Source organism: Crotalus tigris, unplaced genomic scaffold (assembly GCF_016545835.1).
Source record: "Crotalus tigris isolate CLP2741 ecotype Arizona unplaced genomic scaffold, ASM1654583v1 scf7180000018550.1270297659:1495590, whole genome shotgun sequence".
Taxonomy (NCBI): domain Eukaryota; kingdom Metazoa; phylum Chordata; class Lepidosauria; order Squamata; family Viperidae; genus Crotalus; species Crotalus tigris.
Genome location: NW_024097073.1, coordinates 897,780 through 1,186,137, shown reverse-complemented (window position 1 = coordinate 1,186,137; position 288,358 = coordinate 897,780). Strand labels below are relative to the sequence as shown.

At 41.8% G+C, this 288,358-nt stretch overlaps 2 protein-coding genes and 1 long non-coding RNA gene across 8 annotated transcripts; 2 read left to right on the top strand and 1 right to left on the bottom strand.

The window, feature by feature from the left end:
• Nucleotides 1–47,301: 47,301 nt before the first annotated feature.
• LOC120312983 lies at nucleotides 47,302–108,225 on the top strand. The gene is made up of 3 exons (XR_005558006.1): nucleotides 47,302–47,648; nucleotides 104,229–104,265; nucleotides 107,371–108,225. It is a non-coding gene; the product is annotated as an uncharacterized LOC120312983 (long non-coding RNA).
• Nucleotides 108,226–128,995: 20,770 nt separating this feature from the next.
• ASIC4 (acid sensing ion channel subunit family member 4) lies at nucleotides 128,996–242,666 on the top strand. 6 transcript variants are annotated; one of them, XR_005558003.1, is made up of 11 exons: nucleotides 128,996–130,449; nucleotides 207,297–207,441; nucleotides 208,916–209,043; nucleotides 213,448–213,628; nucleotides 215,187–215,243; nucleotides 219,952–220,105; nucleotides 220,300–220,391; nucleotides 221,006–221,085; nucleotides 222,596–222,700; nucleotides 226,164–226,353; nucleotides 236,883–236,962. XR_005558003.1 is itself a non-coding variant. In XM_039354411.1 (10 exons), exons 1-10 carry the CDS (start codon nucleotides 129,874–129,876, stop codon nucleotides 242,072–242,074), a joined length of 1,584 nt encoding a protein of 527 aa, XP_039210345.1. In that variant the 5' UTR covers nucleotides 128,996–129,873; the 3' UTR covers nucleotides 242,075–242,666. The 6 variants fall into 6 exon arrangements, 3 of the variants coding, with proteins under 3 accessions (XP_039210345.1, XP_039210344.1, XP_039210343.1); XR_005558005.1 differs by lacking the exon at nucleotides 236,883–236,962 and adding an exon at nucleotides 234,835–235,430; XR_005558004.1 differs by lacking the exon at nucleotides 236,883–236,962 and adding an exon at nucleotides 229,707–231,193.
• An 18,022-nt stretch (nucleotides 242,667–260,688) lies between these two features.
• CHPF (chondroitin polymerizing factor) lies at nucleotides 260,689–283,755 on the bottom strand. The gene is made up of 4 exons (XM_039354407.1): nucleotides 282,902–283,755; nucleotides 270,805–271,369; nucleotides 269,828–270,010; nucleotides 260,689–263,584 (listed from the first exon to the last, which is right to left on the bottom strand). Exons 1-4 carry the CDS (start codon nucleotides 283,204–283,206, stop codon nucleotides 262,319–262,321), a joined length of 2,319 nt encoding a protein of 772 aa, XP_039210341.1. The 5' UTR covers nucleotides 283,207–283,755; the 3' UTR covers nucleotides 260,689–262,318.
• Nucleotides 283,756–288,358: the final 4,603 nt, after the last annotated feature.

Here is a 288,358-nt window from a genome sequence, read left to right as displayed (position 1 = left end):
ATAAATAAATAAATAATTGTTCACACAGTTACCAAAGTCTTCCTTGTTTCAAGTTTGGATCTCTCTCTGTAAACACAGGTTCCTCTCCTACTGGTACCCTCAGGAGCTATGAAGAAAATCCAAACTCTCTTCCCTGTGACAGCCCTTCAACAAGACTTCCATCAGAAAGGAGAGGAGAGAGAAAAGAGTAAAGGAGGGGAGAAGGAAGTAGGAAGGTTGGAGGAAGAGGAAAGGGGGGAGAGTGGTGAAGGAGAGGAGAGGAAGAAGAGGGAAGTAGGCAAGAGAAGAAAGGGAGAAAGAAGGTAGAGAAGAAGGAGTGTGGATACGGTGAAAGGGGAAATGGGCGAGCAACACCAAAAGTCATGTGTATGTATTTATTTCATTTTGTTAAAAATATCTTGTATATGAGTGTGGATGGAATGTATGTTAATATCTGATAAGTATTACGGTATATGTATGGGGGAGAGTTTGGAAAAATAAAAAATTATTAATAAAAAAAAAACAACTACTTTTCCTTAGCGCTAGATTTGAAGCAGTTCCAGACCTATCAGGTCGTTTTGAGAGCTGAATAAAGTTTGAGGGTGAAGGTTGTGCTGCAGTTTATTTGAAACTAGAGCAAAGTTGATGTTCTATTTGCAATCTTTACTTCTCTGGTGCTCATATTCAGTTTTCAATCAGTGGAAAGTTTTGGATAAGTAGCCCTCTTATTGTGTAGTGGGTTTGAAGGCAATAACTAATCAGGTAGTATGCAAAAGTGTTTATTCAACCAAGAAGAGAACTGTCAAACACTGGCAACATGCCTGCTATTTATACGTTCGCCTCTAGGGCGTCAACCAATCACAACGCTAGCTTGCTCCCGCTCAAACTTGAATCTTTTGACGTTTCCCTCCAAAACTGCTGGAGGTAACTTAGCTTTACAGTACCCTAATATCAGTATTAATACGTAACACCTCTCTTGTATAGTTGCCCATAATGTACAAAGCTGAATGACCACTGTAGATGTTAAGGTGTTGCAGTAGGAGAACGGAAGCTCAGATTCTCTTCCATCCTCAGCCATGGAAGCTCACCAGGTTTTTATGGGGAAAAGAAGAGAAACAAGATACACCTTGAAGAAGAGCTCTAATTGACTCTTGATGAGGTTTTCAACTGCAAAAATGAATGCAACATCTTGGACTGGCTTTGAACTGCTTTATTGGGATTGGCAATGAAAGCAGCAATGATATGGAAGTAGGTTTATCTGGTAAATATCTAATTCTGGTTGGGACACTTGATTAGCTACTGAATTTTATTTGAATTCAGTGAGCTTTGTGCAGCCTTATCTTAATCCAAGGCCTGCACATTACCTAAAAAAAAAAAAAATCCTACCTGGAAGCACAGTCAGGGTAGCAAACTGGAGTCTGAGATATTGTTACCGGTACCTATCTGCAATTTCCAAATTAGTGCATCACGGTTAAATGCAGAAATATTTGGTGTTTATCTAGTCAACTTCTGACTAGATGGAAGGAATTCATACCAGTTCTTCTGCAGAACTAGCTATTTTTAAATCTGCCTTTTTTGCATTTCAGCTGAACAGGAACATCCTTTGTCTCTCTCCCCCCCTCCCCAAGTCAGAATATTTTGGGTAAATTTTCTTGAGGTTTTTCCCCCCAACCAGTTTGTATCAGCCATATTCGATCAGGTTGCATGGATGTCTGGTCTTCTCTACACTATTATATTATAACGGTTTCAACATTTGCTTTTCATATGTCTGGCACAATTAAGGAAGGATGCCCCCCCCCAAGAGTCAGCAACTCTGTTAACTAGCAGTGTCAAAGAATATTACTTGTGGGAAGGATGGGGAGGCTTCTTTTAGAAAATGGAAATCTTGCCAAGACAAGCAGAAAAATTATAAAAAGCTATTAAAAATGTAAGCTAACAATGAGGAATGCATGAACAGAACTCTCTATGCGCCTTACTCTCAGCAATCCCTTTTGTAGCTCTTGGATACACTTAAGTGGCGCAGATTACAAAGAGAGTGTTTGCAAAGTGGTGGTATTGAAATGTAGAGTCCCTTGAGGTTTATTGGGATGTGTAAAGGTGAGCAGAAAAGGTAAACTTCGTCCTGTTGTTTTGTCTTTGGGGTGTAACTGCAGCCTGCTCTGAGTTCGGTGCTGCCCTCTGTCTTGTTCTTCAGGAATAGCAGGCAAGGTTCAGGAGGGGCAGGAAAAAGTCAGGCACCGCCCCTTACTGTTGATTGCAATTCCATCTGGCAGGAGATGTAAAATCCTCATAAATATTATAATTTAATTATCGCTTCTAGGGTAACTGGGATCCAGCATGCTGGGGGAGGGGAGGCAGCAGGACATCAGTTTCTCCCAATCTGTTTTAAGGAAAAAGGGGGAGCACAAGGAAAAGGTCTTCCAAATTTGGAGGTCCCAAATCTTATCTTGTTTCCAAATCCATGGTCTTTGGTTGTTGTTGTTGTTGTTTTAAAAAAGCAAGATATCTTTGCTTACAAATGCACTCCAATTCTCTAAGACCTGTGGTGACCAAATTCTTTCCAAAATTTGGGAAGATGTCCTTTCCTGTCTGGCTGATGCCAAACATCCAAAGTCAATTAGCAAGACTGCTATAAGGATTGAAGATCCCTAAATTCAGCTGTTCCCAAAGGACAGTCTGGCACCAGAAACAGGACTGTTATGAACAGCCAAGATCTGCAGTAAATTGAAAATATGGATGAAATGTTTCAGAACCAAATTGGGAAAAAAGCATGTTTGGAGCAAACCATTATCAGTTGCACACAACTCGACTGTAAAAAGGCTGTCTTCTCCAGCTGTCACTTCCTTCTTGTTAAGTCCTAGAGTTAATGGCGAAAGAAGAGCACGTATTCTGTAGCCAACAGTTCTTTATTCCTCGTCTGCTCACTCCAACAACCAACTGAGAGGCTCGCAGGCCTCTTACCTATAACCGGATCCCCGGGCAAAATGGTTACAGTGAAAGGCGCGCTTTCGTGCCTCGCGCATGCGCGCAAGGTAGGCGCCGCTCAGTCTGGTCCCGGGCAGCTTGCAGCAACCCCGGGACCATAGCAATGTCCTGAGCCTGCTTTTGCAGGCTCAGGACACAACACTTCTTGCATCAAGATGGGCAGTTTTCTTTTCCTTATTATCTTACATTTCCAAAGCAAACTTCTTCCATTCCTTTCAACTAATCTATGCAGTTGCAAATTGCTTTTTTTACACTGACCTGTATTAATTGAAAAATAATTTTAGACTGGTGCGACCCACAGTGAAAAAGTGCATTGAGGGAAGAGAGAATGTTCAAGGTTCATGTTTCCCATTAATTTTCCTCTATAAGGGGGCTTTGATTTGTTCCTCCCTCGTAGGTATTTGGGCAGATTCTCAAAGACAGAAAAAGTTGAAGCAGACTGCTCCCTTGTTTTCCAAGCTGCTTATCCACTTCCAATTGCAGATTCAAAGTGTGCTTTTATGGGGGGGGGGGAGAGATAGAAAAAAGACATGCATGCAATATGTAATTGGGCTCTATGTTTCCTCATTATCTTTTTTTCCCAAAGCTTTGAATTGACCAGAATTTAATTCCAGCTCACTGGTGGCTGGATTAATCCAACATTTTAATCCAAAATCCAATTTAAATGTCAGTTCCTCACCACCTTTATCTTATCAGTGTTTCTGATAAACCAGTAAAACAAGATAACTAGTATACTAAAGAGATAATTGTGTTTGTGTGTGTGTACCTGTGTGCTTGTATATATATGCATGCTTGCTGCAAATAGCCTTTTTTGTTCGACCTTTGCAGCTACTAGCTGTGCTGGCTGGAAATTCTGCAAGTTGCATTTCCCAACATATCTGAAGGGTTCAAAGTTGCAGAAGGGTGGTGCTGAGCATAATAATATTTGGATTAAGAAAGTATTCAGAATGAGAGGAAGTCCCTCCCAGCCCTATTAGGATTAGAAGAAAAGGCCACCAGAAAGTACTTACTGTATCTTTAAACTCTGATTCATATATAACTTGAAATTATGTTTGCAAATGTATAGGTACAGATACATAGATTTCTAGGCAGCTGATCCTTATTCTTGTTATTCTATCCCGTTATTCTTCCACTTTTTTCTCCTCTAGATTCTGGACACAAAGCAATATCAAGTTACCAGATACAACACTTGTGATAAATTGATCAGCTTTGGATTTTGGAGTTGATGACCAATATCTCTCTACCTAAACCACCCACCACGTGTAGGGACTTTCCTTCTAATACATTCTTCCTTTTAGCTAAATATGGATGGTGATGTTTGATAATCATGTGGTCTAGATTAGATGATCTGGAGAGACAAGAAATTCCTCTCCTAGGAAGCCTAATCTGACAGGATATTATCCGCAAAAACACAAGAGCCTCATTTCAGATCTCGAGGCCCTGGCAGCGGTTCTGCCCCAGAAAATGGCATAGACACCACTAGTCATTCAGGATTACATGCAGCCTGCAACGCCTGGCACTGCTGGATGGTTTAAACCAAAAATGTCAGCAGCTGTAATGTGGTCGCTACAAAAAGTAGGCAAGTTGGGAAAGGGAGGAGCTATTTGCACATCTAACTGCCACTGTTTTTTTCTACTTATGTTGAAGATAAAAATAAAATGATACCAACACCACCCAAACAATAATAGGGTGCTTCAGAGCTTGTTCACCAGTTTGATGGACTGTCAGCATGCATCAAATGCTTTTCAGCTAAAGAGCTTTCCAAATGGCCAGCAACACATGAAACATTTATTTTCAGTAAACAAAATAGAACAGTATAAATAGCACATTAAAAACACATGCACAATAGTCAAAGCTCTGTTCAATAACATTACATCAGGCAACTAATTAAGCACTTTGCACAATATGTAAACAAATAATTTTAACTCCTCCTTCTCTCAGCTTCTTAATAGTAAGCCTTTCCATAGATTTAGACAAATTATCCTTTAGGTATCTTTAACCCAAATCATAAAAGGTTTTGAAGATTAATAAATTCAATAGCTGTTATGGAAAGATTCTTTTTTCAGAGACACAGGATCAAGCCTAAAGAAAGAGAACATGCCACCAACAGGTCTTAAACATGATGTGTGAAAGGATAATGCAGCCAGGCTAACTGAAGGTGGTCCTAGATCAGGGGTAGACAACCTTGGTTCTTTTATGACTCATGGACTTCAACTCCCAGAATTGGCTCAGGAATTCTGGGAGTTGAAGTCCACGAGTCATAAAAGAGCCAAGATTGCCTACCCCTGTCCTAGACATTACCTCTTCACAAGACATTGTTTGCAGTGGTGAATTCTTTGGAGAGGGGGTTGTTTTTCTGCCCTTAAAAAGCTATTGATTCATCCACTCTTTAGGAACACTGGATCCCACCATACTGGACAACTTTCATCCAGTGTCCAAACTTCCTTTTTTAGAAAATGTTGTTGAGAAGGTGGTCATACAACAGCATCATAGGATCCTACATCAAACATTATCTTGCCCCTTTCTGTGAGATTTTAGTCCTGGGCATGAGTCAGAGACAGCATTGGTCATGCTCTAGTACAAAATGCAGTGCTGAGGATGGTCATGTGTGCTTCTAGAACTGCATGTGTACTTCTACCTCATGAGTTTGCTTCTGGGTCCAATTGAAGGTGCTGGTTAGGACCTTTAAATCCCTATAGGGCATTGGGACACGTTATCTGAGGGACCTCAGTTACATCAGTTACCGTACCTATTACATCAGATCCAGTAGGAGGGGCATGTTGTGGGTCTTGTCAGCCAACAGGTATGTTTGGCGGGACCTAGGAGGAGAGCTTTTTCTGCCATAACACCTGCCCTTTGAACATCTTTTTTGCTCTGACCTCCCCAGATGGGATTGGTCCCAATCCTGTTGCTCTTCCAGAAGGTCCTTAAAACTTGGTTTTGTCTTCAGATCCGGAGAGCCCATGGAAATATGGAGCCTATTAATTGGTTACACTATGTTTAAGCTTAAAACATGCTCTCCCATACTTTTATTCTAGTTTTAAACAGTTTAAATTGCATTTTAATAATTTTATTTCTACTTATTTTGAATATTTGAGGGTTTTTTTGTTTTGCTTTTTGACTGTGCACATTGCTCAGAGTCACAACATGAGATGAATGGCTATATTAAACAAACAAACAAACAAATGTTATATACTTAATTACCTGCTCAGTAAGACAAATGACTGGGTTTATGGACTCTACTTACCCAGAGGGTATGTATATAAATCCATAACTTTTGTAGTATTTCAAGAGAAACAATATGCTGCTTAATCCTCACTCTTGGTGATTGGAGATGAAGAGAATTATGTGGTTCACACATTGCTAGCAGAGTATAATCCATGGGTAAGCTATGATTTGAAGCAAGAGAACCACTTGTTCAGATGGAAAGAAAATTTATTTTCATACTGTTGCTAATATTTGTACTTCTTTATGAATAAATGTATGACCGTGTTAGGACATAACCTCCATTTTTGAAGCAGGGGAAAAAGAAACACATTGTTTGCTTGCTCAAGTCAATGAGCTATCAGTCTCATAATGTTTTTCTTCCTTGAATATCAGGCAAAATCAACATTCTTTTGTTTTCTGTTAGGAGGAAAAGCCTTTCCAGACAGAGCAAGTGCTTTGATTAATGACTCCTTGAATTCTTTTCCTTCCATCCTATTCCTCCTGGGAAATCAATTAAAATAGTAATTTCCTTCATCATAATGGGAGGTTTGGTCAGCCCGGCTTCTGACTCATGAACACATTTGGACAGAAAGGGCTAGGATTGGTCCCAGACCCTGGAGAGTGAGATCATCCTTCTCTTGTCTCTAACCACATGACTTCTTCTTCCAACTTTCTGGAATGAATAAGGGGGACAATTTTTTCCTGCTTTTCTGGATCTCTGATAGGTGTTGCACACATATCCTTCTGGGTGATAAAATGAGTTGAACATGATAGCCAAGATTGTCTGATAATGGCCTTGAACAATTAACTTTCAAAATTCTAGCAATGATCATATATCCTTTGTAGTAAAGCTTTCACATTCAAGTTGTCTGTCCTTTATATTACTCTCATTGCCCACTGATGAATTTACCTTTTTGATGAGAAAATACAACCAGTCTACCTGGGTGACTTATATTAAATGTCTGCCCAAACCATTTGGAGCCTGGCCTTTTAGCTTTCAATGATGTTAAAATAAAGAGAGGAGGCAGCGAACTTGGTAAAGATCCAGAAGAGGGATTCTCTCATTGACCCCTAGCCATAGTACCCAAGACAAAAACTTGCATTATATACATCACGGCTTGCCAAGGACCACAACCTCATGTGGAAAGATAAATGAAAGTCATGTCAAGCTGCCCCATAGTAAGACAGACTACTGTGCCACTTGGCCGAAACTATTGTCTCGGCCTCGTTAAAGTTCTCCAAGAACTTTCCCAGACCTACTAACTGTGAAAACAAATGAGTGAAGACCACTGTGGAGCCTCTTTCACATGTGAGCTGCTGCAGGCACTGTTGTTTTGCAAAATACATTTACTGCTCATCGGGCACTTGATCAAGAGTCCAGCACAGTATTCACTGTGTTGAGAACATTTGCACCTGGCATACCTTGTTAAGTGCAGAGGAAATAGGTGCAAGACACACCTCATGTTTAGAAGGACAGTAGCATTAGATGCTGCTGTGTGGTGCATGCTTAATCCAATTCTCTGTCTGTGACACGCACAGCTTCAAACCCACTTTTCCAAGGTACTGTGTGCAGTTTCATTTTTTTCAAAGAAAAAAAGAAATCGCTGCCTACCAGTTCCTGGGTCAAGGAGAGATCAGGGAACGTTGAATCCTCAGAAATGAGCCTCTTCTCAAGTCAGTTTCACACAGTAATCTGACATCACCAGATCCAGCCTAGTTAATCTTAGAAACCTTAGTTGGCTTCATGATGCCAAAGGTACCTTCCTTGATTTTTCTCTTGGCATTTTCCTTCAAAGGATGACATTCTGATATCCCATCCTATCTTGTATGTCTCCATATCTACTCCACAGAGTAAACAGCAGGTTGGAAAGGATTTAGAATAAAACAAAGCATTTTAAAAAAAAACATTTAACACCCCTTCTCTAGCCCATCTGCCAGTCCTAATTTGATTTGGAAGCCCTACAGCTGCTCTTAAGTTAAAAAGAGAGCAAGAGAGAGAAATCCATTCCAGTTACAGATTTCTCAATAGATACTTCTGCGCAGTGCCCATTTTCACTGTCCAGTTTGTTCTCTCCTGCTGGCTTCCGATTGCCAGGCAAAGGGACAGAATAGTGTAAGTCAATCACTGCTTTTCCCAGCTGATTGAAGGAAAGTAGAAAAATATGTTTTTAGTACTTCTCCGCAGGGGAGATAAAGCGGGCAAGCAAGTGGCAAACTCTGCCCATTATGAGCTTGCTTCCAATGTTGCAGTGAAAGTCTGAAGAGCAGCAGTTTGTGTCTGGACTTCTTGATGCACATTTTATTATCACTGTGGATGGCAAAAGGTGCCTTTGGTAAGTGCCCTGCACTCTGAGCTACGTGATCTTCTAAAGTGATAACGATCTCCTTGCTGCACAGAGAAAGTGGGGTGGAGTGGGCGGGGGGGGATATTCCTATAACTTGCCCTCCTGATCTTCTTAGTACATGTGTTTGGCCTTTTTTGAATAACCTGTGATGAATGAAGACAAATATCCTGTGTGTCCCAGAATCATGTTGCAATATCCAATCTCGGCCTCCAGAATTGGAGGTTTAGTCTTCTGAGCTTTTGGACTCATGCTGGACCCCATCCTCGGGGAACTTCTCTCTCCCCAGAATTCTGAGGATGGGCTCCAGCACTTGGAAAACTAAATCTCTGATCCTAGTGACCAACCCAGATTGGATCCAAAAACCTTTGAGCTGTTGGTGTGATAGGAAAGTTGCTTGGCTGTCAAGAATATAATTTTTACTGCATATAAATTCCTATTGAAAGCTGTGATGATGACAGACTGCCATAATTTTGCACTCAAGATTTCCCCAACAACTGCAGCCATGTAGCTGTAGCCTCTCTGTTTATGTAGTAGGGAGGGAAAGTCATCTCTCACTTCAGTTCCAAATCTGGGAGACCGACCAAAGCGAGAGTTCAGGGCATGATGTTTGTTTGAACAAGCCAAAAGTTTTTTTCACAGGCATTGGGAAACTAACTAGTAGTAAGACTGGATTGGGAGATAAAGCTGTCTGTCAAGTCTACTAGAGTGCCACATTCAGATGGCAGAAAGTTCCACAAATGGAAAAGCAGCAAGTCACCAAACCCTACAAAGTTTTTAGGTCACAAATCATAAAACCAGAAAATCTGGACTTTTAGCCAAGACAGAAGAAAATCAACCTGGCTGCCCAAGAAGGAGGATGGCACGTGGTCAGGATGGGATGGAACCGATGCTGTGTGTACAAGTGTAAAAGATCTAATTGAATTTGCTTACCGTATTGTTTTGGCTGTAGTATGAAGAAAGGGGCCTTAGAGCTTCTTTATGAGAACAGTATAGTCTACAGTTGAACATCTTAATTCAAGGTTGTCAAATTGTGGGCCATGACTCCCCAGCAGGGACAAAAGCAATTGGGGGGAGGGGGAAATCACACACTTTGAAAAACAAAACTGATTGAGGCTGTGCAGATACAACCGGAATGTTGTCAAAATGTGCTTCAGGGTTTGCTGCCTTCTTTGCCTGCAGGTAGTTATGATACCAAAGATTTGAAAAAACTCATGACATATGGCAGTGATGGTGAACCTTTTAGAGACTGAGTGCCCTAACTGCAACCCAAAACCCACTTATGCATCGTCGGGTGCCAGCTGGGTGTGGCCCATTGGGTAGGTGTGACCCATTGGGTGGGCATGGCTGCGGTGGTAACGGCAGACTGGTGGGACTAAAAAGTTCAATCAATCAATTCCAACTTTGCAAGATCTTTTTTTTTCCCATGAGAAGTTGAAATTGATTGATTGATTGAACCCTCCTCTTTTTTTTTTTTTTTTGCACATGGCGGCAGAGGCCTAAAGCGAAAAGGTTTTATAAAACCCAGCTGAAGGCCTAGGACTGGGGCGACGGTGCGTGTGCCCACAGAGAGGACTCTGAGTGCCACCTCTGGCACCCGTGCCATAGGTTCCCCACCACTGACATATGGCTTCAAATGTAATTTTTAAAAGTAAGAAATATATTTATTTTTCACCCAACCCTATCCCCAATGAACATTCCATTATTCATAGGGAGAACACAAATCAATTTATAATGTTAGCGGGTGACAATTTGAGGAGCCCTGCCTTAAATAAAAAGGGATATAAAACTCATGTTGGTGAATTTTCATCCAATACGTTGGCTCTAAAGCCTCTGTCTCCGCCCCCAATCCCTGCTTTGTTATTCCTGCTGACTAAACATAACTGCGAGCACCTTCAGGGCATAAGCATTGAGAACACTGGTAGGAAGAAGGAAGGGACACAAGTACGCTAAAGTGGGAGAACCAAGATGGAAGTACAAAGAAGGAATATGGGCAGAAAGCTACTTCCTGGGTGAGCAAGTACTTGTCCCTTCTGTAGATGGAATTTAATACTGCAGTACAAAAGCATGTGGTCTGTATGAGCAAAAAGATTGGACTACCTATTAAGTAGTATAAAAGCCCTTTTAGTTGTAAATCCACATTTCTTAATGTTTATATCAACCAATTAGTATGCATGTTTGTTTAGGAATAGCTGAAGTACAAATTGGAAACTTGATTTAAATCAGTGATTTAATTCCAACTTCTCTCTTGGTGATTTAAATTACTGATTTAAATCTCCTGGATTTAAATCAGGGCTGAGCAATAAGACTCAGCTGGGATGATAACAGAGTGGCTTGGAGTTATGGGGACAGAGATTGTTAGGAAGGAAGGAAGGAAGGAAGGAAGGAAGGAAGGAAGGAAGGAAGGAAGGAAGGAAGGACAGGATTCCATGCTCAGGTATATATCTTCTCCAGGGGATAATTGGAATATGTCACAAGGACAAATGAAACAATCTCAGAATCTGTGTAATGAAGGTGACAGGATTGACCAGCTGGTCCCTTTTGGAGATGCCACTACTTTTGAGAGGAGATGAAGCAGAAAATAATTAATGCAATTATGAAGGCTGTTGTTTGGTGGTCCCAGCTGAGAACCAAAATAGCTCCTTTATAACCCAAATATTTTCAGTTTCACCCTATGTTTAAATGTCTTTCATGCATGCCTGTCCTTAGGAAATTGGGAAAACATAGATTAGGCTTCATAAGCTATGAATCTGGACATCCCTCTGATGTTGGAACCAGGAAATTGTTTGCACCACATGCTGTTATTATATGGTGACTTGGCATACAACCCAGCTTTCCTGGAGAAACTAAGGCCTCACTTTCCCAGCTCTCCCACTTTCTTTTCCTTTCCTTGTATTAATTTATTTCTTATATTTTGATCCCACATTTATTTCAGGAATTTGGTTTTACCCCTTCAATGATATTTTCACAATAAACCTATGAAGCAGTTTGCATTGAACAGTCATGAGTGGTCCAGAGTTACCCATGGATCTTCATAGCTAGATAGGACTTAAACTTGGGTTTCTCTGATCCTAGTTGGGCACTCCTACTACAGTAGCAGAATGATATAGCTACAAACAGATAATCTCAAGATGAATGTCAACCTAAGGATGTAAATGGAATATTGGGATCAAGGACAGTTTCACTTTTCCAATGCAGACCCACCAAGAGATTGCGGGAAAAGCTTGTCAACCCATCTATGTGTTTATGGAGTAGTATCATCTATGACAGTGACGCACCCATTGGATGGTAGAGACAGAAAATGGGAGTGAGGAACTATAGAAATTCTGTCTCTTCTGTTTAGATGGGACTGTTTCCTAATTTGGGGACTAAGGCTTGTTTGCGGGTTCAGCAAGATCAGGCGAAAACTGAGAAAGCACTAGCAAAACTCTCCAGATTTGGCCATTATTTCCAGTCTTCAGCAGCAAGCAAAAATTAAGGAAACTCTGGTAGTCCTGGCATTCTGGGAAAACTGGACTACAATTAGAAATGGCTTCATTAATGAGCATTCAAGTCGCAGAAGGAATATCAATAGCTTTCTGAATCAAATTTCCCCTCTCACCGCCTTCTGCCCTGGGGGATCTGGCTGCCACTGACCTCCAGATGCTGATGCCCCCTTGGCTTCCTCTTGCTTGCTCTCCAACCCCCAATTTTGCCTATGTTTCTTTAGAATAACATTTCTGCTAAAGACTTTAATCAGATTAGTAGCAGTGTCTGCAGTGCTGTTAAATCAATGTTCCCCAACACGGCTCGGCGGATGGAAATCAATTACTGTTTAAGCCATGCCTTGGTCCCTGGCCTGCAATCAATACACCAGATGTATTACTCTCTCCAAGTCCTTCCGACTAAAAACCTTTCATTTGTGTAACGGGCTTTAAAGGGAAGACTGCCCCAGTGCTTCTTCCAGGGCAACCCCCACAGTTCTACCTCTCTACCAGAAGAGTGTGAAACCTCAGGAGCTGGGGAAGGGAATCAATATAGATAAGAGAGAAGGGGCATCCCTAGATTTAGGCCTCTTCAAGCTTCGCTCATGACAAGTGCAATTCTTGCCTCCTTTCTAAAAAGGGCGTTCAATTATGGGTGTAGAAGGGCACGCAACCAAATTCTGAATCCACTCCCCCCCCCAACCCCATCAAGCAGTCCTCCTATCACAATATTTTGTTCCCTGGTTGCCTCTCTCCCCCACTTTATGGCATCATGTGGCATTCCTCTAGCTCAGTCCCCCAGATCTTGATGGGCCAAAGACCTAGCCACATTCAGGTGCCAGCTAGTCAAGCATTGAACTGCTGCTTATGTTCCCAGTTTTTCCGAGGGCTTGCGGTCTCTGGTCTGGGCTTGTAGAATAAGCAGAATTAGTCACGATAAGGATCTTTAATTAGCCGTGAATATTAATGGATTGCTTTGTAATTAATCAGGCTTTCTGCGTCACAGCTGGGAAGCTCCTGTGCATACAGAAGGACAAACTCATGAGCTCTTAACAGGGGCTGGGTGCTTCTCCTGGATGCCAATATCTTGTCCTCCCTTTGAGTCATGTATGAGGGTGCCACAGTCAACCAAAAAAGGGGGAATTCTGCAACAGGTAGCAGGCCACTCACCTCTTTGCCCACACAAAAATGTAAATCAGAAAAATTGGGGGGGGGAGAGATCCACTTTGCAATCCAAAGCCTCTTTTTTTCCTGTTTAAATGGCTCCATAGTCTGGATGTGTGTTCCCTTTGCTACCTGCATATTTGGAATTTTGCTATCCTCAAGGGAGTGGGAGTAATTGTAAAGGTAAAGCAGAAGGTGTGTGGTTGGGGGGGGTGGATCTTCAAGGTATAATCCAGTGGTGGCGAACCAATGGCACGTGTGCCAGAGGCGGCACTCAGAGCCCTCTCTGTGGGCACGTGTGCTATGCCCCGGGGATGGCAACCATCCCTCTTCAACCAGCCGCCTGCTAACTCGCCAAGGTCCCATGTGGCCGGATACATCCCAGCACGGCTGGTTTCCTTCCCCCTGTCCCATCCCTCCTGGCCTCACATGCTCTCCTTTTCCTGGGCATGACCCACTGCATTGCCTCCTCAGCTGTCGGCTGGCCGTCCATCTCAGAGGCGGCTTCTCTGAACTGCTGGCGGTGTGCTGTAGAGCCCCATAGTGCATCGGTTGAGGGGCCAGCAGGCTGTAGCTGTGGATGGACACTGTTGGCCTCCATGCACTCGCTGGCCTCTGTATGTGGGGTCGATGGTGTCAGGCAGCAGACTCCCCGGCCCCTGCCTTGCCTTGCGACAATGGCACCCCCGCCCTGCCATGCCTTGCCTTGCCTCCTGCCCACTGCCCACCTGCCAGAGATCCCTTGGATCTCCCCCAACCCTGTCCAGCCCCCACAGGCATCCTTCCCCATGAGCAACATCAAGGTGACCACGCCCACCTTGGTACACACCCACCCAATCTGCCATGACCACCACAGCCATGACCACCCAGTGGACCACGCCCACCTGGCACCCTGCGATAAATGGGTTTTGGGTTGCAGTTTGGGCACTCGGTCTCTAAAAAGTTTGCCATCACTGGTATAATCTGTTTGGAAAGTAGATTTTGACTTGCAAAATCTGGGCTTTCCTTCTTTCTCCTCTTCTTCATAGAGATTTGAAACCTTTTTATCTCACCTGCCTATTCCTTTCTGTCCCCGGAACAAGGCTATATTGTAGAGGGTGACTAGGTTCCCCCCCCCCAGAATATCCAGGGATGATGCTGATATTTATTTTTTTTCTCTTTCCAGAGCTCTTATCCAAACCTTTTCTTGCTATATAATACAGATTCTTTCACAAAAATCCAAGATCATTAACTCAGGGCGATTAGGACTGTCTGTAACCCCGGCTGATCAATGCATCACAATTTGTTTGAAGTGAAGGAAGATCATTTTTTATCTGAAATGATGAAAATTAATAACCAGCCACCTCCAAGATCCTCCTGTCAGTATTTTTGCTTAAGGTGGGGAGGGGGTGTAAGGAGTTCATATAATACCCAGTTCTAGAATAGCCTATAAACGTGAAACATCCCTTTTCCTCAATATAAGATTGGGTATGTGATAAAATGATGTATTAAGCAAATGCATGCATTTAAGCAAACAGGCTGCATTGGGCTTTACCAAGTGGAGGCTTTCTAGATGTATTTGACAAGAGTTCCCACCACCCTCCCAGTCATCAGGCTTATGGGCTGGGGGAAGGGGAAGTTGGCATTTTTAGCACAACACATCCAAAAGGCCCTGGATTAGAAAACACGAAATTCTGTGGTACACAAAATAGTTTCTTTTTGAGATTCAATCTAAGTTTCAAGCAAATTGCTTATAGAGCTCTTCTGCATGGTATTTACAAGGAAATGTAAATCTGGACAACCCCACTTTGCTGGAGTTGGAACATTGTTGAAGTTAAATATTGTGCAGTCATTATCAGTACAGTGACCATATGTGCTTTATTACAAAGGACAATCTTTTATACTAGAAAGCTGTCCTTTAGATTTATTTATTTATATGTTTTCTTAGTTTTGCTCTTGATTTTTCCTTTGAAAAGCAAAGTTATAAACAATTAACTTTTTAAATCCTCTTTCCGATTTGTCCTCCTTTTCAGGTTTGCCCCTTATTTTTTCCAAGAAAATATAGTCCCTGTACTCATCAGTAATGATCAAGGCTCTCAGGTTTTAGGAATACTTGTACTTCCCCAAGGATTACTACAAAAAGTCCTGCAGCCACCAATCCATAATAGTTTGGGAGATGTAAGTCAATAATCAGATCAAATCAAATCTTTATTACAGTCATAGACCGGCATAGTAAGTCAATATAATACATTTAGAAGGGGAGCAGAATTTCATAACTTTGGAGAGACAATGCTTTAAGGTATGTCATTTGATTAAAGTTTCAAGTTTTCCTTCAAAATTCTCCCATCACTCTTTCCAAGGTCATGTCTGTCCCACTGTATTCAGAACAGAGTGTGCAGTTCTCTCTGCTCTATTTCCTTCTTTGCAGCTGGAGTAAAACTCCCAATTATGATCCATCCAAATAGTTAGCTGACCTTGCCATACAGGTATCATCAACCTCCAGATCGCAAAGATATTCACACACATTGATTTCCCTCATGTCTCCTGCGTGCTGTTGACAATTGTTAATACACACTGTCAATCTTAGGGCCTTTGCTGTGATTAGTAGTCTGGTGGTACCTCTCGTGTGTCACAACAAATTTATACCATGAATCAGCATTTTACATCTGACAGACTACTAAGACATTTGCTGTTACAATCATTTGCAGTGTGTAGGCTACACATTTGTTCCAGCACTGAAATTTATGGCAGCTTCCCCAACTTGGTATCCTCCAGAATATAATGAACAATGATCATCTCTGAGCAGCATAGCCTGAGAATGATAGATAGTTATTCTGACATTTGGTGGGCCCCAGGGAGGAAAATGTTATTCTAAACTTGCTTTATCTTTCTATCTGGGTATGATTTTGTGCCATGAAAAAATACTGGAAATGGTTTGTGCCAATCTTAAAACTAGAATAATGAAGATACTTGGGTCATTCTTGATATTTTAAAGTGTCTTTCATTTTTATTTGGAACCAGCCACAAAAGTTCTAAATGTGATTAGTTAGAAATTGTTTAAACCTTCTAACAACTCCCCCGTCATTATTTAAAATAAATCCCATCCACCCATCATCCTTGCAATTAGCCCTGATACTAATTCTTAGAATGTGGGTCTGTGAAATATTATTTGCACATAATCCCTAATAAACTCAGCATTTCTTCTGCCTTAGCACTAAAATGGCATTGTTTACTTTTCTCCAAGTTTACCTGAATATTATGTATTTTCATTGGTATCATAGAATTACTCTGAAAGGTACACATGATATTACACTTGTACAGAAAAAAACCCCCACTCAGATTGTCCTTTTTTTCCTTGCTACTGTGCATATGGCTTTAACAGTACAAGACACCCCAAACTGTAGCAAGGAAGGCTTTGCTCAGCATCTGAGCTGAATTATACAATTTTAAAATGATTTTTCAGCAAAATATAGAAACAAAGTTCTGTTAGAAGCAACATTTAATGGGGCCTAATAATGATAGTGGTTGTTGTTGTGTTTTCGGTTCGTTGGCAATTGACGAAGACACGTGGTGAAAACAACAAGCTCTTTATTTCTCTCTCCTATAGCCAAGCAAACAGCAAAAGGCACACAGGCCTTTTATAGTGCCTGAAACCCAGACAGTGTGAACCAATAGGAATTGACCATTTTCACGCCTTGCGCATGTGCGCAAGGCTGGAGCCACTCTGTCTGGTCCCGGGCAGCTTTTGGATTGTCCGGGACCATTTGCAACAATTCTGAGCCTGCTTTCAGCTCTTGCAGGCTTAGGACACAACACCCCTCCCCCCTAGATGAAACACACCTAGCTTATGCACAGGTGCATTGTACAGTGCAGGGAGAGTGGAACACAGATGCATTATTCAAATGCAAGGAGGGTGAAAATGCTCGGGTCTGCACGCAGGCAGACACCTTTCAAAACAATTATTTAACTCCGATAAAATATATCCAAAATCAAAATAGTATTTGAGACTCTTACTGAGTGTTACCCCCCCCCCTCATTCAGCGACCTCATAGCAAGGTTCCTCATGTGTTGACAGGAACCTCACATAATCTCCTAGGTGTTTAGGTGGGCACTTAGCCCGCTGTGACCTCCTAAGGGCCGGTGAGGTTGCCTGGCCTACCTGCTCGCCTACCAGGCTAGGCAGACCAAGATCTTGGTGCCCTAAATACCCAGGTGATCCCGGTGAGGGTGCCTGGCCTACCTGCTTACCTACCAGGCAGGCCAGGTGCCCCCCCCCCAGCTGCTGACTGGCTGGACCCTCTGAGTCCAAGCCAGTGTACCTTGGAGGGGTGGAAGTCCCTGAGTCCACAATGGACTCCTCTTGGGAACGCTGTCCCTCGAGCCCAAGGCTAGCAGGTGGAGAGGCCTGAGTGGAGGAAGTGCCCCAGTACTCTGTAGCCCCCGAGCATGTACCAGAGGTGCCAGAGTCAGGAGCCACCTCCATGGCAAACCCCCTTGCTACTGACTTCCTTTTCGGAGCAATTGCTGAATTATGAGAGTGCCCCTGTTGGAATTCTATTTCTATGGCTGTGTGTGATTTATGTGGATACCCCCCCGGGTCTGTCTCCCTGTCTGGAGCACTATCTGACATGTTTGAATAATGTGGATACCCCCAGTGTGACTCCCTGTCTGGAGCAAAACGGATGTGTGGGATGACCCCCTATCCTGGGAATTCCTGCTTGTAGCACTTGCGGAGTCTTGGGATGACCCCCAAATAGCCTCAGCAGCTTGTGAAGCCCTGTTAGGCCTGGGAACCTGTGACCCAGAATGCATATTATGGTCCTCCCCCCCCCAGAGCAGAGCCAGGAATGGAAACGTGGCTGTCCACTCTCCAACGCAGTTGGTCTATGTGTCTGTGAAGAACGCGGCCATCATCCAAGGCAACTTCATATGACAACAGCCCAGAGACCTTGCAGACCACAGCTGTGACCCAGAAATGTTCAGGCCCATAGTTCCTTGCCCAAACCGGATCACCCACCTGAAGTCTCCTAGGTGCCCGCGGTTGTGACACCTGTGAAGCCACCCGGTCTGGGTGCAACCTGTTCAGTTTGGTGATGAGGCGGCGACCTCAGCGGAACTCTGCAGGGCTCTTACCTGCAAGGTGCAGGTGTGGTGCGGTGTGCAAGAAGGAAATCTGCTAACCTGTGATGCCAGTTACCGTAAGTCAGTTTCTTGAGAGCATCTTTGGTCGTGCGCACCATTCTTTCTGCCTGTCTATTGGAGGATGGGTGGAAGGGAGCAGAAGTTGCATGCCGGATCAATTTGGCCTGAAGAAAAGCCTGGAACTCAGAAGAGGTAAATTGAGGGCTATTATCTGAAACCAGGACATCTGGAAGCCTGTGCGATGCAAAAATTCCTCTCAACACCTAGATGGTCCTGGCAGTAGTAATGGAGGAAACAGAAACAACCTCTAGCCACTTGGAATGGCTGTCAACAATGAGAAGGAAGAATTGACCCTGAAAGGGCCCAGCATAATGTATATGCACCCGTGACCATGGGGTTTGAGTTTCCTCCCACCTATGTACTGGGGCCTGAGGCATTTCAGGCCACGACTGTTGGCACAGTTGGCACCCATGCACCTGAGCCTCGATGGCTTTATCGAGTCCAGGCCACCAAAGATGGCTGCATGCAAGTGCTTTCATCCTTACTATACCAGGATGTCCCTCATGCAGAGAGAGCAAGATTCTAGATCTCAATGAGGCTGGGATTACTACCCTACTATCCCATAACAGGCACTCCTTGAAAGTGGAAAGTTCATGTTCTTGTGCCAGAAGCTTTGGAACTCAGTATCTGGGCACGTGTCAGGCCATCCTGACAACACCCAGGTCAGCACGGGTGTGAGCGTGTGATCAGTGGCAGTTTCCCTAGCATTTAGGGGAGATTCAGGTAACTCCTGAATGGAAAGAATATTAATGGCAGGAGCAGGATCTGCCTCTATCTGCTTAAGAGGTAATCTGCTGGGGTCAGCGTGGCCCATTTCTTTTCCAAGTTTATGAATTAGAGTGTAGTCATATGCTGACAGGAAAATGGACCATCTCAGCATACGTAGAGAAATAATACGTGGTGTCTGTTTGTTAGTGGTAAACAAACCCAGCAGGGGTTTATGATCTATGTAGATCGTGAAATGGCGGCCATATAAGAAATCATGGAATTTCTTTATGCCAGCCACTATGGCCAAGGCTTCTCTGTCAATTTGAGCGTAATTTCGCTCTGCAGATGACAGAGTCCTTGAATAGTAGGCCACAGGGACTTGTGTCCCATCAGCCTTCAGATGACTAAGTACTGCTCCCACCCCTTAAGGAGATGCATCGCATGTGATGCAAACAGCAGTTGCTCATTGAAATGCGCTAAAACGGCATTTGAAGAGAGCAAGGCCTTAACCTCATTGAAACTCCTATCATGGACTTTAGCCCACTGCCATGGAGCTTGCTTGTCTAAGAGCCGGTGTAACGGCTCAGCCATTGCAGCCTTATGTGAAAGGAATGCGTGATAGAAATTTAAAAGGCCCAAGAAAGCTTGCAGCTCACTTTTGGACTTGGGCCTTGGGGCCTGCTGAATCACTTGAAGCTTGGATTCAGCAGGGTGAATGTCTTGGGCATCAATCCTGAACCCTAAGAAGTCAGTAGAAGTGACTCCTATCTTGCATTTATCCTGCTTCAATTTAAGGCCTGCTTTGCGAAAACGAAGCAAGACAGCCCTTAACCTTTCTGCTAAATTTTGAGATGACTCCCCAGCAATGAGGACATCATCGAAGTAGGGACAGACCCCAGGAACACCACGAAGTGTGCTCTCCGTGACACTTTGGAATATGCCAAGGGCTACATTTACCCCAAATTGCAGTCTTTTGACCTTGAAGGCCCCCTTGTAAGTTACAATCATCTGGGCTTCTGCAGATGCCTCATCAACAGGTAGCTGTTGATAGGCCTGTACCAGGTCAAGTTTTGCAAAAATGCACCCCCCCTTTGAGGGAGGCCAGAATGTGGCTTACAACTGGCACTGGATACACGTGCTGTTGCAACGCTTTATTCAGTGAGCACTTATAGTCTGCACATATACGGACATCCCCATTAGCCTTTAGAGGGGGTTACTATGGGGGTTTCCCATGGATTAGAATCTACACGTTCTAAAATGCCCTGCTGGAGCAATTTGTCCAGCTCAGCATCTATCTTACTTTTGAGGGCAAAAGGCACCCTTCTAGGCTTGACCCTAATGAGCGTGATAGTTGGGTCTAATTGTAGTGCAATGGGAGGCCCCTTGTAAGATCCTAGCTCTGAACTAAACACATCCGCAAACTCCTTGCAAACCTCTGCAAGGACCAATGTTTGCAAGTTGTGCAGCCCAGTTACTTGGCTTCCCAGAACCTCGAACCAATTGAGTCCAATAAGACTTGTATGTTCACCCCCAACTACCACCACATTCAGGAAACCTTCAAAATCCTTAGGCTGTACCTTGAGCATGGCCTCCCCTTTTACACAGACCTTAGAATTTTGAAAATCAGTGAGTATTAGATTCGATGGCCTGAGTTTAACTCGAAGGCCACTACTGCTGCAAATCCTTTTAACGGTGTCCAGTGAAATGATTGATAGAGCGGAGCCTGTGTCCAGCTTCATCAATAAGGGAACCCCTTGCAACTTCACGGTAATGCGAAGTTTTTTCTTAAGGGGCTTGTGTGTCCCTATCCTTAGAATACTCCTGTGCGATGCGCAGAAACCCACCCTGTGTTGGCTGGGGACCCTGGTACCTTTCTGAAGCAATTCTTCCCGAAGTTGGACCTTCTGCCGACCCAAACAGATGGAGGCAATGTAGTCTTGCCTGCCACATGCCCGGCAAATGGTGGAGCGAAACCTGCAGTCAGCTCGCTTGTGGTGTCCTCTGCACCCGAAGCACTGAAGAGATGCTGGGGCCTTGTCTGGATGCCCCTTCAGCCTTCTTTCTGCTGGCTGGTGAAGTCTGTCCACCTTCTCTTCAGGATCCGCTTCGTATTCTTCTCGAGCGTCCTCTTGATGGACGGTAGTGGTGGCTGGAGGGTTCCTGGCGAGCTGCAAAGCCTTCACAGTGCCGCCTGCTGCTTCTTCAGCTGAGACCTCTCTTAATGCGTCTTGGAAGGAGACATCTTCTTTTGCAAAGATCTTTTGTTGTAGGTCTCTGCTTCTTAAGCCACACACAAAGCGATTGCACAGCCTCTCTTCCAGATCCTTGAACTCACAAGGCCTGGCTGCTTGTCTTAAGGCAGCAATAAAGTCTGCAGCAGATTTACCCGGCCTCTGGTCTCTCTGCTCGAACGCATGCCTACAAGCGATAACAGATAATTTTGGCTGGAAATGTTCCTTCAACATCTTCTTCAAGACAGCATACGATACTGAAGTGCAGGGGCCACCAGATTTTCCGCGATGTCATAAGCTTCCTGTCCACAGGCACACAAAAGAGTTGCTGCCTTCAGGCCGTCTTCTCTTATTTGATTTACTCTAAAGTAGTTCTCCACCCGTGCTACGTATGAATTCCATCTCTCTGGGTGGGAGACATCAAAATCAGTCAAACGGCCAATCTTTGACATCATAAGCTTGATGGTCTTCGCTAATTGCCTCCTCTGCAAGCTAAGATTTGGGAAAGGGTCCTTTTGCCGAGCTCACCTCCAGCGATGCTGTACTGGCAGGCTGAGTCGCGAATGCAGGACGCCGTCTTCCCAATTGTTAGGACTTCCTTGGTGAGTCCTAATTCTTTTCCTTGCTTGCAGGGATCCCATCTTCATCGCCAGCGTTATGTTTTCAGTTTGTTGGCAATTGACGAAAACACATGGTGAAAACAACAAGCTCTTTATTTCTCTCTCCTACAACCAAACAAACAGCAAAAGGCACGCAGGCCGTTTATAGTGCCTGAAACCCGGACAGTGTGAACCAATAGGAATTGACCATTTTCACGCCTTGCACATGTGCAGAAGGCTGGCGCCACTCTGTCTGGTCCCAGGCAGCTTTTGGATTGCCCAGGACCATTTGCAACAATTTTGATCCTGCTTTCAGCTCTTGCAGGCTCAGGACACAACAGTTGTGATTATATTTTGTATGCATTCTGGGAAGAAATCACCAGTATGCCACTTATGTTATAGAGCTACAGTTAACAATGATTCTCTATGAGGCCTGAGCACAGGACACTATTAGAATGAGGTATGTTGAACTAAGATTATTGAAAAATATTTCCAAAGTAAAGGAAAAAGTTTAGATGTGAATCTCCTCTATGAAGATGCATGAGGTTATACTGCTCTGCAGGCAAAAGTTAATCTATGAGACACAGAGCATTTAGTTTTTGCAAGCAATAAGAATCATCCCAACCATTTTCCACTGAAGCAGTCTGCATCCTAATTCTACATGCAAATTGCATTAATGGCTGGCTTAGAGCTAGCTTCAGCTTCTTCGCCTTACAGTTTATTTATTGCTTCACCAACAAATGTTTATGCCCATCAGATATGTTGGACTTCTGTTCCCATAATTGTCAGTCAACATGATGATTAGTAATTATGGGAGTGGAAAATCAACACATCCAGAGGCACCGTGTTGCCCTATGAGTTGACACCATGACTTAGACTACTGCACTAAGCAAACAAAGCGTTACCTTGGATTCGACAATTCAAATTAACAACTACTAGGAATATAACTAATCATATTGCATTGTGATTTATACTTGTAGTTTTCTAATACAGCATGCTCAGTCCTGATTACCTCCTGATCTGTAAGAATTTTACCCATAATCCCTAGTCAGCATGGCAGTAGCTGAGAATTAGAAGGGGTGGAATACAGCACATCTGAAGGGGAGCATTAGGTTGGAGAAGGCAATTCTAGCACTTTGTTGTTCACAAAGCTTTGGGGTTTCTTCGTGTAAGTCCTGCATTCTTTTCATATGCTGATTTATTGTAAACACAAAAGGGAAATTGTTTCAAGCATTTGGAATTTTGTGGTTTGACATAGAGTATATTAATTTCAAACCATTCAGAACAGTTGACTTGCAGAATTTATTTACTCAACTCAATGGGATGGATGGAATCTTAAGTCCACTTGCTATGATTCTCTTCCCTTCTGCTTGCTCCATTAACTTTTCTGTAAGAGACTGTAAGCTCCTAGATGACAGGGATCTATGGGTTTTGCTAGTAAAGCCTTTTAAAGCTCCATAAATACACGGACAGTACAGGATAAAAAGTACTTGACACTAAATCTAAGTGTCTTCAGTGGGGCTTCTTCCAACTTAGGGCAATTGAGCTGCTGCCTTAATGGATCCTAGCTGGATCATCCTGAATTTATGCAGCTCCTTGATGACACAGGAGTCGAACCCTCACACATTTCTTATTACAAATTTCCATCATGGTGCCCTCTCTCTGCTTTCACACCGAATGAGCTGGAGGTTTAGAGATAAATGGGGCAAATGCATTCCAATAAAGAACATAAAATATCAGCCAGAACATAAGGAAGTGGCATCAATCCAGAAAGCCTTCCAATCATATCAACAGGTCTGATTCTCCTAAGAACGTCCCACCTCGCCAAACATTTAGAAAAAAATGCAAGAACACAGAGTACTTCAGGTCTTGTCAGTCATTCGTTTCATCTGCTGAAAAAAGATAAGAGTGAAAGAGAGAGAGAGAGAGAGAGAGAGAGAAACTAATTTAACCAAATTAGATTCTGTTGCAAAGGTGGCCACATACATGCTGCAATCTAAACTCCAACTAATCTCTCTCCCTCTCCCTCTCCCTCTCCCTCTCCCTCTCTCTCTCTCTGTATGTGTGTGTGTGTGTGTGTGTGTGAAATGCAAACAGAAGATGCTTACATTCTCGGATGGTCTTTCAAACATATGTGAGTGTAGCTGAAATCCTTGTGACTTTATGGATATATCTGTGCAGGTTTTTTGGAAGCAGTAGAGAAATGATTTTGCCATTGCCATCTTCCTAGATTTTTTTCCCTTCATAGTCTAGCCTCCAGCCCAAGAGTTTCTTGCTGCTATCCTATCCAAATATTAACCAGGTCTGACCCAGTTTTGTTTTAGTGACTTTGAATCAGCTTTTGACTCCTAGGGATTGCCTGGGCAATTCCTTGCAGTTTTCTTGGTAACATTTTCAGAAGTGGATTGAGGGCAAATTTGGGCTAGTGGTTAAGGACCTAGTCTAGAGACTGTGAGTTTTAGTCCTAACTTAGGTACAACAGCTGGCTGGGTGACTTTGGGTCAGTCACTCTCTTTCAGCTGATGAAAGGGCTTGAGCAACCAGCCAATCAGCCAATTCTGTTGCAACCAAGGGATCAACACTCGGTGGACCCTGCACTTGCAGGAAAATGTTGGGAAGAAACAAGAAAAAGAAAGAAATGGGAGTGGTTTGTCATTATCTCCTTCCTAAGGTTGAAAGTGAGGACTGGCTGAAGGTCACCCAGATGTCTTTCTTCCAACTGGCTCTTTTTTCTTTTCCTTCCTAGGATTTTCCCCGTAAGGACAGGATCCCCCTTTTTTGTTCACTTAACCACAATTTATTGCATTAACTACAATTAGCTGAGTTGAAATCTCCTCTTAAACTATTAAAGCCTGATTCGCAAAGAGCATTGGCTAAGCCAGACAAGCAAAGAGCAATCCTTTGTATGCACTGAAAAGAAATATTATTCAAGGCTAAATTCTCAAAAGCAAGAATCTTCGGTGTGGTTGTGTTTTGCTGATGCAAATACGATTATGTCAGATGTTCTAATGCTGTCAAGTCAGCACAAAGTAGCTCTGCTTCCTCACCTTTACATTTAAAAAAAACCCCTAAACCTCTGTTCATAGAGACCAAGGAGTTGCTTTGTAATTTCCGTAGCCATCATAAAACCTGAATTTCCTATACACTTTTGGGAAATGCTGATATTCTGGCTTTAACTGACATTTGTGCAAGCTAGACTTCTCCTCTGATCACTTGACACCTTCTTCACATTGAGTAGTAGTTCCACATTTTCCAGTGAAAAAAGAACATGAACCATAGCACTAAAAGATACCATAGTAATCTTCAAGGAGAGGGCACACAGAAACAAAACCTTGGAGTGGGGAATGTAGAGAAGCTATAAAAAGAAAGGATATATGCAGTATTAAAAAAACAACCAGTGTGGAGAACAGTCATTGCCCCTAGCAAGTTGAAAACTGATTTATTAAAGAAAGAACAACTCAATCATGTAATTTAAGCTATTTTTATTTTGCTTTGTGCCTGGCTAGTCATCAGTAATTTCCTACAACTCATATTTGATAAATAAATTTGTACAACAATTTTAGTTTTATTACAGAGAATTATGTTGTGGCTGATCTCCAGATAAGTTTTTGGATCTTTATAATCCTCTGGGCAGATTTGCAGGGAAGATGTTCTGCTATGGGCAACAATTTGTGAACTGTGGTTAGATAAGGACCACCAAGTACTATACAGATTGACCTGACCAATTCCTGCAATTACTGTGAAAGAAAAGCTTGGTTAGATAAGATCTTTTTTTTTTCTACTCTGTACACCTCTATTGATTCAGCTGGCAGGGGGAAAAAAAACAGCTATGCTTTTGAACAGCAGGGTGTCTAATTGCCACTGGGTATGATAGAATCCTGGATGAAATCTCAGTGTGACCAGCAGATGATTTACCTATTCCCCAATATTATTTGTGGGCTTGATGTACTTATGAAGCTTCTAAAGCAAGTCGAATCATACACACTTTAGAAAAACAGACACACACACCCCAATCCACAGCTACAGCCTAAAAAATGCAGTACAGAAGCTAAAGGTATAACTACAGTCATTTAACAAAGATTAGTTAACCCTGAGCACTCTTTAACTACCTTGTGGTTAATTAAATTAAAACTACAATTGGATTTGTAACAGAATGTGGGTTATGGATGAAGTGGGGATTCATGTAAGTGCCTCTTGGAGAGGCAAAGGAAACAATGGTTCCAAAATTGCCATAAAACTTTAACAGCTGTGGATTTCAAAGATTTTTACATCTTAACCTTATATATCATATATACCAATTCAGAGATCTACTCAGGTAATTGAATACCCTGAGCACTCTTATAACTACCTTGATGGTTAATTAAATTAGTTGAAACTACATGATTGGATTTGTAACAGAATGTGGGTTATGGATGATAGTGGGGATTCATGTAAGTGCCTCTTGGAGAGGCAAAGGAAATCCAATGGTTCCAAAATTGCCATAAAACTTTAACAGCTGTGGATTTCAAAGATTTTTACATCTTAACCTTATATATCATATATACCAATTCAGAGATCTACTCAGGTAATTGAATACTGTGTGGGATAGCTCTAATCTTTTGGTCCTAATAAAATCAGGTTCCCAAATATGTAGGGACTTCAAAATTGCAGCACAATGGGTATCATAAAGAAAAATAATAAGTTAGGCAGCCACTGCCAAGGCACTAGGATAACATTTTATTAAATTAAAGCTATCCGTGCAAGTGTGAGGAAGCTGTGGCTCTCTAAATATTGTTGAACTACACTTTTCAGAATCCTTTCCCACTGACTGGCACCAGTGGAAATTGTAGTTCAGCAGCAGATGAAAGTCCAGATTCCCCAATCCTGTATCTTTTAAAATCTGGTCCTAAAATTGTTAGTTGAAACAGAGCCTAGTGTTGATATTCAAGTATCCTACAAACATTGCAAAATGTGAACTGAAGTGTAAGAAACAGCTGATATCCTTCAAGCTTTCCAAGGTTGCCAAGGATATGGTGACATCAGAAAGAAAACCTTATGATGAGCAAACAGAAGGCAAAACAGAGCCACGAATGGGTTGTTGTATATTTTAACAAGGGGGTGGACTCATCTTCCACCCCCCTAAGTGTCCATTGAAAAGCATGACAGCAACACTCCCTCCCTCTGGCTGTTCATCTCCGAGGCTGTTCTTAAGAGTCTCACCCCAAATGAGCAAGAGACCTGGCAGTAGCTTGCAGGTACCTAATCAAGCTCAGAATTTATAGATTAAGATAACCTTCCTCTACTTGGTGCCTTCCAGATACAGACCTTTAGTCATGTTGGTGGAGATTGGGGAGGGGGGGTATGTTGCCTGGCACGTTGTGATAACTATATTAGGATATAAAATGATGTTAGAATCATAACTTGGTTCAAGATAACTTGGGTTATTTTGAAGCAGCTGGGCCGTCAGGCATGATGAGAGGCAGAGTTGTATTCTCCTTCTTTATATTCCTGCCTGTTCCCATTTTTCCTTGAAGAAACTGTTCTGTTTCAGCAGGAAAAGAGGCATTGAGATGAAGCAACGATTCCAACAGTCTCCTTTATTGCAATACCAACAGAACAGCTTTTAAAATGGTGCGGCCCCCTTTTATAGCCCCCCTGCACAATACCTTGCTGGCCAATCATTGCAAGGCTGGAAACAGCCTTTCTTGTCCCGGGCATCCACATGGTCTGCCCGGGCCAATCGCTGCAGCCTGTGCCTGCCGGCCCAAGACATAACAGAAACCACATCTATACAATTGCATAAAGAAGTTGTTCATTCTCTGTATTCCCAAAATCAAGACTATCAATATAGAGTCATGGCATCTTAAAGACTAACCTACTTATTACATAACCTTTTGGGATCACAGCCTATTTCACCAATGCATGGAGCAAGATCCTAAGAAAGAAGGCATTTTTAATCAAGGGAGCAATTTGGGATCAGGAAGGGAAAGAAGAATGGTGAAAGAAAGCATAGGTAGTGATAAATAACAATAAAGTTCCTTCCATCCAGGAGAGTGTGCTGATATATACAGGGCAGTTTACCTTAGTAGTCCCTCAGCAACTTCCAGTGCTTGCTGCTCTTAGACAGTGTGATATGGGATACTATCAGAACAGTGATGGGGTGACTTTACCTTCCCTTCTACCCAGTGTCATCTGCCAGTGATTAAGTAAATAATAAAAATGATGGCCTAAACACCCAACTGTGCCTCATCATACATTCAGGAAAGCAATTGGCGATGTTGGATAAGGGATAAACCTATAATATAATAAGAACACTTGCTTTTGGCTTAATCTGTGAAATGGTGTTAAATCTTATAATTAATTCTAGTTGTTCAAAGCTGTGTTCCCATAATGAAGCAAACCACAAACTAATCAATCACATTTTATTCCAGTGTGTTGTATGAACCTAGCCAGGGTGGCTTGTTCAGACCCCAAAAATGGAGGTAATTCAGTAAATCTTGGGGTAAGCATGTAAACATATTCTACAAACTTATGCAACACTGAAAGAGGGGCAAGGTAGGAGAGGCAGGTTTTTTTGGGGGGGGGGAACCAATTTATTGTTTCTTAATTTTTAAGGCAAGGAAGTGTCTGGAACTGGGGGGAAAGCAAGGATCTAAAGAAAAGCCTCAGCATGGAACACTGGTAATTCTAATTCAAAGGATGTTTTACTGCACAGTCAGATTTGTAAATCAGGAAATTTGCCTGTCTGCTCCAACTGTTAGTTTTCAGAAACCACCTTGTACAATGCTTGAACATAGCTGTCAGTACAGATCAGGTGCATGTTACAGGTGCTGTAAACTGGCCAAGTGCTTTAGCTGCTCAAAGAAGCCAAGCATGCAATAAGAGGCCCACTTGGTGTTTCTCCCTGTCTGGAACTGGAGAAGTTCCATCAAGAGACCAGATAGGTAAAAGCCATGTTTCACCCCCACCCCACCCCCAGTACACACTCATAAGATGAGAAGTCTGTCTGTATGCACCAAGCTGTGCCTACCGTTGATATCATAAGACTCTTGCAAAGGAGAGTTTGCTTAAACTGCGTGACTCTACCAGCTCCCATTACCCTAACTGATAAGCCCCATAAAATTTATGGCTCTGAGTGTGTGGGAGCTACACTAATGGTCCCTGCCATCTGGAAAAGATGGCTCCGTAGAGGCTGTAGGAGCCCACCCACTGGAGCGTTGCCCCTCTCCCAGCTGCAGCAAGCAGGAGGATGCTGAGACAGCACATCAGGTACTCAGTCCCCATATAGGATGGGAGTGGGTGGGGGTGTCTCCTGAGAGAGAGGGAAAGAAAAACAAAGGGAGGAATTGGCAAAGCCTTTGATTTGACAACAAATGTTTTTTCACCAAAATAAATGTAATGGGCCTGTTACAGCAAGGAGGCTCATCTGCTTCTGCCTTTAGAAATTAAGAGGCAGAATACTGTTCTATATGCATATAATATACAGAAAGATAAGATCTTATCTTTCTGTATATTATATGCATATAGAACAGTTGCAGAGTGTTAATTCTTAGACCAAGGGTTTCCAAATTTTCTCAGTTCCCAGCACCCTTAGAGTCTAAGTAATATTTTCATGGCTCCGCACAGTTCCCAAACTGGCACCACCATTTGTGAACTGTAGGCGTAACAGAAACAGAGAATTCACAAGGGCACTACAGGATATTTTAAATTTTCGAGGGAAACATAGTAATATTAGGCTAGTCGGTTTTGCAGTGTCTGACACATGTCAACACATACTGTAGTTTGGGAATCACAGTTTTAAGTAATACAGACACCCAATAAGCATATGTGCATGTAAATGTACATCAGGTGGAGAAACGTCTCAAAAGGGATGTACAATGTGAGGCCCATCTGTGCAGCCAATGGAGCTTGCTTCCCTGTCTACATTGCCCCATCAGAGAACAAGTTGGCTTCGCTGTTCTCTACTGTGTGGTAACTCCTTCAGTGAGACTTTGGAGGGAGCAAGTTGAAACTGTCACTTGCATGCGGTGAACAATTTGCGTTGCTCTTTGCAGACAAAATAGAATATATCAGTCTTGATTTGGATTCCTGAATTGGGCAAGTCATGAGGATGTATCCTTGGCAATCAGTTGTTCTGTTATTTTTAGATTCATCTTAGCTTTAAGATCTCTAGGACATGGGTAAATAAGACAAATGAAGGCTATAACCTGCTTACTTAACACTTGCATCAGATGTCTTTTATAACAAACCAGAGTGGAAGTCAACAATCCAAAGAACAAATCTACCATTCCTAATATTGATGTATATTGATGTATATAGTGGTTAAGTCACCAGGCTAGAAACCGGAGGCCTTGAGTTCTAGTCTAGTACTAGCATAAAGCCAATTAGGTGATCTTGCGCCAATCACTTTCTCTCAGCATTGGGAAGAAGGCAATGGCAGACCACATCTGAAATCTTGCCAAGGAAATTGCAAGTACTTGCTCCGGCAGTCACTAGAAGTCAGAACAAAAAAAAAAAAAAATGTATATATGCTATAGTCTCACCAATAATAATAATAATAATAATAATAATAGTAGTAGTAAAGTTGGAAGGGACCTTGGAGGTCATCTAGTCCAACCCCCTGCTCGGGCAGGAAACCCTACACCATTTCGGACAAATGGCTGTCCAGTCTCTTCTTAAAAACTTGCAGTGTTGGAGCATTTACTGCTTCTGGAAGCAAGCTGTTCCACTGATTAATTGTTCTCACTGTCAGGAAGTCTCACCTCTAAATTCTTTAGAAAGAGGTGGGGTAGCTTGCAGTGATAAGTGACTGTGTGAAACAACTCTTACACTTTGGGACTAGCCTCATGGTTAAGGGAGGTGATCAATGCTCCCACAGGCGGGACCTCTTCCACCCAACCCAAGAAGGAAATAAACAAGAACATTATTGAAAATGTCCTCCTTTGACCCAGAAGATCTATACAAATGTAGACCAGTCTGTAAAGTATCATTGTCTGAGATGGTATAGGTTCTCCTGCTTGAGCAGGGGGCTGGACTAGAAGACCTCCAAGATCCCTTCCAGCTCTGTTCTATTTTATTTATATACAAAGTGATCAAGAAGATGGTAGCCTTGCTTCAAACACAACTGAATGATATTGGTTTTCTGGATCCATTTCAATCATATGTGAAATTGGGATAAGGTAGTGAAAATTTGATTGCTGGGATGGATGGCTTATGCAGAAGATTGAGTGGGTGAGCATACACCTGCTAGTTCTCTCAATCTTTTGGTGGCTTTCAGCACCATTAAGCATGGTATTTTTCTAGACCCGTGGTGGCGAACCTATGGCACGCGTGACACAGGTGGCATGCAGAGCCCTCTCTGTGGGCATACGTGCCATCGCCCCAATCCTAGGCCTTCAGCTGGGTTTTGTAAAACCTTTTTGTTTTAGGCCTCTGCTGCTGTGTGCAAAATCAATCAATCAATCAATCAATCAATTTCAACCTTGCGGGGAAAAAAAAGATGTCGCAAAGTTGGAATGATTGATTGAACTTCTTAGTCCCACCAGTCTACCGTTACCACTGCAAGCCACCCACCCAATGGGCCACGCCACCCAGCACCGACAATACAAAGTGTTTTTGGGTTGCAGTTTGGGCATTCGGTCTAAAAAGGTTCCCATCATTGTTCTAGGACTGTTGAAAGGAAATATGCTGGGGGGATTTTTACAGTGGACACCCTTCTTGTCAGGCCATAACTAGAAGATGCTGACTCTATAGTGTCCCACAGGTTTCAGGTTTTCCCCCTGCGTTGTTCAGCATGTACATGAAACAGGTGGGGAAACTCATCGGAAGTTAGAAATAAGATGTCACCAGTGTGCTCAGAATACCCAGTTTTATTGCTCTTTACCATCCAATTCCGAGGAAGTAACTGATGATGGGTAATGGGTAAGACGAGAGAGCAAACTGAAATTAAATCCGGACAAAACAGAGGTGCTGTTATTAAATAGGAAAATGGACTTGGTGACTAAAATGTAGCTTGTGTTGGATTCACCTGAAAGAACAGGCTGATAATATACAGCAGCTAGGCTACTACACTATGCAAAATACAGGGATCCTATGACTCCTATACTACTGCTACACCCACACAATTTGTCAGTTATTTACTGAACACAATTTAAAGTGTTTATATTGATTTTAAACATCTTAGGACCCGACAATCCAGCAACTGTCTATCCTATTATGGATCTGCCTGGTTCTTAAGATTATTAGAGAGACCCCTTTGCAATGCTTCCATGGGTAGAATCTTCTGTTCTGGTACCTTAGAGAGACCTTTTTCCTGTAGGACAGTGTTTCTCAACCTTGACAATTTTAAGGCATGTGGACTTCAACTCCCAGAATTCCACAGCCAGCAATGCTGGCTGTGGAATTCTGGGAGTTGAAGTCCACATGCCTTAAAATTGTCAAGGTTGAGAAACACTGCTGCAGGAAATGCAGTCCTCTGGGGTTGTATTTGACTCCCACCTGCTTGATGTTTAGGAAACTTGCAAAGATGCATTCCTCTCATCAGCTTTCAACTGTAAGACAATAAATATTAGCATTTAGTTTGCTGTAGTTTTAATCTCTATTTTTAGCTTTTTATATTCTGTTTTGTTTTCAAATTTTGTTAGCCACCCTGAGTGCTGGCAAGAACAGGGTATAAATCAACCAACTAAATAATATATAATGTATTTTTTTTTCAAGGGCAAATCAAACCTAGATATCCCAGCTGACCATAAATACACACATACTAACCTTCCTACTTCTCTTGGGTCTCTAACAGCAGAAATCAGCAAGATCTGGCTAGAAAATCTAGAACCCAGAGATCAATCAGATCAAGCTGCAATTAAAAGCACCGAAGTAGCAGTAAAAGGGGCAAAAGGGGCAAAGGTCTGCAATTCTAAATAGTGGACCTCCTTTATGGTATGCCTAGTCCAGGGGTAGGCAACCTTGGCTCTTTTATGACTCGTGGACTTCAACTCCCAGAATTCCTGAGCCAGCATGGCTCAGCTTGGAAACCTCTCACTTTCCCCTCAGCATGGCTGGCTGAGGAATTCTGGGAGTTGAAGTCCACGAGTCTATGCAGACGTATAGATTGGCCCATAACCTTTCTAATTGCTTAAGTATTTAAGTTTTGATTTAAAAAAATGTTAAAGAGATCTTAACAAATTACTATTTTCAACACAGACTCAGTGGTGGGATTCAAATATGTGAACAACCGGTTCTCTGTGTGGATGCCGCTTCCAGAAGTCCATTCTGGACCTGGGCAACAAAAAATTAGCTACCGGTTTTGCCAAAGTGGTGCGAACCGGCTGAATCCCAGCACTGCAATGGACAGGTTGATTCTGTTCATCACCTTTTATGATGAAATACTTCTGTCTACACTACAGTACTTGCTTTAGTTTTGAACCCAGAGCCTCCAGCACTCCACAGATGGAAATGGGAAGCTTTGTACATTTGTATTCCTTCATCTCACTAGGACACATCATCATGCATTGCTAAAGGCTCTTCCCTGTTTGCAGATTGTTCACTGGATTCCATTTTTGCACTGCGACATCCTCTCCTGCCTCAGCTTTTGAAGTGGTGTTAGTAACCTGATGGTAATAGTTTGCTAAGGATATCTGACTGAATGTTAATCTCACAGTGTCTCTACTTCTACTTAGTAAAGAATAGTTCTCAGCAACATTTAATACCCCAATATCGGTATTTGAAGTGAAGGTGGAAAATGAAAGGCCAGCTATATTTATTTTGCATATACAGGTAGTCCTCAACTTACAACAGTTTGTTTAGTGAACATTCAAAATTACAACAGCACTGGAAAAAGTGACTTATGACCATTTTTCACACTTATGGCCGTTGCAGCATCCCTGTGGCCACGTGATCAAAATACGGATGCTTGGCAACTGATTCATAATTACGACGTTTGCAGTGCCCTGGGGTCATGTGATCAGCCTTTGCAACCTTCTGACAAGCAAAGTCAGTGAGGAATCCAGATTCACTTAACCGCGTTACTACCTTAACAACTGCAGAGATTCACTAAACAACTGTGGCAAAAAAAGGTTGTAAAATGGGGTAAAATTCACTTAACAAATGTTTCACTTAGCAACAGAAATTTTGGGCTGAATTGTGGCTGTAAGTCAAGGACTACCTGCTTCTGCATGTATGTCCACACATTCATTATTAACAACCCAGATCTCTCTCCTCTCTCGCAGGAACACTTTTAGAGACAATCGCAAATCTGAAAAAAATGTAGTGTATGTTTTTATTAATCGACATTTCCCTCCCAGACTTAATAGAGGGCCAAATGTTATTGGGGACCAGGTTAGGGAAAGAAAGAATGAGGCACACAGGTGTGTGCGCACACACATAACAGGCAAGCACACAAACACACACACAGCAGTATTTCCAGAGATGCATTGCCATTTAATGTAGCTCGGTCCACCAAAAATTATCTCTAGCAAGCAAAATAGGGACAAACTAGAGACAGCATTTGAATAGGGATATAAACCAGAGAGAAAAGGGATAATTAAGAGCAGCGATATGAACCAGAGAGAAAAGGGATAATTAAGAGCCAAACTAGACTTAAATGTAAGTGCATCTTTGCATTTAATGTGCATGTTTTAAAAATGCAAATAGGAGCTTCTGGGACAGGGGGAGGGGTAATAATTAGCAGGCTTGCAACTTGGAGGGAGGAGTATTGACATTTCCCTCTCCTACGGCTGCCCTAAAGAAAATTGCTTCTTTGGATTTGTTTTGGGTACTGACGGAACATCATCTATTCCAGGCATGTTGCTGAATTACAATTTCTAGAAATCCCAGCTAGCTAACAAGAGAGGTTAGAGTTATAACTTACTTAGATGTGGAAGGCCAAAGGTCCTCATTTTGATAACTATAGGGGTGTTTTCTTTCAAACAAAAATAGAGCAAGGTGCAATTTTCAATCTGGGTTTAAGCAGAAGAAAAGGCTAAAATATTTCTCTTCACTGCATTAGTCTTCCTGATCATTATCGGCCCCCTCCCCAAGCAACTGCTATTTGCAGTCTAGAAAACATGAATGTAAAAAGCTTTCCATAATACCTATATTTTATAATTGTATCCAGTTTGGTCTATGTGCCCATTCATAACCCAGGACTCACATTCCCCTGATATCTATCAACTGAGCCTGAAGAGCTATCCTGCAACTGCCCCTAGCAAATGAGAAAGGATCTTGGCAGTTATGGATAAATGAATTTTACCGCAGGCAAGCTTTTTGTTTATTTTATTTTAAATTAAGTTATTTTCCCAGATGTTTTAGCCGTATATTATTTTCCGGCTCTTATTCTCCTGTATATTGTCTGTCTGTCTGTCTGTCTGTCAGTGCAGATTTCTTTTTTATTAGTTTTATTCTGGGGTTGTTTCATTCTCTATAATTTTTTTATTATCATCTTAATTATTTGGTTTAAACATTTTATTCACAAGCCATTATTTCATGGGCAGTCTACCAGTACTTTTAATCAATGAATGTCTATAAGAATCCAACTCAAAGGTGCACAACCACTTGCATTCAGTCAGAGGCACCTGAAAGGGAGCATCTGAACCTCTGCTTGGAAGCAAGTGACTTGAGTCCACTCTCCTTGGCAAAACCGCTCCCCTGCCTTGAATGCCTTTAGAGCCTCTTCTATAGTAGAGAGTGGCACCTTTCATGGGCACAATTGGGGGGGGGGATGAGTCGTATGCCTAAAATGGGCAGCAGCAGCACTCAAGCTGCCATCTAGAATTCATGAGGCTCTTCATGCTTGAATACCTTCAATAGCCTCTGCTCACGCTTCTCTATTGTACCCAGAGAGGGAGGCAGTTTGGGAGCCTGGCATAGCTATTAATCTCAACAATGTACCTTTAATTGGACTCTCCACTGCTTATACAGAAATGCTGGCACGTGCCAGTTAAACAACATCTAAAGCAGCATGTGTTCTGTATAGGCAAGGGAGGAGTAGCTTCCCGGAGCTCTGAGTAGAGTTGCACATCAATTCACACACACCCCTTGTTCATAAGAGCAGATCAGTGCCTTCAAAGTTTGGGTTAAGATCACATCCTTTCATTGTAGTTGGATGCTGAGGGTAATGACTCAAGAAGCTATAACCTTAGTTACTTCATTGCCTTGGGAATCAGCGGGACAATGTACTTATTATTTCGAAGTATTGCTACTAGTTCCTTTTTCTGCCCAGGGAATGGAAAAAACCTAGATTGTATTGGAGAGGTGTTTGCACCATTAGCTGTGGGTTGTTCTTGTTTATGTTCTCTTAGGATTGTTTGGTTTCACCCACACAGTTGCAACTGGGATATTGTGTTAGGTAGTTCACATGTGTTACACTGGGCAAATATAAGTCCCTTGTAATTTAAGCTTGCTATCTGGGACGTGGATAATTGCTTTAGTGAATATGTGAGTAGAAGGTTCTTTTTCCTATTGGCTTTTTTGACAGGATCTTGTTCCATTTTAAGCTGTAATGTCCTGCTTTGCAGGACATCTATTTTTGATAATCAGTTCAAGATAGGTCATTTTCTCTCTCTCCAATGTGAGAGAAAGAAAGAAACTTGGCAAGATTATTACAAGACGTGGCCCAATTGGCTGAAAAAAATAATTCCAACTTTAAATTCATTTTTAGCACAGAATCTTGATATACCATTTCATATATTCTGATGGAAAGTATATTGTGGCATGACTAGCTGTTGGTCTTATCCAAAATGATTAAACAGTACTAATCTCAAAATTCAATCAGCTACATATGGGCTATGTTTATACTGTATATCCTCATGGTGGAATTTAACCATGGCTTATGCAATTAACTCAATTTTCCAGATTTGCTTGACCTATTGACTCGTAGATTAACCACACAGTCTGGTTTTTTATACACGTTGATTAGAATGGGAAGGGTTAGTTTGTGGTCTATTTAAATTTACCCATGGAGCATTGAAAATGGCTCCATCTGTTGACTTCTGCGGTTTGTGTGTGATGTTTCTGAACATTGGTCGTCTCTCCCCTTTTCTTGGCCGTCTAAGACCCCCAGAAGCCTTGCGATGCAGAGGGATACTCAGAAGACAAGGTCAATTCCAGTTCATCCGCCACACAGCTTTCCTGTTGTTGATGGGCTCTCTGGGGAGGAAGTTGATTCCTAGGAGCACGGAGAGCCTGAAAGAACTTGATTTGGATCTCCCGAAGGGTTTGTCACCTTTCCTTTCTGATCAGAATGCTTGTCATGCTGGCAGAGTGATGGAGATGTCAGGCTGGCCTGGGGTGCTCCACTGGGGAAGAAGTCACCGCCAAATGCTAATGCAAACTGATGCTGGTTCCTAGCAAGACACTACTGGAGCCCAAGTGCAAGATGGATTTAAAAGACCCCGGCTGCATGCAAGTGGGACAGCTGCCCCAGACCTGACAAAGCTGGCGGGAAAGGAATTCCACCAGCCCAAACATGTCTATTCGCACATTCCATATCTCTTCCTTTTGGCCAGCCAACAGCACCAATGGCCTTATTACCATCCACGGTTGTTCCCATTCTTTTTTAAAACAAAATAAATTGTATTAAAAGTTTTACAAAAGAAACACAAAAATGAATGCTAATAAGGAGCAAAAAAAAACAAAGGAAGAAGATTAAAAAAGGCAGAGAGAACAAAAAGAACTAGAAAAAAAAAACTTCCAATTTCTTCTGCAGCAAGTGCATTTACAGTATTAACTTTTACTTTATGAGTACAAAAAAGGGCTCATTTTTTTTTCTATTATCCAGTTTTTTGTAATCACCATGACCACAAATCATGAGTATATTTTTTTCTATTTCATGCAAAAAACCTACAAGGGGTTTCCAGTCAACCATGAATATAGATATTTCCCTAAGCAAATAAATTAGTTTAGCCACCTCTGCAAGTTCCATCATCTTCACCAATCATTCTTCCATTGTGACTATTGTCCAGGTCTTTCCCCTTTGAGCTTTTAATAGTCTCACAGCACCCAATTCCCTTTTCTAGGACAACTTCTGCATTAAAAAAAAATGAAATGCTCCCTATATTCTCCCTAGTGGGAAGCAGCACTTTATAGCTGGAACGGACTAGCTGTGTGAGTGCTTACTGGATCATCAGGACCCTGGATCCCTCAGAAGCAAAGCAATGTAGTAGACTGCATGTTAAATCAAAAGAAGGGTGAAAATCCCAGCTTATCCTTCAGGCTCCTGTGTAGCCTGGGGCCAGTCACCAGTTGCATTCATCCGTCATCCTAAACCATAAACTCTGGTTTACAAATACATATGTTTCCCTAACATGCATAGCCAAATTCAAACAAACTACATTCAAATTTAGTGTAATGTGTGAAGCCAGTCACTCTGTCTTGTCCTAATTACAAATTGTTAGGGTGGACTAAAGTTACTTTCAAGGAAACTACATTGTGCTCTTGGGAACAGGGCAAGATAACCAGGTAGTATCCGTCATAACTCATGTAAATGGCAGAGGCTCCCCCTTGAGTTATCCTAATAGCTGTCCTGCCTCATTTACCAAGGGTATTCATGGGGTCAATTGCTTGTGAGCTACAGTAGGTCATCACTCTTGATGTAACTGGTATCTAAAGTGTCTTCTTTCAAGGTACCGTAATAGTATACAGTACTTATGCTCACCTCCTTCTCACCACCACCAGGAGGCGCCGTCCCACACTCCTTCTTCCATACCTTATGCAGCGTCCTTAGAAGCTGCTACTATTAGTTTTCCTGATTGATTCTTGCTTCAGATTCAAGGCATGTTCTGGTCTACAAACATATCAAGTTGTTGCTGCATTCTGGGTTGTACTTTCCCTCCCTCCCTCCCTCTCTATCTCTTTTTCAAGCTCATATTTCTAATTGGGAATAACTCAAAGCAGAATATTCCTGGGAAAGAGCTGGGCAGCAGAGATTTAGGACATTGTGTCTTTTTCCTGAATAATTCCAGATTTACCAGGGGTTACCTCTAGATCTGCCTCTCACTTAACAGGTAGCAGTAGTAACAGGCCTAGTACTTGGACAGGAGATGAGTATGAAATCCAAGTGTCATGTCTAGGCCACAATGGGAAGCTGAAGCCACATCCTTGCTATTATTGCCAAGAATACTTTCTAGCTACACAGAGAGTAAGAAAGGTAACCTTGATGGAAATATGCAGGAACTGTTATCTAGGCAAAAGGGCCTGAAACATTTTTTAAGCCCTGAGAAATATAATAGGAGGGCAATTTGGAAATAAATCTCCATTTGGTTATCAATGACAGACATTTGCAGATACAGAACTTTTATTATACCCATTAGAAAACTACAACATTACATTACTTTTTGACATAATCACCATTCAAATTGAGGCACTTGTTATAAAGTCTTACAGGGTTTGACATTCCTTAGTAGTAGTTGCTCAGTGCCAAATCTGAGCTATGAGGCCAGTGATCAAAAACATCCCAACGGAACTGCTTCAAAAGTTCTTGGGTGCGTCTAGCGGTGTGCAGGCAAGCACTATCATGAACCAACACCACACCGAAAGTCAGCATGCCCTGACGCTTGTTATGTAAAGTTTCACAGTAGACTTCTGAAATGATGGTTGAACCACGCTCCATGAACTTCACTAGAAGTACTCCTTTGGCATCTTCACATTTCTGGTGTGGTGTTGGTTCATGATAATGTTCGCCTGCACACCGCTAGATGCCCCCAAGAACTTTTGAAGCAGTTCTGTTAAGATGTTTTTGATCACACACACCCATAGCCCAGATTTGGCACTGAGCGACTACTACTAAGGAATGTCAAACCTTGAAAGCCGTCATGACAAGTGCCTCAATTAATGTAATGTTCTAGTTTTCTAATGTGTATAATAAAAGTTCTGTATCTGTGAGTGTCTGTCATTGATAACCAAACGGTAGTTTATTTTCAAATTGCCCTCGTATTTGGAAGCAGTTCAGACACTGCCCTGATTTACTATGCTACAAGAATGGAGAGGAGGTGCAACTCATGCAAGATTCTGCTATTACAACCAATTTCAATAAAAGTAGACTTAGTTTTTCTGTGGCATTGATCTCCTGGCCTGATCTACACAGGGGGCTGGAAACGTGACCATGTAGCTGCCAAATGTGGAGCTCACTTCAGGAAAGACTTCATCTTTAAAATGATACGCTGAATGGGTCCAAAAATTTTCTGCAGGAGACGCCTCTGGGAAGCCATGTCAGTCCCTATATCTCTCACTCTCTCTGGTCCTTTAAGTTCCTGTCATATAGTATAAGGACTGCTGGAGTGAGTGATGGCATCTATTGATAATATCAGTGTGAACAAAATGATTCTCCTCACTAGTTGCATCCTTACAGAGAAGAGAACTCAGAACCTAATACAGGCAGTCCTCAATGTACGACCACAATTGACCCCAATATTTCTGTTGCTAAGCGAGACAGTTATTATATTAGTTGCATCCCTACAGAGAATAGAACTCCAGAACTCAATACAGGTAGTCCTCAATTTACGACCACAATTGCTGTTGCTAAGCAAGACAGTTATTAAATGAGTTTTGCCCCATTTTACAACCTTTCTTGTCACAGTTGTTAAGTGAATCGCTGCAGTTATGAAGTTAGTAACACAACTGTTAAGTGAATCTGGCTTCCCCACTGACTTTGCTTGTCAACAGGTCACAATCACATGATCCTGGGACACTGCAACCATCATAAATACGAACCAGTTGCCAAGCATGTGAATTTTGATTGTGTGACCATGGAAATGCTGCAATTGGTCTTAAGTGTGAAAAACAGTGATAGGTCACTTTTTTCAGTGCTGTTGTAACTTTGAACGGCCACTAAATGAAAAGTTGTAAGTTGAGGATTGCCTGTATCAAAAACAGGCAGACATATTACCCACCTTAGTTTGGAATATAGTACTTTCTAAAGTTTGTGATGAACATCCTGGTTTCCCTTCCCTTCAACAAGTATTTGTTATTGTCTGAAATGGTATAGGGTTTCCTGCCTGAGCAGGGGGTTGGACTAGATTACCTCCAAGGTCCCTTCCAACTTTATTATTATTATTATCAGCATGGGATAAAAGAAGCTGCCTCATTCATCAGTCCTGGCTACCATCTGGGGCTGTGCAGATTCTCAAGCTCTGGTACTTGATTCCTTTCACTCCAAATAGAGAGGGCACAAAAGAAAAATAAAATAATCAAAGTAATGATGGTATTTGGGATGCCATGATGGTTACAATACATCTTCCCTTTGCTTGTCATTGAAGTGAACTTTGTTTTAATCCCATTAGACAGTATTTTTAATCTATCCAGGAGATGCATTGAAATATAAAGAAGAAGCCCTCAGAAAGAATCTGGATAAAAGGGTCCCTGAGTTATTATACACCATATACAGGTTAGGGTAATAGGACTTGGCATTTGCATTGACCTTATTACCTAGGACATCAGTGGTTGTGTCTGAGTAAATATAATATGGTTATTTATTTATTAGATTTTTCTCCCGCTTTTATTACTTTATAAGAAACTCAGGGCAGTGAATATACTTGATGCTCCTTCCTCCTCCTATTTTCCCCACAATAACAACCCTATGAGATAGGGTAGACTGAGAGAACACTGGCCCAAAGTCGCCTAGCTGATTTTCATGCCTACGGTGGAACTATAACTCACCATCTCCTGGTTTCTAGGCCATCACCTTCACCACCACACCAAACTGGCTCTCTTTAGCTCAACATTCTGCCTCAGTACTGGTAGTCCTCAGCTTACAACTACAACTGTTGTAATTTCTGTTGTTAAGCAAGACATTTGTGAGGTGAGTTTTGCCCCATTTTATCACCTTTGTTGCCATAAGTGTTCAGTGAATCACCGCCATTGATATGTTAATAACATGGTTGTTAAGTGAATCTGGCTTCCCCATCAATTTTACTTTAAGATTGCAAAAAGTGGATTACATGACCCCGGGACCCTATAACTATCATAAATATGAACCAGTTCTGAAGTATATAAATTTTGATCATGGGGATGCTAGAAAGGCCGTAAGTGTAAAAATGGCCGTAAGTCACTGCTGTAACTTTGAACGGTCACTAAATGTAAGTCAGGGACCACCTATACGTGCAGCAGAAACTAACCAATCACATTTTAGCATTATATGATACAAATCCAGTTAAGCTAATTTAATGCTCAAATAGTAACCTCATTTTAGCTCCAGAGGCCTGAGAACTGCACAGTCATGAACATATGGAGGACACCAATTTGAGGAAGCGAAATCTGGGCCATAAAATTTTTTGATTTTAACACATCTAGATAAAATGAAGCGGGGCAGGGAGAGATTAGTATTATGCCAACTGTGATTTGCCTTGCAAACAGACCACATGCAGTGTGATCAGGGGAATCCCAGCCAGGGTCATTTTGCAGTCACTAATTTTTCATTAACTTGATTCTATAGCAGTGGCGGGTCATTAAACCTTTTGGAGGAAACTGCTCATCTTCCAGATTAACAAAAACAGCTGTTCACCACTGTAAAAAGAAACATGGATCTCAGAAGTAACAGAGGCGGGAAAAGCTCAATTCCTACATCTCACTCTCAGTCTTCTTTACTTACAGTTCCATCCCACCTGTACAGCAGTTGCCTTTTTCCTCCTGGAAAGCAGTTATTGACTTCTGTATATTGCAAAATGTGGCTGATCTCAAACAGCATAACTAGGATTGAGCTTACTTAGCACATGGATGGGAGACCACCAGAAATCTCACAGCAATTTTGACCCACATGGGCTAAAGCTCATAACATACCATTGTTATAAAACACACACATACACCTATATGACCTAGCTAGCCATATACAGGTAGTCCTCAATTTACAACCACTCATTTAGCAAGTGGTTGAAGTTATAATGGCGCTTAAAAAAACGTACAACCGTCACAGCATCTCCACAGTCACGTGATCAAAATTTGGGTGCTTGGTAACCAGCATATATTTAGGACAGTTGCAGCTTTCTGGTGCATCATGTGATTGCCATTTACGACCCTGCCAACTGGCTTCTGACAAGCAAAGTCAATAAGCTAGATTCACTTAGCAACAGCCTAGGAGCGCAATGGCTCAAGAGGTTAGGGCTGACTCGCGTTCAAGACCTGATTGCTGCCCTGGAATGGGGTGAGCTCCCATCACATGCTCCAGCTCCTGCTGACCCTGCAGTTTGAAAGCAGGCAACAGCGAGTAGATAAATGAGTACCACTTCAGTGGGCAACTTAACAGGGACATGAAATGAGCTCCTAACTGGGCATCCCTTAAGAAATGATGATGTCACTGGCTGTTCCATTCACCACAGAAGTGCTTCGGAGCTTCTGACCTGGAAGTATAGTATAGCAACAGCCTCATTCACTTAACAACAGTGATTCACATAACCATAGCAAAGAAGTTTGTAAAATCAAGCACAATTCACTTAACAATCCTTTTGCTTAGCAATGTAAATTCTGGACCCAGCTGTGATCCTAAATCAAGGAGTACCTGTAATTAGCTTGACAGCAAATAGTCTTATCTTCCTGGAGCGGCAACGACAGCTTCCTCCCTCACTTTCACAGCTAGAGCCATGTGTCATAAACAACTTCTAATGCTAAATGGTTTAAAACAACTTCTAAAAGAACAGGCAATTTTTTTTTCATCTGAGGCAATACTAAGGCGGGTAAGAAACAAAATGCCCCAATAGATGCAAGGATTCTGTGGAAAGAGAACAGATGTTTTGAATGCCCTCCGAACCTTACTGCTTCCCAAAGATTAATGATCTTGAGATGAAGATATAAGCTCTGCTGGTCTTGGAATTTGCTAATGGATAAAATCTCCACTTCCATGCTATATGGTGTGTTTTTGAAAAATAATTTGAATGTGGTTGCAAGATGCTATACATAGCTGTTTTATTAATTTATACATTATTAATTCATGTATTAATGGTTTCTGGTTGCAGTTGCCCAGTTTGAATAAAAGGAAACGTCCCTGCTACAAACTGTGTTTTTTGAAATCTGTTTTTTTTTTAACTGTTAGAAGACGCAGCTGTACAATTTCTGGTGAAGGCATCGCACACAGGCGAAAATTTGTGATTTTCTGCCTCATGAGGTTATGTTCAAGGTCTGTGCCTAATATTACTACTGTACCTAGATCAAGATCTTCCAATGCAGTTCTGATCAAGGAGTTAGCCTTTGACTTGCTTTATTTCCGTTTTTAATCTAGACTATCTACATTTAGGCTTATAAAATATGGGTGTATAACATGGCCATGCTCAGGTTTTATTAAGATACATTTCAATTCTCCTTCACTGTGCATAAGCAAAACCCTTAAGAGAACCTAGCTGCAGAAGTAGACTCTAAGTTCTGTCCAGTGAGCTGAGAAAAGTCAGATTTCTGTTCCTTTTGAGGGAACAGTGTTGGCGGCATTTCCTTACCTCGAGGAGTTAAACCAGCAGAGATATCTTGTGCAGCTCTCCTTACAAATGCGCACACACACATATGGACGCATATTGGAGTGTGAGACCCAGGAATTAGTTGTGACAGGAGATTCACGCTCCATGAGCACTAGATACCTGGTGATAAATGTGGCAGAAGTATATTGGAGGGAGGAGAAAGGGGCTTCCCCATGTTTCCTTTTGCAGGGCGGGTGCAAAACCAAGCTAGGAATAAGGAAGCAATCAGTGGCACCAGGCACTGCAAGTGGTCACAGTCTTTGAGAATGGCAGGAGTCTAGGGAATGCAAGGTTTTTTTCCTTTAGCAATACTCCAAGTTTCCTATCAGGAATATCCTTTACTGGCCCCCATTTTATGTTTCACAAAGGGAACTTGTAGTGACAAATTAAACCCAGCAGGCTAATTCACAAAGCCTCTTTATGGATTTATTTTCCGTCTTCCATTTTCTGGGGTGACTTCAATTTTTTAAAGGAACATACATTTGGTTTTGAAAGTTCAAATTTGCACCGGCACTGAAAAAAGAGACTTATGAATGTTTTTCACACTTATGACCGATGCAGAATCCCCATGATCAAAATTCGGGTGCTTAACAACTGGTTCATATTTGGTTGCCCGGGGTCATGTGATCACCTTTTGAGACCTTCTGACAAGCAAAGTCAATGGGGAAGCCAGATTCACTTAACAACCACATTACTAACTGAACAACTGCAGTGGTTCACTAAACAACCATGGTAACAAAGGTAGTAAAATGGGGCAAAATTCATTTAACAAATGTCTTGCTTAGCAACAGAAATGTTGGGCTCATTTGGGGTCGTAAGTTGAAGACTACCTAGAAAGCAATTGTCTCCATCACAGTTCCACAGTTCCACCATAGTTGCACACACACTGATGCTAAGAAACTTAAAACACATTCTCTTGTTTTTCCTAACAAGCAACACATAAGTGATAATATGATTCATTGTTTCTGCTTTGACTATAATCACACAAAATCCATATTGTACATATTTTTGCTTTTATTCCACCTTTATTATTTTTTACAAATAACTCAAGGTGGCAAATATATATAATATTTTTTCCTCCTATTGTCCCCACAACAACCACCCCTTTTGAGGTGGCTGGTCTGAAAGAGAATGATTGGCCCAAAGTCAGCCAGGCAGCTTTCCTGCCTGAGGTGGGATTAGAACTCACTGGCTCCTGATTTCTAGCCTGTTGCCTTAACCACTAGAACAAATCAGCTCTGCAATTTGGTTGACTCTAAAATATTTGGTTGATGTGGTCACTAGTGCTTCTTTCTGTAATCTCTTCATCCCCTCTGAGTGCTTCCAAAATTTTATCTTTATTTTTCCTGGCAAAGTTCCTGCCTCTTAAGAGTTTGCAGCATGACAGACACAAATCAGCAGATTATTTCAGGGGGAAAAAAAATGGAATACTAAAGAAAACCCATCTGCTGTCCTGAACACTATGCAATTTTTTTAAACATAATTTTTTTTATCCAGAATGTGCAAACCATATACTAGTTTCTTTATTGCAAAGTTGAAGTAGTGGACCATTTGGATGCTTCCACATAAGAAAGCAGTAAAACAATCGCCTTGCTTCAAGCACTAAATTTGAAAGGTTCCAAATAGATGGATGGAGTCCAAGAAGTTGTCTTCAGTTTGTAACTTTCTGAGTGCTCCATGTGGTTCTTTTCATTTCCTTACCGTAGATCATTTATTGAAGGGGGGGGGGAAAGAGGGAGCTGCACAATACTATAGTTTTGTTACTAAGACCACCTCCACTTTTCTTTGCTCTTTCCTGAAAAGTGTTTTGTTTTGCTGAAAAGCAACATCACAATATAAGAATTGGTATTGGATAGGTGATTGGATGTTTGGGCTGCATTTATTTATTTATTTTAATGTATGTCCCACTTTGCATTCAGGAGCTGAAGGGTCCCTTCATAGATTTCCTTCTAATTCTCCCCATAACAACAGTGTTGTGAGGTGGACTAGCTGAAAACAAAATAACTACAGTAATGCAATGTCCTTCAGTGAGCTCCCTTCCAGAGGGTGAATTTCTACCTGGGGCTTCCTTCTCTTTTTATTAACTTCACTTTATATGACATGAAGAAAAGCTCTGTAGAAAAGCTCTACTGCTGGGGAAAATGGAAGGAAAGAGGAGAAAGACCAGCAGAAAGGTGGATGGACTCAAGTTACTGGAGGAGTGAGGGCACGCTTGTGAGATTTGAAACACTAGGTTAGGGACAGATTGTCATGGAGAAAATCTATATACAGATAGTCCTCGATTTACGACCACAAATGAGCCTAAGATTTCTGTTGTTAAATGAGACATTTGTTGAGTGAGTTTTGCCCCATTTTACAACCTTTCTTGCCTCAGTTGTTAAATGAATCAGTTAGTCATTCTGTTAAGTAAACTGCCTTCCCCATTGACTTTGCTCGTCAGGGCAGAAAAGGTGATCACATGACCTTGGGACCCAGCAACGGTCATAAATATGAACCAGTTGCCAAGCATCTGAATTTTGATCACATGATCATGGGGAATGCTGTGAAGGTTTTAACTGTGAAAAATGGTCATATGAAGTAGTGCGATTCAAATATATGAACAACTGGTTCTCTGTGTGGATGCCACTTCTGGAAGTCCATTCTGGGCCTGGGCAACAAAAAATTAGCTACCGGTTCTGCCGAAGGGGTGCGAACTGGCTGTATCCCACCACTGGTCATATGTCACTTTTTTGAGTGCTTTTGTAACGTTGAACGATCACTAAATGAACTGTTGTAAGTTGAGGACTATATCTGATCGCTAGGAATTGAAAGGCCTGGATAGCACACAATCAGTTATATGGGCTGAACATCCCACTTTAATCATACTGTGGGTGTCCGAATAGAGTCCAAATGCCTTTAAGACAAAGATTTTCTAGTGCCAACAGGTCAGCCGCCGATGTCCCAGCCGCCGATCCCGTTCTTTTTTGATCTATTCTATTCTCCGCAGGACGCCTACCAGTGGCTGGCGGGGGCACGGGGTTCCTTTAGCTGCTATTCCACCCCGGGAAGTCAGCTTACTTTAAAGCCGAGGCCAGACGGGCAGCAGCGTACCAAGTCCAATCAGCCCCCCCCCCCGCTAGAAGCGCAGCCATCTCTCTTTGTTGGACGTGGGCCACACGCGGCACTAAATAGGCTTGACGGGACAAAATATTCAAATTAATTTGGGACTGAGCGGTGGCCTCCCGAGCTGCTTCCCCTCCGCTGGCGCTCCCGCTCTGTGCACCGTTCACCGCCTGTAGCGGCTGCGGCCCCAATCTAAGCCTGTTGGAGAAGGAATAAATCATCCGCCGCCTCCGTTTAAGCAGGGCACTGATTGCCGGTGTTCGCTCACCGGGGAAATCAGGTGAGTGCCCCGCGCGCTCCCGCGGTCTCGTCGGCGTTTAGCCGAGATTTATTTATTTGATTTTCCAGGCGCTGGGTTGCTTCCCCCTCAAAAGGCCTCTGGGGAATTGCAGGCCTCGCAATATTAATGTCGGCGAGGACGGTGCCTCATTAAAGTGTCAGGCGGCAGTAATTCCTGCTTTGCTTATCACTCCCCCGGGAAGCCGAGCGCGCCGCAGGGATAAACCCTGCGGGCTTTTGCGGAAGGACGGACCGAGGCCCCGCGGAAACGAATCAAAAAGCAAGTCAAAGCCAAGCGGATGGTTTTAATGTTTTTATGGTCTTGGGGAAAAAGGTGCCTCCATTTAATTTTTTTTTTAAAAAATTCTAAATGTTGCTCATGTTTTATCCTCCCTGTTGCTACTTCCTGTTGAATAACTTGTAATCCCAAGGGGAGTGAGTCCTTTACCGTGTGCAGGAACGGTCGTCTGTATTTTATTATTGTACCTCCCATTTCCAGACTTGAACTGAGGTCCTGGAAATGACACTCATCTGATGTGGCCTAAGAATAGGTGTGGGTTTGGTGGATGAGAAAGCAGCACTTGGCTGCTGCAGAGAAATCAGTGCTCTCACCCCCGCAGGTTAACCAAGTGGCAGAGCATATGGAAAGAGTTGCTATAAACTCCAGTATGCTTCTGATGAATGTGTGGATTGCTTTGACACTGGGAGATAATAATAACACATCTGGAGTACCATTTGAACACCACTGGCATTGACAAAATCACTATCAGTCAATTGCAGAAGACAGCTTTACTTGGAACAGCTTACATCCTGCGGTGATACCTTTACTCCCATCAAACAACATCTGCCTATATCAGGTCCTTGGGAAGGATTTGATAGGTGGATAAAAATGCCAAATCCAGACTAAAAATGTGGCTGACTGTGTAATGAACCATAATACATACACAGAGCCTGTGACACTGACCCATATTGTACAATGAAGACTTGAAGAGTTAAGGTAAAAACAGCTCTAGGCTTTCAAGTTTAATTAAAGAGGTGTTTTTTTTAAGATGGTAGAGTGGACTTGCTTTGGCTTTTCTAGCTGGGTTGGTATAATGAATTGAGCTGCCAGCATTTTCAGAAAACTGTTGAGTTAGAGCAGGCAGTATCAAGGCAGTGCTGCTCTTTTTGGAGAAGTCAGTCCTTGTAAGAGCAAATAGTGGCTTTTCAATAAAACATGTGTAGACTTTAGTGCCAGGTAGAATTATGATCCTTGCATTATGTCCTCCGTTTACATTTCAGTCTTTTCCCCTTCTAGATTCCCTTTTGCAGAATCATTCCATTTTGCCATAGCATAAATGAGAACATTCTTTTCAAAGTTTTGAAACAAAAAATGGCATTAGTGTCAGCTTGGTAGAAGATTGTAGAGGGATAAATTAACATTTCCATTCCCAAATCCTTTCAGTTTACTTGAAAGTAAATCCATCTGAATTTAGTGAGGTTTCTTCATGAAAAATTGATGTAGGGAAGCAACCCAGATGACTAGGGTTTAGAATTAGCGCTCCAGCAAAATTATCTTAAATAAAGCTGAGATATTGGCTCTTCCCCCCCCCCCACCTCTCCTTCCCAGGAGATTCACCATGTCTTCAGATACCTTGGCCTTTGCAGCTAGCAAAAAATATATATGCTGTAATCACTTTTCCAAGACTGTCTTCACCTCCCTCTAGAGGCTTGAAATGTGTATGATATGGGTGAAAATTATGACTCTGAGATTTTAACATAGTTTGGGAGCTACTAAAATAATGTTGGGCAATAGATATTAAGATAAACAATTTGGAGATTTGTGGAGTGGGAGGTTACTTCCTTTGAATAGTTTGTCTATGTAATGCTCTATAGTCAATTTTTGTGATAAAAGCCCCATACCTTCCATCTATGAATCTCTTGAATGGATGCATACCTGTTTTGGTTGTTTGGGGGATTAGGTTTTTTTTCCAGTAGTAACTGCTGATGAAATTTTATCAGATCCCCTTTTTCTTTTACATTCTAATTTAGGTTTGGAATAGTCATATGTATGAATTAATGGGCCAATAGTGAAAAAAATGGTATTGTTTGAAGGATGTGGGTGGCCCCATGAAATCAGCACACAAAATTATAATCCTGGATCCTGTGTATGCTCAGGTGCATCTGTGTCTTCTTTTTCTTCTGAATTGACATCCTTTCTCTTAATTTGCTCTTCTCTTGCAATAACATGCTGCTTCACATTCCCTCCATCTCTTAAGCGTTCACTCCCCTGAAAAGGGCCTATTTGCATTTTGATATGTTCCTGACCTACCTTTCATTTTCTGGGCAGGCAGCTTTGATTAATCATGTTCACTAGGGTGCACTAAGCCATGTGGCATGCCAGACTCACTTGTAATTGAAACCTGGGATTTGGACATAACTTGGTAGGCTTGGCTAAAATCAAAGAGAATGGCCAGAAACAAGGCTTTGTGAAAAACCAAACGCTACAGAGGGGACCTCCTCTTTTTTCTATGTCTTCCTAAACCAAATCCCGGCATTTGAGCCATGATAGAGATTAGAAAACTCTGATGGGAATGCCTTCCTGGAATTACTTCTAACTGTGTCAAGCCCAAAAACAGCATGTGGAGTTACTTCCAAGTGGTTACTTGATTGCTGTTTGCTTACAGACACAACTGTTGCCAGACTAAAGCAACTATTTGCATAACTATTGTTCTATGACAGTGATGACGAACCTTTTAGAGACTAAGTGCCCAAACTGCAACCCAAAACCCACTTATGTCTCGTCGGGTGCTGGGTGGGCGTGACCCATTGGGTGGGTATGGCCCATTGGGTGGGCAAGGCTGCGGTGGTAACAGCAGACCGGGTGGGACTAAAAAGTTCAATCAATCAATTCCAACTTTGCAAGAGATTTTTTTTTCCTGCAAGAAGTTGAAATTGATTGATTGCTTGAAACTTTTTTTTTTTTTTTTTTTTTGCACAAGGCAGTGGAGGCCTAAAGTGAAAAGGTTTTATAAAACCCAAATGAAGGCCTAGGACTGGGGCGATGGCGCGTGTGCCCACAGAGAGGGCTCTGTGTGCCACCTGTGGCATGCGTGCCATAGGTTCACCACCACGGTTCTATAAGCTGCTAGGGCAGTGATGGCGAACCTTTTAGAGACCGAGTGCCCAAACTGCAACCCAAAACCCACTTATGTATCGTCGGGTGCCAGGTGGGTGTGGCCCATTGGGGGTGTGTGGCCCATTGGGGGGGCATGGCTGCGGTGGTAACAGCAGACTGGGTGGGACTAAAAGTTCAATCAATCAATTCCAACTTTGCGAGATCTTTCCCCCCCCCCCCGCAAGAAGTTGAAATTGATTGATTGATTGAACTTTTTTTTTTTGCACATGTTGGCGGAGGCCTAAAGCGAAAAGGTTTTATAAAACCCAGCTGAAGGCCTAGGACTGGGGCGATGGTGCGCATGGGCACGCGTGTCATAGGTTCGCCACCATGATGCTAGGGAGAAGGCAGTCTTTGCCCTTGCCTACCAGACATTCCAAGCTCCACTGCCTCTTTGCCTATTGGGAGGCAACATTTCCCTCCTGGGACCATGCTACATTCCACCACAGAATGTCAGTCTCATGCAGATTTATTATAGAACCCCCTCTTCATCCTCATCTGGTTATTTTTAAAAATATTGAACAGCACAAAGCAAAGACTCCTAGTAGTCTCATAAATTCCTTCTTGGTTAACCCAGAGCGATTGATAACTGTTCTTTGAACATTGTTGTTCTTCCAAGTGCTGATCCACTTCACAGTAGTAACATCTTCTAGCCCAGTGGTGGCGAACCTATGGCATGTGTGCCAGAGACGGCACTCGGAGCCCTCTCTGTGGGCACGTGCGCCATGCCCCGGAGATGGCAACTGTCCTCTTCAACCAGCCGTCTGCTAACTCGCCGAGATACCACATGGCCGGATGCATCCCAGCACCCATGCGCTTGCTAGCCTCTGTGTGCAGAGGGCGATGGTGATAGGCAGCGGCCACCCCAGCCCCTGCCTCGCCTTGCCCTGTGACATGGCACCCCCACCCTGCCTTGCCTTGCCTGGCCTCACTCCACAGAACCAGCCTCCTGCCCACCACCCCACCCGCCAGAGACCCCTGGATCTCCCCCAACCCTGTCCGGCCCCCACAGGCATCCCTCCCCACGAGCAACATCGGGCTGGCCACGCCCACCATCTGTCATGACCGCTGTAGCCACGCCCACCCAGCGGGCCACGCCTACCCGGCACCCGGCAATACATAAGTGGGTTTTGGGTTGAAGTTTGGGCACTCGGTCTCTAAAAGGTTCGCCATCACTGTTCTAGCCTATATGTTATTGTCTCGTTGACAAGATTTTTATGGGAACACATATCCATACAGACAGAAACGTTTGGTCTGGCATCACTTACATCTTTACTAATATTTTTCTGTCTTCTCAAAGGAGAGTTTCTTGCTTCTTCCTTGTCATCACCAGTAAGAAGGTTAACAAAAACAGGCTTGGAGATTTGTGGCAGCTGTGTGTTATGAAAGTGAGACTTTGGGTGGTGGGGGTAGGAGGTTTGAAGAAAATTAAGTTCAGTCTACATTTTAATTCAAGCTGTGAATAGCTATGGGATCTTTATGTCATGTGAGTATTGTAATTGGTTGATACATGCATTTATGAGTCACACAGTTATAATTTTGGATACATATTCACATCTGATCAACCTCGAGAGTTTCCCATACAATTTAGCCCAATGTTCCCTCAGTTTTATGCCCTCCAGAAGTGCCATCTCTGAAAGTGCCAATTTTGCTTATATTAATCTGATTCTTCAGCTTTTTGTGGCCTATAGTAAGCTGTAAGTTTACTCATGTGAAATTCTTGCTGACTGCAAAAAGGATTAGGCCTTATAAAATTGCTTATCTGTTTAGCCATAAATTAGTTTATTCACATAAAGACACTAATGCTGTAATTCCTTAACTTTCTTGAGAGTGAAACCCCACTGCTATATAGACATTGTGCATTATTTCAGTCAGTTCAACTAGGATTGCACTGTGATATTACTTCTCTCTAGTCTTAAATATAAACTGCATTTTGCAAGGAGAATACCAGCAAAAAAACCAATCTTGTGCCTAAAGAAACTTTCAGCGTGTATTTTGCGCTATGGATAATGAACAAAAGAAAATGAAAAGAAAGACAAAAGTCAACTAGATCATAAAGGAAGGAATGTCAGCAGTATATGTTTATTTTACCTGGGAATGTGGGAATAGTGAAGAAGGAAAACATTCTAAAACAGCTTTTTTCAACTGGGTTCTAAAAGAGGTTGTTAGCGTTCCTAGAGAGATTGGGATTGAAAAAGAAGACACCTATTTTTTTGAATTTGGCACACTGGTGTAAACATTGCAAAATGTGGATTGTATAGATTAGAAATGAATTGTATTGTGAAGTTTTCATTATTAGGGGTTCCCTGAGACTGAACATTATTTCTGGAGTTCCTGCAGAGTAAAATAAAAAGTTAAGAAAGGCTCTTCCAAAGAAATCAGAAAAGAACTTCAGGATCCTATTTAGTGTACATGTTAGCTGCCTACTTTCATTTGTTCCAGTGACTGTTTGTAACAAGGAATGTAGAATTGTACAACCCCCACATTTATTGATGTCTGGCTTCAGTTGTTGGCTTCTCTTATACTACAAGGCTTTGGCTGAGCCAAGAGCAAATGCCTTGCTTGTGCTCTTCTTGTATTATTTTTGTTTCCAAAATGATATATTAAATAAATTTATTTGTAGTTCTTCCGCCACTTGGATACAAGTCTTGTACTTTGTGTGTGCATTTTCAGGGAGATTGTAGCTCAAACAAATAGTTGGCGATTTAAGGAGAAGTGGTTGTCTGCTACTTTGCTAGATGGCTAAATTTTATATAACCTGCAGGAGATTGCTAGCTACTTGGAACTGTTGGATCAGAAATCCAATATCACAGCTGGTGAACATAGGCCTTTTTTCCTTCTGTGATTGCCATGATCAGAGGAGGCAACACGCCTTTTCAGGACATACCATGTTGCCACAGCTTGAAGATGTACTTTCAGCCAAATTTTCTTACGAAGCTCTGACGTATATTTCAAACTGGCGTCATGCAGCTTTTGGGTTTTCTTCTCCCTGACAGGGTTTGTTCCACTTTCATAGTTTTACATTCAAAATCCAAGGTTGGTGTTTGGTAGCATCCTCGTTTTAAATTTGCATAATTTCCATAAAAATTTAGATGCAGATTAATATAACTCTCATTGAATATTCACATGCAGTTTGTAAATGTGGGTCCATGTGGCTTATCTGAAAAAGGGAAGCGGCAGAACAATGTGTGGGAGGAGGCAGGAATCCTACCACTGAATGTGAATCATCCATGGTGCCAGGCATAGTGTGGGACCAATTATCATTAGTGCCAACATTATTACCATACGAATTGCACTGAAGATTTTTTTTTCCTGCTATACTGAGGAGTTAAAGCTTGTGGTTGCCACATTGTTCCCAGTGCTGCGTGCTCCAATAACCCATCTGTGCGGTTTACTGCACACTTTGCTGGAAAATTATCCAGCTGCTGCATATCTTTTGCCTGTGCCTCCCTTGGGAGATGGTTGTTATCACCGTGCAGCTGGGGAGAGGTCATAGCATAGCAACAGCAGCAGTAGGAAGATGGTAACAACTCTACTTCTATTCAAGTAGAACAGGAAGCAAGATAGCTCCCCCAAAAGGCCCACCAAGAATGTATTAATACTTAGCTTTGCAACAGATAGAGGAGTCTCCATGCTGGCCGTTTTCTCTCTGTTTTCTAGAAATGTCATTCTTCACTTTGCATACAACATCCAGTTGACATGGTTTTCGGGCCCTTTGCATTCCAGTCTTTTTCTATGTTATCCATCTGATTTTTTTCCAGACCTTCTTTGTGGAGGTAACAGAAGAAGAAGTTTGACTAAGACAAAGAGCCCAGGCAATATTGAATCCTTTCAAGCCTTCTCCTCCGCCTTTAAGTAGACATTTTCATTTTCTAGCTCTCCAGCTGCTTCGTATTGAGCAGGAATGAAAACTTAAAATCGGGCCTTACCATGATAAAGGATGCTGCTGAGAGATATGGCACAGCTCTCTCCAGTCTTGTGTTGGCCAGATTGTTTAAGACGGCTCCTGAATTTGAACAGAATGCTGTAGTTAAGAATTGTAAAGGCAAAAAGTTGAGAAAAGCTGACATATAGGCCTGGTTCATGATTCCCACTAAACTATAATGTGGTTAGTTTGGCTTTAATTCATCCTGTAGCATGAACCTAGGCAGTCTGTTTTAATAAATTATGGTTAAATAAACTACGGTATGCCGTAATGTAATATGTTAACTAGTCTCATATTTTTTGTATTTTTTTCTCAGCTTAAGTAAATGACCTGATACCTTCTAGTTCAGGGGTCTTCAAACTTGGCCCTTTTATGACTTGTGAACGTCAACTCCCAGAATTCCTCAGCCAGCATGCCTGGCTGAGGAATTCTGGGAGTTGAAATCCACAAGTCATAAAAGGGCCAAGTTTGAAGACCCCTGTTCTAGTTGTTTTGTATTGCAACTTCTGTAAACCTCAGTAAGCATGGTTAAAAGTTGAGAATTTTAAGGATTTCTGTTGTGTATTACTAATAGACAACATCTGATTACCCATTCTGATTCTGGTAGTTCTCTTTTTGAGAGAAGAAGCTTCATGGAATTAGGAGTCAAGATTCCCAAGAAGATACAAGCTCAAGCTTACTTGAATGCCATTCTTTATAATATTGTAGGCTTCCTAATTGGCCATCTTAGTTTTGAGTAAATCTCATTAAATTCTTTCCCAGATGTTCCTCAACTGTCAGTGTAGCGTTATTAAGGGACATGGAGCATTGTACATTTCAGTCTTCTATTTTTGTACATGAGATCAAAAAGTTTATAAAACACTATGTCAGTCATAAATATGTGATTGGAACATATTGGAGAAAGCTGAGGATGCATTTCAGCCCTAGATCTGACAGGTAACCAGGGCTTAAGTAGCATATGATCTTCTCCAAAATGTAGTGTTTTCTGCCATATCTGCCTCAAACAGGATATTACTGCTTTTTTCCTCCCTTCATCACTTGATATAAATCTTCTTATATCTTAACACACACTGGCTATTTTCTAATCATTAGAACCACCAAGTTCCATCAACATGACACATCTGCTCATGCAAGTACTCTTTACTTTCCACTTTCTTCCATTATATGCAACCAACAAAATCTCCAACAAAGTCCAACACACAATTAGGACCATAGACTGGACATCATGCACTCATCATAGTTTACTCTCTACTTATTTATTGCAGGTCCAAGCCCATCTCTGACCAGCTGAATGTCAGCTGAGCTTGCCATTTCAATCCAGAATTGCATCTAATGTTGTTAGGGGCTAGGGAGCATGATGTCATGTGTCTGATTAACGAAACACTTCAAAGAACTTTCAGGCATTTTTTTAACCTAAAAAGCCTTTATTAGTATTACAGAGATGTCAGCACAGCATGGTGGAATGCTAAGATCTGAATTTCCCTTCCTTTGCACATAACATTCCAGGCATTTCCCCTCCCCTATTTTGGGGTCATGATTCACATCTTCCAATTAACTTGGAGGGCAAAGATTCACTTCAGTTTCTTTTCCCTCCACCCTCTTCTGCTCTGCATTAACTCTAAAAATACCAGATAGTTCTGCATATTGTCAAAGCACGAATATACAGTATTTGCAGCAGTATTTGCAGCGTTGACATATGGTAGATAAACTCCATAAGAATATCTCTTCCAACACAAAGTCCCACAGTGTGAAATGTCTGCCTCTGAGCCCCTCATTATCCAGAGTAATTTCTCTGAGTACCTGGCTATTAGTGTGGTCCCACTATTCTATGTGTGCTTCTATTAATATCTCAATCATTCATCTACATTCTTCCAGAGATCATCATGATATCTAGGGTGATAACTACCTCCATCTCTGACTTGTTCTTACTCCTTTGGAGAATATTTTTAAATATAATCCACTAGCAGGAGGTCTGTTGCAGAATCTTCCCAGTCTAATACTAAAGAGGCAGTCAATATTTACGAAATAATGCTATTCACCCAAATCTAAGCCTTCATCATGAATATAGAATGTAGACTTGATAGATGTGAGACAGGCTTTCTTATTATGGTGTGCTTAATTGCTCAAGAAATTGCAAATTCTTCTCTCACTCATGTTTGGAAAGTGTTTTGACTGGGCCCAAATCTATTTAAATGTCACCACAAACCTCAAAAGAGAGCAGGGTTTTTTGTTTTGTTTTTACTAACAACTTTAAACCCTATATAGAGTCTTCCTAAATCTTTGATATGGGTGTGCCCAAATCAAAACAAAAATAAATATTTAAATAATTTTATTCTCTTATTGGGAAGGAAAATGGAGAAGAACATTACTTTAAAAAAAAAGAAACCCTGCTTAAATGCCACTCAGACAATCTTTACAAGTGCCAGCCATTTAGAGAGTATGAAAGCATCCCTGTAACAGTTTTTTTTGAGCACTGCAACATTTTCAGATTACTACATTTTATTTATAATCATTTTTGGCTGCTATGATGATGTCATTCTCTGTGCCAAAGTGAATTAACACTATGGAACAAGGTATTACTGTAAGCATAAATCACATTATCTTTTAGATTTCTTGGAACAGTCAAGCAAGCTGCTTGGATCATGTGGAGCATTGCTCCAGTTAGTAGAATAAGTGGCAACTGACACTTGGATTCTTCATCTTTCTGGGCAAATCAATAAGTAGCTAATTCTGCAACAGGAACTGGTGCTGGGCACTGACCAATAATTGCCCATGTCATTTTTTTGAAGCCTACTATATTGATTTACAAGCATTGGGTTGGTAATTATTGCTTGCTGAACAACAGTTGCATAGATTGGAGGCAAGAAGCCCATGAGTACTATAGTGTTAACCCCCAAATACATTTAAAGTCATTTAAAAGGCAAAGTAGTCTTGAAATTTTGCATACAATCCCAGAAAAAAACTGAGCACTGTGTGTATTTCTGACATAATTCTGCATCCGTCTGTCTATCTTGAGTTGTGTCTGAATATTAGTAGCTCGGGTTAGTAGTTGGGCTGTTGGTTTGATCTCCAAGCTTGGTGATTTGGCTGCAAACATTTCATCTCCATTCAAGGGGGACATCTTCAGTGCGCTTTGAATTGTGCTCGTCTGTCAGAGCACTGGCCTTTAAATACCATTTTGTGTGATGTAAATTGGTGTGGGTGTTGTTTCTCCGGATGTTTCTGAGTCATGGTCTGGTTTCTGGTTGTTTGATTGGCTGGTTGTTGTTGCTGGGCCATATTCCTTGGTGTTTAAGTATCATCTGTGTGATGAAAATGGTGTTCGTTCATTTGGTTGCCTCTGAGTCATGGTTTGGTTTCGGGTCTGATTTCGGGTTGTTTGGTTGGTTGGCTGGCTGTTGTTGAGATGTCTAGTTTCTTGTGGGGGGGGGGTTGTGATTTTTGCCGTGTGGTGGGGTGCCTGTTTCTTTTAAATGCTGCATTCGGGATTGTGGTTGAAGTAGTTTTTTCATTCTCAGCAGTTGGTGGATTGGGTCGATGTCAGTGTGTCTGTTTATTGACTTATTGGTGGAGAACCAGGCTTCTGGTGCCCTCCAGATGCATTCCTTTAAGGTGGAAGCTGTAATCCTATACATATGAAGGGCATAAAGTTGAGGAAAAAAATATCAGAGTGATCGTCAAACTTAATGATTTCTCTCTTCCCCCTTTTCTTCTATAGTCGTCTGTGACTCTTTAAGGCATGAAGGTGCCCAATTGCCAACATTTGGGTTCTTTGTGAATTACATTCTTCTCCCTTCCATTTTGTGCTTCTGAGAACTCAACTCTGTTGTCAGAACATGCAAATGGCACATATAGATTTTTATTCCACATTAACATAACTTCTTAAATGTTCCAAGTGCAGTAAAAAGCACAGCTAATTTTCCCTGAGCTATTTTTTTAAAGCTCCTCATTACTCTTAATTGTCCAAACTTCTTTTCTTTTCTCTCTGATTAAAAGCAGATTTTAAAAGAGCAATTCGGCACCACAGCAATTTTAGAGTCAAATGAAGCCAGCCCCCCTCCTCAGTTATTAATAACACTAGTGCTGCTTTTCCCTCAGGTGTTGCTGGTAAAAGCACTCAGAGTAGGAGGTGACAGCAGCTATCTTTCCATCCATCTCTAGTGGTGCCAAGTGTTGTCAAAAAAAAGAAAAGAAAGAAATGAAAATAAGAAGAAAAGAAAAGAAAAAAGGAAGGAAGGAAGGAAGAAAATGGAAAGGGGGAAAAGGAATCAAACTATATAAGAGATCCTTAATAGAAATGTTTCCAGAAAAATCAGATATTGTGTTATTTGATGAACAAAGTACTTAGCAGCATGAGATGCAGCCTGTTCCATACATAGAACCTATACTTTTCCTTTTTGGCCTCAAGTCTGAATATTTTGTTTAAATGCTGCAGGGGAATTAAGTAATCTGAATCTGATCTTATTCTCTCAGGATAGATTGCCACTTGTCAATTCTTGTATCAATTCTGACATAATTGGTCTTTATTTTAGTTTATATACTTTATTTTATATCCCATCTTTTGGCTATTATGCTAAAGTGGTATACAATTTACAAATAACATTGCTACTCCCCACAGATTTATATGACATAATGGAATCCATTTTGCCTCATTGCCCTGCACATTGTACCCTTTCCCTAAAAAAAAAGAAAAAAAAATCTTAATCCTAATACAGAAAGAAAATTATCCTTTTTAAAGACTTATTAAATATATGTAATGTTACTTTATACCATAAATCACAATCATGAAACAATGCCCAAGACACAGTTTTCAGATATGTATATACCTTATTTAGCTCCAAATATACTCCTCCTTTTTAAAATAAAAAATAGCCATCTGTATTGGTTTGTAGTGTAGAGACTTTGTAGCTTAAAATAATTTATTTCAAAAATCAACTTTTGGGAGTTGACGTCTATACGTTTTGAAATTGTGAAGGAGAAGGTTAAGACACACTGTCCAGGACAGTTTCACTGAAGTCAAGTGGTCATCCTTGAGGAAAGAAATTACCAGAACTAATTTCATCGTGACAGGTGCAGTAGAAGATTGAATGTTACAATTAAATACAGCAAAGCTTCCTTATTCTTCATATGTTGAACAGCTCATCAATGCCAGAATGATTGGGTCTCCCAGTCTTGTGAATGGTTACTTTTTTTTTTTTTACAGTACAGGCAATTTTCCCTTTCTGTAGCACTTCCATATATATCCCTTCTGACTGATTTTGCCACCCCTTGTCCTTTTCTCTGCAACCATTGGTAACAGAAGATGTATGTATATATACATATATGTATGTATCTGTCTGTCTGTCACCTGCCTGCCTGTCTGCCTGCCTACCTACCTACCTACCCAGTGGTGGGATTCAGCTATTTCGCACCACTTCAGCAGAACCGGTAGCTAATTTTTTGTTGCCCAGGCCCAGAATGGACTTCCGGAAGCAGCATCCACACAGAGAACCGGTTGTTCACATATTTGAATCCCACCACTGTACCTACTACCTATCTATCCCTCCTTAGCACTGCAATCTTCTGCATAGAGAGTTCTGATGTTGTTCCTGAGAATAGATAGATCTTACGAGATAACGTCCCAGACACAATATCTGAAGTGGATTCTAATCCAAAAGGTTCTTTTGTAAGGTTCCACTAAACAATTTTTGCTGCAAAAGACTTCAGTCAACTTACAACCATGGAAGCTAAACAATTTTTTTTTCTTTCCTTCCATGAATAAAGCTGTTTTTTGAAATTCACAGGTCAGCCAGTGTAATAATGATAAAGCTTTGGAATAAATATTTTCTCCCAGATAGTTTTTGTCAAAGCTGCTCAGATTGTATGCAGCGCTTTGAACAACTTAGTCGGAAAGAATAGGCTTGTTAATTAGGTAATCAGAGTTCTTTCTCTGGTTATCAAGGAAATGCTTATCAGGCTGGCCTTTGTAGTTCAAGGACTACTTCATGCTCCCATATCAGAAAGGAACATTTTCTAAAGAGAAATTTGGTTGCAACACAGTTGCCTCAAAAGGGAGATTAGATTTGGTTAAAGCTCACACTGTACCTGACAGTTTTAACACTCCCCCCCCCCTTTTACCGTTCCAAAAAATAAACCTCTTATTACTGAAATATACTGTCTACGATGCTCCTCCCTTTTACAGTAATGATTCTATAGAGGGATTCCAAGTAGGACTCCGCTAGGGAGGATGAATAAGAAGGCGGAAGGCATTCCCATCACCCCCAGCCATCTATTTCAGTTAAAATTCAAGGCCTCAGCATTAGGCAGGAAAAGAATTCACAGTGCAATGCCATGGATGTTTTCTTGAAAGTTAATCTCATTTGATTTAGTTTATCCTGAGGAAAGTATGCATTAGATTGTAGAACGTTTATTGGTAGCGTGTTTCTCCTAGGAAGGAGCAAGCTGTAATTGCTTTATGCAGATTAAAATAGCAATTAACCTTGTTTGGACCTTAAAGACAATTTTAGTACTGTGGATCACAGTATACCTTATCAGTATATGGCAAAAGCTTACATAATAATAATAATAATAATATTTAAGGTGCCTGGTTTTACCGCAGAAGACTAAAGTGCCTATGCCTCTGGAAATTTATCCAGGTTAGGCTATCAGTGGCTTAATATAGTAAATGGGAGCTTCTTGTTAGCATTCAGGCAAAGCACAGAAGTTGAATGGATGGCCTTACTGAATTCCTTCTGCCTTTGAAGATTTAAGCAGTTTGAAGTTTAACAGGCTGAAAGGGGAGAAGTGAGCCATCCAGCTGTTTTACAAAGTTTGTGCACATTTGGCAGCAAGTACTGGGAAGCAGAGCTCCACGGGGGAAGCATGACATTATGCATCACCTTTTGGCAATTTAGGAGCCTAGTGCGTTCCTTGTTTTTTCCAAGCCTCTCCTAGAGCCAGCTAACAGTGATGGGGCCAGTTCTGCTAGAGGGCTCCTTGCCTGTTTCCCTAGCCAGCTCTGGTTCTTATCTCCCTGGCTCAGCTGCGGGTAACACCACAGGCTGTGCTTGTGGGGATTCACTGACTCCCAGACCTTGGGATAATCTTCAGAAGGATTAAGAGCTTAAATGTATCGGTATAATTGGTGGACTGTTTCCTCTTGCTTTAGCAGAGTGGCTGTCCAGCCTCTGAGCTTCCTTTGGGACAACTCCTTTCATGACTATTTGAGTGGGGGCCGCTCCCGGAAATGCACTCTTCCCTTGTGGCTTTCTTGCTGTTTCTGGCTATGCATCATAGAGAGAGGGAAAAGCTCAAACAAAAGGAAGTATTAGCAGGAGATCCCAACAACCCATCTTAAGCTTTGAAGCTTTGGAACTGGCAGCTGCTCAACGCAACCATGACTCCCCCATTGCACAGATTTCTTCATTCCACAATGGCGCCCCATATAAACAACCTTTTTCACTCTGCAAGTCAAAACTAGTGTAATTATATCAGAAGTATGTCTGTATATGTTTGAACAGTTTTGAAATGGCATAAGATGAAGCTTGCTTCCTGTTTTACGCATATTGATTCTGTTTCAGTCTTGTCTCATCCTTCCTTTCAGTTCAGATTTGGGCTCCGAAAATGGATTGTAAATCTGAACTTGGATTGTGTTGCTGTTTCTCCTTCTTTGGACATTTCCCTCCTCCTTTCTCATAGCACTGCTTTTTTGTGTGTGGATTGTTGTTGTTGTTGTTTTTTTTTGTATGGGTGGGTGGGGGGAGCGGGGAGATTTGACAAAAATCCCTTTGCTTTAGCTAAAAAGCATATATGCTTATGGGTGTAATTCTCACTTCTTGCAGTTCCTACTGTATTCAGGACTAAATAAATGATGAGCAGTAACAGAAGCTACAAATTTAGAATGTCTGTATGTAGAGAAGTTCGCTTAATTTCAGACCACAGTGGCCAATGCATCAAATTAATATGAAACAGAGAGACATTATGTGCATAAAAATTAATTTTAAAAATGAGCTATTTGTTAGCATTGAAGAGATCTCAAATAAAATTATTGTGTTTGCAAGAGCAAGTGGGGGGGGGGCGGCAAACTGGGCATCTGATACCTCCTGAAACAGGAACTATTTCCCCTTAAGACAACGTAGTGGCTTTTTTCTGCTGTGTGCCACATATTTCTGCAGAAATTGAGGCACGGTCTACAGAAGGAACCTTTGCAAGAGGCTGTCCCAGACTCTGCATATCTTGTTTTTCAAGAAGACAAAAGTCCTGGAGGAAAATATTAATTTGGCTGTATATATTTATTTAAATATAAATAAGAATAATTTTTTCCACTTAATGTGTAACACTAAGCCTTTGTTTAAAAATGGATAGTTCCACTCTGTAAGGTAGTCCTCGACTTGTTGCTCAGTGACCGTTGGAAATGACAGTGGACCAGTGGTGGGATTCAAATATGGGAACAACCGGTTCTCTGTGTGGATGCCGCTTCCAGAAGTCCATTCTGGGTCTGGGCAATAAAAAATTAGCTACCGGTTCTGCCGAAGTGGTGCAAACTGGCTGAATCCTCCCGCTGCAATGGACTCTGAAAATGGGACTTACGACCCAGATTTGAAGTTATGACCTTTGCCTTCCCAGTCATGTGACTGCTTTTGCAGCCATTTGTACCATGTGATTTATTTCTGGTTTCCAGCAAAACTGCCCTTATTGAACAATGGTTAACAACCACTGCAAAAAAGCTTGTAAAATTGGTGCATGGTCATGTGATGATTTATTTTCACAATTTATAACCAAAATTGTGGGCTCAATTACGGTCATAAGTCAAGAAAAAAACTTTAGACTAAGAACAGGTCTCTTAGTGACTCCTAAACTTGATATCAGGGTACAGGAGCAGCAATTGAAAGGAGGGCTGCCATCACCTCCTATTTGTGGGTTTCCTAGATGCTTTTAGTGGTTCACTGGGCAGGATGTAGTGCTGGCTAGATGGGCTTAGGCCTGACTTAGCAGAGCTATTCCCATGTTTTCATGTTTTCCCTACAACTCTGCACTCTTGGAGCATTGTGGGCTATGATGGAATGAAAAGCATTTTACAGGATGTATAACCTTTCTCCATTTAATATGATGCTAATTTGGATAGGGCAACTTCCATCCAAATGGCAGCTAAATAGAAGATGTTGATGTATTATGTTGATTATTGTAGAAATAGGCTGAGGTGAGGGGGCGGAGTTAAGCGAATCATCAGCTTGGAGTCCTTATGTCCCTCAGATGGCCTGAGTCCAATCTATCTTGAATTCCATTGACTCTTATCTAGCATCAATTTAATATTGAACCTTAGTTGACGAGATTTTTACATATAGGCTAGAGCAATGGTTCTCAACCTTCCTAATGCCGCGACCCTTTAATACAGTTCCTCATGTTGTGGTAACCCCCAACCCCCCATCCAGCTGGCCGGGGAGGTATCAAAAACTTGACCCCCCCCCCAAAAAAAGGAAAAATGGGAAAGTATAGGTAGTCCTTGACTTACAACAATTCACTTAGTGACTGTTTGAAGTTACAACAACACTGAAAAAGCGAATTATGATCATTTTTCACACTTATGATTGTTGCAGCATCCCCAGGATCATGTGATTTACATTCAAATGCTTGACAACTGATTCATACTTATGACATTCACAGTGTCCCAGAGTCATGTGATCAATGGCCAGGGGCGTGGCCAGCTGATCACTCAGGTTGCAGACTGCCTGTGTGGGGGGGAAATCTGTGGGTTTCTGGGATGGGACTGGGGTGGGTGCCTTCCTTCCCTCCCTTCTCTCCCCTTGTCCCTTCCTTCCTTCTTTTCTTCCTTTCCTTCACCTCCTTCTTAGTCTCTTCCTCCTTCCCTCCATCTCTCCCATTGTCCCTTCCTTCCTTCTTTCCTTCCTTTCCTTCCTCTCCCTCTTAGTCTCTTCCTCCTTCCCTCCCTCTCTCCCCTTGTCCCTTCCTTCCTTCCTTCCTTCCTTCCTTCCCTCCCTCCCTCTTTGTCCCTTCCTCCCTTCCCTCCCTTCCATTTTTCCTCCCTTCCTTCCCTCTCTCATTGTTCCTTTCTTCCCTCCCTCTTCGTCCCTTCCTTCCTCCCCCCCTCCCGGCCCAGGAAGGGACAAGGGGAGGGGGATAGGCTGCCAGCATGGCTGGGGCTTTACTGCTGGCAAACCTGCCTGTGCACAGGCAGAGACAGAAGAGAGCTCTGCCCAGCTCACTTGCTCAGCTTCGCCAAAAGGCATGCCGCTTGCTAAGTTAGCAGAAGTTCCAGGATCAGCGCCGGGCTACAGCTGATTTGCGCTTCTGCTAAATTAGCAAGCGCATGTTTTCTAGCGAGCAAGTTTGCTGGGCAGGAGCCAAGGAGAGCAGCTACAGCTGCAGAAGCATGGATCAGCTGTAGAGGCTCGCCCCGATCCTGGACAAGAGGGAAGGAAGAAAAGACGGAAGGGACAAGGGGGAGAGGGAGGGAAGGAGGGACAAAGAGGGAGGCGAAAGGAAGGAAGCAAGGAAGGAAGGGATAATGGGAGAGGGAGGGAAGGAGGAAGAGACCAAGAGAGAGGGAAGGAAAGGAAGTTCCAGCCAGGAGAGGCTTGCTAGCCCGGCTGCCGAGAAACAAAAGAGCGCAAAGCCAAGGAGAAGAAGGTGGCGGTTTCCTCCCAAAGGGGGCTCCTTTTCTCCACCCCTTCCCTGGGTTTGTTGCAAATTTCTCATCACCAATGCTGGCAGGTGCTGCTTCGAGCCAGCCGCAAGCTTTCTCGCCCCCTTCGCTTCTTCCCCCTCCCCTGCTTTCGTGAGGATTGTGGCGCCCTTGGGAAGCCGATTGTGCTTTGAAGCTTAGGAGAGGAGGAAGAGTCCCTTCCTCCTTCCCTCCCTCTTGCGTCAGCTGGCGCAAGTTCGGGGGTTGCCAACTGACGGGCGCAGGATTTGGGTGCTGCAGCGGCCTCCCCTTTGCTGACCTGTGTGCACGAGAAGAAGTCAATCTGGTTGCTGCACAATGAGTCTCTGGGGAGGGCGGGGCCTTGCTCTGCGCCTGCACTCTTCATGCGCCCCCTGCAGGGCACATTTGGTAGAGTTCGTGCAGACTGCCGCTAAGCAGCATATTTTCCACAAACAAGTGAGGTGGAGCGGAGGGGGAAGGGAGAGAAGGCGGTTGACAAGCCCTGCCTAAGACCATCGGAAAGGCTCGTGCGACCCCCAAAAGGGTCGCAACCCACAGGTTGAGAACCGCTGGGCTAGAGCCAGACATCATAACTGCAACTTAATATATGGTTCTGATTCATTGTATCTGACAATTATTAGGTGTACAAGAAAGAAGAAATTTTGATTAGTGGTATTTGATAAGCATAGATTCCAGGGAAAATAAAACAGGTTCTGTAGAAGAGAAATTGTTATTTAATATTGAAGTGAGTGTATCTTGAAATACAAAACTTACTTGTAAGATCAGTTACAGTAGCTCCGAAGTCATCAAGTACATTTCAGTGGTGTCAACCTCATCTTAATTAATAGTCAGATCCAGTCTTATTGTTTTAGTAGATATCTATTTCAATGGGGCTTAATTCCCTAGTAAGTATGCTTAGGATTGTAAGCTTCTTATGTAAAGCAACCTTGGAGTTGTCACAGCTCAGCTTTGACATCAGAATCTACCCTGAAGAAAATGGTAGGAATTAGAGATTTCTTAAGCTAAAGCTGATTGACTAGCCTGCTGAAAGAAAACAACATGGTGATATTTATATTACACAGCTGTTGTTATTGGCTAGATTTCTCTCTCTTTAAAATCAGGATAGAACCATTTAGCCATTGTCCCTGTTCTAGCATAAAGTTATTTGGTGAAGGAAACTTGACTGATTTTAGTTTGCTCTAAAGTGCTCTCCATGCAGACCTCAACCAAGTATCTTTCCTCTACCTGGATGTATGAGAATTTGTTCTCCCTTTCTTTCCGTGTTCCAACCACACTTACACCCTCTCACATACACACTCACACCTTGTCTAGCTAATGGTCCCTGACATTCCAATGAGATTTAGTGCCTAACATGAGCACTGAATATTCATGAGGCATCAGCCCTTGACAGACAGCTTCATGCTGCGCCACATTGGCCTGCTCTGACGATTCATAATTTGTGTTTTCCCCCCATTTTAACATAAACCTCTCCTCCACTCACTACTCTATATCCACAGCTAAAGTCTTTGTACTCCAGCTTTTCTGAAACAGAAGCCCGAGAGACTGGAGCATCTGGTCTTAACCTTTGACAAACCTCCACTTTTGGTGCGGCTCAGCAGCCAGTGACCCCTTGCCAAGGGGGCTGAAGAGGTCAAATTCAGATTTTGTTCTCCCGAAAGTTACTGCCATGTAATCCTTTTCATATCCAAACACAAGTGTGAAAGCTAAACTGCATTTCCTAAAGAAAGTGGTGTGTTTTTTCTGCGTAGACTGATGACAGCCTATCACAAATAGTTTTTATTAGGGAACCTTTCAAGAAAGCTTTACATTTTTATAGCAGCCTCAAACACAATCAATAATAATAAATTTGTGCCTTCAAGTTATTCTTGACCCCTGGTAATTGTCTGGACAAATCCCTGCTGTTTTCTTGGCAGGATTTTTGGAAGTGCTTTCCCATTGCTTTCTTTCTAGGGTTGAGAGTGACTGGTCCAAACTCACCCAGCTGGTTTTGTGTCTGAGGTGGCACCAGAACTCTCCTGCTTTCTAGACAATTTAACACAATTTAAGACCTGAGAAATCAAACTCCATGATTTCTTATCCACTCAGCATTGCTCTCCATTTGCTTGTGTCCTTTTTGCTCCCATTCAGTCTTCTACAGCCATCCCTATTGTGGTGCTTTTGAACTCCCATTGTTCCCAGCTTCATATGCTTTCAGGGAGCAACATCTGATGCATATCACAGCAGAAAGGGCTACAGATGATGCTGGGTTGGGTAGAATGATGCTTGCTGTGTCAAAGAGATCCAAGGGACTGAAACACAAGGAATTAACATGATGTATTGCTTAGAGGGCACACTGCTTCCTGTCTAGCTTTTTGCCCATGCCAAGAATCCTGGAAATGTTTTGTTTTTGACAGAATGTGGCATTTGCATCCTCATTAGAAGAGAGGAACTCTTTTGCTCATTTTAATTTTTTTTGTTTTGTTTTTGGAGAGCTGCCTCAATTGTAGGAGCATAGCCAGCTTTGACATACAGTATATGTAGAAAAAATCTCTAAGAATTAATTAAGTTTATTTTACAAAGCCTGGATATAGAATGAGTTGATTTTTTAGCTGAAGAGTAATGGGCAAATTTTGTGGTATGAGGAAGCTGCTTGGTTCATTGATAAATTCCATCCAGGCAAAAAGAAGATGCAACATGGGGCAGGGTGTTTGTTTAAAAATACTGTAAGCTGCATTGGAACATACGCTCATTTCTTGTACATACCGGAATTGAACTGACAACCCTTTTTGCACCTAAAAAAACAAAACAAAATCCTGACTTTCCACCTTCCCATTTTCTTTCAATAAGTTAAGGTAATAGGGGTTTTTGATGCTGCTATTGTTCAACAGGAGGAACTGGAAACTCCTGTTGATTTGCTGCTGCTGCAAATCACCCTGATTTCTACCAGTAAATGCTGATCCTCCTGTCTGCCTCTGATAATGGAACTGATCTAGTTTTAGCTATGCAGTTATTAAGGAAATTAAGCCCAGAAGTGAGATTAAGCCTAATGGGGGTTCAAGGGAATACATTTTGAAGCTCTCTTAAGACATCTTTTAACTTAAGCAAATTCCTAAACACTACATATTCAACCAACATTGTAGACATGAAGGACTTGTTTGTGTAGATCAGTGGTTCTCAACCTGTGGGTCGGGACCCCATTTGGGGTCGAACGACCATTTCACGGGGGTCGCCAAACAACGCAGTCCGCCATTTTTTTCGCCTTTTCCTTAGCTGTGCTACTCCCTTTTATTCTATTGGCTTTTGAAAGCCAATAGAATAGACTCTCTTGAATAGAGTCTAATTCTATTGGCTTTCAAAAGCCAATAGGAATTGTCCATGCTGTCTCTGCCCTGCTGAGCCCGCCAAAAGTCCCATTCTGCAAACGGTGCTGCACCAGTTGAGTAGTCCTCGACTTACGACCGGTTGGGGGTCGCGGCATTAAAAAGGTTGAGACCCACTGGTGTAGATACTCCCAAAACTTTACCATCCACAATATTAGCTCTTATCTTTCCCAAACTAGGAGGTTTGAAGTTATTTGCTTATAGGATATGAATGCCATGATGATAATTGTGAAGACTGTGTTTTAATATGAGGTGGTTTTCCTTGTGTCCTGTGAGCCCTGCTGGCAACTGAAAGACAATTATTGTTAGCATTTATCTGGTTAAGCAATAATTAGTAAAGAAACAAAAATCCCATACAGTATTTGTCATGTATTAGTGTGTTTGTGCATGTATATATTTCTGCAATTCTGTGGTGTTCTCTAGATGTTGTCCATTTGTTGATTCCTTGTCCTACAAGGTTGTTGTGAATTGGTTTATTTGATTCCTGAGTGTGTGTGTGTGTGTGTGTGTGTGTGTGTGTGTATAGGAGCATTGAAAAGGCAAATGGCATATGTATTTTTCCTTCTTCTGACCAAGGTCAATTTTTGGTAACTTGCTTTAGGGCAGCCCTTAAAGCCCAACACCTTCCAATTCCATATGGAATTCCCAGCTATAGCCATACTGCCTTGAACCCTGGTATGTATGGACTTAATATGTCTGGAGGGCAGGGTGTGGAGAAGAAGAGAAGGCTCTTCTCAGGAATAAAAACTAAGACATTCTGTAATATACTGGATTCCTTTTACAAACTACACAATAAGTGCCATCCTTCCCATCTATTCTCCTAGCAATCGGTGGGTCTTCTCCTAGACCAGAGGTGGGGAACTATGGCTCCTTTATGACTTGTGGACTTCAATTCCCAAAATTCCTGAGTCAGCATGACTGGCTTAGGAATTCTGGGAGTTGAAGTCCACAATTCATAAAAGGGCCATAGTTCCCCACCCGTCCTAGGCTTTTTTATGACTCATGGACTTCAACGCCCAGAATTCCTGAGCCAGCCATGCTGAGGGGAAAGGGAGAGGTTTCCAAGCTGAGCCATGCTGGCTCAGGAATTCTGGGAGTTGAAGTCCATGAGTCATAAAAGAGCCAAGGTTGCCTACCCCTGTCCTAGACCATTAAAAACAAAATTCCACTCAAATAGTAGTCTTTGACAATGACATTTTCCTGCAGTGAGAAAATTGGGAAAGAACAGCACTTGATTCTGGCTATTCAAAGGCATAGAATACTATGAGACTAGCCCAACTGTTCAGTCTGGATATGATACTGTCCAGCATGAGTACACTTCTTATTTGGGCACATGTGTGTTTGAGCACTCAGGAATCCAGCTAATGGCTCCATTTGCAGCATAAAGACGTTTAGACTGGGCTCTGTATTTATGCTCTTGTGCATGTGCATTTTTATGCCTGCTCATGTGGGAGGAAGAAGAGACACCTCTCCCAAGTGTGCAGCCTTGGGTGAGGGGAAGCTGTGCTGACATTTTCTATTGCGCTCACGATAGATAGTGTTGCTGCTCTGGTAGTTCTTCACAAATTGCATAAATATTCATTGGCAAATGTAAAGAGATTTGACTGTCCCAAATGATTACACTTGCCTGCCCTGAAGGGCACAATTGCTCCTAGACTTGTAACTTGGAGGGGCTGGGGCCCACTGCTGAGAGAGCTAATGCAAGGCGGATTAAAGCAGCAATCTAGGTATTGGGAGCAAGAGGCCATCCCAGCATGAGGTGCAATCCTGCAGGAAGATCCTGATGAGTCTGTCTTCCTTCCTCCCCTGCCCTCCAAAACTCTCCAACCGGAGAGATAATATATAACATATGCGCATACCAAAATAGTAGGCAGTGGCTTATGTCCTATCTTTACACCGTTTGAGACTCCTTTAATTTTTTTAAATTTGCTTTAATCATTGGCTAGCAATGCTTGTCTCTCTATGTACTTTGTATGTACTTCAAGATTCCCCAAGTCTTTGGTACTTACCTGGAGGAGAGGGGGCCGTATCAGCCGACAACTACCTGCTCTGGAAGGATTTGAGGAATTTCTTTCTTTTCCTCTCTGAATCAGTCTACCTCTTCCATCCCAAATATTCTTTTGTTGTTTTTCCAGACTCCAGACATGTGTTTGTAGGTGATCCGTTGCTAGTTTCTTTAATTTGTATAAGCTTCTATTTTCTTACTGCATGCAATGCTGAGTATTTTATATAGCATCAGTATGTAAACATTAGGCATACAGCTGGATCAGGTTATCGTGTTATGTACATTGTGCATTTCTTATGGAGGGTGGTTTTTTTTGTAGAAATCACTGCTTTTTCTGTTCACAAAAAATAACAAGACACTGACGCCTGTAGGAGTAACAGTTATGATTATATGATAACAGAAAAGCATTTTTGAGTTCCTCTTAACACTTTTCCATCATGTTCAAATGCAGAAGCTGTAAGAATAACCACCACAGTAAAAACAAACTCAGTTTCTTGGGGAAATGAGCAAAGTAAATATTAAGAACTGAACTGAGCACTGTGCTCTTGCTGGCTACCATATCCAAATATGATGTTGCTTTGCAGGGAAAACTGGTTTAGATACTATTATTAAATCTTCATATATTGTATATGATGGTGTAGGCAAACACAAGAATGCATGCTTGATATTCCAGGCCCATTGAAGTCCATGTTTTGTTTTGGTTTTGTTTTGTTTTGCTTTTCAGTTTTGTCTCTTATTGGTTCTGTCACCTGCTGTCTTAGTAATAGGAGAAAATGCAATATAGTAAATGAAATCCAGCTATACTATCCCTGCCATCATGCACAGGAGAGAGATAAGCTGAACAGTCAAGTCAAGAATTCTGTGATAGCCTCTTCTTTGCCCAAACTTCAGAATAAATGGCTAAATGAAAGCCAGGCATTGACAGGAAAGAAAGAATTGGCATGGATAAATTGCAGAACTGATGAAGGTGCTGGGGAAAGGGAAGAAAGAGAATGCAATTTCATTTATTCTTTCCTGCTTTTAGCATGTGAGGTTTCCTGCTCTGTCCTCAACAACCTTATGCATAATTTTATTAATACTGTCCCACCGTGCACTCCCTGCTTACTGCAGCCCCTCACCAAGTGCAACTTTCCTATGATATATGGGGAATATAATTGAAGTGTATTTGAAAATGTAGTGAGTGTTACTACATGCACAAACCGGGATTTATTGGGGATATATATTTTTCGAGTCAGTCAGTTCCGAATGCCTCCAGGGATCCCAACAAAAAGAAAATACCCATCTGTTGTACATTTCGAGAAATTTACCCAATTGTGGAAGCATGCCATCATAAAAATATTGTCAGATAGGCACCAGAGTTCCTTTACAGATTTCTTCCTCCCTGTTACATGTCTGTTGTAGAAGAGAGCAATAGAGAATACAACTGAAATAAATTAGGCACACTATAAAGAGGGCGCCCTGACTAGCAGTATTAACTAGAAAAAAGCAATTCAGCCAAGTTTCTGAGTCATATTTCTTGGCAGGACCAGGAAGATGACTGGAAGCTGGCCATTTTACTTCATTTTTTTTAGTACTGTACCATAAATGATCATCATTAACAATTCTGATGATCACATCCACATGAGAACTGTCAACTTAATAGAAATCAAAGTTAATTGCTTCTTGGAGTGAATTCTGTAAGTTATTTTCCTGATGTTTAGTCTAGCTTTTCTTCCTAGTGTCTCTGGTCCAATACTATAGATCAGAGTCCCTGATGGTTAGGCTGACATCCACAGTTTTAAGTTTACAGTAGTTTTGTTGCCGTTTTCTCAACAAGCATAACATTCTTAACACTATTAATTCTTAATTTGCTGAAATATCTCTAAATTGCTTCGTAGAACATAGAACACAAGGTTGGAAGGGACCTTGGAGGGCTTCTAGTACAACTCCCTGCTTGAGCAGAAGACCTTACACCAAGGGTGTCAAACTCAATTTCATTGAGGGCTGCATCAGCATTGTGGTTGCCCTCAGGGGGGGCGGGGTGTGTGTGTGTGGCCAAAGTGGGTGTGGCCTACTGATGGGTGTGGATGGAGTGGGTGTGGTCTACTGGGTGGGCATGGCCAGCTCTACATCGTTCGCACCAAGGGTGCCTGTGGGGGCCTGGGCAGGAGTGGGACAGATCTGAGGGTCTCTGGCAGAAGGGGGTGGGGCCAGGGCAAGTGCCAAGGCATGGTCCATTTCTTCATTCCTCACAAAGGGTGACACCTCCACAGCATGCACCCAGGGGGTGGGGCTGACGCGGCAGGGACTGGTTCCTCGCTGTTTCCAGACAGCCTTGTGGAGCTAAGACTGAATGCGTCTCAGCATAGATGGCCACCACAAAATTGTACATTAGCTCCCTCCCGGCCGGCCTGGGCCAGGGCCAAGGCAGCGGGGGCCATTCCCTCACTGTTTCCAGGATGGCTTCACGGGCCACATGAAACCACTTCGTGGGCCGCATCCAGCCCCCGGGCCTTATGTTTGACATGTCTGCCTTACATTGTTTCAGATAAATGGTTGCCCAATCTCTTCTTGAAAACCTTCACTGATGGTGGCAAGCTATTCCACTGTTTAACTGTTCTCACTGTCAGGAAATTTCTTCTTAATTCTAGGATGGAACTCTAAATGGTCTTTCCCCTGTTTCTTCTTATCCTGCTCTTAGATGCCTTGGAGAATAGGTTGACCCCCTCTTCGCTGTGGAGGCCTTCCAATACTGGAATATTGCTATGCTGTCATGCCTTGCTCATTTCTAGGTGCTCACAAGTCCACTGCTTAATTACCTTTTCCAGAATTTTTCTAGGTATTGATGTCAATTTGGAAACACTTCTACTTGAGTTACTTGTTAGCTACTCGTTATTAAGCCACTTTGTCCTCTGTTTTGGTTCAGAATTGTGCTAAGGAAGATTTCTGCCCTTCATCATTTAGGCAAAATGTGTGTTATAAATGTAATACATTAATAAACAACCAGATTGATCGAAGAATTCAAAATTGTGTACCGAAATGAAAATAAGTGCACAAGGCTGACAACTGATATGCATGATTAAATAAGCAACTAGGTGTATCTTTCCTATGTACACATTATTGGGTTGACGTGAGATTTACAACTAATAGTTTGAATAGATTAGACTTTTATTTGTGAGTGTATACACTGATGAAGTATTTTTATGCATTTCTAACCTTGATTGCATTCCTGAAATCATGAAGTGATGAGTTTGACTTGAAAGAAAGTCTTTACAACTACATTTACTGCTTAAGGGGCAGAGGAGCAGCCTTACCTAAGGAAGCTTGCAGACTTGAAAGACTGATAGAATGAAGGGCTAGGCAGGCCTTGAAACTGATAGAATATTATTTATTGAGTCAGTGATTTCTTTCTCTTGCTTTCTGCTGGCCGTAAGACTTGTGACTTGCTGTTCACACTTTTCCTTCAATGCACTGATGCAAAATAATTTAAAGTGGAAATAATTTGAGAAGATCTGTAGTCTCTGGAATGAATGTATACATTCACATGGTGCTTATTTGGGGAATTACATATTACTTGCACTTTATATCTGGTCCCACAGTTGACATATGCTAGCCTTCATCCCATTCTTTTATTTCATAAATAGGTTGGGTGATTGGAGGATCAGTGTTGGCTGTGCTTTTCCTAGAACAGAGAGACCCTCCAAGGGAGGTGGGTGGTTAAGGAGTATGAAATAATTCATCTTCCAGGATGAATGAGGTCAAAACTTTGGACTCTGATTTTTGGGAGTGTTGGGAGGGAGGTCTTAAGAGACAAAACTTTTGTCTTGATGTTTACTAATATTTAGTTCATTGTTTCACCTATTAAAACTATTCAAATTTTTGGGAAAGCAGAATTTGGCCTTGCCAGGAATTGGTTTTGACTAGTTAAGGGAAACCTGGTGAGATGTTGCTGGATTGGGGACTTCTAGACAGTGAGGAGCAAAACACAATGAATTGGGAAATGAGCTAATTTGGGGGGGGGGGGACTGGCTCAATTTAAATGGCACAATTCACATTTTCTGCTTGTTCCGTCACAAGTGCAGAGCACTTGCTGCTTCTTGAATGCTGGAATGAATGATGTCTTCCATCCACACCCAGCCAATCACAAATGTACTCCCATTTGTGTTTTAAAGCTCCACTTCAGAAGTGCTGTTTTGTGTACTAAGCTACCCTTAAGTCCCTCCAAGTGGATGGTCTTCCTTCTGATCTAGCAGTAGCCACAGCCCCAATTGGCTGCAGCATTTGGCATACCTTCTCACTTTCAGCACCGGGGTGCTGCCCTGTACAGCCATTTCAACTTGGCATGCCAGACTCCTATGTTCTCCATTGACTGGCAGCTGCCATTTTTTAAATTGTTACTGTCTTGAAGTTTATCCAACAGTCGTCCATTGTCAATGAAATTTCCTTTCCCTTAGGTCTCCTGCCGCTTTTAGAAACTCATCATTTCCTTCAGCCTTTCCTTGTGCTTTTTATGCAAGCTGAATGAAGTGCCCTTTGCCTTCCCACCCTTACACACAGCAGTGCAAAACTTTTCTTTGTTTTAGCCCTCATCCTCAGCTGATCTTTGAGGCATGTTGGAATGAAGCTACAAAGGATAAATGAAAACAAAGGGGAAAACGGGGGCTAATGAGGAGAGAGCAATCCCTAAAAGGAAAAAGCTGGTAGTGCAGACCTGCATGCCTACCCTACCTAGATGGGTAGTACCCTCTCCCGTGCAGTGACAATTGACATCGAGGTCAACTGTAGAATTGCCAAGGCAAGTTCTGCATTTGGCAGATTGCGCACTAATGTGTGGGACCGCCGTGGAATAAGTCTTGCTACCAAGCTTAAAGTTTACCAGGCAGCAGTGCTAACTACCCTGTTGTATGCTAGTGAGACCTGGACAGTGTACAGGAGGCATGTTAGGCAACTGAACTACTTCCACATGACTTGCCTTCGTAGAATTCTGAAGATCCGGTGGCAGGATAAGATACCAGACACAGATGTCCTCTCCAGAGCAGGTCTATCATCAGTTTACACTCTGTTGATGAAAGCCCAGATGTGCTGGGCGGGCCATGTTGTAAGGATGCCAGATCATCGCATCCCTAAACAGCTCTTCTATGGTGAGCTGTCTCAAGGAAAGCGATCACACGGGGGACAAAAGAAGCGATACAAAGACACGTTAAAAGCTTCTCTTAAGTCCCTGGATATTAACACCATCTCTTGGGAACTTCTGGCGCATGATCGACCGACATGGCGCACCTTGGTGTACCAGGGTTGCCAGACATATGAACACAGAAGGACAATCTTGGCACAAGAAAAGCGAGCATTCCGCAAAGCCAGAGCTGCAAATGCTGAATTAACAGTGTCTACATTTCTTTGTTCAGTATGTGGCAGAACATTCCGTGCTAACATCGGTCTTATTGGCCACCTACGGACACATCGTTGATGGCCCATAACCCACAAGATGTCAAGGTCTTCATTGAAATCGATGGACGAACAACAAAAAAGATGGGAAGGGCAGGAAAGGGGGTACAGTTGGGGTCTGCAACAGCCCTAAGCTAAACTGACCATCTTTCTGGCCCCATAGCCAATCCATGCAATCCAGACTGCAATTTTTAAAGTCACTGAGAGCAGAATGGGAGGCGAGGAGTTCAGGCTACCAGGCTGAATTTCCCTAAATGATAGCCCTGATACAAAAATTAAGATACACAAATCCAGGCCCACAGGAGCTATTGACAATATTAGCACAAAGACATATGAAGGGGCCTTCTGTGTGTGTAATGGATGGATACAATTGGAAGATGTTTAAATTCCCCATTTATACGCATGCGTGCACACAGTGATTTACTTACAGTAGCAAAATGTCTGCATTACTTACCGCATTTCATGCATGCCACTTATTAAACAGTCAACATGTAACTTACATTCTTGGTTATGCTTAAACTAACCCTGAAGGATAGACTAGCACTGTTTATTGCAAATGGAAAGAGGTGTTTTGGAATACATATTGGTGTGCACATATATTGTAGCAACTCTTAAACACTGCTGTTACAAGGGCAACTGGCACAATCCTGAGAAAAATCACTGCTGTTTTACAAAATTGCTGACAGATGATATCTCACTCCAAAGTACCTTTTTTCCCTTTAAATTCAAAGCAAACTAGCAGGCAAGGATTATTTCCAGCTGGTAAGTTGTATTTAACCACCACCCTATATAAACTCTCACCAAAACAGCAGACATGCTTTTGAACAAATTAAAAATAGTTAAGGGTTTCTTGTTTCTTCTTATCTTCTTTAAGTCTCTTTCCTATCTTCTCTTGGGGATCTTTCTGTTGGCCAAGATTTACTCAAATATTTTAATTTGCAGCCATACTCTCATATATTTAGCCCAGCTGTATTCCTGTTTAGTTTGTTCAATTGGGACAAACTTAAACTCTGCTATGAGAGCTGAAGCAGCTTATTCCAAAATTGTTCCCTGTTTGGCCTTTTTGCTCCTATCCTGTTTGCAGATCATTTTCAAAATTACTTGATACCAGTGCCTGAACTCTGATGTACTGGAATTATTTCCCTTTTCATATTTAGAAACAATAAAAATAAATGTGGGGACTTTGTAGATCAGTGGTTCTCAACCTTTTTAATACCGCGACCCCCAACCGGTCGTAAGTTGAGGACTACTCAACTGGTCGTAAGTCGAGGACTACTCAATTGGTGCAGCACCGCTTGCAGAATGGGATTTTTGGTGGGCTCAGCAGGGCAGAGACAGCCTGGACAATTCCTATTGGCTTTTGAAAGCCAATAGAATTAGACTCTATTCAAGAGAGTCTATTCTATTGGCTTTCAAAAGCCAATAGAATAAAAGGGAGTAGCACAGCTAAGGAAAAGGGGGAAAAAAATGGTGGACTGCGTTGTTTGGTGACCCCCGTGAAATGGTCGTTTGACCCCAAATGGGGTCCCGACCCGCAGGTTGAGAACCACTGTTGTAGATGGTTGTCCATTCAGGGTAGGACTATCAATGCAGAGGAAAATGGGGGCTGAACTGAAGATGTCAGCTGAAGTGAGCATGTATGTAGGCAGGATATCAAAGGTTACCTTGTTGGTAGAGGTTGCTATCTTTTAGGAAAGGTGCAAGTCTTGGACTTTGGGTGAAGTAATAAAAGCAGATCCTGGAGAATCGTGGAGTAGATTCAGGCTGTTTAATACCCTGTTTTGAAAATTTTGACTCCAGATTTTACTCTGAGATATGCCTAATAGTGATTCTGTGTTAAAAGGTAGAGTTTCCAAGATTTCTTTTTTTCCCCCTACACAAAGAATGTCCCCCTTGGAGGGAGGAGGGAGATCATAGATGAGGTGGCTGTTGTAGGTGTTGCTGGAAGCATAAATCTTTCATTTCCTGCCAATATTTCCAGCCAATATTGGATGAAGAGCAATGCAGAAAATGCTGATATACCAGGGGTCATTACTAAAGGTTGTAGAGAGACTCATCTGATAGCAGCCTCTCCTGCTCAAATCCCAAATGGTTTCTCCAGATGTGGAGGGAGGGGTTAGCACTAAATGTGACATGCCAGAGGCCTGGAATCTGACCTACAGTGGAATATCCTGGACTTGGGACATTTTTCTGCTGTTCCAGATGAGTATCTTCCCTAGGATAATGCTGTAGGTTTGTAATAGTGGCAAATATCTGTAGCTCGGGTGTAGGAGGAGGGTGAAGGTTCGTTCTCCAAGCTTGTGGGTTGGTTTCTGAACTGCTGGTGGGGGGAGGGGGCTCGTATGGATTGGTTGAGGGTTGGTGCTGTCTTTGGTTGGCTATGTGGTTGATTTGGATTCTGTATAGCTCTACCCACCATCCAACCAAAATTCTGGACACGCTACATCGATTACACTGTCATCATCAAATGCTCCCAAATTGAAGAAACACATCACCTATTTAATAACATATTAACTGGGATCAAATTTACATGGGAAGAGGAAACAGACAACAGACTCCCATTCCTTGACATCGACATAAGGAGACTGGACAACGGAGGGCTGAAAACCCGTGTCTACCACAAGCCTACGCACACAGACCAGATCCTCAGCTTTGCAAGCAACCATCCCACTGCACACAGAAGGACCTGTGTCCAAGACCCTCTTTAGACAGGCCAGGACACGCTGTAGCACCACAACACTAAGGAAAGCAGAAGAGAAATGGCTGCTTGATGTCTTTCTCCGTAATGGCTTTCCAAAAGACTTACACAGCACCCAAACCAAAATACACCATACAGTTGACCACCATGCAAAAACTAAGCCTATCATACACAAAAGGGGTGTTGGAAATGATAGCCAGAATTCTCCAGCCGCTAGCAATAGCCCACAAACTTGCAGCCACACTCTGCCAGGAATTATCCAAAACCAAAACAAGATACAGAAGGATGAAAGAAACAATGTAATCTACAAAATCAACTGTAATCATTGCATCCAATTCTAAGTGAGACATCACGTCAATTAAAAACCAGGCTCCACGAACACCGGCTGGCAGTCAAATGTCAGGATCCTCAATCCTTAATCTCTACCTACACTGACACCAAACAACATCGATTGGAGCAACACTAAAATCACGTTATCACCCGCCACGCTTTGTGAGTTCATCGAACCCTGGCACTCCACAAGCAATTCCATCAACAGACACATTGACCTACAATCAGCCTACGAACCCCTCAGAATCCAAATCAACCACACAGCCAACCAGATAGCACCAACCCTCAACCAAACCATGCAAACCTCCTCCCCCCACCAGCTGTTTCCTCCCCATGACCCTGACCTGATGTAACCTCCCCATCACAAGACCCATCACAAGCCTCTCACTGATGACTCACACTTGACCCATCAGAAGACCCATCAGAAGACCCTCATTTGACACACCCATACTTGAAGCCCTTATAAACAGAAGAAACTGACACTGACATCCCTTAAACTCCGCTGACGATACTACCTAGCCTAGTAACGAAATGTTCAGAAACCAACCCACAAGCTCAGAGAACGAACCTTCACCCTCATGGTGCTGTAGTTTTATTCGCTACCTGCAAATTCCAACTGATACTTCATCGGCATGTCACAAATTTTATATCCCATTCAAGTCAGAAAAATGAAGGAAACGCCCTGCTTTTATTACAAAAGTGTCATTTCTTCCAGATCAGCAACTTCCCATCCAGTTCATTCGAGTTGGGCTTGTAGCATTTGGCAAAGCATGTAGGCAATCATTCTGACATTTCTTCAAAGCTGTCTTTCTTGAAAGGAATTGCTATACTAAGCGTGGGTGCTTAGGGAGGCAGGACGTATCTGAATGGTCTGTCCCAGGGACCTGATGGATTCTGTTGGGTTCCAAAATTAGCTTGGGGTTGTTCTTGGGACTCTGGCACACAGAGTTTGACTAAAACTTTGGCCACCACTTGAAATAAAAAGGCAAAGCTGATCCAATCAGCTTTGATTAGATCATGCCTATGCAAACTGTGCACATTTACTTTGTGACAATATTGGCAAAGCATTGTTATTCCTTTGCCCTTATTGTATCCTCAGAGTGTCAAGAGGTGGCCTTATTAGGGTAACTCTGTCCCTTATTGGTAAGGAGAGGACATGGGAATACCTGTAAGATCCTCTATCACAGGGGTTCTCAACCTTGGCAACTGTAAGACTTGTGGACTTCAACTCCCAGAATTCCTCAGCCAGCAAAGCTGGCTGAGGAATTCTGGGAGTTGAAGTCCACAAGTCTTAAAGTTGCCAAGGTTGAGAACCCCTGCTCTATCAGGACTGTTCTAGGCATCTATCTGTCCTGGATTCGCCTCCAGACTCCTGTCCAGACACGAGTTCAAAGGAGGAGGATGAGTTAAGTCAGCAGAGTAAAGCGCAAAGGCAAGTTTGGTCAGGGCTCAGAAAGCGCTAGCCTGATGGAGCAGCCTCAGCGGGCTTGATCGGCTGAGTGAGAGGCTGAGGCTGAGTGAGGCGAGCTGTAGCTGCAGCAAGTTGGCCAGGAGGCTCCAGGCAAGGACTGGGAGCAGCTGCTGCCCGTTAGCAATAAGGAGCTGGAGTCCACACCTCCTCCTGATCCAAGGACACCTAAGAGCAGAAGGGAGATGGGCATAATGCCGGTCAGTTAGACTCCTCACGAGGAAGCAACCTCGACTCTCCTGAAGGACTGCACCAGCATTGCCTACTTAACCCCACCCTGAGGAGTTGAGTTTTGCTGGAACAATGTGCCCAGTCTGTGCCTTGTGTACTCGTGCCTTGTATCCTGGCCCATTCGACTCCTGGACTGCTTTCCTGGACTTCATGTGTGCTCATTGCACTTGGTTACTTAGTGACTCTTGCTGTACTGAGCTTGGAATCCGGATCTGTGCAGCAGGGATGCTTTCTGAGAATCTGTTTGGGGGAGGGTTGAATAAATACCTATAGAACTCTTGCTATACATGCATGTATGTGTGGGGAGTGGGCAGTGCACCCGATTTACCCAGTGTCTCTTGCCATGCTGAGCTAGAAATCCGGACCTGTACAATGTGAGTGCTTTTTGAGGACCTGTTTGGGAGGATTGAATAAACACCTGACTCTTGTTGTATGTGTGTGGGGCGGTGGGGGAGGAATGGGGCAGCACACTATCAAATGAAGTTGCTCAGATTTGTTTGGAGTTGGAAACTGGTTGTAAAGTTTCCTTGAGACACAGTGTGACTTAGTTATCGGAGAAGAATTCAAGCCTGTTGGTCCAGATGAAGTTGACAGAGATCTTGGTGCTATGAGTTCGGCCACTTGTGTTTTAGATCCCTGCCCCTCCTGGCTGATTAAAGTCTCCTGGGAGTAAGAGATTATTGGGTCCAGGCAGTAGTGAATGCTTCTCTGTAGGAAGGATGGTTGTCTTTGTCTTGAAGGAAGTTGAGCACTTGCTTCTTAAGAGATCGTTGTTGGATCCAAGAGGTCTGGACAATTTTCATCTCATCTTCAGTCTTTCCTTTTTTAGAGAAGGTGATTGAGAAGATGGTGGCTTACCTCTCCAGAGGACTCTGGAAGAAGCAGATTATCTGAACCCTTTCCAAGTCAGGATTTGGGTACACCACATGACGGAGTGAGCTCCCATTCTTGCCCTAGCTCCTGGGGCAAGCAGTTTAAAAGCATGCAAATGCCAGTAAACGAGTACCAATAGGTACCACTTCAGTGGCAGAGTAACAGCATTCTGTGCGCCTCGGGGTATAGTCGAAGTGTCTTTGGACAACACTGGCTCCCTCGGCTAGGAAATGGAGATGAGCACTTTACCTTTTTATAATACTGAGATGGCACTGATCACATGTTGATAACCTCTGGCAGGCTCAGGATAGGGGCTGTGCATTATTCAATCCTCCTTGATTATTCAGTAGCCTTCAATTCATTGTATCCTTTTTGCTTGGCTTGGCCAGGGTGGGATGGGGGGGGGGGCTTTGTGTTAGAATAGTACTTCTTCTTTCTTCAGGACTGATTCCAGTCAATGTTGTGGGTAGGATGGGGAGAGATCTGCTAGGCCAGGTCATCCATCAGCAATGGTACTGTATCACCGGTGTGCTGATAATACCTGCCTGTACATTTCCATCTTGGCCTAACCAAACAATACTGATGAGGTTGTTTCCTTGTGCCTGGAGGCTTTGAGGGTCTGGATGGGGGACAATCTACTTCAGCTCAGCCCTGGTAAGACTCGATGACGGTGGGTTTTAAAGTTGTTGAGCTCTAAAGATTTTCCATCTTTACACTTCCCCAATTGGTGTGAAATGGTCTCTTCTTTGACTCATGTTTCCTTCTTGATGAGCTGGTGGTAGCCATGGCTGGTGGGCCTTTGCACATATTCACCTTGTGCACTGATTCTATCCCTTCCTGGAATGGGAGGTAAAGGAGTCCCTGTGGATTTTATTCCACTAGTCGTTGCCAACTATAGAAGGGGGTACTCATCTCCATTTCAAGACATTTTCACAGTCATGTGGCCAGTATGACATCATGGGACGCTACTGCCTTCCCATCGAAGTGGTATCTATTTATCTATTTGCATTTGTATGCTTTCAAACTGCTAGGTTGACAGGATCTGGGGTGAGCATGGGAACTCACCCTGTCACATGGTGCTTAGGTCTCGAACCTGAACTGCTGGCTTTTCCAGCTGACAGGCTTAGCATCTTAACCACTGAGCCACCACACCGCCCCTAATTGGGAGGATTTGCGCCCAACTTAGTCAACTGCCACTTGCTTGGATTAATGTAATGCACTCTGCATGTGGTTCCTCTTATAAGACCATTCAGAAGCTTTAGCTAGTCCAGAATGCAGCAGTGCAGGAAGCTCTGTAGTGTTTTTTGTTAGGCTCATATAACATTGGTGCCATTCAAGGTGTTGCTTTTCACTCTGTTAAGTTCTATATGGCGTAGAGCTAGGTTATTTGCCTCTCTCCCAGCATTTCTGTTTGCCCTATTAGATCTAGCAGAAAGGGTTTGCTCTGGGTCTCCTTAATCAAACATCATTTTGTTGGACCCAAGGGTCATGCTCTCTGTGTGGCAGTAGCTTCTGGATGTTTCTTCAAGGACAGCCCCGTGTAGAGTTCATTGCAATACTCCAATCATATCCTACCCGTGTGCTGCATAGGAATGTGACAAGAAACCCTGTTAGCAAGAGTGTTCTGGCTGGCTGCTGTTACTGTAAACTTTCAGAGTAAAGAGGCAAATTTTCCTCCTCTATTCATAGGACTATTTCCATAATTTGTAACATTTTTTTTAAAAAAAATACATAAATAATTTGAACTGGAATTGTACCTTTAGCCTTTAAACTTGCTTTGGGGCTCACATCCTCAAGCATTTGTTATAAAGAGTAATTGCTGTGGTTGGTTTCAGAAAGCAATAATAATAAAAAGATAACTAATGATGTAAAGTTCCCAACCAGAGAGTTGTTGGGGTCACATTTTATGAATACAGCACAGACACTATTGAGTAACATACAGACCTTTTATTTTAGCTGAAAGCAGAGTTCTCTCCAAGTTGAGTTTTTGCATATTTGGGGTTATCTTTCAGAAGTTAGCAAACTTTTATTCAACTGATTCACTAAATATGAATCAAGAAGCAATGGATTTATAATTAAACAAAGGCAGAGTTACATTCACTGTTCAGAAATAACTCTTCAGAGTAATTGAGTGGTGACATTTATGGCAACTATGGATATTATTGGTTTGCAATTTCTGTTGTCCTGATAATCATGATAATTGGATTTTCTAATGGGAGATTGTGGGATGCCAACGTCACACAGGTACTAGCGGCCTGCGCGCGGGCACCAGCCCCATTTGCGCATGCACATGGGCATTAGTGGCCTCCTTGCGCATGCGCTCCGGCACCAGCGTGCTGCTGGTGCTGCCATGGGTGCATGCGGGCCATTGTGCATGTTCGTGGCTCACTTGTGCATGCGCGCACGGTAGCACTTCTGTGTGCACACCTGTTTGAATGTGCGTGCAGAGCCATGCATACATTTCCCTGCTCCTCCCTTTCCTTCCAGGCCACCAAGCTGGGAAGGTTGGGGAGCGCTGTTGTAGAAGGTTAATAGAGTTGTGGAATTTCCTTCCTTGGAGATCTTAACATGGAGATGGGAAACTTGTAGTAATTTTTTGCTAATTTTTCATTTTCATCATCTTCATATAACAGGAACACTGATGGTAGTGGGAGCTGCAGTTTAATAATATCAGATTATATTTACACAACATGTTCAATCTGATTATTGAGTAATTAATTTTTTGGGTGTGTGGGATTCCATTGCATAAAGAAGCCAAGTTAGGAATGAATGAAACCTAGCCAGTTGCATGCATGCAGCCATTACTGTAAACCAGTGTTTCTCAACCTTGACCATTTTAAGGCATGTGGACTTCAACTCCCAGAATTCCACAGCCAGCAATGCTGGCTGTGGAATTCTGGGAGTTGAAGTCCACATGCCTTAAAATTGTCAAGGTTGAGAAACACTGCTGTAAACCTTTAATTGATTCCTTAAGGGCAAATAGATCCATGGGATGCTCAAGGTTCCCCCTTCTCCAATAATCTCTCAAGGGCAAATCTCCCCATTTAGGAGTCTCACCCCTATTAAAAGTTTTCAAAGGGGGAAAATCCATGTCTTTCCTTGGAATGTAATTGAAATGTGGAAAGCCAAAGGGTGATGGTCATGCAATAAAAGATGGAACAAGCACCTCTTCACCTATCCTTAATTGTAAAAATATTAAGTCTACCACATTTTCTTGCATCTGCCTTTTGCCTTGCCTTGCTTTGAAGACTGCCTTTCACCTTGTGCTTTGCCTAGCCTCGAGGACTGCTTTCTGCCTTTTGCTTTGGACCTTGGCTCTTATCTCATGGACTGCCTTTGCTTTGCCTCGCCTTTAGAACTGCCTCTTGTCTTGTATCTTGTCTTTGCCCTGAGGACTGACATTGGTCTTGGGCCTGCACTCTGCCTTGTGGGCTTGCTTAGCCGGGTGGACTGGACCTGGAACCCTGGACCTTGCCCTGTGAGCTATTCTGTGGACTTTATTTGTAATATAGGGACTGTTGTTTGGGGAACTGAGGGTGGCTGTCTTCAGGGTAGCGTGGGAGTGGAGCCTTACCAGTTGTTGGAGGGCTGTTTGCTGGAACATTTATTGAGAGCAATAAATAAACCAATACCTCAGGGGCTGCCACAAAGAAGAGGGAGTCAAGCTATTTTCCAAAGCGCCTGAAGGCAGGACAAGAAGCAATGGGTGGAAACTAGCCAAAGAGAGAAGCAACCTAGAACTAAGGAGAAACTTCCTGACAGTTAGAACAATTAACCAATGGAACCACCTGCCTCCAGAAGCGGTGAATGCTCCAACACTGGAAGTTTTTAAGAAGAGACTGGACAGCCATTTGTCCAAAATGGTATAGGGTTTCCTGCCTGAGCAGGAGGTTGGACTCGATGACCTCCAATGTCCCTTCCAACTTTATTTATTATTATTATTATAAAGGACTCTCTAGAGCAGGCTGGCCTGCGGGATGCATCACACAGAAGCCATGCCCACCCCAGCTCCAGCAAGGGAGAAAAAGTCATGATATGACGTGCCACGGCGAGTTTGATACCCCTGCTCTAGCGGTCTGCAAAGCTTGTGACTAAAAATGGTGGATTAGAATAAACAATGATTTACTTCCCCGATTTATGGTTTTATTGTGCTGTTTTAATTTTATTTTCCTCAAAGGAATCCTAGAATCATAAAATCAAAAGAATCTTTGAAAATTACCTAGATTCTGATTACTTTTAGGTTTTCTCTTTCCATTATTTCCCATCTTTCCATGCATTTGTACAGGTACACACAAATAGATTTTCATGGTATCCTAACCCTAACTTATGCTACAGTTTTCACAATAAAGCCCCCTTTCCTTGAATTGTCTTACTACAATATTGTGCTCCTTCTTGGCAGGAATTAACTCAGAAATCAATCCATGATTCCATTTCTTTCCCTCTTATCTCTATTAATCTATTTAATTGAAAAGAGGTATAAATACCAAATCTTATTTTTGGCACTTGGATCTGGATGGGAACAACAAGATATTGATTTTTGCCCTGGGCGTGCATGTATATGGCTGTTTGATAGGATTATAATCATATCAGATTATAGAGCATTAGCTTGAAAGAGTCAAGAAAAGACCATCATTCCCAAATCCACCGCTGAAGCACACAATGCTTCTGGGCTTGGCCAGAAGGAAAGAAGGATACTTCCTGTTCGGCTAATACCATCTCTAAATGGAAGATCCCAGTTGTGCAGCTGTGACCTTCCTTTCAGGGACAATAGGAAGATCTACATAAATTCATTTATGCACTGAATGTGAGTACAGAGGCAGGGGAAGGAAAGCATATCAACCAGCCTTCAAGGATGCTAGGATGTGTCTCCCAGAATTGTGGGAGTCCCAATACATTTGAAACACAGAAGGACAGAAAAGGGTGAAGCCTCTGTATATATCACAGAGGGATTCCAAAGCTACTTTAATATATTGGTTAAAATATTGGACTAAGACTAAAAGCAAAATTACCCTCAGCCATAAATGCTGGCTGGGGTAACTTTGGGCTGGTTTCTTTCTCTCAGCCGAACCTATTTTATGGGGTTGTAGTGTTTAAAAACAGAAAATGGGAGCACTGAGTATATTGCCTTGAGCACCAGAATGGAATAGAAATCTCATAAATAAATTACAATGAAAATGAATATATCACTCCCTCTGAGAAATCTTTCATCAGTTTATGTAGGAGCTTTGTCATCACATGGTATAAAAATCCATCCCAAGGAAAGTTTATCTGTCACTAATTTGGGAAGGTGCTCCTTAAATGGACATAATCCAAGCCATAAAAAATATTAATGCCCAGTGACTTCTCAAGGAAGGAGTTTTTAATGGCAGATGAGATGCCTTGACTCTAATTTAGTAAGCAATCTTAGAAAGGGAGGTCGAATGAAAGCAAGTGCATTACTCTTTTCCAGAGTGTAGATTATTCTGCACAATGTACCTGGATAGGAAATGAGGCCTCCAGTAAGCACTGAGTTTTTTTTTACATATGTGATGCGATGGATGTCGTCTTGAGTATCGGCTAACTATCTACAGAATATGATCATTTACACTTAGGTTTCTGAATGGCTGTGAGGATGAATGATAATTCAGTATAAAGCTGTCTTCACACTGAGAATGGTAAAGAAATATTTGAAATAAAAGTACTTATGGTTTGCATCACATTTTCCAGTGTTCAGAGAATTGCACACGGACCATCATTATAGCCCTTACAACAACCTCGTAAGAAAAGTCATTATTGTTCCCCATACTTCAGACAGGGGACTATAATAGAAAGAGGGGAAAACAGAGGGAGATGTTTGCTCCTTGTAATAGAGGCCAGATTTGAAACTAGGGACTTTTCTCCAGCAGGATGGCTGTAGAGTCCAATGGATGGGTTCTATGACAGCCTTCCTGCCTGGCAGACTGGGTAAAAACTTTGGCCACACCCTTCCCTTGGGCGTGACCCCAGTTTTGACTCAGTCTCGAAGCCCGTTAGCAGTCAAAAATTTAGCTCCTGAGAAATTCAACTTAAAAATAGGATCCTTCCCCTTCTCTGTAAAATCTACAACTACTGGCTCGGGGCTCCGAGCTGTTAGCAGATCTCCGTTCCCTGAGGAAATTTTCTCGATCGACGTAGTGGTGAGAGTATCCCCCAGGGTCTAGAGGTCCTAGCCAAGAGGATCGAGCCGGCTTCTTCGGAGCGCTTGCTGCGCTCCGGTCCGCCCAAATCAGCTGGAGAGCGCAAGGAAGCAAAGCTCGATCGGCCGACGGAGCCGCCGCACCCGCTCGCCCCAAAATCAGCTGAAAGGCGCAAGGCTTCGAAGCTCGAAAGGCGCCAGAGCCGCCTTTCACCTAACGGCGTTATAGGGAGGCAAAGATTAGCAAGACGCAGGCCTTCCCTTTGTCGGCTCCGTGACCCTCCTAGTCACCTGAGGATACCTACGGGGTCCGGGGGGGTGCCCAGCGCAAGATTCGCGCCTCTCTGGGCCTCTAGGCTGATTACCTCAGCTGTGAAATCACCATTTTGAGCCTCGTGGCTCCATTGTCAGTTGGCTGTTGGAAGGCGTGGCCTTCTGTTAGACGCTATTTTGGCTGATATAGTTTAGTCCTCCATTTTAGGTGGATCTACCATCCAGAGTTTTACCTCATAGATTATATAGTTGTTAGTAAATAAAAAATAAAAAAATAATTAAATAAATAATAACAATAAACAAATAGGTATTGAAGTAAGAAAGAAGGAAAGAGAGGGGAAGAAAGAGTGAACCTACCTTCTTACAACTCGTGGTCTGTTTTCACAGCCACATATTGGGGAAAATAATTTATCCCTTCTACAAGTGCCCTTCTATTAGGCCTGTTCATTGACCTTGGTGAAAGGGGTGAGGAGAATTTGAACTCTGTCTAACTGTTCCTTATTGTGGCCTTTAGTCACTGCCCTACAGGTTCCTTCCTCTCCAAAGGAACCTGTCTGTCCGTCCATTGTTTTCTGTGCAGAAGAGGGCCCGTAGGCCCCAATTATCTGCAACTGATCTGCGTACAGTCTTTTCCCCACTCCAGGTATTGCCTACTCGGGGTACCTGGCCACAATGGCAGACAATGTCTCGCATTCAGCTACGCAGGGCCCCCAACTGCCCCCCCAACAACAACAGCAAAAACGCAGATCTTCTGAATCTGAGGTGGGGGGGAAGAAGAAGGCTAAAACAAAGCACCTTATCCAAAGGGGCCCATCCAAAACAGCTAAGCGAGAGGCCTCGAGGAGACATTTGGCTCTAGAAAGACAATTTGCCAGGGCCCAGAAAAACAGTTCCAATGGGACAAGTATGGTTTCCCCTGCCCCATTGGTGGCCCCTACTACAGAACCTACCCCTCAGGAGGTTCTCAGAACTTGGTCTCCTCTGGGGGAAACCGAACAGTTGGACTCCTCCCATTCCTCTTCACCTGACTCGTCACCAGACCATACTCCCACTGTGGCTGCGTCCACGGACAGAGCTCAGGAGGACATATGGTCTGCCCAATTTCAGGCATTCATGCAGGATGCCTTTTCCCAGTTTATGGCTTCTAAGGGCCAAGTAGCCTTTCAACCATCCCTTAAGGGACGAAGCAAGGCTCCGGCTACAAACATTTCTGAAACTTCCTCTCAAATAGGAGAGGGAGAATTACTAGACCTAGACATGTCTGATATGCCCCTCTCGGAGGATGAAGGGACCGCTCCTGAGCAGGCAACAAGCTTTGGCCTCTTTGATCCAGCTCTTCTAAAATCACTTTTGATAAAGGCAGTCTCTACGGTCAATTTGACCTCAGTTCAGGAGGAAAATCCTTCTACTAGCAAAGAGGCAAACCCTCTCTTTGCCAAGAAAGTTCCACAGGACAAGTATATTCCTTGTCCTGAGGTTTTCCGCACCACGGTAGAGGAGCAATGGTTTTCCCTAGCAACACCACCAGCACCTAACAGCGTGGAAAGGAAACTATTTAATGTTTCTCCTTCCTTTTCGGGCATGTTAGATGTCCCTGCAATAGATAGTCCCTTGATCTCATTGTTCTCTACTTCTGCGATTCCAGGGGACATGGCGGAGGCCTTGAAACCAGAGGAAAAGAAATTTGAGCACTCCCTCCGTCGTTCCCACATGGCCGCAGCCTGGGCGGCCAAGGCGGCAACATCATCATCATTCGCCAGGGCGTGTATCATGTGGCTGCGTGAGCTACAAACCACTGTACCTCCAGATCAGATCAGAGCTCACCAAACTTTGGCCAAGATATTGGCGGCATCACAATTTATGGCGGACGCCTCACTTCACGCAACCAAGTATGCGGCAAGATCGATTGCGGCCACAGTAGCCTCTCGCAGATTACTGTGGCTCAAAAATTGGAAGACAGATCTGAAGGCCAAGTGGCGTCTTTCGACGTCCAAGTACAGTGGGTCCTCTTTGTTTGGATCCATTCTGGATCCACATGTAAGCGAGAGTAGGGACAAAAGGAAAATTCTAGTCCATCCATCAAAGAAATTAGACAGGAGAGGCAGTCAGGAATTCTGGAGGCAAAGTTTCCGCCCAGGCAACTCCTGGGACTGGGCACAGCCCTTTCGATCAGGGCAATCCTGGGATTGGTCCAGAGGCTCGCGATCCTTCTATTCAAGACAGGATCATTCCCAGGATCGCCCAAACAGGGGAGCCAGAGGCCAGTTTCAGTCCAGGCGTCCCTTTAGAGGATCGGGAGGCCGACCCTTTAAACGCACCAAGTGACGCCAGACAGGACACTCCCATAGGAGGTCGGTTAGGGAATTTCATCGAGGTCTGGGAGCAGACCACTACCGACGCTTGGGTCTTGGAGACAATCAGGCATGGCCTGACCTTAGACTTTTGTTCTCCCCCACCAAACTGATTCAACAGATGTCCCATCTCCAAAAAGGGACACAAGGCAAGGCTGATAACCTTGGCCATAGCACACCTCTTGTCAATTCAGGCCATAGAAAAGGTACCAAAGGAAGAGGAAGGAAGAGGATTTTATTCCATCCTCTTTGTGATACCAAAACCATCAGGAGGGTGGAGAGCAATATTGGACCTAAAGGGCCTGAATTAGTACATAACTTACAGGAGGTTCAAAATGCAGTCCCTGAAATCCATCCTAACCAGTGTCAGGAAGGGCGACCTCCTGTCCTCAATAGATCTCACGGAGGCGTACCTGAATATTCCCATCCACCCCAAATACCACAAATTCCTCAGATTTACCTAGGCACACCAGCATTACCAATACAGGGCTCTACCCTTCGGTCTATCCTCAGCCCCAAGGGTATTTACCAAAATTCTAGCAGCAATAGCGGCCCATCTCAGGTTGATGCCGGTGCATGTACAGTTTTATCTGTACGACATCTTGATTCAGTCCAGCTCGCACGAGCAAGCAAAAGTAGACCTCCAGACCACAATCCGCGTCCTACAGGAACACGGATTCTCAGTCAATATAGAAAAGAGCCATCTCACTCCCTCAAGGAAACTACAGCATCCAGGTGTGGTGATAGACTCGTCCCAGTGCAGGGTATATCTTTCCCAGGAGCATCGAAGCAGCATCTCCAAGCTGGTTCACCAAATTCAAGGAGACAAGAGAGTACCTTTGATACAGCTCTCAAAGCTCCTGGGAAAGATGATATCTTGCATGGGCATTGTCCCATGGGCAAGACTCCACTCAAGGGAGTTGCAGTGGTTCCTCCTCCCCTATCAGAGGAGGACCCTCAGTACCTCCAGCAGGAGGGTCTTGGTACCAGAACATGTACTGAAATCACTGAATTGGTGGATATCCCCCATGATGCTCAAGGGGAGTATATTCAGGGAGCCGAACCGGATCACGCTCACGACAGACGCGAGCCTATTCGGATGGGGAGCCCATCTGGGAACCCAGATAGCGCAGGGCCAGTGGGATCAGACGGACCTCTCTCACAACATCAATTGGCTGGAGCTTCGGGCCATTCACCTGGCTCTATGTCAATTCTCCCACACAGTAACGGGAAGACACGTTCTCGTTCTAACAGACAACATAGCGGCCAAGGCCCATGTCAACAAGGAGGGAGGAACACGATCCTCGGAACTAATGCAGGAGGCATCAGCTCTGGCTCGGTGGGCAGAAGCAAATGTGAGTTCCATCAGAGCGGAATACATCTCAGGGGAGACAAACATCCAGGCAGACTCCCTGAGCAGAGCCAAGGTGGATCAGTCGGAATGGCACCTGGATCCGGCTCTGTTCGAGGAGATCTCCCGGAGGTTCAGACAACCACACCTGGACCTATTTGCCACTCCAAAGAACACTCAACTCCCCAGGTTCTTCTCCAGATTCCCGACTCCGGGATCGGAGGGAACGGACGCTCTCAGGTGTCGGTGGCCGGCGCAACTCCTGTACACCTTTCCACCGCTGCCATTAATACCGGCAACCATACGCAAGTTGATCCTGGAAGGTGCAGAAGTAATCTTGATTGCTCCACATTGGCCACGGCGCCCGTGGTTTGCCGACCTCGTGGATCTTTCAATATCACCCCCATGGAGGATTCCCCGGACCGAGTAATACTCAGTCAGGGCAAACTTTTACATCCAGATCCTCAGTGGCTACAACTAGCCGCTTGGCATTTGAGCGGCAAAGTTTAGCCAAACAATCCTATTCCTCAGGGGTGATATCGATCATACAAGCATCAAGACGACCTTCGACAAACAGGATCTACGATGCTACATGGAAAGGTTTTTGCAGGTGGTGCGTCCTACTTCACCTAGATCCAACCTCAGTATCTATTCCCAATATTCTAGATTACCTATTGGAAGGACTTAATAAGGGCCTATCAGTCAACACTATTCGTAGACAGGTATCGGCCCTCTCAACTGTGCTTTCCTGTGACAACTTAACCTCTCTGGCGCAACATCCAGCGATTAGTGCCTTTTTGAAGGGTGCGGCCAATACTAAACCTCCTGTTATACACAGGTACCCGTCATGGAACTTGCCCAAAGTTCTTCAAGCTTTGACATCAACACTCTTTGAGCCTCTTGACTCATGTTCTCTTTATCATCTATCGTTAAAGGTAGCCTTTCTAGTGGCTATTACTTCAGCGAGAAGAATCTCGGAACTAGCAGCACTGTCAGTGAGGAAGGATCTCTGCACCTTCTTCAAGGACAAGGTCGTTCTTAGACCAGACCCTGCATTCATTCCGAAGGTAAACAGCATCTTCCACAGATCTCAGGAACTGATTCTTCCTGATTTCTGCCCAAAACCCAGACATAGACTAGAACATAGATGGCACAAGCTGGATGTACGTAGAGCGTTGTGTTTCTACGTAAAGCGCACTTTGTCCTTCCGTAAGTCGGAAGCATTATTTGTTTCCTTCCAACCATCAACTATGGGAAAGAAGGTGTCATCTTCTACCATAGGTAGGTGGATCAGAGCCTGTATAGCCCAAGCCTACGTCTTGCAGGCACTCCCAGTGCCCCCACACGTGACGGCCCATTCAACACGCAGCGCAGCCACATCTGCTGCGTGGTCCACACAAGCATCGGTGGAAGAGATTTGCAAGGCCGCAACCTGGTCTTCTCCCTCCGTATTCATTAGGCATTATCGTTTAGACTCCTTTGCCGCAGCGGATGCTGCCTTTGGTAGAAGAGTGCTATAGCAAGTTGTATCTGCTCAGGATTCAGTGGCCTAGACACTCCCTCCCAGGGGGACATGAGGGCTTTGGTACGTCCCATCCATTGGACTCTACAGCCATCCTGCTGGAGAAGGGGCGTTGTCTTACCTGAACGCCTTTTCTCAGCAGGATGATGTAGAGTCCAAGCCCCCCCCAGGTAATAGGTCTAGGCAGGTATTGGACAAGGAGCTACCATATCGAATCCAACAAGCAGTTCTCGCCTCAGTCAAAACTGGGGTCATGCCCAAGGGAAGGGTGTGGCCAAAGTTTTTACCCAGTCTGCCGGGCAGGAAGGCTGTCATAGAACCCATCCATTGGACTCTACATCATCCTGCTAAGAAAAGGCATTCAGGTAAGACAACGCCCCTTTTGATTTATAACACAACCTACTTTAGGTCTACATATTATGCTTCTTTCTGTCTTTTGTAGCACTCTGGAATGGCTTCCTCTCTGTTTCATAGTTTCAGGATCAGCCTTTATTGTGGCTCCATTGGAAGTGGCACACATAATTTGGGGGTTGCTTGGTTGTGAGTGGGACATAGCCGACTTCCCTCATTGACCTTGCTTGTCATAAACCAGTTGTAAAGGTCGCAACTGACAGTCATATGATCCCGGGATGCTGCAATTGTTGTAAATACAACCTGGATGCCAAGTGCCTGAATTTTGATCATGTGACTATGGGGCTGGGCATAAGTCACTTTTTTCACTACCATGGTCGCTAAATGGATTGTGGTAAGTCGAGGACTACCTGTACACAGGTTTAAAGGGGAGAGCAGAGAACAGCAGACTGTAGGGAGGATACTTATACCCCAATTTTCTCCATTGTTAGAAACGATGCTCCCCTCTGCTAAGGAGTTGTTCCTGTATTCCCACAACCTTACTGAGCCTATGGCATCAGGAATAGCATTCACAGCACCCTTGTGACCCCTTGTGACCTTCATAAACCCAAATCAGCCTAAAAATGGCCTGAAAGGAGAGCTCCAAGGGTGCAAAAAGGAGAGGATTGCCTCCCGGAGGCCTCCCATCCTCTACTACTCCATTTTTATTTTGGAAAAGAAGGACATCTACAGTCTTTTTCTAAATCAGTGTTCCTCAACCTTGACCATTTTAAGGCATGTGGACTTCAACTCCCAGAATTCCACAGCCAGCAATGCTGGCTGTGGAATTCTGGGAGTTGAAGTCCACATGCCTTAAAATGGTCAAGGTTGAGAAACACTGTAAAATCTAAATCAAATCTAAAGCTTGGCCAAACTGGCTTTCTTAGTTGTCACTAGTACAGCTTCCCTGGAAGCGGTCCTGAAGACTGAGAGGATGAGCCTCTCAAACACAGTCCACCCCTGCAGCAGAATTTATCACATCCACCAACAGATTTTTTTTTTATTCCACCTTAAAAAGAGTTTGGGGACAGTGGGTTCTATTAAGGGGAATTCCCAGCATGCCAAGAGGCATCTTGGCTATAAATAGCTGCTGCTGGGAGGGTGAGTGGGGAGAAGGTGTTTGGGAGCGGGCTTTGTGATTAGGACAAAGAGGCAGCAGGCAGCTCAGTGCTCTCCCGTCATTAGGGAAGGAAGGAAGGAGGACAGGGCCGGATGCATTCACAGCTGCTGGTGTCACAAGCACTTGTAAAAATAGTTGGAAATTGCCCAGAGTTTCCTTTGAAATCCCTGCAGGAAAGGAGGGGGAGGGTCTGCGAAGGATTTCAAGGAGAAACACGGCCTCCCCCCCACACACACACCTCTCTTTCCTTCAGGGCTACAAAGTAATCTGTGTAGTCCGCTTTCTGGGCCAAGATTGCCCCCTGCTGGATTCTAGAAGGGTCTTCCAGGTGTGGTGGCATTCTACTGCCCTGGGTAAGGGTAGGCACCTGCTCCACGCCATGGCACAGCTGCGCCTCGGGGCCTTTTTCTTTACCTGACTTCTGATGGATGCATTTTGTGCAGGGATGGAATCAGATTCTACTCCTCTGCTTTGGCCAAAAGGATTATCACCTGTTTCTCCTCTCCCCCCCCTCCCCCATATCTGATGTTGTAACCTTTGTTTGGGAACAGAGAGTCACTTTTCTTAGTTCCTACTTGATTGGTTCCTTGCTCGGAAAGGTAGTTCTTATTTTTGTTAATCGGTCGCTGGCCTGAAGCTTTTGAACTCTGCTGTAGAGTGCAGCGTCCTCTTTCACATGCCTCCTGGCTAAGGAGCCAGGCTCAGTGGCCTCGGCCTCTCCATGTCAAAAGCCAGTCCCCCCCCCCCTTCCTAGCTGCCATGTAAATACAAATTAGCCTTGGCTGAGGGTGTCCTCCCACCTCTTTCCTTGAGGGCTCTTTAGCTCAGTGGGTTTGTACCATGAATTTTTCCTAATCTTATTGCTATAATTGCTTATTCTGTTGCAGAATTTCTCCTGCCCTTTTGTGTTTCTCTTGGGTAGCCAAAGAGAAGTTCCTAATTTTAACACAATATATTTGAATAAACACTGTATTTTCATCTGAATTTAAGGCACCCCCCACTTCTTTACTCAAGTTTAGTTCCTTGCAGTTCTATTCTATTCTATTCTATTCTATTCTATTCTATTCTATTCTATTCTATTCTATTCTATTCTATTCTATTCTAATTCTTTCCAAGTTTCTCTTGCCACTGTCTCTCTCTCCTCTCATTTATTACAGAGAGTTCACTAATTCTGCAGGGCAGAGGATGGTTTCTGGCCTTGTGAAGATCTGAAATTCCTCTGCACTGCATTTCACAGGGATTTTATGTAATGGCCTGGATGTTTCTCCAAAATTTTAGTTCACTCCCAGGCAGAGGCACCTTTAGATGTTTGAATGGAAAGATTGTGAGGTGAAAGGAGTGCATTCTTCCCCTTTTTAAAAGTAGGGTTTGATTTGCTTTCTTCGCTTAGTTTCTGGACTCTGGCAGAGCTCCTTTGGTTTGAATTTGAAAAGGGATGCTGGCTTGATCTCTGACAGTTAAGGATATTTTTTTCTGTTTAAACTAAGCCAAGCTAAATTAAAATATGTACAAAATCTGCATTGAAGCAATACCCTTTTTTTAGGTCAATTCAACCTTTGCAAAACCACACGCATGCTTTCAGGTTTTCAGGAACTCTTTGTCAGGCCTGCTGATTTTGTAAAAAAAAAGTATCACATGGTGGGAGGAGAACTAAATATGGTTAGAATGCATGCCATAAATACACATTTGCACCCATATATCTCCCCATGTGATAGTGTATTTCTGCTTCAGCTAATTATGTGGGAGCTGAGACATGCTTGATATTATGATGCCATGCTTCGTCTCTGCTTCAATAGATGCTATTGAGAAAGCTCCAATCTGGTAATGGGCAGTGTCCTCATGGTTTAGACCAGGGGTAGGCAACCTTGGCTCTTTTATGATTCGTGGACTTCAACTCCCAGAATTCCTGAGCCAGCTAGAATTCTGGGAGTTGAAGTCCATGAGTCATAAAAGAGCCAAGGTTGCCTATCCCTGGTTTAGACAATATCCAGGTTAGTTTATATATAACCCCTCCCCCCCCCAGTCCGTGAATTGGGAGATCATCACAAGTAGGTTCTTGTGGAATGTCTACAAACATACTCATCTCAATTTCCAATACTGTACACATATTTGTTTTGGAAATATATATACGCTGCACTACTGGACATCATAAACCTGATGTATATCTAATTTTTTTTATTTAAAAATTATCTGCTTTAAGCCTGAATTTACAAACGTGTAGATATAGGCTAATGAAAGTTTCACAGTTTTATATCTATATTATATGTGTAATAACCAAGATAGTTTCTCAAATTACATGTAATAGTTTTTTTTTCTACTGACCTTGTTGCCTGCAATCATATAGCACAGAAAAGACGTAATGGGATTAAGCGTTAGAGTCTGTGTATTGGTAAAAAGGAAGAAGCTATCTTGTCCCTTCTGATGTGAAAACCCTTGCATCCAACTCAGCTTTGACATAATACTTCAAAGTTTGGGGCCTTTTAAGTTCACAATATTAATTGCTTTCTCCTCCCTAAGGCTTCTAAACAAAAATACACAAGAAACTGTATTTTATACACACAGACACACACACACACACATTTTTGGCCTGTATCCTTAGTTCCTCAACTGCTTACTCAGGTTCAGACAGGATTCATATACTTCCTAGTCCATTCCTTCTCCTTCTACTCACAGACATAAATATGTGGCATGTGCCATTCTGTGCTAGCTGGCCCATTTGCTGCAGCCCCTGGAGCATTGACTGCAGCTTGGCATTGAGCTGCTCCATGCCCCATTCTGCTCAGCACTGGGTGACCGCAGGGTGGGTAATGCAGCAAGGCAGTTCAACAGGGAACTAGCTTAGTCAGCTGAATGCTTGTGCATGGGGTGGGGGAGAGGCTCATTGCTGATGAGAGCACAAGGGATTGGGAGATTTTGCTGAAGAAGACCAAACAGCTTTCCAGTGCAGTCCTTGGGCTCTCAGTTGAGCCTTTGTGGGTTTATTATTGTGAACTAGACATACATCCTCACTGATGGATGGAAGGAAGGAAGGAAGGAAGGAAGGAAGGAAGGAAGGAAGGAAGGATATAATGGGGTTTTCTGCTGTCTTGTTAATTTTGAAAATAAAGGAGCCACAATATTCTCAACCAGAATAAAGCAAGCCCATTCATGCTTTCAGGTCGAAGTGGGATAAACATATTTTGAAAACAGAAATAAAAGTGAAGTAAAAAAGAACAGTTTCCTAAGAACTCTAGTGAAATCTATTGTGCCACTGCTTGTTAGTGGAGATAGTCTTTAACAAACTAACATACAATATTATTATTTTCTCTTTTTGCTCTTGAGAATCAGGTAGCTGATTTAGTCTTTCCCTTTGACCTTCTCATTCTCCTATAGGGTAGTCCCCCTTCCATTTACTCACCCACTTTCACTGGGAATCATTGATTTATATTATTGGTACATGATATAATATTAGAGAAGATGTAGAATATTAAACAGGCCCCCAAAATACAAAGTTTTAGAATCCTCCAAGATGCTGGAAGAATAATCCAATCATAGGGTATTGTAGTTGAGGAATGAGATGACTGTAGAATGGAATCTCATGCTACGTTAGGCCTGGAAAGAGTATTCTCCCATGTTTTGTTGAATTTGTAGATGCTGTTTGATTCTATAAACTCTCTATCCAGTCATCTCCCCATTCTTGGGTCTCTGTGGAGCCTATTACTTAGGCCTAGGCTGGTGTCTTCTCTTTGAACAATCCCATGGTATAGTAATTCATTTCATGTATAAACATAGGATGAGTGAGATACAGATTCTGACTGCCATCATGTGATACTGACTTCTGTTCCTTATCATAGGAATCCATCATTTAATATAGAGTAGTCTCTACAATTCCCACATTTCCTAACTCTTCTGTTGCAAGCCAAATTGAACTCGCCTTCTGCCCACCCTGTTCTATCAATAAAGTCTGTAAAAACCTGAGTTCAGTAACAGTGCTGAGTCTTGGTTAAAAGGGAAATTTGGGGATAAAAATTTAATCCATTAAATAAATAAAGGGAAGATATGATTTTCTTTGCTGAGACCAAATCCCTATGATTTTATTTCTGAGCACAGGTTCATCATAGCTAGTTTTTGCCTAGAGACAAGTAAAGATAGGGAAGAAACTTGGGACCTCTAGATCAGGGGTCCCCAACCTGTGGGCCACAGCCCATTACCGGGCCGTGGCCTCTTGGCCATGGTGAGTAGCAGGGCAGTGCACATGCCTGTGTATGCATGCTCACCCCCTCTCGTTCCACCGTTGCCGCTATTATCACGTGGGCCATGACATCAGCCTTGTGCGGGGTTGGCACTGGTACGATCCTTGCACCAGTAATGGCATTGCTGCGAGCCTGGCTTCGTCGTCACAAGCCTCACACAGGTGCCGGCATCGCTGAGAGCCTCGCGCACATGCTCGCGGGTTCTGTTGGTGTGGCACGCATGCTCACGGCCTGTGTATGCGCATGCGTGCACACGTGTGGCTGCATTCACATTTGCACATGCACACGTAATGCACCTGCCCCTCCCTCTCCCACCGGGCCACGAACCCAGAACAGTTGGGGACCCCTGGCTTAAGAGATGCAAACCTGTGAGAGAATATATGCCAAGCTCAAAATGTGTCAGGCTCATCCCAACTTAAATTTTTCGGAAAGGAAGACCCTTGACTCCATTCCTTGAAGTGAAAGCTTCTTTTCCTAAAGTCAAGCAGTTCTAGATATTAAGATGTTTTGTCATCTGCTAGTCTGGGTAATGTTGAATGAAAAACTAGGGTCAAGTGCTTACATTTAAAGTTCAAGATCTTCCACACGTCTGCAGTTGAGCTATTTGTGCAGGGAGAGTTCTTAAATCTCCTGAAGACTGCATGACTCCTGCTTTTTTTCCCCTTTTTTTTTCATGCGTATTGGAGCTTGTATTGATTTTTGGTGAGAATTCATTTTAATGTTTTCTAGCTTACCATGGAAAAGTAAATGGCCAGCGCTTTTAGGCAATGATTTGAGGCTGTTCATTTCTTTTATATATTTATTTATTTATTTTTGAACAAGTTTATTAAATTTCCAGAGAAAATAGAATACAAGATAACAAAAAAGGGGGAAAGGGATTCAAAAGGGGAAAAAGTGAAAAAAGGGGAGGGGGCTCTTCATTTCTAACTTCGAGGCATTGTCTTGGCAGCTTGAATGGGCACATAATAGTTCTGTCTTTAATTTTTTACGTTTTTGTGCCGGCTGTTAGCAACTGTGGGATTTATAAGGCTTTTTCTAGAAAAGAATGAGAAGCATCCATATTTTCAAACAATTGTAGAAATATTGCCCTTCAGGTGAAGTTCAACACAGATTGAGATTTCGGTATCTCCATCAAAAGATGTTGCTTTGTTGTGATAGGTATTTAAATGCTGTTGCTGACCATTTCCCCCTCACTTTTTTTTTTTTTGAGTCTGTATTCATTTAACTACTCACTTTCTCCCTGTTCGATAACAGTGATGTGTTAATTATATAATTATATATGTGTTCATGTCACTCATTGATACAGTCTGCCACCACCTCCAAACAGACAGTCAATATAAACTCCCATGCCCAGTAACAGGTGCCCTAGTCCAGCTATGCTGATTCAGGAATTCTGGGAGTTGAAGTCCATGAGTCCTAAAAGAGTCAAGGTTGCCTATCCCTGCCCTAGTCAAACAGGGAGTGGCCATCTTCAATGCTTACTTATCATCGTCATATCCTATCTTTCCATGTCTTATGCACCCCACAAGTGCGAATAGAGGGTGAAAATATAATGATTAAGAGCGAAATATAGAACAGTCCTATTTTGCGAGACAGGCTTTACCAGGACATTCTTGATAGCTGGAAGAGAAGATTAAATCTCCAGTTCTCATTCAGAATCACTGCTGAACTGAGGTCAGCTTGGGCTGAACTGATACCTTCTGTCCATAGAAAAACACTAACTAGGAATATTCCATTGAGTGTGTTGCACGATCACAACCAATGCATTTTGGATGGCAGAACAGAGAAGTTATAATTAGAACGGTTTCTATTTATTTTTTTATTTTAAGCTCCGCGCCAGGAAAAGCTGGATTCTGCAACCTAGCTAAATTAAGCAAATTAAAACATGGTTTGTAATTCATTTTTGGTTTGTTTATTGTTAGAAGAGCTCAGAGACCAAGAAATGAAGTTTTGCCTCCTGCTGCCAACATCTGTCTTTATCCCAGTCATTTTTAAAATGCCCTTGTATTTAAAGACACCATTTTGCATTTGTAAGCAATAGAAATGGGGGAAAGCACTTGACATTTCAAGAAATTGTCCAGCATATCTCACATTCCTGAGATCCTGTTGAGTTTTTCTATCCTGATATGTTTGTTTATTGGTGTACATCTGATCAGTGTATAGGCCATCTCAATTACTGTAGCAACTCCAGGCATGTAGAACAATCTAATAGCAACAATTAAAAACAAACTACAAAAGAAAAATAATCCTACCTATGTCAGATATCATGAACAGGCTTACAAATTACCCTATCCCAGGGGTAGGCAACCTTGGCTCTTTTATGACTCGTGGACTTCAACTCCCAGAATTCCTGAGCCAGCCATGCAAGGCCTGCTGGAAAAGCTAAGTCTTCAAGTCTTTTCTAAAGAATAATAAGTCTGGAGCATTATAGACTTTAGGGCAGAGGTCCCCAACCTTTTGGGCACCAGGGACCGGTTCCGTGGAGAAAGGTTTTTCCGCAGATCAGAGAGTGTGTGTTTTTGTGTGCTGCCTGCATCCCACGGATGGGACTTTGCATGTTTGTGCGGACCGGTTGCTGGCATGCCACGGCGCGGTACCAGTCCACAGACCGGGGATAGGGGACCCCTGCTTTAGGGGGAATGCTATTCCAAAGGATAGGTACTGCCATAGAGAAGGTCCATCTCCAAAGATAGACTTAGAACATGCTACCCTGCAAGGTCTTACCAGTTGAGTAGAACCAGTAGGAGGAAGCCACAGGTATCCAGGCCCTAAACTATGAAGGGTTTTCTAGGTGACAGGTAGCATCTTGAATTTCACCCAGATATCAATGGGTATCTAGTGCAGCTTGCAAAATGGAGGTGCCACATGGGTGAAATGAAAGTGTATCTATAAGTACTTGAGCTGCAATGTTCTGGGTCAACTATAGCTTCTTAGTGTTCTTCAAGGGCAGCCCCCTGTAGAAAGTGTTGCAGTGATCTAAATAAGGTATTTATTGTTTGGTGTGCGGATTGAAAAGTGGCACATAATCCTGGGGGTGTTTGGTGGCTTGAGAACACTCCTTCCATCTTTTGTCTTTTAACTCTCTTCTTATTTTGTTCTTCACTTTGTTTTTAACTATAGCTCTTTGTGTGGTTTTATGATTGGTATCTGAAAAACCGCCAAAAGTCTCTTGGATAGTAAGAAGGGTGGCATCTAAATTTGATGAATTAAATGAATAAATATAGTTAATATTGGAGTGACTGCAAGAAAGGTCTTTCAGTCCAAGGAAAGGGCACGATGATATTTTGCTATAGTGGCCACTTTCTCATCTTTCCCAAGTCTTATCAGCTGAGGATATCAGAAGCTTTGTGAGCTCGCAAAAGTTGGGTAGAATTTTCCCAACACTTTTCCTGAAGTTGGTGCATGGCAATAATCATGTCAATAATCCCATGATCTTTGTAGAAGCTACTCTGTGATTCTGGCAGCAGGCCCAGCTCCAGGTGAGTGGCCAGATGATTTAGCAGAACTCTTACAAGAGTTTTTACTGTGATGAAGAACAGTGAGATTCCTTGGTGGTGGTTGCATACTTGTTTGGTTGCCCTTCCTCTCATAGAGATGAATGAGACAGGCATCTTGACATTCCTGAGGAACGGATCCTTGCTTCCAAAAGACTAGAATAACTCAGTGAGTTTCTCTTTAAATACAGGACTACCGACTTTATAGATCTCTGCAGGCATGCTGATTGCCCCTGGGGCTTTGCCGTTGGATAGGTGACTGACAGCTTTTATAACTTCAGCTACTACCGGTGGGTCATCCATGGTGCTGTTGATGTCGACCTGGGGAATCCTGTCTATTGCTTCATCAATAAATGATGGTCACTTGAGGATGGCATCAAAATGTTCAGCCCATTTCTCCAGGATCTGAGCTTTCTGTGTAATGAGAGTTGTGCTATCTGTATTTGGAAGGGGAGACTCCCAAGAGACTGAGGTCCTTAGAGGGTGTTAGCAGCTTTAGCAGCTTCATAGAATCATTTCAAGTGGTTTCTGCCAGCTTATCCCTGTATATCATCTGCCTTGGCGCTCAGCCAGGCATCACACATTTTATACAGTTTATTCTGGACTGTCCTGAAAGCACTAGTAAAGGCATTTTTCTTGGCAGTTGATGATGAGTAGTCCTGATGGACAATGAAGATGATGCTTTTCAAGAAATAGCCTGTATCTCCTCATCATTCTCATCAAATCACTCATGCTGCTTGCAGGTGGAAGGCCCTAGCATCTTCAGTGCAGATCAATAGGCACTATCCCTCTAAAACGGGGGTTCTCAACCTTGGCAACTTTAAAACTTGTGGACTTCAACTCCCAGAATTCCTCAGCCAGCAAAGCTGGCTGAGGAATTCTGGGAGTTGAAGTCCACAAGTCTTAAAGTTGCCCAGGTTGAGAACCCCTGCTCTAAAATGTTCCCAGTTGTCCTCAGTATTGTGAGCAAGATACAGGTAGCAAGTTTGGTTTCTTATTCTTCAGCCAGTGCTGTAGCCAAACTGGCAGGATCCTGCCTGTATTTTCTCCTGACAATTACATGGTCAATGAGATAAAATGCTTCAAGTGGGAATTTATCCAGGAGATCCTGTTATGGGTTGGCAGCCAGAAAGTTGTACGTTGGTGATGAGAAGGTAATGTGCGGCAGAAGATCAACTTCTTGGTGCCGCTGATTGCTGATAGTAAGCTGCCTAGTTCTTCGCAGAACTATCTTTCATCTCATCCAGGTTGATCATGATGGAGGCATAGGCCCTGATCGGGTTGGCTTGAAGCTGTAGTGTCATGAGCTGATCATTCACACCCTTGAGGAGATTGGCAGATTTACAAACAAGGTAACACATGATGGCAAATCCAAATCCAACATCGTGAAGCTCATTGCTGTTACAACCATTTCAGAAAAAAAGTGTATCCACCTCCAATTTCAGTCAGCTGACTTTTGTTAGCAAAGACGAGTCTCACTTAAGAGTTGCAATGTTAATGTTATACCTTGAAAGCTCTCTGGTTCATACAGCTATATGTTTCTCTGTTTTGTCTACTCTAGGTTGTTCAAAAGCATTCCCGTGTTCCAAGTGCCAATGGTGAGTGGAGTCACCTTGTGTTTATGTATGTTTGCTTGACCATAACATTGCAATAAATTGTCCACTGGGTAGTGAAGCAAACAAAGTTTGAGGCACCTTTTCTAGCCCCTTCCTTATGCTACGGAGGTGAGCAGGGTGTCCTAAAAAGGGCTGCTCAGATAGATGCTAAGTTACACTCTTGCTTTGATCAGTGAAAAGGTACATCATAATTATCTCTGAAATCCTATTGTGATGGATGAAGAATGAAACAGCAGCTCTGGAATCACTGGAAGCAATAGTCACGCAACTGTTGCTTCCTGTGATTCCAGTTCTGTTTCATTCTTGTCCATCACACTAGGACTTCAGAGATGATTATGATGTCAAGGCTAGTGCATGATCTGGATTTAAGTGAGGGAGGGTTGTGCAGTGTAGCTTCATTCTCTCTTCCCAATGAGTCCAGTGGTATGACAAGAGTCGAGCTGGGACTGGGCACAGTGGTGGACCAGGAGGTCTTCTGTGCCTTGTTGGGCTCTTCACATTCCACAATGCTTGCAGAGACTGCCTTCTTGACTTTCCATTGGTCTCATCCACTGAGCACACTGGTGTCTGTCTTTTCATGCTGGGATAGGCAACTCCCTATCTCACCAGAGGTTTAAGATAGTTGAGCTGCCCTCCCCTGGTTTAGCCAGCTTGTCGAAGCGGTTGTCTGGGCTGTGAATAGCCACAAAGGATAGCTAAGTGCCAGGTGGGGTCCGAAAGTGGGTGAACTGCCCTATAAAAAGGATGTGACATGTTCCCCTGTCAAAAGTATCTCCCCCTGACACTGCATGCACCCCAAATATCAGAAATAGGGATTATTTGATTCTCCAAAGCCTGCTTTAATGTTCTTTGATATGACAACATTTATATCTCACTGGGCTCTGGATAGCTTAGGTTGTACTTGAGCATGGTCTGCAAGATGCTTTCCTGCTGATGGGGGTGGACGATGTGTATTTTCCAAGCTTTTAAAACAACACAGCAGCAGAGACAGAGAAAAGACGGCTTTGGCCTGCGGCAGACATGATGCGACTCGATTAAATTTTCCTTTTTTGTGCACATTCAAGAGCATCAGGGAAAATGTCATATTTACATAAAAATGATACTACTTCATTGGGAGAATACAGGCAATTACTGGCCCATTCCGTCTCTGGCACTTTCAGACAGTAGGCAAACGTGCCTAGCCGTACTAGAGGTTGGGCAGTTAACACCTACTAAATTTGAACCAATATATTTCTCTGGTGTTCACAGGTACACACTCTGCTCTGTCGTGATAATTATTTTATTTGTTTATTAGCTTTCCATTCTGCCTTTATTGCTTTGAAAGTAACTCAAGGCAGCAAACATACATAATACTCCTTCCTTCTCTGCTTTTTTTCCACAACAACAGTCCTGTGAGGTTGGCTGGGCTGATTGAGAATGACTGGACCAAAATCACCCAGCCGACTTTCATGCCTAAAGTAGGACTAGACTTAGGCCAAGGGTAGGCAACCTTAGCTCTTTTATGACTCGTGGACTTCAACTCCCAGAATTCCTGAGCCAGCATGGCTCAGCTTGGAAACCTCTCCCTTTCCCCTCGGCATGGCTGGCTCAGGAATTCTGGGAGTTGAAGTCCACGAGTCATAAAAGAGCCAAGGTTGCCTACCCCGGCTAGGCTTACGGTGTCTCAAAGGTGCTTTTTCAAAAGGCAACTGGACTTTGTTTTTCCTTGAAGACTGAAGAAGCTTCTTGGATGAGAAGCAAAATGTCTTCAAGGAAAAACAAAGTCCAGTTGCCTTTTGAAAAAGCACCTTTGGGACAAGCATGACCTGGATGACTGAGAACCTCTGTAGACATTTAGGCCTCACAGTCTTCTGCAAATATAACTGCTGCCCATACATGAAATGATGTTCAGAGGTCGTTCCAGGACCTTTTCTAGGGAAGTAAGCATCTGTCTAAGCCAGTGGTTCTTAACCTTTCTAATGCCGCGACCCCATAATACAGTTCCCCATGTTGTGGTGACCCCCAACCACTTATACATCACTGGGTGCCAGGAGCGTGGCCAAAGAAAAGGGGGAAAAAATGGCGGACAGCCTTGTTTGGTGACCCCGGTGAAATGGTTGTTCGACCCCAAATGGGGTCCCGACCCACAGGTTGAGAACCACTGGTCTAAGCAGATGTTCTGTGTTCTTTTATTGATAACTGTTCCTTCACTCATAACTTTGTTTAGCCTTTTGACTCCATCAGTTTGGGAAAGGCAAGTACGCTTGCTTCCCAAAGGGCATTGTCCCTGTTGTGCTACATCATTTTTAATACATTGTAATGGCATTCAAAAACATGGCGATTAAGAACTATAGCCACGGCAGGCAAGCAATGGAACAAAATAGCAAAATTTAAGGATATTCATAGGGTCAAAAATGAAATGTTATTGTGTTTTTATTTGAATTTTATTAAACATTTTAAAGAGAACGTTAAAAACTAACACACATTAATACAGAATAAAGAGAACAAAGAAAGAGAGAAGGAAAAAAGAAAAAAGTGCAGAAAGAAAGGATAAAAAGAAATAGAAATAAGAAGCTTCTGATTTCCCTTGTAGCACATGTGATTACAAGGTTATCTCTTATTCTATGATTACAAAAGAAGCTCATTTTTTTCTATTATCCTTTTTCCCCCTAATCATCAAAACCACGTCTTAAGTGCATTTTTTTTTGTTTCATGAAAAAAGTCTATAAGGGTTTCTAGTCAACCATAAATGTAGATTCTGTCTAATCAAAAAGAAAAAGAAAACTTTATTGTAAAGGTGAGGATGGAATGATGCTTGTAGATAATGTTCTGGAACCATAGATGCATAACATATTTTTTACAAGAAGAGGTTTTAAGTAATTATGAGATGTGTCCTAGGCTGGCAAAAAAGGGAAAAGTCCAAATAAACAAAGTGAATTTTGTACAGCAAAGGAAACCAAAACTTTGATAGGAAGAATGTTATCCAGTTTACATATTTACCAAATAAGCAAAAAAAAATTGAGCCATTTCACGATGTAGATAGTCTCTCTCTCTCTCTCTCTCTCTCCCACTCTCTCTCTCCCCCCCCTCTCTCTCTCCCCCACACAGGTGCATCTGTACATATGCATATCTGAATGTACCTCACAAAGACGGGAAAAACTTCAGAGAGAAAACTAGGCTGAATCTTTTTCTGTCTTGAACTAACTTTCTATATGCGGTGATGTTTATGTTTTTTTTATATAGAATGCATCCAGCTTATAAAGGGATGGACTAAAGAAAGCTTTTTACTACTTGAAACTGCAAAAAATATAAATGAAAACAAATTGTTATGCAGCAGTTGGTATCACATCCTCAAAAGTACAGAAATGTTGTAAATAAAGTAAAAAATGTTATGTGGGCAGTTCACAAATAAAAAATGAAATATAAAAATAATAAATATAGCACATCAATATATAATCTAAATCAGATAAAAGCACTAGAATAAAAACAGAATGAAACAGCATCAGCATACAATAGCACAAGGAATGTAAAAGCAGTACAGCTAAGATGTAAGAAAGCTTAGGAGGGTATTAATCTGGCCCTGAAAACAAGGATATCTGGGAAGCTGCTGAGAAGAGGGTATTCCACCCAAAAAGCATCTTAGAAATCAAGTCTTGGAGCCATTAAAAGAAAAGTTGACTAAAAAAAATGTTTGAATATTCCTCAGCTCAAGTGATTTAGGAAGTCCAGTTTACAAATTCTTCAAATGAGGGAGAGAAAAGAGAGAAATGCCTGTTGGTGGAAAGTAGAGTTTGAATTGCAAAGGATTAAGAAATGTGAAGACCTTTTTAATCCCTCAAATAATGACGGGCCTTCCACCCCCCACCTTCCTATCAGCTGGTACTACTGCATCTTACAGGATACTGTTCCAGAAAAATGTAATTCTCATAGGAAGTGTAAGAACGTCCTTGTGGTGATCATGCTGATTTTTTTTATGCAGGTGACTGCTACTTGGACAATTCCATCAAAAATGGGAACAGTCAAATCCAGAATCGGTGTAATCAGTAACCTTTGAATTGCCTAGCATAATGGCCCTGAGGTACAATGGCCACATTACCACATAAAGATTTGTTTCACAAATCCCTTCTGTGTTCCTAATGAAAGAGCTGGTTTTTAAGAAAAATTAAGCTATCGTCAGCAAGCCTTCTGCTGTGGCCTTAGTTTAATTCATCCTTAAAATGTGCTCTGCTTAATATACATCTTTTGGTATCCAGAGACTACAGCCAACATTTTGGAAGCTCTGAGAGCCGAAATTGTGATTCAGAATAGACAGGGCTTCATCACACACAGAGACAAGATTGGAGGAGGGTTCGCCATTTTTTTTCCCAGGTGAACAGAAGGATTTTTCGTTGATTTTCAAGTGAATTAAACCTAATGCTTACTCCTATAGTTTTCTTATACTGTTCAGGGTTGTAGGTTGCTCACTCTTGATGTAGAATATAGAAATTCCTCCGAAACAAGTGCTCTCTTCATTCCTGAACACAAAAATCTCCTGTTTCCCTTGAGACAGAGACCTCAACCTTGAAAAAGGATAAATAGAAATGGCCAGTGATTTTATACAGTGTTGAGCTGAGAAGCTTTTTTTTTTTTGTGTGTAACGACAGAGATAGGGGCACAATACCCATCAAGTGCAAGGTCTAGCTTCATATTGCCAATTCGCTACCACAATTTATTGTGGAATAATTGGGTTGTTTCTGGGAATTCTTGAAAATAGCAGTGTGGGAACTGAATTTATCCAGCCCAATCTAAATAAATACCAATTAACAGTAATTATATTTTAATCATCCAGGATATATGCAGTAGTCCTCACTTAATGACTGCCCTGTTTAGCAACTGTTTGAAGCTAAGGCAGTGCTGAAAATGTAATTTTATGACTAGTCCTTGTACTTAAGACCGTCACAGCATGCTTGTAGTCATATGATTGACATCCGAGTCCCTTGTAACTGGCAGATGTTTACAACCGTTGCAGGGTCCTGTGGTCATTATGTGATGGCCATTTACACACTTCACAGCCAGCTTCTGACAAGTAGAGTCAAAGGAGAATCTGGCAGTAAAATCATGTATGTTTCAGTTAACAACTGCATCACATAGCGACAGTTTTTGGTCCCAAATGTGGTCATTAAGAGAGGACTACCTGTACAGTATTTAGTACCTAATGATAACGAAATCATGTAATGTTCCCAGCCAATACAAATGGTACGTTTATCTCACTTTTTTTCCCCCTAGAGAACAACTCATTAACAGCCCAACCAGGCATTTTACAGATGAGGGAGGACCACAAGTCCCACTATTCCTGTCTGCAAAGCTGGTGTTCTTGCCTAGTGGTAGATTATTAGAATTATAGTCATATAGTCTGTGGGGGTAATGCTGGCCTAAACATATTTTATCCTATGGTCCATATCCTTTTGTATTTCTGTAAATCAGTGTTTCTCAACCTTGACAATTTTAAGGCATGTGGACTTCAACTCCCAGAATTCCACAGCCAGCATTGCTGGCTGTGGAATTCTGGGAGTTGAAGTCCATATGTCTTAAAATTGTCAAGGTTGAGAAACACTGCTGTAAATAAATGTGCATAGATACCCATTTTCGTTATTTGTCAGTCTTTGCTCATTAAAATCTAATGATCCTTAGTTTTGCTCCATTGGCCACCCTGTGTTCCGTTTTGTCTGGCTGATCCTTCTACTCTCTTAATTATGACCAGGGTGGGCTTTGTGGACAAAGAAGGATCTTTACCTCTGTCATTGATCTATAGACGTGTGTGCATATTCTTCTAGGGAAAAGTAGCTCTCTCGTGGAATCTGGGAAGTTGAAAGATGTCTGATCAAAGGCATTCTCTGAGAAGGATGCTTAACAGAGACATTCTTTTGGAAGTCAGGGTTTTTCCGTCCCCTGCCCCATGCAAGGCACCCACTGCTGGGACATGGCAGGTTGTGTAGGGAGTCCCCCCCCCCGTTTGCTACTCTCACCTGCCCCACGATTTATTTCCTGCCCTGCAGTTCCTTCCCTGCAGCGTTTATGGTTACATTTCTATCCGTGCATCATCCGCGATTGATGTCCCCCTGTACGCAGGCAGAAGCTGTAACTCACCCTTGTGACTCGGGCTCCCAGCTCGTTACTCACAGGTTGGTGTCAGCCCCATGAGTTACAACTTCACTGCTCAGAGAAAAGTGCATGGAGGAGGCCAATGACCAGGCAGGACAGGGAGAGAGAGAGATGAACCCGATCTGGATGGAGGAGAAAATAATCCTTTCTTCTATTTCTTTCTCCAATAACCGACACCTTCCTCATATTTTAGCCTTGATATCTCTTAAGCCTAGAAAAATGCCAATAACCCTCAATTCCCTGGGCCTTTGTCAGGGGATTACACTTAACACTTGTCCCTTATTTCCCAACATCCCTAAGAGAAGGGGAAGTCCTATATTGCAAGTCAGGGCCACTTGTTAGAATTTAATGCCCAGCACTCTTTTAATTTTCAAATATTGTAAGCTAAAGGATTCCTTTAAAACAAGAGTTATTTTAAACTTGGCAGCTTTAAGAGGTGTGAACTTCAATTCCTAGAATTCCCCAGCCAACAAGTCCACACCTCTTAAAGTTGCCAAGTTTGAAAAATACTGATTTAAATACAGGCAGTCCTTGACTCATGACCACGATTGGGTCCAAAATTTCCATTGCTCAGCAAGGTTGTTAAGTGAGTTGTGCCCGATTTTATGACCTTTCTTGCCACAAGTGATTCACTGCAGTTGTTAAATGAATTACAAATGGAAGCAAATCCAGCTTCCTCCATTGACTTGGCTTGTCAGAAGCCAGCTGGGAAGGTCAAAAATGGTGATCACATGACCCCAGGGTGCTGCAACCATTGTAAATACTGTATATGTTGGTTACCAAGTGTCTGAATTTTGATTGCTGGCTGTGGGGATGCTGCAACAGTCGTTAAGTGTGATGAGTCACTTTGTTGTAAAGAGAGCCAGTATGGTATAGTGGTGAAGATGCTGGCCTAGAAACCAGGAGAAGGTGAGATCTGGACCTCCCCTTAGCACAGGGGTGTCAAACTCAATTTCATTGAGGGCCGCATCAGCATTGCGGTTACCCTCTGGAGGCCGGGTGGGTGCGGCCTACTGAGTGGGTGTGGATGTAGTGGGTGTGGCCTACTGGGTGGGCATGGCCAGCTCTACATCGTTCACTTCAAGGGTGCCTGTGGGGGCCTGGGCAGGAGTGGGACAGATCTGAGGGACTTTGGCGGAAGGGGGTGGGACCAGGGCAAGTGCCAAGGCATGGTCCACTGGAGGAGCCTCATTTGCTGGCCGTGGGGGGGGGGGCTGGATTGTGGTGCTGCACTTACCTCCTCCTCAAGGTGGCTGCTGCTGTGCTTGCTCTCCTTAGCCAGGTTGCTCGTGATACGTATGAGGGCAAAGTCAGAGGGAAGCCCATTCCCTCTCCATGGGAGGAGATCTGGCTTTGTATCCAAAGCTTCCTTAGCAATAGGATGGGAGACCCCCAGGATAGGCCAGGAGGAGGGGGCAAGGGGATGGTAAAAGGGCAGCAGGGCAGGACTAAGGCAGGACTTCCCTCAGACCCTCCCTCTCCTTCTTTCCTTTCTTCCCTCCTAAGTACAGAGTAGTGGGAAAATATTTGAGATGAGGGAGGGAGAAAAACAGGCAAGAAATGCAGCTGGGGAGGTGTCACCCTTCATGAGGAATGAAGAAATGCACCATCACCTGGAAGTAGCCAGTACATGGCCCTCACCTACTTCACATATCTGGCTTGGTGGGCTCTGGGGGAGGGGATGCCATGAGCAACGTGAGAGTCAACATTACCTGAGCAAGGCTGCCCAGCCCCCAGCCTGCCCAGTCTCGGCAGGCAGCGGGGCACTTTCCTCACAGCACCGAGAGGTTGAGCCGGGCGATGCGAAGCTCGCCAGCTTTGCACCTTGCTGCCTGCTGAAACTGGGCAGGCTGGGGACTAGGCAGCATTGCACTTCTCATCAGTTTCGCGCCACCCAGCTCAGCTCTTGGCACTGTGAGAAGAGCACCCCGTTGCCTGCTGAAACCAGGCAGGCTGGGGGCTGGGCAGCGTTACGCTTCTTTTTGAATTTGTGCTGCCTGGCTCAGCCTCTCGGTGCTGTGAGGAGAGTGCCCCGCTGCCTGCCGAAACCCCTCTCCCGGAGCCCATCAAGCCGGATATGTGAAGTAGGCGAGGGCCATTTGCTGGCCACTTCTTCATTCCTCACAAAAGGTGACACTTCCTCAGCATGCACCCAGGGTGCAGGGCCGACGCAGCAGGGGCTGGTCCCTCGCTGTTTCCAGATGACCTTGTGGAGCTAAGACTGAATGCGTTTCAGCATAGATGGCCACCATAAAATTGTACGTTGGTTCCCGGCCAGCCTGGGCCAAGGCAGCGAGGGCCATTCCCTCACTGTTTCCAGGATGGCTTCGTGGGCCACATGAAACTACTTTGCAGGCCGCATCTGGCCCCTGGGCCTTGTGTTTGACGTGTCTGCCTTAGCATGACAGTTGGCTGGGTGACTTTGGGGCAGTCACTTTCTCTTAGCTCACCTTACCTCACAGGGTTGTTGTTTTGGGGAAAATAGGAATATTAGGTAGGGTTCACTACTGCCTGAGGGGCTGCCACAAAGAAGAAGGGCGGGTCAACCTATTCTCCAAAGCACCTGAAGGCAAGATAAGAAAAAAATGGATGGAAACTAATGAAGGAGAGAAGCAACCTAGAACTAAGGAAATTTTCCTAAGAGTGAGAACAATTAACCAGTGGAACAACTTGTCTCCAGAAGTTGTGGGCGCCCCATCACTGAAGGATTTTAAGAAGAGACTGGACAGCCACTTGTCTGGAATGGCATAGGGTCTCCTGCTTGTGCAGGGGCTTGGAATAGAAGACCTCCAAGATGCCTTCCAACGCTGTTATTCTGACTTCTGACCTTAAGTTACATGTTTTTAAAAAGTGGAATAAGAATCTAGTAATAATCAAAGCCATTAGCCTTGGCTCCCCAACGTTTTCATGTCTCTTCGTCAAAGCCAACTGATATACACTGCTGAGTATGTTAATCCTATGAAAACTGTGAACCAGCCTAGAGGTTGCAAGGAGAGAACAGAGGCCAGAGCAACGGAAATGCAAAACTTAGCTCATTCTGATTTGTGCCAAGATGAATGTGTGCCGGCATCTGAACATCTAAAGCTGGCAGATGTCTCTCTGTTCATTGCTTCTAAAATCCCTGTTTCATTGTCACTCACGTTTGACAATGCTGAAAATTAAACCAAAAAGGAGAGGAGGTGTGAAGAAAACAGACTTTCTGCAATTTATATTTCTCTTAATTTGAAGTATTAAATAATAGCATGAAGATGCTTCCATATGGGCATATTTTAAGATTGAACAGTGGGCTAAGTGTTGTTATTTTTTTTCCTGGCTGCTATTCTGCTCAGTTTGCAACTTCTAATATTAAAAATTATACAGCTGACCACTTGCAGATTTTATCATAATTAAATCTGCATCAGAACAGAACCATTGCATGGAACTCTGCTTGGCTCTTGCTAAACTAATCTGCCTCCTGACAGAATAAGCACTTGGTCATATAGTATTTCCTATGAAAATACTAGGAAATACAAATCCAACCCCGCACTCTTTTAAAAAAATGTTATTTTATTTTATTTTATGGAGGTAAGGAATGGAGGACATCTACTACTAAGGCAGGAAGAATCGAATGCTAGGTGTCATTAGAGATGAAATCTTTTAATTGGGTTTTCTATAGGGATACCATCCATGTAGTTTTGGGGGCAACTGTATCAAAGTAGGTTTGCCATTGCTTTCTTTTGATATGGTTTGTTGGTTTCCCAGTTTTGATCTGGCATGTCCAGATTGCCTTCCATCAAAGTACTTACCAGGCCTGGCTCTGCATATCTTCATGAAGGTGGGACAAATTCAGCTATGTGCTGCCACCTGCTGTGACTAGCTAGCACCATGGAGGATGACATAGGGCAGGGTTCCAGGAAGCACAGAGAAATAGTTGTGTTGCAGGCTAGGCACCACATTTGTGACCGGTGTTTTTTACTGATTCGCCATCCTTATTATTAGGCTTCTACAACAGGTCCATATCTGACTTAGCTGATAAGCATCAGTGACAAGCCTTAGCAGGCACCCACTTATTTGGGATTTTCCAATGCTTTATCTGGAGGGTCTTCCTGCTAGTGTGCACATTAGAAGAGGGAAATGCTGGCAGGCTGTTAATTACAGGTGCTGCTTGGCTGGCGCAGCAGTGTCCCATTGCTCTCCTGGCAGAGCTGCGTGGCAAGTGACAGACTCCATGATAAATTGATATCCCGTTTAGCATCAATTTTCTCTTCTCTAGTGGCAGACAGCTGTGCTAATGGGAAGGGACAAGCGCAAATGAAATTACAGGGGCTGACGGAGCAGGTGCCCCCCCCCTTGCGAAGCAGACACAGGGGTGCCAGGACAGGAGGTGGAAAGGTGGAGGGCTTCAGCTCCAGCAGCCCCTCCTTTCATGTGTCATGGATGGGGACTAAGGATTTACTCTCCTGAGATGCAGGGAGGGAAGCAGAAGTGATCTGAATTTAAAATCACTAGGAAGGAAGACACCATCTTCTAACTTATCTCTTATGATATCAATCACAGATGCTTGCCCAGCTTGTGATGGAAGGGTTCTCCACTGCCTCTTGAGAACCAAAAGCTTCACAGATGGAGATTTTGTTAAACCAACATTTAACTTAACCCTTCCTTTCCAGCAGCCTCACAGCTTCAAGAAATCACATGCAGTTTGAAAAACTGTTCCACCCCCTTCATTCTTCCATTTATTAATGTGTCTGAATATGCTGGTGCTTTTGAGTTACACCATTCTGCTTTGGGGGGGGAGTGAGGGGGCTAGTGATTCATTTATGCCAATTGATCAATCACTAGATATGATGCCTAAAGATTGGGATTTAAGATTCATGCCTGCCTGGTGCGAATGAACTCTTCTGAACATGTTAACTAATAAATTTGAATATATGTATGGATAAATAATGGTGGAAGTGCAATGCCCAGACAATAGAGAAGGAAACTTCATAGCTCTGGCTAATTCAAATTTCTTCATTTTTTCATCTGCCTGATGTCATTATAGCAAAGGGATATGGAATTACTGAGAGGTGAAAAGCAATGGTTGGAAACCCTAGTTTCAGAGCTACAATGGCAGGACAAACCAGTGGAAACCAGTTGCATCATCTGTCTTTTAGGGACCGAATGGTTACATCAGTGTTTCTCAACTTGGCACCTTTAAGATGTGTGGACTTCAACTCCCAGAATTCCCTAGCCAGCATGAAGTCCACGTCTTAAGTTGAGAATCAATGGGCTAGAGGTTCAAGCATCACCCTAAGCAACTGTTTGTTATGACTTTGCTTTGTGGAATATACCTTAATTGCCTTTTCTTCTATAATGCAATGCCATAAAGTTAAGGAACTAGTTATTACCCATAAAGATGTCTGGGTATCAGAGCTCAGAGTCTGGGTATCCTAACTAGATTTTATTTGTCCTTCCTAGAGGAATACCAGTGGGTAAAGTGGGAAGAGGCACGGTTGTCGCCCCCTCCCCTTTGGAACAGGTTATTCTCCCAGACATGAATGGCCCACACTTTTATGACTTTCCAAAGAATAGTTAAAACCTGTTTTTTCCAGAAAATCTTTGGCGATTAAACAACAAGAGAAAGATCCATAATATTATTACTTCTTATTGTTTTACTTCTTTTATTATTCCCTATGTTTTGATTTTGTAGAATTTTCAAAGCTTCTGGGATGAAGTAGTATATAAATCTTATAAAGAAACAAATTATGGATTATACACCATAAGTGGCTTCACATGCCTCTCAGGAAACAGTGAGATAGTTGATATACAGTGGGGCAAAAAAGTATTTAGTCAGCCACCAATTGTGCAAGTTCTCCCACTTAAAAAGATGAGAGAGGCCTGTAATTGTCATCATAGGTAGACCTCAACTATGAGAGACAAAATGAGAAAACAAATCCAGACAATCAAATTGTCTGATTTGGAAAGAATTTATTTGCAAATTATGGTGGAAAATAAGTATTTGGTCAATATCAAACGTTCATCTCAATACTTTGTTATATATCCTTTGTTGGCAATGACAGAGGTCAAACGTTTTCTGTAAATCTTCACAAGGTTGGCACACACTGTTGCTGATATGTTGGCCCATTCCTCCATGCAGATCTCCTCTAGAGCAGTGATGTTTTGGGGCTGTCACTGGGCAACACGGACTTTCAACTCCCTCCAAAGGTTTTCTATGGGGTTGAGATCTGGAGACTGGCTAGGCCACTCCAGGACCTTGAAATGCTTCTTACGAAGCCACTTCTTCGTTGCCCGGATGCAACTCAGCATTCTCTCTCCTCCAAACACGAGTTGTGTTTCTACCAAACAGTTCTACTTTGGTTTCATCTGACCATATGACATTCTCCCAATCGTCTTCTGGATCATCCAAATGCTCTGTAGCAAACTTCAGACGGGCCCGGACATGTACTGGCTTAAGCAGGGGACACGTCTGGCACTGCAGGATCTGAGTCCCTGGCGGCGTAGTGTGTTACTGATGGCTGCCTTTGTTACGTTGGTCCCAGCTCTCTGCAGGTCATTCACTAGGTCCCCCCATGTGGTTCTGGGATTTTTACTCACTGTTCTTGTGATCATGTTGACCCCATCTTGGGGTCAAAATGATCACAAGATCTTGCGTGGAGCCCCAGATCGAGGGAGATTATCAGTGGTCTTGTATGTCTTCCATTTTCTAATTATTGCTCCCACAGCTGATTTCTTCACACCAAGCTGCTTGCCTATTGCAGATTCAGTCTTCCCAGCCTGGTGCAGGTCTACAATTTTGTTTCTGATGTCCTTTGACAGCTCTTTGGTCTTCACCATAGTGGAGTTTGGAGTGTGCCTGTTTGAGATTGTGGACAGGTGTCTTTTATACTGATAACAAGTTCAAACAGGTGCCATTAATACAGGTAATGAGTGGAGGACAGAGGAGCCTCTTAAAGAAGAAGTTACAGGTCTGTGAGAGTCAGAAATCTTGGCTTGTTTGTAGGTGACCAAATACTTATTTTCCACCATAATTTGCAAATAAATTCTTTCCAAATCAGACAATGTGATTGTCTGGATTTGTTTTCTCATTTTGTCTCTCATAGTTGAGGTCTACCTATGATGACAATTACAGGCCTCTCTCATCTTTTTAAGTGGGAGAACTTGCACAATTGGTGGCTGACTAAATATTTTTTTGCCCCACTGTATGCAAGTTTGCAATGTAGACACGATGATGTTGACCTTCTTTGCAGAATTGGCAAATCTCAAGATTATGCTTTGACAACATGAAGAAATCAAGGGTATTCCTCATCTTATGACCATTCATTTAGTGGCTCTCAAAGTTACAGCATTGCTGAAAAAAGTAGTTTACAAAGGGTTCTTGCATTATGCCCGTTGCAGCATCTCCACAGTTACATGACCTTGATTTGGATGTTTGGCAACCTTGTGCATTTATAACAATTACAGTGTTCCACAGTCACATATTTGCCACTTGCAGCCTTTCCAGCTGGCTTCCAATAAGCAAAGTCATTGGGGAAGCTGGCTGGAAAGGCCAGGTTGCAAGTCACGTCATGTCTCACTTAATGAGCATGGTGGTTTGCTTAACATCCACAGCAAAAAAAAAAAAAAAAGACTGTAAAATCAGGTACCGTCATGAGATATTTTGTTTAATGACCGTACTATTTCATAATGATTTTTTCCGGTCTCTGTTGTGATCGGAAATCAAGGACTACTTGAATGTGAATAGATTATTGTTATTTGTAAATATAAATTACAAAATAGTAGTTGGAGTAACACTGACCATGACTTGACTCCTGCCCATGCCAGCTTGAGTTTTTATTCTGATGTGAAGTTTCAATATGCAGCAGAGCAATGAACCTCAAATGAGTAGTTGGGTAATTGTGATTAAAAACCATGCTATCTTTGATCATGTTCTATTTGTTTTGATTTATTTAGAATATTTTTTCTGTTTTGCAAAAAAAAAAAAACCCAATGACTCCAACAAATTAAAACAATAAAAGGTAAGTTAAATATAACTACATCTAATTGGAACTAATCACTCACTAGCTGCAGACTCTTCAAAGAAGTATGTTTAACAAGGCATTCTCTTCAAAATTTATAAAATTTTATCACCTCTTAAAACTAATCACACATCTCTCTTCCAGTTTAAGTATCACCAGTCTCTATCCTTTTTCTTTCATATATATTTGGATGTAAAAGGAGCCAGAATAGAATGAGCATTAGGTAAATCATGGCCGATCAGAAGCTTTAATGAAAAAACGTTAATATTTCTTGATCACTTCAGGTCTCTTTCTTTCACCTTTAGAAAGCAGCCCTGTTCAACAGCTGGAAGATACAAAATTACTGCTGAGTTTTGAATTTGGGGGAATTTAATAGAAATTTTAGCAAGTGAAATATCTTTGGCCACAGTGAGATTCTGGGAATTTTGCTTCCAAGATTCTTTTTTGAACATCTGTAAACAGACAGTATTTTAAACTGTCTTTTAAACTACCTGTATTCTGCCATCCCCCAAAAAATAAACCTTAAAGTGCAACTGCAGGACTTTCATCACTTAGACTACATTTTACTATGTAAAATGGTCCCATTTTTTCCTCTAAGTCGACTTAAGAGGAAAAAATGGGACCATTTTACATAGTAAATTTGTATACTCACAATCAGGCTAAACTAAAATTAGAACGAATGAGTGAATTGTTTGCCTGGACTGATGACTGAAATAATCTTTGGTGACTTGAGTATAATATAAAAAAGTTCATAATCAGTTCTGCATGTGCTGCTGCTTTCATATGTGAAAGTTCCTCTTGAATTATTAGTGAACACAGGTGAAAGTTGTTAAAATGAGCTGGGAAAAAGAAAAAGAGCCTTTCAGAACCAAATGCAATTCCAACGAATGTACGTTTTACATTTGCATTACAGATGTATGAAATGCAAAATCACCTTTATTGTTATTTGTGAAAAGACCATAAAATGATGTAACGATCTTATGTGTCTGCTACGCCAGAGAGCATATTCACACTATTCAGCTTGCTAAAATTCCTTGCCACACAACTGGGATCAGCAGAAACTGGTGAGCAGGGCACACACCTGTAGTTTCTATAGTCATTTGTTTGCCTAGCTTCACAGCAAGGGGGGGGGCAAGAGGTGTGAGTGTGATGATGCCTTGCAGGCTTTGTTAGTCCAATGGTGGAGATTATTGAGACAGACACTCAGCCTCTGTGGCTGCTGCATAAGATTGAGGCTTTAATCAGAGGCATGTCAGACAATTCAAGGAGATGGCTCCCCTGGCAATCCTAATTCTGCCCCGCTTGTACGACAGTGTCTGGGTGCCTCCAATGGGTTCCGTCTACTTCTGAGCTATGGCTGCTCTGGGATCCATATCTCTGAATTTCCCTGCTTGCATAAATTCAGAATCTTGACTGTGAATGTTGGATTAATGGGGCTTTATAGCTTTGTTTTGTTTCATTGGGTGGGGGACTGACAAGAAAAAGCAAACGGAGGAAATGTGAATTTGAGGTGTGTGCCACAACAAATGTAGCATTGGCAGAAGATTCTTTTTTTAAAAAAAAAACACTGTGTTACCTAAGCTTATATGCCTTTTGTACATGCACGTACAAATCTGGAATGTGGGCTGAGTCCTTTTACCATACTCATGATCAGCCTGACCCATTCTCACATTCTGCAATTTAATCTTTTCCTCAGAGAAGTCCCCCTCTGGAATGTGCCGCAGAGCCTGGTAAGCAAGTCTCTCAGCAAATATGCGGCCTTGCACTCACATGGTCTTCTTACAGTACAATATCTCTTTTCCTCCTCCCCTCCATGGAACAGAAAGAAGTAGAAACAACTATCCTAGGATGGAACTGCAAGGCAGTTGTGCACTAAAGCATGGCTGTCTCGTCTATACTTGTGTTTACCTCAGTGGTATTACTTGGCCTTTGGATGGCGTATCGGCATCTGGCTTTAAATTATAGTCAGGACAAAAGCACAGGTGGAATCTAGGCAAATACTCTAACTAAATTGAAATATAACAAATACAGTGACACAATTAAATACAAATAATATGGTAAGGATATTTTTTTTGTATTCGGGAAACTTTAAAGAGATGCTGGGTGTTTCATTGAAGGCTTTTGGGACTATATGAGAAGTTTTCAGTGAAATTACCAAGACCTTTCAAAAGCTGCCCACCAAATTCATTTTGCACCTGCAAATGATCTGGAAGCACCAACATCCACAGGAAGAGTGGGGAACAGTGCTGAAAGAGGCATTGTGAGGTCACAGCGCAATGCCCCTGCTTCAAGTCTCTCTGCATCTGATATTGGGACACAAGAACAAAAGATTGGGTTTTGTGTCATGACATCGCATTTTTTCCCATGCTTGTTTTTTCCCTGTATGCTTTGTAATGGAGGACAGTGTCATGAATCCTATGTGTTGAGAGCAGCTGGATATGAAAGAGGTGGGGAAAAACTGTTCATAATGCAAATAAATTACACTGAACTCTCCGAGTTTGTATTCCTGCTGATTCAGCACTGCAGTTCATAAGGAAAAACTCTCCAATGAAGCCTGTAATAGGGAGGGAATCACAGAAGACGATTGACGCTGCCTGTGGATAAGACAAGTAGTGGCTGCTGCTTCAGAGCTGTTTGTCTTGGCCAACTTTTGATGTGAAGCAAAATCAGTCTGAAATGGCCAAACTTGGAGTGTCTGACTGCTTTTGATTTTCTTATTTTCTGGCTAGATGGTTTTTAGTATTATTATTTTTATTCTGAGTTAGGGAAAGCTTGATTTATGTGGAGAGGGAAGAGGGCTAACCTTTCACCCTGCCATCTTCCTGATGAAGAACCTGCCCTTCTGACAGCCTTCCCCTCTCTTGTGAGTGACTCAGCAGGTGAATAAAAGAAGCAAGTTTCCCATCTGTCAATCCTCTTTTTCCTCCTGGATCTCCCTGTCAACCCAGGTCTCTGTCAGCAGAACAGGCCAAAGTGGGTGGCTGCAAGCAGATGACCTTTGAAGGCCGAAGGGAAAGAGGACTTTTTTTCATTCAAGCTTTATACCTTCTCACAGGAGCTAATAAGTAGAGTAATGGAACAGCCAGAGGTCCAAATCTCACAGAATAGGTTTGCAACTTATTGCTCTCGTTCTTGCTCAATACAGTCCAAGGCTTACATATCTTCTAAATTATTATTAGTATTATTGCCAGAGTCTATGGTGCTGTTAGCCTTAAATGTTCATAAAATCCAGTGTAGGGGTCAAACAGAAAAGAAGCCATCACAAAAAGGAAGCAGGTGCACTCTCTTTGGAGAACAGCTATAGTCTCGTGAGAATGAAAAAAAAATCTAATGGGTAATATTTGATTTAGTGAAAAGTGACATAGGACAACATGAGTTTTGCGATGAAGCCCATTTTATGAATAGAAAATTAAATGGTTATATCTTGGTGTAAATTACATTTACTATGTACTTGTGCCAAATGCATACATTAATTGACCTGTTCATTGTTCTGTATATTGTTCGGTAGACAGTGCGGCCTTAAGACAGTCATCCCTAACCTAATTCCCTCCAAATGTATAGACCTCAAGAGCATGGCTGATGGCTTATACAAGGGATGATTTTTTATTTTATTTTTTTTAAAAAAAAAAATATGTGATTTCTATTGCCATACATCTCAACTATTGACTCTGGGCTTTAAAAAAGATTAAATCAGTAAAAAATAAATATATGTGGCACCAAGTAAAACTGTTCCTATGGTTGTTAATACAGCCAGGAAACGGGGCGCTTAACAAACTGGGGGCCTCAGACTTGGACACAAGATCAAGTTTTCACCGCCTTGCAAAAGGGACATTAGTTCATCATGTCAGAGGACAGCAATTGATGTTTGTTTTAGAAACATGCTTCCTCATATTTATATATTTTCTAAAAGCGAGGGAGCTATGATTACACTCTGCACAAGCATTATTAACCCTACCAAGAAATCCCTCTACCTTATAACTCTTTACCTTTTCTATTGCTTCTGCACATTTCTCTGTTCCCTGCCTTCCAGTTTTTGTTCACTTTTTCTGTTCACAATTTCCTACTATTTGTTAATGGCTTTTCTAACTTTGGTTCTATGGCCTGTACTTTTCACTGTGAATTTTTTAAAAAGTGGGGAAAGTCCCACTTTTGTTATTCAGCCTTTCTCTCCCACTTACCTTTGGAACTTCCAGGACAGCTGACTGGTGGCCTTTTAAGCTTTTAATAAAAGGGCTCCGTACATGCTGTCATCTGTCTCCTTCAATTGATCGAGCAAGGCTGCGATTAGCACTGTGCAAAGATTTACCAAACACCAGACTGTGACTGTGTCTCCCCTCTCCATGACATCTATTTTTTTTGGTCTGCAAACATAGATGCAACATCAGTTGTACTGGCTGCAGTCCCATGGAGAAGACCTGAAAAGTATTAAAATATTGAAACTAGTTTTGCTCTAAGTGCTTATGCCTGGGTATCCATGGAGGCAACTTGTCCAGAAGTTGCTTTTCAATGATTTATTCTCCTGCTTTACCATATTAAGTATCTACAGTGGGACACTTTCCCTTGACTATTAATAAGTATCAAAAAAGCCACAATGGCCAGTTTTGAATAGAGTGATTTTTGGAATCTGAAGAAGGGGACGTTTTCTTTTGTGTAAATATGAGTTTGGCAGCATTCTTAGCAGAAAGATCACTAACAGCTAACTGACTATAGGTGGGAACCTCTTGGATATAATGGCAAACCAGGCAACAGCAGCCAATGGACAATAAATTTAATTATTACGGCCATAATGGAAGGGCATCATTGTCTGTGATACATAGCAGCTGAAGTGGTAAAGGAAGACTATAAGCCTGCAAACGTTGACCCAGAACCTTACTGAAAATAAAGAAAAACAAAGGGGCCAGTTTAATTGCTAGTCATCTGGCTGATGCTTTCATTGGATTCTTGGAACAGCTAGGTTAATTTATGACTGTAGTAGCATGTAGAATGAGAGGTGGGACTGAGAGCTTAATTCTTGCCGCATATCCTCTGCCACAAGTGCAAGAGGAGGAGAAAGCAGATTTGACCAACAATCTGTCTTATCCCCCAGTCTAACCAAAAGCAGCAAAGTGCATATATCTGACAGAGGTCACTCCATGGAGGACAGAAAAGTGGAGGCTTTAAATGACTCTCCATAAGTATGCATTATTCTGCATGAGCAAGCAGCAATGCAAGTAGGAGAATCTGGTAGCAGCAAAAAATTGATTGTTGGATTATGTGCATGCATTCCCTTCTTTGTTTTTATTGGTTTTTACATCTGTAATATTTCAGGGTACAAAATTGCGCAGTTATCTTGCTCACAAATCTTAATAAAGAGCTGGGGGCGGGGAGGCAGAAGCATAGTATGACAAAATACTGTACAAACATGGTTTATGGTAAAATATTTTGGATATGTTTTTTGCAATTAACTTACCAATGCAAGATTGAGTCTGACCAGAGAAAATGGGTTTCCTTTGGCAGAAAGAGTTAATAGTACTAAATTTAGTTTGGACTATACTCAATAGCCTGCTTTTAATCCTAGGAAATAAAAGACATTCCACATGAGTTAGTTCTACTTGCATTTTTGAAAGCATCCATATTTTTTAAGAGGGCATTAAAATAAAAACTGCAAACTAAAAAAAACACTGTGAGATAGCTTTACTTACTGTAAATAAAACTTGAAAATTTGGTTTTAATATGTGATACGAATTATCACTTCCAAAATAATGAAACCAATTATTTTACTCCCTTTAATCTTTTTTTTTTCAGGAATGCCAAGAGCAACCAAGTCACTGGGATCTTAGTCACCCCAACATAATGGCTCCAATGCCCATTTGGTTTTGCAAATATTCCAGAGGTGCATTCTATTTTATTTACTTCTAGGCTGTTTTCCAGGAGCATCTCATATGTGCTTGGGCAGTATTTTTATGAATAGAACATTGAAAAACTTTCCAAATTTGGAGGGAGGCAAGGGCTTAACCCTTTCTAGTTAATAAAAATTAAGTGCCATCAGTCCCCCCAAGTGCTTTTTCGGCTCTGTTGGGGAATTCTTTTAGTCCCTTCATCCCATTTATGATTCATGAACACTGATGGTCATGTGTGTTGTAACTGTACAGCATCTCTTAAGAGCCACAGCCAGTACATGCAAATATGTTCACTTTTGGACCAAATATGTTTCTTAAGACAAGGTTGATCCTATGGTGCAATGACTTCACCATTCTCATTTGCAATTAGAAGGGAGAAACTACCTTTCTCCTATGCAAGAGGCAATTACCTGTGACAAAAAAATATTCTATTTCATTCTTACACTCCATAGCTGGAATTGTTTAGGCAAAAGTGTGAGAATGCATAGGGTTGTTGTTGTTGTTAGTTGCGAAGTTGTGTCTGACCCATCGCGACCCCATGGAGAACATTTCTCCAGGCATAGGTAGAAGCTTGCATAAAACCAATGTGTTGCTGATTGGTTGGTGTTTAATCCATAGTTGAAGAAATTTATGTAATGAGGAATTTTTTTTTCAGATGGTTTATGCTTGAAATATTTTAAATATTTTCCTTGTGCAGTGGCAATGGGAGATATGCGAACGCCAGCATGTACATCATTCAGAGGAATATAACAACACAACCCATATATCTGGTTGAAAAACAACCAAATTACCTTGGCACAAAGGACCAAGAGAAGCATTCCAACAGCTTACTTATATAGAGCACACAGCTTCATCCCCTCCAGATCATATTAGCTCAGGCATAAATAATGTCCAGACAACAAAAGGAGACTCGTGTATCAAACATAAATCTGCATATATACATTTATATCATATATTGTGTGGTATGTATATACAGTAAGAAAGAGAATGTCCTTATGCATTAAGGTTTGCATTGCACATCACAATAAGAACACTCACCTACCTGGGCCTTGGGGTTACTTATTTGCATTCTGGAATTTGATTGTGTATTGTAGCTCAAGACTCTTGCTCTAGTAAGATAGCTGTGATACAGATATGAGTGTATAGATGTCCCATTGCCTCACTATTGCTGCCGGTGTAAGATGTGGCTACATCCCACGTTCTTTCTTCACTGTCCTTTCTGCTTCCAGCCATCCAAATGCCAGATGTTGCTTCTTCTTATCCTATGCTGAAGAAGCTGAACAGACTGCAGAGGAACCAGCCATGAGGCTGCCCCAGATCTTTTGATGGCACATGTGTAATTGGACTGGACATCTTGTCATCCCAGATCTCCCAAAGGCAGTATGCGCTTGTCTCCCTCCTTGTAAGCCTGCCCTGGCTGCTATAACAAGCACCATAGGAAGGGCACCAGCCCCCCACAAGTTCAAGGTATTCTGCTTGACATAAGACTCATGTTTAAACCAGCTGGGCTTTACAGTCTCTTCAAGTAGATTAAAATTAACAAGAGCCCAAATTTTATTTTCTCTAAACATGCAGCCGGGCATGCGGTAGGCAGGGTCTGAATTGGGATAAAGGACCTAGAAAGTGGAGGTGGTGCCAGATCCAAGATGGCACAGTGCCCAGAGCCACAGCTTAGAAAGCTCCCTGCTGGCTCTCACTAGTGCTGCCCTGGCCAGTGCCTTGAAGAAGGAGGGAAGTTTCCCTGAGTCAGCATAAGGGATCTTTCAGAGGCAAAGGGGAACACAATGATTGTAGCCAGGTTTAAAAGCTACATAGATTAAATTTATATCTTTGACTACTAACAAGTCTTCTCACCAGCTGTTTTCTTCCCTAGTGTGTCACTAACTCTTTTACCCCAAGCTTCTTCAGCTTGTACCTCCTGATGTGCTGGAACAACAACTCCAGAATTCCAATCCTTCATGGCTGGAGATTCTGAGTATTGTAATCCCAATACTTCTGGAAGCACTAGGTTGAACAAGCCTGTCTGGAAATTCTGGAAAAAAGTAAATCAAGTTGATGGCAGATGGGGCACATTTATGGCTTTCAAGCAGATACCGTAATGCTTTTGTTACTGAAGAGGCCTCTGTTGCCATTCTCTGGAGAATTCATCTTTTTGCTAACAAATCCGGGGTTATTTCATCTGTATCTTAAATGTTTATGCCCGATTTTAAGTATTGTAGCCTCATAAATATAACAGGTATATTATACAGATATGCTCATGAAGGAGCAAATGTCAACTTCAGTTTTCCATAAAGTGTCTTCTTTCTGGTTTGTGCAGAATTTGTGAAGTGATTTTTGGTCCTGTAGCAGCATCTGTTCAGTCTTAATGCAGTTCTGAAGCTACTGGCAGAAATAAGGAATCTTTTCCAAACTGTTTCTCAGCCCCCAAATTCCTTGCATTGTCTTTGTGTATATTACTTTGCTTAGTGTCTTAATTGTAGCTTAAGGATATTTTGTTTGAAAAGATAGTGGGAAGTCTTAAAAGAGAGAAAGAGATGATGGAAATGGAAATGGCCTTTTATGACTCTCCTAACTCAGTGAGATGTTCGGAACTGTCAACTGATAGCTCAAAAAGATTGATGTGAGATTGAAGGAAGCCCTGAGAATATAATTTAATTGGCTTAATATGGTTGGAGTATTAAAGTTCAGTGGAATTGTGGTGATGGATATTGGTGTTGTAATCAGTTGTAGTCAAGCTTCAAATACTTTTGCCATTCTCAAACTTGGCAAATTGATGAACATTAGGAAGCAATTGCCAGCTGATTTGCAGTGAAAATCCAAAGAAATAAAATGATCAAATTTTCAGTGAATTTAGTGTATCTAAGTTGTAAATATATTTTAAAGGGAAAAAAATTACTTGCCTACTTGCCTGATTATCCACCACTGGAGCCACCAGCCACCAAAAAGAACAGGGGAAAAGAGTGCACTTTGCCAGCCATTAATACATTGGCACTCCTAATGTAAATACCAAGGTCAGCCTGTTAGGTGCAAAAGTAATATATAACTTAGATTAAGCTAAGATTTTAGGTCAGTAGCAAGCATTCAGAAATTAAAAGGCAACAGATTTTTATTATGCTAGACTATGATAATCTGGAGTCAAAAACAGCTGACACCTAAGAGTGAGGCTGAGAATATTTGTGTCTCAAAAGACCTGGAAAGATGGTGTACGGTTTTAAAAAGATCTTGAAGTGATTTCAACCACAACCCCTTGGTCTGCCACTACCAGTATTTCAGTGTACAACTTTTGCACTGTGCACTATGGCCAGACGAAGCAGGCATGGTGCCTTCTGAAGCTGGCACTGAAATGGCCGGATCCCCTTCCTGATTTTTGGCTTCCATACTCCACTCCGCCTCATTTGAGAAACTCCCATGGCCTTCTCCTAATTTTCTGTCACTTCCACCTCCACCCCTTTCCCGCTGGGACACGGCCACCTTGGCATTCCGCCCTGGGCATCGGTTAGCGCTTCCTGTCCAGAAGGGACTTCTCCTTCCATCTGGATCCGCAGAGACGTATGTATCCTTTCTTTGCAAGGCGATTTCAGGGCTGGAGGACGGGCGAACGAGCTCCTCGGCCGTATCTGGGGTTGGCATCGGGCCTTGCCGCCTAGGGAAGCTCGCGGTGACAGGCAAAACCACCGAGGGAGAAGGGATTTCGGACTGTGATCGTGGGAGCGGCGGCGGCGGGATATTTCCTGCCGTAGCGTCGGTTTCTCAACATGTGCCGGCGAAAACCCCGCCGATGCCCCAAACGGAGGTTCGGTCGGTCGGTCGGAGTACTTCTCCCCAGAAGGGAGCACCCGTCAACGGCCTTGCGCGCCGAAACCTTCAGTAGCCAAGCCTGGAATCTCTGTGACGGAGCGCCCCAAGACCGCGGCCTGGGAGCGGCTGGCCAAGCGGAGCGCTCTGGGTTCGGCTCGCGGGCTCCTGGGCTCTGAAGAAGCTCTATCGCAAAGTCGAGTCCGACGATCGCTTTGCGGCCTGGCCCGACTGCCTTTGGAGCAAAGCGGGCGTCGCCTCTCCCAGAACTTTGGGCCAGCCGGGATAGCCCTGCCTGCGCCCTCCCGCTCGCCTCCACACAACACCTGCCGGCGCAGTTGGCGAGTCTGCATTTCCTGCCGGCGCCCTCCTCCGCTTCTGCACTGCCCGGCTCTCCCACCCCGCCCCACAGGCGTCCTCTGTGCATCACGCGGGCCGGAACGCCCCGAGAGCTCTGGTCCCGCGCCAACTGCAACTGCTGGGGGATTTCCCCAGCCTGGATTTCACTTGGCAGGCAGGCCGGGAGGGAGGAACTCAAATCCGTTTGGAAAAGCAATTAAAGTGCCTCCGAAGCAAAGGGAGGAAAGGGAATCGATGATGAGGGGAAGGAGGTTGTGCTGCAGCCTGGCTCTGGGCAGTGCTGTGGTCCCGGCTGCGCGGCATTCATTCTCCTCGGAAAGCGCCCGCCGCCTTCTCCTCACACGCCCGCCCGCTCGCGCGCGCCCTTAATCCCCGGCAGCTGCGCTCCCTCCCACCGATCAATAAGCCTTTCACTTTTTGCCTCTTGTTTGTTCCGTGGGGAGCGGGATCAATAGGAGGAGGGGGCGTCTCCTCCTCGCTTCCGCTCTCCTTCTTCCGCCGCTCCTTCTCCAATTAAGACAGTTCTCGAGCCTGCGGGTGGGGTGGGGGTGGGGGTGTCGTATGTGCCGCCGCTGTCCATTGGACCCGGTACCAACCGACGACACGCGAGGAGCTCATTCCTGCCCCTCTCCGTCCCTCTCAACTTTTCCTCTCTTCTTCCTCGGCGTTGGCAAGGAGGCGTCGGAAGGTCCGCGGAGATGGAAGGTAGGAGGAATTAGCCGGGCAGCTGCTTTGGGCACCTGAAGGGACTCCCCGGAGGAAGTGGGTGTCGGGCACGGAATGAGAGCCAGGGAGTCTGTCTGAGGAGCTCCCGCAGCAGCAGCAGCAGCACCCTCGATCTCTGGCTCCTTTGCTCCTTTCCTTGGCACAGACTTTTTGCCAGCTTACGAGTGATTCAAACAAGTGGCTCTAGTACCACTTTGGAGTGGTGGCTCTGGCAAACCAAGCTCTGGCTTTCCCATTACTGCTCACTATCTTCCACTAGCTCTCCCCATTACACCCTGCTTTTTTAAAAAAAAAAAAAAATTGAGGATGAAATAATGTTGACATGCCTTGAATTATTAAGTATCCCCTGGATTTTATTAGCACATGATGCCTAAATGCTGCCTGTATCTGGTGGGGTCTTAACCGGGCGTGCAGAGGAGCGGCACACACAGCGGCACAGGGAGCGGCGGCCAGCTCTGACAGCTGGGCTTGTGCAGATAAGCAAACGGAAGCACCAGAAGATCACTAGTGAGACAAGAGGAAAGCTGCGTTCAGAAGCTTCTGAGAGACTGGGGCCAGATTCCCCAGCCCTTCTCCTCCTCCTCCTCCCTGGTCGGGTTTACTAATTTAGGGGCGTCCTGCAGCAGCCAGGGGTAAGCGGCCGGTGCGGGGCACCTCAGGCTTCCACTGCCTCCCCTCACTGGGGGGGTAGCGTGCTGCCTGGTGCCTCGGCACAGATGCCGATTGAGATTGTCTGCAAAATCAAATTTGCAGAGGAGGATGAGAAGCAGGCGGCGAAAGAGGAAGGGGACAAGGAGAGCTTGCTAGAGGAGACTAGCCGGCCACACCATCGTGACCTGGCCGCCTTCGCTGGCACCAGCACCCTGCACGGCCTGGCCCATATTTGCCGCTCAGGGCAACTGGGGGTCCGACAGGTCCTCTGGGCACTTGCATTTGTGGCCTCTTTGGCCTTTTTCTTGTATCAGGCAGCTCGGTCAGCACTCTTCTACCTGGAGCATCCACATGTCACCACCCTGGATGAGGAGGCTACCCAAAAGATGGTCTTCCCAGCCGTCACCATTTGCAACATCAACCGTTTCCGTCATTCGGCACTTACAGACGCCGATATTTTTCACCTAGCCAACATGACTGGATTGCCACCCAAGGACCGTGATGGACACAAGGCCTCTGACCTGCTCTATCCTGACCCAGACATGGCTGACATTGTCAACCGCACTGGGCACCAACTTGATGACATGCTGAAGAACTGCAGCTTTAGTGGTGAGAATTGCTCTGCAGAAAACTTCACAGTAGTGAGTATCTGTTCTGCCTTCCCTGTGTCCTCCTTGTGCTTTTTTTGGAATTAATATCTTACCAGTACCCAGGTTTATGTCAAGGCTGAGGTTGCATCTTAAGTATCAGTCTGAAAAAGAAGAATGGATAGGGTGCCAGTCCTGCCCAAGCATCTGGGAACTTGGGACACTGGATGAAATATGCAGAAGGTAATAATATATGAAAGGAAAGAAGGATGACATAGGCAGAAGCAGTCTGAATGTTACAGGAACATCCTGAATAACTCTTACTTTGTTTGAGTATACATAGCCACCGAGAACGAGGAATGGGGTAGAAAGCAAGTGCTGATAATCCTGTAAGTTATGAGAGAAGGCCATAAAGTCCCAGATATTTAAAGATATGAGGTGCCCAGATGGGTCCTGAATACGCTTAGGGATTCCTGCATTTTTCCAGTGATCTGCTGCTTAAGTGCTTTTCCCAGTTTCAGTCAAGCTGTGCTCCCAGTCCAGTGCCCATTGTAGCAGTGCCATTGTTCCAGCTAAGGTGGTATGGCAAGTCACTCTGCCATCTTCTCTCTTGGCACGTTCTGGCATGGTATTGACTGCATTATCTGAAAAGCTTCCTACTGGGTGGAATGAGCCAGCCCCGTGCTTGCTTGATATTGGGTCTGAAAAATCACAAATCCCCGCTGTGGTTTGGGGAAATAAATGTGCTGAGCGGGCGGAATACCTGATGGGACCCTTTTCAGACCATAATGACTCTGGAAATGAGCTGCTTCTCTCCTGCGGACACGGGAGGCTGCTTCGCCTTCTGATCACTGTGTGTGTGTTGGGGGGTAGGGGTGGTTTAAAAGGAGAAGTATGCTGAACAAGAAGAAATATAAATGGAGAGATGGGGAGAAAATGACCCACGCATATGCATAGTAAGTACACATGCTAGGTGGGTCAAAGATCAGCTTCTAGGCTCCTGCTGCTGTTGTCATCTGGTCTCAAGTCTTTGCTGTGAAAGTGCATGTCGGATTGGGCAGAGAAATACAAGGCAGGAGACTGCCAAAGATAGATGGCAACTTTGGCCCAGAGTTAGCAATGGTTTAAAGTGCTTGGTTGCATGAGCCCCATGTAAGCTGTGTCAGAACCCCTGGCTGGAGTGGGGAAACAACCAGCAATACTAAGTATGAAGTCTGCTCTGGAGATGCATCACCCCACCATCAGAATACTGAGATGAAATTGCACACACTGCATGTTAGTCAGATTAAGCTCAGCTGTCTGGCAACCCGCTCAGATCACCACCACCCCATTCCTCAGGCTTCCCATTTGCATCTGGATCTCCTGATTATTTACCTGAAATGGTTGGTATTCTTGAAATGCAACCACAGAGTCTGTCAGTTTCTTCAGCAGTGAGAGAGGAGGACCCAGAGGGTGTTTAACACTCCTCTCGTTCTGTTTTCCTGGTCTAGATCTGCCCCTCAATCCAGCTGTTGTTGGCCCCACAAAGGAAATTCTCAGGGGTGCATTTTTCCCTCTATGGGGCCAACAGTCGATCAGGAAGGAGTTTATTCTTTTTTTCTTTCCTTGATGCAATGAATTAAGTCTCCGTTTCTTTCCCAAGCACTGGTCCAAAGAAATTGGCAGTTCCTAAGGCTGCATTTCATTAAAACACCATCAATCAATGAAACAAACAAACAACACTATTATTAGGAAATCTAGTCATGACTCTCCTTAAATAAGGTGTCCTTTGGCCCTGAGATTTAAATGTCTGATTCGGAACTAATGTCTGCTCTTATGCAGTTCTGGGGACACTGCATGTTGTGGGGGCTGTTGAGGGAAAGAAATGTCCCATCCATAGAATCCTTGTGCCAACGAAATGGCATTTATGAGTAGCTTTAGTTAGTAGAACTGGTAGGAGAGAATGGGGACAAGGGATTCCTTTTACTTTTTTTGGCCATTCTAGCTGTAATATTATTTTCTGCTCTTGGTTATTCTGAGGGGGTGGGGTGGGGGCTATGAATAAATAGGTGTAAGGCACAGGGAAGATGAGTATGTACCTAGTAGCAAGGTAAAGAAAGACCACTGAAAAGGCTAGCATGGGTCCAGTTTCCCTTCGGAAAAAGTGCATCTGCTGCATCTGCTACTTACCTTCGCTGTGACCACTTTGCTGCTAAGTTGACTGCTGCACCAGTTTTTGCTTCTCCTGATGAATCCCCTTTAAAGAACCTGTAAGTAAGAGCTGTGCTTGGTAAATGATCTCCCCCTATTTAGCGTCACAAATTCACATTCTTTATGGGATGGCAAATTAAAGAGCCGCTGGGAAGATTTCCCCAGCGTAAGCATCTTGTGTGCAGTAAAGCCCAGCCTGTGTAGTAAATCTTAGCGGGCTTTGCCCGCTCCTGAGCCACACTGGCCGCCTGCTCTCTTAGATGTACGGGGAATGAATGGCTACGGAAGGGAGACCTCACCACTTACCCTGCACCTCCTCTATCCTGGTGATGTTGTGAATGCATCTGTGCGTGAACTCAGTGGCTTAGACTCCTCAAACAGTGCTAAGCAGGGTCCTTCCTCCCACAGAGACACACACACCAACTGCTGTTTGGTCTGTGCCGGGAAAATCAATTGGTTCTTTGTATTCTGCTGGATAGGAGATTCCCTGACAGCATGCATTAGGCGAGGGAAGTGTTCTGCTTTGGTCTCATCCTATCCCAGTCCCTTTGCAGTAGCAAGGATCACAGGCATCGGAAGACAAACATTTGATTTAGCCATTAACCCCTTCAGTGTCGGTTTGGAACACTTTCCAGCCAGCTGTTTTGGCTTGTTATGAGGTATATGTTTCCTAACCTTTCTTTCTTGCCCTGGAAGCATCTGTATTATGAGTGGAACTCAATTTCAGCTTACTCATAGACGCATTCCCCTCCCCCCCATGACCAACTTATTTACAGGACAAGCAGTCTGCTTCCCGTTGGGGGCTAGACTGCATTTCAGGCCATTTTTCCTCTGTGGAATGCTGGAGTACAAAGCGTCTCACAGATACAAGGTAGAGCAAAAGGAAGTGGTAAAGGGGGAAGTGCAAATGAAGTTTTATGGAGACATGCTGGAGGAAATAAGCTCAGCCACACCAAGTGTGCACACTCAAAAGGACAATTACCCAGCTGGCATCTGCTCTGCAGGGATTCCACTTCCAGCACTTGGAGGGGAAGCTAATGTATTTCTTAAAAAATGGAGTCAATGTCAAAGGTTCTTTGGCAAGGGCAATTGTTTTCTTTTTAGATTTCATGCCGCTGGTCTTCCCTCCCTCCCTGGAAGAGATTGTGAGGTAGATAGCCACTTTCCCCTTCACATCCTGTTTCTTTGACCTTGGTATTTGAAGGCAACTCTCCATGAGAGGGGAGAAAGAACAGTATCTGGGGTATGTGGCATCTAGCCACAACAGGAGTGGAAGTGAGGAATATGCTGGAGCTATTTAATTCCAAAAGACAGGTTTGCATGGTGTCCAAAGGGCTGGATGAGAACATGAATTGAAAAGCAAGGAGGGCTGCAATTCTGACAGAAGAAAGCCGTCAGTTAAAGGATTGTGCTCTCCAGAATTTCAAAAGAAGTTGATGGTGATGGTGATGCAGTAAGTCTCTTTGCTTGGATTTCCTTAAGCAGCCTCTTGATTGGGGTTTGAAGACTGAGAAGGTTGATCGGTCAGAGAAGGGTGTAGGCAGATAATGATACTGAGGTATCTCATGTGGAACAGCAAGAAGCACTACTGGTGCATTTTAGGCTTGAAGCACCAAAAAGAAAATACCAACAACAGTAGCAACACCCAAATGCACACATTTCTGTTTCTCTCCCTGCCCTTCCCTCCCCCCCCCCCCAGCTGCTGTTGTTCAGCCTGGCTTTGCTGCCTCATTCCCCAGCTGTATAATCAGCGGCACCCCATCTTGGTGCTGGGGCTGGCAATGACCTTTCTTCCACAATTGTACTTAATAAATGTCACATTTTCCAGCCTATTTTTACTCTGGGTAAATGAGTTTCCTGTTCTGCCTCCCCCTCCATCTGCTGTCTCCTGCTTGCCCATTTGTGCAGCTCCTTGGCCACCACTATTTGAAGGCAGCACCGCAATCCATTTCCCTAACTCAGCCTACATAATGGAAGAAAAAGTGAGAAAAGGAGCCCATAGGCAGTCCAGCCGGTGATGGATAGTTAGGAGGAATGAGCAGATTGATTCCTTCAAGCCAGAGAAGGACACCGGTTGCCCAGAGGAAATCACCCTCAAAGAATTTTAGATCAGGCAGAGGCAACATCAGTTTCATGTGGCCCGTGGCCTGTGTTTTTCTAGCAATGTGGTTTCTGCGGAACCTGTTGCTCTCCTGTCATATTTGGAAAGCAGGAAATGGAAGTGGGAACAGTCTGCTGTATGTCAACCCATCTCTCTTGTGTGAATCCTCTGTCCTCTTCACCATTCTGCCATCTCTTTCATTAATATAACCACAGATTTTTGTCCAGTGTGCTTTGATTGTTTCAAAAGTTTGCATCATTAAATTTATCATTGCCACATTTGCTTCTGTGGATGGAAGTATGTTGTTAACCTACACCAGCAAAAACTGATATTGATGTCAGTTACGCTTATCTCCCTGTGTCCTATCACGAAGCTCTGCTTCATTTATTTATTTATTATTTATTTCTCCATTTTTCCTGGGAATTCAGGACAATATATATGTTTTTCTCTCCCCTACATCCCATTTACTCACATAATTATCCACTGAGGTAGGTTAAAGATTTAATTATTTTACTTAAAAAAATTTATATACCAAAAATCTAGGAGTGGTTTACAAGATTGAAAGCATCTGATTAATCCAAGTTCATGTCTCAATCCTGAGTCCATAGAGACATGTTTCAAAAGATGAGTGCTGCTCTTGTAGCAAAAATGGCAAAGTGCTGCATGTCACTTTATAGGAATAGTATATTTTTATAAACATTTTATTTAATATAATAACATATATTTTATTGTAGCATCAAGGCTACTTCATCAGATGTGCAGCATGAATCTGTCCATTCTTTGAAGGCTTCTTAAGGACGAAAAAAAGCCCTTTTATGCCACAACAAATTGTTATCCTACCATAGATACTGTTTGTCTCCATCCTAAGACAATTACATGAGTTCCAATTGCAATTAAGATCTACAATTTATTCATTGATTAATGTGATTGCATGGCTACACTGTTAACGTATTCTAACATATTCCGTGTTCTGTGTTTAAAGTAAAAAGCCAGAAATGTGTTTTTTCCTTCCTCCTCCTAGCCTTTACACAATAATGTTTCAAACACCCCTAGATTCTTGTGCTGTGCATCTCATCTCTGTACCCGCATTTATTCCTACTTGCATGCATGTACTACTGGTTATTCAAGCCTGATCATTCTTGGTTCTTTGGTTCTTTGATTGGAATTCAGTCGCAGAGTGTTATAAATTAATAAAATCTTCTCTGTATTCCAGTCACTCCACAATAGTTTCATTCAATAGCTTCTTTGGCTGTACAATCGGCAAGTGGTGATCCCAAACAAGTGAGCTTTTCTTTTGGCATAAAGAGGCAAGGATACATATGGCTTGTACTTTCTTTATGTTTCCTCCCTTCCCTGCAGTTCTTGCCTCGTTCTTGTTTGGCTCCACAGTCAATCGCTTCTGACAGTTGTTGGGTCTTGCTGGATCAGAATAATTCATTAGCCTCACATGTGCCATTATTTGCAGGAAAGAAAAGGTGAAGAGGCCACCGTGCTTATATCTAGAGGCTGCATCTTATCTGCCCCTAATCCACCACTCGGTTATTTAGGAATTGGGAAGAAGAGAGAGCGAAAGGCATCCGGAGCAAAGCTGTAGCTGCAGAAAGGTGCCTAGTCTTAGCTCTGCAGTGAGAGAAGGCTGTGCTCCATCCATCAGAGCTGCCCGCAGGCTTGAAAATGCTAATAAGCAACCAACAAAGAGGGGGGATCTGTGTCCAAAGCATCTGAATAAGTAACCAGTCCCAGGAGCTGATGTAGCCTCTAGGCCTCTGCACCCCCTTGCTCAGCTCAACTAATCAATTTTGCTTCTCCCGCAAAGGCGCTTTCTGGGTAGGGAATGTTCAGCTCCTGATTCTGATAACCGGGAAAGCCCTATACAGCCTAGAGCTTCTCAAGACTTCCTAATGTGCAGAAAACAGCTTTTACAACTAAGGTATCCCATCCCTGTCAATGGAGAGTTGCTTTGATTTCCTTGTTATTTCATACATCTCTGGCAGCAATTGTATTGGAGCAGGCTGTTTTTAAATGCATTGTGAGGTCTTGATACAGACTCTGCTGAAGGAGGCTGTGACAGATGAGAGGCTACTGTCCCAGCGACAGTATTTTCAAACTCTGCCTTATTTTGAAAGTACCCTATTCCTGTTCATGGCTCTAAAGGTTAATCCCTTAAAGAGGAAGGACTAAAGTGAACCCCACATGAGACTGAAGATCAAGTGTCCTACCTTTACATTTTCTACATTGACTGTCTAATTATGTGTAGGCTTTCGCTCTTCTGCAAATCATAAGGCAATGGACAACCTAATCACAAAGAAGTTCGCTGCTATTGAGAGCCTGCACTCCTCTCTGGACAACCAGGAAAGCAATTGACAGCAGGTAGTGTCTGGGTTTCACAACATCCTTGAGGCTTTCCTGGATTTTTTTTGGAGGTACACCCCATGTCCAGTTTAGGATTAGCAAAAATGTAAGTGCTGAAGGCTTTCAAGAGACTTCCCTTCCAACTGCATGGAACTGACTGGGCTCTCCCTTTCTTTCCCCCACCTCTGCAGAGTAAAAAGCTGGCATGGCCCCCATCTCCTGACAGATATGAATTGTTCCCCAGGAGCAGTTAATTAACTGGGGCAGGAGCGCAACCAGCCTTGGGAGACCAAAAGCCTCATTAACTTCCAAGAGGAGGGGGGAAATGGTTGGCTGGAAATGCTGGGGCATTTTGCTTCCAGGATATATGTAAACTGGGTTAGAATGTACCCTGTTGGGCAAGGATCCAAGTCTTTGTCCATGGCAGCAGAATAAAAGAGGCCATTGCCCTTGTCTCTCCATTCTGTCTTCCTTACTCTCAGTCACACATGGAGGAGAAACCTCAGGCTGAGAACAAGAGATACTTGATCTTGAGATTCCTTAAGGAATCCAAAAAAAGGACCACAGAGAAATCCTGGATTGACTATGAGTTTTGGCTTATGAGTTTTTGGTATCTTTGAATCAGTGTTGATTCCTGGCGACTACTGGAATAGTCCCAGAGGTTTTCGTGATAGCATTTCTGGAAGTGGTTTGGCATTGGCTCAAGTCAACAAGCTGGCTTTGTGAAACTCGTGGTTTTTATCCTGCTGGGTTTTAACCATTACCCCAAACATGGTCTTAAGGAAGGAATTGGTAAAGAATGATTCCTTGCTTGAGAATGCTAGCCCAACCCAGAAAGAAGCACAGTTGAGAGCAGAGATGCCAGCAGGCATAGCACCATGCCTATGATTGAGATCAGATTGCTACCATACATAAAAAAGCTATCTTCCTAATTATATTTAATGAATTGACTTTAAAAGCTCTTATGCTGTTATCTGGGTTAATTTAATATTACACACTTAATAAGCCTGTCTGTAATACTGTCAGGGCGTATATGAGTACTAGGCCCAAAGAGCCTCCTTTATGCTACTCTTTCTGCTCCCTCTTTGAGGGAAATAGCCCTATGCAGCTGTGTTTACCTGCCCATCCATTGGGGACAAGAAGCAACCTGAAGCTCTAGCCTGGAGCTGATATCTCTGCCTTTCCCATAATTGCCAGAGCTTAAATTGTGTTGTCGTGGGCATACCTACAACTGAGAAAGAATCAGGCGACAGGGAAGCTGTTAAGCTCAGGATGCCACTGAAAAGGTCCCCAGTTTGATTCTCCCTTAAACTTCTGAGGAAAAGTATACTTTGCGACTTTCTGCAAGCGGAATAAAACTACTCTGAAATGTTTGGAGGTCTGTTGAATTCTTCACTGTTTTAGCTCTGGGAATCTCCTATTACACACCTATAGATAGAATCTGTTTTCTTACCAAAAAAGCATCAGACTCCTTCCTCTAGTCTAGTTCATACTTGGTTTAGGATTCATGGCTTGGGGATTTTCTGGGCTGAGTGTTAGTCCACCTACTTGACAGTCATTTTTTATTTTGTCCTAAATCAAAGGACAACTGGTCCCTCCCAATATTGCTGAACTCTTCTCAGATCTTGGGATAGATGCAGAGAGTAGTTATGCAGCTTGCGAGAGACTGTAAGTTACCCATCCCTGCCCTAAACCTAGAAAGTAGGAAAAAATTAGAAGTGCATAGTGTCTACTTTCTGTCAACTCACTGTTTTACAAGATGAAAATCTGAGAAGTGCAGATAATGCCTACATAGGTCCTCTTCTGTTCACAAGAAGTGTTCTTTTGGCTCCAATATGGCTTTTGAGGGTCTGTGGAAATAGACCAGATTGCTTCCTGGGTCACTTTCTAACTTGGCAGTTGGGTAGTTTGCTCACTCCCTCACTCCCAGCTTTTTTGCAGCTTGCCATGTCACAAATGGCAGGTGCTCAGAGAGTGTCCAAGGGGACTGGCAGTGGCTCTGTCATATGTGGGAAGAGTAATCTGGGGAATTGACCAGAGTGAATGCTAGAAAGGATGGTGTGCATTTATTTAAGCCCAACCAGGACTTGAAGGGATTAGATCAGACAGAAATGTATTTTCCTTCCAGTCATGTATTTTTGCTTGGGGTAAAGCAGAGTGGAGCAATGTTTTCATCTGAACTGAATCAGATGTAATGCTAACTTGTAATTTGGGGATATGAACAAGATTGAAGGGTTTGGAGCTTACATGGACCTGTCTGTTTCTCTTTTCCTCGTGTGTTTTGATCCCCTTATTTCCTGGTTTGCAGCATATTTTAATTTATCCTTTCGGATTTGAAACCATCATTTACCTTGGTCCTACAACGACTGAAAATCGCACTTTAATTTAGTAGATGAAAGGAAGAAAGAATATCTGAACCCCTTTGCAACTCATTTCTTATGTAACACCAACAATGGTTTGGATCACTGCCAGATAGAAAAATTCTTCCACATTTTACCTTACCAATTTTTATTCAGTTCGATGAAAGATAATTTGCTTAATTATCTTTTCAAGAGAGAAAATAATTTTGGAGAAATTTCCATGGGCCTATGTGGTATTTTTGCAATTACTTAATTGTGAGGTGACCAAGGAATGAGTGTGAACATTCATTCCACAAATCTCTCCTATACCTTCTTGTGTTTCCTCCATTTCAGCTAAATCCCAAGGGAAGACAGCAGAAGAAAATTCCTCCCACTGGGTTTTTTAGCAATAATACTGTCACTGCTAAGAGGGAGTCTTGCCCTTGAGAAATTTATGGGAGTTTTGAGAAACATGAAACATTTTGAAAGGGCAGTGGTTTTCAGCTGTAATTTGAACCAATTAATAGCATTAGATTAGCCATAATGAAACACTAGCCATAAGTTAAGCCTGGTGTGTTTCTCTGCGATTTGGATAATTATTTATCTTTAATAATTCTGTGATATTATTCCACAATGCTGTTGGAATGTGTAAAATAGAGGTTCACAACCTCAGCCTAATTTTCAAAGCAAGTGACCAGACCTCTGGAAAAAACAATCTGTTCTGTCTCAAGAAGCTGGTATGACTCAGAAGCTGGTAGAAAAAGAAATAAGGTTAGAAAAAGGTTAGAAAAAGGTTAGAGAGGAAATTGCTATCCATTCTGGAACTATCCTCCATTGCTTTGAGTCAGTCCTAGCCAGTAGACAACCACAGCAGATTAACTTAGATCCAAGAGAAGATGAGTTTGGCAGAAAAGCAGATCTCCATCTGTTTTAAAGAGTGAGCATCAAATAAATAAGTCAGGCACATATGGAATCTAAACCTCACAGTGGTCTTATTGTAAGAAGTGATGATCATATGAGACAAGTCTCCATAGTTTGTTTCCCTTATGTGCTGAGTGATTAATACCATCGTAAGATAAAGCAAATTATTCTTATTCTGCTGCTGTAATATAGAAACATGTGATGGGATATATATACCACGATTCTAGGAAATAAACTTGCAACAACTGGGTGATGTTGGCTTTAAAATAATGTGTTATGTGTGAGGTCTTAGGGGAGAACTGTTAATCTAATGTTCATGGTCTTGCGAGTGGAGAATGATTCATGACTTTTGTGTATTTTCTCATTAACCTAAGATCAATTAACTAAAGTTGTGTTTAGTCGTGCAAGATTAAAATATTGCATATTATTATAGTAATAGAAATACTAATACTATATGTAGTCCTCAACTTACAAGTTTATTTAATGACCATTCAAAGTTGCAATGACATTGAAAAAAGTGACTTTTGATCGTTTTTCGCACTATCTACCATTGCAGCATTCCCATGTCACATGATCAAAATTAAAATGCTTGGCAACTGATTCATATTTATGACGATTGCACTGTCCTGAGATCATGTGATCCCATTTTATATCCTTCCAACAAGCAAAGTCAATGGGGAAGCCGGATTAACTTAACAACCATGTTACTAACTTAATAACTGCAGGGATTCACTTAACTGTGGAAAGAAAGGTCGTAAAATGGGACAAAACTCACTTAACAAATGTCTCACTTAGCAACAGAAATTTTGGGCTCAATTGTGGTTGTAAGTCGAGGACTACCTGTATATTAAATACTGAATACTGAATACTAAATACGATACTATTTTTTTTTTTGTACTTGCACTTCTTTTGCACTCACCCACTTTCTAGGGCTGACTGGCCCAAGGCCACCCAACTGGCTTTGTACCTAAGTCTCCTGATTTCTAACCCAGTGCCTTAACCACTATACTAAACTGGCTCTCAAATAACATATTAAAGCAGTGGTTCTCAACCTGTGGGTCGGGACCCCATTTGGGGTCGAATGACCATTTCACGGGGATTGCCAAACAATGCAGTCCACCATTTTTTCCCCCTTTTCCTTAGCTGTGCTACTCCCTTTTATTCTGTTGGCTTTTGAAAGCCAATAGAATAGACTCTCTTGAATAGAGTCTAATTCTATTGGCTTTCAAAAGCCAATAGGAATTGTCCAGGCTGTCTCTGCCCTGCTGAGCCCACCAAAAGCCCCATTCTGCAAACGGTGCTGCACCAGTTGAGTAGTCCTCGACTTACGACCGGTTGAGTAGTCCTCGACTTACGACCGGTTGGGGGTCATGGCATTAAAAAGGTTGAGAACCACTGTATTAAAATATCCCAGATAAGATACCTTGACTCTGTTGGAAGGAGATAACAGGCACACATTGGTGACTAGGAAATGGACTGAAAATCAGCTGCCAAAAATGCCAGTTACTAATAAGCAACTCCATAGTGGGAAAGTTATATCTTCTCTCTGGCCAAGGGATCTTGTGCAAGTATCTCAAATAATAAAAGTGTAAGTTAACAACCCTTGAAATATTAGCTTTTGGTGATTTTTTATTATTTGAATATGTATGTATGTATGTATGTATGTATGTATGTATCACATTTTCATGAATATACGTCTTTTCAAGAAAACTGTATGATGGCCATAAAATGCACGGAAGTATGGCTGATTCTGACAGCAGAATGCAGAAGAAACAAGCCCTTACCCGATTCAGAGGAGAATGAATAGTGTGTTTTTCATCTGGGGGAATGGTGTGGGGGGGAGGCATTGAGAAATATTTTCTAAGAGTGTATCTGTGTCACACAGAATAGGTGCCAAATATTTCCAGCTGTGGGCTGAATTTTTGGATTTGGGACTTCTTGGCAGTCTTTTCAGGATGGAATTTGGTGGAAAGTATCACAACTTGTAAATGCGTAGGAGGCAAGCACGATTCTGAACTGGGGGGTTCCCCAAATCACTCTAACTGAGTGTATGGCAGTGTATCTCTCGTTAAGCACTTCATACAGCATTGTGTGCAGAACAGAAGGTTTACAGAGCTGCACTAAATGACGCAAATGGTTTGAGGGCCGTAAAGAGGGATGGTTTTATATCACACGACTCTATAAAGCACGGCTGTTCTGCCATTGATGAGATATTGGGCTTTATTTATAGAAGGCCATGATTGTGCTAGAGGCCTGCGTACTCTGAACACCAGCCAGAGCCTGGGGATAAGAGGGTAATTCATTTCCATGCAGCTGCTGTCTTCATTTTCACACATTAAAGGGGAAAAATTAACAAGTTTACAGGCAGTCAGGTGGAAAAAACAATAATTGTTTAAAACTGTGTTACCTCCCCCATTCTGAAACACAAATTGCTGGAGTCTTCCAACATACGTGCAATGTGCAGCACCAAGATAACAAAAGGCCAAAAGGTCATGCCACAACCTAGCTATCTAGTCTATATTCTTCCCTCTTCTGTCCTCTTTTTTTTTTTTTCATTCAGGTTGTGTAGAGTTTTGGTGCTTTGGCAGCCCATGATTAAGACATGTGCAAAGGAAGGCATTCTGGAATGCACATCGTGCAGAATCAAGAAATCTCACTTATAAGCCATAGAATCATGTCATATTACCCAATATTAGGGAAATAAAAATTCAGTAGCAACCCTAGGCATACATTTCACCCACGATCCTTCAAACCTTGTTCAAGAAAACCATTTTCAGAATCAGACTAATGCTTTCTGCACCTCATGGCCTTCAGGCAGAGGGGAAAAGTTTTGTTTGCTGCACATATGAACAAAGAGGGTACCAGAAAAAGCATTACTGTTAACAGTGACTTTTCCCCAATTCTCCCTTTGATGATCCAAATGGGATCCATGCCTGTGATGTTTCATTGGGAAATATAATTATGTATAAATATTAAAAACTAAATACTCTCTACTCTCATCTCAAGGATCAGACCAGCTTGTATAAACGTAATTAAATTGCTCAGCCTCACCTATATCTTACATGTTCTCTTATTTTCTGCTAGGCTATCATGGATTGTATAGAAGTACCTAGAATCTTTTGAATGCTTTACCTATTCACTCTCATATTTTGCACATGAGGTAATGTGAACCATATATGTATCTGTACATAGACTTTATTAATCTATGATAATAATAAATATTGATATCTTGCTTTTCAATAATGGTATACTCAGCATTCCCAGGCATTGATCATCAACTCAGGTTCACCCATGTGATCGCATCACATCCCTTCAAATAATTCCATGATGGAATTATCATCTACATGTATTTGTTTATTATTTGGTATTCAGAATGTTATAGGGTGATCACTTCACAAAATGTCAGTATTTGATCAATGGTCAGTTATCTGATACTCCATTTTCCCCTTCAGTGCAAAATAGGTTTGGATATAAACTTATAACATTAACATTAATTTAATAGCAAAGGAGACAGAATTCTCTGAGCACCTCAGTTTGTTTCTATATTGGCATCAGCCCCTCCCTCAGTCTGGCTATTCATTGACCCATCTTCCACGACAACCGGATGGGATCAGAGGGGTGTGTTACCCATCTCAGTTAGTAGTAGATTTATTTTTGTCCAGCTTTATTCAGATCATGGTCCCATCTGCAACCACTCCCCATCTAGAAGTTGCCTCACGTGTGACAGGATTCTGAGGAATCTGTTGTCGCCCAAAATGAGAACAATTGTTTTTAATGTATTATCTGACTTCTAGAGATGACTTGCATCAGTTTTACTTGGGATACAGGTTTCTTTAAAATAAATACATGAGGAGCTTCCGGTGGGAGGCGACGGCGATGGCGGCTAGCTTTTAGCCGTCCAGCTGGGGAAGTGTCAGAGCCGCGGAGCGCAGCGCGCATCAGCTGGCCCGCGGCTCGGAAATCCCTTCCCGGGCAAAGGGAAGGGATAGAGAACGCAAGAGTAGAGGTAGAACCCCTGAACCCCCTCTGGATTTATTTCTAGAGGGGGTGAAAGGAGTGTTCCCTCGGAGCTCTTGCTGATCTCCGCCTCCCAGCTGTTTTTGCTTCCTTGGAAGCAAAAGAAACCGCCGCTTCTATCTCCGTGTTTACAGCATTTTGGTGAGTAATTTTTAAACGGACGGAGCAGTTTAAAGGACTTTTTCTTATATTTTAGGTGTTTATTTTTTTATCTTTTGATTTTTACTATTTTTCCTCCTTTTCTTTGTTATACTAGTGAAAGGACTTAAGATGGCGTTTTGAAAGTGTCGGAGTTTTTTTTTCCTTTCTCTTTTGTTTTACTTTCCCTTTTTAAGGATTGTTTTTTGCTTTTGCTTTTGCTTTTGGCTTAGAATTGTATTCTTGGGATTTATTCTGGACTTTTTTTTTTTAAAAATTTTTTTTTTTTTTTCCTCCTTTTTTTGGCTGGAGGGGAAAGGGACCTAAAATGGCTTCAAAGAGGCAGCAGCTTCCTCAGTACCCAAGGTTATTTCTTCTCCTCTAAACATGCTCAGCCACCACCCTCCCCTCCTCTACTTTTAGAGGCATAATGGGAGAGATTGTAGTTCAAGAGAGAGGAATGACTCAATTTCACAGATTAAATCAGAAATTAAATCTGATCTCAAAGAAGAGATAACGGGGATAAAGTCTAAATTGCAAGAAAATAATAATGAATTACGACAAGATATACTGGCAGCTGTTTCAGGTTTGGCTACTGTGGTGGTTAAGCTCGATGCAAGGCTTGAGGAAGTGGAAGACAAAGTTGACTCTTTAGATGACAAAATTCAAGACGTGGAAAGGAAGGTGGACTCCTCACAAGAAGATATTTTGATGTTTCAATACAGACAAATGGAGTATGCTCTGAGGATTAGAGGCCTCAAGGAAGATATGAATCAAGATTTGATGGAGGTGGTTCTTAGTGATCTGGCGCTGGCTTTGGATATGGATAAAGGAGAATTACAGAGAGAAGTAGAAAAAATTTATAGACTCAACTCCTGGATTGCTAAGCAGAAGAATTTGCCCAGAGATGTGGTGATTTACTTTACAAAGAAGTCCCTGCGGAATGAGATTATACAAGCTTTTTACAACAAAAGATTTCAGATTGCCGCCCAAGATGTCATCATTCTAAAGGAAATCCCATCTAAAATCTTAAGAAGTAGGAAAGACTTTGCTTTTTTAACCAATGAGCTTAAAGCTAGATCGATGCCATTCAGATGGGAAATTCCGATGGGTATCGTTTTGAGCCATGCTGGGACACGTTACAGATTGAACACAGTTGACAAAGCTAGAGATTTCTATACTTCGGTCCTGAGTGCAGGCTCAACTTCATCTGGTCGGAAATCTTTGAGTGCTAAGGAACCTGAGCAGCAATCTGAGGCACTAGATTTGGTTTCCGCAGGGATGATAGAAGTGGCAAAGCAACGCCAAACGGAGGCTAAAGAGCAGAGGATGACTCGTGCAGCTTATAAGCGTAAAGAGAAAGAGCAACGTAAAAAAGAGCCCAAAGAGAATTCTCCTGGAAGTGCATCACCGCCGGTGGGAGGAGCAAGACCCAAGAGTTATGCAACACACGCAGCTCTGTCAGAGTTTGATGGTGTCTTCTCCAGGCTGCGTGCCAAGGGAGATGGCAAAGTTTTTGACCTGGAATGTTAATGGATTGAATTCTCCTCAGAAACGGAAAAAAATCTTTTATTATTTGAAACAACATACTAATGATGTTATTTGTTTACAGGAAACTCATATTCTACTTAAAGATCAGAAATATTTAGTTAATGCTCGTTTGGGATCTCATTTTATATCTCCTGCACCTGGGAAGAAAGGGGGAGTTGTTATATATGTCAAACAAAACCTGCCAGCTTGTCTGGTAGAATCAGATCCCCAGGGGAGATATGTGATGATTGAACTTGGTATTTATGGTAAGAAAGTACTTATAGTTGGACTTTATGCTCCAAATCAACAACAGGAACAATTTTATAAACAGTTACACCAAAAAATAACTTTGCTTGATTATAGATCAGTGGTATTAATGGGTGATTGGAATGGTGTCTTAGATACACAAAGGGATAAGAAAGGTTCCTCTCCTTTTCTTAAACAAGCAAGGCTACCTAAAGCCTTTTTTGATATGAAAGAAGACTGGGAATTAAGGGACTATTGGCGGGAACGTAATCAAGAGGAGAGAGACTTTACTTTTTTTTCTGACAGACACCAATCTTTTTCAAGAATTGACTTTTTCTTGATTACCACGGATTTGTATAATAAAGTAAAGAATGTAAAGATTTTTCCTAGATCACTGACGGATCATAGTCCAGTTTGGATGGAGTTGATTCAAGAGAAAGAGGAAAGAAGATCCTGGAGAGTTAATGAAAATTTGTTTAGACAAGAGAAGAATGTTCAAAAACTAAAGGAGTGTTTAAAGGACTATTTTGCTTTGAATATGTACAAGGGGACTTCAATGTCAATGGTATGGGATGCAGGTAAAGCATTTATGCGCGGTGTTTTGATAAAAATGAATAATTTTTATAAGCGAAATCAGATTCAGAAACGTAGAGAACTTGAAGATGAAATTAAATTAAAAGAAAGGGCTTTGATTCTAAATCCTTCTGATGAAAGCACTAAAGAATCTGTAAAGTTATTAAGGTCACAATTTAATATGTTGATAGCAGATCAAGCTGCAACCAATTTATTATTTATGAAACAAAATACATTTTGTAATGCTAATAAGCCGGGGAGATGGTTGGCTTATCAATTAAGAAAGAAACAGAGACTGAGAATAATAGAGAAAATAAATTATAAGGGTAAACTAGTTTCTCAGAAGGAATTAATTAAAAAATCTTTTTTGGATTATTATCAAAACCTATACAAATCTACTAATGTACAACTGTTAGATATAAATAAATATTTAGCTGAGGCAAGTTTTCCTAAACTGACTGAGGATCAGAAATATGAAATTAATGGTTTAATTACTAAGGAGGAAATCGCCTCAGCAATTCAACAATTGAAATTAGGGAAAGCACCGGGTACGGATGGGTTAACAGCTGTTTATTATAAAGCTTTAATGGAGGAGATGATTCAACCATTAAATGATCTTTTTAATGGTATCTTACAGGGTTTAGAGATTCCTCCTTCATGGCGTAGTGCTTTTATATCATTGATTCCAAAGGAGGATCAAGATCTTACTTTACCAAAAAACTATAGGCCTATATCTCTTTTAAACGTGGATTATAAGATATTTGTAAAAATTTTGGTAAATAGGCTTATGAGGGTGGTGCATCATCTTGTGCATAAAGATCAATCAGGGTTTATAACAGGAAGGTATATGAAAAACAATGTTAGACAAATTATTAATTTATTAGAATACTTAGATAAGAACAACCAAGTTCCTGCAGGGCTCATATTTTTAGATGCTGAAAAAGCATTTGACCAACTGAATTGGCATTTTATGCTAAGAGTAATGGAAGAAATGAATTTTGGTGAAAACATATTACAAGCCCTTAAGGTAATATATCAAAAACAAACAGCACAACTTATTGTTAATGGAGGTTTGTCGGAGGTTTTCACAATAGAGAAAGGTACTAGACAGGGGTGTCCTTTATCGCCATTGTTGTTTGTTTTAACATTGGAAATATTATTGATTAAAATTCGAGAGTCTCAGGAAATTAAAGGAATATATGTTAATAAAAAAGAATATAAGTTGAGAGCTTTTGCGGATGACTTGGTTGTTACTTTGTCGCAACCTGATTATTCTGTAGTAAACTTATTACAGTTGATTCACCATTATGGTTTGGTCTCGGGTTTTAAGATTAATGTAAATAAGACTAAAATTTTACCTAAAAATTTGTCGAGTCAGGAGAAGCAGATTTTGGTTAACTCGACGGGTTTTGAGATTGTTAATAAGGTAAAATATTTGGGGGTGATGCTGTCTGTTTCTAATGCAAAACTATTTAAAAATAATTATGAAAGGTTGTGGGTCGGGGTACAGAAAGACTTGAAGAATTGGGAAAAGCTGCAATTATCCCTCATGGGAAGAATTGCAGTGATAAAAATGAATATTCTACCCAAGTTTCTTTTTTTGTTTCAAATGTTACCAATTTTGAAAAATGAGATTAATTTAAATGAGTGGCAGAAGGGTCTCAATAAATTTATTTGGGCAGGGAAAAAACCAAGGGTTAAGTTCAAAATTATGCAAGACTTCCGTGAGAGGGGTGGACTCAAGGTACCAAATTTGAAATTATATTATGATGCGGTGGTTTTAACATTAATTAGTGACTGGGTAAATTTGACAAATTCTGAGATACTTTATCTAGAGGGATGGGATTTACTTTATGGGTGGCATGCCTATTTAATATTTAATAAAAAAATAGATTGGGCTTTTAAATCTCATATTTTAAGAATTTCTTTACTTAGGATTTGGAGAAAATATTATAAAAGTGATTTTAAAGTACCATTATGGGCTATACCTTGGCATGCGATAGAAGGAATAAAAAGAGGGGTTAAAATGGATATGGTGTCTTACAGACAGTTACTTAAATGGGATGGACAAAACTGGCAATTAAAATCACGGGAAGAATTAGCACAAGAAAATTTTACTTATTCTTGGTTCCAATATAGGCAACTACTAGATAGATGGAAGATGGATTGTAAGGTGGGTTTTCTTAGAGAAGATGAAAATCTTATTAAGCAACTGAAGGATCAAAGACAAACCCACATTAAGAGAATTTATGGGGTTTTAGTTGAATTGGACTCAGAAACGGAACTAATTAAAGATTGTATGATTAGATGGGCGCAGAACTTTGGTGAGCCAGTTTCATTGGACACCTGGGAAACTATTTGGGTGAGAAATGTCAAATTTACTCAAGCACAGAATCTAAGGGAGAATTTTTATAAAATGTTTTATAGATGGCACCTTGATCCACAAAAAATGTCTTACATGTACCCTGACGTGCAACCTAAATGTTGGAGATGTGGTTATAAGGAGGCTTCCTATTATCATATTTGGTGGTCATGTAGAGAGATAAAAGCATTTTGGATCAAAATATGGTGGAATATCCAGAGAATTTTTAGAAGGAGGGTAAAATTTACTCCGCAATTATTTTTGTTAGGTATTGTTACAGATTGTGATACAAAGGAGGTTGTATTGATGTTAAACTTGATCACAGCCGCGAGGCTGTTAATTGGACAATATTGGAAGAAGGAATCTTTGCCTACATTGCAGGAATGGTTTTTTAAAGTAGCTTATCTGGCAGAAATGGCAAAGATTTCGGCTTTCTTAAAGCAACAAACGCAAGAGAAGTTTTTTGCTATCTGGGACAAATGGATAAAATTTATACAATTTAGATTGGGTATACAAAAATATTATATAGTTTTTTCATAAGTTTTATTTTTATATATATTATAGATATCTTTTTTATATATATAAATATAAAGTTTTTAATTTAATTTTTATTTTATTTTTTTTATTTTTTTTATTATTTCTTAAGCCTATATTCTGCTCTGGGAAGCTCAGGGGGGGGGAAGGGAGGGTTTTTGGGAGGGGTGTGGGGTGGGGGTTTTTTTTTTATATGTATTGTTTAATTTTTTTTTCTTTTGTATATGTTGTTTTTTGTTCTGTATTGTTTTTGTTTTTTTTGTAAAATTTATAAAACTTTTAATAAAAAAAAAAAAAAAAAAAAAAAAATAAATAAATACATGAGAAATGAGTTCCTAGGATTGTTTTTTGAAGAGTGAAATGATTTTTAAAATTTAACGAATGAAAATATCCTGTCTTTCTATTTCAATTAAGATTGCAGGTCTTTATGTCATCTTGTAACCCTCCCCCCCACTTTCCTTTTGTGTTATAAAAACATTTAACAACCAAACAGAAATAGGGAGATTAGATCTCATTGCTTACTTCCATTGGGAAATATAAAAGTTCTTGGCTCCATGTAACTCTTTAAGGGCTATGATGAAAAAGTAAGGAGAGTTGTGGTTCCTATCACCTTGGCAATTATATGCCATGAGAAGAAGGGTAGGATGGCTTCATATGGGAGAGGGCATTCCAAGAGAGAATTATCCTGACCTCTGCACAATTCTCACTGACCCAGATATCACATTATCCTTTGAGTTCTCTGATGGCAGCAGGAATCTTCTTGAGAGAGTTTTGACAACAGAAGATGGAAGGAGAGATATAAACCTGATCCCAGAATGTTAAGGACAAAAACAAAAGGATCTAAAATTGTCAGTTGTCATATTCTGTACTTTAATCATCCTTCTTCTCCCCACCCCATCCCACCTCAAACGACCCTAAAATAATTGCAGGTCTAAAACCCCAAATGGCTTGGCTTTTTCATGTGGTTATTTTGATTCATGTTTAGTTTTTTCTAAGATTATCTACATTGTTTTAATTGTTGCTCTGTTTGTATGCCACCCAGAGATACATTATGTGAGATGGGCGGCCATATAAATGTGCTAGATAAATTAAATAAGTAAATGAGTGAGTTGATTAGCTGGAAAAGCCAGTTTCCTGACATGAACAAATTCTATTCTGAATGTGATCAAACTGCCATTGCTCCTTGTCTAAAAAAACACCCTAGAATGAGGTAGATTCTGAATTATTCTGAAATGTAATTGTAATCAGTAAAATTCAGAATCTGGACAACAATACTGAATCCCCATAAGAGACAGACTTTCGCTTCATGGGAGATTGGGACATTTTTGTGATATCACCCACTGGCCTATGACAATTGAGTTATTTCTATTGTTGTCAGTTGTCTGATACATTCTGGCTTAAACTGTTCCTTTCTCATTGTTCTAGAAAATCAAAGTCTTGTTAAAGTTGTTCCAGTTCAAGGAACTGCCTTCCCTACCTTCACTACTTTTTTTTCTCTTTAATTATCCTATAGCAATTTTATCCTGTCTTCGTCTCTTGTATTAATTGATATTCTAATACTATTGCTGCATTCTTATTGTTACTAAATTTATACCCTGCTTTTCTGCTTATATAAGCACTCAAGGCAGTTCTCAAAAAATACAAAATATTAAATGCAACAATGAAGGCAATACAGTTCCAATCAAAATTAAAATCAAGTCAATTAAAATCAGTGTAGCAGCTAAAAGCTTGGCAGAAGAAATTAGTTTTTGCCATTTTGCTAAATACAGGGACAGTCAGGGCCAAATATACTTTCATGGGAGAGCATTGAATGGCCTAGAGTCACAAAGAAAAAAATCCTCTCTTATGGATCAAAAGGCCAAAACATTTGGCAAAGGGGTTTCTTCAGAAAGGCCTCTCCTGATGAAATGATACATCCCCATGACTACTGTTCAATTGCCCTTCTCTATACCCCTCCCTCCCTCCCTTTCTTCCAAAGCTTGTCAAAGCTGTGCAAGAGAATTACGTATGTAAAGATGCCATTTACTTCCACATATGCACACTGAAGCTAATTTTCTAGGTTGTTATTGTTACTCTTTATTCCCTTCCATAATTGCTCCAAAAATCTTGGTTCCTTTCAACAGCTGCAGCCCATTGATCTGACATTTTCAGCAGGCTAGCCACAAGAACTTAAATCTTTCTCCTGAGTGGGAGCACTGTTATACATATATAGCCAATCATAACTCTTACTCTAAAGGATTGCTTTATCCTTGTGTCTGCACCTGCATTCACATGCATTAAGCTCAATCTGATGCTTCATTGTCCCTTTTCTCAATTTGTTTGGGTCCTTTGGGGAAAGCTCCCAATGACCTGCTTCAAATGGTCTTAGGTAAATGTGTACTTCCCCCCCCCCCAACATATCGTATCTCTCAGTTGCTATTGAAATCAGACCTTTCTAACACATACCGGTAGTGTTTACATCTGGGCTGAAGATGATCATAGATCCTTGTTCTTTGTATCTTATCTTGTAATCAGTTGCTCCTAAATTGGAAAGGGCTGTTGATCCTATCTCACTGCTACTTAATTTTCTTAAAAGCTTTTAGTTTCAAGATTGTCAGGAGAACTTCTGAGAAAATTGCTTTCCTGGTAGCCATCCTCACATTTATTTCCCTCCTCCCCTCCCTTGGGACCTTATTTAACACTCACTTCTTCCTTTGTTTTGCTAGTTCTGCACACCAGCCAGAGAGGCAATACCAGAACTGCAGTGTATTCCTTTTTACTTGGCAGTGAGTTGCTTTAACTAGTCTTTACTATAGCTAGCAGACAGTTGAGTTATACTATATTAACACTCTTGTTTATATGGCTTGGTGAGGATCAGGTTAAGAAAGGCAACAAACTTGACAAAATAGTATTCGTCCAATGTCCAACATAAGTAGGGATTAACACCAGACAATCAAGCAGAAAACAATACCCTAATCAAGGAACTACCAAAGATAAAACCACCAACACCCTGAACACTGTATATGAGCAAAGAGCAAAGACCACGCTCACTCACACTGAAGACATTACCTGATTGGGTGGTGAAATATCTACAAGCAAACAGCCAAGCTCAGAAAGCACCAAGGACCCCACAATTGTTCACACTTAGCACATCCTATCCACACTTTTTAAAATAAATTGTGCTTCTTCCTTAATGCATTCAAAACAGGTCTTTTGAAATCCATAGCATTCTAAATATTGTTAAGATGAGCCCTACCTTCTCTAAATGGGATTAATTATAAATGTTAGGAAAATATGCTAAGATGTGCATTTTAAATTTCTTTTTGGAGCATTTCCTTAAAACATTTTGAAAACCAGTTTTGGTTTCAGCCACTGAAAAAACAGGAAAAAAATAAACAATATCTAGTAGAATTGGTAAATAATCAGGTGGAAGGCAGTGTCTAGAATTCTGTGCTTTCTATCATGATAATATATTTGATATCCTGTAGTCTCAATCATGCAAGTTGACAGCATCCTTTAAACATACAGTAGTTGGTTGTGCAAATGTGTTGTTATTGATGTAATCTCTGCAGACAATGGTCTCAAAGTGAACATATAGTACAAGGAATGGGAATGCTTTGAATGTGATATTGACAATGATTAAGCTGACGTAAGTTCACTCTGCTGCTGCACTTCAGAATTTGATTTTATAAATGAAATGGCTTTAAATATCCAGCCTAATTGATCTAAACATCTTCCTTCCTCTTCCACTTCCTTTTTTCATGGGGGAAGGGCAAGATCAGCCCGAGGAAGAGTTCTGGAAAATTCAGAAGCTTGGACACATTTTGTTTTGTAAATAAGATGGATCCTAATAAGAGTATCAACAAGTAACTACACTTAGGTGATTTATCTGAGCTCTGAAGAAAGTTGGGCCTGTTTAGTTCAAGGCTATAGGCTACATGTGGGAGTCAGTATACATTCCACAAGAAGGCAATAACAAACTACTACTGAATGGTTGCTAAGAAAATTAAATAGATATATCCATGAAATCTCAAGAAATCAAGTTCAACTTTATTTAATAATGGTATTACTCCTGCGTGGGGATTTGTGATTTATCTTCAAGTGTACAGATCTCTTGAGAAGGAGAATGGAAGGTTACTCCATTTTGTCACTCGTATGTCTGTATTTTTAGTCCCAAGGTCTAGCTTTGCCAATGCCCACACTGAAGACATGGAAAACGCAGGAGGGTGAGATCTGTCAACCCTATCTGTTGACAAATAGGAAGTATCAGGTCTGAGATGGAGCAAGAGTCTCCAGTCTATAATTTGTCAGAATATTTAATCTAATCCTACTTGCCTTCAGGGGACAGCAATAGATGTGACAAGAAAGCATTTATTTGTATTCTTTACCACCTTCTTGAACAAAATGTGAATCCAAGAGAAGGGCTGAATAGGTCAGCTTTCCCATCTTATTGGGATAGAGTGGTTTGGGTTGCAGAGGGGCAAGCATGAGCCATATAGGAATTTGCTGGCCACATGCTTAGTGAGATCAGTGACCCCCTGATCAGGAAGGAACTCATCTCAGCTGCTGCCCTGCCCTTGTTTCCAATCGCAAGGAGAGAAGGGTGGCAGCCCTCTTAGAATACAGTAGAGGGATGCAAATGGGAGCATGATTGATGCAACCATTAATTTTCCCCTTTCCATTCTAGGCTTTCTTGGCCACAGATGCTGCCAAAATAGCCTCAGCAAGAGAAGGCTCCTTGCTGTGAAGCAGCTTTGCTGTGGCCATGCCCTATCATGGCCTCTTGACTTCCTGTTCTCTTTTCCCCTCCTCCCCATTTGCGTCTACCCACAGCCTGGGAGCTACTAATAACCAGCTCTCTTCAGCAGGGACCACAAGGGTGATAAATAATCTCCAAACAGAACAATTAAGGCTGCATGTGGCGGACTCTCGCTCCCCACCTCCCCCTCCATATTCCCACCAGCTCTTGCGCATGGAGTCCAAGACTCCTAAGGCGGCGAGAATCCCTCTTCATTAATCAAAGATCAGCTACAATTACACTCACTAATTATTTGCAAAGACTCTTTTGTATTTTCTGTCTCTCCAGCAAAATGCTGATTGGACTCTGCAGAGGCTCCACTGCCCTTGGAGAATGAGGACAGAGGAATGAGAAGGGGGGGGGGTGGAGAAGCTGTCCAAAATAACCCAATTCTGTGGTCCTAACTCTCCATCTACGGTAGTAACAATGCTGAAGTAGGCAAGTCTTCCTTGCATGCATGGTGAGATCATGTATATGTATAATTCAAACAAGTCTTCTGCAGACTCCAGGCCAGGATGAGTTCACCTCACAGCTAGGAAAACATTGGTAATAGCATTCTAATTAAAATAACCAGCTGTAGCTATTTATTTTTTTGATAATTTTATTTTTCTTTGTGGAGTAGAAAAATAAGCAGCTTGGCTAACAATGGCTGCTCAGTCACTTTTAGTTATCAAATGTCACTAAGGAATACTTAAGTATTTTCGCACTAGCTTCTATACTCATTAGGCTAAGAGCTCATTTTCTTCCTAAAATAAAAATAGAATCTCAAGATAAGAGGGAATCTAGACTTCCGGTGGTCAAAGCGGTGGAGATGGCGGCTACTTTGTAGCCGTCCTCCTGAGAAGGTGTCAGATCCGCGGAGCACAGCGTTTATCAGCTGGCCCGCGGCTCGCAATCCCCTTCCCGGGCGAAGGGAAGGGGTAGAGATCGCATGAATAGAGGTAGAACCTCTTAACTCTCCCTGGATTTTTATTTTTAGGGGGGTAGAAAGAGGGTTCCCTCGGAGTTCATTGCCTTCTCCGCCTCTCAGCTGTCTTTGTTTCTTCGGAAACAAAGCGAGACGCCGCTACCATCTCCGTACTTAAAGAAACCGTGAGTAATCTTAAACCGGACAGAACTGTTTAAAGGATTTTATTTATAGTTTAGCTTTATTTTATTTTTTTTAGTTTATTTAGTTTATTTAGTATCTGCTGATTTTTTTTTTATTTTTTTGAGCTTTCTCTTTTTTTTTTGGGCGGAAAAGTGAGAGTGAAAGTAAAATGGCGTTTTGAAAGTTTTTTTTTCCTTTAAAAGACGGATCGGCTGAATTGTTGTTTAATATTGCTTTTTTTTTACTTTTTTTACTTTTTTATTCTTGGGGACTTTTAGATTGATCTTATCTTATTCTATTTTATCTTATTTTTAATTTTTTTTTGGATTACTTATTTTTATTGGTATTTTTAAGAAGAAAGGAAGATAAATTAAAATGGCTTCAAAACGACAACCAGCTACTGCAGCTTCTAAAGTAACTTCTTCTCCTGCTACTTCTACTGTGCAACAACAACTTAAAATAATACCCTCAGTGCAGCAACCTAAATCTACTCCACCTTCACCTCCCCCATCTGGCACATCAGCACAAGACATTAAAGAAATAATGGTAAGTGCTGTCTCACAGTTTAGGGAGGAAATGAAACAACTTTTGGATCAGAATAAATCTGAAACTAAGGAGGAAATGAAGAAAGAGATGAAGGAGCTTTTAGAACAGAATAATGCTATTTTGAGGGATGATATACTTCTAGCTCTATCTGGAATGGCCTCAGTGGTTGTGAAGCTGGACTCCAGAGTAGAGGAAATTGAAGAAACAGTTGAACTTTTGGATTATAAATTTCAAGATATGGAGAAAAAAGTGGAGACTTCACAAGATGATATTCTTATGTTCCAGTATAGACAGATGGAATATGCTTTGAGAATAAGGGGTCTGAAAGAAGATAAAACTCAAGATTTGATGGAAATGGTGATTAATGACTTGGCTGTTATTTTGAATATTGATAAAGAAGAGTTACGTGGGGATGTGGAAAGAATTTATAGAGTTAATTCTTGGATTGCAAAACAGAGGAATTTGCCTAGAGATGTGGTGATATATTTTGCTAAGAAGTCTTTGCGAAATCAGATTCTACAAACTTTTTATAATAAAAGATTTCAGATTGCTGCCCAAGATATTATTATTTTAAAGGAAATTCCACCTAAAATTTTAAGAAGCAGAAAAGATTTTGCTTTTTTAGTAAATGAACTTAAAGCAAGACAAATGCCATTTAGATGGGAGATTCCGATGGGCATTGTTTTGAGCCATGCGGGGACACGTTATAGACTTAATACAGTTGCTAAAGCTAAGGAATTTTATAAAACGGTCCTGGGAGCAGGCTCTCCTTTGCCCATGATGCATAAAGTCTTGAGTGACAAAGAGATGGAACAGAAATCTGAAGGTACAGGGATGATGACTGCTGGACAGGTGGTATGGATGTCTCAACCAGAGGTTAAAGAACAGAGAATGACCCGTGCAGCACATAAACGTAAAGAAAAAGAACAACAGAAAAAAGAAAAAGAAAAAGAAATTGAAGAATCTACTCAGCAAATTGCTTCAGTGCCGGTGGGAGGAGCAAGACCCAAAAGCTCTGCTACATATTCATCAGCAGCAGAATTTGAGCGGATCTTCTCCAGGCTGAAGGCCAAGGGAGATGGCAAAGCTCCTGTCCTGGAATGTTAATGGATTAAACATTCCTCAAAAGAGAAAAAAAATTTACCACTATTTGAAACAACATAACAATGATATTATTTGCTTGCAAGAAACTCATATTACAGCTAAAGATCAAAAATATTTAAATAATCCTCGCTTGGGATCTCATTTTGTATCTCCCGCCCCTGGGAAGAAAGGGGGTGTGGTAATCTATGTTAAACAGAATTTATCTGCTACCTTGTTAGAATCAGATCCTTATGGAAGATATGTTATGCTTGAACTTGGTTTATATGGCAAGAAAATTCTTATTGTGGGGTTGTATGCACCAAACCAGCAACAGGAGCAATTTTATAGGTTACTACATCAGAAAATAACTTTGTTGGACTATAGATCCGTGATTTTAATGGGAGACTGGAATGGTGTCTTAGATATACAAATGGACAAAAAAGGCTCTTCTACCTTTTTTAAACAGGCTAAATTACCTAAAGCCTTTTTTGACATGAAAGAAGATTGGGAATTGAGAGACTATTGGCGTGAACGTAATCAAGAAGAAAAGGATTTTACGTTTTTCTCAGATAGACACCAATCTTTCTCAAGAATTGATTTCTTTTTGATCACAACAGATTTATACAACAGGGTGAAGAATGTAAAAATTTTTCCTAGGACATTGTCCGATCATAGTCCAGTTTGGATGGAACTGTTTGTAGAGAAGGAAGATAGGAGATCCTGGAGGGTGAATGAGAATTTATTTAAACAAGAAAAAAATGTTCATAAATTAAAGGAATGTTTAAAGGAATATTTTATTTTAAATATGAACAAGGGAACATCAATGTCAATGGTCTGGGATGCAAGTAAAGCTTTTATGCGTGGTATTTTGATAAAAATGAATAATTTGCATAGACAGAAACAGATTCAGAAACGGAAAGACTTGGAAGAGGAGATTAAATTAAAAGAGAAACTTTTAATTTCAAATCCCTTAGATGAAAAGATTAAAGGAGCTTTAAAATTGTTAAAAACACAATTTAACATGCTGATGGCTGATCAAGCTGCAACTAATTTGCTATTTATGAAACAAAATACATTTTGTAATGCTAATAAACCAGGGAGATGGTTGGCTTATCAGTTAAGAAAAAAACAGAAACAGAGGAATATAGATAAAATAAATTATAATGGTAAATTGGTTTATCAGAAAGAATTGATTAAGAAATCTTTTTTAGAATACTATCAAAAATTATATAAGGGTACCAATATTCAAATTACAGATATAAATAATTATTTAGGCAAAGTCAACTTTCCTAAATTAACAGAAGATCAGGAAAAAAAGATTAACGGTTTAATTACTAAGGAAGAAATTGTTACAGCTATTAAACAATTGAAATTGGGCAAAGCGCCGGGTACGGATGGGTTGACATCTATTTATTATAAAGCTTTAGTAGAAGAGATGATCCAACCGTTGTGTGAACTGTTTAATAATTTATTACAGGGGTTAGAGATCCCTCCATCCTGGCGTAATGCATTTATATCATTGATTCCAAAAGATAGTCAAGATCTTACTTTGCCTAAAAATTATAGGCCTATATCTCTTTTAAATGTGGATTATAAAATTTTTGCAAAAATTTTAGCTAACAGGCTTATGGGGATCTTGCAGCAGTTTATACATAGGGATCAATCGGGTTTTATAACTGGAAGGTATATGAAGAATAACGTTAGACAAATTATTAATTTATTAGAGTATTTAGAAAAGAATAACCAAGTCTCTGCAGGCTGATATTTTTGGATGCTGAAAAAGCCTTTGATCAAGTGAATTGGCAGTTTATGCTGTGTTTAATCAAGGAGATGAATTTTGGACAAAATATATTACAAGTATTATCCAATATATATCAAAAACAGACTGCTCAAATTATTGTAAATGGGGGTTTGTCAGAGGCTTTTGTAATAGAAAAAGGAACAAGACAGGGATGCCCGTTGTCTCCGTTATTGTTTGTTTTAACACTGGAAATTTTGTTGATTAAAATTCGGGAGTCTCAAGAAATAAAAGGAATAGAAATTAATAAAAAAGAATATAAATTAAGAGCCTTTGCAGATGACTTGGTTGTTACTTTGTCTCAACCTGTTTCTTCGGTGGTGAAATTATTACAATTGATTCAACAATATGGACGTGTTTCTGGCTTTAAAATTAATAATAATAAGACCAAAATATTAGCTAAAAACATGACTAATGGTGATAAACAGGCTCTAGTTAACTTAACAGACTTTGAAATTGTTGATAAGGTAAAATATTTGGGGGTTACATTATCTGCTTCTAATGTAAAATTGTATAAAAATAATTATGAAAAGCTGTGGATGGAGGTACAGAAGGATTTAAAAAACTGGAATAATTTACAGTTATCCCTTATGGGCAGAATTGCAGTTATTAAAATGAATGTCCTGCCAAAGTTTATTTTTTTGTTCCAAATGTTACCTATCTTAAAGAACGAACGTAATTTAGATGAATGGCAAAAAGGTATTAATAAATTTGTTTGGGCAGGGAAAAAACCAAGGGTGAAACTTAAAATAATGCAAGATTTTCGTGAGAGAGGTGGACTCAAGGTACCAAATATGAAATTGTATTATGATGCTGTAGTATTGACATTGATTAGCGATTGGGTGAATTTAACAAATACAGAAATACTTCATTTGGAAGGCTGGGACCTATTTTTTGGATGGCATGCCTATTTAATATTTAATAAAAAAGTGGATTGGGTTTTTAAGTCTCATATTATAAGAAACTCTTTGCTAAGAGTGTGGAGAAAGTATTATAAAAGTGACTTCAAAATACCATTATGGGCTATACCTCGGCATGCCATAGAAGGTATAAGGAAAGGGGTAAATATGGACAAGGTCTCTTACGTACAGTTATTAAGATGGGATGGCCAAGACTGGCAGTTAAAATCTTTGGAAGAATTAACACATGAAAACTTAACTTATTCATGGTTCCAATATAGACAAATAGTGGATAGATGGAAGATGGATTGTAAAATGGGCTGGCTTAGAGAAGATGGAATTTTTTTAAAACAAGTAAGAGATCAAAGGCCAACCCATATTAAGAGAGTTTATGGGGTTTTAGTGGAATTAGATTCAGAACTTGAACTAGTTAAAGATTGTATGATTAAATGGGCACAGAATATTGGTGAAACGATTTCAATGGATACTTGGGAACTTATTTGGATAAGAAATGTTAAATTCACACAAGCGCAAAATTTAAGAGAGAATTTTTATAAGATGTTTTATAGATGGAACCTTGACCCAAAGAAAATGTCCATTATGTACCCTAATCTACAGCCGAAATGCTGGAGATGTGGATATTTGGATGCTACCTATTACCATATTTGGTGGACGTGTAAGCATATAAAAGCTTTTTGGATTAAGATATGGTGGAATATTCAAAGAATTTTTAAAAGAAGGGTAAAATTTACTCCGCAATTATTTTTACTAGGTATTGTTATTGACTGTGATGCTAAGGAGGTTATATTGATGTTAAATTTGATTACAGCCGCTAGGTTGTTAATAGGACAATATTGGAAGAAGGAATCTTTGCCTACTTTACAAGAATGGTTTCATAAAGTTTCGTATTTGGCAGAAATGGCAAAGATTTCGGCTTTCTTAAAGGAGCAATCTCAAGAAAAATTTTTTGCGGTATGGGAAAAATGGATAAATTTTATACAACATAATTTGGATATGGAAAAATATTATTTAGCCTTTTTATAATTTGTAATGATTGTTTTTTCTTTCTTTCTTTCTTCTTTTTCTTTTTTATATATATACATTTTTAATGTATTATTATTCATATATTTTTTTTTTTTTTATATATATATATGCTTTATTTTTCGTCTACTTTCTTCTTTCTTCTTTCTCTCTCTCTCTTCTCTTTTTATTTTTTATTTTTTTTCTTTTTTAGTATATATTATTCATTTTAAAGTTTATGTTATGTATATTATTTCTATATATATTATTACTGTGATTTTTATTATTATTATTAATTATTTTATAAATTGCAAATGTTATTTTTAAAATATTTGTTAAATAATCCTATATTCAGTTCTGGGAAGTCGGGGGGGGGGTGGGGTGGTTGGGGAGGGGGGGGTGGATTTTTATTTGTAAAACTTTTGAAAAATTTCAATAAAAAAAAAAAAGATAAGAGGGAATCTGGCATAGGTGGAGTTTATTTATGTACCTACTCTGTCTTTTTGTATACGTGTGAAAGTATATTTTTCCAGACATTAAAAAAATATAGAGAAGGGTAATCTAAATAATCCTAAGAAAAAAGACTAATGCACTTTGGGCCTTTTTAATTTATGAGGGAGAATATGATGAAAGTTTTTTACAGATAGGCGTGAAACTGGCAGTGCAGGTTTTTCTCTCTTACCCCTAATGCTAGAACATTAGTAAAACTAATTGGCCACCAATTTAAGCAGTGAATTAACTTTCCTCTAGGCATAATTGTTAAAATTCACCACCGAAAGATCACCACTGGATTAGCCAGCTTAAAAGGAGGTTGGACATATTCATGGATGACAAAGATTATCAAACACAGCTGAGGTATGTATGGTTATGACAACTTGGCAGAAACTCCATTTTCAGAGGCAATATATTTACTATCTGTTGTTGGAGGATACTAACCGGGAAGAACTATTGTTTTGATGTCAAGTGGACCACTGTGAAAAAGACGATACTAGCCCATACTGACTTGTGAGCAGATCCTGAAGTTCTAAATTACTACTGAAGCAGAATAACAACTTGTGTTTCTAAGAATACAGGCTACTTTGAACTCTCAAATTTAATTGCTATCCCCGGTTATGGTTTGGTCTCACTATATCCTGTAGTTCATTCTGGGCTTTCCATACACATTTATTGGAATCCAAAATGCCTGGTGTCTTGCTCAACATTGCCATTTTCTGATAACATCACATGTTTTCCAATAACAGCTCCACCAAGCATTCTCTGGACAGAAATAGTTTCATTATTTGACTCAGGAAGGTTGGTAATGACTGAATGGAGCTGTGACTGATTTGATGTACACTATAAGCTAGGCAACACACAAGCCATCTGTTTCAGACAAGAAAAATAGAGGAGAATGTTGCCCAAGTCTTTGTGTGTGTTTTTGGACATTTATTATTTTGCTTTGAATAAACATTCAAGTGTAATGGGTAAATACTCAAGCAATAAACCATAAGAATGGGTAAAAAGGAATGAATAAGCATTATGGATGCTTATTATGTCTAACATGCAATTCCTTGGTTGGAAGAAAAAAAAAATGGGCATTGCCAAGAAACCAAAAGATAGGGGCACATCTGCAACATGAATTGCTCTGATATAAACTTTTGTTAATCTATCTTCTGTCACTCTTCTGGCCTTCTAACAGTAAAAATATAACAGAGTTGGAAGGGACCTTGGAGGTCTTCTAGTCCAACCCCATGCTTAAGCAAGAGACCCTATACCAGTGGTGGTGAACCTATGGCATGGGTGCCAGAGGCGGCACTCGGAGCCCTCTCTGGGCACACATGCTGTTGCCCAGCCTTGCCTCCCCCTGTGACCCCCCTCCTCTCCAGCAGCCCCCCTGAAGGAGAGTCGCCCTCGAGCATGGCCTACACAGAGCAGCGCAGCCAAGGACATGGCAGCCAGGCAGCATAGACAAGACTCTGCCCTCACACCTCATCATGCAGTTGATGCTGCAGGGCACGGGCAGAGGGTGTGGTCGCCAGAGCGCTGCTGGGCTGCCTAGGTGATCTGCGGCGGGCCCTGGAGGCGGTGAGTGGTCCTGTGGGCAGGCGGGGCGGGGGATGGGGGGTGGGGCAGGGGCGGGGCCAGATTTTGGGCACTCGGTCTCTAAAAGGTTTGCCATCACTGCCTTATAACATTCTGGACAAATGGCTGTCCAATCACTTCTTAAAAACCTCCAGTGTCAGAGCACAAGTTCTAGAGGCAAACCATTCCATTGATTGTTTGGTCAAGAAATTTCTCCTTAATTCTAGGTTGGACCTGTCTTTGATAAGTTTCCAACCATTACTTCTCATCCAGCCCTTAGGTGCTTTGGAGAATAGGTCAACCCCTCTTCTCTGCAGTAACCCCTCAAATATGGAAAGACGGCTACAGTATCAAGTCACTCCTAGTCATTCTCTTCATTAGACTAGCGTAGACATACCAAATTCCTGTAATCATTCATCATATTGGCTCAATTTTAAGTAAATTGCCTTAGCTCTCTAGCACTTGCTAAGTATGGCCATTGACACAGCAAGAGATGCTTTCTATTTGCTTTCATGTCTTTGTAGAATTTGTTATTTTTTTAGTCCATCATTTCCTCCTTTCAGTGTTGTCCAGCGAGGTTTTCCAAATGGTTCAGTCCTGACCATGTGAAATGTTTGATAGTTCACTATGATGTGTTGTTGGACCCTTTGAGGCAAAAGGATCCCATTTGTCAAGAATTAGACCCTGCAGTTCAGAATCTCAGTCAGAGAAACGTCAATGAATATAAAATGCTATAATAAAAGTACTGACTAGAATTTAGCGATATAGATACATTATTAGAGTTCTTCCTTATCTTCAATTTGTTTCCAGACCCAATTCAAAGTGCTGGTTTTATCCTGTAATTATAAAACCACTCATAGTTTGGGAACCCAATATCTGAAGAAATGCCTTTATATTCCTACCCATACACTAAAATTATCCTCAGAGGACCTGCTTTGGATGCCGTCTCATCCTGAGCTATGCTTCCTTCATTATACCCTTTTTAGTGATACCTCCTCAATTTTGGTACGTCCTTCTCAGTCCTATATCTTTGGCTTTGCTGTCTTTTTGATAACAGGCAAATTGTTAATAAATATTATTAGTATTCATTCTGCTATGATGTTTAACTTTTTAGTTGTGTCTTTGTATAATACTTACATTTTGATCAATTGTTTTAAGCCATTATCTTCAATATGAGAGGGTTTTATATAACTGAAGATAGCTTTCATATATTTCAATCATCTTTGCTCTAGGCTAATTATGCTGTATCTAACTCCTTTAACTCTTTGCTTGACTCTTGTGTCTTCATTGTCACCTTTTGTATACATTCTGGTTGCCAGTATCCTTAAATTGTGATGGCCAAATCTAAGTTGGCCCTTGCACCAGCACAATTGAATTATACCATTACTTTTTGTGATATGGATATTTTACTTCTGCTGGTAAATTCTTGAATTGCATTTAGCTGCTGTATCATGTATCTGATTTATGTTTAGTTTATTGTCTATAAAACCCACAGGTTTTCTTCATTTATTTCAAATTGCCCATTCTATATATATGCAGCCTTTATATTTCCTCTGATTAAATTCATTTAGTGAATTTAGTCCAGTTGTCATTACGTTGTTCATTTTGACTCTTATCATTAAATTGTCTTATCTAGTTTGGTGTCATCTGCAGATTTAATGAAAATATTTAATTTCTTCATGTCATTTATAAAGCTATTGAAAACTATTTGGATCAAGATAGAATCCTGTGATGGTCCACTTGTCATGTTCACTTGTTTATGTCATTGTCAACAATGACATAAAACTGTTGATCAGCATTTTTTAGTTGTGCTACATTCATAGGTTCATATTGACTTAATATTAGCATTGTCTAACCTGCTATTCAATACCTTTCTAAATAGGAAGATTTTATCAAAAGTCTTGTTAAAATCAAGGTATATTGCTTCCTTAGTATTTTCCTGATATATTGGGCTAATTAATACACACATTATCTACTATATTTTCCTGCTGAAAAATCCATATTAGTAATCAAAACATTTTGGGGGTAAGTGAGACTGTTCAAAGTCTATATTTAATTATTTGTTGAACAACCATTCTACTGTATGTATTAATATCAAGTCCATTATTCAGCAACGTATGAAATCTTAAGCATTTAGATTCATTTAAAATGGCACAATTGATATATTTTTTGCCTGATCTAACATAGTTTACTTTGCAGGAGGATGCTGAATCAATCCATTCCCACTATCATTTTTTCAAGATTACAACTTACAGAAGATCTGCCTTCTTTTTTTCTGATGGTGATGGTGATGAAAATGATTTACTTTACTTTATATTCAGGAAGCCAGTGCTAATCCTATACAATGGTAACTGAGAAAGTATAGAGGTGGAGAAGAATGGTAGAGCATTGGGTCAAAGGTGAAAATTAGAATTTACTGAGACTTAAGGATACATGGCAAAGATGACGAAGCTATGGAAGCCATTGAAGTTAAGGGAAATGGGCTCGGGAGTGGACAAAATGCAACCACCAGTATAAGAATTTGAGGAAGAGCGTCACTTGATCAGAGCAGTAAGAAGGGTTAATAGTTTGGGGACCACAATGCTAGATGAATGTAAGGGGTCATAATGAAAAGACAGAAGACTAAAGATAGTGCTTATCTTTTGTCTGAAATGGTATAGGGTTTCCTGCCTGAGCAGAGGGTTGGACTAGATCAGTGTTTCCAAACTTGACAATTTTAAGGCGTGTGGACTTCAACTCCCAGAATTCCACAGCCAGCATTGCTGGCTGTGGAATTCTGGGAGTTGAAGTCCTCATGTCTTAAAATTGTCAAGTTTGGGAAACACTGGACTAGATGATCTCCAAGGTCCTTTCCAACTTCATTATCACCACCACCACCACCACCATCATCATTATTATTAAATTAACAAACCTGAAAGAGTTTTTGTTGAAAAAAAGTCCATATTTTGCAATATATTGTTTCCTATAAAGCAAATATGGGGCATAAAAGAAAGGATCCAGTCATGTTGACTGATTAGTTAAACTAAGTGGACGGTGGAAATGTCACTATATGAAAAAGAGCAAGTCATTGGAAGAAGGATAAGAACTTATTTATAAAAGTACAGAGCTGATGTAACAATGAAAAATTTAGTCAAAGCAGCTAAAATGCAGACCTAGAGTATTGAGAATGAGCCTGGGTGACACCTTAGTATAGGTCAGTGGTTCTCAACCTTTTTAATGCCGCGATCCCCAACCGGTCGTAAGTCGAGGACTACTCAACCGGTCGTAAGTCGAGGACTACTCAACTGGTGCAGCACCGTTTGCAGAATGGGACTTTTGGAGGGCTCAGCAGGGCAGAGACAGCCTGGACAATTCCTATTGGCTTTTGAAAGCCAATAGAATTAGACTCTATTCAAGAGAGTCTATTCTATTGGCTTTCAAAAGCCAATAGAATAAAAGGGAGTAGCACAGCTAAGGAAAAGGGGGAAAAAATGGCGGACTGCGTTGTTTGGCGACCCCCGTGAAATGGTCGTTCGACCCCAAATGGGGTCCCGACCCACAGGTTGAGAACCACTGGTATAGGTGGTACAGAAAGCCATAAAGGATTATTTAAGTCAGGAGGATCAGTTTCTGAAACAAGACCAAAAAGAACCAAAAACCTTAGCATTTGGATAAGAGCAAAGCGATTGAAGCCTTTGGTTTTAATCTTCCCACTATCTATGTGGGCTCACTAGCTGTATCCAAGCTTGAAATATGAGCAAGATTGCAGATAAATTTGCATTTCATGGTAGAAATGTATAGAAGACAGGAATAAAGATTTTGGTTTCCTCTTTCTCATTATAATTCCATAATCTCATGTTAGACTTTGCCCCTTCAGTGATATATACTTTATTTTACCCTAGCCCTGACAACAGCAAGGCCATGTACTAGCTCTGCGGTCTGCAAGACCCTTGATCACTGTGGTATTTTTGGCACTCTCAGTCTTGCAACCATGTGGCTTTACAGATTTCAGCTCAGCATTGCTACCTCCTCCCCAGGCCAGAGCTTCTCCACTTGCCACCCCTGTTCCACCTGTTCTCTTTGCCAACATCCTGTTCTGTTATCATCTGACATGGCCTTAATTAACTTCCAACTGATAATAGTCCAAGCTGCTTCTGCAAAAGCATCCACCTAAGAGACACGCATATACGCATTTATTTCAGGCCAGTTCTTCCAATTTGACGTAGAAAACCAGATGTGTACCATCTGAGTTGAATGTAATGAGTCTGCTGGGTTTAGTTAGATAGAATTTAGAATTAGAACAAAAGAATTGGAAGGGACCTTGTAGGTCATCTAGTCCAACCTCCCGCCCAAGCAGGAGACCCTATACCACTTCCGACAGATGGCAGTCCAGTCTCTTCCTGAAAGCTTCCAGTGATGAAGCTCCCACAACATCTGAAGGCAAACTGTTCCATTGGTTGATTGTTCTCACTGTCAGAAAATTTCTTCTTATTTCCAGGTTGAATCTCTCGTTGATCAGTTTCCATCCGTTATGCCTTGTCTGGCCTTCAGGTGCTTTGGAAAATAGGTTGCCCTCCTCCTCTCTGTGACAGCCCCTCAGATATTGGAGCACTGCTATCAGGTCTCCCCTGGTCCTTCTCTTCACTAGACTAGCCACATCCAGTTCCTGTAACCGTCCTTTATCTTTTCTATAGTGTGGAGACCAAAATTGGTTGCAGTACAGCTAGCTGTACACAAATACAAGAAGCATATACTTGAAAAGAAAAGAAATTGCTTGCTCTGCATTTCATTGGTACAGTTTATGTGTAAAATCAAAGATGTGTGAATAAACAGCCTCATAACTGAAATTGATAGTGCAAACACTCATTTTTTATTGATGTACTAAAAACCTGTTAGTATACTGTGGGGAGGCCTCAGTCTCCAGGGAAAACACAATATACCTTTGTTAGAGGAGCAATTTTGATAGCACTGCTCCCTGATGTATATCCCTTTTGCCTTTGGTAGCTTTGCAGTGGGCATCTTCAGTCTTCATGCAATGAGACCAAATCCAACATCCTATGACCATCCTGTGTGGGAAGCCACATGCAGGAAACGAGCATGGTAACATTCTCCTGCTAATATTCAGAGGCTTACTGCCTTGGATGTTGAATGTAATACATAGTCATCATGAAATGTAGCCTCTGATAACCTGATCCTAAATACATGTATTACCATCTCTGAGGTTGACTGAACTGGTAGTTATGATAACAAACTCCAAAGTTTCACTGTGTGTTACATAAAAATGGCCATTCCATTTTGTGCATTAAATCACCCGCTATTTGGCTCTATTAAATGGCCTTGGAGTTTCCTATTGTGTGATAAAAAAATGTCCTTTTCCACTTTTTCTATACCATGCTTAATTACACCCATTTCTGTAATGTTCTGTATTATGCACCTTTTTTCTAAGCTAAAAAAAAAATCCTCCAAACATTGTAAATGCTCTGCACAGCCAAATTGTTACAGCCCCAATTACTTTGATTGTTCTTTTCTGGCCCTCTGTAGACAGTTCTCTGGTTCTTCCACAGCAATGGAGGCTACTTTTATTAGAACAGCTATAGTAACAAAATCTTGACATTTGAATGTGCTACTCTTCTTCCCCTTTTTATCCTCAAGTTAATGGGGGATGGGGGGAACTGTCCAAGTTGTTTTCATAATCCACTTTCTTGGTCTGGGCTCAAACCTCATTTATTTGATTGTTGTCTTGGCAATGGATTATCTCTCTGCCCTTCAAGGCCATCCTCTATAGTCAGTGGTTGCCCTACCACTACACATTTTATCTAAGACAAGTGATTCCTGGGGCAAGTGTATATAAGGTGCATATGTTTGTGAGCATATCTCACTGGGGGTGTATCTCATTGCAGGAAGTTATGAGAATAATGGAGAAAGTGTGTAAGAGAGAATATGGACATAGATAATATGAATGGCAGATTTCTTCTGATTCCACAAGTTCATTCATATGGACTTCCTTTGGAGGGACCACAATAGTAAAAGAAATGTGAATTTGCAGTAGATCTAGACTTTTGCAAATGTAAGGCAATCCTGCTCAATAGCACCTTCTATCCCTGACTAGTCTGACTCTATAGCAAAGGAATTGTGCTTTTTTTTACTTCTGGCAGATTTCTAAGCCAAGGAATGGTGAATACCCAGTGCTTTTTTTCTATATAAAAAAAAAAGGTGCCAGAACTCACACACATCATACAATCCGCCTTGCCTACCCTACAAGGTTCCATCCAAAAAAGGTGCTGGAACTCCGTTCTAGGCGTTCTATGAGAAAAAAAGCCCTGTGAATATCCATTATAGCCATGTGTTCTTTGGTGGAGACTAAAGGTTTTGCTGCCCCAGACCTTTTAGTATAAAGCCCTCCATTTTCATTCTCTCAATTTCTTGTGCAAGCAGTTGTTATGTCAGGGGTGGCAATCAAATAGATTCCTGGCACTCAACAATGCTTGGCAAATATTAGCCCAAGAGAGATTATTCCTGAACAAAGTTTGCTGATGGGAATCTCAGCATGGGTGACCTCCTCTGGTTCTGTAGAGTAATTCTGCCTACTCTCCTACCTCCATTTGCTAAATAGCAATAAGATGAGTACTATTTGTGTGTCTGTGTTTTCCCCTAATGGGGTGCAGACAAATTATTTGGTTATGTACGAATGCGTAAATATCCCCTTTTACATCTGTGGATTCTATTCACGGCTTCAAATATTCATGGTTGGAAACCATGAATTAACTTCAGAAATCAAACTGATCAACTGAAGCATTCAAATAACTAATAAAGGGCTTCTTTTGTTGTAATTCTTGGTCCAAAAACGGAATTGCATCTGAGCATGACAGGCTTTTTAAATGGGGACAGAATGATAGGGGTTCATCTCTCTATGCAGGATGGACATTATCTTTGTGGATTGTATGGTGTCCATATTTTTTGTTTCTCGATGAATGGTTTGGAGCTTTGCTGAGCAAAGGGAGAGGAATGTATAGATCTGATTGGTGCCTAGAGGAGTGTCACAGACAGGCCCCTTATAAGCCTCTCTCGACTTTCTTAAAGTGCAGCTTACAATGAAAGAATAAATAATTATAACCACAGAGATGGAGGGGGAGGGGCAGAAGACAAAACCTGAGGAAAGATTCTGAATAGGTGAATTCAGGGGTGTATGCATAAGGCAGAGGAGCTTTACAATGCAAAGAATAGGCAGGGAGTCATTTTCTTGGTGCCATTTGCTGCCTCCCCATCACTTACTGTGTTGCCGGAGTCTTTGCGTGTCTTTTAAGGATGGCAAATCCATTTTTCAAAGATTACTGTATTTTTCAATCTTTTTCAATATCATAAGTAAATTCTCAAAAATTACGTTAACAGTTCAGTATTTTGAATTTGCATGAGCTGGGACCCTTTCAGGAGATGCTGAAGCTGGGACTTTTCACCAAACTTTCAAGAGAGGAATTTTGCAAGCTTGGATTAGTCATGGAAAGCATAGAAAACAATTCAGTGCTGAAAAGGTTATTTGAAGTTCTTAGGGAGGGAAGCTTCACGGCCTTGGTATTGATAAAATTGCTACCCTTTCTGGGAGCTAGGTTTGGATGAGAGATGAACAGGGATGGCTTAAGGGCTAAATTAGCTGATCCTTAAAATCTTTTCCATGTATACTGTTGTAAGCCGCCCAGAGTTGCTTGACAGTGAGATGGGTGGCTTATAAATTTAATAAATAAATAAACGTTTCCTTCCTTCCCTTCCTACTTTCTACTGTAAACTTCATTTTCTATTGTTTCTTGAAGAAAAGTTCAGGGCTGTTGCTTGAGATGCCAACTTCCCCAGAGCTTGCCCATGGTTGGCTTGTCAGCGGCATTCAGTGGGAGGCAGTAGATCTTGGAAAGCCAGATCCTATCATGTCTGTTGCATTGATTTAAGCACTGCTGAAAGGGTTTTAATCAGCAGTTAGCTGCCTGCTTAAGCATCAACAACAAACCCATCAGCCAAGAGAACCACAAAGGGCCAGGGCCAGGATTGGAGTTATCCCAACTCTTTAAAGATGCAAATTGGCAATCAAAGATCAAAGCCGTGAAGTTGGCACAATCTTTCTTAAAAGGGTTCCATTATTAATGAGTCGAGCTTGAAGCTCAGCCTACTTCACTTCACAGCTCCTGATGAGGCTGCCAGATTGTGTCCTCCCATCACTACCCCTCCTTTCCTTCCTTCATCTGCAGGATGGAAGAAGGAGGAGAGGCAAAGGAGTGGAAAGGTCTTATTCTGTTTGTTTTTCTCCGGTTTCTGATGTGTTGGAATCAGATTTTGCTTGACAAAAAAGGGACAAACCTCAAAACCTGAATTGCAGAGAAAGGAGGGAAGGATGGAGAAGATTCCTGTACAATTGAATATGATGCCTTTCAACTCTAAAATAAGGAGACGCCGCTTGAGGTTGAATACAGAGCTGTCCCCAACATGGTTCTCTGGAACTTAGTTGTGGCTAATGCTATCGGGATTCTTATCTCAAGTAGTTATCAGTGATGCAGGCAATGTATTGAAAGAATGGTAACCCTATCACATATGGAGGGTACCTGGTTAGGAAAGGCTGCCTTAGGGGAACATAATCAGAGTTATCATACTTAACCTTTAGACGTTGCCATGGAAGGTCCATCTCCTTCAGGGTCTATATCTGAGTTAACTGAAGGTCCTAAACTGTAATCATGATTTATATGAGGCCATAAAATGGATAGTTAATTCTTTATTAGTTTTTCTGGCAATTTTGTTTGTGTAAGCCATGACTGGAGATTAAACATCGGAAAGGAGAGACAATGAAAGATACTTAGATGGGTATAAATAAAACAAAACACCAACAAAAGGGGTGACTACAACTTATAGAAAGCTGCAAGATTTGCATGTTATATGAGGTGTGACTGACCTTGAGTGGGTTGTTGTGCATTATAGGATTGAAAAGAGGTGGCCAGTGACTTGAGAATGAAACAGTTGCCAGCACTGAGCTTTTATGTCTCATATAGTGAAATACCAATGGAGTGCGATGGCTCAGTGGTTAAAAACACTGAGTTTGTCAGCTGGAGAACTGACAGCTTGGGTTCGAGATCCAAACTCTGCACAACAGGGTGAGCTCTCATTAAATTGCCCCAGCGCCTGCCCACCTAGCAGTTTGAAAGCGTGCAAATGCAAGTAGATTAATAGGTACCACTTTGGTGGGAAGGTAACAGCCTTCCATCCACCTTTGGTGTATAGCCATGCTGGCTACATGACTACGCAAATTGTCTTTGGACAACGCTGGTTCCCTCAGTCAAGAAACAGAGATGAGCACCAGGCCCTAGAGTTGGACAGGACTGACAGGGAAACTTTTACCTTGGTAAGATAATCACCATTTTTACCTACTGCCTTTACTAGTGCTGTTTCTGTCGCTTCTTTAGCAGGTTTGCAGAAGTTGGCCACAGATGGAAATAATCTCTGTGTTGTTGTTGTTGTTGTTAATTGCGAAGTCGTGTCTGACCCATTGCGACCCCATGGACAACGTTCCTCCAGGTCTTCCTGTCCTCTACTGTCTTCTGGAGTCCATTTAAGTTCACACCTACTGCTTCAGTGACTCCATCCAGCCAATTAAGAGCTATTAACACCCTTGTTGCAAGCAAGTGAATGAAAACATAGAATGTATAACTGAGAACTGGGGATGTTGAAAGAATAAGAGCTAGCTCAAACCAGGATTATATCTGAAAGTGGGAATTAATATAAGTGACTAACATACTGGGGGGATATATTTGAAGCCACATGCACATTAGAGCACACAGAGAGATGAAAACCTGTATTATATTTTCCTTTAAGAAGAAGCAAAGTTTGGACAGAAAGCTATTCCATTTGGCTAAGAGTGCTCTGTCTACATTGAAGAGAACTGACAGATTTGTGCAAAGGAGGGTCTGAGACAAGGTGCCCTACAGCTTCTGATATAATGATTCCTCCACTCCTCTGTCTCCAAATGTATTTAGCGGCATTGACTTTCAACTCCTAGCTGATTGCCTCCTTGCTATCCTATCCCTGAGCAATTCATTGCATTGTCTGAGTGTTGGTTGTTTAAATCTATCATTGAGCGAACGCACAGGGGGGAAAAGTTGGGCAAACAGAAAACACTCATAATGCAGGGACAGGATTGCCTTACTGATCGCAAGAAGTCTTGGACTTCTTGTTCTTTTTTTCATCTGCATTATGCTATACTTATCCCATCCCTTATTAGAATGGGCAACCGAGTTATAAAAAGCAAGGAAACTCTTTGCTTGAGAGGGAGACTCTTTTTTTATATATATAAATATTTTATTGGGTTTTATAGGGAGAGGAAAGGGATGGGATCAGTAGAGGTATAGGAAAGGGTAAACGTAAGGGAATTGGGGATGGGTACAGTGATTGGGTTACCCCCAGCAAAAAATCCACGCTTAATAAGCAAGTTACCGTCCGGGTACCAAAAACAAATAAACATCACTTATATAATATTAAACAATTATAATAAACTGGATTAACAATAATCATAAGAATAAAAGATAGTAAATAAACATTATTCATCTTACTAAATAACCATAATTAATAAAATATTAGTTATAATCACTAATGCTTAAAATCACATTCATCTAAATTAATTTCAAAATCTTTTCTCATTCTGTCGTATTACTAGCCATTGATAAAAATTTTCCCATGTTTTAAAGTGGATAGAGTCTTCTTTCTCTTTGATTTCTAAAGTTTATCTATCCATTTCTGCACATTCTAAAATTTTAGTAATAATAGTCTGATCAGATGGTAAATCTTCATTTTTCCAAAATTGGGCAAATACAATTCTCGCCACTGTCAATACATGTAATATTAAATATTCATTCTCTTTTCATAATTAGTTCCTAATAATCCTAACAAAAACAATTCTAGCTTAAATTCCATTTGTATTTTAGTCATTTTTTCCAGCCATCGATGGATCTTAAACCAAAATTTCTTTGCCTTAGGGCATGTCCACCAGGCATAGTAGTAGGCACCTGGTTTTTGTTTACATTTCCAGCAAATATTTGATACGTTTTTGAACATTTTCGCTTATTGCTATGTGCGGAAGCAGAAGTAATGGCTTGAGGTCATTCTTCTGAGATTCTGATAACCCTATATCCGATAATTTCATGCTCATCACAGTGTAATGGTGCATTGGTTGGAGAACAGGTTGGTGTGGGTTGCCTCCTCCCAGTCACGGTGGGGCAGGAACAGTGATGTCTGTCAAACTGCAGAGAATTGGATACCTGCACTGATTTAGGGAGGGAGGGAGGAAGGAAGGAAGGAAGACCTTCCTGCATGTATAATATATGCTTTATACTACCCGTTCGTTGCCTATCCCACTCTTTATATTTTATTGGGATTTTATATTTTATTTTATGTACATGTTTTGAAAGATAGATATGTATGCATAAATGGAAACCCTATCCAATGGCCAGGTCCACAGAAAGCCTATTTATCTCTACGTGTCACATGCACACATATTAATGCCATAATAAGTGCCACAACCCTGGGAAGTTTATTTCCTGTTCATATGCAGGGCACAACTGACCTGTTTTAATAGAAGCCTTGAAGTCCACTGAATTGCACTGGGTAGCCCCCGTTTTTTATCCTGCCTGCTAAATTGCCTTTTAGGACTGCCTTTGCTGCTAACCAGGCATGGAAATTCTGGAACCATCATGGGAGAGAGCTGGTGTGACAATAAATCTTATCAGCAGAAGCACATCCTCTCTTGGAGAGATAGGGCCTGCTCCCCGTGCCCTGGAACACAAGTCTCGCATCTGCACAATGTCACCGTGAAGGATTTTGTAGATAACACACTCCGGCTGGGTAGGGAATGGATCCTCTACCAGTGCTCAGAAGCGTGACAGGGGAGGATGCCTTTTGTCTAGGTCTTTTCCTCTTCCATAAAACCACATTTTCTATGATGAAGCTCAGCTATTAGTGGGAGGGGGTAGCAGAAAATTGGTTTAGGAGAACCACAAAGAAACACAAAAGAGAGAGCTAAGCCTTGCCTCCATAGCATAAAGGCTTGGCTCCGAATGCATAAGCAATGAGGTTGTTAGAGGTGACTTGGATCTCACAATGCCTGGCTCTCTCACAAAGAATCGAGCAAGGAACAAGTGTTTTTATGTGATGTAGCTAGACAGTTCCCTGGGTTTTTGAAAAGCGAGTTTCTGGTCTTCAAAGTTGCGAAAGAAGGTTGATGTAAATAAGCGCGCCTCCCGGTAGAAGTCATAAATTCGGTCAACATTCACATGAACCACCCGCGGCTGTTATAAAGGCAGGGTGAACTGGTATCGGGGTGTACTTCGACCCCTCTTCTTCATCCTCAATAGGCGCGAAGAGCGGGCTTTTTCTTTCCGCAGGGAACGAGAGCAGGGCTCGGTCCCCGCGCTCAGATATCAGCACGCGTCAGCCTTACAGTTCACGCGCGTTCGCGCCCTTGGGGAGGAGGATTCAGTGGAGGCGCAGCCCCGCGTGCGTGAAGCCCGTGGCTCCTACGGTAGGAGGCAGCTCGGGAACTGGGGGCTGTTCCACAGGCCTGTGCCGGCGATAAGCGTGCCGCGGCGCCGCATTGGCCTGGCGGGCCTCGGCTGCTCAGGGCAGGTCTTCGTCGACTTTAGCTTATATACTTACTCGCGCGCGCGCGGCCGGCACGGGCCTGGGAGCTGTAATGAGATGGAGGCAGCAGAAGGACGGCGCGATAAGGCAGCCAGCTCTGCCCCAGCAGATTAAATGCTGGGATTAAGCAGGCGGTGCCAGCACGGCTGGCGTTTTATCTCCGCGGCGCTTTCCCCTCTCATTCTCCCGTTTGATAGCGAACATTTCCAGAGCTGTCAAGAGAAGAAATTGCTTGTTAACCCTTTGAGAGCTCATCTTGGCCCTGGAGCTGGGGGAGGGGGCGAACGAGGACCGGATCTTTGAGTTGTCGGAAGAGGGAATGGGCTGCTGCGAGACGCCGCAGGAAGATTCTTTGGATACTTTATAAAGCGGTCCGATGCCTTGACTAAGCCCGACTCTGAAATTAGTACTCTTTGTTGAGCCGGACCTCAGACGTTTTGATGGATTTGCGCCCCTTAAGCAAAGTATCTTCGGGTGCCCTCCTTTGAGGTCTGGAATATCCTTTGTTAACCCCAATCATTTCCGGGCCTCATTTTTTTGACCTCCCCTATCGGCAAGACGTTTCGCCTGCCTTCCGATTTTCTGGAAGCAATTATGAACAGTGAGCCTATGAAATGCAAAAAGATGGAACATTTTCATGCCTCAAACATGCATTAACAGAATTAAACGCAGTGTATCGTCTCCTCTTCCCAAGCCCCCACCCCAGTTGGGTTGTCTGCATAATGTCTAGACAAGTAACTATGCAACAAGCAATTTTGAGAATGTTTAAAAAGGCATCAATACTAACGACATACACATTTGGATTGAAGCTGCAGAGAGGGGCAGCATTGGTAAATATGTGAGTGGTCTTTCTCTTGCCCTCTAGATTAGGGTCTCTTGGTTGTGTCTTCAGTTCTATAAGGGAAAGTAAAGTAAAGTGATTATGTTGTTCGATAAGGAGACCAAGTTCAAGTCCTCAGCCCTGGAAACTCACTGGATGAATTTGGACCAGTTATTATATTTCAGCTGAACCTGCTCCAGAAGGCTGTTATTAGAAAAATTAATTGGAAGAGAAGGTGTGTTTTGTGCATCACCTTGAATTTCTGGAAGGAAAGCTGGAAAGCACTTCAGGAAGAAGAAAACAATAGCCACTTTTCTTTTTTTAAATGAATGTTTCTCCAGCAGTTTATCCTGCATTCCTGAATTCAGAGAGGTCTCGATTCCATTTTCAAAGCCTCTCTTCTTCATCCCCATCTGTACAGGGCTGAGGCTCTTAAAGGCAGGCAGCCCTTTTCAAGCAGATCACTTTCACCCAGTTCTTGTTCTCTAATTGTGTTTTTCTCTTGCTCCAGATGGATTTTTTAACCTACTATTGCTCTTTGAAGGGTAGGATCTTTGCATTTCTCCCTGAAGTATCTGGATCCCATTACCTGAAGGCCGGCAACTAATTGTATTTCTACCCTGTTTCATCTCTCCCCTTTAGGACTTTCAGGGTCTTCACTGATTCCTAATAGACATTTGGCTCTCCCCAAGCCCCCCATAATTTTCTCCCATAAAATATGAATACAGGTGTTGTTGTTTTTTGTTGTGCTTCCCACCTTTCAGCATCTCTGGCCTAGGGGAGGCTCTTCAGACATTTCTTTTGCCAAGCTGAAAATGGGCCGTTTATCTCTGTGTTTATATCCCTTCTCACTTTTCTGCCTCAGTGCTGGTTTGTGATCCATGAAAAGACTGTGCTCCTCTCTAGATGGCTCCATTCTCTTCACAGACTGTGCCAAGGAGAGATGTTTGTCAAAGGCTTTGTTGAAAATCCCAATAAATTATTGTTCCTCTTTGTGCAGAAATCTTTCTCCTTGGCAAAGGAGGGTTCTCTCACTGACAAACTGAGGTTCAGGTCCAGCTCTGATGTCTTTCCTAATCTCAATGAGGAAAGTGCCAGCACCTGTCTGTTTCAGAATTCCTTCCTTCTCTAATATGTTGACACATCCACATTTGTTACTGTGGGGTGGGGCAGGGAAAGACGCCTCTACTTAACAGGGAAATTTTCTGTGGGGCTATAGAATTGGAGGAGGGGGGTAACATTTGGTTTGCAAAATCTCTTTGCTTCCCAGGTAATTGGTTGGTGCTCAACATTTGCCAGACCCATGAGATTCTTTGTTTTTGTTTTTTTTAAAAAAACCCAGTCTTTAAATTAAAAAAAAAAAAACAAAACAGAAAGGCATGTTGCAAGGCATCAAGTTCTAGGATTGCATTTGTTTACAGTAATGCTTTTGAGAGCTGTGAAGAACCTCGAGGTTCTGGGAATTTAATGTTTTGTGACTGATTAGGCCTGTTTGTGAATAGCCACCCGTAACAGCCATTTTGTTAATGCTCCTACCACATACTCTTGAAATTCCAGATATGCCTCCTTTCCCCAGCTCTTCAAAATTGCCAGACATTGGGCTACAACTGTATAGCAACTTATGACAGCCCTAAATATCAAGGCCCAAATATACCCAGAAAGAAATGATTTGCTGGGCTATTCTTTGCTGTCCAGAATGACCCCTAAATTTGGCAAATATGTTATTTGTTATAGCCAAACGAATAGAAAAAAAACAAATGATCTCCTATTATTTGCATCATTTATTTTGAGATTTATTACATGATTACTAATTATCAGGCTGTTTTAGAAATCACTTTAAACAAAAAAAAATTGAAATGCAGAGGTTTTGTCTTTAGGGTGGCTTGCAATTATTTATTTATTTATTTCCATGCAAATGCAAGAGTGAAGAACTGGACTGCATCTGAGTTTCTCTAGCAGATAAAATAATAGGGAAAGCAGTTTCGGGGGAAAAGACAGTTTTTCCCTATTATTTTCCTATTATACTGCATAAAAACAAGCTTAAGATGCCAGTTGTGGAATCTTTTTTTTTTTCCCTACTCAGCACAGCCAAATACATGGAGTTAATTCCTCAAAGCAGAGATGTAAGGAATCTCCTATGGCAGGACCAAGCACTTTCTGACTTGGAAAACCTTGTCTTCTATTGCCAAGCGTGCAATAGTGTCAAATTGTAGTTTTTAAGACTATAAACCTTCTGTCTGTGTTTCAGACACTCTTTTGTCTTTGTGAGTCATGTTTCATCAGAGTTGTACAGCTCAAAACAAGTTGAGCCCCAACTCAATTTAAACCCTGCTTCTGAATGTTCCAAATCCCAAAAGCTGCTGCTCTTTCTTTTGCCAATAAAGTATCTTTGAATCAAATTAAATTAATTGTGTGAAACTCAGCAGGGTGGCTAGGGAGGATTAATTAATGTTGCATCAACGAAGTGCAAATTTCTTGGGATTAAGAGACAATTGTCCCAGGCTTTTATTCATGGCTAAGCATTGGTCCTGTAGCTCAGGAGTAAATGTTAGTTAAAAACTGTTAATAAGCCATAAAAAAAATTTCAAGCAAAAATTCTGTAAAATGTTGTCACTTGGAATCAGGATAAAAGAGATAGTGAGGCAAGCCCAGTCAATTCACCTAACTCCAAACTCCCCATCCAGGACAAGATGAGCCCCTAGTAGTGCATAGAAGGAGATTTCTTGATAATTTTATGCTGGAAAAGGACTGAAAAAGGACTTTGGATGAGAAAGAGGAAGAAAACCCACTTAGGTGTGTCTCTAGATGAATGGGTTGCACAATAGGGAAAGGCTGCTGGCTGATACTAAAGGATTGCCTGTAGTTTTAGTGGATCTAGTATTCAGATCCGTGCCAAAGCCACTTCCCCCTCCCATCCAGGTAAATGAGCAGGCCCTGAAGAGGTGAGATTCAAGTCAGAGCCATTTTCTCTTAGCCATTATTGCTCATGATTTCAGTCATTACTTCTACAGTATTAGCTCCATTGCACCTTCTCATTCACTCCCAACTTTTCCATACCATCTCAATCTGTTCCTTCCACACTTCATGCACTAAAGGTTTCCCTAACTGCAGGACTTTCTGGCTCATGAATCTCAATGGAGAGTCTCCTGGTGGCGGATGATGAAAATGAACAGGCTCTCAGTTCCCAACTTTATCCATGAATGTGTTGGGGAGAGGAACATTTCCTAGATCATGGGAGACTTGATTCATCCATCTGCTAGTAATGGATATTGGGATAATATAAGATAAGCATTTGAGTTGTGAATAGACTAAAGGAGCCCTAACAGGGTTGGGGGTACAGTATGCAGTTCCAGAGATGTGGGGCAATATCATAGTCTCAGAGTGCCTGATGACACTAATCCTTAAAGATTGGGTCCTAAAGCAAGTTTTCAGTTCCTGGTATTATCTGATGGACAGATTCACTTGGTGTAGTTGGTCTCATAGGTAGCCAGGTCCTGAGCTATGTTGTGCTTGTTGAATTGTACCTGGAAAGAGGTATTCCTTGCACATATCAAGTTGCACCCACAGATGTTTGAAACGCTGCACACAAACTATTGTTTTGAAATCCAGTAAAATCCAGCTTAACCTATACCTATCCTTGGAATTTTGGAACTAAACAGTGCTCCTCAATATGCACTGGGCATATAGAAAGTTCCCACCAGCTCTCCCATCCCACCCTCTGTCCCCAATTAGGTGCTCAGGTGTTTTTATCTATTTTGGATTTTTCAAGGATGTAGCACTGCCCTAGATTAAGCAACAGGAAGCATACTAGGCAAAAGCTTGTCATAAATGCTGGAGGACTGGAAGGAAAGGAGTGAAGATTAGGTGTCGCCAAGATGCAGCCACTGGTCAAAAAGATTTGGAGGTCTGCAACTTAAAGGCAGAGGCGGGAGCTGTGGAGATTCCAGCTGTGAATCCAAAGCAGGCTGTTTAGTCTGGTAACTGATTAGAAGCAGCAGGAGCCCATGGCTGGGTTCATATTGTGCCCTGGGTGTAAGATGCATGCAGCATAAGGTTGCAAGATAAAAATCAAGTTATCTGGGACAGAGTTTAAGACAAGGGAGGAAACTAATATGGTGGGGAGGGAAGTGAGAGGAGGCCAATGAGAGAGAGGAAGTGGGTAAGAAGCAAAATCCTATCCCACTGGGTTAGAAAATTGCTGCAAAATCAAGCTTGAAATGAACTGAAATTGCTCAATCCAAACGGATCTAATATCCTAAGCCAACAGCGGTGGAATGCTGGTTTCTAAAGCTGTGCTTCCCTCTCAGAACAAACAAGTAGAGGATGTCAGGCTGAATGACGGACCTGGGGGGGGTGGAGTTACATTTGGGGGTAAAGAGGGTTTTAAGGGATGAAATTATACTGTGAAGACCATTGGACTTTGTTGTGATATGGGATGAAAGGGCATTTAGCTGCCGCCTTTGACCCTCTGGCAGAGAGAGGGAGAGAGACCGATTATGCCCTCGCAAAAACTCTCAAACTTAGGAAACCTCTCTCAGTTGGACACTCTGTCCAGGCCGTGCTCCTAGTCTAACTTTCCCACTTATGAAGTGGCAGCTTCTGCTCCTGTCCCCATCTCCCTAGGCCATCTCCCTTGGCAACGGGCACTTGTGTGACTCTGGCTCAGCACTCTCACTTAGCAAGCACTGCCTCTAATTTCCACAGTCATTTTAATGGATGCTGTGTGTGCTTTCTCCGCAGCCCCTAATCTATGTACCACACGTTCCAGGCACTAAGAGGGCCTGATAGGCACTGGGATAGCCAAGTAGTCCTGGCCCAGGTATTCTCACAGCAGTTTGTAATGAGTCTTATTGGAGCCATGTGGTTTGCTGGTAGCCAGAGGCAATGAAAGGAGGAGAAACGTGGTGGAAAATGACCCATAAGGTTGGGAGATCAAACAATGAGGGCTACTAGAATGTGTGGCAGTTGAAATGCTGGCACAAGGACAGCTTCCTTTCTGCTGTAAGAAAAACCTTTCTTTTATTTCATGGATTAAAACAAGTACAATCCTGGATGTAACCAGTTCCTAGGCAAAATGTGAATAACATGGTTGGGGCTATCTGTGAAAATAATGCCATTAAATTGTTTCTAGACAGGCCAGTGTTTGTGCCAAAGCCCCAAGGGACTCACATATGAGAGCTATGGGTTTGTGCGTCATCTCCTTTCCCTTCCCCTCCCTCATGTAGTAAACAGGGGTGGCACCGCATCAATTCCATCATGTACTCAGATTCACGGACACATGCATCCTACTAAATGTTTAAGTGCTGTGGTATGAGCTAATGCCAGAGCTATGTACACCAGCCTTTCAGCTAGTCCTGATTCATGGAGATGGCTTATAGATTAAGTGTACCTCCACAGTATGCCTTACAGGATAACCCTGAAGGAATTATCTGTAGGAAATGCTGGATCCTTAGCAGGACTTATTCCCCAGCTGCTCAACCTGTCCCACGCTCCTTAGCTATATTGGTCATAGCAGAGTACAGCAATTTTGGCTGAGCCCCATAAATGTGTTCTCCATAATATCCAGCACTGGCATCCTTCCGTCATAGAGAAATCCTTGCTGAGAGAGAAAATTAAAGCTTCACATGTTGCATGAAAATCCTCCATATTCTGCCTGGCATTTATTATTGAGCAGGGGTGGGAGGTGGCTCTTAGGGTTCTGGCACTGGCCATTTCTCTATGGTGTAGATTGGCAGCCCCAAATCACCATCTGTCATGTCAGAAGTCATTCTCTGTCCCAGAAAATGCAAAAGGGCCCTCAAAGCCAGATGCCCTTTCCAGTCCACCATGTGGCTTTTCTCTTCATGTTCTAACCAGAGACTTGCAAGGTCCATGCCAGCATGGAGCCAAATGAAGACATTCCTGAGCTGGTGGCATATACTGGTTTAGGTTTAATAAGCTCAGTAAATTGAAAGTAATGCCGCCCACTTGGAGGCTGAAGCTGTATGATCCATAAGCAAGGAAACAACATGAGTAGAGAGAAATGAACATCCAGGCTGTTCACTTGCCTTTCCATGCACTCATTTACATAAAATGTGCAATTGTTTAAAATAGTCATCAGTTCCTATTTAGCTAGCATATTAGTTAGGTTTGTAAGGGGTTTGTGTGTATGTACTATATGTATGTATATATGTATACTTACCTCAGATCTAAGGTTTTTTGGATGCCAAATATATGGATGCAGTATCTTCAATGGGACATGTTCAGTCTGCTAGGTGGGGATGAAGCAGACATAAGACTATGTGTGCCATATTTCATGCAATGAAGATGAGAATGCCGACAGGCCTGGGTGTGTTGTGGATGGGCGGCATATAAATGAAATAAATAAAACACCTCTGGGAACAAAGGTGCCCACTTTATCAGTAATGCTGAACTTGAGTGATTTGAATAATTCCCCCCAAAGGCATAAAAATTACAGTCTTGATCTGAAGCTTCTAGGAAATGCTGATTCTTCTCAGGCAGAATGACATAGCAATTAGAATTAGAGTTTCTGGTTATTAAGCTAAATATTCTCTGTCCCAGAGAAGTGTGCGCAAGATGTGTTTTCCTCTGCTTCTCTCAGTACAACTGCCACAAGGGCCAGTTTTTCCCAGCAGAATGCCATTCTTTTTCATTTCTGGCATACATAATGATTCACAGAATTAAGGTTTGCATTTCCAGTTGAGGTTGAAGAGACGTTTGATGATGCTGAGCTACTTCTGTCAAAGTCAAAGGTGTAAAGAGTTGGCAGATGCAACAACAGCTTTAAAGAGCAGGTAAATGAGGAGCCTCATGCTCTGGGTTTTCCCTGACAGATCGCAGCTGGTGATCCCAAGCAATTCATATGGAAATGGAAGGGAATGGGCTGAGTCACTGAGAGATGAGGAACCATGAATCAGAGCTAGTAGGCATCTAAACCAAGCCAAGATAAATAGAAGTAAAATGGTCAGATATGCAGACAGAGGGAGGAGAGCTGTCTATCATTCCTCATTCTCCTTTTTTCCCTCCCCTTCTGCCTCCCCATACCTGGGGACATACTTCACCTGTTGTCAGCCCTCCTGGGTAAACCAGACAGGAAACACAATTAGATGAGCTAAATCTACTTCATTGTAAGTTATATTAACTAAAACTTGCAAGTCTGAAGGTACAAACTTCCTGCCACCACTTTTAACCGTCTGATCCATATAGGATGGATATTTTCTAAATTTCTTCCTCTGAATGTTAAAGCCACTGGAGCAGTGGTTCTCAACCTTTCTAATGCCGCAACCCCATAATACAGTTTCCCCATGTTGTGGTGATCCCCAACCACTTATACATCACCGGGTGCCAGGGGCGTGGCCAAAGAAAAGGGGAAAAAAATGGCGGACAGCCTTGTTTGGCGACCCCCGTGAAATGGTCGTTCGACCCCAAATGGGGTCCCGGCCATTTCACGGGTTGAGAATCACTGCACTGGAGGCTCCTTCGCCTCTTGTTTGATTGTTTCCTGGGTAGCATCTCTTTCTCTAATCTCCCAAGATCATCCACACATTGCACTAGTTCCTTTCACTTTCAAAATCAGATGGGGCACATCCTCAATCTACCAATAACAGTGCCACCACCACATTTCCTGCCAGTTCCATCATAGTTATTGATGCCGGCATCTCCTGGACATATGGAAGATGCCTTTCCTTAGTACTGCCACTACTCTTTATCCAAAAACAGCCCAGGGCATAAAGGTATGGAGAAAATTGACTGAGAATATGGGGTTTTTTTTGCAGCTTGGTAGGAGGTTTTGAGAGGGTACCACAGTGCTAAGACTTGAGGCATAAGGATACCATCAGAGGCATGAACCAGTCTCTACTCCCTAATATAAAGTCTTGGATTTCACTTTGCTGTTCCTTCCAGCGTTCTTTCCAGACATATGTGAGTCTCTCTTTGACCCAGTTTTCTGTCATATTTAGCTTCTTAGGCCTTCTCCCTTCTCACACTCTGCTGCTCTCATTTCTATTGTTGTCCCTCAATTTGTCTTGGCTCTCCTGGGACTGCTTTCTATCCCAGGTGTTCATAGACAGACAGTTGTAAGGCCCTCCCATCTACCCCTCCATAAGTGGAAGAGTTTTTTCATCTTCATCATAAAGCCCGATCACTACACTTTGGTGGGTTTTGCTTTAGCTTGTCTCCCCTTTCTCTTTAAGGCCCCCTCCTCCTAATCTGACACATTTCCCAGATCTATGGGCTGCCCTTTTCTGACATAAATCTCCCTTGGCTATTCCCTGCCCATATATCTTTCAGCTGCAGCTCTCTGAGCATCACTCTTCCTGACACCTGCCCTGCCCTGGACCATCCACACCCCCTGATTTAATACCAAGTAGATTTCATTACTGCAGTTTGCTCTCCTTGCTGGAGCGTTAATGAAGATGTTAAAGGAGAAAAGCCCTGCCCACGACCTTGTGCTCCAACGTATGTCCTATTCTCAAGTGCGTCCACTGCAACTCATCAGTCTTCAGCACCCAAGCTGCTTACAAGAAATTGTAGCACAACTTAGAGTGTGATACCAGCCCTCCCAGAACCCACCAGGCTAAGACTCCTCCAAGGGCTTATGCTTCTTTTCCAAGCCTTCAGTTACCTTCAGCCCTTAGTGTTTTGAGCTCCTCTGTCTCCCGTGATGGTGATGCTCTCTTCTTTCTGGCTATGGTGGTGCTCTCGGATTTCCCTAGAATGGAATGCTGGCCCAGGAATTCTGGGAGTTGAAGTCCACGAATCATAAAAGAGCCAAGGTTCCCTACCCCTGCCCCAGAATAAGAAACGTGGTTCTTCACAGGCAGTGTTGTCTTGGAGCAAAGAACTCTATTTCTCATTTATGATCAGCTTATGTTTTGGATTCTCATGTAAACATAGTTTATATTCCCAGACTGGTCTGGGTACAGTCCAGTTTGCTTTCAAGTGGACTCACACAATTTATGACTACTAAATGGAATGCAATCCACCAGCAAGCTACCCTGCTCCATGAAGGCTGTGCTTCTTGCTGTTTGTATTAAAGGTTGTGTTGTAGGTGAAAGCAGATAGCTTTGCCTGATGGTTTGGAAATTTGAAAAAGCTAAAACGTATTAAAGATTAATGTGCTTTTGTGTCAGCAGGCCCTCCATTATTTTTGGGGTCTTCAAAATAAAGTTCTACTTTACATATTTTAAAGACTGGAAATGAATTAAGTATGGAACAGGGACTTCCCACTTTGCTTTTTCATAATAGGTGATGATCTGTGAGATATCTTCCCCTGAACAGCCCACTCAAACTCATAATTGCAGATTTTCTAAACTGGTACTTGGACTATAAAAAGTTTTATGCATTTGTTTTACCAGTTTTTTTAATAGTGTAATGATGATGATGATGATGATGAAGAAGAAGTTGGAAGGGACCTTGGAGGTCATCTAGTCCAACCCCCTGCTCAGGCAGGAAACCCTACACTATTTCGGACAAATGGCTGTCCAGTTTCTTCTTAAAAACTTCCAGTGTTGGAGCATTCACCACTTCTGGAGGTAGGTTGTTCCACTGGTTAATTGTTCTAACTGTCAGGAAGTTTCTCCTTAGTTCTAGGTTGCTTCTCTCTTTGGTTAGTTTCCACCCGTTGCTCCTTGTCCTGCCTTCAGGCGCTTTGGAAATTAGCTTGACTCCCTCTTCTTTGTGGCAGCCCCTGAGATATTGGAACACTGCTATCATGTCCCCCCTCATTCTTCTCTTCGTTAAATTAGACATACCCAGTTCCAGCAACCATTCCTTATATGTTTTAGTCTCCAGTCCCCTAATCATCTTTGTTGCTCTTCTCTGTACTCTTTCTAGAGTCTCAACATCTTTTTTACATTGTGGTGACCATTGTGGATGCAGTATTCCAAGTGTGGCCTTACCAAGGCATTGTAAAGTGGTATTAATACTCCACGTGATCTTGATTCTATCCCTCTGTTAATGTAGCCCAGCACTGTGTTGACTTTTTTGGCAGCTGCAGCACACTGCTGGCTCATAGTTAAGTGATTGTACACTAGGACTCCGAGATCCCTCTCACAATTGCTACTATTGAGCAAGATCCCCCTTTACTATACCTGTACATTTGGTTTTTCTTGACTAAATGTAGAACCTTACTTTTTTCACCATTGAATTTCATTTTGTTAGATAGCGCCCAGTGTTCAAGTCTGGCCAGGTCCTCCTGTATCGTAAGCCTGTCTTCTGGAGTGTTGGCTATTCCTGCCAGCTTGGTGTCGTCTGCAAATCTGATGAGTTCTCCATCTATCCCCTTGTCCAGATCGTTGATGAAGATGTTGAAGAGCACTACGCCCAGAACAGAGCCCTGGGACACCCCACTACACACTTCCCTCCATGTAGATGTGGTTCCATTGAGGATCACATGCTGAGTACGGCCGGTCACCCAGTTACGGATCCATCTGGTGGTGATGCTGTCTAACCCGCATTTAGAGTAGGTTCAAGTAATACGTTGTGGTCTACTTTGTCAAATGCCTTACTGAAGCCCAAGTAAATTATATCCACAGCATTCCTCTGGTCTACTAATTTTGTCACTTGGTCAAAGAATGCAATACGATTTGTCTGGCATGATCTGTTTTTGACAAACCCGTGTTGGCTTTTAGTAATGACTTTGTTTGCCTGTAGGTATTCGCTGATTCATTGTTTGATTATCTTTTCCAGAATCTTCCCAGGTATTGAGATCAGGCTGATAGGTCTGTAATTTCCTGGGTCCTTTTTCCCCCCTTTTTTGAAGATGGGAACTACATCAGTTCTTTTCCAGTCCTCTGGTAGTTCCCCAGTGCTCCAGGATCTTTGAAAAATATAGTTCAGTGGTTCTGAGATCACATCTGCCAGTTCCTTAAGAACCTTGGGGTGTAATCCACCTGGTCCTGGTGATTTGAACTCATCTAGGCTGGACAGGTGTTCACTTACCATTTTCTTGCCTATCTTAACTTGTATTTCTATTTCATTTTTTTATGACACTGTTTTTGATAGGTTGGTCTGTTTTTTCCCTTTGTGTAAAGACAGATGCGAAAAACAAGTTAAATAGTTCTGCTTTCTCCCTGTTGCTTTTCACCTTCTTGCCACTTTTATCCATTAATGGACCAATCGTTTCCTTCACTTTTTTCTTGTTTTTTTACATGTTGAAAGAAGCTTTTTTTGTTATTTTTGACTTTGGTTACAAGTGTACTGTACTGATATGTTGTGTTTTTTAATGTTTCTTCTAATGGCACCTTTTTATACTTATTGAAAAAAGTAATTTTTGTTGTGTTGAATGTAGAAAGTTTTTAATTAAAACCTTGTAAATACACACAAGTGCATCAACAAAATTAATTTGGGAAATTTAGCAAAACAATTATTGTGAATTATTTTTCACAATTCCATATCTGATGTCAAGGAGTATAACTCAAGATTCTCCTTCTGTCTTTCTATTTGTCCATGCCTCTGGAGATAAGGCAGCAGTCTTTTATTCAACCCATTTCTAACTTTTTTCACCAATCAGAAAACATTTTCTGCAGAATGGATAAGAGAAGTAGCCACTGCCTCTAATTAAGAATGTTAAGGCTGCAGTTCTATGCATATAGCAGACTCGGAATTAAGGGCATAGCCAAATGGCCATGTTAAAGCCCAAACCACTGGTCCTTGAACTGTCAGAAAAACCGTATTCTACCTCAGCAAGGGATGATGTTCTTTGGAAAGACCCAGCCATTTTTCAGACAGATGCCCTGCAGAAATCAGGCGTCCAGTGTACCCAGTGCAGCCCAACTCAAATGGCCATAGATCTTAGCTCCACATACTGAAAAAAAGACCAGTGGCAAACATAATGTCTCTGGGTCTGTATGGGCCAAATCTTGCCTTACTGGAGAAACCAGGAATCAGAGCACTGTCCAATGGAGCCATGAAGATGGTCCTTCAGCAAGAACTAAGTTCTAATTGAGCAGCTTTATAGATGATTTTCTTTTTGACCCTATTCTGCCTTGCCTTTTCAGCCCTTGATTTAGAGCACTTAAGAGTACTTCATGCCATTGGTCAAGTGGCTACTCTGCTTCTGCCTTGGCGTAAATCGGAACACACTGCTGCCCTTGTTTCTAGGGTGTCTGGAGGTAATTTGAGCAGTCCTGCAGAAGGACAAAGTAGGACACTTTAATTTTCCAGTGTCTCGTTATAATAGGCCATCTCCCAGTTGTTAGTCTCAGAAGGGCTGTTGGCACCCTCCAACTTCCCTAATTAGCCTACAAAATGGGGATGGATGGGTGACAATACAGTACCTGAGTTTGCATCTTTTTCTGGACTGGTCCCGCTTAAAGATTCACCTTGACATAAACATCTAACAAAAAAGCCTTTCCTCTTTGTTAAACCCAGTGAAAGCCCCTTTCTATTTTGGAAAGAAATGTATAGAGCTGATAGTTGTCAATTAACTTCTTTTGATTGCTCAATTTAAGTTCCTTGTGTTCAAGTTTTCTGATTAGTATGTATCATCAGGCTGCGACCATATGGTGTATATGTATACTAATGATATAATTCTTGCTCTGCATCCCCATCTTTCTGGGTTTTGGCTGATCAGATTGCAAGATGGGGCCTTTCCTGTTGTAACATCCAAACTGTGAATTGTCCTGTCTAAAGAGACTCTGTAAGCACTGTCCCTTGTGAGCATCAGGCTTTCCTCCCACTAACTTCAAACTTGCTGATTGTCCTACTTTTATGTTTTTTAAGTACATCTCTTGGATGGGAGTTTTTTTAGGTCTGAAAAATGGGGGGGGGAATTACCTTATAAATAACATTAATCAAATAATCTCATCTTTGCATAATCGTACACAGCAAACCTGGTAGGTGGGAATGAGACGTAGATGTTTATATGTTTCTGTCCTTTTCTAGTTCCTTTTTTGAAAGCTCCATTTTCCTTCCATTACAGCAATGGAAAATACATTATTTAGTCCAATTAAATGGCTGATGTAAATTTATTTTTCTGCAAGAGAAATTATGGGGGTTAAAGGACCACAGAGTCCTTTGGATCCTCAGCCTTTCCCACCCTGCACCCTACTGAATCCTTAAGTCATTTTCTTTGGGGCTTCCTTAGGTCAAATATCCCAGCTTTGGAAGGTACCATAGAAGCTGGAATTGCCTCTGGAATTCCAGGCTGTGTCTGAAATATTGGCTGATGTTGAGCAATAGTGAAGGAAGACTGTCAGCCCTCTGTGTCTGTGACCTTTCTGGACTCATCTGCTTAACCAATTTATGATGCAAAATCCTGGAATAGAGCTAAGCCCTTGTCAGCTCTTCTGAGGTTCTTGTAAGGAAGTACCATATTCTCCACATTGCTAAAATGACCATCCTATTTTAAAGATACACGGTTTAGAGGAAAACTTTCTTCTTTTAGGGAAGTACAGGGTCTGGACAGACTATATGCAGGGGAGAAAGTCTGTAATGGTCATCCTGAAGTATGAGTCTCAATTTTTCCTGAGATCAGTTTCCTCCTCATGGTTCCTCAGGTAATAGATTCTTTAAAATGATATCTCAAATAGGTGTCCAATCCCATCTTAAAGGAAGGACTCTCCCACTATTTGGAGAAAGAAAATATGGGCTACTGAATATTTCTATTATTGAAGAAAGATTCTGCAATAGCCTAGGAAGGGTCTAAATGGGGTCTAAATTTTCTTTGAAATGCAGGCAAACTATATGAGGATTAAGACAAAAGAATTCCTTTACAGGGAAAAGTTAAAACACTGATAGCTATTTAATTTAAAGGAGGAGTACACAAAGTATGAGGAAAATGGATAGGGAAAATGAATATTCCTCACAATATTCAAACTCAGATGCTCTAGGAAAGCTGCATGATAAGCGATTCAGGACAAATTAAAAGTACTTCTTCACACAGCGCATAATAAACTACTATGTGAAATTCTTTTTCTCAGACTGTAATAATAGCACCAAATTATAAGATACACAGAGAGAAAGATGCTCAGCCACAGCAGTGCATCGGGTATCTTCAGGCCAGACACTTTCTGTCAGTCCAGCCTACCTTACAGGGTTGTTGTGGGGAAAATAAGACTAAAGGAAGCAGTGAAACAATATGATGTAACCAAAATATTTCATTGAAAAAGTGAGTAAAAGAAGAACAGAAACAAAAATTAAGTCATTCATATAGGAATATACGGGGAAAAGCCATGTGAAGAGGTCAGTTTTGAGCAGGTGCCTAAAAGAAATGATGGTAGTATCTCACAATTTTCAAGAGGGAGAATATTCAAGAGGGCAAGGGTCACCACTGAGAAGCCATCTCGGCTGTATGAGTGTTTCTCAACCTTAGCAATTTTAAAACGGGTGGACTTCCAGAATTCCCCAGCCAGCATGGGAATTGAATCTTAGGGTACTAAAGTTAAGAAACACCAATTTAAATGATACCGTGCAGTTTGGCACATGCAGGACAGGAGGATCTCTCTAGACATTTTGAACAATCAATTCAGTCTGTATTGTCAAAAACAGTTCGTCAGGTATCCCAGTCCAAGTCACTGAAGGTCTTAGGTATCTTGAACTCAGTTTGAGGCAGAAAATGCCTGAACAGGGTCCCACATAAGAAGCTTGCCACTCCACCAGGTGCCATTTCCACACCTGGAAAATAGTGTAGTCAGAGACAGCACATTATAGTAGTCTAAATTTGAGGTTACCAGAGCATGACCCATTCTAGCTAGAGAATTAAACTAGTTTGCATAGAATAAATCTAGCAATGGTCACTATGCTAGGAGCATCAGAGGCAGGAGGCCTCTAAATATAATTTGCTGAGGAAAATCAGCTAAAGGAAGCTGCCAGCCTCATGCTCCACCTGTGATCTTTACAATGGGAAACAAGGGACTCATCTAGACCTCCAGTCCGATCCAACCGATGCTGTAATGTGGCTGTTGTGGAACACAAAAAAAGCTAAGGGATACATGGATTGGAAAGAGGAGTTTTGGACTCAAGGCTTTTGTTTCTCCCCCCGTAGCTGGCCCAGCTGCCGGCCTCCCACCTCAGAGGCCCCTTTTGAGTAAGCATGGCTGCCATGAACATCGCCCACTGGCAGGGTTAAATCAACTCATTAGATGAAAGCTTCTGGCCAAATAAGTTTCCTCTCGCCCAGCACAGCCAGGAACCACCACCCTCAGCTCTGAGAAAAATTAATATAAAGCTGCCCTTGTGTGAAGGGCCTGATGGTATCGGGGACAGCGCAATAAATCTCAATGGAGAACATGTTTGCTGAGATGGGCGCAGCTTCAGCCATACAGCAGCCTCAGTTACTCCACACACCTAGGATTTCTTGCTGCTGATTCCTTTGGAAGGTCCCAAATTGGCCTGCTACCAACCATTTTGAACAAAGCCCTCTCCCAGTCCTTGCACAATGCTCTATGCCCCTGGCACATAGGCAGTGTTCAAATAAAGCCTTTACCCCAGACTGTTTCACAGCTCCAGGATGATGAAACCCCAAATTCAGCATGGAAGTGAGTGGGGGAAATGCCAGCATACCTGAAAAGAAAGGGGGAAAAATCTTGTTGATTTCCTAGCTACTGTGAGCTCCTTAGGACAGGTAGACTTGTGAGGGGCAAGGCACCTTGACTTAACTCTCACATAGATAGAGATAATGCTATATTTCTACCAAGTATTCCTTCCTTTAGCAGAGCCACAAAAAACCATGGCATTTGCATATTTTCCTAGCACGGATACCATATCTTTATGTACTTATTGATAGGATTTTTGTCCTACCTTTCATAGAGGAAGCATGCATAGCACTCTCTCATCCTGTTTTTCCCACAAAAGCAACCTTGTGAGGGAGGCTGGGACTAGAGAAAATGCCTGGCCCAAGGTCACTCAATAGTTTCCATGACTAAGGTTGGACGTGGATTTGCTAATTACAAATTATGCCACATATTCACACAAATAAACATACAGAGCAGCGTTTTTAATCTTGGCAACTTGAAGATGTGTGGACTTCAGCTCCCAGAATTCCCCAGCCACAAACTTCAAGTTGCCAAGTTGTCAGGGTTGAGAAACAGTAATATGGAGGATGAGAGAACTATTTCAACATACAGCTGTAATCATCCTATGTGTGACCATTATACAGTATGTACGTTTCTGGGCTACTCCTGTTTAACACGTGTAAATATTACTGTCAGTTCCATTCAATGTAAATCCTTGCCCTCTTCCTTTCCAGTGTTGTTCTCTTGTCCCAACTTCAACCCATTTTAAATAAATATTTTCTTGCTATGTGCATATAGTCATGTACACAGACACACAAATCCCCTAATATGTGGAAATATCATAAAAATCTCCCCCACTCCCAATAGAACTTTGGTTTTTATCTTTCCTCTCCTTGGCTTTCCACATGTCGTCAAAATTCTTTTTGGGAGAGATTAGAAAACTACTGATCTGTTCAGTGTTATTGTTTTTAAGAATTGGCTGCATTTATTTATGGCATGTATAAAGTGGACGAACTGAGGCACAGTTACCGGTAGTTGCGACTCTTGGAACAATTGATCTGTCGGGGGAGCATGCACAGCTTTTATAGACCTAGCCCTGATGCTTCATTTTATACTTATCTATATAAAAACGCACATGCAAACACAAACTTACTGCCTAGCATATTAGAAGGCTGTCATTTTGCAGAACTTGAAAATGGGGGGGGGGAGCGTTGACAATCTTTAAACATCTATAATATGTAAATTGGCAATGCCATCCACTAGCAAGTACTGCCACCTGCTGACTAATGAGGAGATTGTGCAGTGTGTTGAGCCCAGATTATTTTTCCCAAAATCTGAAATTAAAGAGGCTGGGAAATGAGTTAAAAGGGGGCGTGCAGAATACCAGTTTGGAGTTTGTTTTTCCTGGTCAGTCAAAGAAGTGTCACAATCTCTGCATTTAGTAATCCATCAATATTTGTTCCCCTCTGCCTGTTTTTTTTCACATAAACATTTAATGCCAGGAACCCATATGTTCATTTCTGGGTGTGTGTTTTCTTGGCACTTGATCAAACAAAATGCGATTGGATGTTTCACTGTAGTTTTCTTCTCTAAAAAAATGGCTGTAGTTTCTTTGGAGCAATTATAGTGGAAGTCAGTTGGATAAGGATATGAAAGGGAGAGAATTGTATTGCTCTTAGCTTGCTATTCTACCCTAATATTCATATGGCCAGAATTCCAGTACGTGAAATCATGCAATCATTATGCACTACTTATTTGCATGTCGTGTGATAACAAAAAAGTCTCTCTTGAGTTGAGCTTCCCTTTCAGTCATTTCACAATCATGACCATGATGTTTTCTTGGCAACAGTCCCAAAATGGTTTTCTGAGCTTTTTCCAGAATTTTTTTTTCTTCTTCCCAGTTTAGTCCTAGATTTTCCAAGTGGTCTTGCATCAAAGTACTAGCTAAATCTGGCCATGTTTAATTTTTCAAAATCAACCACAAAGCAGAACTAATCCTGGTTAATACTCATATAAGGACCTTCTAGGAGTTCGAGGACTGTAGACAAAACTAAAAAGTCAGTCAAAAGAGAATTACAAGCAGCTTCCAGTAAACTACCAAGAAAATTACAGAGACACAATCATTAGGAATTGAGGTCAACTTGAGAGTGTCCTTAATACAGAGTAGAAAACATGGAGGTAAAACGTTTAACAAGCTGCAGAACAACTCTGCAGGTTTTTAGTGCCCAGGGATTACACACAAAGAATTCCTAACCAGTGCATATTTTGCATGTATTTGCATGTGCTAATATATTAACAATCTATGGTTTAGGAAGAAATATGTCTTCATATGAAGGGGTCAATATTTTGATTATAAACCCTATTAGACATGAAGTGTAGATACAAGAAAATGTATAATGTATACCCTAGTGCAGTGGTGGCGAACCTATGGCACGGGTGCCAGAGGTGATACTCAGAGCCCTCTCTGTGGGCATGGGTGTCATTGCCCCAGTCCTAGGCCTTCAGCTGGGTTTTATAAAACCTTTTTGCTTTAGGCCTCCACCGCCATGTGCAAAAAAAAAAAAAAAGGTTCCATCTGTCAATTTCAACTTCTCACAGGAAAAAAAAAGTTCTTGCAAAGTTGGAATTCATTGATTGAACCTTTTAGTCCCACCGAGTCTGCCGTTACCACTGCAGCCATGCCCACCCAATAGGCCACATCCACCCGGCACTCGACGATGCATAAGTGGGTTTTGAGTTGCAGTTTGGGCACTCAGTCTCTAAAAGGTTTGCCATCACTGCCCTAGTCTGTAAAATAGATTATGTTAAAAAGCACACAATCAACGCTTGTAAGTTATTTTGGCTTTTTAGTCTTACAGGAACCAATACCAACTTCCTATTAAGATTAATACGAAGCCTACTCTGAACTTATAAAATGTAGTAATCATTATAGATTGAGGATAGCCTCTAGTATTTGACCTGGAGACCCTATCCAGTTTTTCAAACCATGCTTAACAGTAAAAATTTCTTGGTATTAGGATGTGATCATTCTAATATCAAATCATAATATGAAATTGTATACATAAAACAGAACAGACACAAAAGTAAAACTGGGGAATATAAAAATAATTCAATGAAAACTCCATATAATGGATATTGGCTTGTAAAAATAGTAAACTACTATATTGATTCAAGGGGTTGCATTTTCAAAGTTCAGAAATCCTAGCTAAAACCATCTGCTACAACCTTGTTTTCCAAGTCATATCATGGATGCAAATTAACAGTCCCCCCAAAGGATGCATCATCATCATAGCCACAGTCCATTAGCAAAGCAATGTTTTTGAATATAAGGTTTCTCTTTGTTTCTAAAGACCTCAAAATGTAGCATAAATGAATGAATGAAAATTTCTAACTATAATCAATCATAAGTGATGGGCATTCAAATACTGAGGATGTAAATTACCAGATGTCCGATATCCAACGCATTTAGGTTCAGATAGTTTGATTAGCATTGCAAAAAGGAGCGATCTATGTAACTACAAAGCTCTCAAGGAAAAGATGTGAATTTGATGTTTAAGCATTAAGATAAGTTGGCTTTGTGCAATATATAGCCATTCATATTTGACAAAATAAAATATTCAAAATGTGCTAATTATTAAAATGAAATCTCATACAAGAGACTTAAACTTAAACGACTATTTGTCGTAACTGGGGCCATTCATTTTCACCCATTTAATTGGGTTTCTTAAACTTGAGTCTCCTATTGTGTTTAGCAAAATGGAACAGCCAACTTTTAATAATTGGTACAATTATTAAATTATGAATAATTAATATAATTCCATCATTTTTCCTGTGATCCTGGATTGGTGACCATATGATTCCAATTACATATAAAAGAAAAGTAGACCAAGAATGCCTTGAGTTCTCCTGAAATTTTGAAAATCTTACTGGGGACCCTCCCCATTATCTTAGTGATAATGTAAGAAATGGTAATTGAATGTGTTGAAAAGAAAACTGACAAGGGTTAGAAACAGAAAGACAGAAGAAGAGATACAGCAAAAAATACAGATCTAAAAAAGAGAAGCTATAGCATGTCTGGATAGGTCATTTGCTGGTTTATATGCTGATAGATCATTTTAAATGTCTGCAGAAGTAGGCATCAACCCCCTATAAAATCTCAGTAGAGATTTTAATATAGCTGAGACTGGATATACAGTTATTTACCCCAGACCAAAAAGCAGCCCAAAATAAACATCATTCTGAGTTTAAATAAACAAAAACTATTGCACATGCTTGTCTCAGACCGATAATACTTTTCAGTATAGATTGTATCAACTTTATTACTATTATTGTGTGAATTCAAATATAAAAATTCAAAAAAAGATTCATACTTGTAATTACTAGAAAAATAAATAGCACATATGGAAATATTAGTACTAAGACACAAATGGATAGGGAAATGAAAAGGAACCAGGATCCACCAGAAGCAGAAAGGTAGTTGGCAAAGAGTAGGCAGTACTCAGAAATTTACTAGCATTACTTTATACTCAAATACATTTTCCACACATGCACATATTGTTACTACTATTGTTGCTGCTTCTGAGACTTGATTGTGTCTGACTGAAATAAAGGAAGAATTATATGGCTATCTTGGAAAGAATTCACATTATGTCGGAATGAACCCCGTCTGTCATCAAATATACACTGTTCAGGAAGCTAAAGTTAATTGTGGTTCCCTGATGAGTTTACATACTTGCTATATGATAGTGCCTTAATTATATCCGTAGAAATTCACTAAAAGAGGCATAAGGTGATTAAAAGTTCCATCACTTCCTTTTTGATGATATGCATCAACCTTTTTTTTAGAAAGTAGGATCACCAACTTTTTCTGATTTTTCTTAAAAAACATATATATTGCCTGCTTTTAAAAGCCACACGACAGATTTGGGAAGCAAATGTATTGAAAGCACAGGAATCCTGTCAGAAATAAAATTTGGCAACTTCAGGTGAAAAGCTTGAGTATTTGGCAACCTGGGCAGATTTTCCAAGCAAGCCCTTGGCCTACCTATCTCTATATGTTACTTCTCCTTATTAGGCAAAGAAGGCCCTTGAACAGCTCATTTGTATCCAGGCTCCTTGTAGCCCTCTGAACCCGGAGGATTGAAATGCTGTCTCCTACAGCTTGAAAGGGAAAAGAAGGTCAAAAGCAGAAGAGGTTGGTGCTTCTGCAGTGCTTAATTACTGAGAGAGATCAGCTCCAATTGTTGGCTGTAATCAATATTTATTAATTACCACAATTAATTGTGATGCAGAATTAAGGCAGTAATGAGTGGAGTATGTAATCAGGAAGGGCTTGTTAGGCAACCTGCGAGCTAGACAGGGGGCATGCTGGCAGGCAGCCACTTCAGCGCCTCCAGGAGTGACAGAAACAAGTGAAAGTGACAAGGGCTTTGAGAAGGGAGGGGGGGGGAACAGAGTAGCACCAGCAAGCTGCTATACAAAGAGACTATGACAAGTAGAGTTTGTTTTTTCATGGTGTTCTATGATCCATGTTAGGCCCAAAGCCGCCTGCTTCCTTAGCATGCTCACTTCAGTGAAAAAGTCAGATGTAATAGCCTTTCATCCTGTCAGGATGGGACAAGCGGAACTATTGACATTTTTGTGCAGTGTTACATGAGGAGCCTTTAATAAGACATCTCTGGCAGGCTTTGTCTTCTCTGTTCTTTATGAAAGAGAACATGGGGGTCTTCTGAGTCACAGTCCCCTTTTCAAGTACAATAGAGTGATGGTGGAGTCGTAGGAGTCAGTGTTCGTAGTAGGAACCAATATGGCCTGATCTGATAGACCAGGGGTTCCCAACCCCCAGTCCGTGGACCAGTACCGGGCATGCCAGCAACCAGGCTGCACAAACAAGCAAAGCCCCATCTGCGAGATCCAGGCAGCACACAAACCAAGCACCCTCTGGTCCACGGAAAAACCTTTCTCTGTGGAACTGGTCCCTGGTGCCCAAATGGTTGGGGACCTCTGTGATAAACCATATCTGTTCCAAGAGTTTCCAGAGATTCCAATACATACTCACCACAGCCAAGGATTTGGCAGAAATCTCTCTGATGGCATAACAATACCTAGACAGAGATTCTTCTCCAAACGCTTCTGGTGTATGTCTATCATCTGTGGCTCTGTGGCCTTTTTAATCAGCCATTATATTCTATATTGTATCCTTTTGATCAATTTCTATTCTGTTCCCCCACGGGCTATAAAAATATCCCCCCCCTTTTCCTAGAGTTTTTCCTGAACTGGACTTTTCACAGATGTTGTCACCTTTCTTTCAGGGGTCTGTTATTAAACACCAGCAGTCTTGCACCGTTCTAGTTTGGGTAGAATAAAATGGGTTTTGCTAGAGAAGAATATATGGCCAGGAGGAGATATTTAATCCTTTTTACATTGCCTGGTTTTTGTCTCACAAATTTTCTTGTTTCTCGTCTAGAAGCAAGCTTTGCTTCATGAGCTGCACTGGCTTCCAGTGTGCTTCTGGGTACAATTCAAAGGGCTGATTTTCACCTATAAAGCCATTCGTGGCATGGGGCTGGATTATTTGTGGGATTGCCTTTCTCTATCCATCCCAGTAGATCCAACAAGAAGGGGCATGTTCCAGATCCCATTTGGCAGGCAATATCATCTGGCAGGGCATAGGAAGCAGGCTTTTTCATGTGGCAGCACTTATCCTCCAAAACACCATATACCCCCCCCCCATCCAGTTGGCCCTTTTTTGCTGGCATTTCATAAAGCCTTAAAAATGTGTGTGTTTTCCCAAGCATGGAGGTTAGGAAGTTAATGGAGCCATTTATTTGTGGTGGTTTGTCTTCAGCTGCCTTGGTATATATTTATTATTATTGTATTTATTTATTATTATTGTTTGGCTGTATTGAGTTTATACCGTAATCTTACATTAGCTACCTAGTGAGATGGGCAGCCATATAAATGGATTTAAACAAACAAGCTGAATCTAGCTGTTCTTGTTTTTTTGCAAGGAAGAATCACCTTTGCCCTATAAGTGGCAAAACAAAAAACAATAAAAAAAAGATTGAGTAAAGGGGCTGGCAGAAAAGTCAGGAGTCGGTTACATTCGGCATTGTCACAGGATTTTATTTTATGAAGGGCATGCAGGATCAACTGGAGCTAAGAAGGGAATTTCATACTTAAACCTAGCAGCTGAGATGCATCCCTTGGGGTAGGTTATCTGAAAATACATGGCACAGATGCATTGTCTGTTTTGTCTGTGAAGGTCCCTTGTGTAATTGCTGAGTGTGGAACCTCCATGGAAAATCAATCTAGGTAATTCATTTGAGAAATCATTTGGAATGATGTGTGAAATTGTCTCTTCCCACAGCACCCCTTCTCTGCTATCATTTTCAACCCTCTGTTACCCAAATGATGATTCTATGATTTGATGATGTTTGAAAAATGAAAGGCAATGGGAGAGTGTTGACACTGGGATCTCTCCCTCCCCTCATTAATCAGAGAATGGCTGGAGGCATCTGACACAACTGATACTTTGTGGTGGAATGAATCATGGGCCATCTACAGAAAGCAACACACTACTTCAGACAAGAACCGTGGTTTCTTTCAGGTACAGCCCTGGAGAAGATCTAGGATATTTTAGCTTTACTTTAGGGTTCTGCACTGCTTATTGGTATCTGCTGAACAGTTGTGAAGATGCCCTTATCCTGTTGCCCAAATGGATCACTCCTTGTGTCCAATTTAGATGGCTTTATGGCCCTGACCACAATCCCCCTCTTCTGTGTGATGAAGCTACATGGATTGCTTTACAGGAACTTGCACCAGTAGTCATTGACACAGATACCTAATGCGGACTAGAATATAACCTTTTTAACATCAGTGGCAATTGTCCACTGAATGTTGTACTTGCATTAACCTCTGTTATTCAACACCTACCTGAATCTGTTTGGGGACCTTGAGAACACAGAAGAAATCCTGATGTCTGGAGGCTTTTGTTATCTGGAGAGGAAGAAACAAGCAAACTTTGAATCCCTGCAAGAAAAAAGGTGTTGTTTGTGCAGTAACCATTTGGCATCTTACTTCTTGCAGCAATAATTCTAGGATATGTTCCTTGAGGAAGGTCAGTAATCTGGAGCCATCCTAAAAATGGCTAGTGCTGGATAGGCAGGTGAAGATTGTGGATAGAGGGGTCTGAGCCCAAATTTAACTGGTGTTCCAGTTGCAGGCCTTTCTGAAACATGATGGCTTGACAGTGTTTACCTGCTTCATGGACTGACTACTGCAGAACACTTTACACGGGTCTACTACACAGAAGCTGGATGTAGCATCCTATTTATTAACTGATACCAATATTAGCACTCTGTAAGTAGTATTTAAACTAGTTTAAACAGTTAAGGGATTACAGAGTTGTAAAAAGGGAGTTAATCTAGTTTAAACAGTATAATTCCTGTCTTGTAGGAGCTTCATTGGTCTAATTGGTCTGTAACAGAACTCCCCAACTCCTAACCACCACAAACAGTCTTAGAAGGATACCATTGTCAATGATATTGAAAGTTTCTAAGAAGTCTAAAAGGTCCAGGAGGAGTGCATTCTCCGCATCCATTTCTAGCATAGATCATCCATTAAGCTGAACCCTGACTGAAATGGATATATGCCATAAGAAAGGGGAACAAATGAAAGTATGGATTTACTTTGCTCAGTTACCATGTAAAAACCAGTGTGGTGATTTTTATCTTTGTTAGGTGTCGCACTGGGATGGAAAGTTATTTGATTGTAATGATGTTATCTGGAAATAGCAAGTATGCCCTAAAAGAAGAAAGATAAGGGGACAGATGAATTTCTAGAAGATGATAGCAGAGTTTTGATCATTTGTATACCTGATTTTCATTTTCATTCCTTCCATTGTCCAATACAATACTTAACTTGTGATCCAAGTCATTGATCATTATTGAGAATTGACTTCAAGTCTCTGCAGTTGAGCTGTGGAAGAACCATGTTACTAGGAATAACTTGAAGCTTTTGCAAGGAGGGTGTTTCTTCCACTGAGCCACTTAGTCCTTACCCCTATATGATATTGTAGTTGATTTGAGGTAAGTAGGACACTGGATGGAGAGTTGCTTAGAACAGGGCTTTTCAACCTAAGATATGGCAACATCCGATACCACCAGTCGCCTAGCAAGGTGTCAAAAACTTGATGATCCCCCCCCCAAAAAAGAAAAAAGTGATAAAGTACAGGTAGTCCATGACTTACAACAGTTCGCTTAGTGACTGTTCGAAGTTACAATGGCACTGAAAAAAGTGCTCCCCAAGCCACAGCCGAGCAAGACACCTGCCTGCCCACCCGGCGGCGCTCTTCCTCCTATTCAAGGTTTTCATTGTTGTGAGCATTTCTGTTAATTGGCAGCGGAGGTGGGGTGGGGGTGTTTGGTTTTTATTCCCCCTGTCTGCTGGGTGGTTGCAGCAAGTTTTGGTCACTTCACATGACCCTGGGACACTGTGACCGTCATAAATATGAATCAGTTGCCAAGCATCTGAATATAAATCACCCTGGAGATGGTGCAACATTCCAGCTGATCGGTGCTTCTTCTGGGCTCAGCAAAAGCACCAGGATCAGTGCTGAGCTCCAGCTGGAGCCTGGCGCTGATTCTGGCGCTTCCACTGAGCCCTGACAGCCCCGAAGAAGCGCCAATTCTGGCACTTCCGCTGAGTCCTGACAGCCCTACAGCTCCAGCCATCTCTTGCTCAGGCTTGTGCAGTGCTGCCACCGGTTCAGCTCATTCCCCTCCCCCATTACCACTTTTCTAGGATGGTCGCGTACCACCTGCCAGGTGCCAATGTACCACAGGTGGTACCCGTACCACTGGTTGAAAAGCCCTGGCTTAGAACATGTCTCAGAATGTTTTGAATATTAGAAAACCTACTGCAGATGAAATGATTGAAGATGTTGAAGCTACAGGAACCTTCGGGGGAGTGATCATGCAATATTGGAATTCAACATTATGTAAGCACAAGTAATAGAACATAGTCAAACTAAAGTCAATAAACTTAGAGAGAGTTTGGGGCAAATTCCATGGATATGAATTCTCAAGGGGAAAACATCTCAAGAAGCTTGGGAAATTTTGAAAAGTGAGGTTATAAAAGCCCAGTCTGGCACAATACCCACAAAGAAGAAAAATAACAGCTCTTAAAACAAACCAGCATGGCACATATCTAAAGCAGAATATCAGCAAATAGCCTGAGCCTGCAAAGATGAAGTGAGGAAAGCTAAGGCTCAAAATGAACTAAGACTTGCAACAAAATTCAAAAATAACAAAAAAGCTTCTTTCAACGTAAAAAAACAAGAAAAAAGTTAAGGAAATGATTGGTCCATTAGTGGGAAAAAGTGGTAAGAAGATGACAAGCAACAGGGAGAAAGTAGAACTACTTAACTTGTTTTTTGCATCCATCTTTACACAAAGGGAAAAAACAGTCCAACTTATCAAAAACAGTATTGTAAAAAAGAGATTAGAAACACAAGTTAAAATAGGCAAGAAAATGGTAAGTGAGCATCTGTCTACCCTAGATGAGTTCAAATCACCAGGACCAGATGGATTACACCCCAAGGTAGGAACTGGCAGATGTGATCTCAGAACCACTGAACTATATCTTTTAAAGATCCTGGAGCACTGGGCAACTACCAGAAGACTGGAAAAGAGCTGACGTAGTTTCCATCTTCAAAAAAGGGGGAAAATGGAATCCAGGAAACTACAGATCTATCAGCCTGACCTCAATACCTGGGAAGTTTTGGAAAAAATAAGCAAGAAATCAGCAAATGTTTAGAGGCAAACAAAGTGGATGATCACTTGACTATAAGCCAGCAGTGTGCAGCAACAGCCAAAAAAGTAATACAGTCCTGGGCTGTACAAACAGAGGCATAGAATCAAGATCACGTGAAGTATTAGTACCGCTTTATAAAACCCTAGTAAGACCACACCTGGAATACTGCAGTCAATTTTGATCACCATATCACAAAAAAGATGTTTAGAGTTTGGAAAAAAATCAGACAAGAGCAACTAGATGATCAAAGGCCTGGGGACTAAAACATATGAAGAACAGCTGCAGAACTTGGGTTTGGCTAGTCTAAAGAAAAGAAGAAATAGGGGAGACATGATAGCAGTATTCCAGTATTTGACAGGCTGCCACAAAGAAGAGGGAGTCACATTATTCACCAAAGCACCAGAGAGCAGGACAAGAAACAATGGTTGGAAACTGATCAAAGAGAGAAGCAACCTGGAATTAAGGATACATTTCCTGACAGTGAGGACAATTAACCAGTGGAACAGCTTGCCTTCAGAAATTGTGGGTGCTCCATCACTGGAGATTTTTAAGAAGATTTTTTCCTATTAAATCTTATTGCATTCTTTGACCAGGTGACAAAATTAGTGGACCAGAAGAATGCTGTGGATATAATTTATTTGGACTTCAGTAAGACATTTGATAAAGTAGACCACAACCTTCTACTTGATAAGATAAGGTTAGACAGCATCACCACCAGATGGATCGTAGCTGACCGGCCGTACTCAGCATGTGGTCCTCAATGGAACTGCATCTACATGGAGGGAAGTGTATAGGGGTACCCCAGAGCTTTGTTCCAGGCCCAGTGCTCCTCAACATCTTCATCAATGATTTGGATGAGGGAATAGATGGGGAACTCATCAAATTTGCAGATGACACCAAGCTGGAAGGAATAGCCAACATTCCAGAAGACAGGCTTAAGATACAGAAGGATCTTGACAGACTTGAACATTGGGCGCTATCTAGCAAAATGAAATTCAATGATGAAAAAAGTAAGGTTCTACATTTAGGCAAGACAACCCAAATACACAGGTATAGTATACGTGATACCTTGCTCAATAGTAGCAATTATGAGAGGGATCTTAGAGTCCTAGTGTACAATCACTTAACTATGAGCCAGCAGTGTGCTGCAGCTGCCAAAAAAGCCAACACAATGTTAGGCTGCATTAACAGGGATAGAATCAAGATCATGTGAAGTGTTAATACCACTTTACAATGCCTTGGTAAAGCCACACTTGGAATACTGCATCCAGTTTTGGTCACCACAGTGTAAAAAAGATGTTGAGACTCTAGAAAGAGTACAGAAAAGAGCAACAAAGATGATTAGAGGACTGGAGGCTAAAAGATATAAGGAACGGTTGCTGGAACTGGGTATGTCTAGTTTAATGAAGAGAAGGACTAGAGGTGACATGGTTGTAGTGTTCTAATATCTAAGGGGCTGAGACAAAGAGGAGGGGATCAACCTATTCTCCAAAGCACCTGAAGGCAAGACAAGAAGCAACAGATGGAAACTAATCAAAGAGAGAAGCAACCTAGAACTAAGGATAATTTTCCTGACAGTTAGAATTAATTAATCAGTGAAACAACCTGCCTCCAGAAGTTGTGAATGCGCCAACACTGGAAGTTTTTAAGAAGAGACTGGACAGCCATTTGTCTGAAATAGTATAGGGCAGAGGAGTCAAACTGCCGGCCTACAGGCCGGTTGCATCATACGGAGGCCGCACCCACCCCAGCTCCGGCAATGCAAAAAAAGTCGCAATACATCGTGACACGTCACGCAACGTGGCAAGTTTGACACCCATGGTATATTGGGTTTTCTGCCTGAGCAGGGATTTGGACTAGAAGATCTCCAAGGTCCTTTCCAACTCTATTATTATTATTATTATTATTATTATTATTATTATTATTATTATTATTATTATTATTATTATTAGATTCCTTAATAGGGAGAGGTCTGTATATTAAAGCATCCTGCAGAGGAGATATTGGAAAAGCACTATCTATCCAGGAACAGACAACCTAGAGCCTTGAGAAGATTTGGCCACATTCTTGTGCACTCCATTTGTTTGTGACTGGGATTGATGGGTACTATGATCCAAAAATGCACCAAATTCCTTGTTGTAAAAGAACCCAAGTAGGTGCTTATGAATTATTACTGACAGGAGGAATGAAAAAAATAGCAGAACAATTTATATCACTCTTAGGAAAAGAAACTGTTCATTTGCTACTGGCAATGGGATATTTATCTTGGACAAGGCAATTCACACATTCATGGGATTGGGATTCTCAATAAATTGGCAGGCAATGGCTCAATCACAGGAAGCTTTGTGTGTAAATGGACATACAGAAGCCGTGCCAATGGGTAGATCATTCCAATGATCCTGTTGCTGTGTCTCTGATGTTAGGCCAAGAGCCCAGTGCCCACTGAATGTGTTGTGTTGCCAGTTATGAATTTTGTGAATGAAGCTCATATGGATAGATGCTTATAGCAAGGAAAGGTGGGTATTCTCATGGAACAGGAGAGGAGGGAGACATGTGAAGGTTGAACTGGAAGTACAAAAAAACTGGAGGGCTATTTGCAAAAAACAAAACAAAAACCCATTTATTTGATCAGCAGCAGCATGATGTTTATTTTGGAAATAAATATAATTCAGAGCCTTGGCCCATCAAATCAAAATGATCATTCTTAAAATGAGGTTCTCTCCTTTCTTAAAATGTCCCCTTTTAGCATAATGTTGCCGTTATGAGATGATGGGATGATAAAATAAAATTTATTTATCAGCAACACTGTATGAATAGATAGCATGGGATGTATGTTTTTTTCTTTTCAGGTTCATACCCATGAACTTATCTGGACTTATTTACAGAGAAAGGGCTACCAATGTCTGCCTTTTATTGCATGTGTACAGGTTATCTGCTCTTACTTTCTCTTTTTTATTCTATGTCCCATTATCTGAATTTTTTATTAGCCTCTCTTTCTAAGTCCCCTGAGATCTCTGCTTGCCTGCCTGTCTTATAAAGAGGTGGCCAGTTAACCTTTACTTGTTTTAGCAGAATGCAAATAATCTACTCTTTCATCATATGCTTCTGTTATTTTTCATTCTGAAATTATGACATACACACACACCCGTGCTGGGGACTAAGATGCTATGAATTTTAGGGCATGGCTTAGCAATATGACTTGGGGGAAAATATGAAATATAAACTTAGCTTCTATTTCAGTTCTGTTTTCTTGGCAATTGATATTCTTTTCTTCCTAGTGTCTGAACAGCACTTCTATTATACCTATTATCTCTGTTAATAAGCCACCCATTGGTTTTGACAAGAACTACCATGGCTTCACCTACTGGGATGATCAAAGTATTGTGTGCATCTTGATTCTACAGGGAAAAAAATCCTAAAATATTTCTGATAGATCCCAGAGTTCAGAAATCTGAACTATCAGACTGACAGTGACCAAGGAAAAAAGGAATTGATTTAAAGTGATTAATATTAATATCCTGATAGTATCTGATGAACATCAAAAGATAGGATTTAAAAAAAATATTTATTAAATTTCTATAGTCTCTCAATTTATATGTAGGTGACTCTGAGTGCCTTATAAAATTTAGAATGGTTTCTCCAGTTTGTTTCAGAAAGCAGCTGAACTTCTTGAGAGCCCAAGATACAAAAGCAGCCAACATCACTCCTTGAGGGATATCTGATGTTGGATTTCATGTTGGTTCCCCTCTGATTAGTATCCCTTTCAAACTTGCCATTGAATTCTGGAGGTTGCTATGATCTTTGATTTCAAGCACCATTTCTCTCCCCTTCTCCATTCCCACTCTCAGGAAAATCAGATAGTTGCTGCATTGTATATTATAAAATTACAAAAGCCACTGGTTCACATCAAAATCCTTTCTAGTTCTATGTTTGCTTCTCAGTAACTAGCTAGCTGCCCCTGAGAAGTGCACAATAAATGTGCCCTCTGACTTTGTAAAGATGGTAGTATTCTTTGTTTCTTGTGTGACTATATAATTTCATTCCTCTCTGGATTGTTTTATATCCATCTCTCTTTTATGCAGGAGTGAATAGTGAATTGTCCCCTGATGTGATGAAAGTAGCCAAGAAATAAAACTTTATCAGACAGGACTGGAGCACGCTCTCTCTCTCTCTCTCTCTTTCTTTCTCTCTCTCTCTCTCTCTCTCTCTCTCTCTCTCTCTCTCTCTCTCTCTCTCTCTTTCTCTCTCTCTCTCTCTCTCTCTCTCTCTCTCTCTCTCTCTCTCTCCCCCCCTCTCTCTTACACACTCATTAAGCAAAGGAAGGGGGAGGAAAATAAAAATAAAAATTTCTTGATTATAGCCTCCAGCATATTGGCTGAAGCTGATGGGAATTAGAATCCAGCAATATTTGGAATACCACAGTTTTTTTCTTTCCTGATGAAAGAAAAATGTAAACAGAGTGAAGAATGGATCGGATTGGAATAGCCACAGATGAAAGGAAATCTTCCCACTCCTTGTAACCGTACTGATATCTGCAATATTGTTGGCATCCTCAGAATACTGGACCCCTTTGATTTGTCCTTTCTCCGCAGGTCTACACCCGCTATGGAAAATGCTACACATTCAATGGTGACCGAAACAAAGCACGGATGACTCGCCAGAGTGGGATGGGGAATGGGCTGGAGATCATGTTGGACATCCAACAGGAGGAATACTTGCCCATCTGGAGAGAAACCAGTAAGAGTTTGCATGATATTAAGAAGATATATGATTCTGTCCTGACTTTCTGTTTTACTCTTTTTATCCATGACAGATATTAAGCAGTATAGTGGCCCACAGGTGAAGATACTCATCTCCCACTCAGAAGGTTGAGAGTTCAATCCTAGGCAGCGGCAGATATTTCTCTATCAGAGAAAACATCTGCGAACTCTGTCTAGGCGTGAGGAAGGGCATCCAGCCAGTAAATACTCAGCTCCATTCAGTTGCCCCATTCTACCCTGAATAAAGGAATTAATCCCCAAAGCCCAGAAATATTGATTAAATGACTATCTGTCTTAGGATGAAACTAACTAAGAGTCAAAAATGTGTTACTTGTAATAGTAAAAAAATTCTGTACCAGATTTCTGTTCTCCTCCAGTTGTGTTGGGAGTTGAAGAGCCAAGTCCCCGGGGTTGGGAAAACTGCTGCATACCCTATTCAATACCTGAATATCAAACAAATATCCAAATAGTTTGGTTATCACTACATATTTTGTGTTTTAAACAAAGCAGGGAAAGCATGCAGATGACAGCTTTTAGAATTCTTTCTAATCCCTTAGTAATAAATGCAGTACGGGTCACGTGACTGGGAGGGTGGAGGGAGGCTCAGAAAGAAGAGCTGGCAACCCCTTTCCAACACTTGGGTTGGTCTGGAAAAAATACAAAAATTAATTGTGGTGGATATGCCACCACGTCAAACTCATAAAAAATTAATGTACCAATTCTAGAGATCCTGGCAGCTTATCTGTGACTTTTTTTAAAGTTTGTATATAGGTCTTTGGTTATTGGGTTTTCTCCCGCGTAAAATTGGAAGTGCCTTGGAGACGTTTCGATGAAGTCCCATTCATCATCTTCAGGCTGGTATTTTCGGCTTCGTGCTTCGGGAGAAAACCCGAATAACCAAAGATCTACATACAAACACCCACGAAAACCTCAGAAATATATATATGTGTAGGTCTTTGGTTATTCGGGTTTTCTCCCATGTAAAATTGGAAGTGTCTTGGCGACGTTTCGACGCAGTCCCATTTGTCATCTTCAGGCTGGTGTTTTCAGCTTCGTGCTTCAAGAAACTCCAATTTTACGCGGGACAAAACCCGAATAACCAACATACCAACATACCTACAATAACCAAAACCCTACATACAAACACCCGCGAAAACCTCAGAATATATATATATATATATATATATATATATATATATATATATATATATATATATTCTGAGGTTTTCGCGGGTGTTTGTATGACTGCTTTTATTATTTAGTAACTAACAAATCCCCTTGACAAGGCAGGAAACAAACACAGTCATAAGACGGAAAAAAAATAGAGAAATGTGCCTACAGTGAGTAGCACGAATACATTATCATAGTTGTCAGATGAATGGACACATTCCCCTGATGTCTAGGCCTCCCAAAAGAAATCCTAACCACAGCACCACCACTTCTCGTTCCAGATGAGACATCATTTGAAGCTGGAATCCGAGTACAGATCCACAGCCAGGATGAGCCACCCTACATTCATCAGTTGGGATTTGGAGTCTCCCCTGGTTTCCAGACCTTCATTTCCTGCCAGGAGCAGCGGGTGAGAGCCAGAAAGTAGAAGTTCCTCTAGCTAGTTTGACAAAGAGTGAATCAGCATTATTTGGGAGAAATTGATAATGGTGGGAGTAAGAAGGAGGGGTCATGATAGCACCTAAAAGTTGATAAGAGAGACAGAGGCCCAGAAACCATGCTTTTCCTGCTTCGGCGCCTGGACACCATTCTTAACTTCATTTCCCCCGAGATTATATTGGCCCTGACTCTGCTGGCTTTTTGCAAAGCCTCAAATACTTGGATATGTTCCCTGGCATTGGGTCAAATTGTTATTTGAGGTTCTTGTTAATGTACTGTATATGCTGCGTTTTTTTGAATTGCCAAAGTGAGATTGGAAGCCAACTAATTCAAAGGATGGATGGATGGATGGATGGATGGATGGATGGATGGATGGATGGATGAATGGATGGATGGATGAAAGAAGGAAGGAAGGAAGGAAGGAGAGAAAGAGAGAGAGAGGGAGGGAGAAAGAAAGAAAGAAAGAAAGAAAGAAAGAAAGAAAGAAAGAAAGAAAGAAAGAAAGAAAGAGTTTTCCACAATTAGAGAGGAGATTTGGAAATTGTAGTGCTGCACATCTGAAAGATATAAAACTGGAGAAATCTGTAATGTAGCATCACTTTTCTCAAATGATGTTTATCCCTTGAGTCAGCTATGAACTGCAAAAAATCAAACCTGGTTGGACTCTAATTTTCTTTTGAAAACATTCTCAAAGGATTTGTTCGTTCATTTATTCAATTTTCTCAGTCAATGATTCTGGGTGGCTTACAATTTAACAAATGCTACAATTAAAAATACTAAAAATATTTTAAAATAATAAAAACACTAAAAACATCCAAAATAACTATGCCTAGCCACCAAGATACTTGATCAGTTAGTAATACAGCCAGGAAACACTCAGCACCCCAGGCATGAGAACATAGCCAGGTTTTTAGGGCCTTACAAAAGGCTAACAGAATATCATCATAACAGAAATCCAAGGACTTCATAGGACTTTGATTAGTAAGACTAGCTGGAGGAGGGGAAGGCTCTATATACTACTATATACTATATATATAGTATATAGTAGTATATACTACTCTATATACTAGTAGTAGTAGTAGTAGTAGTAGTAAAGTTAGAAGGGACCTTGGAGGTCATCTAGTCCAATCCCCTGCTCAGGCAGGAAACCCTATACCATTTCAGACAAATGGCTGCCAGTCTCTTCTTAAAAACTTCCAGCGTTGGAGCATTCACCGCTTCTGGAGGCAGGTTCTTCCACTGGTTAATTGTTCTAACTGTCAGGAAGTTTCTACTAAAACTCTTATTGTGAGCAGCCATTTACTAGAGGGAGGGAGGGAGGAAATGACAGAATGACAGGGAGGGAGGGAAGAAGGGAGGAAGATTTCTTATGCTCTCTCCCAGCCTCACACAAGGAAACTCAATGTGGAAACTGGCAGGAGTTAGAAGTCACTCCTGCTTCCGCTGTTCTTTTGCCCAGTTGTGGTCATTTGGTTTCTGTTTAGGAAAGGAAATATCTCTGAAATGATGATCTAATAATGCACGGGTTGTCTAGTAGTTGTCAGTAAAAAGCATAGTCAGAATTTCACTGAACAGAGATATCTCTCCCAGTCAGTTCCAGTCCACACCCAGAAGTAGGTGCCAGATGTAGACTACTACTGGTATAGTGAATTCTTCTGAGGAGATCATCCTGTGAGTCAAGCCTGGATATTTTAATCAGGCTCTTGCTTGAAAAGGAGTTAAATAAAGTAATAACTCCATTAGCTGACAGCCAAAAAAGACAGCAGCAGAACATATTTTCAAGTTATTCAGTAAATGTTGCAGTTTTCCATCTCTAATGCAATTTGAAAGAAGACATCAAAAAACCTGCCAATTTTTTAAGGTGGCCATTTTTGTTTTCCTTGTCTAGCCTCTTCTACAATGGGCCAATATTCGTGCACTATTTAAATTGGTTTAATGGATATTCCATTTTTCCAGGGAACTGTGGCACTTGTAATTCTATGGGATAACAACTTCTAAAAAAAAAAGCCAAGAAGAAATCATGAGAATTAAAATGAAAAAAAAAGAAATGTAATTTTGTAGTGTAAGTATGTTCTACAAAAGAAAAAAAGAGGCAATATTATTTAAGATTCTGGAGCTGATCATAAAATAATTCTGTCATTTTTTGAGTAGAAGGAAAAACTTGAGAAGATAAATACAGTTGTTATAATTAGAGAAAGCTGTGCAGTCTTAAAATCATATGACTCAAAAGTCATTCCAAGAAATATCCTTGCACAGTATTAAGCATTATTATCTTAATTGCACCGAATAGGGACAATTTAATATCTCTGCTTCTACTCCACCCCATTGCCACACATTTTCAGATTAAATGTCATTAATGCCACCTGACTTTCTTTGAATTTCAGCATAAGGCAGGGGTCAGTTTAAAAATATTCAAATGTATCAGTGAATTGGTGCATACGGATGAATGGTTCATCTTTCCTTAAGAAAATGTTAAAGAAAATATTGGCATTAAGAAAATATTCAGAGCCAAAGAGAAGTCAAAATTTATGCACTGAAGTTTCATTTCCTCGCATTCTGTCAAACTCTGTTTGAATCGGCTTGATAGGTCACTTCTCATCACATCATTTCCTCATTAGATTCTGATCTTGAAGTTAGCTACATTCTGGTTCCCCAACATTTTAGTCCTCGTCCACAGGAGCTCTTTGAGGGAATTTGGACCAGTCACCATCTCTAAATCCAACCTTACTGTTGGAAGAATAAAATTGGAGACAAAGCACTCTGCCTTAACCTCCTGGAGGAAAGGTGGATTTAAATCAAACGTCTAATTAATATTAGAAGATGCTGCCTATGTCTCTTACGCTCAATGTTACTCAGAGCCTAATCCTGCAGGATGTGGAGGCTGTAATAGTGAGGGATGGGTTTTAAAGTAGAGATTTCCTAAGTACAGATTCTTAACTGCTACTGGGTGTAATAATTTAGAAAAGCAAATACACCAACCTGAGATGTTACCCATAAAATCAGAGGCAACTGTAAAATCTTCTAGCCTTAAGAATGAAATTCATGGTTGATGTTAAATTTAATTACAGCCGCAAGGTTGTTAGTAGGGCAATACTGGAAGAAGGAATCTTTGCCTACCTTGCAAGAATGGTTTTTTAAAGTTTCTTATTTGGCGGAAATGGCAAAGATTTCGGCTTTTTTAAAGGATCAATCGCAAGAGAATTTTTTTGCGGTATGGGAAAAATGGATAGATTTTATACAACATAAGTTGGATATAAAAAAATATTACTTAGTTTTTCAATAACTTATATATAAATCTTAATATTTTATAGATTGTATTTTTTTTCTTCTCTTTTCTTATATTTCTTATTTTTATTTTATCTTATTTTACTTCTTTTTATATATATATATATATACATCTTTTCTTCTTTCTTTTCTCTTTTATTCTTTTTCTTTTTAAGCATTTTTCTTTTTTAATATTTATGCTTTTCTTTTTTACATATATATTATTGTTAATTATCTTATAAGTTTATGTAATGTATTTAGATATATTTATGGTTTATACTTTTTTAATTTCTTTTTAAGATTTTTAGAAATTTTAATTAAGCCTATATTCAGCTCTAGGAAGGTTGGGGGGGACGGAGTGGGAGGGTTGGGGTGGTTGGGTAGGGTTGTTTTTTGTTTTTTATTTTTTATTTTCCCTATTTGTAAAAATTTTAAAAATTTTCAATAAAAAACAAAGAATGAAATTCATGGTTAGCACTTCAGGTTTAGAGTGGAGAAAAATGGGAAAACATTATTTACAACAGAAGTTGCTGGCTACTGTAGAAGGAGACGTCTGGCCTCGAAAAAGGATTTCAACAAGAAAATATATTCCTAGAGTTGTGGCTCAACGGACAGCGTTTTTGGTACAACTATCCAGTTCTGGAATTCCTTTCCTGTTCATTCATGAATGTGCCACTCCTTCCAGTACTAGCCTCAGTGCCAGTGCTGGGATTCAGCCGGTTCGCACCACTTCGGCAGAACTGGTAGCTAATTTTTTGTTGCCCAGGCCCAGAATGGACTTCCGGAAGCGGCATCCACACAGAGAACCGGTTGTTCATATATTTGAATCCCACCACTGCTCAGTGCTATGGTGCTATGATGCTTTTCCAGCCTAGCATTGTTTACCTTTTCAAGTTTTTTTTAATTGTTTGGTAGACTTTTCCTTTTATTTTTTAAAATTTCTTAAGCACATTGCTAGTTGTGCATTTTTAATCAGTTGCATCCTGTTTGGGGATTGTTTTTAGTGATGGAAAAATGGAGTAGAATGTTGGGTTGCATACATGCGTGTATAAGGAGAGGCTTTTTGCATAACAACGTCACTGGACAAGCACTGCTTTTTCTTGGTGTTTAGCTTGCTCCCCTTCTCCTGCAGCTGACATACCTGCCCCAGCCTTGGGGGAGCTGCCAGGCCAGCCTGAAGGAGGAACAGACCCTGCCTGGCTACGAGAGATACAGCATTGCTGCTTGCAGGCTGCAGTGTGAGAAAGAGGCGGTGGTGCAAAACTGCCAGTGTCGCATGGTGCATATGCCAGGTAAGGGAAGCCTTCTCAACCTGCCTCACAGGCGGCTCCAGACCTCTTGGTTGCCTGGAGAATCTGCTCCAGAAACTGATTTGCCATGAGCCTGTGGGGCCAACCTTGGCTTTGCTCACATCTGCTCCTCACATCTGTTCCAGTGATTTGAATGTCACAATCTGATACAAAGCTTGGTGAAACTTTTCCCTCCATTTGTTTCCAGCTTCAAAAGCCTTTCATCTGATAAATATTTTTGTCATACCGACATTAAAGGTACACAAATCCACACAAATATGGAGCATTTGTAAACCAGTCTTGTTCACTAGGTCAGGGGTAGGCAACCTTGGCTCTTTTATGACTCGTGGACTTCGACTCCCAGAATTCCTGAGCCAGCATAGCTGGCTCAGGAATTCTGGGAGTTGAAGTCCACAAGTCATAAAAGAGCCAAGGTTGCCTACCCCTGCACTAGGTACTCTCTGATTATGTTGAATCACACACCCCATTATCCCAAGAGACATCCTTTTGAGAGGGACAAGACTGGAGGAGACTGCTTTGAATTCTCCCTCTCCTCATACTATACTCTATATCCTGTACAGCAGGGGAAAAATAATACTTGATCCAGCCCCCCCCCTTCCCCCTTCCAAGGTTGTAGCCATTATGGACCAACTAACTTCAACTTAGAGTTTTGCTCTGAGTTCAACCTAATGGGACAGATGTGTGTGTGTGTTGGGGGGGGGGTTCCATAATGATTACAGTCTAGAATTTGGGCATTCTAAGTGAGGAACTGAACTATCTCACACCCTGGGATATGTAGACCTGCCAACAATTCTACTTAGCCATTTTTCAAAAGCTCTAATGCCACCTTCACTCCCTCATTCTTTATAGGATCTGTCATTGTCAGCATAGGCTGCAGTGCAGTGGTGGGATTCAAATATGTGAACAACAAGTTCTCTGTGTGGATGCCGCTTCCAGAAGTCCATTCTGGGCCTGGGCAACAAAAAATTAGCTACCGGTTCTGCCGAAGTAGTGCAAATCGGCTGAATCCCACCACTGCTGCAGTGCAATCCACCCCACTGGAATACCTTGGATGGATTCTGGAAACATGTATTCTCTCTCCCTGACCCATATTTCTAAGTACAAGAGGGGGCAGTGCTACTGACACATGCACAAATCTCACTGGTCTTTGGACTCCATATATTCAACTATCACCAGGTTACTGCCCTAAATAATATTATGTAGCCCAGAGAATTGTTTAACTATGACATGAGGCTGACTTTTCCCCACTTGGTGTCCTGCATATGTGTTGAACTACAACACCTATCATCCACTCCTAGCAAGTCTATTGTTATGCTGACTACTTGGTGGTGATGGCAAGCCCAACATGTACAGAAGAGAAAACTATGTTACACTGGCTTCTAGCCAACGGATGCATTTGTACCAAGGAAGCAGAATAAACATCCACATAGCAAAATTATTAGGCACCCTCTCTCTGTCCCAACCATAGGAATAGCAGGAGTTCAGATCTGGGTAAAGCAAACATCTCTAGTTAACTACTGCCCAGGTTCTTCTCTTTCAGGAAATGAGACCATCTGTTCACCCAATGTCTACATTGAATGTGCTGATCACACACTAGGTAGGTACTTTTGAAGGTATCTGACAAACCATGAAGGGACCAATAAAGAGGATCTGGGCAACCAGTCATAATTAAGTAGAGTTTTAGTTGCATTTGGGTGGGGGAGCAGCTTATTGGTTCTTAAGGCAGGTTCCAACCCACAGAAACTCTTGATTGGTCAACTAAAGCCCTGCTCCTTCTCTGAATGCATGTACATAGCAAGAGAAAGGAAGAACGTTTAGAGAAGGAGATAAGTGATTTGGTGTGTATGGGAGAAAAAGCAGAATCTTATACAGTAGTAGATAAAATATAAGGACTGGACATTGTCCAAACCCCAGCCCACTGCAGGAATCCACTACTGCAGGATCCCCAGTAGATGGCTATCCATCTCTAAACAACTCCAACAAAGAAGAGTACAACTCCTTCCAAGAAAGTCTGTGCCATTTTTGAACAGTTCCACTATTAGGATTTTTTCTCCTGATATCCACCTGAACTTTGTCCTTGTAATGTTTCTTGTCCTATCTTACGGAAATCATGCCTTACATTTTTCAGACTGAGATGCAGAACCTGTTACACAGGAACATTGTATTTCTTCCTGTTAGATTTCGTTCTATTTATTTCATCTCTAATACTCAAGCCTATTTAAGATCTTCTTTTATCTTCTCTTTCATCTAAAGCAGGGGTGTCAAACTGCCGGCCCGCGGGCCAGATGCATCATAGCAAAACCGCGTCCACACCCCATTGCCGGCAATGGCAAAAAAGTTGTGGTACGTTGCGACACATCAGGTAACGTTGCAAGTTTGACACCCCTGATCTAAAGTATCAGACACCTCTTTGAGCTTTGTGTCATCTACGAACTCCCTGATTCCTTCAACTCTTTCCTCCAACTCATCGATAAAAATGTAGTTATCACAGGTCTAGAACAGTTTTACAGCATGCCACCCATCTCTTTCTCCCATCTTTAATGGCAGTCATTGATGTATACAGGCCACTCTACCAAAAATGGAGGTCAGATTAATTTGGGGTGACTTGTTCTTGACAAACCCATGCTGGCTCCTGCCATGTGCTGCATTGTTTTCTAAATGCTGACAAACAGACTACTTAATAATCTGTTCTAGAGTTTTGCCTGGTATCATTGTCAAGCTGATTAATCTGTAGTTTTCCCCCCTTTTGTGAAGACAGAACAAAATTTATCCTACTTCAGTCCTCTAAATTGCCCATCCTCCATGATTTCTCAAAGATCACAGAAAGAGGCTCCAAACTAACCTTTGCATGCTCCTTTAAGCTTCTTGGATATACTTGATCTGATCCTGGGGAATGAAACCCATCTGTAGTAGCCAGACAGTCCCTAACCATCTTGTGGCTTTTCTCAGTTCTTCTGCTGTTCCCATGTAGGGAGGGAGGAGACTGAAACAAAGAAAGAACTAAGGGGCTCTTCACCTGTAACCATCCTACCATCCTCTCCTAGCAGCACGAGCCCATCCCTTCCTTTTTCTCCCTCTTACGGTTGACATAACTAAAAAGCCCTTTTTTGTGGCTTTCCTTGCAAGCTTGAATTTCTTTTACCCTTGAGCATTTTTTTTAATTTCTGCAAGTATTAGCTACTTGATAGCATACCTTCCTTAGTAATTTCACCCAGTTTTTATTTCCTACACAAATTCCTTTCCATAGCTTAGTCAGAAGGCCCCTGTATATCCATTGTGGTTCCCTAAACTATTTTCTCCCTACTTTTTCTTCTCAGCTTAGTGGTGTGTGGTTATGTGTCTAGTATTTTATTTTTTTAAACTTCCCAACTTACCTATGTTCCTTTGACCTGAGGACTTTCATCCATGGGACCTCATTTAGTACACCTCTGTGCTCTCTGAAATTAGCTTTCTTAAAGTCAACTATACATGTGTGATTTTATGTGTGATATTACTTGCTTTTAGGGTAAGGATGATTCTTGAAGCCCAGAATTGTGGCCACTTCCATCCATGGTCTCACTATTTTTAGTTCTTCAATCAGCTGTTTGCTATTGTTTAGGACTTGATTTGGAAGAGCTATTCTTTTTGTTTGTACTTCAACATCCTAAAAAAATGAGGCAGTCAGCAGAACTACTGAGGAACGTGGGAGATTTTGAATCGTTAGTTAAGCTTATTTTCCATCAGACCTGAAAAATAACAGATCTCCTGTTATTAATATTACAGGTCTCCTTCCTAAAAGTTCTGTCATTTGGTCCAGGAGGGCTTTGTTCAGATTGTTTGTCTGAGTCGGCAATCTCAACAATAGATTCTTCTCCTTTGTATTTTTAGCCAGATGTTCTTGCTGAACCCTTAGGCTGAAATTCTTGAATTGCTACAGATATATATACTTCCTCACCCATATTGCCTCCTCCCCTTTTGTCAGGTCTATTAATTTTGTATAAGTCATAGCCTTTTAGCTTTGTAATCCACTTGTTAGCTTCATCCTGCCAGATTTTGGTAATTCCTAAGACACACTTTCCTTAGGGAGAGAAGGGGGATGGCGTGTATGTTGCTCTACTAATGAAAAAATGTGTGAATGGATGGATATGCACAGTGTCCATGAACTTTGGGCTATATATTTCTTTCTTTGGTTTACCTCATGAGCTTTTGGTATACATAGCATCTTTAATGAGCAGTGCCCTCATCCATTTATACTTCACTCTAAAAAACAGGAATTTTTCGTATGATGACCTCACAAAATTTTCATGGTAGCCGAAATCTTAACTTTCAAGCTTGGCTTTATTGAGCTTGATAGAGGGGAAGAAAATGGCTTCCAGCCTGATGAAAGTGTGCATGTGTGATATAAGTTGAGCTGAAATTACAAGTACTGGGAATTCCACAAACTATCCTAAGACGGCCATGTGGGAATGTTGATCAGTAGCAATTCTGAAAGAGATCTAGGTCAGGGGTAGGCAACCTTGGCTCTTTTATGACTCGTGGACTTCAATTCCCAGAATTCCTGAGCCAGCATGGAAAAATAGAGCTCATAAGTATTTTCAAAATCATTTTATAAGAAATGCCTTGTTAATAGTATGGGGAAAAATTAAAACTAAAATATACCTAAAAATTCCAGGGTGGTTATCAATGATGGAGGCATTTGTACATCCGAACTTGGTAGACTTTGAAAAAATATGGGCATATAGAGATATTCTAAATATTGATGGGAATTTAAAATCTAAGCAAGAACTGGAAAATCAGGGGATCAACCTGTCATGGTGGGAACATTTACAGATACAAAATAGATATGAAAAAGATGTGAAAATGTATGGATTCTATAAAGATCAAACTGTGTTCAACAAGATTTTGTTAACCTCAGATGAGAAATTAATTAAGAAAATGTATAATTTTTTGTTAATTTTGGAAATGGAAAGCGAACAAGTTAAAGAAACAATGATAAGATGGGCAAAAAACTTTGGCTATAATATAGAATTAGAAAAGTGGCAAATGCCATGGGAAGAAACTATAAACTAACAATGTCAACCTCATATAAAGAAAACTTGTATAAAATGTTTTATGGATGGCACTTGCCGCCAGCAAGATTAGCAAAACTATTTAAAAATATGTCAGATAGATGCTGGAAATGTAAACATAATATAGGCACGTATTACCACATTTGGTGGACTTGTGGCAAAGCTAAGGCTTATTGGAGAAAGATACATACGTGGTTAGAAAAATTATTAGGTGAACATGTTGATTTTAAACCTGAACTTTTTTTACTAGGTATAATCCCTGAAAAGATTAATAAACAGAGTTTATTCTTAATTTTGCACATCACTACAGCAGCGAGAATAATCTTCGCACAATACTGGAAGAATGAAGAATTGCCATCAGAAGAAGAAATAATTAGGAAAATATTGGAATGTGCAGAGATGGACAGATTAACTATGAGATTGAAAGATAAAGAAGACAAGGACTACTACCAAATTTGGGATCTATTTTATCATTGGTTAGAGGAAAGAATGAAGGATTAGGAATTGAATATGTATTAGCATAGCTAATCCCAAACAAACTCGTTGATTGAAAAATTAACATATGTATACAAAAGAAAATCAATAAAATCTTTACAAAAAAAAAAGGAATTCTGGGAGTTGAAGTCCACGAGTCATAAAAGAGCCAAGTTTGCCTACTCCTAATCTAGGGCAAGAGCAGGCAATTTTTTTGCCCTCCCCCCTGCAATGAGTGGGAGGTGTTATGCTTGTGATGGGTATGAACAAAGTGGGTGGTGGTTATTCCTTTGTTAACTGCACATACTACAGTAGTGCAGTATTGTGACCCTTGGCAGTTTACAAAATTAAAACATCCATACATCTGCGGTTATGACCAGAGCTACCATCTCTCCCATCTCAACTTAAATAAGTACACACAACCTTCGGCTTCCCATGTCTGTTTCATGAGACCCCTATGCATAATAAAATCAAATACTTGTTTGGCAGAATGGCCAGATAGCTAGAGTACAAGATAATTAAAGTACGAAGCTCATGGGAATAGTTCTTGAATGCTCTGCCCTCTTAACAAACTGGCTACCCCAGATCTGCTAAGCAACCACTGAAGGTGATTTGACTACTAGGGTATCTTTGTAGGCTGCAGTCAAAATTCCTGAAAAATGGGGAAGTCTGCCAATTATCTAGTCCGTGTGTCATAGCCTTAGAGATAGCAATTTCCTTTTCTACGTGGTATTTTATTCTAAAGCAGATCCATTCTGTCCATGCATGCCTTTCCACTCCTAGATACAGCCATTGAAGATACCCAGGAACGCTGTATCTGCCCCACACCATGTAATGTGACCCGCTATGGCAAGGAGATTTCCATGGTACGCATTCCCAACAAAGGCTCGGCCCGGTACCTTGCTCGCAAATACAACCGCAATGAGACCTATATCCGGTGAGTAACGCGTTGCTGAGGAGCACCTGAAGAATTTAGATAGTAGCTCAAGTCAATGGACAAACTTCCTACATTGTAGTGATGGCACAAAACTTCAGTAGATAAGGCCTGGAGGGCCTATATGGAGGGATATATGGAAAAGCTCTGCTTGTAAATCTTCTCTCTCCTGCTTCCATTATTCCCACCGTCCTAAGGGAGAACTTCTTGGTGCTGGATATCTTCTTTGAGGCACTGAATTATGAGGCAATTGAACAGAAGAAGGCATACAATCTGGCAGGGCTTCTGGGTGAGTGAGCCTACACAGCTTCTTCTCTACCATTCCCCCAGGGTGAGCGCTTCAATCCTGGAAGCAAAGCAAGTGCTGAGGAGGCAAGGATTGTGTGAGCAGATGAAAAAGATGGGCAGGCAAGCTTGGCTTTGGCTCAAAATGGCTTAGGCTGAGGACTACTACCAGAACCATCGCAGGTCTTACAGCAACTTGTGGCACTTTAATGATCTTTCCTGTTCTTGAGCTAAGAACTGCAGGAAGGCTGTCTAGCCTCCATAACTGGTGGCACGTCTTCCGAAAATTTCTTCCTTTAGAAAGTCTCCACAGTGACAGGGAAAAAGGCACCTAGATCAGGCTTCCGGAATTCTCCATAAGGCACCAACTGTTCAAGAATTGTGGTACCTATAGCAGGATGAATACCTATCCCTCCTTCATCTTCTCCTTCTAGAGGAGATGGAGAGAAGAGTGGGGTGCTCCCAAAGAGAAGGAGATGATGATCCTAGGGAAAGCAGAGCCATGCTTGCCATCCAGCCTTCAGACTCTATCACCCAATCCTTCCCAGTTATCAGTATTTTTGACTCCTGGCTGGTTACTTTCAAGATGCCAATCCTTGTCCTCTTGTTTGTCACTAGGGGACATTGGAGGCCAGATGGGCCTCTTCATTGGGGCCAGTGTCTTAACTATCTTGGAAATCTTGGACTACATCTGTGAGGTAAGAACCTATTCAGAAACAGAGTAGGCTGAGCTGGAAGGAGAGCGTGGTTGCCCTGGAAAAGGGGAGGGGAAGCCAAACTTATCCTGCCATGTATTAAATCTAATTCTGTCACTAAATGATGAGCCGCCGCCTGTTTGAGAGTTATGCTGTCCTCAGCTGTGAAATAAATACCTCTCTCTAGAGCAAGGGGCTGGAGAACCTGCAGTATAGCTGGGTTTCTGATTCTGGTCAGTCCCAACTGGCAGGGCCAGTAGGTGGGCTGATCAAAGCTGAAGTTCAACTGTATTGATAATCATGATTTGCACTGTGTGGGTTTTGGGCGGCGGATGAGTGGGGACATGTGAACAAGGTCAGGATTTTGTTTTTCTGGACTTGGGAAAGTTTTTGTATATTTCTTGTGGCAAAGCAACAGGAAACAATGACTTTGATTGTCAGCAGTAATGTTCAAAGAAGTTCTGAACCACAGGTTCAGGGCTACATAATTTCCAGAGGACCAAATCATTTGTTTGGATTTGACCTTCTGTGTTATGTAAAAACCCAGACAATGGTAGTTTGTTAAAATATAGCTAGACAAATCATAGTGTAATATAGTGGATGAACACACTGTTTATGCATTGAAACGTATGTACATGATGTTATTTATTTATGACTTAATATGTCTATCTATTGCTTCTGAGACTGAAGCAACACAAAAAAGTTTATAATTAAAGCTGTGAACCTTAAAATATATTCAATAAAAAGTAGAGGAGGGGCATTTTTCCACTATTCAAACAAAAGAGGATTGCTGGCAATATTTTCTACTATCCGTGTTCTCAGATTGCCAGCTAAGCTGTGAAGAATGCAATCAGAAGCCCCAAGCCTTTGATGGAGGACCCCAAAGGCTTTCAAAATTGACCCATAAATTGTACCATTACAGTGGAAAAACTACTAGGTGATGGGTAATAATTTTACCAACTGGCAGTTCTGATTGCAGTGGCCTAGACAACTGTGCAATCAATCAATCAATTAATAAATCAATCGTGGAGTCTTACATTTTAAAAAAAGAGATCTCTTTTTTTTCTGGTCTTCTGGCATACGCCCTATCAGAATGCAGCCTGAAGCCTTCCACAGTTCTGTACCTCTGGTTTTCAACTTTGGGCCTTTGACTGAAATTCCACTGGTCCACATGATGAGCTTGATGGGTAATGGAAAACTAGAAAAAAATATTTATTTTGTTTTATTTTATTTATCTGGAAAGCTTACAATAGGGGTCTTCAAACCCGGCCCTTTTATGACTCGTGGACGTCAACTCCCAGAATTCCTCAGCCAGGCACGCTGGCTGAGGAATCCTGGGAGTTGAAGTCTACGAGTCATAAAAGGGCCAAGTTTGAAGACCCCGGGCCTACAACTTAAAAAACATTGAAAAACATTAAAACCCTCAAGGGTTACAGTTATTTCCTGCGATATAGCCATCTCAGAATATAAAAGCCCTGCTGTTGTCATTCTCCTGTCTTTTGCTGTGCTCCAGGTGATCTGCGACAAGGTGGCCCATGGCCTACGGCGTCCCAAACCTGCCCTGAAGAAGCCTTTGGGCAGTATTGCCACGCTGGGACTGGAGGAAATCAAGGAGCAGGTACAACACAGGGGTCTTCCTCTCCCAAACTCACTCCTGCAGTTGCCAGAGAATTCAAGTAGGAAGGGGGCTTAACTGGAAGCAAGAAAAATGCCATTCAGATGAGCCTGAAGCTTTGAACCTAGTCAATTATAAAAGTAAAAGAAGAGGGGAGAAGAGGAGTGAGAGAGAGAGAGGCTCTACCCATTCTGTATTTGACAGAGTGATATGCCAATTTCATGAGAATTTTGAAGGATTTTGTAGACCAGATGCAGCCAGCTGTTTAATTGTCGGTATGATGAATTTATTTATCTACATTTATTTTTATTTATTTTTTAAATCTACATTTTAAAAGGAAATATTCCACAATTTTGCAGTTTCTGTATGTCTAAGAAGTGTGCATCTCATATCTCAGCATCTGTTTGCAAATTATCCATCAGTTCCCCCCCCCCAGCCTGGAGATCTCTAGACATGTTAATTCTATAACTGCCAGAATTCCCAGATCTGTTGGGGGGCTGGAACCATGGTTCCTTGCAGGATTTTCCCCCAAAATCATGGACAAAGCTGCAACTTATAATGTGATAGTAAACTGTATCCCTCCCATGTTCTAGAATCCAAATATGAAGTTGCCTTAGACCAGGGGTCTTCAAACTTGGCCCTTTTATGACTTGTGGACTTCAACTCCCAGAATTCCTCAGCCAGGCATGCTGGCTGAGGAATTCTGGGAGTTGAAGTCCACAAGTCATAAAAGGGCCAAGTTTGAAGACACCTGCCTTAGAGTGAATCAGGCTCTTGTCCATTTCACTTAATGTTGTCTATTTATTTACTTATTTGTATCCTGCCCTTATTATTTTTACAAATAACTCAAGGCAGTGAACATGTCCAACACACTTCCTCTGCTTATTTTTCCTACAACAATGAACCTGTGAGATGAGTTGGGCTAAGGGAGAATGACTAGCCCAAAGTCACCTAGCTGGCTTTCATGGCTAAGACGGGTCTTGAACTCATGACCTCCCATTTTCTAGCCTGTTGCCTTAACCACTGACTAGACCACATTGGCTCTATACCAGGGGTCTTCAAACTTGGCCTTTTTATGACTTGTGGACTTCAACTCCCAGAATTCCTCAGCCAGCATGCCTGGCTGAGGAATTCTGGGAGTTGAAGTCCACAAGTCATAAAAGGGCCAAGTTTGAAGACCCCTGCTCTATACTGACTGGCAGCAGCTCTCCAAGGTTTTAGATTTGCCAGTCTTACCTGGAAAGGTCTGGGCATAAACCTGGGATCTTTGGCCTACAAAGTCATGGTTCACCCGTGAGAGCCTCTCCATACTTTTTGGAAAGATTTGTGATTATTTCTATTGAGAAGCAATGGAGTCTATGGAAAATGTATTTTTGCATTGGGGACAAGTAGAAAGAAATATATTTGGGCAGAGTCTGAAACTCAGTTGACTTTTGCATGATTAATCAGCCACAGTTTTTATTAGCTAACCTAATATAAAAACAACAACAACAAGTCTCAGTTGTATCAGAGTCCATTTCTAATGTTCTACTGATGTAGCAGATTGTACAGACGTTCCACCAAGATTTATAGAGCTTAAGTATTTGGTTGTACTACGTCTACCCCCTTCCTTTTCAAAAGGAAACCTTAGGATCCAGGATCCTGATTGTAGTTTCCTACCTGTGCCTAAAATCCTTAAGAATTAAAATCCAAGAAATAGTTCAAATTCTAAAACCAGTGCTTGATATTGGTCATGGACAGAATGACTTACAATGAATTGAGGTGCTCCTAATCAACCACAGGGAGATCTAGAAATTAAGAACAACTTTGAGTACCATTTTGGAGAGCGAGGGATAAAAACAGAATCAATCAGTTAATTAATTAATTTTATTACACAAGTTTTCCTCTCTAAGTCAAACACAAGAGACAAAGTACTCTAAGATTATGGCCCTGTAGAGTTGGAAGGAGCCATTTAGGTGAACCTTCCGCTCAATGCAAGAATCCAGATTGAAGGAACCCCCCCCCCATAGATGTTGTCTCAATTCCCTTTGAACACAGCAAACGAAGGGAAGCCCACCACTTCTGAGGATAATTGCTTCCATTGTAAACGGTTTATACCATTTTTAATAGCACTTTTGAAGACAAGTCACTGAGCTATAAATAGCCATCATCGTCATCATGCCACATTGCTTCAACACCAAAGCTTACTTTAAAAGAAAAGGAGAAGACACTCCAGAAAGTCAGAGAATAGAAAAATTGTAACTTTGCTTATCTCAATCATAAGTAAATATGTATGCGGTCTAAATTACTCAGCTATTACAATTTCACCCCTTCTCCTAGTTCAGTGATGGCGAACGTTTTAGAGACCGAGTGCCCAAACTGCAACCCAAAACCCATTTATTTATCTCCGGGTGCCAGGTGGGCGTGGCCACTGGGTGGGCGTGGCTGTGGTGATCATGGAAGATTGGGTGGGAGTAGCCAAGGTGGGCGTGATCACCTCGATGTTGCTCGAGGGACACCTGTGGGGGCCGGGCAGGGTTGGGGGAGATCCAGGGGGTCTCTGCCAGGTGGGGCGGTGGGCAAGAGGCTCGTCCTGCAGGGTGAGGCGAGGCAGGGTGGAGGTGCCATTGTCACAGGGCAAGGTGTGGCAGGGGCAGTTGCTGCCTGACACCATTGACCTCTGCACACAGAGGCCAGTGAGCGCATGGGTGGTGGGATGCATCTGGCCATGTGGAACCTCGCTGAGTTAGTGGGCGGCTGGTTGAAGAGGGACGGTTGCCATCTCCAGGGCATGGCCTGTGTGCCCACAGAGAGGGCTCTGAGTGCTGCCTCTGGCACGCGTGCCATAGGTTCGCCACCACTGTCCTAGTTCCATTTTTAAAAGCCCAACAGATCGGACCTAATCAACACCAGTTAAACTACCTATCACTGCAGTCACAATACAATGGGACTACTATGTAAGTCTGGTATAACCCACCGTCTCCCAAATATCGCAGTGCTGATTGCCTTATAGGTTCAATGATAACAGAACAATGTTTTAAAGAATGCCTAGCAACTCAAATAAATTGTATTTAAAGAAAAGATGTTGCATTAGTAATGTTACAAACTCCTGTCTCTGATCATATCTTTTTTCTTGGGGGGGGCGGGGGGTAGGGGGTAGGCCCATTATACTGCCCAATCACAGCTACAATGAAAGCTCAATTTCTGAATTGGTTTTTACCAGGCTGCAATCATTTCTCACCAGGGAAGATTTTTTAAAAAATCCCTTCATTTGTTGCTTAAAAATACCAAAACGCAGGAATAACCTTCTTCTTGCAAAATTGGCAGATGACTCATGACATATTTTGGGTTACATTGGGCTTCTAGAAAAGCTAAATACTTGCTTTTCTTTTAATGAAAGTTCAGAATCTTTACTCTTAGCAAGTGTGGAATGCACCTCTTGTAAACACCAATAACTACAACTCTTACATATATATTTTGTTTCCAGAGCATGCACTGTTTGCTTTTATCTGTAAGTTGAATGCAACATATATATCTGTGTGTGAGAAGAGAGAAAGAGAAGGAAAATAATTCAGCTCTGATGGATCACTGATTAAGTATTCTTTGGAACCCCTGCAGATAACATTTTGCTAAGTAAAAAAGATTTTACCGTTTATAAAACAAGTGAACTGCTGGAGGTAAGTTCCTCTTAAGTCAGACTATGTCATATCCAGGAAATTTAATGTAGCCAAACAGGTAAAAAAACCTCTTCTTGAGCTAGCAGAGAAGATTCACAATAATGCCTAGAATATAGGAGACTGAAAAATTGTGAGAATCTGAATTGTTATATGATAAAACAGTAGCCATACTTTCAAGAGCAGGGCTTTTCAACCAGTGGTACGGGTACCACCTGTGGTACATTGGCACCTGGCAGGTGTTACGCAACCATCCTAGAAAAGTGGTAGCGGGGGAGGGGAATGAGCTGAACCAGTGGCAGCACCGCACAAGCCTGAGCGAGTGATGGCTGAAGCTGCAGGGCTGTCAGAGCTCAGCGGAAGCACCAGGATCAGCACTTCTTCAGGGTTGTCAGGCTCAGTGGAAGCACCAGGCTCAGCGCCAGGCTCCAGCTGGAGCTCGGCACTGATCCTGGCGCTTTTGCTGAGCCCAGAAGAAGCACCGATCAGCTGGAATGTTGCAGCATCTCCAGGGTCTTGTGATTTACATTTAGATGCTTGGCGACTGATTCATATTTATGACGGTCACAGTGTCCCAGGGTCATGTGAAGTGACCAAAATTTGCTGCAACCACCCAGCAGACAAGGGGAATAAAAACCAAACACCCCTCCCCCCACCCCCACTGCCAATCCTCAACAGAAATGCTCACAATGAAAACCTCGGACAGGAGGAAGAGCGCCACCGGGTGGGCAGGCAGGTGTCTTGCTCGGCTGTGCCTTGGGGGGCACTTTTTTCAGTGCCATTGTAACTTCGAACAGTCACTAAGCAAATTGTTGTAAGTTGAGGACTACCTGTACTTTATCACTTTTTTCAATTTTTTTTTTTTTTTGGTCATCACGTTTTTGACACCTTGCTAGGCAACTGGTGGTACTCAGATATTGCCATATCCTAAAAGTGGTACAATGCCTGAAAAGGTTGAAAAGCCCTGTTCAAGAGAATTTGAGAGCTGAAGAAGATACCCATCCTGACTTTCTAGAATATGAGCTTATCCATACTCATAACAATAAACATAGGAAGAGGCATGTGTATGGTGCTGCATATTGAAAGGAGCTACTATTAAAAAGAATATTTGCATTGGAAGCAACTGGGAATTTTAGATGAAATGTGTCCTTCTGGAACAGCCAAGAATTTCACAGACAGGGATAATTTAGCACAATTGCTGCCGGGTTGAAACTTAGCAGGCGCCCCTTTCTGATACTGGAAACTGTGATTTTGTCCTACCCCCACCATCTCAGCAGGTGTCCTGCAGCAGAGGACTCCTGCAAACTTTCTTGACCAAAGATGTAGCTGTCTTTTTTTAAATAATGTAATCTCAAGGAACTGGTTTACGTACTGTCTCCAAAATAAAGAACCAGGATCTTCACAATCTTAAAAACAGAGTTTGTCACTGTCAGCCCTTCAAGGTAGGCCAGAGCAGGAAACCAACTTTTGAGTGAAACTATACTTATTGTTGTAGTTGTGTTTTCCCTTCTTTTTCTTATACCTTGTAGGGGGGGGGGTTAAGGCAGAGCCAGACTGAGTTTCTTCTTAATGTTTTCATTGTTTCCAGGATAAAAGCATGTTTCTTGTAACTATCTCAGCATAATTTCTCTCATGTTATGTGATCTCAGGGGTTCTGCAGAGTAGGGGGATTTAACTCTGGCCTTGAGAAGGTAGTGGCAGAGAGAAAACTGATACTCAGAGTGGGAAAATAGGAAACCCGAGAAAGTAACTCAGAGTAGTCCGCTCCCCCCTTGACCTCATTGTCCTTAAAAAGGATCAGTGAAGGTTTTGAATATGCTTTTAAGATCTCTTAATATTGCCTCTAGGACAGGGGTAGGCAACCTTGGCTCTTTTATGACTCTTGGACTTCAACGCCCAGAATTCCTGAGCCAACCCTACTTGAAGGGTTGATGGGATGTAGATGTTAAACTTGCACAGTCCTTGACTTATGACCGAACGCTCAGCGACCATTCAAAGTTACCATGAACCCCCCCCAAAAAGGGTCTTGCAATCCAGTATCAAAGTTCCAGCATTTCCTCCCGTGGTCATGTGACTGCATTTTGGGTTGGTCAGCATCCAGCCCACATTTCAGGCCATTTGCAGGTGCCCTGCAGTCACATGACTGCAATTTACAATGGTTTTGCTGAAAACTGGCATTTATTGCTGATCTCTGACAGTGCTGCCCCATGATGAACGACAGGTTCACTTAACGACTGCTGTGTTTGCTTAACAACGTCCAGTTAACGGCCATGGTTGTTTGCTTTATGATTATAGCATTTGCTTAACAACTGCTCCAAAAAAGGTCGTAAAATCAGTGACCTGCTTTATCATTGTCACAACTTACTACCATAATTGTCAGGCTCAATTACAGTTGTAATTCAAGGACTCATGTAGATTCTTCCCCACAAGAGTAGCTTTTGCAAAAGAAATGAAAGCCACTGGCGAATAGCCAGTTACAAAGAGGGAAGGGACAAATGTAACTGAGCAAATCAATCTAATTTAAAAGAACAACTATTCTAAAAAGTCAACTATCCAAAGCTGTCACTGGACAATATCATTGCTCCACAGAGCTTTAGACTCAGAAGTTAAGGAAGGTTAAGCTGATGATACTAAAATACAGTTGGATTTTGCTGCTGGACAGCTGGAAAAAGAACTGCAGCTGTTCACTGGCCTATGAAAAGACGTTATTCGGATACAATCGGGTGCTGATAAAACTCAAACCTTATGCAAGAAAGAAGCTGATATGGCCATTGAGCAGCAGAAAAAGTGGGCTGGGGATGCATAAAATCTAAGTGGAACTTATGTTTGCCACGTTCCCAAAATGTGGTGCTGAAAGCAGAATTGAAAGGTTAGCTTGTGCTTATCCTGGCCGGAGGCCATTCTGCAGAGCTTTGAGCACAAGTTTGTCCAGATTTCTATTGAGTTCCTGATTGTGAGAATCAGGATAGGGTTTCTAGGAAATGTTTCCTATGGTTTTTCTAATGCACCTCAACTCATAAATACTAATGCAATCTTCACCTGCCTCTGTTATTCTGTTTTGCAAACTGTATATTCAGCCAGTGGGGTCCTCCTTGTCAGGGATCAAGACAGGTGTTTGGAAAAGAGGGCAGATTGTTGGGGTCAACTGAACAGTCCTTGAAATTGAGGGAGCTAGATTAGGAGCAGAAACTTATAATACATTGTCCTGAACAAAAATGTTTTGTCTATAGGACAGTGAGAACGAGTCTTGTGCTTTGTTTCTAAAACTGGGAAGCCTCACAGCTGAATGCTATTCTAATTCTACAGTACTGTAATTTGTTTCACATTTTTGTATAATTGTGTACTTCTATTCGTAGAACAATTTGCATGAAGTCAAAAGCAAACACCTGGGATGAGTATACAAAGAATGATACACCTTTCCCCAAAATGGCAGCGGGGATTCACGTCTGCCTACTTTTGCAGTCCTAAAGTGCTATTCTGGCTGCCCCATTGCTAATATATTGAAGAGGCATTTCGGAAATGAGAGAATTGGTACAGCTTTTGTGGATTGTTCAGAGACTCATTTTACAGTGAACCGTAACAGACACTTACTAAAAGGAGAAAAATATTCAAGATCCGTAAGACGGTTTGGCTAATGGCCTCATTACCACTATTGGCACTTTTCCCACTGAGCTAAATGGAAAGAGAAATAGATGGCATAGAAAGAAGGAGAAAATATCAGGGTCAGTCCACTGAGTTAGCTACCAAGGCTTTCTAATAGTTTTGTCCTTGCTTCCAGAGAAATTCCTTATGTTCTGATAACCTCAGCATTTTGTCACGGAAATAAATGTTTTAGAATTTTTGGAGCAGGAGGAATGTTCTTACGAAGTATTGTGCATATAATAAAGTGTTCCTTATACCATCAGTATAAGGTCTCCATTTTGTGGGTTCCCCCCACCCCATGAAATGAAAGTAGTAGCTGCTGGAAATTAAATCACCCACACATTCAGCTCTGTTTGTACTTTCTGAAAACTGCATTAGGCAGCTCCTTCTTGGCAAAACATAGATTCTAAAACCAAAGAAAAAATGATCAACAACCTAAGGAGTATGATTTTTTTTTTTTAAAAAAAAAGGCAGTCATGATAGCAGAGACTGCTGCTACAGACACACTCTTAAGCTTCCATCTCTAGCTTTGCAGAGTGTTACGTTCCTATCTGATTCTGACCAGACCATACAGAGAAGACTAATGTGGAGCCAAATTGCCTCTGCTGTCATTAATGGGACCCCAAGACCAACACAGAGGAGCAGTTCTTTGTATCCATTTGCGACTGTTGCTCCACCATCAATCCAGTGCAGAGAAACGTATTATCAAGTTTGCAGGAAACCAGGGAGGAGCTTGATCGTTGTTGGTTTAGATGTGAGTGGATGGTTCAAATACCTGGATTCAGTGCAGTTGCTGCAAAACAGAAAATTCCAATAGATGCACACAAGGAAGACTGAAAGTGCAAAACAGTCTTCTTAAGACTAGAAATAGACTACCTACCATTCCATGTGAGAGCTACAATTGCTGTGACCGACAAGTGAAAGCTACAGACGATTATGAAAGAACTTGGACAGATGACCTAAAAGAATGTGATGGGACTGAGTGAAATTCAGAAAGATGGCCTCTAAATTAATAGGTGCATCTTATGATGAATTAAGGATGAAGAGTGAAGCACTATTTTTCATCTAGGCTCCATCTTTCAGGCAGACTGTTGGCTCCTTCTGACCAGACTGGCTATAAAGGCTTGGTGAGATCTCTGTCTTCTGATGAGCCATAGATCACCTAGATCAGTGTTTCTCAACCTTGACAATTTTAAGGCATGTGGACTTCAACTCCCAGAATTCCCCAGCCAGCAATGCTGGCTGGGGAATTCTGGGAGTTGAAGTCCACATGCCTTAAAATTGTCAAGGTTGAGAAACACTGACCTAGATCATGGGTGTCAAACTCACGTATCGCGACTTTTTTTGCATTGCCAGAGCTGGGGTGGGCGCGGTCTCTGCATGATGCAACCGGCCCGCGGGCCGGCAGTTTGATGCCCCTGACCTAGATTTAAGCTGAAGGTCCAGTTTCATGCTTTCCAACAAATGTTCTGCTTCCAGGATTTTAATACTGGCTTTTTGGACTTCAGCTCTCTTTAATACCGATTCTTGTTATGTTTATGCATTGTATTACGACTGCCTCTCTCCATAGCAGCCCTTGTGCATAATTTCCCCATTGCTCATTGAAATCAGTCTTTCTTCTGTTCAACACAGTTCTGTTCCACTGTAAAATAGTCCAGTGCCACTCTCAGGTGGAACCAGAATTTTCATATAAAGGAAAGATACTTCTGCATTGCCATATTTAATCCCAGCCGTCCACTTCCTTCAATAAGAAATACCCATGCTGTTGCAAGGAGCCAAGATTTACTGCCTAGCCCAGGGGTAGGCAACCTTGGCTCTTTTATGACTCGTGGATTTCCAACTCCCAGAATTCCTGAGCCAGCTGGCTCAGGAATTTTGGGAGTTGAAGTCCACGAGTCATAAAAGAGCCAAGGTTGACTACCCCTGGGCTAGCCTGTCTTAAGACAACCATCCACAAATGAATGCTTCAATGGAGAGCATCTGTTCCTTGGAACTAGCTGCATGATCTGTCTATCATCACCTGAAGGAGAAGACATCAGGAAGGAATTCAGGAGATGATCATAACATTTGGGCCAAGGCCAGTATGACTCTGCACTTCCTCTGACCCTGCCATTAGCCAAGCGCTTGCAACCTCATCATTGGGTTTTTTTTCATTTTACAAAGACTCAGGAAGGCAGCAGAAGGGAGGAATTTCAGAACACCAAAAAAAAAGGCAGCAGAGAGGAAAGGCAGGTTTTTATGCAAGCCTGTTCTATTGCCCCTGCCGATCCTGGAGCTGGCTCGGTGTATTTTGCACAAGCGAAGCAAGCCCTATTGCCCTTTTTAATCCTGTGAACATATTGGGGAATGAGTGGCGTAGACCATATGCCTGTATGGTGTAAGCTGATCCACTGCTACATCCAATATCTCAAGAGTCTGATGTGCTATAAAGATAAAATACAGCCGGCAAAGGCATTTGAAGGCTCATCAAACGTGCCAAGTTTTCTTGCTGGCTCTGGAGCTGTCCGATGAGGAATAACTAATTAGCAGCTGAGTTTACTTTAATTTCCTGCTGCTGCCAACATTTAAGTCAATAAAAACTAGAAATCTTTGAATGCAACGTGGTTGCAGTACAAGCTGTAAATAAAGTCACAGCTTGAAATGTCCCCAAATGAGCCCTCAAGGCAGTGAAAAGCCCCCTGGCCCTCATTCCTACCCCAGTGAATGAGTTACTTGGTTACCCCTGGACCTCTGAACAGGCCTCTGAAAGACCAGAAGGGGAAGGCTGTTCTCACTGTAGGGCAGTGGGGAGAGGACAAGGAGCGAGAACAATGTTTTCTATTGCACTGAAGAGCTATGGATTTATGGGCTTAAACCCAGACCCAATCTCTTTGGAAGGAGTCCTTGTTCTTGGCTTGATTCTGACCAGAAAGCTGCAGCGAATGATGTAAATTCTGCCCTTGCATCAGTTTCCTGGGGGAGCCTTACAATGAGGTGGCTCTTCCCAACCAATAAGGCCCTTCTGTTTCTCGCACTCAGGTTGACTCCGTGTGAGTCAGCCTTAAAGTGATAGGAATTTAGCTAGACCTCTTTAATCAAGGATCTTCAAACTTGGCCCTTTTAGAACTTGTGGACTTCAACTCCCAGAATTCCTCAGCCAGACATGCTGGCTGAGGAATTCTGGGAGTTGAAGTCCACAAGTCCTAAAAGGGCCAAGTTTGAAGACCCCTGTCTTTAATACTCTCCTACAGCTGATTGTTTGGAGGATAACAGGACAGCTCCCCAAAACATCTGGCCATGATTTCAGTTTTTTTATCGTATGCCTATGTTGGAGAGGACATACCTGTTATAATAGCTATATAGTTGTGCATTTGTGTATTGTTTCAGCTTTTATTCTATATTCTGGATGTGCTGAGGTATACAAATCAAGATGATAGACTAAAACTCCAAGATAAAGCTTATATTTGATTTATGCACAGAAAATCCTTTGTTCCATCTCCCACGCTTTTGGGCTTAAAAATACAGTATGAGGAAGCTGTTGTTGTTTTTTTTAGGCTGAATTTGGGCAGGTTCCAATTGGGTGTTGAAGATTTGGGCAGGTTCCAGGGGTGTTAAAGATTTGACAGTAAGGGCAGATGGGTGGGGGGAGAAAAAGCAAAGAAGCAAGGCCTGTCTTCAAAAACTTTATGGCATTGGCTAGTTGCAATCTCCAGCCAAGTGCCTTTGGGTGTTACTGGGTCTGCAATGACTTGCAATTCCAGGTATTTTTTTTTTCTTTTAAACAAAAAAAACTTGTATGCAAGAAAATTCAACAATTTTTCCATTTCCCCAAATAGGCAAGAGGCCAGAAATTTCTTATGGGAAAGGGAGGTTTCTCCCATTTCACTTCTATTTTGCAGAGCAGAGCCCCCCCCCCTGCAAAATGATACAGTCCTGTTCTTTATGGGGAATTTTCTTTCCTTCCTAGTTTCTCATTCAGTGTCTGTCTGTCTGTCTGTCTCTCTCCCTCTCCCCCCCCCTTCAGTTAGATATTTGTGAAGGGCGATCATATAGAATAAAAACACAAAATGGGGGATCCTGTGCCTGGCCACATCCCCATCACTGCTATTTTATACACATTTCCTCTGATTACCCACACAGGCACCTCAGAGGTTCTGAGTTGCCCCTGCAGACTTTTCCAGACTAAAACATGATCAAAGAGCTCGGAGCAGAGTATATCAGACAGAGTAGATTTATGTTAGTGGCCAAACCTCCAAGTGGGAGGATGCAACAGATGCCTCCGATCAATACCTATCAATAGTAAACAGGCAAAAATAAGCTCCAACCTGCCTGGCTGCATAGCCACAGCACCACCTTGTGGACAGAATGGCAGGTGGCACGCAAAGCAGCAACGGTTTTGTTCCTTATGTAAAGAAAAAATGATGGCAATCCGCTAAATGCCAGAGTGCAGCGTATTTAAGAGCTAAGGTCGCGTCATTCAGATCTACTCCTGGTCCTTCTCCTACTTCTCCAACTCCATCTTCAAAATCCCTTTTTACATCATGAAGCTCTTTTACATCAGTGTGCTGGGAGAGGCAGGACATAGTACCAATCCTAAGAGTCCCCCTGTCATAATCCAGACATTTCAAGAATGGATCTTCAGAGGCAAAACCTTGGTGCAGGCTCTCCAAGGATTTACTGTGTAGTTGTGAGGAACAACAGTTCTGCATTCTCAGGCCCCACTCTCACAAATGCAACATGGACTGTGTATATACTTGTATTTCAATACTTTTTGGGGTAACCTCTAAGAGATGCATGATGTATTTGGTCTTTGAAAAGTTAATTCTGCTTTTTTCTTTTCTTATTTGGTAAAAACTATTTCAGCCTGTCATGTTTTAAAACCCGTGAGAGCACTCTCTATTTTATCTGATCAGGGACTGGAAACCCAACTGTATGAAGGAAGTGTAAGGAATCTGGGCATGTTTAACTTACAAAAGAGAAGATTAAGGAATGGTACGATAATGGTCTATAAATATCTAAAAGCTGTCATGTGCAAGAGAGAAATTTATTCACTGTTGAAACTTAGAATAAATTGAAATTAAAAGCAAAGAAACTTAAACTGAGTATCAGGAGGAGTTTTCTGAATATAAAAGCTGTTAAGCAATGGAACAGTCTTCCCAGAAACCCCCTCACTGGAGGATTTTTAAGGGGGCTGGAGTGACACCTGCTAAGATGATCCAGTGGATGTGGGTAAGGTGCTGGATTAGAAACCAGGAGATGGTGAGTTCTAGGCCTCCCTTAGCATGAAAGCCGGCTGGGTGACTTTATCAATCCAACTCTCCTCACAGGGCTGTGGGGGAAATAGGCAGGAGCATTAGATATATTCATTGCCTTCTATATATTTTTAAAATCAGGATAATCTAATAATAATTTTAGGCAGTGCTTTTTTTGTAAAAAAAAAAAAAAAAAAGGTTCCGGGACTCACACATGTCATACAACCCGCCTTGCCTACCCTACAAGGTTCCATCCCAAAAAGGTGCAGGGACTCCGTTCTGGGCGTTCTGTGACAAAAAAAGCCCTGATTTTAGGTATCATACATACACACTTCTAAAAAATACATAAATTGTTCTTGAAGATAGGAAACGTAGAAGGGGCTTTGATAGTCCCACAAAACACTTTCAACTTTTAACGCTTCATGTATCCTCAAATTATAGCAGCTGATGCAGGATCTCAATGACTTTCTTGGTTGAAAATCCCACTAACCCTGAAATTACTATTTAATCAACATAAATGGTTCCCACTAGCCTTACTTATACCTTCCGCTGAGTGCTTTCCTGATCTTCCTCATAAATTTTCTTTTTTGAAAAACATTCATCCCTTGTTTCAGAGTTCACGGGTTCTCTGTGAATTTGATGATGTGAAAATGCCAAAGTAGAGTTTTTCCCTATGAGGCTATCATTTAATTTCGTTTGTTAAATCACACAGGGCATGGTATGTTCTCAACCATTTTATAGCCAAACTAACTAGTAATTATATCTGGAATTTTAAACTCATTTCAGGTGATGGAGTGTGGCATTTTTCCAAGCCTATATTCTTGCTCCATTGGGTCTCTTTCTCTCCCTTTCTTGCAGTTCCATTTTAAATCTTTGAGGAAAATGCAAATTTAGCAGAAGTGGGAGAAGGGAAGGTAGAACATAGAGGGATAATGAAGCAACACTGGAAATGATGAATGCTACTGGAGGTTGAGCAATGAGAAAATTGACCCAAGCAAACTAATAAAAGAAAGTGGCATATAGTGAAGGCCTATTTCAAAATTGGGGTGCCATTTAAGAGTTGCTGATATTTGTCACATGGATGATAACTCTAGCTTCTATCTAAAATCTATTGTCTCCTCTATTTCCTTGTAATATCCACTGTGGTATGGTGATCAGAGATCTAATCTAATCTAATACAATACAATACAATCTATATCTATCTATCTACATATCTATTTATCATATATCATCATCTATTTATCATATTTAAGAACTGGCCATCTCCCTCATAGAGGGACTCTGGTGGTATATAGTATTATTGAACTACAGCTTTCCCTATCCTGTACCATGGGAGGTCTTGGCTTGATCTGGTAGAAGTTGAGTTCAACAACATCTGGAAAACCGCAATTGCTTATCTCTGGTGATGAGGTGTTACCACTTTACTCTGCATTGCCTCACTTTTCTGCACATCATCATTCAGCAACATAGAGGAGGGGAAGAAGAGACTTAACTTTGACACCTTGTGTTTTATTATAACTCTTTGTTACCCACATGGTTCTTAGACGGGCCACTTTGGTAAAATCTGCTGGTATCTCTTGCAAGCTTCTCTAATGTTGATCCTGGGATGAAGTTGGTAGGAAGATATGAATGGATGCTGTTCTCTGTTTTCTTTTACAGAGCTCCTGTGAGACCCTGGGCCATCACTCTGAGGGCAACTACCCTACAGGCCTCCTGCCTAACCACCACCATCGCCACCACTACTCGCCCCAGGGGGTCTTTGAAGACTTTGCTTGCTAGTCCGACTCCCACATAGGGGAGAAGGGCTGCTAGCATGGCTTTGGGCACAGCACATTCCACCTGTGCGAATGGCCCTTCCTCGTTGAAGCCAGACCAACCTATGTCCGCCCACTTCCTAAGGCTTTCCAAAAGCATCTTACACTTTTCACCCCACCCCACCCCCACCCCCTCTAACCCTGGCCCTTCTCTAAGAATCGGTGCCCCTCCCCCCCCATACCGAAGCACAGAGGTAGGCTGAACTGCCAAAGTCAAGGAGGCCTCTGAGCAGCTCCATTGATCCAAAATAAGCTCGGGGTAGTCGGCGCTCGCCCTCAAAATAGGAGGAAGTACACTGGGGGAAATGGAGCATGCTGGGAAGTAGAGGTGCCTTCTCAAGAAAGGGAAGCAAAATAACCCCGAGGCCCAGTCGGATGGGACAAGACTGACCAGTCAATTGCTTACAAGCCTCTGTAGCCGAACCTCCTTTGGCTGCAGATTCCACTTGGGGGAAAACGTGTTCTTTGTAGCATTTCTCACTTGACTCTCCCTTTTTCTCCAGCATTTGTATTCCTGTTTTTGTGCCCATCCAATCACCCCTTTGCCCACATCCAGACCATTCAGACATGCATTACCCCTAGTCCAAATGTTACATGCACACAGAGGTGTCTCAGGGCAGAAATCAGGTTCTGTCTCTCAGTATCTGCCGTTTGGCAGTTCCATGTCCCTGTTCACGTATTGCTGCCCACGCCAGAACTGTGTCCAAAACAGGGTTCAAGATCACAAATCCTGCTCTTTCAAGGGAGTTCCAGGCTATTTGCCTTTACTGTACAGACTCTGGCCTGTTACCTCACCCCTCCTTGCATCTTTCTTCCTCTTTCACAGCTGTAAATGTGTACATAAGTGTTTGGGGCCCCCCAATGGTTTTTAGCCACCTAGTTCTCTGTCATTGCAGCTGCCCCCTGCTGGTGTCTCCAAGAACTGCTGGTGCTGCCAGGCACCTTAAGACATCAAAGCTCAGGCTCCCTCCAGGCCCAGCAGGAGGTGGCTGAACCCCTGAGTCTCCTCAGGGACTCCCTTCCCAGATGTACAGACTTCTCATCACCACACCTGTTCCTTCCATCTGTCCCCTCTCTCCAAAAGCATTCAGGGTTCAGATAGTAACATCCCTGGAAGAAGAATCTCTGAAGGCCCCTTGCAATACAGTGAGGAGCTCCCACATCCCCTGTGATGCCCGTCCATGGGTTGAAGGACACAGGCTGTTGATACAAGGGGGTGTAGGACGGCTTCTCCTCCCAAAGTGTTGGGGAGGGGTGTGTGGCAAATCCTTGCTTAAAGTTACGGTAGATTAAAACCAAACCACCAATCTCTGGGGCAAAGGATGCCCAGCCATGACCCTCAGATCCCAAGCAGCAAACCAGGAAGACCCTTACATGATCGTACAACATATGCCCCATGCCTAGTCAAGTGCCCCCCATACTAACGAGGCATTTTCAGAAAGAAAGGAGACGCACAAGAATATGCTGGAAAACCTCCTCTCGCTCCCATCTCTAATGAGCACCAGGTGTCGAGATACTTGACTGCAAAAGAGAGCAGCATATGATGTAAAATATCCAAGCTATTCACCTGAAGAAGGAAACAGCCTTTGGGTGCGGTGGGATGGGACGCGGACTGCCAACCAGCCTTGGATCTTCCTGGGAAAGATCCCCCCCCCATACTTTTACTGAGCGCAAGTCGCTGTTTTACACATGTATAAATTTCTCCCAATAAAGAGGCACAGGTAGAACTCCAGATGTGTCTGTTTTGGCGTCGACTTAGCTACTAACAGGAACGTGGTCTTTTGTCATTTCTTCCCCTTTCCCTTTTCTAAATTTCTTCCCCTGTAATTTCTTCTCCTACCAGGCTGTCTTACCATTAAAACAACCACCATCGGTATCCTCAAATTGATCTGCTCTAACTTGAGAAACATAATTAAGGGCTGCCCTTATTAATAACTGCTGGGTACAGCTCGCTTGTCGGTACAGGCAACTCATGATCCTACAGCACTTTGAACAGTGCTCTGCTTATAGTATGACACTTCAGAGACAAGCTACAATGGTCTGCAGGCTCTGGGTTTTTTTTTTTTAAATAATATTTTATTAGTTTTCTAGTTTTACATTTAAGTATTTAAAAGCAATGTGGTAGCTGAGTAAATCAATAGTTCAATAACATACAAAAATCTTTAGTACAAATCTCAAGTTACAACATCAAATATTTCCTCTCTTTTTCCCTTAGTATCTACTATCTCATATTTAAGATAATATAGTTCTTATTATATCAACCAAGTAAAAACATCATTATTACATTTATCAATAAATTTTCAGCTTATACATATCTTAATTAGTTTTACATTCAATGCTTTATAGACCAGTGGTGGTGAACCTATGGCACGGGTATCAGAGGCAACACCCGGAATCTTCTCTGTGGCACACGTGCCGTTGCCCCAGCTTTGTCTCGCCCCGCGACCCCCTCACCAGAAGCCCCCCTGGAGAAGAGTCGCCCCCAAGCATGGCCCACACGGAGCAGTGCAGCCAAGGATATGGCAGCCAGGCAGTGTAAATAAGAATCTGCCCTCATGCCCCATCATGCACAGTTGATGCTGCGGTGTGTGGGCAGAGGGTGTGGCTGCCATGGTGCTGCTGGGCAATCTGCGGCAGTCCCTAGAGGCGGTGAGTGGCCCTGCGGGCAGGTGGAGCAGGGGCAGAGTAGGGAGTAGAGCGGGGGCAGGACCAGTTTTTGGGCACTCGGTTTCTGAAAGGTTCGCCATCACTGTTATAGACAATCAATGTCCTGTTATTGTTTTTTTCCCCAATTTTAAGTTTCCCATCAATATTCAGATTTAACATTTGATATTTATAGTTTCCAGGCTTTAGGTAACCAAAGTTTCCCTTATCTCAGTTCATAACAGAATCTTATATTCAAAATACACATCTATTTGGGTATAGTCTTGTTTTATTTTCTAAAAATTATCTATTTCCTGCAGAATTCAGTGCTCTGAGTATAGTGTGACACTTCAGAGCCAAGCTACAATGGTCTGCAGACTCCGGGTTTTATGCTAGGCCAGGGGTAGGCAACTTTGGCCCTTTTATGACTCAGGAATTCTGGGAGTTGAAGTCCACGAGTCATAAAAGAGCCAAGGTTGCCTACCCCTGTGCTAGGCAAAATACAGCAGACAGGAACACGGTGGATGCATTCGTTACCTTCACTACAGAGTAATCAAGCTGCAAAACACAAATACAGATTTATGGAGAAAAGCTTTTTGATTAAAGGGTTCCATTTTCAAGTTGAACCCCAAACATTTTCATTTTCTCAATCTTGCAACACTTTTACAGTCTCTTGGAGTTTATCCCCAGCCCAAACATGCCAGGTATGTATTACTCTACTGGTCATTACAGGCTTCCCCCAAAATTAAAAAGAGCTTCCTAGCCTTTGCAAAGATACAATCCTCATTCCTCAGGGTTTCCTACCAAAAAGCAAATCATGTGTTTATTTAAAGACTGCACTGTAGGCTTGTCAGAGGCTTTCTTCAACTATCTAGAGGAATAAAATATCACAGTGGAGGAAGATAATATATCAATTACCATTATCACAATCCTGTTTCCAAAACTATTTTCCAAAACCAGATCCATTGCCCTAATGCAGCGGTTCTCAACCTATGGGTCGCGACCCCATTTGGGGTCGATCGACCATTTCTTGGGGGTCACCAAACAAGGCGATCTGCCATTTTTCCCCCTCAGGGGGCGCGCCGCGCATGCGCACCATGCATGGGGGCGCCGCCGCGCATGCGCGGCACGTTTGTGTGACGGGGGTCGCCATCACACAAACGTTGAGAAGCACTGCCCTAATGCCATTTAGACATTATCAGTTCCAAAATAAGTTTTAGATTGTCACCAGCAGAGGGCAGCAGAATTATTTCTTGCACTCCTGCAAGCTGGCAGCTTAGCCAGAAGAAATGCTGGAGAGAGCCCAAATCAGGTGTTTGGGGGTTTCCAGCACCATTTGCAAAAAAGGAAAAACCCAAAGCTTACAAGTCCAACCTCAGATTGACTGGAACTCCTTGGAGCTGATGTGCTTGTGCCACCAACTTATTACTGCAGTCCAATGTAGCTTGGCTCTGAATTGTCACACTACTGTATAAGCAGAGCAAAGTTAGGAAAAAGAACAGAGACAAGGCATATGCTCTGAAAACAATTTTTGCCCCCATCTCTCTCTCTCTCTCTCTCTCTCTCTCTCTCTCTCTCTCTCACACACACACACACACACACACACACAAAGATGTATTGCAGACATCTCCCCTGAGCACTAATGCAACAATCAACTTGAACCCCAGTGTAAGGTTTCCAAATTGATAACACTGAATAAACAATGAGTTTGCTTCAAAGAAGCAATAATGTCAGCAACTGCTGCCTTTATCTCTATTTACAAAATGAAATGAAGAACTAAATGTGGGAAGCCCCCTCCCCAGAGAAGAAAATATTTTGAGGAATATTAAAAAGGCAGATTATATTTCCCCAAAGGAATCATTGAAACTCTTAGGCATAAATCACTACCACCCCACGTCTCTCTGCCCCAAGCAGAAACCAGCTCTGTAGAAATACAGATTTGATAATCCTTTCAGAAAGACTGGAGCCAGGAAGCTTGGAGCTGATAGGATTAGAAAGACAAGGACTCCTAGAACCAGCAACCCCTCACCCACATATTCAACACAGAACATAGCCATCAGCCACAGCCCCAGGGAAGCAGGACATGACCTTTAGGACATAATGGGATTAACCCACCACCATCAGAATACAAAAAAGGCACACTGAACCTCAGGTCAAAGTTCATGCCCACAGGAACAACTCCAAACACAAAAGCCCAAGAAGTTATAAAAACCCACCACTCCCAGCACCATGTGGTCAGCTGCTCCAGAGCCACATGCTGTTGTGGTTCTGCTCTTCAATAAACTAGAACATTCTTTCTAAAGCAGTCTCCATTTTGTTTATTCCCAGCTTGGACTGGACCCTGAAGAGTTTTCTTTCAACACTGGGGACAAGGTAAAGCCAACATCCTTGTGATCCAAGGGAAACACTAATTAACCCGCAGTGAATATGAGCTGTGAACAAAGGGAGAACTTACGTTTGTATGGTTTTCAAGCACCACAGCCAGAAAAACAGCATGGGTGTTTCTTTAAATCTGATTTCTGTTTCTCCCAAAGTCCAAAACTTTTGAGAATATTTCCTGCTCTTTATCATTCTTAGAAGCACACAGTTCAAGATCATGAAGGCTTTTCTTACACTTCATGCTACCTCAGGCATCAATTTTTACCAGGGGATGGAATTGTCTGCCATTGGAATTATCCTTTAAATTTCCCTACCAATTCTCCTATTTACATTCTCAATTGCAAAAATCCAAATGAGGGAAAGGGAATAGCTATGAAATGCCTTTGACCAGTAGCTTGAAGAGTCCTCTTCTGGAAGCAGTGCTGTGGCCTACAAAATGTCGCTGCCTAGCAGGGTTTCTAGAAGATTCCTGCATCTCATGCTCACTTCCAAATGTGCTGCTTCCACCTTGCCTGAAGAAAGTGTTCCTCCTCCCATCACCAGTGATGAATGTTGGATGGCCACACCTAATCTCAGGTGGTTTCCCCTTAGAGCAGTGTTTCCCAAACTTGACAATTTTAAGGCCTGTGGACTTCAACTCCCAGAATTCCACAGCCAGCGTTGCTGGCTGTGGAATTCTGGGAGTTGAAGTCCACAGGCCTTAAAATTGTCAAGTTTGGGAAATACTGCCTTAGAGAAATCATTTTCACTTCAGTTCCTTCTTTCTCTGCCCTGAAAATCCTTGTGTTCCTTCAAGCCTATTTGTACAGATTATACTTTTTTAATAATGTGAGAATGGCTATTAATTTATTTATGTATTTATCTGAATGCACAAGTTCATTGGGAAAGTATGCTAAAAGTTACACTAGAGTGACATATTCTGCTAACTGAAATGCTGTGTTCCCCCAACAAGCAGTTGTAAGTGTTGGTCAAAATCCCAGAAGTAATACAGTCATAAAGCTTGGAGAGGAAGAAAGGTCATTGAGTTCAATGTGATCCTATACCAGAATGTTCTAGATTGCAGCAAATTCAGGACTGCAATATGCTATGAGTTAGAATAGGAGAATTATTCTAAATGAGGCAACAATCCTTTCCGATGGTCATTTGTGAACGGAGACCATTTGGTAGAACTAGTACCAGCCCCACTGCAGCCGGGTCACGTGTGTATATGCAGGCATGCATTCTTACAAGAGTCATATGTTATCCCAATCTCTGACCCCCATACTTTGTTGTTATGGGCAGGTTAAGGGAATGATGCTGTTTTGGCCTGCCTGGGACTCTGCTGACATGCTGTGCCCCTATGGAAAGGAAATACCCAGATGTTTGTCCTCCCCTTCCTTGAATTCCCTTTGTGATCCCCCAGTTGTGTGTCTGGCTGTCTTCTATTCATGCCCTCCTTATCTGGTGCTGCTTTTCCTTACGACCTGTCTGATAATTGTACAATCCCATCCCCCAAAAAATATGGGCCCAGGCAGACACTGCCCAACCACCCATCACTATGACTGCCTTAAGGCTCGCCTGGGTTGTTCTAATGCCATGCCACCTCCTGCCAAAGTAGGACCAAACATGCAGGGAGAGACAGAGCTGGAGTTTTGCATTATGCAGCTAGTTTTCCTAAACATAAAAAAAATGCCTGCAGGGGAGAGGATCCCAAAGGTCTCACCCAAGGGCTAGGAAATCCCTAGTCACAGGCAGCAGAGATTTCCGCCAATGTGTAATAATATAATGTGTCAATCCAAACAGACCTCAGAGAAGAAGCTCCTGAAATGAAAACACTAAATAAACAATGTGCTTGGTTTATGAAGCCAGGAATCCTTGCCATTTTATTATAATTTCCAAAGTGAAATGGACTGGTTAATTGGCCCTATGTTAAAATAAGCCCATTTACCTTGGAAGAAAGCCATATTTATCTAAAAGGAAGATTACACTGAATTTAAGATGACCCTTTCCCAAAAGAAAAAAAAAGAAAAAAAATCCCACCTCCACTCCTCATCCTCACGCTTTAACATCAATCACTTGTGAACAAATTAATCTTTATTTCAGATAAATGCCGTATGTTTAAGATATTTGTGCAATTGTTCATTGGTGTGTTTCTAATCACATTTCAAACCTCAATCTGCAGCTGTGGGCCTCATACATGTTTGTGTGTGTTAAAATACAGAACAGTTTCCTTCCAGATAAGGAAGGTATCTGGATGCATAGTGTAAATGATCATAAACAATGCTTTCCTAAACCTAACAATAAACAATATCTTATCAAGTAAGATATTTCCATTAATTATTTCTTGCCTTGAAATCACACCCAGGGGCATTGAAGACACTAAACACTCACTCACTAAATCACTCACTCACTCACTCACTCACTAAATCACTAAACAATGATTTAATAGTACTTACAGACCCTTTAAAATTAATGATTTGTTCCAAGAAATCTCAGATTCTGGGTTAGAATATCTGGGAGACAAGGAGCAGATTTGAGGGGGAAGTGCAAATTTGAGGAGGGCTTATACCCACAAAGCAGAAGTGCTGTCATTGCTCACTCCCACTGCCTGGATAAGTGACTATCAGCTTGCTGAAGCAAAACAGGGAGGAAAACCTGCTATGACCTTGCCTGCACAAGTCGTACAAAGCTTACTCTTAGAATGTGCTCTAGGTTCTGCTTCTACAGGCCTTGTGGCTTGCACAACCAAAGCTGGATCTTTGACAAAACTTACTCCCATCCTGTCTGGACAAGCCAGCAGCCCCAGACAAAGGTCCAGGGAATGGCTTGATGGCTTTTGCTTGCAAAGCTAGATGCTGCCAATCCTCGCTCACCTTCTGTCTAGATAAGTCAGAGCATCCAAACAAAATCCAGAGCAGCTTCTGGCAGGGCTCCACTTGGTTTCCCCAATAAAAATGGCAAAAAGAAAAAAAAAAAGGAAGAAGGAAAGGAAAGAAGGAAGGAAGGAAGGGAAAAAGAAATAAAAAGAGAGAAAGAGAGAAAGAAGGAAGGAAGGAAAAGAAAGAAAGAAAGAAAGAAAGAAAGAAAGAAAGAAAGAAAGAAAGAAAGAAAGAAAGCAGATTTCTACAATTATGCAAAACTAAGGAGATTCATTTTTCCCAATAAAAACATGGCTTTGAATTCTTTTTTTTTTCCCACAATGAAAACGCTTATTTTATAAACAGGTTCTGTAAAGGTTTTATATAACATTTAATTGTTAAAATATAAATAGTAAATATATAAGTATTTTTATAATATATAAAGTATATAAGTATATTAATAAAATGCATAAGCTTAAGTATAAATAAATGCTGCAGTGAGATGGACAGCAAACAAGCAAATACGTTTACTTCTTATCAACCTTATCTCCTATTAAATCGTGAGTTATATTCATGGGCCGTTATTACGATGTGTAGAGACCTGGACCATTGAATTGCCGAGAGTCGAACACGACTGAATGGATATCATCATCATCATCACCATCATCATCACCATATGTGTGAGTGTGTGACAAACATATGTGGACCATGTTAGGGGCCACAGGGTCACCCATTCATGGAATGGAGGGGGCGTCTTAAGGCACTGGCCCGTCAGTTGGGCCGCTGCAGCAGGACTACTACCCATCAAAGCAAAACTGTCCCAAATAATGTTAGCCGAATACTCAGTAAGCAATTCACAAATGAATCTACGAAAGGCCCTTGGAGAATAAGAACGTTTTTTTTGCCTGAGGTGCCAACAATAACAAAGTAGGAGGAAGTGTTTCAAAGTCGTTGGGATGATGCCACCAAGAAGAAATTCTCCTTCCATTAACCATAAAACAGTAACATCTTCTTTTACACACACACAAAAGCCCATATCTTATAGGTCTCCTCATAAGTTAGGAGCGCTAGTTCTTGCATTGATCTTTTCCTTAACATTTCCCAGCAGTCATGCCTCTTTTTTTATGCATAGCAATGAGAATATGAACCTCAAAAGCCAAACATACGTTCACCATTGATACATCTTTTTAGGAATTTACAGTGCTGGCCAGGCTATTTTTTCCCCCCTGATTATTGCTAGCTTAGAAAAGGGTATGACTGATGCTAAGTAGACCCTCTTAGGCCACATCAATAGCCAAAGAAAACAGATCTTCGGCTTGTTTTTTCTGAACACCAAAAGCGAAGCAGAACATGGTACCTAAAATGCCATGGACGCTGACTGCAAGAAGGGGGGGCTCCAGGAGAAGACCCTCCCCAACAGCACTCAGCTGGCAGTCTGATCTTATCCAGCTCCTCAATCTTCACCTTTAATTCAAAACAAGTAATGAGTGAGTTATAAAGGAATCCACGAAAGGGTTTAAATTCTCTTTCCTTTGTTGGCAAAAGGAATCACACAGAACCTGACCCAGGGGGTTCAGAGTAGGGGTGTGTGTGCGCGCACATGCGTGCACATTCACAGGCACTATTACAGGCTCTTACAGAAGCTATTACTTCAATGACTGACTTCTATTAGACTTTGTTAAAGAACTATAGTGGGCATTAATCAATTCTTCATTAAAGACTCACCCTTGGGAAGGAAGATGGAGCAATGGAATTGTGAAATTGAATTGACCCTGAATTGCTATTAAGCATAGCTCTTCCTTGGACCTTTGAACAAACTCTGTACTTCCTTTTCAACACGTAGAATCCACAATGGCATTATTCCCTTTCATGCATAAGATTCTCAACCTGTTGCTAAACCTATCTGCAACATTGCCAAAGCCTGGATGGCGTGTAAATATTTCTGCTGACAACCTGGCATGCGTTATTATTACTATTTTAAAACATGACTGGAAAAAAAAGGGGGGGGAAGGAAAGGAAAAAAGACAAGTCAAAAAGAGGAAAATAAACACAAAATAAATAGAATTAGATAAAAGTTTGCAATATTTCATTAACTGTACATAATTTAGTACCTTATATCGTTTTAAAAACTACAGATCATTGTTAAAATCCAAATAATATATAAATATCAAAAACAATAATAAGGAGGCTGATGTTTTCCCTTTACCATATACAGCAGGGGTGTCAAACTCAATTTCATTGAGGGCCGCATCAGCATTGTGGTTGCCCTCAGGGGGGGCCAGGTCAGGGTGGGTATGACCTACTGGGTGGGCATGGCCAGCTCTACATCATTCGCATCAAGGATGCCTGTCAGGACCTGGGCAGGAGTGGAACAGATCTGAGGGTCTCTGGCAGAAGGGGGTGGGACCAGGGCAAGCGCCAAGGCATGGTCCATTTCTTCATTCCTCACAAAGGGTGACACTTCCCCAGCATGCACCCAGGGGGAGGGGCCGATGTGGCAGGGGCTGGTTCCTCGCTGTTTCTAGATGGCCTTGTGGAGCTAAGACTGAATGTGTTTCAGCATAAATGGCCACCACAAAATTGTACATTAGCTCCCAGCCGGCCTGGGCCAGGGCCAAGGCAGCGGAGGCTGTTCCCTCACTATTTCCAGGATGGCTTCACGGGCCACATGAAACCAACTTTGCGGGCCGCATCCGGCCCCCAGGCCTTGTGTTTGACATGTCTGATATATAGCATAAGCACCAAATAAGCTTAGAAATACAGACAATCCTCAACTTACAGCTGTTTGTTTAGTGACCAAAGTTTCAACGGCACTGAAAAAAGGGACTTAATGACAATTTTTCACACTTATTGCAGCATTCCCCGTGGTCATGTGATCAAAATTCAGACACTTGGCAGCTGACTCACATTTATGACGGTCACAGTGTCCCAGGGTCATGTGATCCCCTTTTGTGACCTTCTAACAAGCAAAGCCAATGGGGGAAGCCAGATTCACTTAACAACTGTGTTACTAACTTAAATAACTGCAGTGATTCACTTAACAACTGTGGCAAGAATGGTCGTAAAATGGAGCAGAAATGTTTTGTTTAGCCACAGAAGTAGGCTGAATTCTGGTTGTAAATCAAGGACTACCTGTAGTATATACAGTTCATTGTATAGCAACTTGCTGTATCGAGTCGTCTAAGTGTGAAGGTCCATAAGTTCAATTCTCAGCTGAGGGTTTGAACCCCATAACACAATTTCTAGCTACCTACATCTGACAATCCCCAATAAGGATGAAATTGGTAACTTCATTGCCTCCTGATGGTCAGTGTTACTGAAAATAGGATTTTAAGCAGTGAAAGATCTGGCCAATGAAAGTATTAAAACTTTCTCTTAAGAGAAACCCAGATTTTGGATATAATAAAAATTCATTTATAGACTTATAAAATTATAAATGGATTTGGATTATGAGAATTATAATCCAAAATGGGTTTCTGAATTCAATAAAATTCTATGTTGAAATACCAAGTTATTATGGACATCAAGGCACGGTCCCCATACTTAAGCTAGGAACTAACCTATGTTCAAATAAAAAATATAAACTTCAGCAGTTTCCATGTATAAAGGCATGCTTGGTATATTTTGTGGTACTATAAGATTTGACAGCATTTAATTTTCAAAAAAATTATTAAAAACAACAAGTAAGAAAGAAAATTCAGTGTTTAATGTTTGTTTCGTTTTATTATTAGTCTTTTCCCCAAATCATTGAGTTTTGCCACCAAGTATGGAAAAATGACCTTGTTGGATTATTATTTATCCACGTATTTTTAGAAAATGAGCTGTCCGTTTTAGCAATCATTATTGAAAAAACATACCAACAGTAAAACATTTTGTATCAATTTGTTTAAGTACAGTACAGCATTCAGTGAAAATTTAATGTGTTCCATTGAAATTCCCTCTGCCGCATATTAATTACTATATCTAAATTCTAAATTCCCTTATTCATACGGTCTTTCACTTCTGCAGTTTCTGGATCATATTTCACCCACAACTTACAGCAAATGCTCTGAACGTTTTGTTGTAAGGTTTTCAAAGCCAGTCAAATTAAACTGATTATCTGAAGATTTTAAAATTGGGCCTGAGGTTGGCAAGAGGGTGTGAAAAGATTTAAGGGCTTGACCACAAGAGCCTGGAATTTCTCTAGAGCTCAGCAAGATGATACCTCTGATAAAAGAAAAGCTTTGTCCCACTCAGATTATTATTGGAATTTATCTGGAAGTAAATCCTCTTGATTGCAACAAGATTTGCTTCTGAATAACCACACTCTAAATCACTGCGCCAACTCAGGCACACCATGTTGATCCTCTAACTAAGCTGACCCATTGTCTGGCTTTTGTTTCTTTTCCTTGATTTCTCATTCCAAATGATCAAAGTATGAGCTAAAGCATTTCTCAACTACTCAAAATTGGACTATTTTAGTCAGTGCTTTTTTTTCTTAAAAAAAAAAAAGGTGCCAGAACTCACACACGTCATACAACCCGCCTTGCCTACCCTACAAGGTTCCATCCAAAAAAGATGCCGGAATGCCATTCTGGGCGTTCAATGAGAAAAAAAGCCCTGATTTTAGTACTATTTTGGTTCATTTCAGGCATATTTGTAATTCTGAATCAATCTTCCTTTGGTTTAAAAACCCTTACTTTGGTCTTACACTAATTACCGTACGTGAAACCCATTAAGCCTCACAAATACGGAAATGCATTGCTTAAGCGGCATTTAAATATTTTAACTTTGGATTTTTATCTTAGTTCAGAGTACCATATTTTAGTACAAATAATAAATGGAATAGCTGATGTATTTAACAATTCCAATGTCACTTGGCTGCATTTTTACATCTATCTTAAGAATAAAGAAAAATGGTTAAACTAGTTAGCAGCTTCTAGATTTAAGCGCCATGGGAAATTGGATTGGCTTAATTTCATTTGCTTTTGCTAAAATGACACACCAAAATGCTTCTAAACATGGCAGATAAGCTGGGAATCATAAAGTGCCCCAAAGATTGGCTAAGTCCCAAGCCCACAACGTGTTGCCCAAGATCACCAACAGTTCACAAGCACCTCTCTTGGCCTCTGCCAGGCTTCCCATTCCACTGGGTTTTTTTAAAAAAATATTCTAATAACAACTAAATAAATTGAAGGCAGATATACTGTTACAAAAAATAACAACAGCCTTCCAGCGCCCTCTTTATTTTTAAGAGAGCCCAAGGCCCTAGAAAATAAACCTGATGGGTGGTTGCAGTCAAATACTTTGCTCAGTATGCCACCTTAATTGTTGAGAAACAAGAGACAGCTAAGTTGGCTGGCAGGCCAGGAGGAGTGGGTGGTAGTGAAAACCCTCCAACCCAGCTGACTTTTGGCAATTGGCTCTAGATTAGCTGGCCACCATGCAGCTTAGCAGCCAATGATGGGTTGGCCAGCCCTCAGCCAAGGGTGCCATTTTCTGAACTGCTGTCAAAATTCCAATGTGCCCACTTGGCTCCAGAGATCTCAGCAGTGGTGGGATTCAAATATGTGAACAACCAGTTCTCTGTGTGGATACTGCTTCTGGAAGTTCATTCTGGGCTGGGCAACAAAAAATTAGCTACCGGTTCTGCTGAAGTGGTGCGAACCAGCTGAACCCCACCACTGGATCTGAGTACCCTTGCCATTGGCAGGAACAACCAGAGAAGAGAAAAGGCATCAAGTTAGCAGAGGAAAGTTTTGAAGAACATTTTAGAAGAGGGGACAAGATCATCAATCAAGTGGGGAGGCCTCAGATGTTAAAGTTGTGGTGATAGGAGTAAACAAAACCTTGCTGTCTGCATAACAAAACCACAAGTTCTCTACATCCGCATCTCCCTGCATCATCCTTTCTCTGCAGGAGGAAGGAAGGGTGTTTGTGGTCATCAGTGTTTGGAAAAGTAGTCTAAACTCAATCATGCAGTTTGGTTTGGAACAAAAGCATGAATTAGCCAACTTACATTGATTGGCACATTTGTTTCATCCACAAAGTTATGATTTCAGAAGAGCTCTTTGTGTGCAAGAGAGAGAGAGAGAGAATGGATTGTATAAAAGAGATGTCATTGTAAAAAGCAAACAAAATTAACATGAGGAAGAAACAAAACAAACAAAACTTGTCCATCACAGGGAGCAAAGGCAACTGAGCTGGCAATTCTGCAAGATGTCCTGATTTTTTGGGGGGGGGGGGGGGGAGAACAGCCAAGCCAAAGTGTTGAGGAAGATCATTAATGAGTTAGTCCTTTATGAGGAAGAAAACTGCCCATTTTGATGTGCTGTCAGATAAAAGTGAGAGAAGATCTTGACAGTAAGCTTACTGAACAATTTGAGGAAGCTTTATTTCAGAACAGTATTAAGGAAGCACAAACATTTACATTCATACAGAGGACAAACAAAGATTCTGTAAGGTTGATGAGTATCTCCAAAAACATTCCCAGCTCATTCATGAAGCTTCTCATTTTCTGGCCTTGGATAACCTTTTATGTAAGATCACAAGCTTATCTGATGAAAGCCATTTCAGAAAAGAGATCCACACATCTTTTCTGATGCAAAAATACTTTTTGGAAAATATGCTTTTCGAACTTCCTTGTGGCTGAATCAAGCTTTTAAGAATATATTTTAAAAACGGATGATTATGTTGAGAAATACTTGCTTAGGTGTCCTTAAGAAACCCTGCTGGAGCAACGGTGCCATGAGTTTGAGGTTATCCTAAACTGCAGCCAGGCATATGACGTAAACAATCATCCCTGCTGGAAAGGGAAAAACAAAGTATTCAGCCTGAAAGCATGCTGTGCCTGATGATGAGTCCCACATTTGTGGTGTTGATGAAAAATGAGGGATTTTATCTTGTATTTATATATGGACTTCCAATCAGTTTGCAACTCAACAATATAGAAAAAAAAGGGGGAGAGGAATGTACAGGTAATCCTCAACTTACAACCATTTGTTTAGTTGCAGGATCCAATCTGGGTCGGTCACCATGACCAGAGTTTTAGTCTTCTGAGATTTTGTACTCATGCCGGAGCCCCCATCCTCAGGGAACTTCTCTGTGTGGTTTGGGCTGTTCTGTGTGTGGTATTTACATGGTGCCTGTTGTGTGTAGCTTTTTAGATGTGGATTGGGGTGTTGATGGCTGGCTATAAAGTCATTGGCTATTGTTTCCTTGTGTTGCCAAGCTCCCCCTCTGCCTCCTAAGCTGTGCTCCCAAATGCCCCCCCCCATCTTCATTTGTTTAGTGATCCTTCAAAGTTAAAATGACCCTGAAAAAAGTGACCCATGACTGAGTTTTCACACTTACCACCATTGCAGAATTCCCATGATCACATGATCAAAATTTGGACTCTTGGCAATCGGGATGTTGCACTCTCCCAGGGTCATGTGGTCACCATTTGTAACCTTTTCCAGCTGGCTTCCAATGAGCAAAGTCAACGGGGGAAGCCAGATTCACTTAACAACTGCAGTGATTCTCTTAGCGACTTTGGCAAAAAAAAGAGGTTGTTTTGGCTGGGCTCCATTCTCAGAGCTAAGGTTGTTAAAAGGGACGTGACTCACTTAACAACTGTCTTGCTTAGCCACAGAAATTTTGGGCTCCGTTAGGGTTGAAAAACTCTGCTTTTCTGTGGAGCTCTTGCTGCTCTCTGAGCTTAGTTGATTTTGTGAAGTCGTTTCATTACACGGCTAGGTCACCTCTCCAGAAGCACCAATGTTGTTCCCTGGACAAGTAATGAAATCTCTACACAAAAACAACAGTGCTCGGAAAGCACCAGTTCAATCCTAAACTACAGATATTCTGTTCTGCTAGTACTCGGTTTTTCTGCTTCTGATCTTGTATCTGTCTCTTGGACGTCCTACCCACATCTTTACATTGATGCCAGTACTCCCTTTCTAAAACATCCCCTTTTCCATTGCCAGTGAAGGATAGTGCTGTGTTCCCCATTTCACAGAGTTGGCAGCCTGTCATGCGTTCCTCTTTAATATATTCAGAGATTATTGGCACACTCTTTTTTTGCTGGATCTTTAAAAAAAACATTGAAAACTCAATCGCTTGCAGCTATTTTATCAACTTTCAGTTGGTCTGCTAAAGATATCCCTTTAATATGGATTTTAGATTTTTTTCCCCTGATGATTATCATTACTGCTTTTTTTAAAGTTAACCTTCCCAGTTAAATTTTAACAGAAAATATCCACTGCTGTTTTGTTAATGCGCAATAAAGAAGAGAAAAACATGGAAAGAGGGGAGGTATGCTTGTCAACAGAGTCAACAGATTTGGACAGAAGGTGATGGGGGAGAAACATCCTCTCCATCTACATGTAATAGAAAAGGCCTCAAGCTGAATTTAGCAAGCCCAAGGAAGTGGTGCTTTTCTCTCTCACATACACACAGAACTTTGGACAGATTCCTGTTGTCAGATCTAAGGATACATACACCACAGTTCACAAAACTCAGTCCAATCAACACAACTTGCCCCCAAGGGCCACCCCAATGTCAGCAAGATTCTTGGGGCAGGCATTCCAGGGACAATCAAGTCCACCCTATGTGAAAAGGCTTGGATCATGGACTCATGAAAGATCTTCTCTTACTTGAAGCCTTCTGCCACTTTCTCATATTTTGCAAGGACAGTTCTCTTTATAGGGAGCACAAAGTGTTACTTAGCTTGACACTATTAGTTTCCCCAGCTTGATAAACACATCTGGACACCTCGGATTTCTAACAGTCAAGGGAGCTGTCCATCTCACACAAGATGAAACCTCAGCATTGGCTTGTACAACAGACTTAACCTGGGATATTGAAGTATTCCATTTTGGGAGACACAAGTCACAACCTGATCAAATAAGCTGACGTCACATCATCTAGTAAGATTAAAGCCACCAGAAATTAGCATGTTGGATGAATGGAGCCACCTGAGCTGTAACTGACCTTGTGAAGTATGTTGGGTAAAATCCAACTAATGTAGATTTTAGCTGCTGGTATGGTATTGGTATTTACAAAAATGGTCATTTTAAAGCCTCAGTGATTGCGGGCTTTCCTTCCGGCAACCTTACTTTGCTTCACAATACCACAAAGCATCTAAATTCCCTTCCCTGAGATTCTCTCATGTCCTTTTTAAGAATGCAATGGACAAAGAAATCTCAGCCACACTGGATAGACCAGACCGGGAAATCAATTCCCTAGGAAAGCTAAAATTACTTTGATTGAGACTGGCTATAAGAACAGAACCTTACAAGTCTGATTATGCTGTATCTCCTCCTACTTAGAATCCTGTGAATTAAGACAGGCATCTTCCTGAACCTCTGCCAAATATTATATCATTTTTCTGGATTTCAGAATGCTTCAGCCCGTTTTGTGTACCCATTCTTGCATATTGCTGCATGTAGGGAATAAGAGAAACACTAACCATAATTCCCTTCTTTTTTCTTTAGCCCTTACTTTTTTTTTCTTTTTTTCTTCTTCTGCTGTTTCTTGGTTTTTACCAGAAAAAGACTGTTGTGGAACTGAAAATATTGCAGTTAATATCAATTTTGGTTTGGCTGAATAAAAGAGTTCTGCTGCCAACATCAGAGTCATGATGGTGACAGCAGGCAGATGGTTGAAGAAGCCGCTCAGAGTCTTCTGGAGGAGGAGCACATAAATAGCAGAAATCAATTAACAAATTCATTTTTGGCTCCCTACTTCTGCAACAGTGAGAGTCTGGTGGCTTTGAAAGAAGGACCAGCTCCCAGAGGCTGCCAGAAGAGTGACCTCATTCTTCCTCAGAAACTTCTGGTTCTTAAGTGTGGGCAAATTCTGGCTGTAGTTTGTATGGGAGGATAGACGGGGAAAGTGCCCCTGAGGGTGAGGCTGATGGTGTGCCCCAAAACACGTCTTCTGAAAAGGAGCAGATTTAATGCCTGGCTGTGGTGTGGCTCAGCATCTTAAGTTAGTTTTCTTAATTTGTAAATTGTCCAGAATATTTCATTCTCAAGAAACTCTAGATCAGTGGTTCTCAATCTTTTTAATGCCGCGACCCCCAGCCGGTCGTAAGTTGAGGACTACCCAACCGGTCGTAAGTCGAGGACTACCCAACCGGTTGTAAGTCAAGGACTTTCCCTGCCCGGGAGGGCCGTGCATGCGTGGTGCTGCCCCCTGCGCCGGCCGAGGCGTAGCTGGCAAGCGGCAGAGATGGCGCAGGCCTATCACCAGCTGGGCCACCAGCTGGCCCAGCCCAAGGAAGGTAAGGCACCCGCCGGGCCCCATGCGTGCCAGCAACCCTCCCTGCGCCCACTGGCCTCCCACCTCCCACCCCTGGCCCTCTTTTACTTACATTTTTAGTAGTTGCTCAGCAGGGAGGGGTGGAAACTTCCAGACAGCTCACCTTCGCTGCAGACAAATTGCAGCACCATCTGCAGAATGGGACTTTTGGCGGGCTCAGCAGGGCAGAGACAGCCTGGACAATTCCTATTGGCTTTTGAAAGCCAATAGAATTAGACTCTATTCAAGAGAGTCTATTCTATTGGCTTTCAAAAGCCAATAGAATAAAAGGGAGTAGCACAGCTAAGGAAAAGGGGGAAAAAATGGCAGACTGCGTTGTTTGGCGACCCCCGTAAAATGGTCATTCGACCCCAAATGGGGTCCCGACCCACAGGTTGAGAACCACTGCTCTAGATGCTCTACAAATTTACCACCTGTTTCTAGTAAGAACCATCTATTTGCTTACTTTGGTATATAAGCCACTCCATTTCCAAAACCTCTAACCACTTACAGCAAGCACACAACCATGTAAGGTAGCATACATGAAAAGACACATCCACAATGAATAGCAGCTCCATTTTGGGGCTGGATCGCCTTACCTGTTCCTCAAAAGCCTTTCAGAAGGGCCATATTTAAATGCATTTTGGAAACATCAGATGGAGGGGAAAGTCTGGCTCTCCATGGTAGGTTGTTCCAGAAGAGAGGAAGCAATTGCCTGATCTTTTCATAGCTCCCAATACTATTTTAAAAAAAACCCAAAACCTCATAAACAGCTATGCAAACCCTGTTACTAGGAGCAGTTGGGGGTGAAGAATCTCCAGAGGAAATCCATCAAGTGAAGAAGGATTCTTTTTAAAGTTCAACATAAAGACACAGTCCTCTGAAAATTGGCATTCAGCAAAGGCCAGTTCCAATTAGTAAACAGCTGGATATCTTTCTCCAGTGAAGGCTCATTTTTTAACAAAAAAAAAATTGCCTACATGGCTATATTTGTTGATGCACTCAAAGAATGCTTAAACCCTAACCCTAAAAGCATTTTGGCAAGACAAGAGCACCCTTTGCATACATTCTTGAGTTTTTTGGTCAATAAAGGTGCTTTTCCAAGTTTCATAACCCTGCAATAACAACGTTCATTTTTTCCTCAGGAGAGACTAAGGCTTACAGGCCAGTTTTATTTCCTATCCTCCCCCTAATTTCTTTTTAAAACATAGCCTGACCACCTTACAGACTTGGAGAAAAAAAATCTGCTTAATAATACTGTATTAAAACGATCCTCGTTTTGCAACTGCCTTGGACAGTGACCATTCACTGTTATGACGGTGATGAAAAAGTAATTTTACAATCAGCCCTCACATTTATGACTTTTGCAGGTCTATAAGGTAAAGGAAAGCTGAAGTAAGATCCTAAATACAGTCATGGTTTCACTTAGTGACAGTTTCTCTTAACAACTAAGTTGCTGAAATGAACCATTACTATTAAATAGCTTTTATTTTTTTATTGTTAAGATTTGATAGGCTAATTCATCTTAGCTCTGTCAGCCTTATGCTCAGGTAAGTTGGTTCTTCAAAGAATCCATTCTGAAGGCCTAAGTCTATTAAGAAAAATGACAGCACAGAGCAGGGATCAATTCCCTCACTATGCAAAGTGCTTTTATAGTACAGAAACCACAAGTGATGCTGGAGAATTAACAATGAGTGCTGGACTGACAACTGCAACTATTGGACTACTCCATAAGTTTATAGATTTTATTTGAGCCTTAATCATTTTAAAGGATCCCACAAGTCCTTCTGTTGCAGGAATCAAGTTTAGAGTCTTCAGCAGATAAGTTGTACATCCATTCCTTAAACTTATCCAGCAAAGAGAGGTCACCAGAACATGTTTGTGCTGCCCACTCCCCTTAACAGCTTAGTGTAAATTGAAAGGAACCTCATTTTTTTTAAAAAAATGCATTTAATAAAATTACTAGGCACAACGTACAAGCCTAAAGTAGTAGGCTTAGAAATCCTGAGAAATTGCAAATATGCTTTGAACCCAGTCCTACACTGTTCTAAGAAAGGCGTTTGCTTCAAATACAATTTATGTTCCATTTATACAAGGTTTTCCTTCCTTCACCTGATGGAGGTGGCATAATATGAATCAATGTTGAGGTCCAGCTATCTGCACACAGGGCCCTTGGGTAGTTCTTCTTCCATATTTATTACAAATGAGTCCAGTGTAAAAATCCAGATTTCAGTTTTCTGCATCAAAACAACCCCACAAACATCTTAATTGTGGACATCTTTTAATTATTTCTGTTAACTATCCTCTTATTTTATTTTGTATTGGAGTTCTTTCACTGATAGCGCAGTGGGTAACTCTATTCATAGTCTGGAGTTCGATCCTGATGGACTCAAAATTGACTCAGCCTTCCATCCTTCCAAAGTTGGTAAAATGAGGACCCAGATTGTTAGGGGCAATATGTTGATTCTGTGTAAACCACTCAAGAATATTATAAAGTACTATGGAGCAGTATACAAGTCTACGTGCTATTGCTAGTGCCATTGTCAATCTGTATTTTATTTTTAACTACAGGTTAATTAAATCTCTGCTGTTATGAACCAGAAATGAATGTGAAATACGCCATGCTGGCATCTGCCCTTTTCAAAAGATTCACATATGAAAAGATTTAAATGACACAGACAAGTAAACTATTTACACTAGAGTAGAATTGGGGAAACACATAAAAGAAATGACCAGTTCTCAGGCTAACTTTGTCAACTTGAGCTCACCTGAGCATTTAGTGATGGGTTACAAATGTCACCATCGGTTTAGATTATTCAACAATTACTTAACAGCACTAAATTGCTTCTGTCACCCAGACCTCAGTCCCTGGAAAAAGGAGAGATGAAGCTTCATGAGGCTGGATCTACCAACTGATACCTGTTTGAAAAAAAAACATTGTGAAGGGAACAGTGGTAACTGGATGTTTTCAGCTCTTACTAGCAGTACCTAAAATTCAGTAGCAGAAATGGCCTTTGTCTAATTGTGGACTTAAGTGTTTATTTGGGGTAAATCAAAACATGTTCAATATTCAGTTAATACACCATCCTGATCCTTTAAAAAAGGTGAAAATAGCTCTCAAGTTGAGCTTGGCATCCAATGTATCCATGTAAGTTTCCTAGAAAAGAAATAGAAGTGGCTGGCTACAGTTGTCTTTCAGAAAGATCTTTCTTTCCTTCAACCATGATATTCCTTGGAAAACTCCAATTTAATACTTGGAGAAGTTGCTTATCCTTAGAACTTCCTTAGAGCATCCTTAGGACCCTTTCAAAGGGGCTTACGGATCTATTCAAGGACTCCTAAAAGAACAAGCTGGGTCTTCATCAATTCACATAAGATCAATATTGGAAATGAAGCCAGACAAAACAGAAGCATTTTAAATTCCTCTCTTTATTTGGGTGACAGGATGCCCTTACATTTCCCTATATTAACAAACATTGAACAGTAAATATGAAAGAAATGTTTATAATGAGCTCTCTAAAATGTTGTCAAGATTGTTAAACAAATAGAGTACTGATCTATTAACCAATTTGCCTATAAATGAAAAGTGTTCTAATTGTGTCCCAATGACTTTTACATCAACTCTGGCCTTCCACTCGATTCTGAATTTGATGCAAGATATACACAGATACATTCCACTTGAAAATTAGAGATTACTTTGGCTTCATTACAGTGGTCAGACGCCTTGGTCAATCCCAGAAAGATAAACCAGGATTCGATTTGATTGGTATTTGCAAAAGAGACCACTGGAAAATAACAGAACTGTAAACTAGATTGGTAATTAAAAAAAAAAAAAGTTATCCTGGGAGAAGACAGTGGCAAACTATTTCATTACTACTGGCATAAAAATGACATAGATGTCTCTGTGAAGACACCAAGAGTCAAGCCAGGTAAAAAGATTTTATTCTCATATATATTATACAACTTGCTTTTGCTGGCACTGCAGGTTCTTAAATGTGTTCAGAGCATCTGTGGTCATATGGATGAGCCGCGGCTTTCCTTCCAGCACACAAAATTGTTCCAAGAAAATTTAATTTTGTGTTTTCTACTACACTGAATAGCACTGATTCAGCTCTATCTCCAGCCCTGAGCTTAAGTTATTCAGCGCCCTAATCCATAAGCTTGTTGAATTCCCCATATATATGGATGCAAGCTCTCAACAATTAACCCAGATTATGTATAGCTTTAAAACACTGTGTTACAGAATCTTGGAACAAGACATCTACAGCAGGAAAGCCACAGCGGCACCCAAAAGAGGCTGTGACAAATATAATCTCTCTTTTTAAACTCCAGTATTGTGTATATGTTCCCCAAATCTAAAGAAAGTGTATGTGTATGATGAGGGAAGCTTACAGGACTGGTGCTTCTAAACCAGTGGTTCTTAACCTGGGCGATATCGCCCCCCAGGGGGTGATTTCATTTTTCAAGGGGGCGATGGAATGAAAAGGAGTGACGCAGGGGGCGAAGGAATGAAAAGGGGGTGATATGGGGGCAATGGAGTGAGAAGTTTTGGGGACACTTTTGAGACTTTTTCATACAGTGAATGGCTGTATATCTGTCGTACAAAAACATCAGATCGCTCGCTCTTAGTGGATTGAATTGTTTTCAAATGTTCCTCCAGCTAGCTTCAGTACAGAACGCCGTACATATGTGAATACGCAATCGCTTATCTTCATGCACGTTGCGCAGCAGCCTCTACCCATACAGTGGCGCGCCATTAGCCAGAATATGGGAGATATGGGAAAAAGACTGGAAATAAATTATTTGCATCGATATGTCCTGACGACAATTTTAAAGAAAACAAAAAAAGTGTTTGCATAAATTGAATTATTTCCTGTTGTGATTGAGGGGTTATGTTGGGGAGGGGGGCGATGACAACTTCCTCATTGGCTCAAGGGGGCAATTCATTCAAAAAGGTTAAGAACCACTGTTCTAAACCACAGGTCGGCAACCTGCGGCTCCGGAGCCATACGTGGCTCTTTAAGCCTTCCCCTGCGGCTCCCAGCCTCCTCTGCTATTTGCAGAGAGAGAGAGACAGGCACCTGCCTTCCCTTCTCTCTCTCTCTCTCTGTGTATGTTTGTGTGTAAAAAAGAGAGCGGACTCACGGCGTTCTTGGAGGAACTGAAAAGCTTATTGGGCAGAGCTCCTCCCTTTGCTGCATTTCTGCAGCAAGCAGGAAACAGGAAGGGCAGGAGAGAGCTAGCTAGCCCAGCTATGCTGACTCAGGAATTCTGGGAGTTGAAGTCCATGAGTCATAAAAGAGCCGAGGTTGCCTACCCCTGAGCTTGTTGGAGAACAGCTTGAAGCCTATATATATAGGCTCAGAAAACATAGATAGATAGATAGATAGATAGATAGATAGATAGATAGATAGATAGATAGATAGATAGATAGATAGATAGATAGATATAGATATATAGATATGTATGTATGTATGTATATGTTTTCTGAGGTTTTCACGGGTGTTTGTATGTAGGTCTTTCGTTATTCGGGTTTTCTCCCGCGTCAAATTGGAAGTGTCTTGGCGACATTTCGATGAAGTCTCATTCGTCATGGTCCAAGTGGCTCTTTGAGTGTTTTGGGCTGCCTACCCGTTCTAAACTGACATAACATTTTCCTGTTGGGTAACACAGTGATGTTTTGAATGCCTCCTGAGATTCCTGGGTGTTCTTCACTGCAGCATGTCGGAAGGTGGGGCCTGGAAATCCCCTACTTTCCTCTTTGAGTATTCTTCCTTCAGCTCCAGTGTTTTCATCTATCTTCCACCCAGCCCTTCATATTCCTGCTATGACCTTTCTTTCCATCCACAGGCTTTTTTGTGGACTCACCGCCCCATTACAACTGAGCTTCCAATTCCATTTTTAGTTTTCTCATTGACTACTCTATCGATAACTATTCTCCAACAGGAAATCATAGGCATGGAGAATATTCTATAAAATTGGAGCTGCATAGCCAAAGGGTGGCTGCAATTTATAGGCAGCAGTTAGCTTTCTCTGTTCTTCCATACTTTTAGACATATAGTAAAACCTAAGATGCTAATTTCACAGCTGTTCTTTTTGGGCTCTTTCATTTAAAAGATCCAGCTGCTCTTTTCTAGTTTTAGGGAGCGCACACTGATTTCTCAGAAGTTCCATTGTAGAAATAGTCCCCATCTGCTCCCCAATATCTCTCTGCCATATACACAGCCATAACAGAAAAATTATCAACACACACCTTGCTTTTCACTCCAGTTTATTAAAATGTAAGGTTTTTTTTTTTTAATCACTGAATCCACGTTAAATATAATCCCACTGGAGAGCCAAGCTCCATCTCTTCCCTCTATTCTGGGCTTGCCAGCTCCCTGATCCAATGCCAGGCTGGCCCACACATGCCCTTCTGAGTTCTGGGCAAGGGCATCAGGCTGCAAGATAGCAACTACACAAAACTGCAGACAACAGCAGACAACAAAATGGCAGCAGGCCAGGGCAGAAATGGGGTTTGACCCCTCAGAGCCAGAGCCAGCCTGACCTAAGGGGCAGTTGAGCTCTCCTTGCAAGAGCTGCGATCGTTCCCTTTCCCCTTTGATCCTAAGCAGCGGCTAAAGCAGCCCGAGTCATGGTTTCCATGAAGAGTGTGACAGGACAAATAAAATACAACAGGAATCCCTCAGCCCTCTCACCCACTTAATGAGGAGCTGCAAACCAAAGTCCAGGAGATTGATTTAGTTGCTCCCCAAACTGAGAAATCCTGAGGGGGCCGGCTAGCACTCCATCCCCCAGTAGTCCCACAAACCAGACACCCAGCCTCCTCCACATCAACACATCCCCATTTTTGCTGATGTTTCTGAAAACCCTTCTAGCTGTCTTGGCAGCCACCAGGCAGGAACTGGGGCCCTGAGCCATCCTGCCTGCTGGCCCTCATGCCTGGGAGAGAGATTGAACTTCTCCTCACCAAACAGAGCAAGACAGCCCTGGGGTGGGACCAGACATCGCCCATTTCCATTTTCTTCCACCATCTGTAAAGCCAGCCGGGACCCCCGAGGTTCAGAGCTTAAGCAGTCATATTTAGCTCTCCTCTGCCATTTCAGGAAGTGATGGTAGGGAAGCGGATGGGCTGAGAGAGGCAGGGGAGAGCTTGGCCTCAGGTACTGTTGCCCTGCTCCTGCTCGAAGAGCACCATGGCCAGTTGGGACCGGGAGCCCAGGCCCTCCAAGCTGCTCTGCACACAACGGTGATACTGTTCCTCGCTCAGCCGGGGATTGCAGATCTGGGGCCTGAAGGGCTGCAGAAGGGCAGGCTCGACTGCACGGAAGACATGCAGATTGGAATATTTGACAAAAAGGTCATAGATGTCCATGGTCTCCAGGAGATCCTCATTGTCCTGGGCATCGACTGTCATCCGGGTGCGTGCCGCCATATAGTCAGCATTGTAAAAGCAAGCTTCACTGAAAACCTCGCGATCAAAATGGCCAGCATCACGCACTAGGTCTAAGCCAGAAAGTGGGGGAGGCTGGTTGTGGAAAGCAATTGTGGGGTTGTAGCCCTGAAAATGGATGGGGAAGAAGACCTGCCAGCTGTTGATAGTGTTCATGCGGCACCGGTTGAGGAACTCAGTGGTGACTTCAGTGCTCACTCCGGCCACAAAGAAGAGCGTATCTACAGGATGCTTCTTGGAGATGATGTCCATCACTTTAATCTGGGAGGGCACATCCGTCTTTACGCTAATCCAAGGAATCTTCACCTGAGGGTGGCGCCGCTCATATTCTGTGATGTGTGCTTTCACGGCCCCAAAAACATCATTCTGAGCCACCTTCTGGGCTTCAAAAGGATCATAGATGAAGAGGAAGGTCAACACAGCATTCTCGGCATTCTCAAAGGCTGCTGCAGCGTAGACATCAAGGAAATGAGCAGCGTAGTCTTTCTCTGAGGCCGTCAGGGGCAAGATGACATTGACACGGCTGGCTTCTGTTACATAGGGCATAGGGATAATCTCTACCTCACTGAGAGGGCGCAAGAGATGCACGCGTTTGACCAAAGAACGGCTATGCCCCTTCTGGGTCACCACCTCCAACTGCAGATCCAAGGTGTACTCCATGCCCCGGGTAGGATCAAAACGACGATAGCCATTCAATAGCTGCTGCTTGCGCACATGTAGCACTGGCTGGTATCGGCGGTTCAGCTCTTCCACTGCTGCAGCAACCACGTCAGCTACATCAGCTGCATCTGCCCCCTGGAGCTCACACTTGGGGGCCCCATCCACGCAGGAAAAAGCCGCCTCTTCAGTGAAATAATCCCAGTGAAGCACCTCAAACCGGGTCTTTGGCTGGAAAGGTGGAGGAATGCCTATAGGCCATGAGCTACTCAGCTCCCCATCTGCAGAAAGGCTGCTGGTATTCTGGATCTCCAGCTACAAAAACAAGATAAGAAAATTAAGGTAAGTTCAGAAACATTTGCTTGGCTGAACCCCAAAAGGGCCCTAAGAATTTGACTCAGATATATCCATGCTGATTCCCAGGGACCTCGCCTTAACTGATCTGGGTGCTAACCCCTCCCCCAAACTTGTTGCTGCAACATAGAGGAGGGGAAGAAAAGGCTGACAGATGAAGTTTTACCCCAAGTCTACTCACTGACTCCAATTCAAATGTCCCAGATTGAAAGCCACTTCCAACAATTCCCTCCCCATACTGGCCATTGAATTTCTCTACTTAATACCAGTAGTAGGAAAGAAGGATCAGAAAACACCTAGGGTTGCAGCCTTATGCTGCTCTGCCACCTGGTGGCAGCATGTCCACAATCAGAGTTCAATTCTGGGGAGCACATTTATCCGATACTTTTTCCCAAGAAGTAAGAGCTTAAGTGTATTTGGGTGGAAACTGGCTACATCATTCATTCACAATAGCCAATACCGGTATATACAGTAAATAATATGCAAATATTATTTACGTATTACATATATACAGTAAATATGCAAATCTCTCTCTCTCTCTCTCTCTCTCTCTCTCTCTCTCTCTCTCACACACACACACACACACACACACACACACACACACACACACTATCCTGGAGGCTAAAAAGAAGCCTTAAACCAAATCACTTTTTCTAACTCAATCCTGTTTACAGTTAATGGCCATTAAAACTTCTATTCCTTCTGGAATTGTCTTGACTGAGCCTGGGACGTTTGCATTCAAAACTAATGTCTACGCAGCACAATTTTTCTTTGCCGTTTGACTGAAAATGTGGTCCAGATTACGTTTCTGCAAGCTGTAATTTCATTCTTAACTTATCCAATGTGTACAATTCCCCTAAAGCTTAATCACAGCAATGTTGGTCTATATCAGTGGTTCTCAATCTTTTTAATGCTGTGACCCCCAACCGGTCGTAAGTCGAGGACTACTCAACCGGTCGTAAGTCGAGGACTACTCAACTGGTGCAGCACCGCTTGCAGAATGGGATTTTTGGCGGGCTCAGCAGGGGAGAGACAGCCTGGACAATTCCTATTGGCTTTTGAAAGCCAATAGAATTAGACTCTATTCAAGAGAGTCTATTCTATTGGCTTTCAAAAGGCAATAGAATAAAAGGGAGTAGCATAGCTAAGGAAAAGGGGAAAAAAATGGCAGACTGCGTTGTTTGGCGACCCCCGTAAAATGGTCATTCGACCCCAAATGGGGTCCCGACCCACAGGTTGAGAACCACTGGTCTATATGGATATATGCTTCTTGGATCAACGTGCATTATTTAAATACCCAGTGACAAAATGTGCGAACAGGTCACTTTCTTCTCATTCTCTGTGCCTCAATCACTGCTTTACTTAATTCTGCTTCCATGAGCTATTATTTTCTCTGCTTTTATAGCACAGACTACTCTGAGTATGCAAGGGAAAGGCACATGATACATTCAGCTAGGTGCAATGCTCAAAATAGTTAAGGGTCATATTTTGATATCTTCAAGACAAATGTATACATTTGATTTTTGTATCAACTGGGCAGGAAACTACTGAGTACGGATTAGGAATCATTTAACCTCCATGAGGCCCAAACGATCCAACCGTCTACCTTCATTGTGAAACATCCATCAAAGTCTGCAGAAGCCTATAGCCATCTCCTGCAGTGCGAACAATATGGAGGCTTTGATTTTTGAGACACCAAGCCTTAAAGGCAAGCCTCCTTTTATAGGTCTTCAATTCCATGGCACTAAAATTCCACTGTCTGGTTTTTATGGTATATTCCATTTAATTTAGGCCACATTAGCTACTGAATGCTTATTACGATGGCATGCACGTGTCAAATTAGTGATTCCTCAAAAATAATTCCAATTTAGTCTGGCCCGAGGCTCAGCTCTGCCATCAAAGCTTGCACAACGTGTTTGCCTGTGTTATTATACAATCCTCTGGGTGTACATTTCTGTCAAATAGTTGGTCTAGACATAAAAACTCCCTGAACAGACTAGACGCAACATTAGCACCAGAACTTCAAGATCCTTTAATGCTTCAACCTTGCCTCCCCTCCTACCTGAAAGAGAGCCAGATCTAAAACAGAAGGAGAAGGACCCATAAATTATATCTTACTCTGCAACCAAGTTAGGAGTGAAATTAGCACAACACTTACCAGAGGGAGTTTACGATGGCATTTATTACCCCTTTGGAAACTATTTTTCGGAATTCAGGGAAAACATCATAGCATTTGGATTTTGGTTAACTGCCCAATTAATATATTCTAATTATTAAATGTAGCAGATTCATTTAGTTAGGATCAGACACAATGAGGTATAGAATCACAGGCTGGAAGGGACTTCAGACATCTTCTAGACCGCCCATCTCCTCAAGGCAGGAGACTTGTACCATCCCAGTGAAATGGTTGTCCCCTCTATTCTTGAAAATGTCAAGTGATGGACCATCCACAACCCCAGGAGGCAAGCTATTTCATTGATTAATTGGTCTCCCTGTCAGAAAATTTCTCCTAAGTTGGATCTCTCTTTGACAAGCTTCTATCCATTACTTATGCCCTCTTATGCCCTGTAGAATAAGAATAAGTCCATTCTCTCTTCTTTGTCACAGCTCCAGAAGAACTAAAAGATACTTATCATCTCCCCCTAATCCAGTGGTTCTCAACCTGTGGGTCGGGACCCCATTTGGGGTCGAACGACCATTTCATGCGGGTCGCCAAACAATGCAGTCCGCCATTTTTTCCCCCTTTTCCTTAGCTGTGCTACTCCCTATTATTCTATTGGGTTTTGAAAGCCAATAGAGTAGACTCTCTTGAATAGAGTCTAATTCTATTGGCTTTCAAAAGCCAATAGGAATTGTCCAGGCTGTCTCTCCCCTGCTGAGCCCGCCAAAAGTCCCAGTCTGCAAATGGTGCTGCACTAGTTGAGTAGTCCTCGACTTATGACCGGTTGAGTAGTCCTCAACTTATGACCGGTTGGGGGGTCGCGGCATTAAAAAGGTTGAGAACCACTGCCCTAATCCTTCTAATCCTTCTCTTCCATAGGCTAGATATATCTGGCTTCTCCTATGATTTAGTCTTTAGGCCCTTTGACTATTTAGAGTAAAATAATCTGCCCTTATAGTTTATCTACACAGATACCAACCAATGGTCAGAGATTACACCTTATCTTGGTGAAAACTGAATGCAGCCCTGCTTCCTTCACAAGGGATTTTCAAAGACTTCATTCATCCAAGCAGCAGGCTCTCTTTCTATTCCCCACTGAAAACAATCTCCCTAAAAGGATATGCTTTCTTTCTTCCTCTTACTCTATTTTTAAGGCAGCAGTCTCCCATATTAATTCACAGCAATAGAAAAAAACAACCTGTAACAGCAAAAAATATTAGTTTAATACTATTAAATGAAATATGATGTATTACAATTGACAATGTCTTGATTCCATATTTTGCACGCGTTTGTTCATGTCTTCATATTTTGCTGGTTTTATATAAACTAAAAGACTAATAGCAGAGTGATGAAGGCCTAAGTCAGGCCAAAAACTTCTTTGCTTCTAGAATTCACAATTGCAGACTATGAGTCAAGATTAATTTTAGTAGCCAGCGCTGGGCTCAGCAGTCAAAGTAGCAACAACAGACTCCTGTCTGGACTCATCTGGCAGATTTCCTGAAGCAAGCTAACCTCTACCTTCTTCTTTTGCCTAATGTGTAATAAGGAAACTGCTATAAGAATGCACAGTAAGATTCAATGGGACAAATAATTATGGGGAAAATTCTAGGACACTTTTGTTTTAATTTCCATATTTTTAAAAGAACTAACATGTCCCTTAATGAAATGTCAGCAAATACATTTAAACTTTCAGAAGCCAACATCAACTGAAAATGTGCATGTTGGTCCATCAGCGACCAAAGTTGTTGATTCACTATGTGTCTACATAGTGGGGGCAGAGGGGGGGAAAGTCAAGCCATCTTCTGCCTACTCATTTATCCCTGCAAGTCAACAATAAAAACTTTCCCCCTAAATATGAGACTCTAGAAAAAAATCAGAAAAGAGGAACAAAGACAATTAGGGGACTGGAGGCTAAAACATATGAAGAACAGTTGCTGGAATTGGGTATGTCTAAGTTTAATGAAGAGAAGGACAAGGGGTGACATGATAGCAATGTTCCAATATCTCAGGGGTTGCCACAAAGAAGAGGCAGCCAAAGCACCTGAGGGCAGGACAAGAAGCAATGGATGGAAATTAATTGAGGAGAGAAACCAACCTAGAACTAAGGAGAAATTTCCTGACAGTTAGAACAATTAATCAGTGGAATGACTTGCTTTCAGAAGTTGTGGGCAATCCATGATTAGAAGTTTTCAAGAAGAGATTAAATAACCATTTGTCTGAAATGGTATAGGTTTCCTGCTTGAACAGGGGTTGGACTAGAATAGGGGCTCCCAACTCCCGGTCATGGCCCATTTGGAACTCAGCTGTGCAAGTGGCTGGTGACCGTGCGTGCAGCTCCTCTTCTGTAAGTGATGGGTGCAAATGCAAATGCCTGCCATTCACAAGAACCATCCCCTCCCCACTGCCGGGCTGCCAATTCAAAAAGGTTGTGGACCATTGGACTAGAAGACCTCTGTTATTTAGTTAGCATATCAAATGTAATTTGAGTAGAAGAAAAGGATTTGCAGAGAAGGAAGGCTTTTGCAAGAAACAGTGGCCAGGAGAAAAATGAAGCCCGTAAGCAAGCAAGTAAACCCCATATTTTCCTTCAAAATCTGACCCTTTCTCCTGTATAGCCGATTTGTAGGGGAAAAGCAACCATTCAGAATTCAGAGCTCGGGTGGTCATAGAGATCAATTTACCGATCTGCCATTCAAGACTAAAATAATCTCTTAACTGTACTGCTTAATGACTTGAGAATGTAGCACGGGATAAGGAAAGCTAAAAAGAAGAGAAGAAAATATAGATGTCAACATTTCTCTGTTTAGAAAGAACAAGCTTGTCAAATGTGCCTTCTGGAATTCTTTCCAGCCCTTTCATAGCAGCTTCACTCTAGATGCAGAGACCGGAGGAAGCGGGTTCAGACCAGACCCAAAGGCAACATTCTGAGCTGGCGCCTAACTGCCTCTCCCACAAGGATCCACGGAAGGACTTTTTCTGCATTTCCCTTCTCCCTAGCTTGATCCAGATCATTTTCAAACTCAGTGTTTCTTTAATATGTCAAATTTGGTCCTCTTTTGTTCAGTTTTTGAAGAATTAAAGGTGGCTCCGGCTTAACAACCACTTGTTCAGTGACCATTCAAATGGACGATGGCACTGAACATGGATACTCATAACAGGTCCTCAGAATTCCAACTGTTACAGTATTCCCGCATCACAGGATCACCATTTGCAACTTTCCTTGTTGGTTCTGACAAGCAAAATCAGTGGCGAAGCCAGCAGGAGGTTGCAAAGAGAGACCACATGATGCCCTCACTTAATGACCTGCGGGTAATTTGCCTAACAATGGCAACGGGGAGTGCCAGAATTGCCATCACTATGCCATCACATTGCCAGAATTGTGGCTACTAAGAGATCCCGATTGTTGGAATTAATCAAGGACTACCTATACTTTGCTACCGGACAAACAGATAGATGGATAGTCCCTTTAAATAATTTATTTCCAACATTCTATGGGTTCAAAAAAATAAAGCAAGTTGACACTGCCCACATTAGAGAAGATACATTTTCAGTAGCTGGGAAACGGCAGAATTACCAACAATTATCGGAGCCAGAATCAAAACCAGAGCCAGAAATGGATGGCACTAATTTTCTCTCATCTTTTTTCCATATCCCAACATCGTCTGTTCTTCTTTTTTTCCTCTTCTTAGAAGAAGAAGGAACAAAGTGAACCTGAGATCTGGCCAAAGGATAGCTTATCTAACTCTATCTTAACAGATATGAGAGATGAATGGCTTTGATTATAATTTTTCCCAATTCCTCAGAGGTGTGGAATTCTGATTCCCAGAATTCCACAAAATGGCACAATGGATGAAGAATTCCAGGAGCTGAAGTCCACCAGGTTAAAGAAGAATGTTCTCTTATGGGTACTGCTCAACCTGACTGATTTTTTCTGAAAAATTAACGTGGCAGCAGAATGAAAGCAGGCGTGTGTCAAAAAAAGTCAAGGGAACTTTGGGTCAGTCGCTCATAAGGCCTAGAATCTCGGAATCTGCCCACCTTACCTGTAGTTGCTGGATCTCTTGATAAGTGCGCTCCAGCTCTACACGAGCAAAGTGTCTGTGCAGCCGATACATCTGAAGAGGGTCCAGCACTGGGTGAACAGTGAATGCAGCATTGAATTGCGGATCGCTCTCCTTCTCAGGGTCTGTGTTCTTCCCAAGCTCAAAGTAATGGTAGCGTAAGCCCTGGCAGAGAAGAGGGAAAGAAGCACATCAGTCTGGAAATTCAGCCTTTCCAGCAAATATACCCAGAGGCTAACCAGCATTTCTCTCTGATTTGCTAACAAAATAAAAGACTGCTGAAGAAGATGCTCAGCTTTCAGTTGGAGGGCAGGTATGACGAAGAACATACTTCACAACATACTATTCTCTCACGTCACTCCTGATTGTTGAATAAAAACATCCAGTGGGCAAATCGTTCTTGTTCTTTGCTTTTTGCTCATTTCACCACTCTTCAAGTCATCCTGTTCTTGGACTGGACTCCTTGGTCCAGAAATGGGATGGAACTGAACAATTTTTTAAAAAGTGCTTTTTTTAATTTAGTCTCACTGGAAACACAAGGGCAAGTGTACTGATTACTTTACGTCTCAAGGGCCCCTTACAATGAGAGACAGCACCAGAATATTGCCTCCTTTTTACCCAGAAAGAAAAGTTTTGCCCACAGTAAAATAGCAGTTAGAGCTACACAAACAATAGTTAAGTAGCATTCCCTCAGGGAAAAGATCCCCACAGGAAACACGTTTCACCAAAAGCATCTCCTGTTTCAAGCCCAATGAGGTTTTAAGATAACAACTTGAATAGGAGATGTCTGATAACTGCATATCACGCATATCAGAATTCTACTCGTGTGATAAAAGCAAAGGGTTTCCCCTCTTTTCCATTTCTCAAAAACTGTGACTGTGAAGATATCAGGCAAGCAAAGCTATCCCCACAGAAGGAGGAAACAAGACGTGGCCACATCAGGGGAAGGAAAGCCTCACCTCCTGCTCTGCCACGCAGTCCACTCCTGTGTAGTCAATGATACAGCGGCCCAGCCATTCATCGGGGCGTGCACTCAAGATATCGTTCCGGCAACTTTCCAAGTGAGGCTGCAAACGCAGGAGCAAAGCTCGGGAAAGCAGGTAACCGAAGCCACCGTAGCAGTAGTGCCCCTGAGTGTCCCCACCAATGAACTCCTCTGGTCGGCCCATGTAGAGCAGAGTGTCGATGCTGAGGTGAGAGGCCAGGTGGTTCACCCGATGGGCTTCAACGTAAGTATCATCCTGCACCAGGAACACCCAATCAAAGTCCGACAGGTAATGGTCTATCATGTATTTGACAGTCTGGTACATGTTCCATATGGGCCTCTCATCTCCATGCGTCACCACCGTCATGCCATGGGGCACCTTGCGCCCCCGGGTGCCCGTGAAGTAGATCAGGCGCTCCAGCCGGTGGCCTAGTGTTCGATTCACTGCCACTGCCAGCGAGTTCAATGTGTTCTTTGAGGTCAGCACACCCACAAAGAGACGCTGCCGCATACCCAGCTCTGTGCTGATATATCGGGTCCTTCAGGAGTAGGGAGGAAATGCAGGAAAAAATGAAAAGAAAACAAGACAAGACAGTTAAGTCTCCTCTCCTCCAACAATCACACCCAGCCAGTCAAGGGAAGGGCATCTCAGCCCTGTGCTTCATAGCAATTGGCCAATCTCTAAAGATGTGCAAACAGTTTCATTATCAAAATGTCCCAGTCCTAACATTTGTTGTCCCAATGATATAAGAAGAGATCCAATGTTGAATAGCCTGTTCCTATCTTACCAGCAAGGTCAGAATAGCATTTGGGGGTTGGGATGCTTAAAGGACAAAATGTTTTGCTTATTTTACTAATCAACTTCGGGATATTTGAAGAATAGGCACCACCTAGTGGAAGTTAGGCACTGACAATGGAGATATTTGGAGACTTCAAACTCAAGTTTTCCCATAAAACCCACTGTTTTCACCCCTGCTTGCTCATGTACAGAAGGATCTGCATAAGGTAAAACCTGCTTGTTTTGTGCTATAGTTGTAGCATATATTATGCCTGTAAAAATACAGACTCCACATGGTTGAGGAAAATCATGTTGATCTTCACCCAACCAAGGAAGATACAAGAGATGATATTTGGGGGGGGGGGAACTAATGAGACTTCTGTATTTATATAAAAATCATAATTCCTATGCCTAAACCATAAAAAGCAGTTTCCATCTACTGGAACCATGTGCACATTATCTTTTATATAAGTAAATATGATTTACAGTGAACTGATATTGCGACTTGCTCCTATTCACTTCGCCAACTAATCAGCCATACCCTGCTCCATGCTCCCCCATGTAATTTCTTCTTCCCAACAATTAATGATTATTAGACATACTTACTCGTCATTGCATATACTAGTACTACACACAGGTTCACAGATACCCTGTTATATTTACTTCTGATGCATTTTATCTTCTTTCTCTTCCATTCATCACATTTCTGATTTGGAAGCTCCACCCCCAGGTGGGGAGGAGGGCTTCCTACTTTTGGCTATCCTACTCTGTAAAATACCATGTACTGCACATTATTGTTGCCTCATCAGTAATAATTCTCTATATTCCGTAAGCAGAGAGCCAGGTTAAAGACACCAGGTTAGAACCCAGGAAACTTCTTGTCCCATCTTAGGCACAAAGTCAACTGGGTGACTTGGGCTAGTCACTCTCTCCCTCATTCCTAGGAAGAGAGCAGTGGCAAAACACTTACAAAAATGCTGCCAAGAAATAACTATAGGGACTGGTCCAGTCAGGGCCAGGAGTCAACACTGATCTAAAGGATACAAACATAACATAACATAACATAACATAACATAACATAACATAACATAACATAACATTACATTACATTACATTACATGCAATCAATCTTTGGCATTTTAGCAAAAGCTAAAATCCTACTTGATTCAAAGAGCACTGTACTATACTTGCAAAAATTCTAAACATCACTGTATTTTTAGCGATGTTTCAGAATGTTGTGCTGTGTTAAAAGATTTGCTCCCTACAATTAAGTACAGTATATGCTTTCAACCAGCTAACTATCATATGCTGGGTAAAGAAGAAAAAAAACATTTAAAATTTTAATGTATTGCAAAGTATGCAGTTTTCAAATGAGATGCTGTCAGAGGGGCCTCTTTTGGAAACCAATGAACAAGGTGATGACCATAACAGGTTAGAGTCTGGAGTGCCTTAGGGGTCCCACTGTCTGGGCAGGACTAATAATATCCTGGAGGGTCAAATCAAGTTGGTAAAAGAATGTCAACTCTTTAGCTCTGCTCTTTGGAAAATAATAAAAATAGCCAAGAGTAAATAGACTTGTAGCCTATTTATTTATGTAAACAATTGTGAATCACATACACAATCTGGAACAAGCAGATTGTGGCCACTGGATCCAGCTATAATTCTGGCAATGAGAGCCCAAAGAAGGAAAAGAAATTAGGCAAACCTTAGAACATACCAGAGAGCAATTTTATTTCCCTCAAAGTTCTTTACTTGTTTTCTTATCTAAAAAAACCTCTCAATTTTCCTTGAGGTTTACTTTTCCATATAATTCTTTCCACTAAGGAGATGTGATTCCATTTTCAGGTTTTGGAAGCAGGTTCCATCCAAGATGACCTATCCAGCATGACAGCAACGTCACTGTAATATCTACATTCAGTTTCTATAACCAAAAAAAATGACTTTGTAAAGTGCCATACAGTTCAGAATCATAAAGTTGGAAGCAGCCATTTAGGCCATCAAATCTAGCCATCCTCAGGGCAGTAATCCAAACAGAGCATCCCAGAAAGATGGTTATCTAGCTTGTATTCAAACATATTAAGTAAAAAGAAGCCTATTAGTGCTCCAGATAATTGGTAAACTGCTCTTACAATAAGGTGCCTATTTTTAACATTCAATTCCTATAATTTAGATCTACTATTCCACGGCCCACATTCTGGAATAAGAGAGAGCAACTTCTGATCTTCCCATAATTCAGATATTTGATGTTTTCTTGAGGCTAAACGTACCCAGGACCTTTAATCTATTTTCATAGGTCTTAACTTCCAGTCCCCTGATTATTTCTATTTCTTTGCCTGATTCCCTTTTAAAGTGCACAGCACAGAACTAAACACGGTGTTCAAGATAGGTCCAACTAATGCAGAACAGAGCACAATTATGTCCGATAACTTGAAAATGAGATCTCTCTTGGTTCTGGATTATGTCCACAGTATACCCACCTGCAGTTAAGAAAGTTACCAATCAAAAATGAGATTTAAACTGGCAAAATTAGTTCTTCGTCAATCCATACCGAGGTATATGATAACACTGAAATTCTATAATGATAAGTAATAATAAGACCTTTACAGGTCAATTTCTTTATAATATGCTCTAGAACAGGGGTAGGCCACCTTGGCTCTTTTATGACCCGTGGACTTCAACTCCCAGAATTCCTGAGCCAGCATGGCTCAGCTTGGAAACCTCTCCCTTTCCCCTCAGCACGGCTGGCTCAGGAATTCTGGGAATTGAAGTCCACAAGTCGTAAAAGAGCCAAGGTTGCCTACCCCTGCTCTAGAACCTTCCCAAGAATCAATGTCAGACCAACTATCTATACTTTGCTAGACCTTTCTTTTCTCCTTTCTGAAGTTAGGGTCTATATTTCTAGTAATCAGACACTTCCCCAAATCTCAAGGTTTTCTCAGGGACATTATAAAAGGGTTTGGCCATTCCTCCTTTAGTACCTTTGGAAGAGGTTTTACCAAGTCCGGAAGGTTTAAAGTCATTTGAAATCAAGCAGTACCGCTTCAATTTTCTGCCAATGTGAAACTTTGCCTTGCCTCTTCACCCTGCTTTTCACATTTTCAAAATGGAACACTGTTTCTGAGATGGGTCCTTCTACGATTTCTGAAGTATCTGTACCATTTTGCCTTCTTCGCAAAGTCTTTACTTTTCTTTTGAATGTTATCGATCTATACCAATCTTTTTGTGTGTTATTCTTACCATTATTTACTCTGGGTGTTCATTTTCTAACACAGTTTAACTCCATCCCTCTGTGAACTGGCTTTCATTCTATTTCTGATATGTCCTCCTTTTCATTTTTAGATTTTCACTGAGCTTTTTGTACAGTCCCACTGGGGTTTTTTATGTTCTCCATTTTTATCTTAACTGGAATAGTTTGTAATCTTCAGTGGCCATATTTTATTGGGAAAAATAAAGGACAAACTTGAAAAGGGAGCAAATCTGAAAAGAGGCTCATGTTTATAACTTTGCTTTACAAAGGGAAACTCAAGAACAAATTAAGAAAATAAATAAAATTAAATAAATCTAACAGATAACTTTCTGAAATAAAGGACTGTTTTTTTTATAATGAAGGACATATGGTTACCGCATTCTAATGTCATATCCTTGGGAATTCTCATCCTGCTTGAGGTCTTTTTCCTAATAGCTTCTCCTCCCAAAGAATCCTATTTATTATTATTATTAAGTTTATTAAAATCCACCTCTGAAGATATATGTGTCTGACTAATCTCAGTTTTCTATTTCTCTTAAAATCAGGAACTCCAACCTTACACAGTCAGTGCCCTTCAGTGTACCTGCTATTTCCATTTCAGCTAAGTCTATTGATTAATATCAAACAGAAACAGCTGATTATTTTGTCTTCCTTCACTCTCTGAAAGACATTATTGTTGGCAAGACAAGCCAGGGATTTCCTTGAAGGACAATGTTTGGCAGAAGTTGTCTCCTCTCAAATGTTGAGAGTAAATGATTACTGTGTCAAGTGATTCCGGTGCATTGTAACTACTGTATATACAACAAGCCAGAATCCCAGCCAAAGAAATGAATCAAAAGCCACAGAGTAGGCATCCTGATCCAATCTGCTTTAGTACAGCACTCTTTCCTTCCCAGGTCAGAAGACATTGGCTGCAACTACAAGATCAGTTTCCTGGAAAGAGTTAATCATAATCTCCAGATGAGCTGAATGTAGCAAGAGCAGCAGGAAGGACATGAAAGGAAGAAGAGGGGAGGGTGTTACAATTAGAATTTATTATCCAAGGAATCTGGGCTTCCATCGTAATTTCATGTCTGCAATGGCAAGTCATTTTTTCCTCTGGTGAAAAATGGCTTTGGCACTGGGTTTGTCAATTTTTTCCAAATACATTTATGATTGGTAACTCAAAATTTGTTTAATGCATGGTAGTAAATCCTCAGAACAAAGCTTCTGCATTTTGAAAGATCACTAAATGAAACAATTAGAAAAGTTAAATTAGTTTTATATATTCAGAATATATATAAATACATAAGTACATAAAAACAGTATGTTATATAAATCAAGCCAATATTAAAATAAATCAAAAGTTATATATTTTCAAATCCAAGTTTTTCTTCAATCCTTCGATAAGGTCAGAGGGCTAATCTTATTAGTCTAATTACAGAATTAAAAGAAGCTTCTTATATGCCTAAACATCTCTAACTATTAAAAGAACTTATCAGTTTTTGCTTAGAGTTCATTTACTCAAGCACCAAAAGAAAAAAAAATTGGCAACCAATTCTGTTTATAATATAGTTTCTTGTTTTATAAAAGCAGACAGCTCTTAGTTCTGATAAATGTTGACTGTAAATTCTTTGACTTAAAAATCACGCTGGTTTGTCTTCTTAGTTGTGAAAATATCAAAAGGCAGAGCAAGCTGTCAAAGAATTCTATTATGTCTTTCATCAAAGTAAAACTCTTGTTTGCCATGCTCCGGGGGATTTGATTTCCCATAACAATTTCACTTATCCTCATAATAAGAGAAAATACAGTACACAGGAACTGAGTCAGGCAAAAGATGGGTGAAAGCATTTACCTGGCTCAATATTAATACTACAGTGTTGGAAGACAGATGGCCTTTCTCTACAATTAGCTTCAGAGTTTTCTAATTCAAATGCAGCAGGAAGTCCTTGCTCTCCAGCCACTCCCATCTCTAACCTCATTCACAGTAGACTCATTCAAAACCTCCACTTCCTGTTCATTACTCTCTCCTGTGGAAACACAACTCATTCAATCTCTCCTTTCTGGACCCCTACTGCTGATCTCACCCAGCAGACAGAAATTGAATTTGGAGCCCTTAGAAGAGAAACTGAATGCAGCAGAGGGCACGGTCCTAAATGTTAACTTGTTATATATCCTCATACAGATGGCAAAAAGGAACCAAGATGAGGAATGAAAAAAAGTTCAGATCAGTGTCAGAAAGTAAGGAATAAAGAATGCTGTGCACACCAAGGATAGAGAAATTAAGTGCCAATTCTGAATGGGAAGAATATATTAGAAAGGTAAAGAGAGAACACATAGTGATCAAGATAAATTCTCAGAAGATCCCAAGCCAGCAATTGGTAGAATTAACCACCGGTATCTATTAAATATACAGCATCTCTGTAACATTCTTGGAAGAGCAGATGTTTCTATAATTAGAAGAACTGACACTTTACCGAAAGGAAGTAATAAACTAAGCAACAATTAAGGAAACAAAAAGAACATGCAACTGGAGATTAGCAAATCTCCTAGCTTCCTCCATCTGCAGTATTCTCGTTCATGCACCTATCTACTCCGTTTCAATTTCTGTAATCCTAAGAGGTGTCTGCCTTTCTCTGCCCTGGATCTTTTGTTCACTGCCCTGGATCTTTTGCATCATCCATCACCTTACCCAAGAGAAAACATGTTGCCCGCCACAATGTGGAAATCTCCACTAGAGTGACCTCAACATCATCCAGTTCTCTGGCTGGATGTTAACAGGGAAGAATCCCGGCAAAAACTAATGGAGATTGTCTGGACTACATAGAAGTTGGAGTCTTTAGTTTCATCCTTAAGATACTTATCAAACTTTGGTCTGAGTGCCACTTATGAGCAGGGATACTGCATTAGGTGGTTTCAGGACCCAGCTGGCCACCACCCTCCTCAAAGCAAACTCAGGTTAAGTGCTGGGAACAAGCCAGAACAACCCCATCTACAGATCAGAGGCCTCAATATATCATCTATGGAAAAGAAAAAAATTATTCTCCCAACTCTCAGCTCCGTTACCTCTTTCCTTTCAATTATGCCCAGGTCATTATTGAGTATTAAGAAATCATTGCACCCCTTTCTTCCATATTCACACTGTCTTCAAATGACAGGAAAGGCAAAAAAAAAAAAAAAAGCAGTGGAGAGATGAATAGAGGATACATGCCTCAATGCAGCCATATGCACAATGTTACCTTAAACACCAAATATCCAAGATGATTGCATAGCCCTATCTGGTGACAGCAAGGCATATTTTAGTTTTGCCTTTTGTCTATCTCAATTAGATGTCCACAAGCCAACATGGCACCACACCAAAAGTTGTCTTTCTGCACGCCCACTCTCCTACAGCTGTGGATGCGGAGAGCTTAAGTATGTGATCAACTACTTATCAGCTTGGCTTTTCCCCTCCTGAATTCACAAGGCATATACCACCTCCTCTGCTACTCTGTTGGAGACAACTGACAACTTACTTTACACCAGCAGCAATTGCAGCAAGACGACAATGAGCACCGTGCATCTAGATACCAACTGTTTGCATCCTAGGATAACTAGGATCTCAGGGATACACAAACACCATCAATTTTTAGTTTTTGGCTCTAAAACAACCAAGTAGGATGGTAAATCACTGGAGTCCAACCATCTGGAGAGCACCCAACTATCTATCCAATTTTATGATATCATCCTACTTATTCCCTGTCCTGGAATTTGGACTAATACGAGGCTGGGGAAACAGTTTTCATTTGGTTTTATACAGTGGCTATATTTGCTCTGATGCATTCTTTTTTTGGTGGGGGAGCACCATGCTAGCAGAAAGGGAAAGGCAAAGCCAGAAAGGGAGAGAATTCTATCTTCAGGAATCTGTCTTTTTCTCCAGGCTGCAAAGAAGCAATCAGTTATGCCAGAGATCAAATGTCTATATTAGGATGAAGACCAAATGAAATTAAGCAAGAGGTTATATAGATTGTGCTCCTCTGTAGGCAGAAGGCTAAGAGTCCTCCTGTAGTTTGCTCTGTTTTTGCCAAAGAAGATTGGATAGATTTTTAATTACTTAATGGCCCAAATAAACTATCATCAGCCAGGGAAGCTTTAATGTAAGCATAAATACAGATAGTCCTTGAGTTTCAACCATTCATTTAGTGACTGTTCGAAGTTACAACGGCACTGAAAAAAAGTGATTTGCGACCGTTTTTCACACTTAACGACATTCCCATGGTCACAGGATCAAAATTCAAACACTTGGCAACTGACATATTTATGACCATTGCAATGTCCTGGGGTCATGGGATCACTGTTTGCAAACTTCTGACAAGTAAAGTCAATGGGAAGCCAGAGTCACTTAACAACCGTGTTACTAACTTTAACTACAATGTAGCAAGAAAGGTAATAAAATGGGGCAACATTCACTTAACTGTCTCGCTTAGCAACAGAAATGTTGGGATCAATTATGGTCATAAACGGAGGACTACCTGTATACATATTCTCTGATTCCTCCCCCCCCCCCCATCCCATAGACACCCTGGCCCTTCATCTGACAGATATACAGAAGTACAAATGCAGGAGCAAAGAGCTAGGGTGCTTTTAAGAAATGTGAGCATGGTGTAGGCTACTGGAAAAGACTGGAAATCGGTGTGTGTGTGTGTGTGTGTGTGTGTGTGTGTGTGTGTGTGTGTACGTACATAAAAATGGAGGCGCAGTCGTTTCACATTATCTTCAGCAGAGTCCAAAGCTTTGGAAAAACACAATTCCAACTTTTCTGCCTCACAGCAAATTAACTATTAATGGCAGCACAGCATGATAAAACAGGACCGGATAGTATGTAAGGACAGAAAAGGTGCTTCTGTAATGTTTTTCTCCAATTTGGGCCAGAAGCTGCAGACCAGAAATGTATCTAAAAACATGCCTCAAATGCATTTTCGCCCTCGTTAGTTATGCCTATACATAGTCAAGGTACAGTGAATGGAGGTGAGCAGCACCGCACAAAAGAAGTTTTTGTTGGTTTATTCTTTAAGGCAATAATAGACAAGGAATTCCTGGTCAATAAGCAGTAAATTCTCCAGTCACAAGGAATGGCTGGAGATCTATCAGAGGAATTCTGTTGGTAGGCTTAGCTTCCCTTTCTACTCCTTGCCACAAAATAGATGCCTGAGCAGTCATAGGCTTTATAGCCTGTGCAACTGTAACATTTGACACACTCCCTGCTGCAGGGAAGGGGGGGGGGGGAAGTAGAGCATTTCTACATATAAAAAGAAGTGGCATGGGGGGGGGGGGGAATGCATTTTCTCAGGACAAAGTATTCTTTTTGAGAGTTGAAATGATTCTTAACCCATCTTTTTTCCCCAGAGTATTTAAGATAGCCGCGTACGGATTTGATGATTAGAAAAAAAACAGTAGATAATAGAAAAATGAAGAATATGTTGTAAAGAGCTCAATGTGACATTATACTTTTATCTGCTGTGAAGGAAAGTCGGAAGCCACTTCCAAATATTTTTTTTTCTTTCTTGTTTTGCTCTGCACTTTTGGTTATGTGGTTCTCTCTCTTTTTTTACTCATTTTTCTACCTTAATCATTAGCTTCTGTGCGTTATTTTTCTCATTTAAAATATAATAAAGTTGCATGTCTTAATAAATAGAGCCTGCAGCACTTCTTTTGCATGATTTTCAAAATGGGCAAAGCCTTGACACATTATTTCTACATTCATTGTTTCAAAGATGGACAAACTTCAGGCTTAAATCTGCTTTATTTTTTACTAATCACACAAATCAACCAACTACTGTAAATCGGGTTGAGGAGACATATAACCTTCACCTCAGTATTTGTTCTGGATATCAGTATTAAAAGGATTCAGCCCTTTTACCAATAAAAGGGGGGGGGGATGAGACTACTTTGGATGACTTCTTCCCTTTCTGCATTTTTCTGCAGCATAATTTAAGACTAGGGGGCACCTCACTGCTGCTAAAGGAAACAAGGAAACAGAAACTTGTCTGGATCCCCTGCAAATCCCCAGGAAACCCTACAACAGATCCTGATCCACTGTCCGCCCTTGCATTAATCTTACAACAAACTCCACTGTCTGAAAATATTTTGAAGGAGCCCAAACAGTTGTGTGACTCAGCCCTCTCCTCCAGCCTGCTCAGAATCAGCCAGCGCCACACTACTTAGTTTGTGGGAGCAGCTGCCATCAGCACTCCTCCTCAGCCCACCTCTTTCTAAAGGAAGCTATTTGCACAGAAGGACTTCCTGAACAGTGAGAGTGCAGCCCAAAGCTTTCCTGTGAGAGATCAGGTGCAGAGATCCATCAAGCTCAAGCCCCACTACCAGAGAACAACTCTGCAAAAACCAAAACCAAACCATATGAACCCTGCAAATATCATGCTACCCTCAGCCCACTTTTCCTGGGTATCACTTAAAAAACAAGGCATAAATCCTTCTAAGCTCTTTAAAACTAGGAGTTTCCTTCAACTGTATCACAGTGGTATAGGAAGTTGCAGCTAAATTATGAATGATTATAAACGCACCAATCCTTTAAGAGGCGAGTTAAGCTATGGCACTCACTTGTCCAGGGTGTAAGATGACTACCAGTTTGGATGGCTTTAAAAAAAGCCTCAGCCAAATTGATAGAGGAAAAGATTATCAATGATTATTAGTCATGCAGGTTATATATTATGTCTACTGTTGACTACAGCTTGATTTGCTTCACTGTTTGCTGATTTTGACTTATACATCTCTAACCACATTGAATCTATGGTTTCGTTTCATATCAGCTTTTGCCCAATTTAAAGTTTTCCCAGTGAGGCTTAATGGCATATACCCCATTATCAAAGTGGACCTAGTCGGCAGATCTATGAAATGGAAACTTTTCTCTAGCAGCATTTCAGTTGCAAAACTCTCTTCTAGAATAAACCAAACTGTTTCCAAGTTGTACTGGGATTTGGGGTGTGTGTGTGTTTGCAGGACATTTATAAATTCTGGTAACTGTGGTTCATCTTTAACATTTTGTTTTTCTCATTATTTTAGTTTTTTCCTATTTTCTTAAAAATTTGATTGTACATTGTTCTGAAAGTCCTGGTTGGAAGAAAAAGCCATGCATAATACTGTAAATAAGAACAAAATTCTGTTTATTTTCTAAATGCACTTGTGTTACCTACTAAAGCAGTCTGCTGTGGGACATAAGACCCGGGAACCACAAATACAACTATGTTCTATATAGGCAGACCTTAGGAGGTCGGACTACAAGGCCCCTTCCAGTCCTATGATTCCCTCTTTTGGGCAGGACAAGAATCAGCACTTCCAGTTTCATATCATACTAAGATTTGCATAAGGACATACTGGCTTTGTCAATGGATAGTGCAGTCAATAAGTCACCTGTGGTTTGTAAACAATGTTTATATCATTTATGACTGGAATTCTGGTTTTATGAACACAAAAAACCCTCAAAAGATTAGGCTTTTATTTCCAGGTTGATAACTGTTTGCAATAATTTTTTGGCGTCTTCTAGGTTTGCAAGTCATATGAAGCTTGGTTATCCAAAGCTTGTTATTGACAGCTACTTCCAAATGGAACCAATGGATACCCACAAGCATATGCATATGTATTTATTTTAAAAACTTAGTTTGTCACACTTCAAACCTAAGATTTTACAAAGTGATTTCCAATGCATTAAAATCAGAAGATAAACTCCTGAGCAATCTGGTTTTAGTGGGACACTAAACTGGCCCTCAAACCTTCATTTCCTAACTACTTACTTCATGGGGCTATTCCAATGTCATATGAAAGCAGTCCTATTGTTTAGATATTGATGCTGGTAGGCCAAGAACTAAACAAACACACACACAGGCCTAAACCAGTTGCTGATCCACATCAGCATTTACAAAAGGCTGTTCATAAGGCTCCCTGCACTTGATGCCCAACACAAATGGTGGCTCAGAGGTTACACGGAGAAGACATCCCAAACCCCTTTGGAAAACAGTTTGTGTTCTAGACCCATCTTCCCCAACCACTCCCGTTCCCCTTCCCCATAGGTACCTGATGGTCTTTTTGGTCACCTTCCCTGGGTTCAGAGGCTTGTAGGGCAGGACGCGGGGCTCCCAGCTCTGCTCGGGCTCTGTGCCTAGACCCCCAGAGACTGAATTCGGTTTGCGGGCAGCGTTGCCCTGCCCTCCTTGATGCTGATGATGCTCCAGGCCCCCTTCACGGAAGCTGCCATGGCCGGGCCCACACGGCTCCTCCACCCAGGTTACACTGAGCAGGCTAAGCGTGAAACCTAGAGACACCCCGACCACCACGGGCCCCACAGGACGCAGGAGCGACAGAAGCGAAGAGAAGCGCATGGCACCGGCTGAGGGGCCCCAAGACCCGGACAAAACCCGGAGGGGGATCAAGTTAAAGGGACAAAAGGGGGAGGGCAACAAGCACCGAAGAAGCGCACTTTGTAGGTGTGGGGATTCCGGGCTGGAGAACCAGGGTCCCTGCCCAGGAAGATCCCAAGGGCCCTCTTTAACCCGCACAGCACTCTTGGGGATCAGGGCAGCAAAGGACCATTCCCACGAGACGGGGAGGGATCCCGCTAGCGGCGTGGGGGTCCTGAACAGAGGGAGGGGCGGCTGCAGCTAAGTAACGGAGGAGGTGGGCCCGGCCCAATTCCGGAAACCTTTGAAGGAGCAGCGCCTATTGGTCCAGCCGTTCCATGCTGGCCCTGGAGAAGAAGTGGAGGGTGGTGGTGTCAGTCCTTCGCCTCTTCTCGCTGAACGGGAACAGCACCGTGGAAACGTCACTCTCGCTTCTCCTGGAAGAGTCGCCGCTGCCGCTGGCGCCGCCGTCCGACGTGTCACCCTGGATAGTCCCGCCCTCTCCGCCAAACCGTCATTCGTCCGGCCGCGCCCCCTTCCCTCCTCAGCCAATCCCCGGCCGAAAATGCGTGGGTCGGCAGAGCCCGCCTTAAATTCCTAAACCCGATTGAATTCGGGAATAGGATGGGGTCGTTCAAGGGGCGCAGAGCCTAAAAGGCTCCTGGTTTGTGCAATTCATAGCAATCTTATTGGGTGCCCAACTCCGGCCTCGGTGTCAAGGCTTGGCACCTGGAGTACAATGCCTTTTTGAATCTGGATGGTAGCAACCGTGAATCAAGGTGACATGGGTGGATTGGAACACGCAAGATTTCTATTATGAAGCGTGCAACTATTTGCAACCGTTAGCAGTAGGAGAACGTTCCTGAAATGGGGGGGGGGGGAGGCAGAAGTTAATAAGTTTCCTGCATGGAGAAACCTAGCAAATCAGGAAGCTACCTGAATTCGAATTTTTCCTCTTTTTCTCATAATTGTCTACCGTAGTTACCGAGAGGGAAAGGATTCGAGTATGACTTATTTGCAGACTAAAGTGGATTTCCAGTCTGCCACTTTGGATCTTTTCTCTCATACTGTTGAAAGCATAGATTCACCTTTATTGCCTAAATCAGAAGCAGAAATAATGAAATAGTAAAGATTTCTAAGAATTGAGGTTAACTTTGAGAGAATTTCTTGGCAGCAGTAAAGATGATTTCTCCCCATTGTCTTCACCTATTTGGGGGTTTTTTTTTTTCATTTCCCTGCCTAGTTTTTTTTTTAAAAAAAATGGGATTTCCTCATGGTCAAGATTTTCAAAGCAAGCGTATACTGATGTATGTACATATATCTTCATTCTTGTACTCAAATATTATAAATATATATTCTGCCATCTACAGAAATCATGCAGTTTTGAACTTTCATTATACAGTATATCCAGTCTCAATTTATGTAAAATGGGATGGGAATCAGGAAAGACAAATCAATATTTTCTTTACAATTCTCTGAGTGTGGACGCATGCAGTTCATGAAGCTTTCACATCATTTCCCAGAATGGCTGTTATTCCGTTGTAGCGAACACAACAAAAACATTATTACTCAGTCTTTTATATTGACAACAGATCTTTAAAGTGCCATATTCTCTTGTTTTCTTTCCTGTACCCTGTTTATAGTGATGTTTGAGACCTCAAGCCATTAGCTTTTCATACCACATTCTGAAGCCATAAAAATGATTTTCTTTATATAGTTCTGTGAGCATTCTGCATTACATTTTTATGGGAATTAATATTTTGCCAAATACCTACTTATGTTTATGTTTTGTTGAATCATTGTTGAATCATCCAATATTACATTCAAGTCCACCTCAAAGGGCTATTTAGAAACTAAAAACATTTTTGAAACAAAAATTATAGATCCTTAATTATTTGGGCAAGAGCCCAGGAACACAGAGGCTGAAAACCTCAGAAAGTTTTCTTTACAACTCTTTCAAACATATTAAAATTTCACTGAACTATGTGTAGCAATATAAAATGTTTATTGCATTTTTAAAACAGTAGCATATATTAAGTCATATTGTTGTAATGAATCCTGCAAATTGATAACATTTTAAAAGCAGATATTCCATTTTGTACTGGGGTAATTTGATATTAAAGCATTCTAAAACGCCACATATTTCTTACTTTGTTTTGTGTCACCTCATCTACCTTTGATTCCAAAAGTCTTTCATATAGTATGCTCAAATTTTACATATTTTCAGAAATATCCTGATTTGAGTGAAAAGTGGCCACAGTGTGGTTTTAGTTCTAAAGCAGGAATACAAGTACAAGTAGTCCTCAACTTACAACCACAACTGGGATCAGAATTTCTGTTGCTAACCAAGGCGCTTCTTAAACGAATCATGCCTTTTTTGCCATGATTGTTAAGCAAATTACTATAATTGTTAAGTGAATCACATGGTTGTTAGGCAAATCCAACTTCCCCCCTTGACTTTGCTTGCGAGATAGCAGCTGAGAAGGTTGCAAATGGCAATCCCATGACCCTGGGATGCTGCAACTATTGTAAACATATGCCGGTTGCCAAGCATCCAAATTTTGATCCAGTGACTATGGAGATGTTGTGACAGTTATAGGTGCAAGGATTAGTCGTAAGTCACTTTTTCAGAGCTGTTGTAACTTTGAATGGTTGCTAAATGAATGGTTGTAAGTCAAGGATTACTCATACAATATGTCAATTTCTTACCCCATCATCCTAACAATACTGTAATAGTCTAATACAGTAATGGCAAACCTTTTAGAGATCGAGTGCCCAAAAACTGGCCCCACCACGCTCCATTCCCTGCCCCGCCCCCACCCCGCCTGCCTGCAGGGCTGCTCACTGCCTCCAGGGCCCGCCACAGATTGCCCAGGCAGCCCAACAGCACCATGGTGGCTACGCCCTCTGCCCATGCCCGGCAATATCAACTGTGCGTGATGGGGCATGAGGGCAGAGTCTTGTCTACACTGCCTGGCTGCCATGTCCTTGGCTATGCTGCTCCGCGTGGGCCACGCTCAGGGGCGACTCTCCTCCAGGGGGACTGCTGGTGAGGAGCGGGTCACGGGGGGAGGCAAGGCTGGGGCAATGGCACATGTGCCCACAAAGAGGGCTCTGAGTGCTGCCTCTGGCACCCGTGCCATAGGTTCACCACCACTGCCATAGGTTCACCACTAATAGCTGCCATAAGGGATGTCATACTCAGAGGTGGACAATTTAAAACATCATCTGATGTACCCCAAAATAGGGTCCACATACAATTTTGAGTGTCGGTAGTGGGGTCCTAGTATCTTTGTTCAATCATTTACATTTTAGGGGAAGATTTTAAATGCACTCAAATTTTCCTAGAATGTAGCACTAAGACAGAAAGGCTTTCCATTCCACAGGGCAGAATTAATCAGCTAGTATAGCAGAGGAGAATCTAAATTGAGCTGCTGAATACCAAATGTGGGAGGGGAGAAGGCAGCAAGAACAGCAACAGCCCATCATTCCTACGCATCATCCTCTTCATGATGCCGAGAGCTCAGCAGATGGCAAGTGGGATTCAGACTTGAGCAGATTCGGTGATGTGTCTCAACTAATAAAGTAGCTAACCTCTGGTGGGGGGGGGGAGTCAAGGATATTTGGCTTTGCTTTCCAACTCACATCTTTTCTGTAATCTGAATGCTATCAAATTGGTATTTTGCAATTATTCTTTTATATCTATATGCAAAGGAACAACTTCGAAGAACCAATAAAATGGCTATAAAGGAAGCAACTGCTATAATCTCTACCAAATGAGAATAGGAGAGTTTCCTGCATATGACCAAGCCAGCCATGTCAGTAGATGTATTCTCTTGTCCATTGCTCTTTTAGAATGAAATGCCTAGTAAAAAGACTAACACATAGAATTGTTATTTCTTTCCCTCTCTTATCATAACCAAATAAACTGATTCAAATGCCTTACAATTTCTTGTGAAACTAACAATTCCATAGTCTATCATGGGTAAAAAAAACAACAACAACAACAATATATCCAGGCTAGTTTTAAAACTGAACAGCACACTTTTGCCATTGCTATGCTGGAAAATATTAAAATACCGTACCAAGTTCTGTGCTATTCCAGAGTTCAGGAATACATTAATTACACTTTGCTTGTTACAGTTTTGTGTCCAACTGTTTTAAGGATCCTTGATATTAAAACTTTCTGATTTATACAAATGCTACTCTTCCAGCCTCATATATAACATCATGTTAAGTGGTGACTATTCGTCTTTCTTGAAGCTCAAATAATTTGGCAACCAAATGAGAAGAGAGGACTTATGGAAAAAGACCATGAAGTTGGGAAAGATTGAAGGCAAAAGGAGAAGGGCACAGCAGGGGATGAGATGGTTAAATAATGTCATTGACCCAATGAACATAAATTTGGGCACACTCCAGGAGACAGTGGAGGACAGGAGGGCCTGGTGTGCTATGGCCCATGGGGTTGTGAAGATTCCGACACAACTTTGTGACCGAACAATGAATTCATTTTTCTTGTTTTAGTGTCATAATATTTGATGGTAGTTTCATAGACAATGGTACAGATGAGCAAAACTGGATTGAAAGGGGGCTTTCTACTTTGGATAAAAGCAATTCATCCATAAGATTTCAAATATGTTGATAAAGTATAATATAAGGATCCTGCAACCACAATGGGAATTGTTATAGAAGGATTAACCTAATTGTCAATAGCCTAAACCCATTATTGAACGATCATGGCAGAAATAGATAATGTCAGCAATTAGGCTGTTGTGTTTGGAACAAGAAGGGAACGGCCTGTTTCTAATTCAGTCTGATGTAAAGGATGGCAGACCAAGAAATTGTAACCCAAAATAAGGTGTGAGGTGCCACACGATGCTTTGTTTCCATTTTGCTCTAGTCTAGTGCAGCGCACCACACAGTAGGTCTTCTCAGGAAATACAACGGGTGGCAAAAGAGAGTTGCAAATAAAAAGTCCAACCGGCGGTTACTAGTGCGATTCAAATACAACGAGGCAGCCCCAAGGACCAGCCAACCTAGTGCTCTGGAAGCCGGCGACGTACTGGGATATGCCTAAACAAAGAGACTTCCAACCGGAAATTGCTGGGATACGGAGAGGGGAGACAGGAGGGAT

Coding starts and splice junctions, on each gene's coding strand:
- ASIC4 (XM_039354409.1), top strand. CDS start 129,874: ATGCCGATTGAGATTGTCTGCAAAATCAAATTTGCAGAGGAGGATGAG. Junction 130,450..207,296: donor CTGCAGAAAACTTCACAGTA/GTGAGTATCTGT, acceptor CTTTCTCCGCAG/GTCTACACCCGCTATGGAAA. Junction 221,086..222,595: donor TCTTGGACTACATCTGTGAG/GTAAGAACCTAT, acceptor GCTGTGCTCCAG/GTGATCTGCGACAAGGTGGC.
- CHPF (XM_039354407.1), bottom strand. CDS start 283,206: ATGCGCTTCTCTTCGCTTCTGTCGCTCCTGCGTCCTGTGGGGCCCGTG. Junction 271,370..282,901: donor GTGACCAAAAAGACCATCAG/GTACCTATGGGG, acceptor CTACTCCTGAAG/GACCCGATATATCAGCACAG. Junction 263,585..269,827: donor AAGAGATCCAGCAACTACAG/GTAAGGTGGGCA, acceptor TTGTTTTTGTAG/CTGGAGATCCAGAATACCAG.